The sequence below is a fragment of the Meriones unguiculatus genome, chromosome 20, assembly GCF_030254825.1.
Source record: "Meriones unguiculatus strain TT.TT164.6M chromosome 20, Bangor_MerUng_6.1, whole genome shotgun sequence".
Classification (NCBI taxonomy): domain Eukaryota; kingdom Metazoa; phylum Chordata; class Mammalia; order Rodentia; family Muridae; genus Meriones; species Meriones unguiculatus.
This window is the reverse complement of record NC_083367.1, coordinates 56,540,186-56,793,737: the sequence shown is the minus strand read 5'-3', so window position 1 is coordinate 56,793,737 and position 253,552 is coordinate 56,540,186. Positions and strand designations below refer to the sequence as shown.

At 43.2% G+C, this 253,552-nt stretch overlaps 5 protein-coding genes across 18 annotated transcripts; 2 read left to right on the top strand and 3 right to left on the bottom strand.

Moving 5' to 3' along the window:
* Positions 1 to 87,870: 87,870 nt before the first annotated feature.
* On the bottom strand, positions 87,871 to 175,148 carry Wdr27 (WD repeat domain 27). 6 transcript variants are annotated; one of them, XM_060373305.1, is made up of 27 exons: positions 175,028 to 175,148; positions 166,046 to 166,238; positions 163,974 to 164,115; positions 161,632 to 161,756; positions 159,735 to 159,848; positions 158,213 to 158,264; positions 156,705 to 156,775; positions 155,881 to 156,001; positions 154,555 to 154,672; positions 153,547 to 153,650; positions 152,389 to 152,456; positions 152,054 to 152,175; positions 151,564 to 151,646; positions 148,466 to 148,544; positions 146,781 to 146,858; positions 144,728 to 144,825; positions 142,888 to 142,977; positions 138,354 to 138,475; positions 136,762 to 136,895; positions 133,913 to 134,010; positions 133,131 to 133,252; positions 129,410 to 129,507; positions 128,059 to 128,161; positions 125,748 to 125,846; positions 120,420 to 120,644; positions 92,337 to 92,401; positions 87,871 to 89,626 (listed from the first exon to the last, which is right to left on the bottom strand). In XM_060373305.1, the coding sequence occupies exons 2-26, from the start codon at positions 166,211 to 166,213 to the stop codon at positions 92,351 to 92,353; spliced, it is 2,685 nt and encodes an 894-aa protein (XP_060229288.1). In that variant the 5' UTR covers positions 166,214 to 166,238; positions 175,028 to 175,148; the 3' UTR covers positions 87,871 to 89,626; positions 92,337 to 92,350. The 6 variants fall into 6 exon arrangements, with proteins under 6 accessions (XP_060229288.1, XP_060229292.1, XP_060229290.1 ...); XM_060373309.1 differs by lacking the exon at positions 120,420 to 120,644; XM_060373307.1 differs by lacking the exon at positions 87,871 to 89,626 and having other exon boundaries at positions 90,121 to 92,401; positions 144,728 to 144,822.
* On the top strand, positions 175,082 to 177,911 carry C20H6orf120 (chromosome 20 C6orf120 homolog). The gene is given in 2 exon segments (XM_021653926.2): positions 175,082 to 175,483; positions 175,486 to 177,911. Coding segments are annotated over 2 exon segments (1,059 nt in total). The 3' UTR covers positions 176,143 to 177,911.
* Positions 176,970 to 193,487, bottom strand: Phf10 (PHD finger protein 10). Of its 2 annotated transcripts, none has more exons than XM_021653924.2 (12): positions 193,306 to 193,487; positions 191,543 to 191,649; positions 188,899 to 189,029; positions 188,243 to 188,326; positions 187,207 to 187,340; positions 186,966 to 187,115; positions 186,224 to 186,333; positions 184,739 to 184,892; positions 182,736 to 182,891; positions 178,632 to 178,740; positions 178,173 to 178,361; positions 176,970 to 177,149 (listed from the first exon to the last, which is right to left on the bottom strand). In XM_021653924.2, the coding sequence occupies exons 1-12, from the start codon at positions 193,387 to 193,389 to the stop codon at positions 177,064 to 177,066; spliced, it is 1,494 nt and encodes a 497-aa protein (XP_021509599.1). In that variant the 5' UTR covers positions 193,390 to 193,487; the 3' UTR covers positions 176,970 to 177,063. The 2 variants fall into 2 exon arrangements, with proteins under 2 accessions (XP_021509599.1, XP_021509600.1); XM_021653925.2 differs by having other exon boundaries at positions 188,243 to 188,320; positions 193,306 to 193,474.
* Positions 193,488 to 195,998: 2,511 nt separating this feature from the next.
* Dynlt2 (dynein light chain Tctex-type 2) lies at positions 195,999 to 209,690 on the bottom strand. 3 transcript variants are annotated; one of them, XM_021653929.2, is made up of 4 exons: positions 209,542 to 209,649; positions 201,974 to 202,180; positions 198,822 to 198,980; positions 195,999 to 196,167 (listed from the first exon to the last, which is right to left on the bottom strand). In XM_021653929.2, exons 1-4 carry the CDS (start codon positions 209,641 to 209,643, stop codon positions 196,057 to 196,059), a joined length of 579 nt encoding a protein of 192 aa, XP_021509604.1. In that variant the 5' UTR covers positions 209,644 to 209,649; the 3' UTR covers positions 195,999 to 196,056. The 3 variants fall into 3 exon arrangements, with proteins under 3 accessions (XP_021509604.1, XP_060229653.1, XP_060229654.1); XM_060373670.1 differs by lacking the exon at positions 198,822 to 198,980 and having other exon boundaries at positions 208,685 to 209,690; XM_060373671.1 differs by lacking the exon at positions 198,822 to 198,980.
* Positions 209,691 to 209,712: 22 nt separating this feature from the next.
* Positions 209,713 to 230,216, top strand: Ermard (ER membrane associated RNA degradation). 6 transcript variants are annotated; one of them, XM_060373666.1, is made up of 18 exons: positions 209,713 to 209,830; positions 210,400 to 210,568; positions 211,147 to 211,286; positions 212,445 to 212,546; positions 213,143 to 213,232; positions 214,866 to 214,963; positions 215,546 to 215,682; positions 216,351 to 216,465; positions 217,239 to 217,341; positions 218,044 to 218,073; positions 219,059 to 219,127; positions 219,949 to 220,122; positions 222,843 to 222,926; positions 224,883 to 224,959; positions 225,473 to 225,598; positions 225,876 to 226,094; positions 227,870 to 227,983; positions 230,025 to 230,216. In XM_060373666.1, exons 1-18 carry the CDS (start codon positions 209,825 to 209,827, stop codon positions 230,209 to 230,211), a joined length of 2,040 nt encoding a protein of 679 aa, XP_060229649.1. In that variant the 5' UTR covers positions 209,713 to 209,824; the 3' UTR covers positions 230,212 to 230,216. The 6 variants fall into 6 exon arrangements, with proteins under 6 accessions (XP_060229649.1, XP_021509612.2, XP_021509610.2 ...); XM_021653937.2 differs by lacking the exon at positions 222,843 to 222,926; XM_021653935.2 differs by lacking the exon at positions 225,876 to 226,094.
* Positions 230,217 to 253,552: the final 23,336 nt, after the last annotated feature.

Sequence of the window (253,552 nt, the reverse complement as noted above, 5' to 3'; positions counted from 1 at the left end):
ACTCATGCAGCCCGGGGCCCCAGGGCCAAGACAAACGAGGACGTTATCACCCGCTTCAAACACATCTGCCGGTGTCTCGGGAGGGGGTGGCCACACAATCTCTGCTCAGCGGGGAACTGTCTTTGCTCGCTCCAGAGTACAGTTTGCCCGGGAAGCTGGAAACCAGCTGCCTGGCAGAGCTGAAACATAGTGTGGTGTTTACTAGTGCTTTTGGTTTCCCGAATCCTGCCAGCTGCCGTTCTCTGAGACTCCATAGAAAGAGGAATCCAGGGTGTGCACACCAAGGCTGAGCGCAGGGATACCGTGTCAGCACAGCCAAATTCTGTTGCTGCCACTGCTCATGACGGCTGCGCGCAGTGGCACGGCGCTGTGACATGTCCTCTGCATGAGTCTCAGAGGATGTCCCTGTGCTGGGAAGGTCTGAGGCTGAATCACTGGCTGCGCTGTCCCGAGAGAATGTGCACATGGCACCCGGGGTTTCACAAACAGATTCATGTGACTGACATTTGCACAATGTTTTTGTGATTAGGCAGGAATCTGCACGTGGAGACCAAGCGGAAGGCCCCGGCCAATGGCCTCCAAATCCTACTCACTTGCTGAGTGCATGTGTGCATGTCACCTTGTTGCCAGAGGACCCCTGAGCCACTCGAGAAGGCGGAATTCCAATGGCTATGAAATATCCCAGTCAGCAGAACAGATGCCAGTCTGAGCCCCCACATTAAGCAAGTGTAACCTTTAAGAAAGCATGACCACAAAAGAATTTAGGGTGTTCTTTCCTCTTTGCGTCGTCAGGGTCCGATGAGACCAAGTTTTGCCAAAAGTGATGAACCAAACAACCTCATAAGGACATTTGGGTGCTATGTTCTCACTTCAACTCTGGATTCTTTTGAAACATGCTTGGCTGATTGTATGCCTAGTCAGGACTCTCAAGGAAGACAGAACCAATAAGGTGTGTGGTGTATGTGTCTTTAGGAATGGATTGAGCAAATAAAATTGGGCTGTGTAATTCAAGAGACTGACAGGTAACGAGATCAGATTCTGTAGGCAAGAGAACCAGGAAAGATGAGGGAGTAGCTCCCACCAGAGGCCAGTAGGCTCCAGACCCAGGAAGAGCAGTTCCACTCATAAGTACAAAGGAAGCTGGTATCCCTTTAAAGACATTTCCAAAGCCAAGGGGGCCGCTCAAGCTTTTGTGTTCATTCAGCCACACTGGATGAGGCTCACCACACTAGGGAAAGCCACTGCTCCCTTGTCCACAGAGTCAAGCATTGACTTAGCAGAAGTCACCCACTTAACACACTCACCCACAGTGTTTGACCAAATAGCGGGGCACTCTGTGGCCAGTCAAGCTGACACTAAATAAACCATGACACCGTGTGGGCAAAGATTAAAACCCAGCAGAGGAGGAAGCGTGTGATTACTGTTTTGTGGATGCTCAGTGGACAAAGGTCAGGAAGAGGCCGTAAAAACAGTGCCCACATCTGGGCAGGTCATTCTTCATAATGTCCCTTGAAACCTCCGTGGATGGGAAAGTCAAAGTGAGCCAACGTTAAAGTCCATTTAAATAGAACCCTTTGGGTTAAACCTTTGATTCCAAAAGTGTGATTTATCTTCATGATCATAGTTTTACAAAGTATTCAGTTTAATTCACTAAGAAGATAAGAACAAACACTGCAAGGACAACAGAAAGGCCCATGATTCCCATTAGATTATCTGTCACTGCGTTAGAATCATCTAGAACTCAAGCCTGTAAAGATCTTTCCCTCAACATCTGCTTCAGACCCTCCAGGGGCCACTGCTCTAAAGCTTTGTTACACAGGGACTTTCACCTCTGTCTCCATAACCACAGGACAAGGACATAGCATGGGGTCACTGTGGCTTTTCCACTTCAGTTTCTATGCCCATTTTGAAAGGCACATCGTCACCAATCCAAAAACATAAGCCTAAAGTAAACCTGGAATTTTAGGACCATGCTACCTCTTCTCTGCATTCCCAAGTCAGGCCCTGAGTAATGTGAGCCACAGTCATGGTACAGAGACCAAGACAAGGACAGATGTGTTTAGAAAGGATGCTCCAGGTGTGGGTAGACTCCCTGGTTCCTGTGGCAATGAGAATATGTTCATTGACTGAGTGCTGTAGAGTGTAACAGAGTAAGTCCACACATGAGCCCCACTACCTGGGGCTCCACTATTCATGGCCCATCACCCATGTTCCATTCCGCCTGTGTTCTGCAATTTAGTGACAAATGCAGGATGCCCAGGCTCCATACGGCATTTCCTACAGTTGGCAAAGCAAGACCTAGACAGAGAACCTCAGCTGGAGCATGCACAAAAAGAATTTCGTCTCCTCATGAGTTGGGAGTTTACAGGCACAGAGGACTCCAGAATAAGTAGCTGAAGTCAGAAAAGAAGTAAAAATTTGGAGACTTCTGTAGATGTGAAAGCAAGAAAGTTGGAAGCAGAAGCTATGACTCAGCCTCTCGGTCAAGCAAGACGTATCATGTGCTCAGAGATGGGCAGCGTTTACTCTCTCCTAAGCAGGCTGATGGTGCTATTCCAGGCCTCCAGAGCTTCTTCACAGTGAGTCAATGCTGCATGTGAAATCAGGCAACGGCGCAGGGAATTGGAAGCCGATTCTGAAGTCCTTCCTGTGCCCACCCACACACACCTGCACGGGGCTTGCTGACACCTGAGTGCTTTATCAGGCCTTCCTCACTTCCTCTGTAGCACTGTGATGATAGATAGCCATTCTTTTATCAGGTGTGCCTCTTACATTCACAGGGACACCACCCCACCCCCAAGGCTAGGGCAGAGCCAGCCCTAACTAGGTTCCTCCCAAGAAGCTGGTGGGCCATATGCCCAAGCCTGGAGTCCAAAGCTGGCAAAGAGCTGTCTGGAAGCGACTTTGCTTCTGTTCGTGAGAGCCATTTCACCTCTCAAAGAAGCTGTCTGAGGAACCATCCATTTTCTGTCATAAACAGAAGATACAGAAGGGCCTCCTGCAAATCCAGACAACATTCAAAATCCTCAAGCAGCCAAAAATGTGGTGTATATGAAAGATATAGGAAGGCCAGATTATATGAGGTCACAATGTTTCAGATTCGGGACATCAAGAACAAAGGGCAGCGGAAGCAGCCTAAGAGAGGAGAACTGCTAAGCTGAGTTCCCCTCTTCCCTGTCACAGACCTCAGACGAGTACCCAGCTGAGATAGAGCCTAAGATACTCTGTGTTGAGCCAACATGCATAAGGTCCTGGAGAGGAGAAGGTGAAAATCCACAGGGCAGAGTTGTGAAGAAAAACGCTCACAGAAACATCCTGCCCCAAGTCTTTAGGCCTAGTCCTCTCCAGAGCACCCATGTGGAAACTGGTACTGCAGAGACCCCCAGGGTTGAAGACTTGGAAAACTCTGGCCTCTGTCACTGAATGAATTAGTTCTGAGCTATATTGTGCTCTGCTCGCACTCCATAAGCCTTAAAGAAGACTAGAAAACATTAATAACTATTTTAGTAGTTTTACTGGACCAAAAGCTAGATTAGAAGTCTTATAGGAGTTAAGATACTTGTTATTTCCAGGCATGGTTGTTCACGCCTTTAATCACAGCACGTGGGAGGCAAAGGCAGGCAGATCTCTATAAGTTCGAGACCAGTCTGGTCTAAATAGTGAGTTCCAGGACAGCCAGAGCTGCATAGTGAGACCCTGCCTCAAAAACAAACAAACAAACAAACAAACAAACAAAAGATACTTAGTGTTCTCAAGGTAAACTTACATTGTGAGGGCTCCAGGAGTATAAAGTGATGAAGAAAACAAAAACCCAATGTGGAACTGTACTGGCCCATGGTCACGGAGGAAGGGCCAAGGGAGCTTCTACCCCATATAACTCAAACATGAGGATAGCAGGAGTTGGGTACCTCCCCCTTCCCAACCTGGTACCATAAAGCCAGCTCCCCCAGCACCAACCCTAGTAAGGATTTGTTACCCTGACAGTTATCAGGCTTTTGCCGTTATAAAGTTCCCCCCTCCAGCCCCTGAGTATGCAGATGAGGCATCTACAGACACCCCTGCCCTGGGCAATGGTACATGGCCACACAAGCCTTACTATAGAGACCCTGGCCACTTCCCCAAAGGCATAACTACCCTCCTTTCCGGCCAATAAACTGAACCAGTTCTCCAAAGCAGTTCCCAGGCATGTCATTGTCCTAGCACTAATCGTCAACCAATATCCTGCACTGTGGCTAAGCTTCCCTCCCTTCAGTCTAGCTCAGTGCACAGTGGGCCTGGCTACCCCAAGAGGGAAGTGGACATGGATGACAATCCACAACCTGGAGAACACGTAACACAGTCACGCTGACCCACACCGACGCACACATTAGAACTCTAGAACAAACTTCAAGAGCAAAGACCACCGTAGAGGAAACTGAATGGACTCTTACAGGAACTACCAGTAAGCCAACAGAAATTAAAAAAAAATTTTTTTTTAAGTTCTATAATGTCATCAGAAATGTGAAACCTTTAGAGATAAGTCAGACAAAATACGTGATCACTGAGAGCTGGGCAGTAAACTCTGATCAATTAAATTCTGATTAATTAAAGCAAGGAGGGTGCTGGATGAGCATGAAGGCATTCCTGTGTCAGGATTTAAGTGTGTGACGAGGCGCTGATGTGTTGCTGGCCATCTGAGTTCCAACACTGAACCATTTTTCCACTTTGGACCATGCTAATTGCTAGTGTGACCTAAGAATTCCCTGGCTTCTGCTCCGGCAAAAGGCTCTTCAAACTGTCTGTTCAGACGACACTGCAAACATAAGCCTCACTCGATGGCAGAGGTACATACAGAAATTCTCTCAAAATGAAATACAGTCACTCAGACAGCATACATAGTTTAGGAGTATGGGAATAACTTAAGTTTGTTTAGAATTCAGATAACAAATTTGATTAGAAACATGTGCTCCCTTCTATGACTTCTGAAAAGGACCATCAGTTCATTGTGGTGTGTCTCTGTACTTGGACAATTCTGCTGTGGACACTTAGAGGGGCAAGGATGCCAGCATCCTTCCCAAGGGCAGCTAGCAAACCCATAGGAACAATGTTGATGAAAGATTCAAAGTGGAATTCAATAGCCAGTTCTAGCCAGCCCACTGTAGCTTTTCTTTTCCTAATATTTATTTTCAATCGCCTTTCTCTGCACTTCTAGGTTTTGGCTGGGCCCAGAAGTAAAGAGGCCAAAGTGCTGAGAAGAGGGAAAAGACATGTCTCTTCCTGGCTTCAGTAAAGACCAAAAGGGACAGGTAGTCCCACGCCTTCTTTAGCATAGGGCGAACCACCAAGATCTGTTTCCACAGGTCCCCTCAGTGTGGGGCAATAGTCTACACCAGACCTTAAAATTAAATCCTTTAATTTTAAGGATCTTTTTCCCACGAAGTCCGCTACCACCAGCCATCAAGCACCAGCTTTAATCTTTCACTCTAAGCAAGAAGATTGGGGGCTGGACAACCAGGCCAGAGGCCAACATGAGAAACTCCACCTCTCCAGGCCTCTCAGGGACAGATGAATGAAGAAGCCAGCTTCCAGAAACAACCAAGAGTTCTTGCTCATAAATAGAAGAGAGAACAAGACTGGACAAGGCTTAAACTTTATGACTCTCTTCACTGTTGGATTTTAAGGCGCCATTGGGAATTCCATGAAGAAGTCAAGTGGCTGCACATCTGGAGAGCACAGCGAGGTGTCAAATGAAGCACACTCACACGGAACTGAGGGTGTGAGCGGCTCGGAAATGTCCTCACGGAAAGCACCTGTCCTTATGTGTCTGATAAAAAAGAGTGCTAGAGAACATGTCAATTAAATAGCAGCCACAAGCACCTACTAATAGGAAGAATTGTCAGAGAACTCTAGATGCTCAGCTCCACACCAGCCATGGGCGTGAAATTCATTCACTTGTCTGCTGGTCTCAGTCCCAAAGCCTTGACATACCTCGGAGAGACATGGTTAGAAATTTCCCCAAAGGCAAACTGCCTTTAGAATTTAATCTTGGGAAAGTTACAAGCCAGCCTCACATCACGCCATCCTGTCACCTAAGTACACTAGATGTTGCCTTTTCATCTGTCATCAACTGCCAACATAGTGATACGGAGTTCAGTATTACTTGGGACCCTTGAGAGAGACAGAACCAGGCCTGTGTTTACAACAGTTGATTACTTCCTGTTTGCTGCAGCTGAGACCTACTGACAAAGGCCCACCTAAAATGGAATAGATCCCTTTTCCCCTCATTAAATATTGGGTAGGCCCCTGCTCCAAAGCATCCTCCCCCAAGGCTGCTCTGCTTGGATGGGCCCAGCATGCATAGACTCAACTCTGAAATATGGCTCATGGTCCAGCATGTCTGTAAAAACACTGCCAGGAACCAGCAGGAGGGTGAGTAGAAGCAGAAGACAACCCCCCTCCCATTCTGGAAGTCGAAGCCATGTTTTCACTTATGTCTTGGAGTCACTCTCTTAAGATCACACACGCTTGTGGAAATAGCTGGGAAATGCTGTCCTCACTTTGGCTACTTTTCCGCTGGACACGTTTTCTATGGCCATGTTAAGAAGTTGCCCCAGTCTGAGGTTTTAAACATGCACTCCCTTGTTCTCGTGGTTGTAGAACTCAGTCTGAGATTTCCTTAACAGAGATTGACTGCCCCAGGACAACAGGAAATCATTCCCTCATCATCTGTCCCAGATTCCCAGCTCTGTGGCTCCCACACAGTCTCCTTCTCTGTCCTCTATTCCAGATTATGGTTTTTCTCAGTGGCCAGCATTTTCTCTGGTGCTGCGGAATGCCCTATGGCTCCAGTTTATAACAAGCCACATTACCTTTAGCACCCACATAGATGTGAAGGGTCACCTGTCTGTCTGGAGATCCTGAATCCAGCCACTACTTTGAGCCTCCCTTGTTAAGTAAAGTGACAGGCACAAGATCCAGGAACTAGACACAAGAACTTTGGCCGTTTGGGTGGCTGTGTCCACTAAAGTCACTTGGGGACAGAATTCCTGAAGCTATCAGATCACAGGGGCCATCCTTAGGGAGAGAAAGGAGCAAGGGGTCTCCTCTGAGGATACAAGAGATGTCCCCTGGATACCCAGAGCTTCCTGTGTCCCCAGAAAGCTGTCTTTCACAGTGTGTGTCCGGCTTCCTCTGGGCCCTACCATCTAAGAGGTGAAGGTAAGAGTCTTGGTAGGTAAGAGTCTGACAGAAAATAACCAGTACCTACATTAAGAGCCAGACATGGCAGCACATACGTGTATCCCCAGTGTTTAGGGGTGCAAAGACAAAATGATCCCTGGGGATCCCTGATCAGCTGACCTAGCCAAATCAATGAACTCCAGGCTCAGTGAGAGATGCAGTCTCAAAAACCAAATTGAGAACATTGATTAAGCTCGTATTTAGAGGCTGAAAGTCTATCCAAATTTGACTCCCTCATGGATCTGGCCTTTGAGGAAAACTGATGGCCACAATTACAACAACAGACAGCCAATGAAAACAAAAGCACATGGTGAAAGTGAGAGAGATTAGGGAGACGCTGTTCTTAATCTTTTATTAGCAACCCATTTTCATGGGAATGGACTGGGGTCTGTCCCACAAGCAGTATTACAGGCATAAGGTTATTGTGTAATTTAAATGCTAATTTCTGTGCCCCCCATATCTGGTTGCAATCCTTGTTCTAGGAATCTCCCGTCTTAAGGTAGTGTAAACACTGCTCCCCATTTGTCCTCTAGTATGCCAGGAAAGCAGCTTACAGCCAGTTGCTGAACAGGGGAGAGAATCAGGCTAGACTTCCTGCCAGCCAGGGTAGGAGGAGGAGTTAGAGGAGGAAGTAGGGGATTCAGCCATAGGAGAGGTCCAAGACACTTAAGGAGAAGGAGCCAGAGCAGGAAAACTACAAAGTGCAAGTGTGTGCTGGGAGAAAGCCAAATTAGCTGAGAGGGTTAAGAATACAGTAAGAACTACTGAGTTATTTTGTTGCGAAGTTTATTATTAAACAAATAGAAAAGAGTCTCAATTATCTGTGTGATAGCCGGGTTAAGAGAGAAACTAAGAAACAAGTGCAGTTTTATAAAACAAACAAACAAACAAACAAAAAACTACAATGTGGGGTGCCAATTGTTGATGATCGACAGCTTATATCACCTGGTGGAAAAAAAAAAAAAAAAAACAAAACCCTAAGCCTCAGGGCCACTGGTCATCAACAGAGTCCATTAATTCTTCCTGAGGGCAGCACCCATTGTGCAATCAGCTTCGACGAGGCTCCATCTCTCTAGGGTTCCAGCACCTCTTAACTGCTGTGACACTGTGTTGAAGAACACAATAAATCTCAACACAGAGATGAGTGATAAAGGAGAAGGAGAAAAGAGAGGAGGCAGAGGCAAGAGGGGTTCGGTTGCATGGAGTGTGCTTATAAAACCACGGAGAGAGAGAGGCTGCTGACAGCCGAACAGAGCGTAGCATTGTAGCATTTGCTTCCTGCTGAGTGCCTATGCCGACTGACAGTGTGGCATAGGCACTCAGAGAAGCTGGCTCAGGCAGGCGATGGAGAAGAGGAGGTGCAGCTGCTGAGAACCCATGGATGACAACTGGAATCATTTGAGCTAGCTTCTGAGAGACCATAGCCCAGTCTGGCTTCCAGAACAAGCCCACTCAGCCCTCTGATCCACCAAGAAGTGAGATGGCACAGCCACAAGCTCCTGCTGCCAGGGACCAAGCCACTCTGGCCACCCTGCCCTCACCACCATGACAGACCCTGTCCTCTAAACTGTAAGTCAAACACACCTCTGCTCTCATAGCTGCTCCTGTGGGGAGCAATGACAACTATAACTAATGCCACATACAGGGCCGTACGTACATCGATGCTTGTACGTGTGTGTACACGCATGTGAAGACGCGTTCAGAGATCGGCTCTGGCCAAACCTGTCACCCTGTCAGTTGCTGAGATGCCCTGACGGATGCCTCATAAAGCAACTTAGCTTTCCCCCACCCTCTCAGCTCAGGACACAAGCACAAGAAGGCTGCAAGAGGAGCCATTGTGCCACCGAACAAGGATGGAATGCATCTGTTCTTTTCCTAATCAGCCATAACGGCCGACTCTTCACCCAGAAAGCCCAGGTTATGCACGTACAGCCTCCCCAGCAGCTGCAAGAGACTCTCGAGCCTGTACAGATCCAGTTTTCTGTTTTCCCTCATTTATCTCCTGCCAGTGGACTGGGGTAGGAGAGGCAGAAAAACAGGGCTAATGCAGCACAGTTCACTGAGTAACTTCAAAAGAGAATGTCACCTGCCTGTTTCTAACCGTTAAAGCCGGAAGCTTGGGCATCGGCTTCCCACAGTTCCAAGTATTTCCTCCAGTACCTGCAGCGAAAAACACAAGCCTAACTTAGTGGACACCGGAGTGAGGGGTTCAGATACCTCAAGTGGAACCTTAATGTATCTTAATCTGAGTCTGATACTGTTGGAATCCAAACTTGTCATAAGCAGGTTTAGTCTCCCATAACCAGGGACACCGCATTTAACCAAGAAAGAATTCAAGTTGCCAAAGCCATCCCAGGCTAGCTCGGGGGCTTCAGTGTCCTGATAAAGACCCTCCGTGTCAGGGTCATCCCTTTGAGGAAGCCTGTGGGCTCCTGGCCACAGTTTTACACCACGTGCTGGCTTCTCTTCTCTCCCAGCATGCACTGTGCAGAGCCCTCTCTGTGTCCTCTTCACTTCTGCATAAACTGAGTGGCCCCCATAGCCTCAGCTTTGACTTAGGTGGCCCCAGATTCAAACGCTTGTCACAGTTTTCTATTTCCAATTATACATGAAAGCTCTTCAGACAGATGCTTCCTGGTTCCTCTGATTCATCTCAGACAAAAAAGAAGAAAGATTTTTTTCCCCCCTTATCTTCCCAACCTTCCCTTGGGTTTTGTGGAGTAGGCGATGGTGGTATGAATTTCTTAACTGCACTCCCTAACTCTAAGCAGATGCTCCTCCATCTTGTCTGCTGAGGTCCTTCCGGTCAGCACTCACATGGGAAATTGTGCTCATGGTGGAAGTGCTGCTTGTATGCTCTCTTTGCTGCTGTTGTTTAGCATTTCCTGGTTAAACCTCACAACTGTTTGTTGGTAAACTCACAATCTGAGTGTTGGTATTCAGCATTCACAGAGAAGAAAACCAAAGGCAGTGACTCACCTGCCCGAAGCACAGCAGTAAGAATAAAACGTGTGAGCTGTGCAGTCCACACTGGTGAACCCAAGGCATGGACCAGCCTAAACAAAGCCTAAGGCAGCAAGGTATGAAATCAGCCTGCAGCACAGCTCACATTCACGAAGCAAAAAAGTTCACAGTTCCTATATCCGTGTAAAGGTCAGTGACTCAGAGTGTCAGGTGGTCGCCAGCATGGCAGTGTGAGCCTGGATAGAAGGCAGCTGAGTGAATGACCGCAGGAGACTGAGAAGAGTGAAGTGAAGGCTGCCATGGAGGTAAGCTGCAGGCTGGGAAGACAGAATCCTACCTGCTTCCTCCAACAGGGTTCCTGCCCTGCCCCCATTCACGAACAGACTGGGCAGACAGAAAAGAGCGCACATTCCTCTGTCCACTCAGGATAAACAAACTTTAAACACAGAGCTAAACAAGAAGGAAGAAAAATTTTCCGTACAGCATTGGCTGTTGTCTCTTCTGGGAGAAATGGCCTTCTTCAGTCAAGATTTCTACATTTCTACGTATTGACTTCACAGCTGTTTCTGTTGGGGCTCAAGTTGTGGAGGTCTCAATCCCAGGTGTGGCTCCTTCTGTGTTTAGGTTTTATCTGAGCCTGGTTAACCTGCTTCTGCCTCACTTCATCCCATACCCATCGATTTCAACTGCTTAATACCTACGTCACTGCGAGAGAGGGTTGGGCTGTTAAAGCATGAACTCATGGCCTTATTTTCACACACACACAAAAATCTGCTTCGTTTTTCATAACATTTCACTTCTTCATTTAGAGAGCTGACCTCTGACAAGCCTGAACAAAAATTGCCTGTTCTTGTTGCTTTAGGTCTCATAATTATATCGTGTCGTGAAACACCGTCAGGTGGGAGACGAGCGCCCATTAGCTCATTAACATTCATGCAAACCTCAGAACTGGGTCTTCTCCATGATGAGGGATAGTCACTCTCCATGATGAGGGAGATAGATTTTGGTAGTCTGGGCTTTTCTAGGTTTGGGGTACCTGGCCCCCAGCCATTGCCCAGTGATGTACAACACCAGTGTGGACCGTGAGATCATCAGGGCCCTAGGGACTCTGTGTGAACTCTTACACCATTGTGCAATTGCCTAGGAGATGATGCGCTCCCACTTGGGAAATGGGGTCGGTTCTCCCCACACAAGGTGACTCATCTGGCCTTTCATCTTCTTGACAGCAGCGTTTTGTCTGTAGCTGCCTCAAAATATTCTCTCCATTTCATCATAGCTAATATTTTATAGACTTGTGTTCTTCAACAAATAATTAAAACCACCCATATCCTCTCCGGGTGGGAGCAGCCTGGGAAGGTCATAATAGGATATTTCCGGCCATTACACATGGTTATTGTATACGCTCAAATCTTTTACATTACTCATTTGACATCTGAGTGTGACATTTAAACTATTAAAGGGGGGATTATTACCAAATGATTATGAACAGAAACAATTAGAATGTTTGAAGGAATTGCTCATACAAACATTCTACAAATATAGCCGAATCAGATGGTTCTAATTCATTCTTTTCAGACTAACAACTAGGAATAGGTGGCTAAGGTCAGACTCTTACAACAAAACACACACTCTGGTCCCTTAAATTTTCTAAAGCTTAAACAGTTTTTATTCTCACTGTTCCTAAGATGGAGTTTCCTACACAAAGGATGATTCCCCTAATTTCACACATTTACAAGCATTTCTTCCACACAGATATATTTTATAATGACCAAGAAATATGTATTTGTAAGGCTGGTTCCTCAATAAAAAATAAATGAATGAATAAATAAACTCTACACTCTAGTTGTTTCTGCTCATTTCTTTTGAACTCTCAACATTATTAAAATGTGGTCTCTCTTAAAAGAATAATTGAGCCAGGTGCAGTGGTGCATGCCTGCAATCCCAGCACTCGGGTAGGCAGAAGCTGATGGATCTCTGAGTTCAAGGCCAGCCTGGTCTACAAAGCAAGTCCAAGACAGCCAAAGCTAGATCCCCTGTTTTGAGAAGGAAAAGAAAGAATAACTTGGAGAGCCAAAGGTAGCAATTATCTTTGACATTTTGAATGACACATGTTCAGAAATTCAGTTGTACATTCCACAAACATTTCACCATTCCAAGATCCTTAGGCCTTGTGTTGCCTTCAGATGGCCTCCCTAGTGATTTTTCAGTGTCTCTACGGAACACTTTGTCTTTTCTGGAACTTTATATATACTGAGTTATAGAACACAGATTTTTGTTAGTTTTAATATAAAATATTTTTCATATAGTTGGAAAAATGGCACAGACTTAAAATGTATAATTTGATAAATACTGAACCATCCAACAGGGGAGCCACTTCTAAGATTGTGGGGAAATCTGTCACCTCCCCTCTTAAGTAGCCCTTCTCTTTAGTTCTTGCCATGGATCCTTAGAAAATGGTTCCTCTACTTCCTGTCACTATAGATGAGCTTGTTAGTCTACAATTTTCTATAGATGAAATCATGATTGCATGATACCTTGGTCTGGCTTTGTTCTCGGCATAGAAGGCTTGATTCATCCGTGCTGTGCATGTCCCCTCCCCCCCCCCCCCCCCCCCCGCTGCGAGGCTTCCCATCAGGTGGTGGTTCCATACAGTTTACCTATTCGCCTTTTAATCAAAAGCCAAGTCTTCCTCAGTTCCTGGCGCTCGGTGACCAAGCTTCTGCTAGTGTCCTCTTACGAATCTTTGCCAAGGCACATGCTTGCATCTCTCCTGGGAAGATGCTGGGTAGTGGAAACACCCCGTCATCGGGCGGGCTTGGTTAACTAGCTCAAGAAACGTCCAGGCTGTTTCCAAGCAGCTGTTCATTCCACAGGTCCATTAAGTGTGGGCGAGTGATCTGTTACCACACCTTGTCATCAGCACTCATTGTGGTCATCCTGCAGCACTGTCTCAGGGAGGGTTAATGACAGTCAGTTCCACACCCCTGTCACCTATCAGCCTTGCCTGGCGAAGTGCCTCTTAGATATCTTTCCTTAATTAGGGTGCTTGGTTTTTGCTGTCCAATATTGGATGGGTTCTTTCTATGCAGGTACATGTTCTTGCTCAGATAGGGTATTCAAATAGGTTCTGTCAAAGTACCACTTATCATTTAGAACTTGGAAAACAAGATGCTTTTCACCTAATTAGAAACAAACCTTGTCAATTCTTTCTGAGGATGTGCCATGGCCATGAAGCCTGCTGAGGCAAGAGTCCTGACTGTCACCGGGAGGTAGGCTCTGCAAGCCTCTGGAGCCTTGACCTGGGGGGAAAAGTCCATGATAACTTTGATGAATTGCTGGAAGCTGAGCACCAGACAGCTGAGATGAGACCCCTGGGAAACAGAACTTGGGAGGGATTCACACTACCATGGTTTTACCTCCCAGAATTCAAGCAGCTCCTCACATTAAAAGCCAAGACAGTTTCTGGCAAGCAGGGAAGAAAATTAACTCGATCAAAACACCCAGGGAAATCTCTGCAAGCAGAGGGCTCCTCTCACTGGAGAGGACAGACAGAGCCTATTCCCCATGGGGAGGCAAAGACTTGGGATTAGCCCCTGGGGCCACCATGGCGAGGCACACTTGTGAAGGCCACCGCCCAGAAACCCCCCAAAACTAAGAAAAGCTTCCTTTCCCCCCAGCCACACCTATCCATGGGTCTAACAGGGACCCAGTACAAAAGCAGTTCAGCACACCCTACAGTCCTAAGACCCTCACTCCACCTGGGCAGAGTTTCAGGAAGTCGGACACCAGTTCACGTGATCCTGCCGCGCCTGTGAACTCCAGCCCCTCCAGTTTTAACATCTACTGATGCGACGGCCCACTGAAAAGTTCATGTATCTCTTCCTATTATGAAATCCAGAATAAACAAACTAAAGTTACAACGCACACCATTACCAAGGAGTGCTGTGTACAAGGAAAAGAGACTGCCTTGCCAGACAGCTGCAAGTAAATCTTGGAATCATCAGACGATAATTTAAAAATGATCTTGATTATTAGTGTAAGAACCCTAATAGAAAAGACAGAAAAATCAAGACAAGAAGGATGATGGGGGAAGAGCCAGACACATAAAAAAAAAAAAAAAGCAGAAATGAAAAACATCAAGAGTTCGCCAGCATTCTGGACGTCATGGATAGAAGTTTGATATGAGATTTATGAAAGCAAATGAAATCAAGAACGAACAGAATGCCAAAAGAATTGAGGCCATTTAAAAGGTCTGAGATATGTCTAATTAGGACACTATGAGAAAAAAACTGAAAGAATGGGGCAGAATAAATGTTTGAAGTAAAAATGACCAAGAATTTACCCAAATATAATGACAACAGCAAAGCACACATCAAAGCTAAAAACAAACAAACAAAAAAAAACCAAACAGAAAAGCTCAGAAGAGATCAGGGCAACTTACCTGTGGGAACTAGAACACAGCATTGCCATAGACACCCTGGGAAGCCTTTTACACCAAAAGAGTAGTGTGAAATATTTAACATATTGCAAAATTACACTTTGATATTAAGGGAACTTATATAAATAAAAGCTAAAGGAGTTCATTGCCAACAGACCCGTACAAGAGCTGTGCAGAAGGCCCCACTGGCAAAGGAAAATAATACAAAATCAGGAGCTCTCCAAGGAGAGAACAGTCGAGATAACTGAAGAATGGGAAAAGGAAAGCCTGTACTTTCATATTTTTAATTGATCTAAGAGAATGATTTCTTTACTGAAGTGATCCAAGCCACAGCATGCGGATAAGTGAAATGAGCAGCGGACTCAGGAGGGAGACACTGGAAAGCCTATCTGTAAAGGAAGTGCTTGAGGCTGAATTCCTGATCCCTTACTCAGTGTGTTCACTATCACCCTGTAGAAAATTTTCTGACTTATGTATCTTGATTTCATATCCTGCTACTTGGTTGAACTGTTTATCAGACCTCAGAGTTTTCTGGAGGAGTCTTTGGGGTCTCTTAAGTTTCAGCTTGTATCACCTACAAAGAAGGGGGAATTTCTTTCCTATTTATATCCTCTCTATTTATTTCTTTTCTTTTGTTTGTTTTACTAAGAACTCCATTAGAATAAGAATTGTGAATGGACAAGCTTATTTCATTCCTGATTTAGCAGAAGTTCTTTCATTTTTCCCATTTAGTGTACTGTTGGCTGTCGGTTTGTTAAATACAGCCTCTACTATGCTGAGATGTCTTCAAGTCAGTCATCATGAAACAAGGTTGAATCTGGAATATGTTTTGGAATATGTATGCTTCTCAATACACTATCTGTCTTGGAACATAGTGAAATATATGTATTGTGCTTTCATTGGCTTAGAATGTTCTGCAGATAGCAACAACAGATCAAAATCTGCCCAGTTCCTAATGAGTTTAGTTGGGCTACTTACTGAGTAAGGGATTATTTACAAGAATATTGGTGACTCAAAGACAGGTGTATCACTGGTCCACACAGCATGGGTATGACTCACGAAAGCTGCATTCCTGGAGCTCACTGCCCATTTTGCAGACAGCTTTACTGGAAAATCTCCTCCGCCTTAGCAATTGTTTGTTGTTCATATCACCTTACATGAAGGCCTTTAGACTCACAATTTTCTGAATTTCCAGAGTCTCATAAGCTTTATGAGCTTTCTGAGTATTGTGAGTTCCCTAGTATGTTCCCTAGCAGGCCGAGTCTCATCTAACATGGAAAATTTTGATTTGGAGGAAATAGTTACATAGTCTGTTTGCCTGAACTGTCGTTTTCCATCCCGCCACTTTCTGTTTGTGTATATCTTTGCCTGTGAAGTGTGTTTCTTGAAGTCAACCAACAGTTGAATTTTGTTCTTCAAGAAGCAAGTGTTTGTCTTGTAACTGTACTGTTAAGACCATTTACATTTAGAGTTATTGTTGAGAGGTGGTCAATGCCAGAGAAATTGCTGTTGTTGTTGTTAATTTCCTGGTTGACTCAAGAGCTTTTTATTCTTTTCTTTTGCGTATATATATTAATTCTTTCAATTATGCTTTTTAGTTCATATTATAAAACTTGAGCTATCTGATAAACTTATTCTGATGTACTTATTCTTTTTTAACCTATTATCATTGTAATTCTTTTCTGAACGAAATTTTCAGATTTCTCACCATGAAGGTTTATAAGTACAATTAAACTTGTATATTTATTTTTTCCTGCCACCTAGCTAAACTTGCCTCTAAGTTCCAATGTTTTATTTGATTCTTTATGGATTTCTATTTGTGAGCCATGTCTTCTACATACAATCTGGATAGCTTTTTTTTTTCCTTATCTTATTGCTCTGATTAGAACCTCCATTACAGTGTTGTATAGAATGATTTAGGTGGATAGTCCCTCTAGCCTTAGAGTGCAAACATATAGCATTTTATTGAACACGATGTCTGTGGTAAAGATTTTAAAGAAGGCTTTCTATTAGTTTGAGAAAATTCCTTATATTCCTAGTCTATCAATATTTTAATTATAAAAGGGCATGGGGTTTTATCCAATGCTTTTCCGCATTTGTTACTTTTCTTGGCTCATAGTTTTGGTTTGTCATGTCAGGGATATCTTATGGCAGATATTCCTTGAATGGCATAAATCAGTAAACAGAGGAAAAGACTAAAACCAGAAGTAAACATAACCTCCAAAGCCCTCTGCAGTGGCTTATTTCTCCTAAGCCCCACCTCCTAAACAGTGCCATCAGCTTGTGTTCAAAGACACAGGAGTATGGGGAGACATTTCAGATTCAAGCCACAGCTCCATTTAATCAGATGGCAAGAGGCTGTGAATGTTTTCTGCTGTGTTAAGATGATCTGTTGCAGAAATGACTTGCATGTTAAACTAGCTTTTCAATGAAATAAATTCGACTTAATCCTTTCGCTAGATTAAGTTTTCTAGGGCTTACTTGAGATTTTTTCTGTTTATATTTATATAATTTATCTCTTATAGCTTTCTTTTTGACCTTTATTTGATTTGGCTGTGAGGGTAATATTAGTATCACAGAATACTGTGGGAAAAGTCTTCCTCTTTTATGTTTTGCAGGAGTTTGCAAAGTACAAATAAATTCTCTTTAATCTTTGATATAATTCAGCAATGAGTCAGCATAGGTCTTAGAAAGTCTTTGTGGATAGTTATTACTATTAGTAATGCTGTCACTGATTGAAATAGTAACTATTTGAAATAGTCAGTTGAGAACATTGCAGAAGAGGGGCTGAAGAGAGTGCAAGAGCCAGAGTATCCTGCAGGAGTGTGCTGTGAGATTGTTTCTCCTAGGAATGCCAGAAGCGACACTCATAAAGTCTCACCAACATGACCACCTGAGATAACCAGAACAGCAACAGTAGATGTGCTAACATGACAGGAGAAAGCTCACAAAGACTCAACCCTACATACAGAACTACAGGCAACTAAAACATACTGAGAGAGGGAGAAACAGCCTTCTCCAAAGAAGAGCACATCAAGTGGTTATTCAGTACCAAATGCTCAGCCCTGAAAACATACTTACAAGTAAAAGGTAAGGCTAAAAAGGTTGTGTAAGACCTGGGGTCTCACAGCTCAGGAGTTTAAGATCGCGCCCTTCCCAGAAACTCTCCCAGAACACGACTCGTTGCAAAAGCAAGACGTTTATTAACCATTGTGCAATGGGGTCACCTCTGCCGGTCAGCAAAGAGTGGCACTGGGAAACAAAGGCCTTTAGGTTTTTAAAAGAAAAATTGCGGGAAATTTGAAGTTGCAGTTTTGGCAATTTAAGATTGGATGAGGAAGCTATAAAGTAAGATAATTGGTTAGTCTTAGGTGCTCAAGCTTGGCCAGTCCTGCCAAGTGTGGATGCAGCTGCAATTTAAGGTGGGGGTGGTTAGCTCATCCTTGAAGATTAGGGGCTGCGGACTTTTGGCTGGAGGTCAAAAGCTACTCAGAAGAAGTCTGGGTTCGTTGCTAAGAAACACTGTCTCAAAGACAAGGGTCTGGTCGTTCTTTTTGCTGAGTGAAGGTCATTGCTTGCTTGCTTTTTTTTTTTTCTATCTGTCCTCACAGATAGGGTCACATTTCTCCATTCTCTGGAAAGGTACTAAGAGGCTTTAGCTTAACCTGAACCTAAAACTCAAAACTATAGGCTTTAGAAGACATACAGGTTACAAAGTTAGCCTAACCCTTTCAGTTGTATTTATGTATAAAAATAAATGTTCATGTGTGAACACACACATGAACACACGCACACACACACACACACACACACATGCATGTACATATATGTGTAACAACAATTGATGAAAAATAAGAACATGGATTTGGAAGAGAGCAAGGAGAGGTATGTGGAAGAGTCTGACGGGAGGCAAGGGAAGGGAGAAATTTGTAACTCTATTATAATCTCAAAAAATGAAAGAAATAATTATTTTTTTAAATGTTCATAGATTGGAAGAAACAGCATTATACTTTATATTTTCCATGTGGTTTTCTCTAAGTTCCCAGACCAAAGGCTCATCATGTTTTATTTTATTTAAAACAGTTGTTGATAACTTAGCAAGCTCAATTTTGGAATGCCAATATCAGAAGCACAAATCTCCTTGGGTCTGCATATTTAACATTAGGTTCATAAAAATAACATTTTTAAAGTTGCGTAGTATTGTTATGGATATCCCTTGTCACATCTTGCCTCGAAACAGAATGGAAAATCTGGGCAGAGAGATAAGATTGAAAACCAGGCTTAATTAAAGCTTATCTTTGTGAGTGAGACTCATTTAAACTCTTTCTGACGCTGTTTCCCTATTGTTCAGCTTGTTTGTTCAACACTAACAATACACTTTGAATGATGTCAGAAATGGAAAACAAGACAACCTCACGGTCAAAACGATGGTGAAGAGAAGTTTCTAGCATGCAGTAAGGTATTAGGTAATATCAAGATTTTAGGCATCACTAATTATGGAAAATACTGAGGATGACTTGATCTCCTGATAAGTGGAGACTCATGCATATGGATATATATGATTTACATAGATTATAATACATGCATTATATACATATCATACCTGTGCTGTTTTCTAAATCAATGAATTGTTTCCTATCGTTTTTGAAAACAAATGATTATACTATATTTTCAAAAATCATACCAACAGAAAGGTTATCTTCATAATTAAGAGATGGTTGGCTTCATTTCTTTTTTTTTTCAATATCTAAATACCTAACAATCTAAATACCTTTAAGACCAGAAATATACTGATGCATCAAAGTAGTAAAGAAACATACGTAGCCATCTAAGAAAGGTACACGGGCAGTGTAGCTGTTGGACTTTTAAAGCAAAGAATAGAACATTTTTGCAGTTCAGAGTTGAGGTGGACTGCTGTTGATTCACATAATCTTCCCAATAGTCTATAGCCCACCTTTTGATACTACGAAAGCTAGCTGACAGTGGAGAATCTTCCTGGTCAGAAGCAACTTGATTTCTTCACGTCCTATAGCTGATAAGTGTGATGCTTTTAGCAACGGAATCTCACAGTCTGTCGTGAGCCATCAAATGCCATTACAATAGTTTGGAAGTCTCCAGGGTGCAATGTAAGGACGGTATCCCACAGCTGGCGTTGGCTTCCAGGAGGAGCGTTATCTCTTGTGTAGGTCACCCCAATTAAACTCTTCATATGAATATACGTGAAGCTTATAAAATAATAGGTTTCCAGATGAGAGCTATACCCCCCACTCCTCCTTGGCCCTACTCTCCCATCCCTCTCCCCACTTAAACTTTCTCCCACGTGTTTACATTATAGCCTGTGTATACATTATACTAATACAGTTGGTATTAGTTCAGTTTGCCATTTTAAGTAACCCTTAGAAATGAGGGAAAGATCTCCGTGCGCTGTTGGTAACTCTTGTGCAGGCCTCGTGCAGGGAATCCTACTATATAACACTATTGCCTTTATGTAGATAAAGTATCACTTTTATAAAATTAGGCTTATATAGAATATCAGCACATGTAACTATATAATAAACATGTGTGATTCTGATAAATTAATTTGTTAATTCTACTATGATTATATCTTTTTTTATCTTCTATAAAATTCAAAGAATGACAGTTTTGTTTCCTTCATCTCATTCATATACCTTGCATTTACTTTTCTTGTATTATTGCACTAGCTAGAAAGAAAGAATTGTACAGAGTTTTGACATACAATTTACATACGGTGAAATGTGAAAATCCTAAGCATATGATATCTCACATCAGGCATACATATAACCAATGAAAACCAAGATCTGTAATCTCACGGTCCCAGAAATTCCCTATGGGAAGAAAGATCCAGTCACACTGAAATATTCCAAAAGAGTCATCATTCATATTTACACCACAGCACCTCAGAGCTAAAAGAGGCAGAACTTCATTACGAGGTTGCACTGTCTCCTGACTCTCAGCCTGGCATTCATCAGGCTCAGGAGTTTGTTTCATTAAATCCGTGTTACAGGCTTTCTCAGCCTGCCTACTGACAAATGTTAGTGTTATTCCCTTAAATTTCATTACAAATGAAACTCCGATGAACATTTTTTTTATACTCGTCACCTTGAGGACATACGTTTATTTCTGTCGGGTATATGCATACAGAATTGCTATACTAGGAGAAAACATTTGTTTAACTTCGTAAGAAAATCAGGAACCCCTTTCCACATGATCACACGCATGCATTCACTCTCTTGCTAGAAGTCCCTGATTTCCAACCGCTGCAGGGCTCTATTGTTTTAGCTAGTACAGCGGGTGCTCATTAACACCTGGTTATTATAATTTGCTGTTATCTCACAAGTTCTGTGGCACTTCTTTATCACAGACTTGCATTTGCTTTTATGCCGTATCTGCTGGAGGCATCATTCGTTCAAACAACTGGCTCATCTCAGGGCTAATCTATTTAATTGTCTTTCTCTGTTAAGATTGGCTCGCGTTTCCCTCCTTGCGTGCTTGACAAATGTTGAGTAGTTCATGAATGCTGCTGATGTGTTTTGTATTTTATCTTAGCGGTGTTGCAATCTTCTGGAGACAACACTATCTTTGTATCCGCAGATCAATCTCTTGGTTAGTTAAATTCAGACCTCAAGTGCCTTGTAATCTATTATGAACAACAATTAACTTAGAATTCAGACCCGTGAGTCTTGCCAGGCTCAGATTGGCCTCACTGCACATGCTTGCTGTGAGTCAGTGAGGCGTTGATCATAGGGTTAGCAGGTGCCCTTAACTAGCCCCCTCTTCTGAATTTCCGCCTCGCCTTGTGGATTGCAGCACACCCCATCAGGAAAACGGGAGACTACACAGCTTTTGGAGCAACAGCAGAGGCAATATTTTCTTGCACCATATAGAGTCAAGGTATTTCGACTTTGGAGCACACAGTTCATATTCAGATTTAGAATGGTAGACTACACATTGTGTACAATTTCATCTCAAACCCTTTCAGTTAGAGATGGAGAAACTGATTTCTGATCATTTTATGTTTATATATATATATTTAGCCTACCCGCTAGAGCAGCTCTGTGGCTCCCATAATAGTACCTTGCAGGAACCTAAGAACCATTGGATTTATCTGTAAGTAGTATAAAATGTTTTCCCTAACTATAAACTAATTGTTCAGACAAAATAGCCACATTATGCCTTGAAAATTAACCCCTATGTCCAAATATTTTTTAGAACTCAGAATTTCATTTTTATCGGTGTTTTCTTAATAATGATGATTAAATCAGAAGCCAAATGAGATCCTACATACTGTGGCCGGCTGGAGGATCTATATTTTTTTAAAGGTTTACTTATTTTCTGTGGATGAGTGTTTTCCCTGCATGTAAGTGCACTCTACATAGTCTCGGTGTCTGCAGAAGCCTCCATGGAGGCCAGAGGAGGGTTCTAGATATCCCAGAACTGGAGTTGCATACGCCATGGAGGTGCTGAGAACTGACCTCAGGTCCTCTGCAAGAGTGCCAAGTGCTCGTAACCACTGAGACACCTTTCCAGACTTTTGGCTTGCAGACAGTAAATCACTTGTATTCCTATAGATTGCTCATAAACTTATTTCATCTCTTTTAATTTGTTGACTAAATGTTTTTTTTTTCCATTATAGCATTTTTCACAGTCTGAATTCTTGTGGTTGCATCCTAGTGGTGTCCTTCAACACACCTGAACTGTCCTACACAGACTCATTGAATGCCTCTTCTCCAGCCGGATATACTGATCTGAGTGGTTGTGGGACTTTTATGGGTTGCTGGAGGATAGGACTTGAAGGTGATAGTTATTCTGGTTCTGGATTTGGGGATAAGATTTGAAGGTGATGTCTACTTTAGTCCTGGGCTGAAATCCTCCACGATGTGAATGAGCTGTGCTACAAGCTCCCACCATTGTGGACCAAGACATTTCAACTGCCATTCTTTTACTACCATGATAGATTGCACCCATGGACCATGAGCCAGAGCAAACTGCGTGTCTTTCAATCTGTTCCATTCCGTTAGTTGGTCACGGCGACTTGAAAGTAACAGACTGAAAATTGCTACTAAAAAGTGTCATTGCCATCATCAACTTGATCATGTGGCTCACAGTCCTTTGGACCAGGTTTGCCAGAGGAATATGGAAAGATTTGGAGCTCCAGACTACAAAGAGCCCCCAAACTCTGGAAGCCAGACATGTCCAATGTATGACTCTCTTGCTGTAACCTGAGCTTAATGTGTCAGTCAAATGAGAGTCCAGAATGCAGACAGAAATGCAGGTAGTAAACCCTGTGCTAATGTCATTTCATGACAGGGCATGAGAATTGAGCTAGAGACCATTCTTGTTGCACACTGGCAAAGCTCTGAACTATGTTTCTCCATATTCTTAGAATCTGAGTGATTTTAAATTTAAAAGTAACAGGATATTAACTTGTTGGAGAACATTTCAAGACAATACAATAGTCAGACTGTAGCATGGTTGCTACTGGCTGCTCTGTCAAGTTTAGAGTGAAATATCAAAGCAGAAAGATACAGAAAGTGTGTACACTAGGAGCACAGGGGCATTTGCAGCTATAGACAAAATAATTCCAGACGTGGTAGCTGTAAGTACTAAAGAGGTTGATGTGATCAAAGAAAAGAAACCACACACTTAGCACCAGGGTAATAGGAAAAGTGCCATGGCAAGACCTGCTCATTGGGGTATAAAAGTGAAAACCCATGTGAAAGACTCTCATTTAAAGAGAATCCTTTTTTTTGGGGGGGGGACTGGTCCTGAGCAGGACACCCCCCCCCAGATCAGCCCTATAGACAATCAGAGTCCACTGCATCTGTGGTCCAAAGTGGCCAAGCTACAGATTGAGCAGCAGAATTTGGAGTCTTCCACATGCTGCTGTGTTTTCAAATGTGCCGAATTGGAAAGCTAAGCTCCAGAGAGAATCCAGTGAGGCCAGGTAATGTGTAGCAGGGGAAGATTCTCTTCTGAGAGAGAACTTCTGAGAGAGCTGTGTGTAAAGCTATAAAGATGAAGTCTACACTGCAGTGTAGACTCCCGGGCTCCAGGGACACAGATGTCCACTCAGGAAAGCTTTAGGCACAGAATGGAGCTTGTCCAAGGATAAGCCCGTGTGTGCTGTGATGACAGGGCTGTGGAAATGTGGCTGGCTACATATACAATGCCATCAGGAGGCCACATGGTGCCATCATGAGCCCTAGATGTTGGCTATGGAATTCCAAGATTTTCTGTTTGCTCTGTTGAACATAAGGCTTGTGTTGGTCCAGCAAGTCCTTGCTATTTTTTTATTCTTTTGAGTGGGGATATCCACTGTGCCACCGTGTCACTGTGTCACTGTGTCACTGTGTACTGGAAGGATACAAGTTGCTTTTGTTTATACAGGTGGTCACCCTTAAGAGATTGTCTTGACCTTAGAGCGTTCAGCACTAAAAGGAATGTCTCCATTGAGTCCCTCCTTAGAAGGCTCTGGATGTTTGAACAGTGTTGGGTGTTGTGTTTTTGTTTTGGTCCCAGGTGTGAGATATGGGACTGATTCAGAAAGTCCACAGCAGCAGACTAATTGACTCATGTGGGCTCTGAGAGGGGCTCTTTTGCCAGGTGCAGATAGTTTAAATCTGAGGATTATGGAGAGAAAAATAAATGTCAGAGCTCAGAAAGGAGATTAAAGAAAGAACAAAGCTGCTCCTGCTACCCCCTTCCCGCCCCCCTTCATGTTCCTAGCTGCTATTGTGAAACCAAGACGTTGAAGATCTTCTGAAACGAGGATCAGACTGGCTCCAAGGAACCCGATGACCCTAACCAGCAGAAAGCAGTTAAGAAATAATTATGCCCTCTCTCCCACTAACCCTTTCTATTTCCTACCTAGTGTTGGGGTGTTGGAAGGGATTGAAGTGGAGTAGGGAGAAAGGTTAAAAGAAATGCAAATAAAAGAATTTTTTTAAAGTACATCAATAATTGGGCCTTTTGACATTGGCCTGGGTGTACTTTGCATCACAAGGACAGCTGTCAGCTGATGGCAGCTAGAAACAGGATATGGTTAGAATGTGAACCACTCAGAGGTTCATGTGACCGAACACCTGGTTCTCATTTGGTGATACTATTCTGAGAGGTTTGGGGTCTTTGAGACTATGGCCTCACTAGCAGAAGTGAGTCACAGGGTGTGAGGGAAGCCTTGGCGGGGGACTGATTCTGGTTCCCACTGGGGTTCTCTGTTCTTTGAACCTATAGAAGCCTAGAGTCCCCTGGGAGAAGGGAGCCTCAATTGAAGATCTGCCTTCATTGGATTGACCCATTGGCATATCTTTAATGCTAATTGATATCGGGTGACCCAGATCACCTTGAGCAGTGCCATTACTAGACTGGCTCTCCATAAAGGGCTATATAAAGTAGCTGACCAAGTGAGGGGCAAGCCATCCTTCCTTGACTTTCCTCAAAGATGGGTTGTGACATGGAACAAGACACTCTGCTTCACTTTTAATATAACACTCTCAAACTCTCTAATATAAAATGTGTGTAGTTTTGCTTGCATTTCATTCTATTGTCTTTAATGCAGAAGAGCTGTGAATTGCAGAACCACACCTCACAACATTGTACTGAGCTTGTGTTCCAAAAAGAATGTCCCAAAACAAACAGAAAGAAGTTGATCATTTATTAAACATTTTGATTTATATGTCTGTGTAAATATATGTCATGTGAAAGCCAGAGGCCAGAAGAAAACATTAAATTCCCTGGAGCTGGAGTTAGAGGTAGTTGTGAGCCACCTTCCATGGGTGCTGGGAATTGAACTCCAATCCTGTGCAAGAGCAGGAAGAATTATTAACTACTGAGCCATCTCTCCAGCCCCAAAGCTGGGTTGTAGGTCTTCAATATGCTTTGTGACAACACTTCTGTATTTCTTCTCCTTTATGCCATGGAATGAACTTGTCAGGTAGGGTTGACAAAACTGAGCATCAGAGAAAATGTCCCGAGTCACATGCCTAGTGTACGACAAGCCATGACTTACCATCCCAACACCCAATCCCTTTGCACAGGGCACTGCAGGGCTCCATGCAGCCGAGCTTTAGCGGTGACATCTTATACACTCCTTGGCATCTATACAAGCCCAAGGACAATTCTTCCTGAATTTCGCTTTCCTTTGTGTGGCAATAACTGATCTTCCATTTTCAGTTTCCATCACCGTGTTAAGCAAACACATTCTACTTTGATCTCTTAAAGGAATGACTCATTCCATAGACTTCTGCTCTTCTGTACAGTTTCCAAAAAGATAAAACCAAAGCCTAAACTCAATCCGTTTCCTTTGTGGAAATCATCTAGAGGATGATTTCAAGAGACAGACATGTGTGTGGGAACAACTGACAGGCCCCTCTTCCACAGGCGTCCAAGCTGAAAACAAGCTCGCAGCCTGATTCAAACTCTGAGTGTTTTCAAACTCCCAGCAAAACATTCTGCATGACAGCCTCCTGCTGCAGGGGCTAGACTCAGTCAGAAACAGGCTCCAACAGTTAGTGAATGGAGCCTCATCAAAGAAATCCCACTGAGCGTCCAGTGGAGACGTTCACTGTGGGTTTTGTAAACGCACACATGCTCTACCACACACAAAGAAACATTAAAAGCAGAACTGAAAAAAAGAACGTGTGTGGCTTTCATCCCAGGGAACTGTTGCCTAGTAGCTCCGCAAACCAAATCAACATGACATAGGCTCTCAGCAGCACAACTCATGATACAGCCAACAACGAGTCTGAGAGGTGGGAAACAGTGAGCACCAACTACCTTATAGCCACAGCCTGATCCCTGAGTTAAGTCCAAATCCTTCACAAGGAGCATAAGCTTATTATTGGCCTACGTGTGTGTGTGTGTGTGTGTGTGTGTGTGTGTAGGCGTGCATCCCTATACCATTAACTACTAATGAGTGAAGAAAAGAGTTGTAACGCCCAGGGAAACAGGCATAACAGGATTTCTCTCCCCATGGTCATGTCCCCATGCTAGTATGGCTTTCTTTTTATTCATGCAACATGTTTCCCAGAGGAGAGATTCAATAATAGATGACCATTTAAACTCTAGAATGAAACACACATCAGAACCTACTCCAAGTTGGGTGGTAGCCAAATGGTCATGTCACTAAGCGGTGAATAAGACACATACTCTGCTCTTAAGATGTTCCAAGATTGGTAGAAAAGCAGCATTAGCAATAGGGTCATGGCAGCCACATTACAGAGCACTAAGAGGTTGGGCAAGGGGTATGTTTATCTCGCCCTGAGATCAGAAAACACCCGTGAAGCACTGTGGTCTCTACATTACCTGATCTCTACAGAATGAGAGAAAAAAAAAACAAAAACAAAAACAAAACCCAGCTATATCCATACAGTTGCCTATTTAAAAAAAAAAAAAAAAACAGCTGGGTTATAACTGTTAAAAGAAGAACGACACCAAATAAAAGTTAGGAGTTTATATGAGCGAAGAATGATTCATGATTTGACTCATAATCTCCCTTCAGATTTGTGCTAAAACCAGAAGGAGGCTATGGCCTCTGAGTCCCAGACTTCACAGGCTGAGCGCAAGAGCACAGAGGAAAACAGCCCAATGGCCATCACTGGCAGTTTGCCCTGTACTGCCATGGTCTGCCAAATGGACCTGATTCACTCATTGGCTGAAGCATGACTCATTCAGTTGGGAGATGCCTCTAAGTTGGGTTCACACTTGCCAGTATCAGGGCTCACAGAACCAGTCCGGATGGGGCCTTCTGCTGACCTGTTTTGCCAGTCACCTCTCTCAGTCACCTCTGCCTCTTGACATAGCTTTGGTATAGGAACCACCCAGTCGCCAGCATGGCTGCTTTGCCTCTGTCTCTGAGTGAGACCCACTGGCATATGGGGGCCACCAAGAAAGCCTCGCATTGTTCCCCTCAACTGTCTAGCAGGCTGCTGACAACTGCAAATCTGAATTTTGAGAACCTGGTCAGAATACAGGGAAGTGGAGATTACAGCAGGAACTCAGATGATTCCTTCTAGAGACAGGAGGCTTTGCTGTCATCCAGGCCTCAGGAACCAAATGATAGAAACAAAAGACAATTAGATATCGGTCCCAAGGAGGAAACTGTGGATGTCTCTAGGTACAGAGGACATGACTCAAGGGTCCAAGATGTGAGTACAGAGTCATCTGCCTGGCTACAGCTTGAAGGGCTCTGACTGAGGCACAGCCTGGCTTTGGAAGTTCCTTCAGTGGCTGCAGCCATGATGGAAATAGCATTTTATCTATTTCCCAGAATAATCTCAAATGGGTAGATGGCTTTTTAAATCCAAGGTCCAACGGGATAGTGATGGCTGCCACTCAGCTGTCCAGCTCTAGTCTGCAGGGCCTGAGGGACAGGTCAGTCTACAGAGGCTGACACTGTAGGGAAGCAATGGAACCAGGAAGTGGCGTCCACCAGGCATACTGTAGTTCCTTAAGAGAACATGAAGTTTTCTCCATAACCATCCCTATTTCTACCAAAGATGGTCACAGTAAGACCAATTTATTTTAGGCTCATTAAATACAACTTGGGCAGTTACAGGAGTGCAGAATGGTCTCTGACTTACCACATGGGCTCTGTGTACATCTAGTTGGTTGCAGCTTTCAAAAGGACTCTCCAAGCCACCAAACACTACAAATATAAGATTGTTGACTACTTTGAGGTGTCCTAGGGGCCCTCTGAGATTCCCTATTGTTAGTATCAAGAAAGAGAGGTTGTCAGGAGTTTAAAATACTTTTTAAGTAAGATTACAAGTTACCACAAAGCCACACTTAGTTACCCAAAGTTACAGATAAAAGATCTAAAACCAAATTCAGGAAGATATATAGTTGTAGGAAAACCTGCCAATCTTACGGGAGATACCCATCTTCCTTAGGTGATCAGAGACAAGGGAAAACTGGCTGTTACCACAGGGAATGGATTTGATGTTTAAGCTTCACCCAAAGCCCAGTTGCCCTAACCTGGGGCCAGGTAGAGTTGGTGACTGCATTCCTGGAAAAGTCACCATCAGGCTTGGAGCAGCACACACATAAACACACACAAGAAAATGCACTACACCCATTCATAGGTATGCACACCCATTCACACTCTCACACTTGAATTTTATACACACTTCTTCACATATAATTTTTAGGCACACACACACAGTGCATACACTTCAGAGCCCTGTTGCAGGCCCTGGCCAGCACAAAAGTCCATCCCTGATTACTGATGAAGACAACCAAGGAGGACAAGGCTCTTGCAGCAGGGTGGGGGTCCTCCCTTCTCCCCACAGCTGATGATCTTTGTAGGAAAGCAACAGCTCCCTCACACTGGCCCAGATCAAGATCAATCTCTCTCTTTCTCTCTCTCTCTCTCTCTCTCTCTCTCTCTCTCTCTCTCTCTCTCTCTCTCCCCAGAGCTTGTGCCAGTAGCTACTATCTGTTTGTTTGGGAGGAATTGCTACTTTGGGACAAAACACTTATTTTTATCTCAGTGTTATTTAGCATTTTATCTATTTCCCAGAATAATCTCAAATGGGTAGATGGCTTTTTAAATCCAAGGTCCAACGGGATAGTCCAGACACTAGTTCGCTCTGACTCCCTGAGGGAGTAAAGCCATCTCTCCAGGGCAAGAATCAGCATGATTTCCCATCCCACATGGCAGGCGTCCCTTTCCAGTTTTTGTTTCCAGCAGTAACTCAGGAATGAAGAATTCAAAGTCTTGGTCTAACTGAAATCAAGTCCTTGTGGAAACTGCCAGGTCGGCTGGATTTTTGCTAATGGCCTATTGCAATTTTGGGTGTTTTCCACTGCCTCAGATTACACTTTTTGTGTACCCTTACCAAATTGATATGGACCAGTGGATGCCAAAGTATTTCTGAATCACCCAAGAGAGCTAAAAGAAATACCATGGACGTTTTAGAATAGCATGGGGTTCAAAAAAGAAAGGTGCTCTCAGAAGCAATGGGCCTTGTACCATGTTCTCTGTCAGCAAAACCACTATAAGGCCCGTCAGTGTCCTAAGCTTTCAAGAGCAAGATCTTGTGGGTCTGCTGGTCACTGTCCAGGAGTGAGAGCAGCTGGAGAGAGCCCATAGCCCCAAGACATGACACATGCAGGTCTGTTCCTTCCTGTCCTTAAAGCCCCCATCACCCTGGGTGAACCCTAAAGTCACCCCTCACTTAAATATCCTGTGGCCCAGGATATCTACACACAGGATATCTTTTAGAAGAGTCTAGACCACACCTCCAAGTTCCCTGTCTCCTGTCAGGAAGCCAGGAGGCTGCAGGGTCTCCTGGGTGGGATCATTGTCAGCTGAATATAGAGATGCTGCTAGTCTCTTCCTTAGCTAATCGTTATTAACACCTCATTCCTGACATCCTGGTGATGAACATGGAACACTCCTATTCATCTTCACCCTGGCCATCACTTCCTAAACTGGAAGTTCGAAGTCAGTAAAACACAGGGTCTAGGCCCTAGCAGATACCACGTAGCAGATACCAATACATCTTGGAGTATTCTACACAGTGTAAGGAAGAGGTATTCCTTTATTTTAAAATAAAGGAATAAAACACTTAAAACACTTTAGACTGCTGAGGAAGGATCACTGACCACAAGGACCCCAGGCTGAAATAGTATCTAGCATCCTCTCTGTCTGTGTTAGGACTTAACTTTATCTTTCTCTAAAGAAACCAAGGCATTTCTGAAATTCTCTCAAGGCTACTGGCAAAGCTGCACTGGCCTCTGTGATTGTAGTTAGCTCAGGCTCGCATGGGAGCCAGCCTGGCTGTGAGATGGGCTGGGGACTCAGCTGCATGCCATGCCTCAAACCAGAGAGTGGAAAGATGAAGGATGTAGGACATAGAAAGACTGGCCGATTGTGCTGCCACCAGGAGCCACGTTAGTGTTTGTGGCCTGTGCTGCCACTGAGGGCCATGATGGTGTCCATGGCCGTGTTGATGTCCCTGGTCTGTGTGACACTGGAGTCCATGCTGAAGTCTGCGGTCTGTTCTGACACGGGAGGCCATGTAGTCTTTAGTTCAGCTTCTGCACTTGCATATTACAGAAGGCATTAGACTCCCCCTCCAACCATACACATTAAGGAATAAGCTCTTTCTCACTTGGCCATTTTTATCAGTATGGTGCACTGTGGCACTTGGTTGAAGACATCAGAGAATCCACAATGACAGTGTACCTGCAAGTCTGTCTACACACAGCACAATCCTGGGACATGAAAGTACCTCAGTGTCAGAGGTATTTGTTTCCAGCCTCCTGGAAATAAGGCTAGTAGGGAGCAAAGTGTCAGGCTACAGGAAGCAACTGTGAAGACCAGCATTCCTCACAACAGGGGACACAGTCCCAGAGGCAAGTGTAGGGACCTAAGTGCCTCATACCAAGAAGAGAGCCATCCTATAACCATGGGAAAAGGGAGGCATGGGACCAGCTGATTCTCTAGTCAGTTCCAGATCAGCACTCATGCAAATCAAAAGTTTAAATTTAATATCCACAGCTATAAAATGCAGGGAAGAGAGGAAGAAACAGAGGGAGGGAGAGAGAAAAGAGGGGAGTTCCTTCCAGCAGGTAACCCTAAGACTCTAGTGTGCTACCATAGCTCTATGCCAGAAAGCCATGCCAATAACATTATTATCAACACAGCGATTTGCTTCCCCTTGGACTGTTTTAATAGATGAATATAAAGTTCCACACTGACCTGTGAACCAGGCTCAGGATTCTGGCTGACTAGTCTCTGCAGGAGAGAGCCTCCCTGGGCTTCTCCTCTAGTACTTGCTTTCATTCCCAATTGGCTGCCTGTTTATCCCAGAAAGCCTCTGGGTCTGGCAGCAGATGAGAGCTGTGCATGGGAGTCATGCATGACCCAGTTCTTACTATCTTTTTTAATTGGTCTTGTTTCCGGTAATCCGTTGCTCCCCAGCTTCTCCAGGACTGCAGTCTCCTGTCTTTGAAGAATATTCACTGGTAGGAAATGTGATTTGGACATAGCAGACTGGAAGCAAAGACTGAACACTCCCACATCACTCTAACTGAAACAGTTTATGTTGTCGATTAACACTTCATGATGTTTAATCAGTCTTTTGGCTACTTTAAGGGTTACTCTTTCTACCATCCTTCTCCACCCTTATTCCACCCTTCCAATCCCCCACAGCAGGTAGAAGAGAAAGAAGGCTAAGGAGAAAGGGGGTGCTGATATCATTAGACTATTTTCTGCTGATTAGGAGTTCCTCGGGGCAAGTTTGATCTTCAGTGTCAGGGTACACAGTTTCTTCTTCCCATCTTTTTGTACATGACCACTTGACAAGCTGCAAAAACAGCAACCAGCAAGCAGCAGCCAGGAGCCAGAAGCCAGCAGCCAGGAGCCAGCAGCAGGCAACCACCAACCACTAACCAGCAACCACCACTACCAGCAGCAGCCCCTCTCCAGGCTCTAGCATTTATGTATCATTTTAAGAATCCTCCAAATTCCAAACATCACACACTTGCAGAAACTACCTGCCAACGGCAAAATCACTCCTCTGCTAGAGCATGAGGCAAATCATAGTCAGCGTCTATGGGCAATATAAAGCAGCCCCATATCCCACAACTGGGATTAAAACAAACAAACAAACAAACAATCAAAAAACCATATTCCTATAACATTTGTGTGTTGTTTTTTTAAAAGAAGCCAAAATTCTCACTGCAACGGTGCCATTCACTTGCTCAACCAATCCAGAGGACTTAAGATGGTAGAAACAATGAAACTGCTGTTTAGCAGTCTGAATTTTATAAATATGTTTGTGTGGGAGGGTGTATGTATAGGTGCTGGGGGAATGTAGCACATGTATATGTGCAGGTGAGCATGCACACGTGTGCATACGCAAGTGGAAACCAGAAGTTAATGTCTGGCTCTCCTCAAGATCTACGCCCCTCTCCCCTTAACGTTTTTAGACAAGATCTCTCATTTAGATCTAAAGCTTTCCCATTAGATTTGGCTGGGCTAGCCAGCAAGTTCCAGGGACTTCCTCACTTTCTCTACCTCTCTATTACTGGGATTTAAAGCCACAGGCAGCTTTTTTACATGGGTGCTGGGTATCAAACTCAGGGCATCATGCTTGTTCAGGAAGTGTTTACAGACTGAGCTATCTCCCTGGCCCCTTTTATGAACAGATTTAAACCCTCATCCAATAAAATGAGTTCCGTGATCACTATGTAATCCAGCAGGAATGCTCCCGGTAGGAATAATTCCTTCCAACAGAATTTTTCCTACCACTAAGGCAGTAGCCTTCCAGTAAGGGAAAAGCTCTAACCCAGTAGGAAAACATACAAGCTAGCATTAAAATATATTTATAGACTTGTGTCAGAGGCGTTTGGATAAACTCTGATTGCCAGGCTTCAAATGACCTGCGTAGTAATGGGAAATGTCCTTGTGCCCCATAAAGTACCTCACCAAGTCTGTGCTTGGGGCAAACAGTACCCTGCACATGCCATGTGAGCTATTGTTGGGGAGCGTTTCCAAAAATGTTCTTTTTATCTAGGAAACTAGTTTCTCTGTTTCCCAGTAAATTTAACTACGTATTTATTCCAGAAGAGTATCCAGAAGTCTCATGGGCATCGCATTAGGGTGCAAACAAAGATTGCTTTGCAAGTTAGATTTAGCTAAAGCCCTTCATTTATGAGGTCTTCCTTCCTTCCTTCCTTCCTTCCTTCCTTCCTTCCTTCCTTCCTTCCTTCCTTTCCTCCTTCCTGCCTTCCTTTCTTCCTTCCTTCCTTCCTTCCTTCCTTCCTTCCTTTCCTCCTTCCTGCCTTCCTTCCTTCCTTCCTTCCTTCCTTCCTTCCTTCCTTCCTTTCCTTCTTTTAATTTATTTTTTATTCTCTTTACATCTTTGTTGTAGCTCCATCCCTCCCCCCCTCCCAGTTCTTTCCTTCAGCTTCTCCACTCCCCATTCCCTTTCCCATCCAACCCAGTTCATCAACTTACATTTGGACTGAGAATGTCCTCTTCCCCTGTGGCCTGGCAAGGCAGTCCTGCCAGGGAAAAGTGATTAAAACTGGCAAGTGAGGCTGAGTCCAATGTAGTCCCCACTTCCTTTACTAGAGGACCCACATGAAGCCTAAGCTGTACATTTGCTACATCTTTGTAGGGGGCCTAGGTCCAGTTCCTGCATGGTCCTTGTTTGATGTTTCAAACTCAGCAAGCCTCTCTGGACCCTGATTAGTTGACTCTGTTAGTGTTCTTGTAGAGCTCCTGTCACCTCCAGGTCCTTTCTCTTTCCTCCCACTTTTCCACAAAACACTCTATGCATCAGCCAATGTTTGGCTGTGAGGTAACCCAGACCCAGAAAGACACACGCATGGTATGTGCTCACTTATAAGTGGATTTTAGACACCTAGTACAGGATAAGAATACTACAAGGCACAGACTCAAAGAAGATAAGTAACGAGGATCCGAGGGAGGATGCACGAATCTCACTCAGAAGGGGAGATAGACTAGACAGAGGTAATGGCTGAAGAGAGGGAGCAAGGTAGGAGAGGGGCTCAGAGAGTTAAGAGGGTGGAGGGGTTTCTTTCTTGTGTTCTTGCTTTGTTTTGTTTTTGTTTTTTAATATTTGGCAAAATAAAAAAGCCTCTTAGGTCAACATGGTGACCTGAATTCATCAGATCCTGGAGGGTCCAGATATGGACCAGGAAACCCGATAGTCAGGGACTCCTGCCCTCTTTTTGTCTGGGGTGTACAGAGAGTGTCAGGATCTCGTCTCTCTATAGGTTTATCTTTAAGAGCTGTAACAATCTGCTCATTTGATACAGAACTTCTAGAAAAGGGAGTGGTGAGGAAGAAGGAAGCTAAAGAAGGCAGGCAAGGCAAGACACAAATGGGGGGCTAAGAAAAGTTAGGCTATTCAGAATTTTGACACAGTCTCTAAAATTTTCAGGCCTGGAAACTGTCAACACAAAGCATGTCTTCCACCACAAAAGGAAAAGAGAGAGAGTTTACTCTGGATGAGTGGCCCTTACCCAGGGACACAGACTCAGATTACCCAAATCCACATTCCAACACGGAAACAACTCATGAATGTTTTGTACTAACTGCACAAAGGCATTTGCAAACAACACAGTTTTCAAATATACCCAGTCGGTTCTAGAAACGCAAGGAAATTGCTGCTATAGGTCTCAGATGTTCTTGATGGTCATGTTAGCTTTGGACTTGATGGAAACTAGGGGTCAGTTGGTAGAAGTTAATATATTGCAAAAGTTCTATTTGATAGTCATAAAATTGTTAGAGGGCTAGGCAATGAGTGGGGATTAAGAGAACTGAAAAGAGTTCAAGAGAATTTGACTCTGGATCTCTGGACCTGCAACATTCCAACTCCTCCCAATCAAGTTCTAATCAGTCAGCCTTGTAGAATCTTTGATGTAGGTGTGGCTGCCATGTTCTTGGTGGTGAGGGATATGTCCGTTTATAGTCTCATTTGTGAAGAAGGAAATAATGATCATTTGTCAGGATTACAGTCAGCTCTATCTAGCACAGGACTCACACCTAGCTTTAGGATTTCTGCCCCCAAACCCCATCTATGAGACAGTATCCTGTTGTTTAAATTGAATCAAGGGTAGAACCTATTTCTCCACCAGGCCTGGCACTTTTAAAATAAAAAGTAGCTAACAAATTGACAGAAATTATTTTTAATTAAGCTTGTTTTATCTTTTTCTTTCTTTCTTTCTTTTTTTTTTTTTTGCTTCAAGTCATGAGAATAACTTACTGCTTATAGCAAACCCTTTAGAATTAAAATGATAAAAATCCACTCTAAACTAACTCCAGTGACAAGGACTACTTCTACCACGGAGGCCTGTCCACAAAAACGAGAGCAAATTTAATGAGAGAATCCAAAGGTGTCTGACAGGATTCAGTTCAGACCTGGAACACTGCTATGAGTCGCTCTTCCTCCTCCCAGTCCTCACACAGATGGAGAGCATCCCTGCTTCCTGCTCCTTCCTGTGGGCGGTGAGCAGTGGGGGGAGGGGACAGAAACAAAGACAAATTGCTCTCTGAGTCATCTCCAGTAGCCAGGTCTCCTTCCCCGCCTTCCCAACCCTCACTTCAGAACACCTAGGAGTGCCCTTTCCACCTCCATCTGAGTCCTCAACAAGGACAGCTGTCCAGACCCAGGTCACACCACTGATGGCTGCTTCGGTGATATTCAGGAAAATGAAGCCTTTGCTGGGTGTTTCCTCAATGTCTGAGCTTCCTCACAGCATCTTCCCTAGCTTTTATAGCAACAGTTCTCAACACTGTCACATGGGATCACCCTAGGCCACTGGAAAACAGATATTTACCTTACGATTCATAACAGTAGCAAAATTACAGTCAGGAGGTAGCAATTAAAAGTAATTTTATGGTTGGGGGTCAGCACAGCATGAGGAGCTGGGACAGAAGAGAGCAAGGGTCAGGAAGTTGAGAACCACCAGCTTATAGCAATGTTGATGTTTCCTGGCTCAGACTTTGCAGCTTCTTCCTGTTGCCTGTCCCAAAGCCACCAGCACATCTTCAATATTTTCTACAGTGGTACTGGCTCCAACAGCCAGTTTCCTCTTAATTTCTTTGGACTGCTCTATAAAATTCCATGCATGGAGAGGCCCATTAACAACAAGATGAAGGTGCTAACAGATTCAACCCTTGATGAAGACCTATTTGTCTATGACCTTGTACAATCCAAGAGGTCAGAGGTCCTCAAAGTTCTTCAGCAAGTTCTTCTACAGCAAGAACATGCTCTGCCATGTCCTTCACTGAGGGCCATGTTCTGCAGTAGGCATCTGTCCTATGGAGTGGGTGCCATGCATGGAGTGGGTCACTTGCTCTGTTGAGAGGAGAAAATATCCTGACCAAGGTGGGGGGAGGAAGCTTGTTTTCACATGCCGTTACTTTTTGAGAAGTTCTGCCATGGATGAGAAGGCTCCGGTGAAATAGTGACCCTTTACAGTGTGCCAGGGGCCACTACAGTCTAGCTCAGCGGGTGATATAGAGGGATGGAACTATTTGGCCTGACAGCAAGTGCCTTAATCGCTACTAGCCCCTGTGAAGTGATTGTAGTTCCCTTGTGCTCACCTGTCAAAGGAAGAGACCAGTGTGGGCCCCTTATTTAATAGTTTCCCTCAAGAAATGTAAGTGTCCACTTGAGGCTTGTGGTGTGCGAGTTTCTTCCACCCAGAGAAGCCTCAGTTCGTCTTTACCTGGTCAGCAGCTTCTTGGGGCCCGTCCTGACAGCCACCAGGCATCCACACAGGATGGATGCCCGGTTATCATCCAATTTCCACAGCATCAACACTCAATCATCATCAGCATGCATCCCATCCCTCCTGCTGCAGGGAACTTGATGCTGGCCTTCTGAGTGCTTCTTCAAGGTCAGATACAGAGATTTCAGAGAAGGCAGGTATCAGGCAGCCCCAAAATTGCTACTGTGACTTTTCTGGGTGCATCCCAGATACATGGTTCCAGAGCATGAGGCTGGGGCTTCTCAAGTAACTCAAACCTTCTCCACCATGTTGCAGTCATCAGAAAGCAAAGGACTGGCTAGCTTCCTCCTCCCTGATGCATGTACTCCACAGAAAGCAGGCCTGCGGGTTCCAAAGAGACAGCAGGAGCCATCTGACAGCGGTTGACCTAGCTGGTGCGTGAATCTCTCCTTCGGCAACCCTGCATTTTGTGAGGGTTCACTTTTTTCCATTCGGCTTCTCAGCTAAGGTCTGCTCTCCTTGGAGAGAAATGACTCCATCCTCTGAATATGTGCTTTCTGACCTTTAAAGCAACACAGTGCCACCTGCCCAACCCGACAAGATGGCGCACTTGGTCTCACTGAATAAACGTTATGCTTTACACAGTCTTTCAATGCATAAAAATCTATCCACACATATAAGGGATGGCAGAAATCGCACGAAAGCCAAGTTCTCCTTGGCAGCCTTACAGGCTGAGAACACTCTACGAAAGGCCTGACACAGTACAGCAAGCCAGGCAGGATCAGGGTTTATAGATGATAAAGAAGTAAGTTACGTTTACCAGCGTGTGCCCCCCCACCTCTACAAAGCTGTTAAACATCTCCTTAATGCTGTTAATTAACAGCCACAATTCTGAACTCATGAGCTGAAAGGAAATAATGTAATAAGTTCTACTTGATAAAAAAAAAAAAAAGCTGTAAACATGAGATAAGCGATAGCCCAGGCACACGGCATGAATGTTGCGTGTGTGGTGTTCTGTAAGTGTCCGTAGTCTCTACATATGGATTAAGAATAAAAGAACCATTTCCAGGTTTTTATAAGTAGCGTGACTTATTCTGTGCCTTTTAGTGTGTTTCTCTCTCCTGTTATTTTCAGAAATCTTCTTGGGAAGCCTAGATAAAGTTGTTTAAATATTTGCAGAATCTGATCTTGTAACTGCCAACCTCAGGATGTGTCTATAAAAGCTAAGCAGTATTATGGATGTGGGTTTGGAATGACTTCGAAATCATGACTCACTACAGACACTGAGGCCCCAGAACAACCTTCCTGGCAGAAGATGAAGTACCCCCGGTAGAGGGTGGACCTGCTGAGTGTTTGAGAACATCTGGTCACTTCACTCCTGATGAGTGCAGACTCTGGATAGCATGGACAGTTGGACTTAATGATGAACATCAACGCCCAGGACCAAGACTACAACCAACAACCCCCTAAGATTTTCACATGAGATGCACAATGATGCCTTGTTTCCTAAAGGTCTATGCTAATCCCCTTTGGAAAGTCTTAAAAACACTATCGATCAAGCCAATCCCTGTACATGCATATTCGTAACAGCGTGAAACTCAATTGTCAAAAGGTAGGAAGATACCTAAAGTGTTCATCAACAGTGAGTCAGTGGACAGATTGTGGTATATCATTGCGGTGGGATAGTATTCATCCTGAAAATAAACGAGAACAGGGAATAGGGCTTTGACGAACAAGTGGCTGGACCTTGTGAATTTACGCCAGATGAAGCCAGACATATATTTAAAGCCACATATATTAATATAAGCTAGCTCTTATATTTAAATGAACTGCTGGGAGTAAGACAATCCACGGCAACAGAAGATTGGCAGCTGTGAGGGACTAGGGGGCTGGGAATACTACTTAATTGGGATGATAAACATTGTGGAGTCATCAATGGATAGTGGTGATGGTCCCGCAACCTGTGAATGTCCTAAAAGCCAACAGCTTGCTCGTTAGAACGTTGATTTTTAGATGTGAACAAAGGGAACATGATCCATAGATGATAGGAATGCAAATGTCTAGCCACCATTATAGATACATAAGCCCATATATGGAAGGATGCAGTGGAAGTAAAGGCAAAGTGTCTTGAGGAACAAATACACTCAAAATACATTACATGTGTTCATTAAAACAGCCTTATATAGACCAGTATAATAAAAACCTAACAGTAACAATAATAATACTTAATAAGGCTACTAATTATACGTTATATAGCCTTCATTATAAGCCAATAGCAACAGAAACTAGCGGCCTTGCACTTTAGAAGTCATCTCAGCCACCACGAGACACAGTCTGCTAGATCAAACAGTAAGAGTGTGTGGGTCCCACCTGCAAGCTCCCTCCTCAGGCCGCTCAGGCTTCGCATCCCCGCTGCTGAAGAACAAGACATACAAGGTTTTCCCTGGCTCAGGAAGATGCAGGGAGAGTGGCTTGTACAGCAGCCGTCACTGTCAACCCTGCCCCACAAAGGTAGGACAGGAGAGCAAGAAGCAACCTGCCAGTCAGAGCCAGCAACTGTCTCCAGGGTCAGAACCAGACTCCAGCCCTTTGTCTGTCTCTAGGCCAATACTGTGTTGTGCATAGAAAAGAACATACATACGTAGATAAACATGTAAGGGCACAAATCATGAGTGTACAGATACATAAATGCAGTCATGACATAGCGTGCACTTTATAAGTAAGCCTTTTTTGGTAATGACTACACACAGCGTCAGCCCGTCTCTTGAACGGCAGGGCAGGGAGCCACACTAGCGTGGGCATCTTCTCATGGCTGGGGGCAAGGCACCTAGAGCCGTGAAGGCGGAAAACTAAGCTATCAACAACAGATTTGACTAGGGCCCGATGCACATGCTTTTCCAAATGCATGTCAGCATGGACCGCCCATGCTTAATTCCCTCTCTTTGCATCTGCTTTCTCTCCCATGGAAAGAACAGATATAGCTTCCATTGTCCAGGTTTTCTCTCTCTCTCTCTCTCTCTCTCTCTCTCTCTCTCTCTCACACACACACACACACACACACACACACACACACACACACCTATTTAATGAGACCAAAGCAAAGTATAAATTTTTACAAGCGATACGTAAGGTGTGTGGATGGTAAAGTGGAACCTGTGATACATTGCACCAGATGGAAGCGTGTGACCATAATTTGGAAATGAAACTGGGAAGGATTCTATCCCCCTCCTTCTGCAGCACTGTGAGTGACAGGTGGAGTGCTTGGCGAAGCTAGAGATCTCTGACACAACTCTGGATGCCTCCCACAGCTGCAGGAGCTGCCACAGGCCCTGGACTCCTCCAGAACTGGCCTCAGAGGAGCCCGGAGAAATGAGATAAAAGACGGCTAAAAATAAGCGGAAAGAGTTGTGCTGAGTGTGTCCTAAATAAGGCGCACGTAGACTGAAGAGCCACAGACCAACTCTGTCTCCCTTTACCGAACTCTGCAAATGATGACACTTGAGACCAGGCTATCCAAAAGTGGGTCAGGGTGGGGAGTTCCCACTCTGAGTGGACTGAGCCGACATGCCTCCAGCCCCTGGCTGACCTACTGTCCCTGAAGGGTCTGGTGAATGGAGGCAAGGACAAACACACTGTGAAGACACCAGAGAAGGCTCAGTTGTCCCCACTCGGGGTACAGCACGATCACAAAAACAGCTTCTTTTACGATAGTGAAAAACTGTAAACAAAACTACTGGCTTCAGTCAAGGAATCACAGCAACACGTAATCCCCTGAGAGTGACAGCCAGGATTTTATGACACCAAAACATGTATAGTTTACTCACGCCAAGTTATTTCAGTTCACTGCTGGAGTAACAGAACACTGCCAAATGTTCTCTATACCTTCAAGAGTTTGTTTGTTTGTTTTTTGTTACATAAACTACAATTTAAAAAATCTGTCATGTGCCCCCAGTCTTATTCGAGTATTTCTTCAATTAGAGCACATTCCTGGTTTCAACTAGACACATCTTGTGGAATCACCTCCACTGTTTATTTCAATCTCTTAAATTGGACAGGCCAAGCCCTTGGGTATAATAAGCAGTGGTGTAAACAGAACACCACCAAATGTACAAATACACGGAGAGTCAGGTCCCTTAGGTGGGAAGCTTAGTTCTGGAGTCACCCCCTGGGCTCTAGCCTTTGAACCACCTCCTTCTGCCTGCCACCTACATGAGTGGACCAGCATGTTAAAGGGTCTCAAGATTTCTGCTTTCTTTTTTGGAGACCAACTACCCACATTCTGTTGCTCTCAGACTCTGGTGAGTGAATCAGAGAGAGTACCTGCTGGCTCTTCTGGCTCATGTGGCTTGCCCTCTGCCCCAGAGGCCCTCATGAGAAAGCCATAGGTCCTCACTTGTCTTAGAGCATGTTTGTACAAGGTACAGACAAGAGAGGACAGGATTTATACACCTGAGATTGTAAATTCCTGAGTCTCCCTCTCACTTAAATCTCATCCCAGGACCCAAACCAGAAAGATGTTTCCTTATTAATGTTGGCTTTTTGTTGAGCCTGTGGAACCATAGGAGGATCTAACACCGCCATCTTTTTATGCTTGTCATTTGAAGATGCCTTGGGACTACACACCCCGGCATTACTGCAAGTCAGATGAGATGTGTCAGTCCTGGGCTCATCATCTGGGCTTTCACACAGTTGCAGAGGTCTGGGGGAGCTCAGTAGATCCCCCTACAGGCTCTGAATGGAACATCCCACTTGTCAAGGAAGCCATCCCTCCCGCAGATACAGCTGAGTTGTACAGGGTGTCTAACTTTTCCTCCAGCACATTCCACAGCTCACAGCTAATGTAAACCAGCTCTTTTGAGAGGGAAGTCAGCAGATGGAGACATTCCCCAAAGGCTTGGGCCACTTGAACCTTGTTTCTCTCCCCTCTGCACAATCACTCAGAGCAGGCAGAGCACCAGACAGCAGCCTTAGCATCACAGTTTTGAGCAGACCACCTGGAAGCCAGAGCAGTCTGTAAGCCTCTGGAATGAGAGGAACTAAACCCAACCCTAAGATGGCCACAAGATCCCGTTTCTACCCCAGGTGAACTGTCCCCACACCCCTCCCCTCCTGTCTCTGCCCATCACCTTCACAGCCTCCAGCACCCACCTCCAAGGCAAGTAGCCAATGACCAGGCTGTGGTTGGAGGGCCACACATTCCTCACTTCCACAAACTGTCACCAGAAATGCGTGGGCTTTTTCTGACCAGGTCCCCACCAGCACGATGACAGCGCTCTGACCCGCTCTTCCACAACTCCGGAGTCACCTCAGGTCTCTCGTTGGTGCTCCCTGGCTCCCCAGTCCTCGGCGACAACCATATCCCCATAGCAGCTAAGTCCTCTGTCCTGAAGGCATCAACTCCAGGTCATTTACCTTTCAGGGCATCGATAAGAACTGAAAACCACAAACCCAAAGGACAACGAGACTGGCTCAGTGGAACACACTTCAGTTCTATCTACCTGTCCCGGCACGGTAATGGGCAACTCCCTGCTCTGCAGTGCTGCGTGTTCATACACACTTCTATGAAAACAGATCTGCTGAGGCCTGTGCACGCATGCATGGGGGAAAGGGGAGATGGCCATCTTGGGGCCTACAAAAATAAGGAAGGATAGGATAGTCCTTTCTCTGAAGCAACATTCTACTAATTAAAGGCCTCACTCCAAGGCACTGACGTCGGCAGACAAAGCAGACTGGAAAGGAAGGGCCATGTGTGAGGAGCCAAGGGAAGGAGCCACCAGGGATCTCAAAAGGATATTTAAAATGTTAATATCGATTTTATATGGTTGTTTTAAAGTATTTTAACATACCTCACGGTTGAAATGTGGTTGTTTTTAAAACTAATTTAAAACTAACAATGCTGAACCAATTAACGTAGCTGGGCAACTGAACAAGACCTGCCTCTGCCTAGAATATGGACTGCATTAAAGCATCTGCTTTGTTGAGAGAGGCATGCATTGTGGTATCTTTGGGAGCTTTGGGGGAATTCTTAGGGATGTAACGTGTAACTCGTAACACGCAACTTCACACAGCGAACCCTAAGATCCTAGATGTTCTGAGTTTTCCTGGTGAATATCTCCTGAAATAAGCCCCCTTTCTTGAGACATGAGGACCCAGGCTTGAGGGACATCAGATAGCAGCTCTGATGTTTGGGGCCCTGAGACTTGTGGGTCCTCGCAGGTCTGACGGCGTGACTCAGGAGTGTCATCAAGCAACTGTGAGGAAGACCCGCTGCCAGCTGTGTCTTCACCGGCGAATCTACTATAGAAGAGAACGAAGACGCGAGTCATCCGAGGTGTGTAGCAGAGACCCCCCAAGATTCATCCACGGGCAGTCATTGGCCGAAATGTACGTGGGTGATAACCGCGTGACCCAGTGCCGTTAACTTTGTTGCTCTGGACTTTGTTTCTTCAAGGTCTTCCTGTGTTGTCTTCTGCGTAGCAGGAAAGCATCAGAATGTCTTGAGTACTCAGACCTACGTACATCTTAAGGTGGAAGTGTGGAAGGACTCCAGGCTGCACTGGTGGGGTTCAGCTGGGAGCTGAGTGTCCCCTAGACAGTACAATACTCTTGACCGTAGAGTGGGTGTCATTTGATACCTCTTGTAAGCTGAAAGAGTGCTGCTAACACAACTGGCACACCTTACCTCTCAGCTTCACCCAGCCTGCCTTAAACTCACTCAGAACACCTGTATTTGTCCCCAGGAGATGTCGCCTAATCCACAGTCTATCTTATAGCAACATGCCCAATGCCTCCTCTGGTTTGCTGGAGCCTGGAAGTTGTGAATGTTCTGCAAAGCGGTATGAATGCTGTCATGCCATGGTAAGGATGGAAATCTTAAGCTAAGCAGTTTATAAAGCAGGGCCAGTTTATCTTCTAAGGAGCATGCCGGCTCTGGAGTCCTGAAAGTGCAGCAACTGTAGCTCTCAGAGCAGAGCTGAAGGCAGCTGTGGCATTTAGCATGCCCAGACTCCCCCTGTCCCTACACAGATCTCCTAGCTTTTCTAGGAAGGCCTAATGAGGCAAACTGGGGTACTTTCACTGATGCCTTTCTTCACAAAGACCAGATATCTTTGTCTTAATTATACACCAGGCTACAAGAGATTTCACCAAATCATTGCTCGAGGCTGAGAGCAGGAAACTTTCTCTTCTTAAAAATTTCCATAGCTCCGAGCTGTACTGGAAGAGCCAGGCTGCAGCAGAGCAGAAAGAAGAGAAATGGCCTGGCTGCTCTCCAGACATGTGGGAAAACAGTGGTTATCAAACAGAAGCCATCTTCAACAACGGAAGATGAGTAACACCTGCCAGTAACAGCAGCAGGCGTGAGTCGCCAGTCCTGGCCACGCATACAGCTCAGCTGCCCAAACACGCAACCACACCTCTTTACCAAAGAGACAGCGACAAACACACCTCTACTTCCCAAGAAAATGCTAGCGTCCCAGTTTCTAAAATAACTCTGTGCAGACCTGGACAAAAGTCTTTGTGGCAGAACGCTGGAAAATGTCCTCAGTATTTGCTCACATGCTTAATAAAGGAAAATCCCAGGGCTGCTACTATGTGGCCATGCTAAAGTGTCTGAGGGATGATGGGAGCAGCAGCCACTAACCTGTCTGTGCAAGTCTACAGGGTATAATAAGCAATTCTGGGAAAGGGAGAGAACTTGCCAGGTCCAATGGCATCTGGATACAGGTGGAAGCACATGGCCCCAATAGAACCCAGCAAGTGCCCATTGGCCCCTTACCAGCACTGTGTAGCACTCCCTCGGGCCCAGCTGGGCCAGGAATAGGAGCCCAGTGGACAGGACAAACTGGGCCACATTGTCAAAAAGAGATGTAAAAAAAAAATTGTCACCATGCAACCATACATCACGACCAACAGCTGCCATAAACTCTAGAAAGAAGCACCCAGCACATTCAGGACCATGAACCAGGAGCTCTGGAATTGTGACATTAAGACATGTATGCAAAGCAATAACCGGAGAGTAATGCGTGCATCCACCATCTTTATGTGTGTGAATTGGGGATACAGAAAACAACTCTTTGCAGGTAGAGTGGGGTGTAAGCAGTTCCGAGGATGAGGGCATGCCACAAAGCATGGCAAGAAGAGGAGTAGAGAAGACAGGGTTTGAGGAACTGGCATGTCATTGGGGTCTGTGCCCTGTGAGTGATGAGGAATGAACTGTAACCACAACAGACAAACCTCTGGGAGTTCAGCATAAGAAAGGGTGGGAGCAAGCATGAAGTTTCTCCTCAGACATAACCTCTGGCTACTTGCACTCACCAGTGTAGACCCTGAAGATAGGCACGGAGGTCGGAGGTCGGCAATGATTGCTTACACTTATGACACCAAGCCTCAGAACTGTCACTTTCTCTTTCACGACTTCTTCTCACAAGCCTTCCGAGAAGACACCAAAGTTGGAATCCTCCACCCCAGAGTGAGAAGGACCCCAGGTGGTGCTGAGGGTGAGGAATGAGGATGAGTGGAATGAGGGAGGCTGGCTCTGGTCACTCCTCCAGAGGCTCGTGGCGAGCCTGCTGACTGTGAGCTACCTAGTCCTCAAGGGCCCTGAGGATGCCTCAGGAGGCAGCAGAATAAGGCTTTGTGTCCTGAAGCATCGCCTGTGATCTCTGCTGAGCTCGTTTGGATGTCCAGACTCCACACCTGAGACTTGTAAACAGGCTCTCATAGTGCAGAGCAGTGGTTCTCAGCCTTCCTAACGCTTCGACCCTTTAAGGCAGTTCCTCATGTTGCGGTGACCCCCAACCATTAAATTATTTTCACTGTGAATTCATAACTGAAATTGTGTTACTGTTAAGAATTATAATGTAAGTATCTGTGTTTCTTGATGCTCTTAGGCGACCCCTGTGAAAGGGACATTTGATGCCCCCCAAGGGGTCACAGCCCAGAGTTTGAGAACTGCTGGTATAGAGCATGATCTTTCCGTGCTGCTCCTTAACCTCCCAATTGCCGGGGTGACAAGTGTGGCTACCTCATCTACTAATGTCCGCTTTAAGTAATTACTGGTCAGAGGACAGTTACAGTGATATCAGACCTGACAGTCTTGCCAACAGGAAATGGTATCCTGACTCCAATCCATGGAAAAAAGAAAGCAGCCAAGAGGCAAGTACCTGGAGCCAGAGCCCTGATGCAGGAGCCTTAGGTTAATTGTGCTGGGGTCCCCTAGGTCTGCTCCAGCTCATGAGGTACTGAGGGGGTGGAGTCTCCCACATGTGTCTGTCCCGAAAGCAGCCCCAGGTGCTCACTTGCAGCTTGTTGCAAACATGCAGAATTCCAGGTGCAGCAGCGCGCTCCCGTATCCCTGATGCAGCCCTGGTTTGGGAGAGGTTTGGTTGGCATCCATGAAGGCAGGCAGCCGTGTGTCCTTCCCTCCTTTGCTTGGGTGGTAAGTGTGGGATCCTTCACTTGATAAGTTAGTTCTGAGTTACGTGGAAACTATAGACAGCTTCAGAAAGAAATTACTCTTAAATCTAGAAAAGAGAAACATCTAAATAAAAATTACTGCCATGTTTTCAATTAAAGTCTTAAGAAAGCACGTAATTTAATGAGCTCAGTTTGGTCGTCGCTCATGCTATGAATTTTTGCTTGGTCCTCATTAGCCCTCTACAAAACTGCTAGCTTCTTGTCACCATTCTGAACATTTCAGGAGCTAGCATCCTTCATTTGGGGAGTTTGCAGAGACTCAGCTTGGAAATACAAATGTCAGAAAAACTCCACTGGAATGTTCATACCAAGGGAGGCTGGGGAAGATGCCAAAGGTATAAAGCACTTGATCAAAAAAGGCACGTAGATCATTGAGAAATAACAGTTGTTTATTTAACCAATGATAAAAAATTTTCAAAGCAAAGGATGGATTAAAAAAAACAAAACCTCCCAGCTCTTCAGGGTTCAAATTTTCCAAGTAAGCAAACACATAAATGTGTGTCTGTATCTGAGTGTATCTCTGCATGTGTATCTATGTCATTGTGTGTTTTAAGTGTGTCTGTATGTGTTCATGTCTGTGTGTACATCTGTGTCTGGATTTGCATGCCTGTGTCTACATTGTGTCTGTGTGTGATTCTGTATGTCTATCTCTGTGTGTCAGTCTCTGTATACGCTATATAAGTATATAACAATACATCAGACTTTTTTTTTAAATTCAGCATCATTCAGTTATTCTTTTTATTGTTACAAGCATTTTTTTTAAAGTTTTCTTATTCACTTTACATCCTTGTTGTAGCCCCATTTTGACAAAACACAAAATCTTTGTTTTCTACATGATTGGTCCGAGGTTCTGGCAGGTCCTGTGGGGTAGCCTGAAGAAGCCTGTTAATTTATGATGTGCTTGTTTGTTTGCTTAGGGCTCCTTCTTTACTGTGGTGATGTTCACAGTTACCACATGCTGTGTATAGTTATACAGGCTGTATTTCATGTGACTGACAGCCCAGTGGGCTCATTTGCACCAGCAATATCCCAAACAGGTAACACGCCACACTGTGACCTGTAACGTTCCAATGGCCACATATAAGGTGACAAGATGTGTTTTTGGCTTCACATCATCTTCTGATACTGTCATTCCCACAGGGCCCAGAGCGCTGTATCTCCTTATTGAGGTGGATGGCTTTGCATCGTGATCTCAACTTTCCAACTAGCCATTAATTCTTCTTTCCTTTATAACCTGTGCCTCTGCACAGTTCTAATCCTAATATGGCAACTAGGGCAAAAAAATCACTTTCCATGCAACCCATGTGCAGCCACGGCTGAGGCTGAGGCTGATGAGACCACTGCAAATACAGAGGCACCGTTAGCTAGAAGTCTTTCACAGCTCTACTCTCCCAAGCCCTTTGTTCAGCAATGGGCTGAACCTGGGCATGCTTAGACATTAGCGCAAAGATTTGGACTGAAAATATTGTCATTTTGCCTTGGTTGCTTATATCAGTGTGGTTACTAAAGTACCTTTGTGCCTAAGTGAGTTATCGCTGGACAATCAAGTGAAGATGTGGCCCAGAGATACATATTGTGACCCTTAACTACTCAGCTTGTTTTCTAACCAATTTTGACTGTTAAGCACATTTTGGGTTCCACAAATTTTTACACCACTCCCAGGACCCTGCGCAGGTCCTGAACAGCTCAGCAGGCAGGACACAGGCAACCCATCTCTACCCACTCAGTCATCTTCCTCAGATGCCGTTCCCACCCTGCTGTTTTCAGACCCTTGGTGTGTGACACTGGCTTAGATGCCTTCAGGAAGCATGCTCTTCCACGAGGGCTTTGTTTCTGCCTTGTTCCGTCATATCTTCTCCTTCACTTCTCCGCTCCCCCCTCAGGTGAACCCCACGTGCTGATAAGACCCACGGACACCCCACAGTTGCTCCTAGCCTGCAGCACGCGTCATGTTTCTTAGATTCCATCTTAGTCTCCTCAAAATGCTCCAGGCTTTCTCCCAGGCAGGCCCTTCAGCCTCAAGCTGGGCAGTGAGAGCTTTACACATGTAAAGAAAATATAAAGCTTATATCTACACGTAGATTTATGCACAGCACGGCGATTCCACCCACCCCAGGTTAAATCCCAGATTATAACTGTGGAGTTGACACAGAGTGTCCTAGCTGGCATGACAAACAGGGCCATCACCCTGTATACCACAATTATATGCATACTAACTCTCAATAAAAACAGAAACACCTACAGTAATATTAATCATCAACATTGTGAACATAGAAGACATCTTTAAAATAACTCAATTTTATATTAAATGTCGTCTAATAAACCACAGAAGTATAACATACTTAAGAGACCAATGTGGTAGAATAAAGAAATGTAGTAATTTTGGTTCCTTGGGAGGAAGAATTAAAGAGAAATTTTGGACCCTCCTGTAAGAGACCATAATTACAGCCTTTTAAGTAACAACCCAAAGAGCCAGAGTTTCAACTGTGACACAGAGGGAAAGAATGGGGATATTTTTCTACATTTGCCCTTTAACTAAGAAGCAAAACTTCTCTCTAAGCAGTTGGGGAAATAAGAGACAACCACAAGAAATTACAACCGTGGATCAGCACACGGGATGACAGGCTGCTCTCTGCTGGGAAGCTGCTCAGAGGAGCCCGCTGTTATTAAACATGGATTGCCACAGACATAAACTGCTGGTCATGTGCTGAGAAGGACCCCTTTGCTCCTCCCTGCACTTATCACAGACTGGCCGGGGGTGTGTGAGCTCACCCTGCTGGCAGCTGCTTATTTGCCTTTCCACCGCAGGGCTGTGTCACTCTGCCCATAATGACTTCTCCAGAAATGAAAAGAAGGTTTCGAGTCCACACACACAGTTGTCAAAGGCTTTAATGCCTTTTACCTCTAAATATACCCCTCATTCTTAAGTATGCTGGTTGTGTGATTAAACTGAATTGCCTCTTTAATGACAGTAGGTCCTGTCACAGGCCTGTGGGAGGAGTAGCCATAGGGCCATATGAAAAAATAGAAAAGATCTCTGCAGCGTCAGGCCTCGTGTCTCTGACTAGGAGTAAGCAAACTGTAATGGACTGGACGGTCTTTCTTAAGTGCAGGGTAGCATAAAGGTTTTACTGCGGCATCAGCCACACTCTGGTGCCGCACCTCCTGACTTGAGTGAGGAAGATGAACTGCAGGTCTCTCTCTGTCAGGCTCTGTGGAAAGGAAAGACTGAAAGCAGAATCAAGGTAGGAGGCTGACGCAGCTGAGTGCAGGTTCCCACCACAGTCCCTCCGTGTCTGTCACACACAAAAGCGACCCCTTTAGAGAACAAACAAATGCATTCTACCTGGAGATGCCACAGACTGGAGGGAAGCCTCCCCCTCCTTCACCCTGTCTCCTTATTCAGATTTGCATCTCCTTAGGGGAGAAGCTCTTCAGAGACACTGCACACTATGGTAGCCTTTATGGCAAGAGACTGGGGCTGCTCTCATGGGTCCCAAACAGCTTGGGGAGTTGCCTGGAGTTCGTGGACCTGTGTTCCCCAAATGAGGGGTGCATGTTATAGACTGCCTAACCACCTATGCAAGGCTCCATCTGCCACCTTAAAACCGATTCATGGCTAGAGCATCCACCACCACACCACCCCCAGCAGCAATGGCGTATTTCCATTCTTGAGAGCCAGTTCTCCTCATAACATAGTCACATCACTTCAGAGCTCAGAGCCCAGCCACTTACAAAAGCCAGCCCCCAAATGTCCAAACCCCATTAGTTCCCCGGGAAACAGGCTGACCCACACAAGAGGGAAGCGTGACAGACACTGCGCTGGTCAATTCGCCATGCACCTGCACCCTGCCCTGATCGGCTCACACTCACTTGCACACCACCCAGCAGCTAGGTGGCAGCTCTGCCTCCCTCCCCGGAGCCAGTCCCACAGCTGACCCTAACAGAAAATGGCCCAACAGCCAGCCAGCCTTGTCCTTGTAATGCGTGGCCAGCCCACGAGCATATATGTGCCCGTGTCCAGACCTACACACATCAGACAGTCCCAACCGCTAGTCTCAGCAAACAGCCGGGTGGTCAACAGCCAACAACGGTCATCGTCTAAGACACTGAGGCAGACATCACCAACAAATAATAGATTTTACCTCAAGCAAATAAGAGATTTTCAAATAGCATAGCAGTAATACAACTCAAACAGCTAAAGTAAAAGAACAAATGAAACCTAAAATTTAATAAATCATAAAGAGCTGAGCAGAACTAAATAAAATTGAGGATAATACAAAATAAATCAAAATTTGTTGTATGAAAGCACAAAATCACCAAACCTTTAGCTAAAAAAAGAAAAAAGCAATTACATAAATTTATATACCAAAACAAGACACATTATCATTGATAACAGAGAAATATAGAAGACTACTAAAATTATAGCAAAAAAAATGGCAAATCATAAGACATGAATAGATTCTTGTGCAATTCCAGCCTATGAATTTTGAATCCAAAAGAAATAAAAAGTTTAATGTCAATACTGATCCATGAAATTGACTCAATCTTTTCAATAACTGATGCTGGGGAAACTATGCATATGTAAAAAGATGAATTTAACTCCTTCCTCCCAGATCATGTAAAAATCAACACAAAATGATCATAAAATACAGTGCACACTCTTGAACTGCATCTACTGGAAGAAACCGGAGCCTGAATGGCACACCATTTGGGCAGGCGCTCCTGTGGGTTCCTTCCTCCTTTCTGTCTTCAAGAAGATTGGAAGTAGTGAAACACACTTGCTAAAGGGACCTACACTCAACTCAATAATACGACTGACCATCAGTATCCGTGGCTTGGCCAACCTAAATGGAAAGTATTTTAATCCTGTCTGCAGTCAGCGTATACAGTTTTCCTTTGTCATTCCCCCCTGAATCATCCAATCCAACAACCACTTACACATTGCACCAGGTAGGAGAAACAATCCACAGATTATTTGAATGGCATGGTTCTGTGCAAATACCAAGCTGTTTGCATGAGGCATTGCAGCTTCTTGGTGATTTTGGTAGCCTCAGGCCTAGCACTGTTGGTATGGATATAAAGACTTATGTACTCATCAGTACAGACTCTTAGGAGAAGCCATTGTCCACTTGATAAAGGCTAGACAGGGTCGTTTTCAGAGATTATTATTCCAGACCCCTGGTGTTCATACTGTGTGACCCCACAGGCCTTGTTGACTGGTTCTGTGCATTATTTAGTGTAATAAAGCCACACCTGTGTAGAGAATCTAGGAGCAGAATGTTTTTCCCAGAGCCTGCTCTATGTCTCTCATGGACCTCCACAGATAGCAGGAGGCCAGAGACACAGGCAAGTTCCACTGGGGCCTGCCAACCCTCCCTTCATCCAACTCAGCTAATTTACTAAACTATTTACCTGTGGCTGAATTAGTTGTGGCTCATGTTTGTCTTGAGTCAATTTGTTATTTTTAGGACAGAATTTTTCCTGAGTGGAATGATGGAAGTCTGGAAGGGTTGCTGGCGCGATGGTTTGTTTTCTACTCAAGCTCTTATTAAGAAACATATTGGCCTTAGAATATTAAACTTTGACTGACTTTATTCTTCTGTTGGTTTGGTCCTCTGAGACTGCAACAGTGCAAAGTGTACTTGATTTTTTGGATCCTTCTTCTTGTCATCTCAGACCAACCTCAGAGCATCAGGCCATGGGCTTGGGTCATTTCCACAGTAGAACAAAAGGCTTCCAGGCACATCCCTTTCTGACTCAAAGTCCCATACTATCTCGAACACTGGGACTGTGGCAGTGAGCCTTCTCCAGGCTGAGGACGTCTTTGTTTTTCCAAGTCTGAGCCTCTTTCTTCATTCAGCTGGTTGTCATTAGGCCTCTGCAGTAGCAGAGAGATTAACTAGAGCCAAGTCTTTAAATTCTGACACATATTCAAACAAAATTCAATCTGCCATGTTGAAGATGAGTTGAGAGGGTAAAAGGGGTGACATGGCTCCCCCACGCTCTAGATGGCATGACTTCCATGGTTGGGAGAAAGCTGCAGACCCTTCATAAAAACCCGGTATCAAGAGCTAGTTAGTGTATAGTGATTACCCAATGTGTTAGTATAGTGGTTATCTAATGTATACAAAACCCTGAGTTAAATCCTCAGCAACACATAAATCAGGTGTGGTGGCATATCACTGTGATCTCAGCACTTAGAGGGTAACGGCTTGAGAATCAGAAATTCAAGGTTACCCTCAAGTCCATAGCAAGTTCAAGGCCAATCTGGCTACATGAGAATGTCTCTCCTAAAAAAAAAAAAAATTCATGAAAACCCCCTCCTCAAAGTCAAAGATGGCTCCCAGAGAGAGCTTCAGTGTTGAGTCTAGGTGGTAAAACCAGCCTCAAGACCATGCAGCGCGCTAACTGGTCACTTCATAGCTGAGATACACAGGGCTTCATTCTGCCAGCTGCTATCCTTCCCTATGAAGACTGGAGACGCCCAGAAAATGCCTGGAAGTAATTTTTGGAAACATATCAGACAGCAAAGATTTTTCTGGGGACTGGTCATATCCAGATGACACTTGTCACAACTACAGAACATGGTGTCAGTGCGCTGGACTCATTAGAGCAGTGGTTCTCAACCTGTGGGCCATGACCCCTTTGAGGGCTGACTGACTTTTTCACAGGGTTCACCTAAGACCATTAGAGAACACAGATATTTACATTACGATTCATTTTATTTTGTTTTGTTATTTTATTATTATTTTGAGACAGGATTTCTCTGTGTAGCCTTGGCTATCCTGGACTCGCTTTGGAGACCAGGCTGGCCTGGAACCATGATTCTGACATCCCTCTAACTTCTCTTATATGTTGTTAAAAGGATAAAAGATAGGTACCTAAAGATACCTTTAGGGTGCAATTTTCCCTACACACAATCCTTGCTCTTATTTCTGTGCCCATTGCTCTCCGGATTCTGTCAACCAATTTTTCTGGCAAGGTCACACAGGCTTCACCTCTACAGCCCTTGATCATGGACCACAAGCTGTCTTCAGTCCGAGTTTATAGGAACATTCTTGGTGTATCTTGTGGACATATCCATTCAGGCCTGTCCTGAACTATCCTGAACTGCTGGGTCAGAGAACAGGGCATGCATACACTTAAGGATTGCTAGAGAATGTTCTCGGAATCATAGACTATTTCAAAACCACAGTGACTGGTGAAGGTTCTTCATACTGTGCCCTCAATAGCTGAACTGGAGGCCCCTGTAGCCTAAGGCATGCTTGTGATAGTTCATTCCCAGTGGGTTTATTTGCATGTCTTAGCCACTGAAAGTCTGATCCCTCCCTCAAATTGTTGCTGCTCAGCTTTTACTGTGGCTGACTCTTTCTTTCTCCCTGTCTCTCTCTCTCTCTTCTCCCTCTCTCTCTCTCTCTCTCTCTCTCTCTCTCTCTAGTTGATTTACAGGTTTTATCTGTGTATTGTGGAGGTGAATGAAAACATCTTGCTTTCTTAAGGTTGTCCTCTGAGAAATATACATTCTAAATTTTTCTGAAGTCTCATTTATCTATTTATCACTACTTTGGTTAATTTTTATGCCTTGAAATGTTGTTGGCCCCTAAATGGACAACATTAAGACAAATTTCTAGAACAGAGGTTCTCAACCTGTGGGTCATGACCCTGTTAGGGGTTAAATGACTCTTCCACAGGGGTCACATATCTGATATACTGCATATCAGATATTTACATTATGACTCGTAACATTAGCAAAATACAGTCATGAGGTAGCAACAAAAATAATTTCATGGTTGGGGAGGGGTTACCAAAACACGAAGAACTGTATTAAAGGGTCACAGTTAAGAACCACTCTTCTAGAAAGACATGGTTAAACCCAACCTGACAAAGATGTGAGGAAGAACTAGAAGATACATTTAGTAATGTCTTTTCCGTGGATTTAACACAACCTAAAGTTGGTCTAATAGCCAATCACAAACTAGGTTAAAGGGTGGTGTCTGAGACATCACTGGGAACTTTCTTTGGGTGCAGGGCAAAGGAAAGCAGAGCAGAAGGATCAACTGAAGAGAGAGAAGTCCTCTCTCACATTAAAATGCCTGTAAAAAGGCAAGACAATTCCATGCCAGGACTACCAACCTAAGGGAAGTGATTTATGCAGTCCTCATAAAAATGCTCAATCAAAGGACATGAATTCAAGAGTCTCTTCAGGCTGGCATAAACAATGGTGCCTTGTGCCAAGAGCATAGTCAGGCCAGGCCCAGAACATTCCTGCTGCGAGGAGTAATTGCAGCCTCAGCGTCAGAACTTAGACCAAGCTTTGCCTCTGAACTTTCTTCTTCCTTTCTCTCCAAGTCTCCTAGAACACACTTGACTCTTACTGATTTTTTTTTTTTTTTTTTTTTTTTTTTTTTTGCAAAAGGATTGCTGGTGATGAAAATCTGAACAGACAGTTAATTTTACTGAAAAGACTTTGCTCTAATCACAGCCCAAATTCCAGGACAAACAGAATACTGACAGTTCTCTGTTCAAATCAAATGGTGAATTACCCCAACAGTCAGATACTCCAACATTCAAAAATTTAAAGATAAACATGGGGATGTTTCAGGATCAGCTTTTGGGGGATTAAGAGAGTCCTTAAAGTCAGAACTGCCTTCTTGTTGTTTTAAATGCTTTTCACTAACAGCTTTTATCTATTGTTGCGATGACATTAAAACATCTTGTTAAATAAGGAAAACTTGGCTTATCCATTCTTGGCTGGCTTATCAGTCCCCCGTAGGTTGTTTTCACAGTATGCTGGGATCACAGCCGTGCAAGATGCTCTCCTCATGGCCATGCCATCTCTTCATGACATCACCACATCTGAGGATTAGCATTTTATTCTCATCATATTTTTTTTCTGCCAACTGGACCTGGTTTTGACTCTGGCCCTTCTCTCAGTGTTGCTGGCTCATGTCAAAGCTCTTGTTCCAGCAGTGCTGGCTGTCTGGATGTTGACGATGAGGGGAATGAAAGACATCTGTGGCTGTTTCTATTTGTTTCACCTGTCCCTTGACTGCAACACCCGCTCACTAAGTCTCTTGCCTTATGACGAGGCCGGCGTCTCTCTCTTTCATGGTGTTTCTCTCTCTTGATGTTTATTGAAAATGCCCCCTCACTCTCATGCTTCCACTAAATAATAATGGAAATAAGCTTTCCCGTGGAGCCCAGGTGCTGCAGCTCCCCACTCTGTCACCTTCAGTCACCTTCCTGTTGTCCTCACAGCCCCATCTGCACTTACACCTTGCCCGCTGTCTCCCTCTCACCCGTGATTTCTGCTGCTCACGGCATAACCTCAGTGTCTACGGATAACAGGCTCCAAGCTCCGTCCTCTCAGCTCACATTGGTCTGCTGAAGCCTAGAGCTTCACCTCCTTAACCAGGACCAAGAAGGGCTGAGAACTGACTGACACAGCTCCAGGTCCATCCTGTGTCCAGGGGCTCTAGAGCCTTTGATTCCCCACATGCTCACCATCTGTCAACTGCATGGGAAGTTAAGGGGGAAATGAAAGAGGGAAAAGAAGAGGTGAGGGAGATAAATGGAGGGTGAGAATAAAAAAGGGGAGGAGAAAAAGAATTTAAAGAATTGTCTTGTGTGGTGAGAATAAAAGAGGGGAGGAGGAGAGGAAGAGTTTAAGGAATTGTCTTGTGTGGTCACGGGATTGGCTTTCTGGGGTCTATGGGTCAGGCTGGAGACCCAGGAAAGGGCTGGTGCTGCAGCCTTGGTTGAGTCTTAAGGTTGGAAACTCATCCAGAATTCCTTCTTCCCAGGGGGCTTAGTCTTTTCTCTGAAGGCCTTCGGCTGACTGGATGAACACAACAGGAGAGGATCCTCTATTTTGCTATAAGTTTGCTGGCTTAATGTATCCTGTCATAGAAAAAGTCTATGCCATGTTTGACACAGTGATCATATAGGCACAGAAAACACATTACCTCATTGCCTGAGGCCCTATTGTTCTGTCCAGCATCCTAAATTGAGCTTTCTTTAACTTTTGCCTCTGATTTAGAGAGAGAGAGAAAAAAACAACACCAAATGGACTTGACTATTCCATTGAGCATTTCTGGGTGCTCAGAGTCTTGGGACAGGCTGCATACAGGTGGTAGTTAACAGACTAGACATGCCAAAGTGGCTCCTGGTGCCTGGCTGACCCAGAAGCCAGTCCTTCTGTCCCATGCCCCATGCTGACAGCAGCTTCTCCTGCTAACCGCTGTACAGGGAAAGCCTGAGTATCTCCTCCTGTTGTCTATTCTGGGTCCTACCTCCTCAGAAAGTGCCCACAGTCTAGTGACCGTCCGGGAACCCATCCGGTGCTGTGCTTGTGTGTTTGCTTCTGTCTTCCTTCAGACTCTACAATGTTCTTTCCTTACAATCTTTCTTTCCTGGGCCAAATTCATCGTGGGCCTGAAGCCCACTTGTACTATCCTATTTCCCCCTTCTCCCATCTCAGGGCTCTGACCCACACATGGTTTGCCCCCACCCCAAGCAACCTGATGGCTCTTGCCAATGACAAGCATGACCCATGCATCCAAAAGCAGAGCCCTTAGTAAAAAGGCCTCACACAAGCCACACCCTGCTGCTGGCCTCTCCTGGCTTGGCTAGAACTCTTTCCCTCACCTCTTTCCCTCACCTCTTTCCCCAACATTGCATGACTCAGCTGTTTTTTCTAGACAGCCAAAAGTTTCAAGTTCTTTTCCCAAGGTCTCACTTTTCTTTTGGAGGCCTCAGGATGTTTATGCAGTTTGAGGTGCATCCAGGGGCTTGAACAATTGACCTTTTGAGTTTTGCAGGGCTCCTGTCTATACTGCACACTTATCCACCATCCAGTTGCTGCTGAGAAGAGATGTGTCACACAAATCTCTACTGAGCATCAAAATTATCCTGGTTTTCCTAAATCAAAAGAGGCTTCAGACGAATCACCATCCCATGGAGCTCTGTGACTGTACTATAGGAGAATGGTGACAGCCCAAAACAGCATAGGACTGAACCCCAGGAACAAAACAGTGAGCTTTGACCTTAATATAAGCATGCCAAGGGTGTCCAATGTTAAGGAAAAAGGTGTTACCATATGGCTCAGAGAATAAAAGGAAAATGCAGTAGTCAGGACACATAGAAGGGGCCCCACAGCCTAATGTGGGGTCATCTATGCTCAGTAATAGCCCATGGGCTTTAGTCACTCACACCTCAGGGGCTGGAACTAAATAACTAACTAAGTAACTAACTCTCCCTCCCTCTCTCTCTCACTTGTGAGCGTGTGTGTGTGTGTGTGTGTGTGTGTGTGCATGTATGTGTAAATGTCCCTCCTCTTATCCACCATGCAATGTCAGAACCTTTCAACTGGAAGTGAAACAAGCTTTAGGTCGGGGATGTATTCCATCCATGGCAAGTAGTCCAGAAGTGGGCCAACAGACAAGTTTTAATAATGTTACTTAGGTATGTGAGCATGCCAGTCCTCTGGCTGGTATTTCTGCTCATCACTCCTGTCAAGCAGAACATCACCACTGAAGGTGTATCTGCCATTGTCCTTTGTCTAGAACTCCTGCAGATATGTTCATCTGGAAGCATCCTTTCTGCAGAGAGGAGTTGAAAGAAGTGAAGCCTTAGGACTCCCTGGCCAGGAAAGAGGAAAAGGGTGTCAGTTTTGTTCACCATCAGTGGCTTCGGAGCCCTGGAACCCGCACAAGATGCCTTGGGTGGGTGATAAAGGAAGCACATCTGAATGGTCCACCCAGCCAATTGCCAAATGTCCCTTGAAGCCCTACTGTCCCAAACCAAGGCCTTCCATCCTTGTGTGAGAAACTTCCTCAGACATCGTGGCAGGTCCATGGGCACAAGGCTCCCAGAGATGCCGACTTCATAGTCTCAAGACGGGAACAAGAATCACAAACATTCAAAGTGAGTCCCAAGGGGATGGCACGTGGATGGCCAATGGGTTCTGCAAGCAAAGCCCCCTGCTCAGTAAATATTTTTAAAAATTCTCATTTGATGTTTCACACCTATGATAACTAAATGCATGGATCAGATTTTCCTTAACATTTCCATGCTTTGAAAACCAAGCAGAAAGATGCCTGGAAGTACTATTAAGACTATTTTTTCAGATGGTTTGTATTTAATTATAAAAATTTTCAGAAACCCCCCAAATCCACAAGACCCACCCATCTCAACCAAAGTAATAAAAGCTGCTGGCATACAAACCTAATAGCCTCCGTGTTCCCAAGACTCCACGGATCTGGACTCAAATGTTAGTTTAAACTACAGTTTCACTACTTTCCCTTTTCTCTCAAGTTCCTTTAGCTGTTGATTCTAAAGCTAGTGCCTCTTGTGCCATTTTACAGTTTTAACCCTAACCCAGAACCCTCACTTCCAAACAGAGCATCCCAGTGAGTTTCAGCAGCCAGCACGTGCACTTCAAAAGCCATTTCATTCCAGAAAATAAATTTGCATTTTGAATTCAAGGACCATCAGCATACAGTGAATGAGAGAGATGGCATCTTACTCCATGGTCACCCTTTATGCTTGACTGTGGTGACACTCTTCCACGGAGACTTACCAAGTACGTGCATGGGTCTGTACACGCTAGCGTGCGTGTCTACAGCATCCACACATGGTGTTCTCAGCCGAGGCACTTACGAGGCTCTGCACGTGTGGCACAATCAAGCTGTGCCCACTGGGACCACAGCACCTTTCGTCAAGGGCTTCTGAGTGTTTTCTGAGTAGTTCTTTCCTGTGACTCTTTCTTTCCTCTGGTATACTGTTCTTGGTTCATGAGTGCAGTATCTTCTTATTTCGCCAGGGACACCATTGGTTCTTTTACCATCAGCCTCGGGACTTTCTGTCCTGTTTCCTTCTGTATGGGGTTTTGTTTTCCACTGTAAGTCTTCTCTTGGGTGCTCATTCCACCCCGATTATCTAGCCATAATTAAAACCAAGGTACTCTCACTTACTGGAAGGTGGGGATGAGGCCATTGGTGGGGAGAATGCTGTATGTTTTAAACCCCTCCCTCATAGGCTGGGTTCCTTAATCCCACTGGAAACAGATATCCAGGGCGGGACAAGAGGACCAACATGGGCTACGAATTTTGACAGCTGAAAATTATCTGGACCCAGCAAAGCTGAGATCCCTTCCACCAAACAGGCCCTGCTAAAGAAGGACACTGCATCTGACAGGAATGGAGGACTACCGGGAGGAACCAAACATCCAAGAACGCCTTTTAATAATCATCGTTCCCCAATTCCTTCTGTCTAGCTCGCTAGCCAGTCAGTGGCTGGTGCTGCTGACAGCTCAGGGGTCGTTCGTGAGTGCAGCTCCTGCTGGCCTCCAGTTCTCTCCTGCTGGTTCATCTCACCTGCACCCATCATCCTGGTGGGCCCATGCTGGGAGGCAAAGTGTCTTTGAGTTTGTCACTCCCGTTGAATCCAGGTGTTGCAAGTTTTCTTCCAAGTACAACTTTGCATACAACTCTCAGTACATCTGGAAATGAGTCTGGCACACTAGAGAGATGATTTTCCAACTGCATCCGAACAGAACGTTCTCAAATACCATTCCTTCAGTCATTCATCCTCTGAAGACCAAGCCATGGATCGTTGGGACTGTCCAGTTGTCAGACAAGTTGGGTTTCAATCCCGGAATCTGCTCCTAATTAGTCGTGTAAGTTGGAGATCTGCTGATCCTTGCATAGCCTTGGATCTTCCTGGGATATGCAGACATTAATGTATACAATCTGAATGCCACATGCCTCGCTGACCTCAAAAGCCCGTTTAAAGAGGTAGCAGTCCACTGTTGACAAGGAGGTTCAGAATCTGAAACTCCCACATACGTACGGAAACAAGAGGACCACAATGAGAGTGAAGGGAGCCAGGGCTATTTGCATAGTCTATCTCTCATTCAAAACCAGGGTAATCTGAAGCAAAGAAAGAAATTACTCGATGCTTTTTATTTTTAACTTTTAAGAAAGATAAGGTGAGGTGAGAATCACCCGGACTTCACCCCCAAAATAATGGAGTTTAAGAAGTCTCAGCCACCAATACTGGCACACAATGCCATGAAACCCAGAGCAAACCTCCTCCAGCAACCCTAGCTCTCCCTGGAAGAGCAGAACAAACTGCAGGGCTCTGGAGTTTTCAAACGGGAGCCAAGCCCACCTACAAAATTCATCTATGATTGTCCACTTCTGATTATCTTGGGACATTTTCAGATAGGGCCACTGGCTGTTCCACTGACATTAACACAGCAGAGGTGTGCATTACATTAAGTATAAGAGTTAGTTCCTCCTTGGCGTGCTTCCAGGAAGCATGAAGCGTCTGCCTCTACGGTATCTTCCTGCACTCATGACCAGCCCACACTGACCTGAAGGCTAGCGTGGCTGCATTGTTGTTCTCTGGTCTGTGAAGTGGGCTGCAACTGACACATGACCCCCAAGGCCATCTGTTAGCTGCGAACCTTGGTTCCAGACCCTCAGAGGATTTCTCTGGAAGATGTCCTTTGGCCAGATGTCCATGCCGCTTCTGCTTAGCCTGAGTGTCTCAGTTAGGGTTTCTACTGCTGTGAGGAACACCATAACCAAAACACAAGTTGGGGAGGAAAAGGTTGATTTGGAATATCTCACTGTTCATCATAAAAGGAAGTCAGGACAGGAACTCAAACAGGGCAGGAACCTGGTGGCAGGAGCTGCTTACAGAGGCCACGACAGGGTGCTGCTTACTGGCTTGCTCCCCAGGGCTGCTTTCTTGTAGAACCCAGGACCACCAGCCCAGGGATGGGCACCACCCACAATGAGCTGTCCACCCCATCAATCACTAATTAAGATAACACCTTACAGCAGGACCCCATGGAAGTATTTTCTCAATTGAGGTTCCCTTTTTTTCAGACAACCCTACCTTGTTTCAAGGTGACATAAGACTACCACCACACCTAGTGGGAGGTATGCTAGGCTGAGTTTGTGGGCTTCTCCCCTATGTTACAAGAGACATGAGAGCCAGGAGCCAGCTAGAAGGGGCCATTACACCCAAGGGAGAGGCAACATTGGTAATTGGGAGATTTTGGAATGACTCTACTCTTGCCATTCTTTCCTTATTATTTTTTTTCTTTCTTCCAGGATATCAGATGATAAATAGAAAAACAATTGTCTACAAGTAGTCCTGCATGCAAACTGCCACCCAAAATGCCTAAAGTGGCTGCTTCACAACAGGCTATCTGCTGTTAAAATGTGTTTTCCATTCTTGCTTTATGCTCAGCCTATATTAAGCAATTCCATGTTAAGCTCCAAAGTGAAGGGTGTTGTGTTGGTGGCCAGGAGGCGGCTGAGGCTGGCAAATTGAGCCTCCCAGGGAGAAAAGTTACCCTGTGTAGAAGACGATACAAAGCTGATTGGCTAATTAGGACTTCGAGATTGTAGAAAGTTGGAATGTTAACAGATCCAGAGCCAAACTGTGTTGGGCTATCCTCAGTCTCCTTGAGCTGTTAATTGCCAATGTCTGTGTCTAAAATCTTTTTAATTGCCAGATTAAGCAATATATTAACTTAGCACACCACTAATTTCCACCAACTAACAAGATGCACATGTCATCAGAGAGCATCTGAGGCCTATAGCAGATATTCCCTGCTTCTCCTAGCCTGTCTGCTGCACGTTCACGCCAATGTATTTGAAAAAAAAATGCCCTTAGGCTTTCTTTTATTCTGAGTCCATAAAAGTTCATGCTCTTTGGGTGGATGACACCTAAATGAACATCTGTACAAAGTCCCAATTTATTTCTAATATCAGAGATCAGACCTCTACTCTTGCCTGATGCGTCTAAAACAAAAAGGGGGAACTGTAGAGAGCTGCGGAATGCTATGCCTTAAAGATGGAGCTGGTTTCCGCCTTCCACCTTCCCGATGGTGAGTGCTCTCTGTCACGAACAACTCCACATTTGGCTAAGGCCGAGGATCTGGCTTGCTTCCATGTATGTGGACCTATCTGCATTGCCCCCGTGGCACGCCTGGGTTGGCTACCCAGAGGCTATTTAAGCTGTGGGCTGGCTTTCCCCGGGGTCTTAGGATTGTTCAATGTTCCTGAATAAACTGCATTGAAAAAAAAAAAAAAAAAAAGTTCATGTGATCGCTTCCACGCTGAAACATGGGGCCACCTGAACTCATGTTTCCATTTGACTCAGAATACGCTCTTGTCCTCCTTGCAGTAAGAACTGTGTTCTACAAGGACAGTTCTGTCCTCCACCTGAGCCTCCAGCCTTGCAGCCCAGCATGATAACTATGAATGGATCCCAAACATATGATGAGTATCACTGGCACCTGTGATCCCAAACTGAGCAAAGCAGAATTGGTGGTTTCTTTCCTGTAGGGCAGAGGATCCGGGAGCTTTTACAAAGCCTCTGAAACCAAGATGGGGGCCTGGATAGAGGATTTCAGATCACAGCTGGAGTCCTGAAGCTTACCAGCAGAGTATGGCCAGTACAGGTGTGTGTGTGTGAGAGAGAGAGAGAGACATGGAAGCACAGGACAGGCAGAGAGGAATATGTCAGGTCCCTGTAAGAGTTAACTCAGAAGGAAGGCCTATGATAGAAAAGATCAATTCTTTTGAAATGAGCCATAGCTGTGGGGTGTTCAGAACTCTTAGATGGAATCCAGTCCAGCACAGCTCTCTGTACACTCTGCACGCACTCTGAGCTCTGAAGACTGACCTGGAGCTGTGGTGGATCATCATATACTAGATAGCCACCTCAGGCCACCCTCAAGCTAGGGCATGGAACTGTACCTCTCAGAGATGCTGAGGAACCCAATTTTCCTAGTGGTCATTGTTGTACAGCTTCCTTTTCTGTATTGTTCACAACTGTATCTCCATGTCCCCACTGGCCCACAAATTCCTTGGTAGCAGGACCTAGAAACTTTTATTAGTGCTCGTGTTTCCCTAGGAAGTAGCCTAGTGAGTGGCTGGCTGCAAGTTTGAACTCCTAATTTCTTTCCCATTATGCTTTGCTCAAGTCAGACCCAGCTTCATGTAGTCAGACCAGTGTTCCCTTCTGGAACAATTTATTCTGCTTGATTATAGCATCAAGAAACCAAACAAAAAGGAAATTTAAGGAGCAGTCATTTGGCTGTAGCTGAGGACTCCGGGGAATAAACAGTCCATTCAATAAGTACAGCCTGTGGATGGCTAGCACCCCAGGTTATCCCTCATCTGACGTCGAAGCAGCAATGGGCACTTCATTACCTTCTCCTTACTGTACAATTCAACCTTCCACACCATCGGCGGGTGTGGAGCTGTCACAGGGAACTCAGAGCAGTGTGTCCACACCGTGGGCCACCAGGGGTGCTAATTCTCCAGTCAGATCTTCCACACAAAGTCTTCCACTCTGCTTGCTGTTGCATCTCTGCTGTATTTTCCCCTGTCGCGTCTGGCATCCTGGCAGGCTGGATGCTTGCTCCAGGCTCTGCAGACCCCAGAAGCTTGACATAATTGTATAGTTGCCTTCCTTGATATGCCCTGGGGAGTCAGAGACCACCATGCCACCTAGAAAGACTCAAGCTCCCTCTGTGCTGGGAAGAAATGCATGACACCATGTCCTATGACTCTCCTGAACTTTCCTATTGACACTCTACTTTCCCCCAAGAAATTTTACAAGGCCTTAAGTATATAGGCATATAAAACAGGCATAAAAAAAAACAAATGTCGAGTGGTAATAAATGTGCTTTAAAGCAATTATTTGTATATGTAACTTTGGCATGTATTAAAGACAAAAGCAAATTTGCAAACTAATAAGTTTTGCTTGTTACTTGTACATAAGGAACCAAATCTTGGCTGAATTGTTGATTCCATAAGACACAGGACATCTTCATTTCTCAGAGCTGATCTTTATTCTGATTTTATAATTCTCAGCTGATTTGCATAAATATGTAGTACAACGTGGAAGAAATGAGCTGAGGGCCATTCCAGAAATTGCTGGAAATGTTGTCCTAACCAAAGTTAAAAATTAATTGGATGGTTTCTTCTGAAAACCAAGTCATCAACTCAAACAGTAAATTCCTAAGTTCAACATCCCAACACAACCAAAAATATCTATGGACATGCTGGTTTAATACGTACATGCCGAGAAATGATGATGACAAAACAGTAAAAAGCCCTTGTTTTTCGCAATTAAACCATCGTGTTTCTGTAAGAGCGGTTTATATAGAGGGGGAAACACTGAATTTCATAACACGGAAGTCTCAAAGCTGAGTAGTGTTTGCTGGCATTTTATGAAGCGATGCATTTGCAGAGCGAGGCGTGTGCCGAACCAAGGAAGGCCATGGGATTCAACATAGCCGGTGCTGTCAGAAATCCCTTGAATTTGTGGTATTTAATGTTGAACAGAAACTTCTGAAACACAGTCTCACACCGTCCAACCAAGATCAAAACTTGCATGTCCTTGAAAAGGACCCTGGGTCCAACAGCAGCTGAGCATGGTGAAGAGGGGCTGCCGAGAACAGGGACGTCACACAGCTTCTTTTAGACTAAAACTTTGTGTGTGTGTCTGTGTATGTGTGTACATGTGTGTGCATGTTGGGGGAGTGTGCAGGGGCATGAAGGTGCATATTGGACTTCAGAAGTAGACATCTAGTTGGCCTCTACTGCTCCCACCTTAGTTTTTGTGACAGGCTCTCTCACTGAATGTGAAGCATACCATTTGGCCAAGCTCCCAAGATCTTCCTGTCTCCATCCCTCCCAGTGTTTGGGTTAAAAGCATGCAAGCTCGTGCCGAACATTTTTGAGGGCACCAGTGATTTGAACTCAGTTTCTCTTATTCACAGCAAGTACTCATACTGAGCCCTTCCCCAGGTGCTAGACTATAGATGCTGAGATATAGACGTATAAAAGAATGTGCAAGAGAACGCCGAAAGCAGTCCTGACCACGGGTGAGACACTACCCACAGAATCTGCCTGTCCATAGACCCTGACCACAGAACCATCCCTAGGCCACAGGTGAGACACTTACCACAGAACCAGCCCTTGGCCATAGGTGAGATACTGATACAAGCTCTTTCAAAGCAAAAAAAAAAAAAAAAAAAAAAAAAAGATTTTCTACCCATCAGGTTAGGTTAGGATAACTGACCTTTTATGAAGAGATATTTTTTAATTTAAATTAATCTTTAATAATTGATTGTAAATCAATTTTACAATCCCAATTGTAGCCCCCTCCCTTGTCTCCTCCCAGCCCCACCCTCTCTATCTCTTCCCCCTTACGTCCCTCCCCTAGTCCTCAGAAAGGGGGAGCAGGATGGAGGACTTTTTTTAGTTAAATTAATTTTTTCTTTTTTTGTTATTACAGAAATGTATTCTATGATGAACACAAAAACTAAATACCACTTACTGGGAATTGGGCCAGCATTCATAAGCCACTGTGCAAGGTCTGTAAACTTTATTAAAAATGTATATTATTTCCTGATTAAGCTACAAAAATAATGCGTACAAATAATTTATGAGGGAAAAAAAGAAATTGCCCCAAAACAGTGCAGACAAATACAAAATACTATTACCTTTTTCTTGAATAATTATCAGTGTGAGACATGTGCATATATATGTGAGGCTTCTATTACAAATACAATCACATTTTTATTTATTTTCTTATTTATTACCAAGTTATGCACATTGTATCCCGGCTGGAGGAGACGAGGGAGGGAGGGAGGACAGGACTGGGAGGGGCTGAAGGAGGGGGCTAGCTAAACTAATTTTAACTCACACAAAAGAACATTAAAATGTTAACTGTTTACTAAGTACCGTGTGATGTCTCCATACATGCACACATCATGCGATACTTAAATCGGGTAAAGCGCAGTGTTTTCTCCAACTTTCATCATTTGTTAAGATACAAACATTAAGAATTTTTTTTTCTTGCAGCTTCTTGAAATGAGCACTGTATTCATTTCTTTTCCTATTGTTACAAAATGCCTGACTAAAACCGCTTGAACACGGCAGTGTCTGCTTTGGCTCACAGATCACAGGGATGGCCCCTCTTCTGGCATAGAAGTCATGGCAGCAGGAATTGCAGCCGCTGGCCACCCTGCACCCACTGTCGAGAAACCCAGAGAGATGAAAACTGGTAGCTTGGCTTCTCCTTCTTTTTCAGTCTAGGACACCAATCCATGGAGTGGGGCCATCTGCATTTAGGATGGGTCTTTCCACCCTAAATTAATCCTTTCTACCAAAATTGAACTAGCCTAGCCAAGCCCTCATAGAAATGCCCTAAGCCTTGTTCCTTCAATGCTTCTAGATCCTAGTGACCTGCCATGCAGTAGCACACCAGACTCTCTAGATTCTGTCTGCCATTGACAACAGACCCAACTGGGCACTGTGAGGTCACAGCCTCATACAGCAGGTGGTCAGACACTTCATCCAGCTGCGTGAGGATGATGCTTGGGGGCAGCTCAGAAACAGATCTTGGAAAGAACACACTGGTCGGAGTCTATATGTCAGGGATCTCAGAGGGGTTCAGAGGGGCACCTGGGACCAACCAAGAAGCAAATGCTACTCCTCAGAGTTCATTCAAATACCCAGATGGGAGAAAATGCAAGGCTGTTTCTTGGTATGGAGTTGGTTGGTCATGGCTTTTGTGAGAAGCTCAGCTAGAGTCTTCCATGCCACCTCCCATGGACTCACCCCTGGCTTCTCACTTGGAAGCCCCTGGGTCCAAACTCAGTGTCATTTCTTTTATTCTGAGTCATGGTGCCTGCCCAGGGAGAAGGGAAGATGGCTCTAACCCCACCTCCCAACACCAGGACTGGCAAGTGTCTGTTCTCCTACCAGGCAAGCTTCCTGACTGAGGCCTTAAGCGATACCTGTTCCTGTAGTGGTTGACATAATAAAGTTCTCATAATAATGTTGCCAAAGTCCACATCCCTTTCCCTGTAGTCCACAAAAATGTTTGCCTTAGACTTAAAAAGAGAATTGTTGAAGATGGAATTAAGGGTACTGATCACTTGACTGAGATCGGTTGTTGCCTGGGAAGACCCAGGTGCACGCAGCAGATCACATGATCAAAGCAGAGAGTGCAACAAGGGCCTGGCCACCTTGCTGGCTGTGCAGCTAAAAGCCAGGACCAGCCCTCAGTGCTGGGCTGGCTCTTAGCTTGCAGCCAGCAGGAAGCATCAGTACCTCTTGTTCTATCCCCTCATAGAGAAGAACCTGTGGGCGCCCAACTGACCCTCAAGGAAGGAAGGTGGCAGCATCTCTCAGCCTGAGTTAGTTCTAAAGAACCAGGTCATGGCTCAGGGCATTTAGCACTGATAGGTCAAAGATGCTTATGATTGCATATGAAGCAACTTGTTATAACAGCAGGAACAAACCAAGACAACACTTAGCATCCATTTTCCCTACCTTCTGAAACCTAACGTAGTGGCTGACACTGCACCAATGCTGGGAGGGCAGGCACATTTCAGATATAACTGTTAAGGATTTTCTGGCAAGCTGATGAATACCCAACTCCGTTGGTGGCCTGGTCACCCTTCCAGGTCAACCCCTCTGCTGACCTGGAATCATCCAAATTCTCCAGTCAGTTCCTGTCAATCCCCAAGGGTGTTTCTAGACGTTTCCATTCCTGCATACTCTGTGTGGCTGTTTAACACATCCCTTGACTGAACAGACCCTCATTCTTCTACTTCAGGTTGGTTTCAATGTGAGCTTTATTATTTCCCCAGATCAGTTCCACTCTCAGCTCCTGGGAGCCCATCTGGACCTTTACTTGAAGCATATAAGAAAGCTTGCTGGTTCCTCTGAAGAGCAGGATATCCTGGCAGCATGATGTCATCTTCACCATCAAAAAATCTCTCATTTTATCCACAACAGACCCTTCTCTTTCCTGTTGCCGTTTTTTGTAGGAGCTTTGGAGCATGATCGTGATTAGAGGAGTGCTGTGTAGCATGCTGTTACTAGTACCTGGAAGACTTTCTAGTTTCATGTAAAGGTTCCAGTAATATCCGAGTAAGGACTCCAGTTTCCCAAAAAGTTGTGTCTTTTTAAAATGCTGACTGCCTCAGTTTCCTTATTTCCCCCGAGCCCTCCCATGTTCTCCAGCCACCGATTTGAGTGGCCTTGTACTCGCTTGGTGTCAGTAGTGTCTCCAGATCTCAGGATAACCCTGAACTGGACTCAGGAAGGCCCCTGCCACTCTGATAGGCCAAGATGGTAAATGTTATTTGTTAACACTTCCTCAGACACTGTCAAGGTGACCTCAGGTTATAGTAAACTGTTGTCCTGTGCTTGCTAATGCTGAATACCTTTACCCATGGTGTGGCAACTCTTTCCCATCCCATTTCAGAGTTTTGTTTGAAGTTGTCATTGGAGTTTGCTCTTACCAGAATTTAACTGACTCACACCTGCTTCACAAAGCTGGTCACTGTGTTCTCCCACATTCTTGAGGCTCTAGACATGTGTGAATTTATAACTTTTCTATTTTTAAAAACCATTATAGTCTAGACCCACAAAACCATCTGAGTCTAATGTCATTTTTGTGGGAAGTTTTATTACTACAGTTGTAGTTTTATTGCTTTTTTTTTCTAAGCCCAAGTTTTTCAAGGTATTTTTACTAATAGTCTATGTTAATAACTCATACTTGTCTTGTTTTATAGTTATTTAAAAGAAAAGCAAACTGATGTTTTCCAGTATGTACAAAAACAAAACTTCATACTGATTGTGCTTTTTATTGGTCAACTTGATTGATGGTTTTTACTGGATGTTGGGACTGTGACTGTTCATCCAAAGGGATCCCTTCTATTCGGCATAAGGATACCGACCGTTCCCTAAAACCTTATTGAAGCATCGCTTTGAGACACTCTCATTCAGCAATAGATTGACACTTTGTGTTCTGTGTCAACAGGGTTCATTTGGCCTTTCCAAAAATTTACACCTGAGCATCCTGTCTGGCCCGATGAGGGCAGCTCTATTGTTAGGTTGTTTTTCTGAGAGTCTGGCCATGTTGCTTCTTTAGCTTCAGGATTCACTGTTGCATTGAGAAAAGATAGCCAGATTTTTATAGTTGATCTGTTTTTAATTATGTTGTTTGTTTTCGGTCAAATGTTGAAAATATTTTCCTCTTTTTTTTTTTTTAAAGATAATTTTTGGTAGAATGTATTTCTGTCCAAATATTCTCCTAGTGATTTTATCCTCTCTATCTAGGACCTCAGATTTGCAAGTCTGTGAAAACATACACACCTACACACACACACACACACACACACACACACACACACACACACGGTCATCCTTTGTGGCGCTGTGGGTTTGGCTCAACAGAAACCATCTCACATCTACCCTATCTCACATCTGTCTAACACCTCACTTTGTTGCCCTTCTGATTATAGAGACCCACTTATGTGTGTTCTCCATGTCACCAGCCAGTATGCCCAGTCTGGTACATTTTACAATTCTCACAGTCAGTATCTGTCTTATTTTAATCCTTCGTTTTACTATTTATCTCTGTTTCTCCTTCAGGATGTTTCTTTGTTGATATATCATTTCACACTTAGTAATGTGAAATCATTTCTGGAAATGATTTCCTGAATTTTGGAGAACACCCGTCTTCCTCCTCTACACCTCACATATTTTAGTTGTGAAAGTGTTTTACATTTGAGTTTAAACTTTTTAGACTTTAAACGATACTTCTTTTCCTTTTTGCACATTTGTTTTCTGTTTCTGCCATTTTTTGTTTTGTTAGTTTTGGGTTTTGCTTGTTTGTTTGTTTGAGGTATGGCCCTGTGCATCCCAGGCTGACCTCAAACTTATCGTGTAGCAAGGCTGATCCTTTTGCCTTCTCCTATCTGCTAGAATTATAAGCATGCGTCACCACACCCAGTTTATGGGGTCCTGGGGATCAAACCAGGACATGGTGCATTTTAGGCAAGCAGTAGGCTACATTCTGTCCCTCTTTACACATTTATGAAAACGATAACTTTGATAGAGGTCATGTTGTCACAGCAAGACTGCAGGGCTTTCTCTTAGAAGCACTCTCCTTCTCTACAGTAGTGTGATAGTCATAACCTTCTCTCAACCATAACAGGACAAAAGTGAGGCCCACAATCTGAAGGCTGACTCCACACTCCTTAGAAAATCTTAAAAATGAAAACATAACCCAGGCTGGGGCTAGATATCTCCCAACAACTCACCTTCAAAACTTCATCTCCCAGAATACACTGGCTCATCACTGGCCTTCCTACAATTAATGTCAGCGTATTCCCTAATACCTGTAGTAGTGTATCATTGAGGAAAAGAGGAAAGGTCATCCACCCTTCTGAATTCTCCCTCACTGCAGTTTCAGAGGAACTCAATATGTGCACAGCTATCGACTGTTATGCAATTAGTTAACTTAAACTCAGCTTATAACCAGAAACATTTACTGTCTCGGAAAAATCTATGGCAAAGAAAACATGAGTGTTATCTGCTAGGCGTGTGGCTAGGTTTTTTTTCCCTGAGGATAGCAGGTGAGCTTCATGATTTGGTTGTGTTCTCTTTCGAAGATGGCCCAAAAGGGGCTATACAGTAAGTCCACTAAAATGTCTTTAGACTGAGGGCTTCAGTCCCAACCAGCTACTGCACTAAGGTCTCCAATTCCCTGTGTCTTGTTAGGGTGACAGACTCATTCCTTTGTGAGCTGTTGGAGTGAGGGCTGTCACCACATCTGTGCTGTATGTCTCCTTGGCAGTGCTATTGTGCTCTGAATCTGCAATATCCACCAACAAACTCGTGTTTCGTATTCTTGCCTCAACTGGAAGCACTATTTTTAGAGATTCTAGAAACCTAAGGAGGTGGAATCTAGCTAGCATAATTAATTTACTGGGGGTGGTTTCCTGAGGATAACTAAAAATCCTTGGTTACCTCCTACTGCTATCTGTTTCCTGGCTGCCATGATATGAATGGCTATTTCCACATACTTATGCCGCCATGATGTTACTCTCAAGAACATGGGGCCAAACATGTATGGACTAAACCCTGTGAACTTGTGATCCAAGATAAAGAATTATTCCCTCAACTTTGTCCTGGCAGGTATTATGGTCACAGCAATGCACAAGTAACAAATAGTGCAACAGTGGAGAAACTTCTGTAACTAAACCTATCTGGTACTTATGCCTTTGTACAAGGAGGAGTGTGGAGATATGGACTAGTGAAGTCCTGAAATGTCATAGGGACAGCTTATGTGGGTTCTTTGGGAGCTCAGGAGACCAGGGTGTGGACACAGAGGTGAAAAATAAAGAACTGAGCATACGAAGCTTCAGACAGAAATGAAGATTGTGCTGGGAGCCGTACATGTCACATTCTGGCAAATAACGTGTCTACATTTTACTCAAGAACAAAAAGTTCTGTAAAGCTGAATTCAAAAGTAATGTGCTAGTCAATTTAACACTGGAAATTTCACAACAGTGGTTAGCATTCAGGCTGTGACACAGTTATTACTGGTTCCTTTAAGACAAGTTGACAGTAAGAATCAGGAGCAAAAAGCAGAGCAGCAAAATGTGAAATGTAAATAGTTTGGCCAAAAAGAGGAATCAAAGCACTTTCAAAGTTGTGGACAAAAAGTTGTTAAAATATTAGTGCCATTAAAGAGAAGCCTCACACCCTGAGTTGGATCTACGAGACATGGACATGAAAGGAGAAAAATGACACCTATAAATTGTCCTCTGATCAGCAACTCACACACACACACACACACACACACACACACACCCCAAAATAGAAATGTAATCTTAAAAACATTTAATTTTAAAAAGTGAGAACACTGCACTGGAACAGCAAGAGAAGAACCTTCAGGGCATTTTAGAAATTAGTAAGACTCTGTACATCACAGCCTCCGTTGCGTTAAACTACAAACTCATTCAACAAATGTCCCTTTGAAAAAGAACAACTCCATGATACCATTCTCACACAGGGTTGCTTAAGGAGATAGTCAGCAGGTTCAACACCAAGGTACTAAGAAGCCACCATTGCCGTAAATGAAGACCCAACACTGCTGGGGCTGGCAGAGCTTGGTGTCACCTTCGCAGTGTTCGGTTTAAAGGCATGCAGAATGCAAGAGCTTCAGGGTCATGTAAGCTTCCACCATGCTCTAAAGGGACTCCCGTGACAACAGCTCTGCATAGCAGGTTTGGATTTTCTGCAGGCAGTGCCTGAAAAGGTGTATATGAAGTTGTGTAGGTGAAACTTAAGTTGTAGTGGAGGCCCTTGCATTTTGTAAACACCAGAAACATGGAATATCTTTCAAGGAAAGCTATAGGCACTAAGTGGAGTCATCTCAGAAGACAGACAAGGTAAGATTCACATGGCAATATGACTGCCTAAACATGTTGGAACTCAAACTGGTTCAATACATTCCTGGATAGCAGACATGGAGCTATGGGTTGTACTGTTTGGCCTGTTGGGTATTGGTCTTGACTTCAATTGAATCTTTCCTTGACATCCTTCCATTTTTCCCATTTGGAATGAAAATATTTACTCAGTGACATTTCATGTTTGAGGTATGTAATATCCCTTTTGATTTTTACCAGCACTGACAGCCAGGAGATTGATTGCCTCAATCCTCAGAGAGAACGGGTTTAGACTTGTGGACACTGCCATTATTAGTCTCGAAATCGGGCTAAATGTATTTTGCATTGTGTCCCTCACAGTTTCATGTTTTGAATACTTGATTCCTAGGCACCATTTTGGGATACTCTAGAAACGCTGGGAAGAAATACCTAGCTGGGTAGGTTCTTAGGGATATATTCTCCCTGGCCACTCCCTCTCTGCTTCCTGGTCCACTGTGGCTTGAACTATTATTCTCTGATGTAAGCTCCTGCTTCCATGATGCTCTCAAGTATGTGCGCACAAGTGTGAGACAAAATAAGTAACTCTTTCCTTACATCATGTGTTGGGTATTGGAGTCACTGAAAATCAGAAGTAATTAACATCATGCTCACAACATTGTAATTTGCTTCTGCAACTACAAAAGTCTTGAGAATGAGAGAGCATAGCAAAGAAGACCCAAAGGGGGAATTCCTACTCTCACAGGCTGTGCATGACATCAGACATAGGGAGCTGTGATCTACTGTTGTTGCATTCAGACTCTTGAGAAAGAAACCAGGGCCTTCTGATTAAGGCCAGAGCCTGTCTTTACTTTTCTCAGTCCATTTTCATGACCATTCATATCTACATGTGAAAGCTTTGGTTTATTAGAGTGTCTGTCAGTCTGAATCTCTAACATTGGGAATTCCTCTGACCCCATTTGCATTTGGTGGGGTGGTGCCTGTGGTAGTTTTATTGAAACTTGCTAGATAGATGCTATCTTAGGGGTTTTGCTCTTGAACAAGGCAATTTTTCTGCAGAGTAACTAAAATTGGAATTGAATGCACAAAACTACATGCTAATTCCAGGATGAGCTAAAACTTCTGATGGGTTGACACTCACATGATATGGTGGTGCTGCTACCCACCCACTGACACTATTACCCGTACAGTTAGGCCAACTTGTACACACAGAGCGACGCTGACTTAGTAGTCACACCCACATGTGGCACTGACTGGGATCCTCCATGAGAGGCAGCTTGTACCTTCATATCAATGCTGACGGGTACATAGATAATGATGACTGACACCCAGAAAGCTCACGTAGCCCACTTCGTGGCGCTGACTTGTAGTCACAATAAGATGCTGACTAATACCCACCTAGAGATGCTAACTGTCCTGGTTGGAGTTTTGTGAACTTGACACAAGTTAGGAGTTATCTGTGGAGAGGAAAAGCCCTCCATCCAGATTTCCTCTAGGCAAGAATGTAGGGCATTTTCCTGATTAAGGATTGATGTGGAAGGGTCCAACCCACTATGGGGGTGCCATCCCTAGGAAGCTGGCCCTGGGGTGTATAAGAAAGCAAACTGAACAAATCAGGGCAAGCAAGGCAGTGAACAGTGTTCCTCCATGACCTCTGCTTCACTTCCTGCCTCCAAGATACTCCCTTGAGTATCCCTCAGTAGTGGAGTGCCTGAAAGCTCTAAGAAAAAAATGAACCCTGGCCTCCTTAGACTGCTTTTGTTCATGCTGGTTTATCCCTCTAGAAACCCTCACTAGTTCTGTGACTAACATAATGTTATATGTAAGTTTCCATTCACTTTCCATATAAAATCTTAAATATGGAACAATCCCAAATTTTATGGAGGGCTATTTCATTTTACTATAAGGTCAAATACAGGAACTTATGCCCCTCAAACATTTTGCAAGGTTTAAAATACAAGACAAGTACATTTAAAGTTTTTTATTAGCCAGAATAAAATGCTATTGTTGGTAAGAATGCAAAAAAAAAAATGACAATAGTATTTTACAGAACTGAGTAAACTCCCTGTTTGATTTAGTAATGACTCTAAGTAAGAAGAGCCTTTGCCACAATCTACCAGAGCCAGGCATAGCAGCAAGCATGCTGTGGATGGTTGCGTTGCTGGTCCAGCAATGTAGAAAAAGATCTTGTTGTGGTCCCCATGATATAGAGAATAGGTGGAAGCAGAGAGAAGCTGAAAGGTTTTTTAGAGATGCCCCAGTAAGGAACCTGTGGAGCTCAGATCAAAACCAAGAAATTCCTCAGGAACCTACAGGTCACTATGACATATGTGGCAGGGTCAGGATTGTGACTGGGTCAACAAATCCACAAATATTTGAGCAAACACATGAATCAGATTTTTAAACAAAACTTTACGCAAACTGTGGATCACCTCTTCCCTTCCCAGGATTCTGACCTACATGAATGGATATTTTGTGTTATTTTTCTCATCAACCCAAAACATTCGAGTGCCAGCTTAAGGGGGGGCGGGTAATGGGAAAAGCATAGTCATTACTGTAAATGGGTCTCCGTGAGCAGAGATGGCCTCCTCCATCGTCCTTATACAGTTTCAGGGGCTTTGGCAGGCTGAGAGATGGCCAGGCACTCCTGAGACTGCTGATGTTAGCAGCCAGAGGCCAGAGCCCAGCGCCCGCTGAGTTACTTCTGGAAAAATCGGTCTCTGGATGCATTTTCCATGTGGTGAGCAGAGCTTCTCTGTTCCAGAGGAGAAGCCAGCACTTCTCCCCTAGCGGCCTTAAATATTTTACAAAGTGGAAAATATTTTGCAAACTGCAGAAAATGGAAGACTGTCTTGTGTTTGGGCTGTACATTCATTTTTCCACGTCTGGTAATCTCTTAAGTCCAAGTGGACTAAAAGGGTTTCAGATTTGCAACTGAACCTTGCAAAACTAGAAATATGTATGTGTTAACATCCTAAGTAGGGTCTCTTCATGTTTTTGTAATACTAGCATCTCTTTCTTCACCTGCTGGAAATTACATCCATTTCTTTGCAGTAGAAGACAGCATTTGAGTTAATGTTTATCCCTCCTGAGGAATAGAAAGACCAAAAAGACTCAGGGTGCTAAGACAAGGGGTAGCTGCATTTGGCAGTTCTTGGGTGCAGCCTGAGCACACTCTGAGTACTTGATCACAGCCTACACCAAAACCAAATCAGGCCTCTGAACACTGATGTGTCAATTGTTACCTCAAGTTTAAAAGCATGTTTGAAAAATTCTTAATAAAATGTTGGATTAGATATTCCTAACTAATGACCTATTAAAAAGCTTTAAATTGAAATGAGATTCTCATCATTTACATATTTTCCCAACCACTATAAGTCAGTACTGATACAACTGTCTTTAAAAACTTCATTTTAGCACTTTATATTTTGTTTTCTTTACTTTTCCTTTTAGCTATTAAAAGTATAACTTATTTTCCCAGGAGCTACTCACACACTGGCTGAGCCCATCTGACATGGAAGAACTCAGTGATATATCGAGATGCCGAAAAGAAAGAAGACAGGCTATATTAATTCAGGCTTTGATTTACTTTTATTGTGACTAGTCTACTTTGAGTAGGACACTGATTTTTCAAAAGCTCTGATCTGAGAAATGGTTCTCCACAAGTACTTTGCCAGATGACCATTCGCTGCAGCAGAGCTGGCACATGTAAAGAGGTAGGGAGAGAGTCGCTACAAAATACAGGTCTTCAGGAGACAAGCTTCAGGCTTAGAATTTATTTTCCAAGATGCTTTTGAGCTAGGTTGAATAATGAGTAGCAAAGAACTTAGAAACTTATATTTCCACCCACCCAACCTTATGACATTTTGCATAAGGATTATTTCTCAAAATTCATTCTGGCAAGAGCACTTGTACCTAGTCCATATAACAAGCAGAATTAAAATTATCACCTTTCCATGAGAGGTGGGCAGATAACACTGGGCACAGTGCAGCCCTAAAATTGAGTGCCTTGGCCTGCATTCCCCAACTCAACCCCCATTTCCCACACTTAGTTATTAAGCCATTAGTGTCTTTGGTCTCTGCAAAAAGCTGGGATTCCATTGAAGCTGTTAGGAAGTCCTTGTCATTCCCTTAACAGATGGGAAATGGGACTTCAATAATTTGCTACTGAGTAAGAATTAGAGATTTTTTACATTTTTTAAAATTACTTTACTTTTTAAAGTGAAATGTCTGTATCACATAAAATTCTTAATTATATCCATTTAAAAACACCCATAAGCCTATCATGATGGCTTATGCCTGTAATCCTCGCACAGGGGAGGCTAAGACACAAAGATAACTTCAAACTCAAGGCCATCATAGTCTACAGAGCAGCACTGTGTCTCACTCACTCCTTCCATCTATCCTTCCATCCATCCATCCATCCATCCATCCATCCATCCAGGTCCACTACAAAGAAGAGTTCATGACAAAGAATGTGTGATTGCTATCTAGGGCAGGGATTTTTTTTTTTTTTTCACACGCACAAAGGAAACCCCATGTCCTGTCTCTTTAACAGTAATCCCCTGTAAACCCTAGTCTGAAGACCTCTGTCTCTGTGTCTGCCTCTTGTGGGCATGTCCTATAAATAAAGTGAGGCTATATGTGTCTGTGTGTTTGTTTGTGTGTGTGTGTGTGTGTGTGTGTGTGTGTGTGTGTGTGTTGGTATCTGGCTTCTTTCATAGCCTTGTTGAGGCTTTTCAATGTTGTGGCATTCCTGTTTTTTTTTTTGTTTGTTTGTTTGTTTTTCAATTTTTACTATGCTTAAAATACAAATAAAATATAATCTTTACATGCACAGTTTAGTGATTTTAGCGACATCTGTGTGATGTGCAGCTATTGCCATCGTAGCTCAGGTGCCCTCCCTAGACACACACCTGCTGTTCCTCTTAATTCCTTGTGCCCACCATGCAACCTCTCCTGTGAGAGGAAGCTGCTCTGGCGACCCTGCAGAGGGAAGACTCTCAGCACTAACAAACTTCAGAGGACAGGCTGCAGACATATCAGTGCCCCCTCTGTGATTTATTCATCATTGTGGGTACAGTTTCCTGTGTAGCAACTTTGCCTGAAACTTTAGTTACTGAAAAACTAGTCACAACTTACTGGCTCATCCATGCTGAGCAGAAACACTCAGGTGTGCTTGTTGCTAGCAATGTGCTTGGATGGAGAGAAGAACAAATGGAGAGCAGTTGTCTGTCTGTCAAGGAACTGTGTGCTAAAGGGATGTAATTTCTAGCTCCCTCCTTCCTCCTTCCTCCTTCCTCCTTTCTCCTTCCTCCCTCCTCCCTCCTCCCTCCTCCCTCCTCCCTCCTCCTCCTCCTCCTCCTCCTCCTCCTCCTCCTCCTCCTCCTCCTCCTCCTCCGCAGTATCTATGGTACTGAATGGTACAAAGCCAACTCACTAGTTGCAACAGACTTCCCATCACCCTCTCCAGTTCTGTGTTTTATTGAGGACTTTGGCTTTTGATGATCTGTGATTTTGAATCCCAGCTTATTTAAATGTAATATATTTAAAGGACTAATCGAGGCATATCCCGGTTTGTGAACCACTTTCCTACCATATTCTATTTTTAAAAGAAACGCCTTCCTGGCGAGTATCCTCACCTCAGCAAGTGACTTTTTCTGGCTCTAGTAGGAAAGTCCAGACTACTAGCCACCTTCTACCGCAGCTGCTTTGCTTAGGAATGTGACATAAACAAACCCCAAAGATTTAAGAGCTGATTTGAATGACTGAGGCCAGATTTCGGAGGACTTGGGTGGGACTCAGTGTTCACCAATGGCACGGGAGGAAGGCCAGATCTACATTTAAGTAAATGAAGTCTTCTTGACAGTTATTTTAAAAACTATGTATTAGTTAGAACCCTAGGGTCTATATATGCATTCCCTTATCTTTAAGAGCATAGTATGTCCATATAAAGTAGGTGAGGGTTTTGTTTGTTTGTTCGTTTTGTTTTGTTTTTCCTTCCTTTAGTCTTAACTTACAAATTGTTTCTGGAGAGTAAAGAAAATGTGGGATCTGGAGTCCTGACTTATCCCTTACTACAGGGGGCTTTGAGCTCCTTCTGTCCCAACAGGAAGTACTGGCTAAGCTTCCTTCACTTCAAGAACCACAACCTGGTCTCTGGTTAACACACAGCCCTTTCCCCAGCTCTCACTGAGACTGCCTCCTCCCTACACTCACCAATACCAAGAGGGTATCTCAGAGCTGCATGTGGGAGCTGGGGGAGCAACGGGCCAAGGGAGAATAACCTGTGAAAGAAGCACAGATGTGTCCACTGCTGTGCACAGGCTGGGCCCGGACAAACGGTGGCTAACATGTAGAGCATGGTGAGCAGCGTCTGCAGTGTCTTTGTGACACACTCATTTGAGGAGAGGAAGAACTTTCTTCCTTACCTGTCTACCAGAAGCAGTTATTTCTGGAATCTGTGCCCTTGTGGTTACGGACAAATTCCACCCTTCTCTCACATCTGGCACACACACTTTCACAACAAGTCTGGAGTGAACGTTCCTGTCTGGAACACCCCTTGACCCAGACCTGGTCCTTAATGGAGAAATGCCTAGAAAAGCAACACTTTAAAGTATGCACAGGACTATGAAATATTTACAAACACCACACAAAAGGAATACGTAGAATTAACCAGCCTCATGCCCTTTGAATTTATGATTTCATTTAGTATTTAAATGTCTGGCAGACACATGGACATGTGGAACCCACATTCTTTCAGCCACATGTGCTTTGAGTCACTGGAAAGACACAGGTCCCAAGAATGGTGAGCATGCCAGGGCACCCTGACCTCCATGTTAGCAGTGGCAGTGTGCAGGGTGCAGGTCATGGCTCCCTGACTCTCTATCCTCGATGACAGGGGGAATAGTCTTATTCTTGTGTTGCTGGCCCCCTCCCGCAGCTGGCTGATACTGTTCCCTAGGCTTGGCAAGCTGTGATGGTCATGATATGGCTATCCTACTTCTAACCCAGTGTGGATATGGGAGAGCAGGGCAACACCAGGAATTCTCATAGCCACATATTCTCTTTTCTACGTGACTTCCTAACACAGGCTCACCAAGTTCTTGAGTTTCTTGTCATGTGTGCTCTCATGTATGTGTGTGAGGATGGGCACTGACGGCAGGGTCAGGGGGAGGCAAGGCATCACTGAAGCCAAGCAGGAGGAGGCTGAGCAGAATGGGGACTCCACAGGCTGTGAGAAGGTCTGTGGACTAAATCTGAAACCACCACTCTGTGAGTCTCATTTCTACGCAGCACTGGCCTTCATACTCCGCCCCTTCAGTTGAGAGTTCTCTCTCCAGATTCAGCTGGCTGAGCCTGTGAAGCACCTACGCTTGCTGGTGGTGATCAGAACATAGTCTCCTGACAGCACAGCTGCAGAAGCTCAGAAACAACTGTCACCTACTGGTGGCAATGCAACACTGTCAGAGCAGTGAGAGAAAGCCAAGGGAGCACCCAGGGTTCTCCATGGCGCCCACATACTGAAGCTTTTGTAAATTTGCCTTGGGGTTCTTTTTAAAAAAATTCCAGGCATAACCCCAGTTCTCTCACCTCCCAGAGGGGATGTGAGGTCCCACTGTGTAGGCTGTACATACATGCACACACACACACACACACACACACACACACAGTTAGACACAGAAACATCACTGTCAAGAGTCTGTAGACAGGAAGAGCAGGTGGACCTCTGAGTGCCACTGTGGTTAGAAAAAAATTATTTTGTTGATGCCAACTCTAATAAACTCCCACAGCTTGCAGCCCTAAATCACTAACATATTATTTTACCATCATCTGTAAAACATACAGAACAGCTGGGAAAGTAAACAATTACAAGGCAAGCTTCTTGATATTATACACCAGATTATGATGGATCAAAACACTATTTTGTCATATCCAAGAACTCTTTTTGGACTGGAGCAGGTGCTGCCTGAAGAAGGAATGTCACCTCCTCATACATAAAATGTCCTGTGAACAGTTTCTGAGGGGGAGACCAAATGTCAACTATCAGGAAACAAATGAAACCTCACTTCAAGGGAAATGCTATCGTCAGCCAGGTCTTTACCAGGAGCATGGACATGCCTCAAAAGCAGTGCTTTGTCCTATGCCTATGAGACCATGTTGATCAGAGACACAGACATGTCCAATATCAAGCATGACTGAATATAATGCAGAAAGGCTTGCCATCTGGAAAAAAAAAAGTCCCATCTAAGCTGATAATGTTAAATCCAAGACCCAAAGACAATCTAACAAATCTAACAAACTAACAATCTAACCCCAACACCCAAGCATAAGAAGCCTTGTCTAAGAGATTCAAAACACTGCAGGCTGTTACTATTGCCCTTGACTGTGCCAGGGGTAGAAGATAAGTCTGTACTACTGAAGACAGCATACATTTCAGACAAATGACTAGAAGTCCTTGGTCTAGAACTGATATGAATGCCTCCTCCTTGAGGACTAGCTTCTGTAGTACCAGAAAACACTATGCAAACTTCCAAAGAAGAGAAGCAACTATCAGTCCTACCCAGCTATAATAGTTATGAACCACAACAATGATCATCACGGCACAATAGCCCAAAGACTGCAGTAGTGCCATGCTTACATTGGCAGTAACCAATAAAAGACCCGTTCAACAAGAGAGAAATTATGCCTAATACCAGAAACCTAGCCAACTACTTGGAGCTATTGAATTCATGGATCTTGGAGAATCTATGACTGCAATTTAACTAAACTAGCACAATCCTTCACTATATTCTAAATATTATTCTTCATACCTACAGATAAGTGTAGTCCCCCAGGTAACTTTTCTTAGCAACAAAGACTATATGGATAACCATAACCAATCAAAATGGAGAGTTGTTGAGCCTAGTCTCAACAGATACATCTATAAAACATCTCCCACACCTAAGGCTCAGGGATCATTGCAGAAGGGTGGTGGTGGTGGTGGTGGTGGTGGTGGTGGTGGAAAAACAGTAAGAGACAGAGCATTGGAGAGTTTTCTGTAAGGTTGTATCTCCCAGTAATATCAGAAATACACCTATAAAATCTCACCAACATGGCTGCCTAAACATTAGCTAAACAAAGACAATAATGGCCATGCTAATGTAGACAGATAAAGATTATGAGGCCTCAGTCCTACCCAAAATAACTACAGGAAACTTAAGAAATGCTGAGTGTGGGAGAAACAGTCTCTTCAGGGAAGAGAGCACCAACTGGTTATCCAATACTATATGGTCAGTCCTGAAAACATATATACAAACTTTATACAGACCAAGTAAGTTGTACCTATGTAATTAGGAATGTTTGTTTGTGTGTGTGTGTGTGCTACTAAAACAACAGAAGCATGAATTGTAAGGAAAGGAAGAGTACATGGGAGAGTTTGAAGGGAGGAAAAGGAGTGGGAAAATGATGTAATTGTGTTACAATCTCAAAAAAAAAATTCAAGGTGTTGGAGAGATGATTCAGAGGTTAAAAGTACTGGCTGTTCTTCCAAAGGTCCTGAGTTCAATTCCCAGTAACCACATGGTGGCTCATAACTATCTATAATGAGATCTGGTGCCCTCTTCTGGCATACAGGCAGAACACTGTATAAATAATAAATACATCTTTTTAAAAATGTAAAAATAAAAGAAAAACATTTTAAGTTAAAAATGACTTTTTTTTTTCAAGGTTTTACTCCTGAAACCATGTGAACTAGTCAGTTTCACTGCTCACTTCATCTTAAAATAAAAATCCCTTAGGGCAAGAAAGACGAAGCAATGCATCTCTCATAATTAATATTTTTCTGGCAAAATGCATAGGAGAAGATAAGTGTTGACCTTAGTCCTCCTTTTCTGTGAGCTTCCAGACCACCATCCTCACACAAATAGGAGCCCCCCAGTGTCTCACAGCCCAAACAACGTGCATAGCTGTGACTATGGAAACACGGCTCCCCCATTCTCCTGAGACTCTGAACAGACCAGCACTGCAGTGTGATTGGCGCAGAACTGTCCCCATGCCCTCCAATCCATCCATAGAGTCACACTGAGAAGCCCACACTGCCACTTTTTGTTATAAGAGTAAGGCCATTACTCTGGTGACTGGACCTCCTCTGGCAGGTGGGAACAACACACCCTCCCTCAAGGGCTATCCAACAGTAACCCTCTGGAATAAAAGTGGATTTTGTTGATCTTCCCTACATAGCTGATGCCAGACAACACCCCAGAGCCAGGCTGTGTGCAGCTGTAAGCCAGTGATGAGGACTGACTGCCTGGAGCAGTGGAGCACTGATATGACTCCAGCAAAGATCCGAATGGCAGATTCAGTCGGAGAAATGATAGGCTGACACCATCAAGGGAGGAGCCCAGAGTCAGGGCATTTTGGAACCCCACTGAATACTCATGTTCAAAAGCGTGTTGTAAGTGCATACCACAAAATGCATAGTGGGTTCTTTGGGAGTGCCCATCTTCCTGCCCTGCACTCATAAGGACCATCCTACCCCTCCACCACACACATGCACCCACACGTGCGTGCATACATGCACACACACACACACAAACACTGATTCTGGTGTTCTTCTGCAGAGATGACACAATAGGGCAGATGTGTTCCAGGCTTTCCCTCTTGCATATTACTTGTCATTTTCCAGCTGTATTACACATAAATGCCACATGAATGGGCATCCCTGCTGCAGGGCTATGTCTGCTGCAGGCTGGATAACTACAGTTCGGAGCCTCCTTCCCTACATCCTCTTTTCCTCTTGAGTTTCTCCTTATGCCAGTGAACTTTCCATCCCTTCGACAAAACACCTGGGGAAGGCAACTTAAGAGGAAAGGTTCATCTGGCTCACATTTTCAGAGGTGTCAGTACGTGGACCCTTGGCTCCATTGTTTAAGGGCCTGAGGTAAGGCAGACATTATGGGGGGAAGTGTGTGGTGGAGCACAGATGCTCACCCTCATAATGTCCAGGAAAGAAAGAAGAGACACAGGAGGAGGAGAGGGTGAGGAAAGGGGAGAGGAAGAAAGGGATGGCAGGGGGTCAGGAGAGAGATCATGCCCTAATATCAAACTATCACTTTAACATTCACATCCCTAATGACCTACTTCTTTCCAACACCTCATGAAGCTGGAATTAATCCATTGATGAGGTCAGAGCTCTTCTAAGCCAGTCATTTTCTCAAAGGTCTCACCCCTGAGCAATGCTGCCCTTGAGTGCAAGCCTTCAACCCAAGAACATACGGCAGACACTTAGAATCCAAACCAGAACACCCCTCCCTCCTCCATCCTGTCTTGCTCTGCCAACCTCTTTCCTTCACTCTTGCCATGTCTGCATGTATGATAGCTCTATGTGCCCAATGTTCTCCTCTGTTCCATGTGGTCCTTACGTGTGCCACACTGTTCCTTTGGCCAAGACCATCCTTTTCCTTGTACAGGCTCGATTCTCTGCAGCATGCCAATCAGTGTCTTTCTAACACAGGTGCTCTGATGCCAGCCTCTGTGTCCACTGTCAGCATTGTCTGTAACAGCTCTTGGTGCTCACCATGTGCAATGACCTTTAGGGGCTCATTCAGAAACCAGCTTGCTTAATTCAGGAAGGTGCCTGGATCCCACTTCATACCATATGGCTGTCCTGGAACTCCTCACGTTGGTGTCTGGGGACCTCTTCAGTGACTCTGGTTCAGTGTTGCTCTCTCATGGAACAAGGTATCTTCATTAGAGCCATGCTTAAAGATCCCTTTTAAAGACAGCTGAGGATGGGGCTGGGGTTTGGCCATCTGGAACATCTCTGAGACTAGTCCTCCCTAAGTATCAGCAAGGCACCGCTGCTGCACTGGCCACAGCGATATACATTGCCTCTATCACAGGCCAGCATACAGCTTCATGCAAAAGAGTCTCTCAGCTTAACTGATCATTGTGAGCTGGTGGTATTATTCCTTCCCATGCTATGCATTTTCAGAATATAAGTTATGCCAGCAATGCTTCCTCCTGGTATTTAAGAGTGTAACTGTGCTACTGAGCCTCTGCTCCTCAGCCTTCAGGAGAGCTGGGTGCTCTCCCCCCCATCAAGCAGGTGCACACACTGCATCAGTGTCCACAGCCACTGAATCAGAACATCCTGAAGACATATGCTGGGAGGATAGCTCATTGAGCCTCAGGGATCCACAGCAGAAATGGCCCAGAGGGCAGATAGCCTCGGGGTCTTCTAGCCCGGTAATGCCACCTGTGGGGTTACACATGACTCCGAGGCCCAACTTCATTACCAGTAAGGAATGATAGCGGTGTGGAATGAGTAGAGATTCTCAAATGGTCACACCCAGACAGGTGCATGGCACTATACGCATATACTGCTCATCCACCAACCCTGGCTCCTGCTGGGCTTGCAGCTGCAATGAGTGATGCCCACAACGAAGCAGACATGTTTGTTAAATGTTTAAATGGACAACAGACCTTATAGGCTGCCAGCCTCTGCGTCCACTGGCTGCCTTCTTGCTGCCTCCTCAGCCTCATGCATCAGCTCATGATGAGGTGTGGTGGTCTGAATGAGAATGGCCCCCAGAGGCTCATATATTTAAATGTTCAGTTGCCAGGGAGTGGCCACATTTCAAAAGATTAGAAGGTCAGGAGGTCTGTCCTGGTTGGAGGAGGCGTGTCAGTGGGAGTGAGCATTGAGGGATCCAAAGCTCACACCAGGCCTGGACTCTCTCCCTCTGCTTGCGTATCAGGAAGTAACACACCTTCTGCTCTGGCACCTGCCTGTGTGCCGCCTTGCGGACACCCTGATGCTCATGGACTAAACCTCTGAAACTATAAGCAAGCCCCAGTTAAACACTTTCTTTTATAAGAATTGGCTTAGAGCGGGGCAGTAGTGCACACACCTTCAATCTCAGCACTCAGGAGACAGAGGCAGGTAGATTTCTGTGAGTTCAAGGCCAGCCTGGTCTACAGAGTAAGCTCCAGGGCAGCCAAGGCTACACAGAGAAATTCTGTCTCAAGGCGGAAAAAAAAAAAAAAGTTGGCTTGGTCATGGTGTTTCTTCACAGCAACAGAACAGTGACTAAGACAAATTCCCTTAAGAACACAGCGGTTCTAGCTTCCAGAGCATGTCTCTTTGTGTAAGCGGGAGTGTTGACAAGGGCACTGGTGTTGCAGACTCCTGTATCCCAGACCTCAGAGCACCCAAGCTCTGAACAGCACCCAGGCTGCAGACCCACCCATCTCCAAACAGTACTCCCCCACCCCACCCCCAAGCCTGCTTTGTGTTGTAGTATTGTCTTATTCAAAAGCAAATGCTGACAGAGGCATGCCCACACACCCACCCAGTCTTGTGTGAGGGGAAACTTTACCAAGCTTGCCACAAAAGGGTGTGACCTGGTTGCAGAAGTGAAGGCATGTAGATGACTGCTGTAGATCTATTCCTAAGTCTTCTAACTTGGTTGCTTGCATCTTTCTTGAAGAAGAAAGGTCTCTTCTGGGCTTCAGCCTGTCTCTCCTGCAGAGTCCATCAATGCCTGGGAAGCTTCCCTAGGCCTTCTCTGCTAAGCAGTGATCCTGAACCTGAGGCCTTGGCTGCACTTCTGAAGGGTAATTCTGGTCCAGCACTAGCAACCAGACCATAAGCAAAAGCTTCAGTTTCTCTAACTGTGAAATATGATTAATAATTGCTAAGTTAGGGTTTGGTGAGAACTGAATGGGTAGCAAGCAGACAACAACAGGCTACAAACAGTGCCCACCAAGGCAAGGAAAATATAAATCCTGGATGCTGTTATCACAAAAGGAAAACCAAAAACAAGAGCAGTCATTGCTACGGAATTCTGACAGTGGCCTAGTCTGGACTCCAGGGTAAGACATAATTGTGAAATGTGTGGAGGGGCTATGGGTCAATGGCAGCACCTGCTCACTTCTGGGGGTCCCTGACTGCAGGGTTCAGGCAGCTTCAGCTGCAGGTGGTCCCACAGACTCAGGCAGCTGAGTACCATGGCTAGAGCCTGTGGGTGGAAGCAAGGAAGTGCTCAGTAGGTGGGCAGTAACCCAGCCTCACAGTGAGATGTGATCCTTGGGGAACTGGCTCTGTTAGAAGATGAAATAGATGAGGCTCTGGCCTCTCCCTGTGTATGAAGGGGCACTGTGGGGAACACAGTATGAGCTCCAGCTGGCATACTCCAGCCCAGCAGGGAGCTGGGGACACAGGGAGTCATGACCTTGGGCACCCTTCCCAGGTTCACAGGCTTGTGGGAAGCTGAGAAAATTCTGTCACAAACTGTAAGGGAGCTGCTGGGTACTGTGTAAAAGGCACTTGAATCTGCCTGGACAGACAGTATGGCAATCTTGCAGGAAGGTGTGTGTGTGTGTGTGTGTGTGTGTGTGTGTGTGTGTGTGTGTGTGTGTATTTCATCCTGGGAAGTGGAAGAACATGAGCCACCAAACTACAGAAGGGCCTGCTTGTTCAGGGAGCAGAAAGGAGTATTGTCACTTAAGACCATGGTCAGGGAGTAGAGAGAGCCCTGGGGCTCAGGATTGAGAGCAGAGGGTAGGAAGAATCTTAGGGCTCTGGACCAGGCCTCCTGGGGAGAGTGGTGTTTTTCAGGTGGGTTAGATCAAACTGGTCCCTGTGGTGTGGCACAACCTGAGTGCAGAAGACACTTCTGTGTAGCGTGAGAGAACTGGAACTGTCTATATGTGCAAGGAGGAAGCTTGTTTATATTCCATCATTGTGGAAGAAAATAAACCACTGGGAAGATCTCAAGATGTCAAGGAAGGGTCTTTTTAGGTTTTGAAAAAAGGCTTTAGCCTGTTCCCGCAGACTAAATAATTCAACAGTATGCTTCATACATAATTGGCTGCCAAAATTTCCCAACTCTGGATTTTTAGTGGACCTGCTATTGACCTGCACTGGCTAAGAAGCTGTCTGTGTGAGCCATTACTGCAGACTGCAAAGGAGTTGCTAGATTGTCCTCTGATGGCCTGGTACCCTGTCCTACCATGAAAGAACACTGCAGAAATTATCTCCTTACAAGAGATTGGGTGTGCAGGCCGATAAAGTCAACTTCTTTCTGGTCATGGACACGGACTGTTAACAATTCTGTAATGGTGCAAAAGGATTTTTATTACAATAGAATTTTAAAAAACCCTATTTCAAAACAACAAAGAAACTTCCAGAAGAACTCTCAGACAGTCTTTTACTCCTGTCTTCCTCAGGACTCAGCATAAAGAAAAACAAATAAACTTCTAGAGTTGGAATTTTGCTTAAAACTTACACGTTTGTCATGTTTGAATTGTGTGCAAATTGGTTCTTGTCATAGTTTGCTTCGCTGTTGCTGTGATAAAATACTGACCAAAAGAATGTTGGGGAGGAAAGGGATTATTTGGTTTCTACTTCTTGACACAGTCCATCATTTGGGGAAGTCAGAGGAGGAGCTCAAGCAGAAACAGACTCAGGAGCCATGGAGGAAGTCTGGTAACTGGCTCGCTCCTTAAGGCTTGCTCCGCTTTTTTCCTCAGGAAAGCCATGCCCACATGCCCAGGGGTATAGCACTGGCCAATTATAGGCTGGGCCCTTCCATATAAATCATAAGTCAAGAAGATGACAGTCTGATAGAGGCATCAGGCTAAGGTCCCCTCTTCTCAGATTATGACCAGGTTGGTGTCAAGTTCACAAACACGGTCCTTAAATATATCAGTGAAATATGCTGCTTCTTGCTGGAGTGTGTTCACTGTTCATTCTGCAGGGTTAGAGGTATCCCCTGTCACAGACTGAACACTCTTCAGGAGGTGTCACAAAAGTCCAGCACTGGGATTCTGATGGGCAGCAGGGAAAAAGGGGGTGAGCATGGATTTTCACTTCATTGGTGCAGTGTGCTTGAGGGCATCCCTGGGTGCCTGTTACAAATGGTACCGATGATTTTACTGCAGCCACTGCGAAGTGAGCAGTGTAAGCCTGGGCCAACCCTCACTAGCATTTCAGCCAGACTCAGCTTACAAAGGAGAAGTCAGAACAGCCAGGGTCTGACAGGACTGCCCTAATTAGTCCATGGCAGAGTTTACCTAAGGTAGGTGGGGCGATGGGGCCCTCCTTTAGTGCCTACAGCATGAGAAAGGATCAGGAAAGCTCTAGATCCCTTCCTCCAAACATACGTCTATTTTCTTGTGATTTCACAACCCACACCAAATATCACCACTAGCTTCGGATGGCAGCTGTGAAAACATGGCTGCATATTTCTGGTCAGATTAGTTGACTAGTTTGCCTACAACTTGTATTGTTTCAAAGGCTTCTCCTTGTAAGAGAGTTGGCATCATGGCAGTTGGTGCTTACTGTTTGGTACTGGAAACTGCCAGTTTGTAGAACCATGGATATAAAACACATAGCTTGTACAGACAAGATATTTAGGAAGCAGCTTGTGCACAGTTTATTGTACTCTGAAGTTCACTCATGTCTTCTATAAAAGCCACGTATTTTTATATATCCTCTTTCCAATCATACTTGTTGCCCAACACAAAGGATAATGCATTCAAAGGTTCTGGACACAGTCCAGAGAATTTCTGAGAAAGCTCACATTTGAATTTGTTGAGACAAAAAAAAAAAAAAAGTCTGCAAAAAATAGTGTTTTTCTGTTTGTTTGTTTGTTTGTTTTAAATGCAACCCAGTGAGTGGACATTCAGAAAATGTGGGAACAATGGTTTCTCAGTCACACAGCCTCAGCAGCAAAAGTGTTCAGCCTGGGCTCTAAAAGCCTGACTGTCTTAGTTAAGGTTACTACTGTTTTGATGAAACACCATGACCAAAAGGACTTTGGGGAAGAAAGGATTTATTTTGCTCACAGTTCATCATCAAAAGCAGTGAGGGCAGGAACTCATGCAGGGCAGGAACCTGGAGGCAGGAACTGATGTAGAGGTCATGGCAGGTGCTGCTTATTGGCTTGGTCATCAGGACCACCAGCCCAGAGGTGGTGCCACCTGCAATGGGCTGGGCCCTCCCCCATCAATCACTAATTAAGAAAATGGGGAAGGGAAGAAAGGGAGAGAGAGGAAGGGACCAGGAGGAGAGGATAAAGGGGAAGCTGCAATTAGGATGAAAAGTGAATAACTTAGTCATTAAAAACAATAGAAAGAAGAACTCTCAGACAGTGTTTTACTCCTGTCTTCATCAGGACTCAGCATAATTCTACATGTAAAGGAAAACAAACTTCTAGAGTTGGAATTTTGCTTAAAACTTACACGTTTGTCATGTTTGAATTGTGTGCAAATTGGTTCTTGTCAAAAAAGAAGATGCTTGTCAGGGGTGGTGGTGCACACCTGTGATTCCCAGCACTCAGGGAGGCAGGGGCAAGCAGATCGATGTGAGTTGATGGCCAGCCTGGTCTACAAAGCGAGTCCAGGACAGTCAAGGCTTCCCAGAGTTTCTGCCACAAAAAAAAAAAAAAAAAAGAAAAAGAAAACAAAAACAAACAAGAAACAAAAAACGAAGAAAAAGAAATTTGTAGCAGGCTAGGCATGGTGCTGCATGCAAAAAAAAAAAAAAAAAAAGACACCTGCATTTTGTAGGGGCACTTTCCTAATTGTTTCTTTTTTATTTTTTTTAATTTGATTTAATTTTATTAATTACACTTTATTCACTTTGTATCCCCCCATAAGCCCCTCCCTACTCCTCTCCTTCCTTCTGATCTTAGTCTAACCTAATTGTTTCTTAATAGAAATAAAAGGACGCTTGCTGGGATCTAATGGAAGCTTTTTTTTTTTTTTTTTTTTTTTTTTTTTTTGTGGTTTCCTCCTTTAGGATAACTCTAGCTTGTGTCAAGCTGAAAAAACCTAGCCAGCACACCGACCCTAGTAACCAAAGAGCCAAGTCCTATCTCCCAAGGTTCCAAATCCTCCCAAATAGTGCTTCCACCTGGGGACAAGTATTTAAAACACTATCTTGTCGACACTCAGATTCAAACCATGAGATTACCTCCACGAAACTATACTGGTGTTTAAAGAAAGGAGGCTGAGAAATGGGTGGCACCACCTAACTCAAGGCTGAAATGGTGCTTGAGTGTTTGGGGTAGGCACTAAATCAATACTTTAAATTTGCATCAATACATTTTATTTTCTCTTAACACCGCTCGTGCAGAACTTACACTCATCAGCATCTCTTCTTTTGTACTAATAGAGAAAATAAGAGCAGTGCTCCTTGACACCAGTCTGAAGTGGTGGGCCCTCGGAAAAATCAAGCTCTCACTGGCTAGGGGTGGGCCGAATCTTGGGCACACTAATCTACGAGGGAAGTGGAGTCTCTGTTGCTGCTGTGCTGAAGTCCCTCTTGTAAACATGCCGGAGATAACTTGAGACCTCACACCCTGAGGGACTATGAGCTTCAGCAGCCCCTGAAAAATGCCACCTGCTCATCTGAGAAGGGTTTCTACCAAAAAGAAAAACTTCTGTGTCATATGGAGCTTCCTCAGCCTCTCTGGTGCTCAGAGCACAGAGCATCAAAAAGCCAATGCCACAGCAGTGTCAGGAATAAGGAGGGAAGTTACACACAAGAAACAAACCAAAGCAAGTTGTTTCTGATTAGAATATGGATAAACTATGGTTGGTAATAAAAAGGGAATAAAAATGAAAGAGAAAAGAATAAAAGTTATGAAGACACCATTTTAGGGTCACTTTTTTTTTTTTAAGAACAGTCAAATAAGGCATTTCTGTGGGTCAAAATGTGGTCAGGCAAAAAGCTTAATTTCCAAATAGTTCAGTTTCATCATAATGCTGGGAATGAGCTTCTAGAGGGCCTGTCTCTTGTTGTCTGTGTGCCCTTGCGACCCACAAGTGCCTATACCTGTATGCACACTATCTTTCCTCCTCCAGCCACCTGTCACATGCATCAGAAAATGGCCACAATACGAAGGAAAGGCCAGCTCCTCCCAGAACAGGCTTGGAATGCACTTCACAGTCTTTTTAAACTTAGTGAAAAGAATGAAGCCCACATCTGCAAAGAAAGCCTTTCAAGGGAAAGGGAAAAATGAACCAAAATTGCTTATTCCAGAAGGTCTGGGCCAAATCCCTCTGTGGCCAGGCTTGGGACCACGACTACATTCTTGCTTTGATGTCTTCAAACACATGGATGTGCCAATGTTGAGCAAACCCATGACATATTCCCCAGAATATGAATCATTTTATCTTTCAAATACCAAGAAGGAATCACAAGAACCATCTCATCAGGGACTGAGAAGACTAGACTGAACATGGCTTGTCCGTCTTCTGCCCCTCGGCTGTGCTCATCCTGGAGAGACCAATGTAGGACATCAAGGTGAACAGCATAGGGCCACTGTAGCCTTGGCACCTTGTACCCTCAAGTGTGGCTGCTACTGTGGCAGGAATTAAGCAAAAAGCTACAGAGTAGAGAATAAGATGAGCTACTAGCGTCAGTGCGGCTTTGTGTCCTACTCTTGCTCCTCTCCGTCTCTACCTCCCCTCAAGGTACACTCAGGGAACAGACACTGAGTTCTTCAATAAGACTCCTCATCTTTATTGAAGAATACTCTGCACAAACGGACTACCATCTCCACTATTCCTACGAAGGTTTTCCAAAGAGGAGGGAATCTCAGGTGGGAGTGAGTCCTACAGAATGAGAATCCAGCAAGGGTCTCCTATGAAAACTGCCCCGTCCACCTCAATAGGTATGCCATGAATTCTATCTCTCATTTCTTCTTGTATTCTTACCAGCAGGTCAGCAGTCACTCAGCCACAAACAGCTGAAGTTTCCCATCCAAGGTGGCTGTAGTAAGCTGTAACAAAAAGTACAGCACTATGACTTAACCATTTCGCATGCATTGAGTAACCAATGGGAAAAGTAGCAACACAGTTTCTACATTATTTTTAATGTTTCAAGCCAAAGAGCAAATAAATACACTAAGTTAGTAAAGTCTTCTGCAACAGTGTGGCATGTGGAATAACTCGTTAGTTCATCATATGCTCTACTGATGCTTTATTATCTGAAATGCTTTGACTTTAGGGTAGCCTGGGTGACAAGATCTTATCTCCAAGGAGTGGGGGGTTGGAGATTAAAGGACCAATGGGACATTGTCTAGCAGAGCAACATGTACCTGCAGCAGTCTCAGGACAAGAAAGAAGAGAATCGGAGAGAATATTTAAAGAAATAATGGCAAATGATCACCAAATTGACAAAAGATATGAAAATAAACAACTGTGCTCAACAACCTGCCAAGATGAACTGAAAGAGATCCTCACTCCTCCATAATGTAGTCAATTTCTCAAAAGCCAAAACCAAGTCTGGACCACAGAGACAGCAGAAAAAAGTGGCTCACCTCCCAGAGATAGTCTCAGTGGTTGACAGACTAAAGAGATTGAAAGAAAGGTCTCTGTCAACCAACTTCCCTGTAGGCAGTGAATACACATGAGTCATGATTGAGACCTCACAGGTAAGCAAAGGACAAGGGAGTTCATTACATTGGACACCTCTGCCCTGTAAAAAATGCTGGAGGGAGGCCCACAAACAAAGTGAAAGGACTTTAAACAAGAGCTTAAAGTGACTCGAGGAGAAAGGTCTCAATAAAAAGGAAATAGATGAGTAACTATTAATTTCATTGTACTAAAACTCTGTAACATTTGAGACTATTTTTATTTCATGTGTATGGGTGTTTGCCTGCATGTGTGCCTGTGCAACATTTGTGTGCACTGCCATGGAGGCCAGCAGAGGGCGCTGGATTTCCTGGGACTGCAGATACAGATGGTTTATGTGGGTGCTGGGAAATGAGTCCAGGCCCTCTGAAAGTATAATCATAATTCATAATCACTGAGCCATTTCCCCCAGTTACTATTTTTAAGAAGCAAATACTTTACTAAAATAATTATTAATGTCAAAAATTAATATTGCAACTAAGATTTATGACTACATATTCAAACATAATTTAAGAAGCAAGTGCATTTTAAGGTTATTGTTGGCTTATATTTTCTTGAACACATCACATACATAAGAGTGAAATCTTTAATTTTAATAACTGAAAGAAGGCCAGTGAGACATCTCAGTGTTTAAAGTGTTTTCTGCCCAAGCTTGGCAACTTGAGCTCAACCTCAAGAATTCACATAAAGGTGGAAGGAGAAAACAAGCTGAAAAGGATAAGAGTAAGAGTGATGGAAAAAGCATAGTTTTGTAAGTTATTGAAATTAATCTAGCATAAATAAAATTCAAATGTTTCAACTTTAATAGGTTAAATGTAATCTCTCCATAAGGACAGTATACACAAAATAAAAAGGAAATACTTTGAACCATTTTATTACAAGAATTGATTAAAGACAACGGAAGAGCATAATGTAAGAAAGGAGAGGGGGAATTTAAAAACTATGTGGGTAAGTATATAAATAAGCTCTATATTATTATTATTATTGATAGTAATTATCTTTAATTACTTTAAATACAAGTAGTTTGAACTCAACAAAAAACCAGTAGAGATTGGAAGATGTAACACAACAAATGACCCACCTACATGCTATCTACAAGAAACTCATTTATATACAAAACCACAAATAAATTGAAATGGAAAGAGGATATTCCATGCAAATAAAAAAAACAAAAGTGAGTGGGATGACTCAGAAAAATTATTTTTAAATAAAAAGGTTATATGAAAAAGGATATTGTATATTGATTGACATTTCAATGGCAGAAGACACAAAACAAGCATTCATGTATATTACAGAGACCACCCAAATATATAAAAGAGAAATAGAGAGAAGTAAGAAAAATATTATTGACAATAACAGGGGTTTCTTCTCTCTTCTGTCTTCTCTCATCTCCACTGGGAAAAAAAATGGTAATTATACAAAGGACTTAAGCAATGTAATAATCCAACTAGATCTAGAAAACACAGAAAATGCCAAAAAAGATGATATGAGTTTTTCTAAACTACCCAGGTGTATTTCTAGAATAGACCATTTGTTAAACTGCATTTCAGTATATTGAACAAATCAGATATCATACAAAGAATCCTTTCTGTCTAAATTAAATGATGACAAAATCTAACAACTGTAAAAATTGAATTCTATTCTTTTTTGAGACAGGATCTCAAGTAGTCTCAAACTCACTATGTGGCAGAGGATGACCCTGAACTTCTGATTTTCCTTGCCTCTACGTCCCAACTGTAGGAATTACAAGCATATACAGAGTACTGAGTGATACAGCACTGGGGATGGAACCCAGGGCTCACACATGCTATTCAAGCCCTCGAAGGAAATAATGGATCAAAGGAAAAGCCTTTATGATATGACTAAAGATGAAAACATAACATGAAAAAAAATGAGCAAAGGAGTAGGTTTAGAAAATAGTTATCAATGTTTATATTTAAAAAGATCTTATATCAATAACCCAACTTTACAATCTAAAGAACTAAAAGTAACTCTCTTAGGAACAACAAATCTCATAGCTGTGAGAGGAAAGGAAATAAATAGTAAAAACAAATATAAACAATATGCAAACAAAATGGGAAGTTACTAATTTGTGGAGAGAGGGAACTTTTTTTTCAGTGACATAGCCACTGAAAGTTGATCATGATCCTATAAACAACCCCTTATCCATGATCACATAATAAATTTAGTTAAGTTTGTTGGGTCTCTCTCTCACTCAGACACACACACACACACACACACACACACACACACACACACGCTCACTCTCACTGAGCATTTGAGAGGGCAATGGGAAATGAATATAATCAAAATACCACCTGAGGCACAGCTACCAGAGGTCATCAACAGCTCTTCCCTGAGCTCCAGTCAGACCCAAGTCTCTGCCTGATTCCCTGAGGAGTCCTGCATCAGAAACACCACCATCAAGGACAGCCAGATGGCTAAAAGCCAGTGTAAGAACATAATCCACCAGGGCCCAGCTATCCTTCTACAACAAGCCCTGGTTATCCCAACATAGCTGAAGCACAGAAGATGACCTTAAATCCAACTTTATGAGATTATAGAGGCTTTTAAAGAGGAAATTAATAAACCCCTTAAAGAAATACAGGAAAATACAATCAAACAGATAGAGGCCTTTAAAGTGGAAATAAATAAATACCTTAAATAAACACAGGAAAACACAATTAAACAGGTGATGAAAATGAATAAACAGTTCAAGACCTGAAAATGGAAGTAGACACAATAAGGAAAATACAAATTGAGGAAATCCTGGAGATGGAAAACCTAGGGAAGAGGACAGGAACAACAGATGCAAGCATTACCAATAGAATTGAAGAGATGGAAGACAGAATCTCAGGCACACAAGATACAAAGATAGACATTACCTCAGAGTAAAGGGTTTGAAAAAGGTTTTCCAAGCAAATGTACCCAAGGAGCAATCTGAAGTAGCCATTCTAATATCTAATAAGACTTTCAACCAAAATTAATCAAAAAAGATTGGGAAGGACATTTCATAGTTATCAAAGGAAAAAACTACCAAAATGACATCTCAATTCTGATCATATGCTCCAAATGCAAGGGCACCCACATTTGTTAAAGGAACAATAATAAAGCTTAAGCCACACATTGATCCCTTACAAATCAATAGTGGGAGACCTCAATACCCCACTTTCACAAATAGACAGGTCATCGAGACAGAAACTAGACAGAGAAATAATAAAACTAATCGATGTGATGAATCAAATGAACCTAACAGACATCTACAGAACATTCCATCCAAACACAAAAGAATATACCTTCTTCTTAGCACATCACAGAAGCTTCTCCAAAACTGACCATATACTTGGTCACAAAGCAAGCCTCAACAGAAACAAGAAAACTGAAATAACACCTTGCATTCTATGAGACCACCATGGATTAAAGATGGACTTCAACAACAACAGAAACAACAGAAAGCCTACAAACTCATGGAAACAGAACAACTTCCTACTCAATGACCACTGGGTCAGGGAGAAAATAAAGAAATTAAAGATTTCCTAGAATTCAATGAAAATGAAAGCACAACATACCCAAATCTATGGGACCCAATGAAAGCAGTGCTAAGAGTCCATAGCACTAAGTGTCTTTATAATGAAACTGGGAAGATCCCACGCTAGCAACTTCACAGCTCATCTGAAAGCTCTAAAGGAAAAAGAAGCAAACACGCCCAAGATGGCAAGATATAATCAAACTCAGGGCTGAAATCAATAACTTAGAAACAAAGAGAACAATACAAAAAATCAACAAAACCAAGAGCTGGTTCTTTGAGAAAATCAACAAAATAGCAAGCCCTTAGCCAAACTAACCAAAATGCAGAGATACAGTATCCAAATAAACAAAATCAGAAATAGAAAGGGGGAGATAACAACAAACACTGAGGAAACCCAAAGATCACTTGGTCATATTTCAAAGCTTGCACTCAACAAACTGGAATATCTAAATGAAATGGACAATCTTCTTGATAGGTAATGTCAATACCTAGGACACTTGCCAATGTCAAATCTAGATCAGGTAAACAACCTAAATATACCTATAACCACTAAAGAAATAGAAGCAGTCATTACAGTCTACCAATCAAAGAAAGCCCAGGGCCAGATACTTTCTATGCAGAATTCTACCAAACTTTCAAAGAACTAATACCAATACTCCTCAAACTACTCCACAAAATAGAAACAGAAGGAACATTGTCAAATTAATTCTATGAGGCCACAGTAACCCCAATACCCAAACTACAAAAAGACCCAACAAAGAAAGAATTTCATACCCATTTCCTTTATGAACATTGAGGCAAAAATACTCAATAAAATACTCGCAAACTGAAAACAAGAACACACCAAACACATCATCCACCATGATCAAGTAAAAATCTCACTGGTTCATTAAACTCATTCATTCTGTTTTTGTTTTGTTTTAACATACACACACACACACACACACACACACACACACTGATTTACTTTTTAAAATATGATAAAGATTGCATAGAAATATATACAGTTTACAACATGACATTTTAATATATATACACTGTGAAATAAAACTACTTAACATTAAAAAAAGATAGGGGAAATCAATGAAACCAGAAGTTGATTCTTTGAAAAGATCAAGTCTGGCTAAATGAACTAAGAAAAACAAAGAATATCAAAATTTCTTAATTTGAAACTGGGTGCCATTCTCACTGATACCACAGAAATAAAGCCATTGTAAAAATTACTATGAACAATTTTATACTAACAATTTGAATATCTTACACATAAGCGCATATACAGTTACACAGACATATACATACCACACACACCACAAACACACACCTACATACATAGCACACCACACATATATAGCACACACATATACCACACACAACACACATTGTTACCCCACCCCACACAAATATACAACATACATACACACCACATATACATTTGCATAGCACATACAAATACATACATGCCATACACACACACATATATAACACATAAATATCACACACATTCAAATACACATGCATACCATTCACATACATTCACATACCACATACATATATGTATCACACACACATCACATACATATACATGCCACACAAACACATATACCACATTCACATACCACATATTACACAAACATGAACACACATACGACATGAACATTCACACACCACACACATACTGACCACACACACATTAACACCACATACATACATACATACATACCACATACATACATATATACCATAGACTCATTCACATGGCACACAGACATACCACATAGATATTCACATACCAACCCCCAAACATACTATACACATGTTAAAAAAAAAACCCTGAAGATGCCTGTAGCTAATAAGAATGAATGATGAACAAAACATCTGTCTTTCAATGAATCCTGTGTGGGAGCACACATTTGTAATTCCAACACACTGGAATCTGAGACATGAGGATCACAAGTTGAAGGCCAACATGGAATATATAGTAAAACCATATCTCTAAAACCATCTTTTTTATTAACAAAGAAAATCTAGCCCTGATGATTTCACCAGTGAATTTTTTCCATTTTTTTAGAATTTTTAATTTTTGATGTAATATAATCATATAATTTCCCCCTCTCCCTTATCTCCCTCCAATCTCTCCCACATACACACACTTCCTTGCATTATTTCAAATTCATAACCTCCCTTTTCATTAGTTGTTGGAGAACCAGTCAGCGTGCTCTTCCCCGGGAAAGACTGTTTCTCCCACTCTCTGAATTCCTTAGTGGCCTGTAGCTCTTCGCGCAGGATTGAGTTTCTTGAGCTTTCCCCTGTCCACTGTGGCATGCCTACTGTTCCTGTTATGTTTAAGCTCGTGTTATGCTCATGGTTAAGCAGCCATATTGATGAGATTTCACGGGTGCAACTTCTGACAGTCCTAGCAAACAGTCTCACAGAAAACTCCCAGATCCTCTGGGTCTTAGCAATTGTTTTCAGGTCTTCTGAAATGAGCTCTGAACTTGAGGTATGGGAGTTTTGTAGATCTATCTGTTGGGAGGGGGCTCCACAGCTCTGAGTTTTGATTGGTTGTGGTTTTCTGTAATGGTCTCTGTGCAAACAGAAGTTTCCTTAATGAGGAGTGACTACACATGTCTGTTGGTATTACGGTGAATATTTAGAATATAGTTACGGATCATGGTGTGTGTACACTCTCCTCCAAGATCCATGACTTCACTCCCCCGGTTTGCCTAGGTTTCCAGTACTAGGTACAACTTCTCACCTGATGGGTCTTAAGGCCAGCTGAAGAACTTCCGGTGGCCACCAAGGTATGTGTGCCACTACTATGCCCTTTGGGCCATCTTGTCATACTGATTGTTGTGGTGGTTCATAGGCACCAAAGCCTGGTATAGCTTTTGGATCCTTTGGTTGCTTTCCTCCTTCAAAAGTGTGAATGGCACCTTCTGGTACCATGAAAGGTAGTCCTCAGGGAAGAGGCTTTCAGGTCATTTACAGCGCAGGGCCTCTGTGCTCTGTGTCTGAAGTACATGGTGTCTTTAGCAATAGGGACTTTCCTTGACTTCTGAGAGCAACCAAGGGCAACACTAGTCTATAATATTTTGAGAATCTCTTGGAAAACCCTTACCAAAAACTCAAAAAAGGGCTTCTAATGCCTAAAATTGGGCTGACAGAGCTCTTGTCAATACTCAAAGACCACCTAACAAGAATCAAAATGCATTCTATAAAATTATCAAAGAGCATGCAGAGGAAAGAGAGAGAAAGAAGGGAATCAAAGTAAAAGGAAAGCCATCAGCTCTATTATGTCTGTGGCCTCCTAATTCAAACCTGAGGAAGGTTTGGTGTCCATACCAGGAGCTGATCTGAGTCTGGGAGCCATTTCCTAAACTTCGCTCGCTGCTCATTTAGTGCTAACCATGCTCTGAAAGGTTAGGTTAGTGTTAGGTTAGTCTTCACGGTGACCATGTTGTTGTAAGTATGTTTCTTGGAACTGAAAATTAACAGTAAAGCTATCTTTGTGTCACTGCTCCAGGGGTATCTTGGGCAAACTCCCCCACTTTCTGAATCCCTTGTTTGGCTCAGCTGTGGCTATTGTTCCTTTTCCACAGCACCATTACAGGGTTAGAGGAGAGTATTATTATCCTTTTAAGTGGGAGGTCCTGGTGACATCTGGCTGAAAAGAAATAAAAGAGCCCCAGGACCAAGTCACTAGGGAGCGACACAGACGCGTAGAAACACCAACAGAGAAAATGTATACAAGTCACCACGATTGCCCTTTGCTATGCCTGTTTTTCATTTAGTGGATACGGAATAAAAAAATGGATTAAGGATGCAATTACGAAACCTCCTCCTGGAGGAGAAAGGTTTATCCACAAAAACTACTTCCGGCGGTAGGCACAAGCTCCTGTTCCCAGACCCAAGGCAATCTCACTGTAAGATAGAAAACCTAATAACCAGTGTTTGTCAGTGTTTGATGATCTGCTGGTCAGAAAGACCATATGTTTAGTCACAAAATGCCTCAAGAGGTTTAAACAGACACATACCACACATGGTGGCTTTTCTTTTGCCTAATTTTAGGTCATATTTAATTGTATGAAATGTGTTTCCTTCAAACCCTTTTATACACATATTTAACATATTTAATTATATACACCTCCCTTATTCACTCTTGCATCCTGTTCCTTCTCTTACTGTTTTCCCCCTGAAAGCACCATGAAGCTTCAAAGCAGGCAGCCAACCAACAGTCCTCCCCAGCTATGACCTATGAATCACACTGACAACCAGCACGGTGCATAATGCTAATGGTGCAGTAATTGCACGTTCATCGTGGCAATAACAAACAGCTCTCTAGCTGGACTTAAGACCCACTCAGCTGTGCTACACTTATAAAGTCTCACCAACAAGACTATCCAAATATAAGCTGAAATAAGATGATGCGCATTGTCATTCCAAACTAAATGGAGAAAAGTCCATGAGGCCTCAGCCCTACACAAAGAACTATAGATAACCAAAGAAGACTGGGGATAGAAAAGGTGGTGTTCCCTAGGGAAAACACCCAGTGCCAAATGGCCAGCCCTGAAAACATAAATACAAGTAGCATTACACAGACTAAACAGGTTATATTTAGGAATTGTTGTGTGACAAAAAAAAAAAAGAGAGAGAGAGAGAGATAATTTGATGTACTGCAGAAACTGAGTAAAATACAAACAACATGGTCATCTCAACAGAAAAAAATACATAAAAATTAAATCTTTTCATGATTATAAAAACACCAAATAGACTAGTAATAAGGAGTGCCTCCCTGCACTTTATGGGGCCAGACATGCAAAACTTACAACTGACATCATCCTTAATGACAGGGTCCTGAAAGTGTACACTAAAATCAGGAACACGGCAGAGGCAGCTGCTCCTATAATTGGGGAAGTTAATGAAGAGAAACATTGTTCTTCTGGAGTAGATCTTGAAACTTACTTTTCAGATGATAGACTCATATGCACATAAAGTGAGGACCATCTAAAAACTATCGTACCTAATAAACAAGTCCAGCAGGTGCACAAAGATCAATATACAAAAATTAACTTCATTTCTGCATGATTACACCACTGGTCGTTCTCAAATTCAATTTAAAATATAATTGGTGCAAAATGAGAGCAATAAATGGTATTTGTAACTGAATCTATTTTCTTCGCCTGTGGATGTATCCAAGTGTACACACATTCACACCTGCACATAGGAAGAAATACTGGAGAGCCTCCATGATGGTCACTAGGGAGTGCTCAGTGACTAAGAGCTAGCATGTTTTTCCTTGTTTGCTTGCCCCCTCCCCTCCCTTTCTCTAGTCTCTCTGTCTCTCTCCTCCCTCCTTTCACCCCTCCCTGTATTTGTTTATTGTGATGGAATCAAACCCAGAACCTCTCTGCCACTGAGCTGCAGCCCCCGGTGTTTGAAGTAGGATCTTGCTAACTCAGGCTAGCTTCAACTCCTGCTTCAGCCACTGAGCATTTGGAATTACAGACATGATGACCACACCCGGCTTGTTTACTCTATTTCCCAAAATAATATGCACTATTTCTTTTTTAAAAGTTGAAAAAAAATGAAAAGCGACAAGTTAAAAGATAATGTCTCTGAAGTAAGTTATGAAACAGTGACCCCATTAATATATTTTTGTAATTGCAGCTTACATTTCCATAAATAACTGTATATTATGTGTAATTTCTATTATAGACTGCGTTGCTAAAGCAAAACTGTATCAGTTAAGTCCTTTTCTTTTTTAATTTTTAATTTATTATTTATTATAATTTATTCACTTTGTATCCAAGCTGTGGCCCCCTCCCTCATCTCCTCCCAACCCCACCCACCCTCCCTCTTTTCCCCATATACCCCTCCTTTAGACCACAAATAGGGGAGGACCTCCTACCCTTCTATTTGACCCTAGCCTGTCAGGTCTCATTCAGGACTGACTGCATTGTCTTCTTAACCTGTTCTTGACCACGATTAGCACAGAGATACCCACACTTGTACAAGTCTGTACAGTGAGTGGTTCTCTGTGGGACATTGTTATTATATCTTCTCCCATCAAATTCTGTTGCTCTCTTTAATCTGCTTGTCCTTGAGTAAAACATACTGGTCATTCTTACAATTCACAAACTTCATTAACAAAGTTCAATAATAGAACTAGATGTGTAATTGGAATCCTATGTGCTGAGAAGAACAAAAATGCTGCAACTTACTTGAGATAGTTTTTCAAGATGGGTTTATAAATCACTTACTGAGAAATTGAGCAGAACTAACATTATGGTCCAACGGCCACATTCCTACAGTGTGACCACAGTGTGCTCAGGCCGGAGGCCACAGCTATGAGTGTTTGCAGGCCTGAGAGCTTTGCCAGACCATCAGGGACAAATATCCTTGCCAGCCAGATGTTAGATCAACAACCATTAAACATAATCTGAACCATCTTCCATGGCCAAGGCTCAAGAGCTAGAATCCAAACAGTCGCCCTGCCGCTGAGTGTCCACGTGCTGTGTGAGCCCCTGGAGACCCCTAGAGAAACTCCAGGGCTATGCAGGGGACAGAGCCCAGTGACTGACATCAGAGACTTGCCCAGCTTTCAACCCTCTTTCCCATGTAATTTGCAAAGCTGTTTGCTCAGAAAGAGCCTCTCCAGTGTCCCCTACTGCTCTGCACCTAAACACATCACACAATGTGGATTTACCAAGAACACGCAGGACCTGGGCTGTGCACAATCTGACTCACAGCTTCCTGGATCATTTGTGTTGCACGGTTGGCTCCTCTGTGTGCGAGACTGCTAGAGTTCACTGTTGGTCCAAGAGGATTAGTCTAAGATGGGGGTCAGAGTTCTGGGGACTGCTTTCCCTCCCTCCCCCATCCTTCTCTTTCTCTTTCCCAAGGTATTCCATCTCTCTGCTCTATGCAGCAAATTCAGGAAAATAAATGCTTCTGTCACCAAATTTTCCATGTCAGGAGCATCCTATGATTTAAAAATTACATCTCTGAACAATATTACAGGTTTCTTTAAGGAGCACATGACTGGACTCATCCACTTACGCGCGTGTGCGCACGCACACACACACACACACACACACACACACACACACACACATACACACACACTCCCTTCATTGCTGAGGTCAGCAGTACACACACTGGGTTTTGCTTTTCTGCTATGGTCTAGAGTTGACATGAAATGAGCTGGCAGGAAATCACAACAGGTCCACGTGGCATCAGGGACTGATGAGCACATAACTGACCCTTATGTCCCTCTGTGTGCAGCTGTGTGTCTAGACACAGCATGCATGACCTGTAATGACTGATCTTAATATTGGTATGCAGATACTGGACACTGGATTGCAAACTGTTTTTCTTCCCTAGGAAAATATTTAATACAATTTCTTTAGTCTTAAGAAAATTGAGCCATGCCATCTTTATCTGAAGCTAGAACACGATAAATCAAACGGAAATTATACACCTTTAATTTTAATTAATGTGAGAACCTCTAAATAACTGTTGAAATCATATGAACTTCATTTTTAAATAATTTTAACTCTTGAAAATTTGTCTTTCTGTGGTTTTGTTTTATATAATTATCCGTTATTTGTGAAAGCTTTGCGTGACAGAGAATGAAGATGAAATGTGAGGGGAGAAAAAAACACCAAGAGTGGGTAAAGCGGAACTCCACAGGGACACACACTGACATAGGAAGTGTCGTGCACAGCTTGTCTGTTCCGAGACCACGCGGACACAGCATCACCAGCAACACCATGAGGCCTCACTCGTGAACTCAGCGTTGCACAAGAAGTGTCCTGATGGCTCTAAGTAGACTGAAGGGGCCTGCCCCATGCACAACCCTTTAAAAGGAGCCCTGCTAAGGGGCCAGCCTATCACCACCCCCAACACATGGAGAGTTTACACCATTTGGATCTGTTTGCTCAAGTCTCACAAAACGTGACTGTGCGTTTTTCTCCAACTTGATGCGATACAGGTGTGTTTAGTGAAACCATGGATAAAAGTGTCTCCTTTCATAACTTGTTAGTTGGTGTGAGAATGACAGCCCTTACTCTAATGATGCCAATGGCAGATGGACATACCGCAGGTTTGCAGAAGAAGCTACATAGGAGGGCGGGGTCAGCACTGTGACAGAACCTCCAAGCTGAGGTCTAAGCACAGCACAGCTGGCAAGTTTGAAGGGGACAGGAAAAAACAGAAGTGTATGAAGAAGCTGGTCCAGGCCCACTACACTGTTCTAAGAAGGTGAGCCCTTCAGAGAGGATAGACATGGAAACTGAAGACTCGGGGAGCCAGCACACACATGGGTATCAAAGACTCGGGAAGGCAGCAGAAGCTGGGAGACCACAGCAAGAAGAGGAAAGTCTGGAATGCAGGCACTACAGTCATATGCAGATGACTTAGCATGCAGGACGCGGAGCCACTAACATGATTTTGTGTGACACTAGAAGATGTTGTACATGGTGAGGAAAAGATGGGAAATGAGTCTCCACCCCAGGCCCAGAGTCACTGGGATTGCTGACATTTTCCTGGTATGGGAGTAATAGGTGTGACTGAGCAGGAAGGAGGCAACTGAGTCCATTTCATGAGAGATCAGAAGAAAGACAGTCCTAACCAGAAACTCAGAAGTTTCCTGGGGACTTTAGGAGATCAGTTTATAGCACCCTACTCTATTAGGTCAGAGAGCCCAGATTCAGAAGTCAAAAAGAAGCAAAAGAGCCACATGATTTGCATTCCCTGAAATCTAGGGAAGTTGAGCATTGCTTCTCGGTCATTTGATAGTTCTCTGTTTAGTTCTGTGGCCTGTTTGTTAAAATTGAGTTATTTTGTTTATTGGTGTCTGATTTCTTGAGTTCAGTATATATTTTGGATATTAGCCATTTGTCACATGTAGGATTGGTGAAGATCTCTCCCAGTCTGTAGGCTGTCATTTTGCTCTATTGACAGTGTCCTTTGCCTTATAGAAACTTCAGTTTCAAGAGGTCCTATTTATTAATTGTTGATCTCAGAGCCTAAGCTGCTGTGTTCTGTTCAGAAAGTTGTCTCCTATGCCAAAGAGTTCAAGGCTCTTCCCCACTTTCTCTTCTAATAGATTTAGTGTATCTCATATTATATTGAGATCTTTGATTCACTTGGATTTGAGTTTTGTGAAGGGAGATAAATACGGTTCTGTATTTTTCTACATGTAGGCATACAGTTAGACCAGTACCAGTTGTTGAAGATGCTGTCTTTTTTCGTTTGTATGGTTTTGGCTCCTTTGTCAAAAATCAAGTGACTATAGGTGTGTGGGTTTATTTCTGGGTCTTCAATTTGATTCCATTGATCAATCAGTCAATTTCTATGCCAGAACTTCCTTAGTCATCAGGGAAAAGCAAATCAAAACAACTCTGGGATTCCATCTCATACTACTCAGAATGACTAAGATCAATAACTCAAGTGACAGCACATGCTAATGAGGGTGTGGAGAAAGAGGAACACTCCTCCATTGCTGGTATGAGTGTAAACTTGTACAACCACTTTGGAAATCAATCTGGTGCTTTCTCAGAAAACTACCTCAAGACCCAGCTATACCTCTCCTGGGTATAGATGATCCAAAAGATGCTCCACCATACAAGAACACTTTCCTCAGCTATTTTCATAGCAGCTTTATTCATAATAGCCAAAATCTAGAATCTAAATGTCCCTCAACTGAAGAACAGATAACGTAACTGTGACACATTTACACAATGGAATACTACTCAGCTATTAAAAACAAAGAACTCATGAAATTTTCAAGCAAATGGAAAGAACTAGAAAAGATCATACTGAATGAGGTAACCCAGATACACATGGTATGTACTTACTTCTGAGTGGATTTTAGCCATATAGTACAGGATAAACATACTATGAGGCACAGACCCAAAGAAGATAAGTAACATAGAGGATCCAAGGGAGGATGCATAAATCTCACTCAGAAGGGGAGATAGCTTAGACAGAGGAAATGGCTGAAGAAAGGGGACAAGGTAGGAGAGGGGGCACAGAGAGTTAAGAGGGTGGAGATCAGACCTGAGGAGAGCAAGGGCAGGAGGACAAGAGGCCTGTAGAGAAAAGAGAAACTGAGGGTGGGGACATCTCTATGTCAAGCTGGAGACCTAAGTCAGAGTTGGTGTCTGGGAGGATATAAGGAGGAGTCAAGCAAAGACTCCTAGTAGCAGAGGCCATAGAGACTGAAGAAGACACCCTCTAACTAGACTAAACTCCTGGCAGAGAGAGGGGAACACCAACTTACCCACAAAAACTTTGACCCAAAATTTACCCTGCCTACAAGATGGACAGGGATAAAGGTTGAGCAGCTAGAGCAGAGATTGAGGGAATGACCAACCAATGCCTGGCCCAACCAAAGACCCACCCTATCGGAGAGTGCCAACCCTTGACACTATGAATGATATTCTGTTAATCATGCAGACAGGAACCTGACAAATTTGTCCTCTGAGAGGTGCTCGCCAAAAGCACCTCAAAATAAATTCCAAGACTCACAGCCAAACAAACATTGGGCGATGCGTAGAGAATCTTGTGGAAAGGTAGGAGGAAAGAGAAGAGGACCTGGAGGTGACAGGAGCTCCACAAGAAGACCAATGGAGCCGACTAGCCAGGGCCCAAAAAGGCTGGCTGAAATTGAAGCATCAACCAAGGACCATGAAGGAACTGGACCTAGGTCCCTTACAAAGATCCAGCAGATAGGCAGCTTAGGCTTCACGTGGGTCCTCTAGTATGGGAAGTAAGGACTATATCGGACATGGACTCACTTGCCAGCTTTTTGTTCACTTTCCCCTGGCGGTACTGCTTTGCCAGGCCACAGGGAAGAGGACAAGCTCAGTCCTGATGCAACTTGATGAGCTGGGGTGGATGGGAAAGGAAGCTCCCATTTTCTAAGGAAAAAGGGAGGGGGAGAAGGTAACCTAAGGGAGAGAAAGGGAGGGAGGGAGGGTGGGACTCGGGGGGGGGGAGAAGGGATGGGGCTGCAGCAAGGATGTAAAATGAATTTTTAAAAAATAGTATTTTTTTTCTTTATTAATTACACTTCACTCACTTTGTATCCCTCCCGTGGTTCCCTCCCTCTTCCTGTCCCAATCCCTCCCTTCCTCCACCCTCTGCATGCATGCCCCTCCCCAAGTCCACTGATAGGGGAGGACTTCTTTTCCTTCCTTCTGATCCTAGTCAATTAGGTCTCATCAGGAGTGGCTGCCTTGTCCTCTTCTGTGGCCTGGTAATGCTGCTTCCCCCTCAGGGGGAGGTAATTAAAGAGCAGGCCAATCAGTTCATGTCAGAGACAGTCCCTGTTCCTATCACAATGGAACCCACTTGGATACTGAACTGCCACGGGCTACATCTGTGCAGGGGTCTTAGGTTATCTCCATGCATAGTCCTTGGTTGGAATAGCAGTCTCATTAAAGACCCCTGTGCTCAGATTTTTTGGTTTTGTTGCTCTCCTTATGGAGTTCCTGTCCTCTCCAGATCTTACTGTTTCCCACTTCTTTCCTAAGATACCCTGAACTCTGCCCAAAGGTTGCTCATAAGTCTCAGTATCTACATTGATAGTCTGCAGGGCAGAGCTTTTCAGAGGTCCTCTGTGTCAGGCTCCTGACTTGTCCCCTCTTTTCTCCTTCTTCTGATATCCAGCCTCTTTGACTTTATGGATAGGAATTGAGCATTTTAGCAAGAGTCCTCCCTCTTGATTGGTTTCTTTAGATATACAGATTTTAGTAGGTTTATCCTATATTATATGTCTATATGAGTGAGTATATACCATGTGCATCCCTCTGCTTCTGGGACAGCTCACTCAGGATGATCTTTTCCAGATCCCACCATTTACCTGCAAATTTCATGATTTCCTTGTTTTTTATTGCTGAGTAATATTCCATTGTGTAGATATACCACAATTTGTGCATCCATTTCTCCACTGAGGGGCATCTGGGCTGTTTCCAGCTTCTGGCTATTACAAATAAGGCTGCTACAAACATGGTGGAAGAACTAAAGAAGTTAAACAGCAAAAAATCAAGTAATCCAATTAAAAAATGTACCCCATTTTTTACAGAGCTAAACAGAGAATTCTCTGCAGAGGAATAACGAATGGCAGAGAAACACATAAAGAAATGCTCAACCTCATTAGCCATCAGGGAAATGCAAATCAAAACGAACCTAAGATTTCACCTTACACCCATCAGAATGGCTAAGATCAAAATCTCAAGTGACAACACATGCTGGAGAGGTTGTGGAGAAAGGGGAACCCTCCTCCACTGCTGGTGGGAATGTAAACTTGTACAACCACTCTGGAAAGCAATCTGGCACTTCCTCAAGATCCAGCTATACCACTGCTAGGCATGTAACCAAAAGATTCTCAAGTACACAATAAGGACATTTGCTCAACCATGTTTGTAGCAGCCTTATTTGTAATAGCCAAAAATAGTATTTCTTTGAAAAAAAAAAAAAAAAAAACCAGCTACATGAGATCCTACCACTGACATGGTAGACATGGTATTATAAATTCAGAGTGACCCTGAAGAACGGTACACAGAGCAAAGAGCCTCAAAAGAAACCTCCCAAACTCCTGCAGCACAGCATCTGGAAGACTAGTGTTAGCTAGTCTTCTGTCAATTGAACACACAAACTAGAGTTACATGAAACCTAACTGAGAAAATGCAAGACCCAGCCCAGGGCATTTTCTTAATTAGTGATTAATGTAGAAAAGCCCAGCCGATTGTGGGTAGCTGCATCCCTGGGATGGCGGTCCTGAGTTCTTAAGGCTGAGCAAGTCACAGGAAGCAAGCTAGTAAGCAGCACCCCTCCATGGCTTCTGCAATAGCTCCTGTCTCCAGGTTCCTGTCCTGTTTGAGTTCCTGTCCTGACTTTCTTTGATGGTGATCAGCAATATGGAAGTGTGAGACAAATAAATCCTTTCCTTGGGGCTGGATAGATGGCTCAGTGGTTAAGAGCACTGTCTGCCCCTCCAAAGGACCCAGGTTCAATTCCCAGCACCCACATCCCAGCAGCCACATGGGAGCTCACAACTGTCTGTAAGTAACTCCAGTTCCAAGGGATCTGACACTTTCATACTAATGTACGTAAAATAAAATTAAATAAATTATTAAAAAAAATAAACCCTTTCCTCCCCAACTTGCTTTTTGGCCACGGTGTTTTGTTGCAGCAATAGAAACCCTAGCTGAGACAATGTGCTAAGCCCAAATCATCAAGACAATGGTGACTCCCAAAGCAACCACAAATCTCCTTCTCAAAACCAACAATTTCTCTCTCCTATCTCTCACTCTTTCTCTCTCTCCTATCTCTTGCTCTCTCTCTTGTTCTCACTCTCTCACTCTCTGTGTGTGTATCTGTGTGTGCATGTGTCTATGTGTGTCTTTCTCTGTGTATGTGTTTATGTGTGTCTTTCTGTGTGTGTCTATGTGTGTTTGCGTTTCTGTGTATGTGTCTTTCTGTGTGTGTCTATATGTATTTGTGTTTCTGTGTGTGTATCTGTTTCTTTGTGTGTCTCTGTGTGTGTGTCTCTGTGTGTGTTTATATGTGTGTGTGCCTGTATGTGCATGTTTCTGTGTGTGTGTGTGTGTGTGTGTGTGTGTGTGTGTGTGCGCACGCTACCTAACTGCCCTGATTGCAGACTACAGAACACTGATGACAGGAGGGGAGTAGGGAAGAGTGGACATCCTCATCTTGTTTTCATCTGCCTCTCACTGTCAACTGTGATGTTAGCTGCGGATTTTGCACAGATGACCTTTCATTAGCCGAAGGCCTGTTCTAGTCTGTTGTTGCTGTTGAAGGTATCAGGGGTCAGTTTTAAATTTTATCAAATAACTTCTCTGTGTCTATTGACACAATAATTTTTGGCTGTGTTTGATTGATGTGGTACTTTATATGGATTAATTTTCTCTGTTATATCAACCCTGCATTCCTATGATAAATTATAGTAACACATAACAATAATTGTTTTCATACACTGCTGGATCTGACTTATTATAATTGCTTGAGGGGTTTTGCACCCATAGTCATAAAAGATAGCAGTCTTGGTATTCTGGTCTTTGGGTGTTGTGTGATTTGGGATCACAGTAATCCCAGCCTCACGGAATGACAATATGGTCCTCCTCTGTGGTAGGCTGGGAAGCGTGGGAAGGATCAGTGTCAGTCAGAGAAAATAATCTAGCTAAACTTTCTTGAGAGAAGATTCTAGATTATTAGTTTGATCTTTTTGGGTACTAGAAATCTATTAAAGTTTCTATTTATTCTTGAGTTATTTTAGTGACTTGATTCTTTCTGGAAATGCATCTATTTAAGTAATTTAACTTGCTGTCACATGTAGTACACATGTTTACCTTAATTTCCTCATTTCTTTAAGGATGTTAGTGATGCCCCCTCTTCATTTATTTGTTGATAATTTTAAGCTTTCTCTTTCTTTTTTGTGAATTTCATATATCTTAACATCTGGATATCCAGATATCCAGATGTCAGAGAGGTAAACTATGAATTATTTATATTATAGTGATATATTAGCCTCAACATCTGTTCATCTCTTCTCTGAACTATTCAAAGCATATTTTTTTTAAAATGGCTTACCCAGAAGTAAATAATTATTCACAGGTACAAATGAATAATATTGATTTTTTAAAAAAAGCCGAGCTATGGTTGTTGTGACATGGCAAAAGCAGCACTAGCTCAGGTCTGCAGGGACCTCTGTGGTCTCGGGCCTGAGATGAACAGTCTCCAGGACAATGAAATGATTATGAGCCAAGTGGAAGGTAGTACTATCCATTTTAGGGCTCACCTTCCTTGTCACAGTTTTCTGTGACAAGGTCTATTGCTGCATTTTCTTTGGCCTAACAGTTAAAAAGCTTTCTTAAGTTCAGCAATGGGAGAAAAATAAGCTCAGCTACCATACATTTTCCTCCCCTCTTCTTTTATTATGAATAACAGAAAACCAAAGACAAAATTAAAAAGCAATAAGGAATGTCCAGTAGCTACCTTATCCAAAGAAATGGGGCCACACTGTTGCCCAGATGAACTTAATAGAGTTTAACCCAAATGTAGCTTTAAAGCTTAGTTCAATGACTAGATCATCTGATGTTTGCTGGGTTCCTGACCACCCACACTAGAGAACTGTCCAGCATTCTTTGAGAGGAGCATCCTGCAAAGCCTGGAAGGTTAGGAAAAGCCACAAGGAGGTGAAAAGTAACATTAGAGGGGTCAATGCCAAAGCGCAGATTTATGTGGGTTACAGGTAAACAATGAAAGCAAATACCTGGCATATCATAGTGGGAAATGCCAGTCCTGAGCCCCTGCTCCATCAAGCCCAATAAAGCCCTTCCCACATTCTTTAATTTAGAGGAATTAAGACCAGGAACTACACACATGACTAAGGGATCCCTCTACAGAAGCATGCCCAGAAGCTGTAGTGTCCTTGTTAGATTTCAGCCCTGGAAAATGGTGTTTTCCTTTTTGTGCCAATAAGAAAAAAAGCCTCAAAGAGAATAAAATTGAAAATCTAGGCAACGGTTCACATAAAGAAAAACCTTCTGTGGTTTCTAACTATAAAACATGCCTTGTTGGGCTTCTCTAAAGGGAATGTTCTAGGAATGCAATTGCTGTGTTGTGCTAAGGCCATATCTACCATGCAAACTGTGCAACACCTCCTGCATTTAGCATACCACTTTTCTCAACCATTTAAGTCCCTGTTAGTCCAGATTTCTGCTTTCACTCTAAGGGCTGGAAAGCATTGGTCATCAAATATTTGCAAAAATATATTCCAACTACATCAGTTGTTTTTACGAACCTTGTATCTAACTGATTAATGGGATAAACTAATAATGAAATTAGGCTTGTTATGATACAAACTACTTAGAACATGAACGAGTATGCTAGAAAACATGGACCTCATGACCCTACCATAAATATCAAGCTCATTCACACAAAAAGTATATCCTGAAGTCCTCTTAAGGCAAACAGTAGTCTAAGCTCTATAATTTGGCACTTGGGCCACAAATAGTGGTCTCTTAGTCAAATCAAAGACAGTGATCCCACCAAGGGTCAAGGATGTAGCAATAGAGACCCTTTGTTTCCCTTTATATCACTGAATTAAGCAGTGTGCATGGTTTAGTGACTACGGCAGGTACACGGCAGGTTTAGTGTACATGGCCTTAGATCATGGAAAATCCCCACTGAATCTGTCATATAGCCATACAATTTGCATGATTTCTGTGGACTCATGACTTGTAGATCCATAAACTACAGACTTATTCACCATGCAATCCTGAGCCAGAGACATGATGCCAAACCTATCATACAGACAAGGATTCTATTTGCAGTAAACTATTCGCAGATATTAGGGAGAAAAGGGGAGGAAGAAAAACACAAGAGGGAGAGAGCAGGCAGAGGTGTGCCAAGAAGCCCAGAGTTGGGTAGTGGTGACCTAGAAAAGTTAGAAGACAGAAAGGAACCTGGACTCTGTACTAACTGGAGAATATAAACTGTCCAGTTAAAGTTATTTTAAAATAGGTCCTCGTCTTGTCAGTTCTCAGTATTGCTGAATTATTTATAAACATGATGATATAATCAGAATTTTCTTCAAAATATATAGCATTTATAGGTGTGAGATAAAAGAAGATAAATATAAAACAAGATATGAATTGACACAGTTGAACACAGGTCTCGAAAAGTTTGAGGGGGAGCCACAATATAATGACAAAATAACAAAAATCAGTAAACACTGCTCATTGATAACACTTGATATTAATGGCTCCAATTATCCAATGAAAAGATATAGATTAATAGATTAGATTAGAAAACAAGACCCATCTTTCTGCTTCTTCCAAAGAAACATACATCATCATCAAGAATCAAGATCCCCTCAGGGAAAAGGATAGAAAAAGGTATCAAAGCAAATGAACCCAAGAAGCAAGCTTGTGAAGCTATTTTAATATCTGACAAAATAGGCTTCAAACCAAAACTAACCAGAAGAGATAAAGAAGGGCACTACATACTCATCGAAGAAAAAAATCCACCAAGAGGATATTGCAATTAATATGTATGCACAAGCATAGGGATACCCATGTTCAAAAAAAATAAACACTATTCCAATAAAATCACACAACGACTCTCACACAATGATTTGTGGATGTCTCCAATACCCTACTTTCGCTAATGGACGGATCATGCAGACAAAAACTAAACAGAGAAATGCTCGAGTTACATGATGCAGCAAATCAAATGGACCTACAGTTGAGCTCTGAACACTTCACCCAAACACAAAAGCATGTTCCAAGCAGCTCAGTCAGTGGCGTGAAGGCTCTCGTCAGGCAACAGCTCCATTTCTCCTATGTTCTGTGAGACGTTAGGTGCTGTCATCAGTAATAGGACTTGCCATCATTTTGGGGAGAGCAACCAATGGCCTGGAACATTTGGGGGTTTCCATGGGTCCCCACTGGCTATTGGCTCAACTAGATGTAATCCTTACACTGGAGGTTTCACTGGGTCACAAAAGACATCTATTTGGGGCATACTGTCTTCCATTATTTGGTGACTCCATTTAGAGTTCTTTCATAATGTATAAAACTTAGGAAGCTCAATGGGTTGTGCATATTTGTAAAAAAAAAAATCTCACTACCTTATATTAAAATGTCAAAATACCACAGTTAGTTATATCAACAAGAAAAAATATGCTATCAATTGGTGCAGAAAGAGTATTTAGCAAAAGCAAGGAGTGATTGTGATGAACAGTTTCAGCAATTTCAGAAGAATAAACAGTTCCTTCGACTTTAGAAAAAGCCTCAACAAAACATCCACAAACAGTATCATGCTGGATGGTGCAACTTCTAGTGACAGACAAATCTAAGAAATATACTGATTAGAAAGGAAAGATTCCACCCCTACATGTACCTAATTATACAGGAATTCCTCCAAGAAGTCTCAAGGAAGTAAGGCAAGAAGAAAAAGGCTGAATAGAGCTAGTAAATAAATCATCAAAGTCTGAAGACATATAGCATCCCAGAAGACTCAGTCTTGTTTCTGTGTACTAGCAGTAACTCTGCAGAGAGCGACTCTGTGATCACTCCTGAGAAAATGACAGACTGCTGCAGATGGCTCATCTGGCAGCTATCCCCGTTTCTTTTGGTATTCTTCCTGAATTCTCGGAAACTAGGGAGACAGATCGCTGAGGAAAGGACTGAAGGATCTAACCTTCAGACCAGTGGTTCTCAACCGTCCTAATGCTGTGACCCTTTAACATGGTTCTCTCACGTTGTGGTGACCCCCAACCACAAAATTATCTTGTTGCTACTTCGTAATGGTAATTTTGCTACTTAGACGAATCATAATGTAAATATCTAATATGCAGGATCTCTGTTATGTGATATCCAAAGGGGTCACGACCCACAGATTGAGAGCTGCTGATCTAGACTCACCTAAATGAGAGTTTCACAACAAGCAGAGGAACTAGGGCATATATCCCTGCATTCAGACCCTGGACCTTATCATGAAGGTTCCATACCACAAGCAAAGCTTACCATGTATCCAATAGGAATCTAAAACAAAAGAAAACTCTGTTAAAGATCTCTACCTCTCTTGCCACATGTCTAATAAAAGCTGCAATGCTCTAGATTTAACAGGCAAAATATGTGCTTTGCTAAACAAGCTCCTGGACCTCCTGATGTTATAAGTGGAATAACTGGTTCCCTTAAAGCGAACTCCTTGCAGGCTGAAACTGAAAGCAGCCAGGTTCTAGGATACTAGCACTGATGCAAGCCTTAGTCTACAGTGGGCGCGTCAGGCACTGCATGGGTTTGCATCTGAATTCTGGTCAGATCCTAAGCTATGGCAGTGCACAGAGACCATGTTTTCTTTGGGATGAAGGTCTGGATGGAAGTTATTCCCAATAACATGCTGGGTACAATGCCAAGGTAACCATCTCAGAAGGAACTCCTCAAGGTACCTGGCAAATAACACACACACACAAGCACACACACACACACAAACACACAGAGTCCTAGTATGTGATGCATGCCTGGAGGTGTTGGCTAGATGGCAAGCTTAGGGACCTATGAGCTGCTGACACATTTAGTTCTAAGAACAGAAGACATAAAACCCTTTTCTGTACTGCACATACTTTTCCTGAGGTTGAAGAGACAGCCCTCACTGAAGGTGTGTGGAGCACACACTATCCTCTACATACTCACTTCCTGCATATTTCCAGGATCCTACTCCAAGTGAATAAAATTAAATATGAATTAGGAAATAAAAGCTAAATTATCAAAAAGAAAAAGAAAGATAATGGTGGTTGCTCTAAAGTTCAAAAGCACCACTGTTTACATTCAAGGCAACAAAAATGCCTACATGGTGCTTTCTAAAGACAACTTTACATAGGAAGAAATCAACACATCACTTCCTTCCAGGCACTGTAAAAACAGCAGCTGAGGGGCTGGCTCCATGCGGTCTGTCCCCAGCCTGTTTTTTTCACTAATATTATCTCCACAGAGCTGCTGCTGGCCAAGATCCCTGGAAACCAAGTGCCAGAGTCCCCCCATCTACACAGACTCTGTTCCAAGACCTCTAGGGGCTGCCTAAAGCCACAGATAGCACAAAGACCTATAATTTGGTGCATTTTCCATCTTAACTAAGCATTTGGCCACAAATTCTGCTCTCTGAGGTACAAAAACAAAACCAGTACAAATTTCTTTTTCCTTCTTCACAGTCTGATGGATAGACAATCTGTTCTTATATAAATCTTAGCAATGTCAGCATACACTTTGCCTTTTGTCTCCTTAAGTCAAGAATTTACACTCTTTCAAAAGAATTTCTTCTTGCTGGCGTAGACTTTAGGCCACTGTGAAGTCAAACAAGGGTCACTTGAAAACAAGCATGGTGGAACCCCCACGTAGCTGACAAACTATATAGCTTAAGCATCCAGTGAGTGGGTAGTGAACAGGGCAAGGGTTCACCAGATGTCCTGGGTAAAACAGAGTAAGACAGTCAGTACAGAATACTCAGAATGACAAAGAATGTTCAACCTATACATTATTTCTTCCTGAACATTTTTATCTAATATTTTTGGATCATCAATGGGGTAAGTGAAGCTAAGGATAACAAAGCTATAGGTATCTGGTAACTACTGTGTTCATTTTGTGATAATTAACTGATCCAAACGGGATAACACATGAGCGACATAGCAGGGAATATGTACAAGGCGCACCTACATATTACAGCACATGAAAGCATGCCTACTGGCTTGCTCGGCTGAAAACGTTTCTGAAGCCTGCATATGCCACAGGGTGAAGCACCCACATCCCTAGACACAGCAGGGGAACCAGTGTCGAGCTGGAAATTACCTACAAAAAGGGATGTCTTCGTCATCCAACGAATCAAAACAAAGCCAAAGTTTTGGTATTTGTTTCTTGGGTAATGAACTATCTTGCACTCCCCTCTCTGAGTATGTGAGGAAAAGATGCAGACTTGAAAAAGAAAAAACAATAGATGGTGAACATGCAGGCGTGAGGACTTGCCGGGAAAGGCAGACGATGGGGGGGGGGGGGCTTGGCTCGCACTACGCGTGTCCCAACACTTGCAGCAGCGGAGCTCTTCATGACAAGGGAGAGTGGATGAGAAGCAGAACAATGGTGAGATGAGTGGAGGTGTCTGAGCACTGAGGGAGAAAGAGTGACATGATGATAACACAGAACAGGAGTGCTAAAAGGCCAAGAAGGCCTCTGAGAGAAAGAGACGATGCAAACAGTGTCGCTACTATACAAACCCAGAGTCTGGGACAGAAGAAACACACCTGGAGTCCACAGGCAGGTGTTCCAGTGACCTCCAGTGACTCTTACCTTTTCTTTAGCTATGCAATTCCCCCATATGATGCTCTGTCATTAACCTCAGAGGGATACTTTCCAATGATTTTATTTCTAGTATGTACCAAGAGAACAAAAACCTTCTCTAGTTTCCTAGTAAAGCAGATCCCACTACTAAACATCTTTTGGGAGGGACTTTATGTTATGTTTCTTAGTCCCTGAGTTCAAACACAACCTATAAAAACAAGAGAGACCTATTTTGAACTTGAGGTCTTTTCTGCTCCCTCCCCTGCCCTAATGGTTTCCTCGGAGCACAGTTTAGGCCTAGACACCTGACCTGCTGCATGGAACTCTTGATGCTCTGACTGTGAGGATCCATGTTATCTGTACTAACAATCTGGAAAATGTGCCTCAGCTTACATCTCAAGTCAGAAGCTCTGCTTCCCTTCTTACTAGGGCAAACCTCTAAATTTTAGCAATACTTGTATTGGGAACAATAGGAGCATTTTCTAAAACCAGAGAAGAAAAGGTTTTCAACCAGGTTAGTAGCTTTCTGAACAGAGAGACATATCTCTGTGGAAATGTACCTGAGACTTATGTAAGCTTCTGGAACCCTGAAGCTCTGATTCCATAAGTAAGAATGTGGAAATTCTACTCTGTCCTAATAAGCAGCTGGACAGACTCAAACCTGGTGTCTCTTCCCTCTCCGTGAGAGAAGACGTGAGACAAAGCACTGACTCCAGCTGGAGGAAGGAATGCAAATGCAGGAAACCCTGCTGCCCAGACAGAGTGACTAGAGCCCTGTAGGGACACCCGCACTGCCCCTTCAAGGCCCAGCATGGACATGTCACAGGTTCAAACCTCCAGGGGACAAGCCCCACAGTTCTGTGAGATTTACCTCCACTTCCATGGTAACCACTGGAAAGGAAAAGTTCTCATGCTTCAGGCAGGGGTAAAAATGATCTGTTCTTAAAACACTGAAGGGTGGCCAGGTGTGGTAGCACACATCTTTAATCCCAGCACTCCAGAGGCAGAGACAAGGAATTCTCTGTGAGTCCCAGGCAAGCCTGGTCTATGAAGTGAGTCCAGGACAGTCAGGGCTCTATTACACAGAGAAACCCTGCCTCAAAACAAACAAAAAACCAACCAAACAAACAAACAAACCCACTGAAGAGCGTTTTCCACAGCAGGCCTGTTGCAAGGGAGCTAGCCTGCCACAACCCCACCTTCTGTATTAGAGCTTAAGTGATCAGGAAAGGAAAACTGCAACCCCAGCCTGTCTCATCTAGATGTAGGTGATGAGAGATACTGCAAAGCTGAGCCCAGAGCCTAGGCTCATAAGACGAAAACTGGATCACAGGAACAAGGGGGGAGAGGGGGCTCAGTGCACCACAAGAGGACTTTCATTCTGGTTCCTTCAACTTAAACATTACTTATGTAAATTTTAACAAAAACAAAATTACAACATATACAAAAATTCAAAAATATTTTTTAACAAATTTAGCAACACCAAAAGCATATTCCACATGGCAGGAGTACTGGAATTAAAATAAATAAATTTTAATAAAAACTAAATTAACATGCTAGGAGCCCCAGTGAGTAAGACAGGCAGCATACAAGAAGAGATGTGCAGTTAAAGCAGGGCTATAAAATCAAGGAATAACCAGAAATAAATGCTGGAAATAAAAACATTTAGAACAGAAGATCCAATAAATGTAGGGAAACATAAGCTCTGTGAATCTAAATATGTTGTAGGAACACGTAGAATAAAGAGAGAAGGAAATAGAGGGTGTGTTTCGAGTAGAGGGACTGAGAATTTCCCTAAAGCATGTCAGAAAGCTCAGAGAACTCATGCAGGATAAACACCAACAAAACTGCAGCTAGGAACAGCACTTAGTAAATGAAGAAAAGTCAAAAAAAAAAAAAAGAAAGAAAGAAAGAAAGAAAAGTTCTCCCTGCTCCCCCCCCCACAAAAAAAAAAAAACAGAAAGAAAATGTATATCACCTACAAAGGAAATAACATAAAAATTAGAGTCAATTCTCAGAAAGTGGATAAGCAAGGAGACAGTGAAGTGAAACATTTCAGGTATTAAAGGGGGGCAGGTACCTCATTCAGTACCTTGTAAAATTCTCTAAGAAAAAGTAAAACATTCTCAGATGAAAAACAGAAGGAGTTTGCTTCCAGCAAACCTTTCTCTCTAAAGTCCTTTTCTTTTAGCAAAAAGAAAATGGTTTGGAAATTCAAATCCAAGTAAAGATGAGCATCAGAGAGAGACACTGGAGACAAAAATAAAAGCTCCAATCATTGACTGAGCTAACCTCTCTCCCTGGCAAAAACAAGCAAGCAAACAAACAAAAACCAGCTTTATTGAAAATAAGAGCAACAATACATTTGAATATATCTAAATAAACATGTCAGTGAAATGACTGAAAATATAATGGATGGAGGAAGGATGAGGATTTGCTACTATGTACACACAGTGTCCATAAGTTAGTTTACTATTATGTAAAATTAGTCACAAATGTCTGTTAGTTATAACTGTATAATGCAAACTTTAGGATAAGCATCAAAAGGCCAAAAGGAGTGAAGACTTAAAAATTAAAAGTTAAAGCTGATATGCTAAGAAAGGAGAGAAAATGGAATCATGTTCAATTAAAGCTACAAAAGGCAGAAAGAGAAAAAAAAAAAACAAAACTTGGAACAAATAACAAGTCACAAATAAAACTAAATGTATACTGCCTATAAGAATCCACACTTAAAATATGTACACATACGCGTGAAAAGTAAATGGACTGTAAAATATATGTGAAGCTAGCACTAACAGAGCCCAGGACCAGCTCTATGCCTTTCAGACTTAACAAATTTCAAAGCAAGGGACATTATTAGAGATTTAAAAAAAGACAGTTCATCGGTTTTCTAAGAACAAATAATAGCTTTAACTGTGTGTGCCTCACAAAGCCTCAAACTACACGAGACAGAAAAAATGAGAAAACCACAGAGAAAAAAAGATAAGTTACCATTATAGCTGGGCCCTTCAACATGACACTACCAGAAATGGGCACATCCAGCAGGCAGAGCATCAGTAAGGACTTGGCTGAACTAATAATGCCATTAATCAACGAGATAGAGTTGACATTTATAGGCGGCCTCATGTAACCACAGGATGACACACATTGTTCTCTAGCTTGCACGGAACACTGACCAAGAAAGACAATATTCAGAGCTATAAAACATTCTTCAACCTGTTTAGAAGAAGAAAAATATACAATGGTTACTCATATACCACAATGAAATTAAACTAAAAATCAATAACAAACATAATACACTTACAATAACAATAACAAATACAATACACTCCACAGAAAAAACTACTAAGAAAATTTAAAATATCTTGAACTACATGAAAATTAAAATGCTACTTATTAAAAGTTATACAATGCCATGCAAACAATGCACAGAGGGAAATTAATAGTAGTGAATGCAAATATTATAAAATAACAAAGACCTAAAGTCCTGAAAAGTGAGATAAAATTAAATCCAGTGTGAGTGAGTAGACAAGAAGACAGAAATCAACAAATTCAAAGGCATAAGCTCAATGAAGAAAAACAGTGAAACTAATTTGAAGCGCTGAGTAAAATTGAGAAGCTATTAACTAAGATAAGAAAAATATACATAAAAGAGATTACAATTAATATAAGATATTAAGAGGTGGCATCACCACAGATCCTGTGAATATTATGAGAATAATGAAAGAATACTACAATCAACTCTGTGATCAATACTCAGGGTCACAGAGAAAGAAGCAGGAAATGTAACTAGGCTTATATCTCTTTTTAAAAATTGAATCTGTAATTAATAATATAAAACATAAAGCACCAAGGTTCATATAGATGCTAGAAAGTTCTAGTAAACATCCAAGAAAGAACTTATATTAATTCTTTACGATTTATTTGCTGGACTAGCAACATAGAAAATGCTTCATCCTATGAGGTTAGTATTCAAAGCCAAAGGCCATCATAAACAGAGATGTCACAAAGAAAGAGAATACAGAGCAATATCTGTCATGAACATGGATATAAAAGTCCTCAGCAAACACTAGTAAGTCCAATATAACATTGTACAAAAGCATAATATGTTATGACCAAGTAGGGTTCTTTGTAGCTATGCAATGCTAGTTCAACATTTGAAAACCAATGCAATCCATCATGTCAATGAACACACACACACACACACACAAATAGGTTGTATGATCTCATCAATGACTGAAACAACAATCATTTGACAAAATCCAATACCAACTCAATAAAACAAAACAAACAAACAAACAAAAAACAACTCAGAAAACAGGAATAAAAGGAAACTTCTTGGTAAATATAATAGACACCAGAAGCAGTTGAAGAGAGGGAACAGGCCAGGAGCCTACCACAGATGTCCTCTGAAAGACTCCACCCAGCAGGAGATCAAAGCAGATGCTGAGACTCACAATCAAACTTTGGGCAGAATGCAGGGAATCTTATGGAAGAGCTGGGGAGATAGAAGAACCCAGAGGAGCTCCACAAGGAGATCAAAAAAGCCAACAAATCTAGGCCCAGGGAGTTCTTCAGAGACTTATGCAGCAACCAAGGACCATGCATAGAGAAGACCTAGACACCCTGCTCAGGTGTCGCCAATAGGCAGCTCAGGGGAGCAGTGGCTGTCTCTGACATGTCTCTGTTGCCAGCTCTTTGATCACGTCCCCCTGGTGGGGCAGCCTTGCCAGGCCATAGAGGAAGAGATGAGACTTCTGATAAGACTTGATGAGACTTGATAGGCTAGGGTCATATGGTAAGGGAAGAGGGCTTCCCCACTTCCTGTGGACTAGGCTACAGGGATAGGGAAGAAGAAGGAGGGAGAGTGAGACTGGGAGGAGACAAGGGACGGGCCTACAGTCAGGATATAAAGTGAATAAATTATAAAAAATTAATTTATATTAAATATAAAATAAAAGAAAAACAGATATAACTTGTGATCTTCCAACTGGCCACTTAGAGCTTGTTATTTACATACTGAAATATTTCGTCTCAAAAATAAATAGGGAACTAGTGAAAAAAAATTTAAGGAACCTTCTTTAACTTCATAACAGCATCTACAAAAAACTTACACTCAACTTGGGACCCTTCCCATCAAGATCAGGAGAAAGCAAGGTTATCCTTTCAGGCAGAAGCCAGTAAAGCTTAAAGGAGTACACAGACAGCCCTGCTAATATTCCTGCTCAGACCTAGTGAGTCTCAGATTTAAGAACCAGCAGAGCCTCACCCAGAAACCTGACCCATGATAGAGGGATAACAGAGGTGGATGTTAGGTGTCACAAGCAATTAGGTTTCTACAACATCATTATGTAGGAAGACATACCAATACACTTGATTATTATATCACAGATGAAAATATGAGTTAGAAATCTGAATTTTCTGGAAGAAAATCAGAGATGATCTTTGCAGCCTTTGGACCAGCAAAGACTTCTTAAACAATCTGTAGAAAATACTAGCCATTAATGTAAAAGTTGATTTTCCTAAAAATTAAAAACTCTGTTTACTAAATACCATTATAATCTAAACATGCAAGCCACAGACTGATGAAAACATTGCAATACATATAAATGTGTGTGTGTGTATATATATATATATAAAATATATTATATATACGTATGTATACATATAACATATGATCAGAACATAAAAGACATTTTCAAAGTTCTACAATTCTATAATAAAAATTAAAAATCAATCTATGAATATATAAAAAATAAGTATTCAGTATCACTGTGAAATAAGTGCAAATTAAAAACAACCCTATGGCTAAAGTTTAAAAGACTAACAAAATTAAATACAGCCAAGAGTATGGAGGTTGAAACCTCACCAGTACCAATGGGTAACAAGTTATATGGCCATTTTGTTCAAGCTGACTGCACTATACCCTGAGGCTGAACAAGCATGCACACTCAGGAAGACACACATCCACACAAATGGTGACACAGAAGGCTCACAGTGAGTTTCTATGGGATCCCCAAGAATGGAAAACAGATGCTAAATAACCTTAAGAATATTGAATAAATCATGTCACCATATCTCCCACATAATCTGGAATTTGTAGGGTCAAACATAAATGTAAAGCCTGCATATCATGAAAGCTGGGTGATGGTTGGTTCTCATGGAAGCTGTGGTGGTACCAAGGTCGCTCTCCTGTGGCTCTCTAGTTGCAGAGCTGAGGAGCTTAGTCAATCAGATGCAGATGCAGTGTTGACAGGTGCCCAGCCCATGTGTATCACTTATCAGAGAAGTTCTTCTTGCAAACAATGGTCATGAACAGAGACCCTCAACTGGACAATGTGAAGAAAGTGAAAGAATTTGGAACACTCAAACCTAAATGGGACCTATGCCGAGAGACAGAAAGGTTGTAAGAGGCAGAGGAGGTGAATGACTCCAAGGAAATAACATCTTTCAGACACAACAGAGCTGACACACATACACACTCACAAAGATGGTAACAGTATAAACAAGGCCCTTGCAGTTTCTTGCTAACCAAAGTCCCAGCATGGAGTAGCAGTGGGCACAAACTCTCACCCCTAACCAAGAAGCTATTTGCAATTGATTTTTGCAATTGATACTTGCTGGAGAAAGAAAAACCTGTTCTCCCAGTTGAGTGGCAGTGGGCATTATCAACCACACTTTAGGGCAGGCTTAGGAGTAGTTGGCCATACAAAACAAACTCCATGGTGTGTGTGTGTGTTTGTGTGTGTGTGTGTGTGTGTGTGTGTTTTGTTTTCAATAATTTTTTAAAGTTTTGTTTGTTTTGATTTTAGAGGCTTTTTTTCCTTAGAGAGAGAATGTACATAACATTGGGAGGGTGTGCAGGTAGAGAGGAGCTGGAAAGAGATGGCAGAGGAGAAAGAAAATGATCAAAATACAGTATATGACAAAAGCCAATACAAAGGGCAGATCACCCCAACACTAACAAAAACATGCATGACTGCCTTAGTATGTATGCATATCATGGCTAAAAAGCACATGCTTCATAATAACAAAGCCTCAACTCATTAAGAGGACACAGCAACTCTAAATCAAATAGAGTGGTGTAGCTTGAAACACAAGAAATAATAGAATCATAGGAAACAGGAAAAAGAGGGACATTTATGAGCATATCAGAAAGTGACAAATGCTCAAGTGAATATGACAGCAAAAGAAAAGGAGGTGGCTAACCTATACCCCCATGCTAGACCATAAAATCAGTCAGGGCCTGGGAAGAAACTGGGTGTGACTGGGCAGCAGCGCCAGTATCTTAGTGCTGCAGACCTCTGGCATCCACAGGGAAAGCTTTACTGACTTACATCATTAGACAGGACATGTAGAGACAACATCTAAAGACAACAATGTGTCAGACACTGCAGCATGCCCTGGATCACAGAAATACCATGTCAGCCACAAGCAAGGATTAACAAAATGCTGTTATGCAGGGCAGGCCGAAGCACAAAATCACATAGCGACGTGATTCTTTCTCTGAATCAAAGCTTTGGTCATAAGGAGACAAGATGAAACTGAAGTTCCCAAATCCTCAAATTTAGCAGAACTGAATACCTTTAGGTCTTCTGCATGTTTCAGAACATTCATTTGTCTACACAGCTGGTTTGCAACTCTGATTTCCTCGTGGCTTCTTCTCGTTAAGACAGTGTCTTTACGTTCTACAGTACTCCCCCTGAGTGGAACTTCTTTTCAAACTCGCCTCCTGCTTGCATTCTGAGTGTGTCTACAGCGTTTACATTTGGATTACACGGAACCTTGTCTGTGAGCACATGCAGCATTCTATACTGCAACTCCATGCTGAATTACAAATACTTCAATTAAAAAATTCTAGATTTCTCTCTCTCTCAGTAAATTTGCTACTTAGTTTCCTTTGTTGGTACTCAAAACTATCATGTAATATTGTGCGTGCTCTCTCTCTCTCTCTTTCTCTCTCTCTCTCTCTCTCTCTCTCTCTCTTTCTCTCGACAGGTTCTCATACTGCCCAGGCTGGCCCTGAGCCAGCTATATAGCTCAGTATGACCCTCCTGCAGCAGTGTCTGGAGTGCTGGGATTGCAGGTACTGTGCCGAGCTGCACGAACTCTTAAATACCTTAAGACTTCCAGATAAACTCTGATCATCTTTAAATCATGCTATATAAGACGGTATGAATTGGAGAGGCCCCCATCACACTGGAGACTGTGAACTGGAGAGAGCTTGATCACACTAGGAGGCAGTGTGAACTGAGAGGCCCTGATCACACTGGGAGATGGTGTAAACTGGAAAGGCCCCGATCACACAGGAGACTGTACCTGAGGAGCTGCTGGGTTGAAGGCCACTTCAGCAATTGTATCTGTGTGTCCTGCAAGGCGGTACAGAAAGCTGCTCGAACCCATTTCATACACGTAAGCCTAGGAGGCAAGACAAATGGATGTTCTAGGCTGACAGAGTTGGTGACCAGCTCTAAACCATGGCTCAAGTATGGTCTATGGCTGACCCAGAACACAGTGACAGATAATGAGCCTTACATGGTGCCAACCAAGTCAAGGACTGATTTTCAAAGTACCTCTCGCCCCTAAATGCAGGCATACTTTCTATTTCCTGTCATAGCCCCTCCCATCTCACCTCTACATGCACACATACTCTGCCTCCTGTCATGGCCCTGTGACTCCTTCTGAACAGTGTGAATGAATATTCATATTGGATGACTGACACTTGAGGAAGGTGCTCAGTCTTTGCATGTCATCCTTACTTTAAAGTTCCATGATAAAGGAGGAGATGCCACATTGTCCTTCCCATGAGCCTGAGAGAACTGGGTACATTCAATGTAGAACATGAGTTATTTGTGGTTTTCTGTCATTGACTCTGAAGTGTCTCTACCAGAATCAGCTGCACTTACCATGTGTGTCAGTGACTCCTCTGTTGATGTCATAAAATACCACGACAAAAAGTGACTTATGGGAAAAAAGTTCTCAACCTTCCTAATACTGCGACCGTTTAATACAGTTCCTCCTGTTGTGGAACCCCCCAACTATAAATTTATTTTGTTGCTACTTCATAACTGTGATGTTGCTGTTATGAACTGTGACATAAATATCCAAATAAGCAGGATATCTGTTAAGTGATCCCCAAAGGAGGAGCGACCCACAGATTGCGGATAGTGCTGTAAATGCTATCACTGGAAAAGTGGAGGAATGCCCATCACTTTCATTCCAATTTGACAAAGGGGTAACCAAAGCACTGAATCTCTGCCTTTCATTGGTGGTAGGACAGTATGATACTTAAATGCCAAACATCCATTTTTGTAAAAAAAAAAAAAAAAAAATTTAAAAAAAGCCAAAGCAGTGTGATGTAAAACTCCACATACAAAGCCAACTAGTGAACTCCTCAGAACACATTCTCTTAGCTTATGTTGCCTGGATGCAAAGTGTCGGTTACAAAGAGCTTGTAAGAAGTGATGGCAGACAAGAATGGCAGTGTGGTCAACGATGTATCAGCCTTCCGACCTTCCTAGTAAACCTTTCAATTGTTTTTGAAAATAGTTTGGCAGTATTCCGGAGAAACAAATGAAAAATGAATAAAGTTCCAATGAAGAAAGGGCCATATAACTGAAAGTCTTTTCTTTTCTAGGCGATTCTTTTTTTTCCTATGCTTTTGGTGACCACTGGTCTTAATCTGCATCTCCTTGACAAGGAATCAGCTAATCATGCATGCATTTTGCTGTCTTGACGCCCTGCTTGTTGACAGTGGTCTTCTCCCAGGGAAGCCTGAGCTCATTTTGGAAATGGTGTTGAGGGCTGGGGTGTAACAAGGAGTGCTGGAGACCTTCACTATCCCCCACCTGCACCACAGAAGCATCCCGCAGGTCACAGCCAGACTTTTGTTTGGGTACCACCATATTTTTTTACCTCAAGTAACTCTCAATATAGTGGGGTTTTTTTTTTTTGTTGTTTTTGTTTTTTATGAGGACACTTTATAGGAGAGAACCACTCAACCCGACAAGTGCCGTCTCAGAGGACAGAGCAATTAGAGGTGCAAGGGGAGAAGGAGGAAGGGGCAGCACAGTCTGCAGCCAAGGAGCACCAAGACCTCACGAGGGAGCCGGCCTCTTCTGTGGACTTAGCCTCCAGCCATGTGGCAATGTGTGACACAGCCCTGGCACAGTATAAGATCTCTGTGTTCCAAGCCTGCAGGAGATGCAGCTCTGGCAAGGAGCAAATGGTCGTGAGGAAGGGGAGCAACTGCCCTGGGAGAAACACGCAGTTCTCTAAGCAACCCACTATGGATACGGGACACTGTTACACATGAGCTGCACGGTATGGACTAACGCCATCACATTGTCATACCACACCACACATTACAGTCGTCTGTGGAGTAGGTACCCAGCGTCTCTGATAACTAATAAAGGAAGAAATGAATGATGAATGACAAGTGTGTATTTGGTTCAATAAAAAGGAGCCTTTCATGGCCACAGCTTGTTAGTAGGGAATTCTAATGCTGGGTAATTCTCTTAAAATACTATCAGGCTTGAAATAGATCTTTATCCCAGGACTTAATGGTGCTGAAGGTCTATTTGATAACGCTGCCTAGAAATCCTACGTTGGAGCAAGCGCACATACATACATGTCTGTCCTCTGCACCACAAGCCATGAGCCTTCCACAAGGGCTGAAAGCAACTCCACAAGGATAACAGCGGTTTGGATGCCCTTCAAAGCGGCGCACACACCTGGGAGGGAATAAAGAAACATCTGAGCAGAAAATGGTTGCTACAGCTTAAAACAAATGAGAAGATATCAACACGTTTTCCTTTATAAAATGAACCAGCTAATAGCCACAAGAAAAAAAAAAAAAACTTGGTATCTCTGATGTTGAGAATCAAACCCATGGCTTTTTCATATGCTAGGAAAACACTCCACCACTGAACTACATCCTTGAAAAAAACTTCAAATTGAAGACTATTAAATGGTAAATAAGAATACCTTTAAAACAATCATAAATCCTCAAAAATCATAAATCCTCAAAAATCATAAATCCTCAAAGATGACAAATAAGAGCAAGTGAACCTTCATATATGGGAAATATTAAATAAGCATTTCTATAGATTATTATAAGTTTTCAAACAAATCTTCTAAAATCATAAATTATGTAAAGAAACAACTCACAGCTTTTGGGAAGGTGCAGAATTCTAGTAAGAGGACTGAGTTTTACAACCACTTATCCAGTGCTCTATAAAACTTCCTCAGGGAAAAAAGTTAATGAATTTATGCACTTTTCTTAAGGGTGAACCTCCAACCCCTTTTAGGAGTAGCCAGGGTCTTCCTTAGAAAGGCATCAAAAAGCATAGCCAATACCTAGTGGGTACCACGGAGCATGTCAAGGCCAAGGTATCACATACGCCATATAATCGAGGTAGGGTGGGACTTTTATATTTCTACTACTGACCAAGAAAAAAGCAAGCACGCTGCTAGTTGTTTTCTTGTGAATATCTGTGTACTATGAACATACGTTAACATCTGTCAGTTGTATTGCACTACCTATGCAATGTATAGTGATGACTTGTAATGTAACTTTCAGAAGATAAAGGTTAAGCTTCAATAGAAATTTCCTCAGGAGAGGGAGATCAAGCAGCCAAGGTGAAGTACCGTCAGTGCAAGTGGAGCTGCGAGAGCCCAGGGCTGGTGTTCGGTGCGAGCACGACAGTGTGTCTCGGATGGCTGCACCTATAGTGGACCTGCCGCTTCTCACATCTCTGACTCTCAGAAGCCATGTGTGATTGGCCCTCAGAGAACAGCCTGGCACTCATGGTTCCATCATCCCAAGGTCACCGCACTGATTCTGTGAATAAGCCGGTCTTCTCCAGAGCCTACCTACACTATCCACAGCTTTGTATCATTTGTAAGGAGGACTAGGTCACATTCCCAGCTCAGCTCCAACTTCCCTCAGGCAGCAGCACTGTGATGGAGGATGGCCTTACCTCAGGGTCCTCAAGTCCCACAGTCGGACCCCATCACCAACAGCTGTGGTCAGGAAAAGATTGTATGCTAGGGACTGCTGGGTGGTAAAGGATGATCCCTGTCGTCAGATGGGAAAAACGAAAAATCAAGATGAGCTGTTAAAAAACATTTCACTTGTTTAATTTGGGAGGGGGCCTGCCCTGCGGTGCATGTGGAGACAGACCTCTGACAACTTGCAGTTGGTGTTCTCTTTCCATCATGTGGGGTCTTGGGATCAGACTCACGTCATCCTCAGGCTTCACCTCAAATGCCTTTACCTGCTTAGCCATCTTACGGACCCCAAGAAAAACTTGTAAAGACTAATAATACCTAACAATACTGGAATCTAAAGCCTGAAGGCAACATAACCTTTCTTAAGTGGATAGCTTTGGAATAGGACTCTAAACCTCCATGCAGCCATGAACAGCAGAGCAACCCATGTAGGTAAGTGAGTACACGTGCCACAGGCCTCCCAAGACTATGGCCTGGTGATGCTGAATCACCTCAGCCTATGTAAGTGTGCTCTGTGACTAATGATGTCATTCTTAGAACATAACCCCAGGCTCAACACTATCTAGTAGGGTAACTAACCAAGTACACTAACCTTAATTATTAATGTGTGATTTCTCCACACTCAAGCCACTGAGAGCCACAGAAATAGAAAACATCAACAGAGAAAAAAAGACTAAGATGTTTACACACAAGCATTGTTTTTTTCAGTATTGATCATAATCTTTATTCAATAAATGATCTGGACTGCAATGCTCTCCTTAGTGAGCACTGAGAGTTATTTGCCAGTTAACATGCTAAGATACACTGAAAGAGAGCCTTGGTCATGGAATGTATGGCTCTGTACCTCTGAACCCCACATGTCATATCTGTGATCCCCAGAAGAAGAATAGCTGTGTAAAACAACTGAATACCATCAGAGAAACCATTAAGCTCAAAACATTCCCTAAGCATGCTATAATTCATAAGACTTCCATTCTCTTGCTATATCAGGATTACCTGAAATATTATAACAGACTCAATGTAAGATGGAAGTTACTCTTCATTTTCAAACAGGAAATAAAGACTTGCATTAAGTCAGTGATAAGAAGCTGTACTCTAAGGATTAATTGTGCCAGACAGAATTCCACACACTTCTTTAGCTATTCATCCTTTTAGCAAACAACTACTCAGCCCCCATTTATAGTCAAGAAATCTGACACATAGTGGTCTATTCCCTGCCTCATATCTGTGAAGCTCACTTTAGGTCAACCTACAGTTATCTGACAGCAAGCCCACAACTGAAGGATTGCCCAGAACAGACTGTCTGTGCCATGCCCTGACTGTTAATTGGTACAGGACAGCCCAGCTTGCTCTAGACAGTACCACTCACTGGGCATGTTGTCCTGGCATAAACATAAGACTCCTTAGCATCCATCAAGAATTACTCCATCAAAGCTCCTACTGACTTTCCTGGCTAAGTGACTGAGTTCCCTGGCCAAGGGTTAAGGCTGTGTGTAATAAACAGGCCTGCCTTCAGGTTCACACATGAATTCCTGCCCTGAGGTCTCTCAACAAATAAATATTTTCTTCCCCTAAGTTGCTATTGCCAGTATTTTATCCATAGGAACATTAAAGAAACAGAACACTTAAGGATTTTTTAATAAAGAAGAAATATCTGATGTGATTTTAAAGATATCAATAAACCTTAAGACAATATTTTCAATCTAAAAATTGAGATAGTACATAGAAATTGAAAAGTTGGCCATCAACTGGGTTCAAGGCATTCTTGTAAATACAGAGCAATGGATTAGACCCTGCCCGTCCAGCTTAACAGCTGGAGGACATTCTCAGAACACTCAAGAGAGGCCTCACTGGCACTTACTGGAGCGCCACTTTGGGTCCTAAGCTTCACAAAGTGAGAAGTGACCTACTTTATATTTACTGGAATGTGATATTTGGGTCAAGTATACCCTAGATGCTTCCGTGCTTGGCCTTGAAGGACAGCACAAGCCACAACACCCACGTGGCTGTGGTGAGTCTCACTCCTCTGACATGTTCTCTATCCATGCACAAAAATATAAGAGGCATCTTCAGAAAACAAGCCACTAAGCATGGGCGAGCCTCTGTGATCTCATACTCTTTCCTCACATTCCATCCCATAGCCATCAGATGTTTGTTTTGGGGAAGTTAAGCCAGTTGTTTCCCCATTTAAAAAAAGGACTGCTTTTCCTAACACATCTATGAGCATACCACAGTGGCTCTCAAAGAACTGACAGCCCACAAAACCACATGGGCAAGTACTTGAGCACACTGCAGTCACTGCACAGAGACCATGCAATTGCACTTCATGCCTCAGGCAGACACTCTCAATGGGAAGATTCCTAAGAGAAAGAAATGCCTCAAGCCATAACCTTGGTGGCTTTCAGGTTTGCCCTGTGAAATGGGGCAGAATCACCAGACCTCCTCAGAAACACTTTGACACTGATGTCAACACATGTTATTTTAGAGAACCTGCTGCTGTCCCGGTGTGCTTAAGAAAGAACGTCATCTTCAGGCTTTCTCTACTCTCTGATGACACACTGAATGGAGAGTACACTGCCTGCCTGGGCCAGCACTGGATCTGCCTGTAGAGCAGCAGTAGGTTTCCCTAACACTGGTCCCCCACCCACAGCCTGCTGTCCCTACCTTAGCCCTGTCACAAGAACCATGGTGGAACCGTAAACAGGAGGCACAAGCACCAGACTGAGCATGGCTTGGGGGACTTGAGGAAGGGCCTACTCAGCTCCTGCTGGACCCTCTTAGCTGGTAGGAGGCAGGCTTGGGGGGTGGGGGTAAAAAGGGTAGGCCTGTGGGTGGTGCCACATTGGGCAGGTGGTCCTGAGTTGTATAAGACCGCTGAGCGAGAGGAAGCAAACCAGTAAGCAGCTCTCCTCCATGGCATATGCATCAGTTTCTGCCACTGGGATCCTGTCTTGAGTACCTGCCCTGGCTTTCCTCCATGATGGGACTATAAACTACAAGCTGAAATAAACCTTTTATCTCCAAGTTGCTTTTGGCTCAGGTATTTTACAAAAGCAGTAGAAACCTAACTAAGAGAGGACTTAGCCCATTTACTGTCAACCCCAGACTTCAATGTAGAGGAGAACATCTTTAAAGACCACAGCATATCAAAGAGGACAACTGTGTCCGCCAGCTCGGGGAGAAGCTGTGACTCAGGGACTGCCATTCATTCCCACCAGTGCATGTGCGACTGGAGCTAGCCCGGCTGTAGTGAGGATGTGTCACAGACAGTCACGTGGATCCACAATTAATCAAGACAAAGAACAAATGGTCAAAGCCAATGTTATTAAGACATCTGCAGCGGCTGAAGGTAAGGCCCATGCACTGCCCTTTAGAGAACCCAAGCTTGGTTCCAATCACCCACACAGAATAACCAAGCTCCTTTAACTCTAGATCCAGGAAAATTCAATGCCTTTGGCCTCCAAGGACACTAGCGTCTGTACACAGATACAGACAGACATAATTTTAAGATACTAAAAAAAACTAAGTCTTTGAGAGATCTATAGCCACAGACAAACCTTTAGCATTGTTGGATGATCGGAAAAAGCTAATATTGGGTGTGGTAGGACTTACAAAGTTGCATCATAATACATTTATAATTGTTCAACACTTTAAGGGAAGAGTTTTTAATCATATTATCTGCAAGCTCACTTTATTTTGACAAATCTGGTGGACGGGCCGTGAATGGACTTCAGCTATCACTGCAGCGCTGCAGCCGGCATTCAGGTCAAAAACTTCCACAGTCCGGTCCCGGCCAGCTGTGAGGATGATGTCTGCAGCAAGTCAGTCAAGGGAGCGTCTCAGCAGCCTCACCTGTGAGCACACCATTCTACCCACTTTATTCAAAAAAACAAAACAAAAATAAAAGGAACCCCATAAGACTCAGGAGTGGATAATTCTAAAGTTCCAAAGGAAATAGGTCCCAGCTGGGCAGCAGAAGAGGCAGCAGGTTCACAGTGAGCAGGAGAGCACGGGGTACAAGGGGTAGCAGAGACACCGCCAGCGAATGGAATCACAGTGTGAGCCAAAGATGAGTGCCCCGCTGCATGAGGCGGACACAGCCTCTTGTGGAGCCAGCATCATGCTCTGTCAAACGGCAACTGCTATGAGTTTTGCCAGTCCAGTGCAAGTGTGACAGTGTGCTGAGAAAATGCACTAACTGACTATGCATCATCAGTAAATACAGATGAGTCCAGTGAACTCGTCCTGCTATGTCATAGCCCAGACTGTTCTTCCTCGGAGGGACTTCTTGCTATTAAGACAAGATTACTCCACCTACAATTACTCCGAAAGAGCTCATGTTCCACAGCAGAACTATTCATTCTGACCTTTATGCCCAGCAGAATGCCTGGGGCTTCTCAGATGCCCAGAAGGGCTCTTCTAGAGAGCAATGGTCAGTGCAGTGCACGTCAACGGGCTCGGAGGAAGGATACGGGAATAAAAGTCGTTCACTGCTGACAGGCTGCTCACGTCCGCACCACCGGTCAATGCGAGCCTGAAAATAGGCTTATACCTGCTTTTTGGTTTATACCTAGAAGAAAGGGGTGAGGAGATGACCAATGTTTTTTCTTCTGACTACAACTAAACATTCTACATTTATAATCATAAAAATGAGAATAAAGGCTTTGTATTGTTCAATCATGTTATAATACTAAGGGAATGACTGACAGGCCACCTTAATCTTCCTTTGGGAAATTAATTTAATTTTCTATCAGAAATTCTAGGGTTGTTTTTTTCTTAGGAATGTCTTCTGAAAACAACAGTATATTCTATATAACTATAAAATAACTCATTCCTATGAGATAGCAAGTTCGTCCTTTAATTCTAAAATAACTATATATTCCCTCATAGGCATTCAGCCAGTTATATAGTGTTGATATCTAATCCTACAGATTGTCCTTATTATTTCAGAGCACTGGGCATTACTTTAGTGGACGTGTAAATCTTAATCACAGACATAATCCCTAAGGGAAAGTAATGGGTTGGCTAGCCCCGGAAGGAGTCTCAGCCCAGCTGGAGCACAGCTCGGAGAGGAAAAGGCAGAAACAATGTCAGAATAGGCAGGCTGGTGGAAGAGAAAAGCCAGGCCCGGGGCAAAAGTTGGACTGCCCAGGATGAGGACAGGTGTGTTCTCAGCAGGTGGTAGCGTTGCTGCCTGGAAGAGCACTGTATCTGAGGCTGTGGAACTCTGAATGGGTCTCAGAGCAACAGAATCTAGACACGGGCCCCAGACCTGAAGAGATGTGAGAGAAGAAGCCAAGAGAGAAAGGAACAGAGTGCACTCGAGTCTCAAGGGAATCTTGAGAAAGGGAATCTTGAGAATAAATGTTCAAAGACAGGATGGTAGTCACACAGGTGGCCCTGAGGAACTGCTTGAAGCAGTGGTTTTCAACCTTCCTAATGCTGTGACCTTTTAATACAGTTCCTCATGTTGTGGTGACCCCAGCCATAAGATTATTTTTGTTGCTACTCATAACTGTAATTTTGCTACTGTGATGAATCATGAAGTAAATGTTTTGGAGATAGAGGTTTGCCAAAGGGGTCACAACCCAGAGGTTGAAAATTGCTGGCTTAGAACTACACAGAAGGATGGCTGAGAGAGAAGTCATTTTATCTAGAAAATGTGTTAAAACTAGAAAACAAAAGAATGAGGGAAGACTTTCCAGAAAGCTAGGTAGGCAGAGGTGTAGAGAAGAAAAAAGAACCTGACAGAAGACCAAGCAGGTGACCCAGCATAAGCACAGTCATCATCCTCGATCATCCTCCACAAGTACAAACATGGCTTGTAGAAACTCTGTCCCCTACTTTTCATTGCCACCAACTAATCTGTAGAATTATTTATTATAAGTCTATGTCTACCCTAAACCTAGGTAAACACCTACCCTCACCTAGGTAAACACTGGTGAGGGGAAAAAAGTCAATTCAGACCATGAGTAAAATTCTGGCTAGACTAGAGCCTACAGAGGTAATCACAGAAAAAAATAAGCACTGGTGACTTCAAAGATGTGTTGCACAGAGCAGCTCACCAATGACTGGAAGTCCTTGTTGGGACCCTCTTCACCTATATTAACATCTGAGGTTCCTGACAGGAGCTGCCAATCGCAGCAGCTAGTGCTTTCTGTTTGGGGATGGGATGGGTTGGAGTGAATGGGATGAGGAAGGTTGGGAGGGAGGGAGAAAGGGAGATTAGTGAGACAGGGTTGGGTTGGGATGAGATGGGCAGGATGGAATGGGAAGGATAGAATAGGATAAAGTGGGATATGGTGGGTGGGATGGGTAGACTGATGGTGAGTGGGGTGAAAGAAGTAGGTTGGGTTAGGCTCCACACTGGACCCGGACAATGCAAAATGGTTCTCACATTGCAAGTCTGGCCCACCAGATGAGTTCAAGGTATACAGCAGGCAATTAGTAGGTCCTCACTTTAACTTGGGTCATTTCACCCTACTATGATGAGATGATGTGTCTTGTCTACAATGACTAACAGGGTAAGCAAAAGTACAGTTGCTGACATGCAAGAAATTTGATGAAATCCAACATGCAGATGTAAATCACTCACCAAGATGCATTTTTTTACCTATGCTTTTAACAACTTTCTGTTGATAACAAAAGTAAAATATGTTTTATTGTGTAAGGTGGTAAATACAGAAGGAAAACAAAACACAATTACTTAAGTAAACATTATGATGCATATTCTGCCAGACATTTTAATATACAACCTTATTTTAAGTACCAAAAACATCTCATTTTTATTATAGTCTTCTAAGTAACATATCAATGTTTACATTGAATTACAGAATGTGAATACCGCTGTTTAACTATCCAAAATTAAATTTCTCAGTGTTTCTACATTATAACAGCTACTTAACATGTACCTATTATTCATCTTTCCATTTGTCCATGACTATTTCCTTAAGATAATTAAAGAAGAGAGGAATACAGAGGCAAAGGCAGACATGCTCTCAGAACTCTTCTTGCAAGACTACACTAACTACTGCTTGTGGAGTGGCAAAATGGTGGGCTAAGGGCGAAATAAATGAACAAGACGGTAAGAGCAAAGAGAGATGAGTTTTAAATCTCAAGAGAGAGAGAGCGGAGAAAAGGAAAAAAAATGTATGCCAAGGCCAGGAAACTGAAAAGCTAACAACTAATACTACCTGTTTCCAAACTTTTTTTTTTTTAAGTTAAGATTTTAAAGCTCATGTCTCTAGAAATGAAGTGAGAAATGAGGTTGGCTCTTTGGGGTAGGAGCAATAAAGGCTAGAAGATGGGGGAGGCCACCTACCTTCGTATGTCATCCCTGCAGAGGTCAATGTGGTACTTTAGTAGACAAAATTCAGGGCCCGAAGACAACAGTATGAAAGAATCCAGGTAGTAGAACTGTGCAGCTGTTACTGGCTTAGGCAAAGACTCTGGAGCCTGTGAAGCAGAGCAGCTGTGAGAATTCCTCAGCACCTAGCACAGTCTCTCCCCAGCACCCCCTCACATGCTGTCCTCATCTTGACCATATGTCTTGTCACAGCCAACTTGCCATGCTGATTTTGCTTACTAGCCATTGTCAAAGCTTATTTGAAAAAAATATTAAAAATTTGGTGGTAAGGGAATTTTGAGACAGGATCTTACTACATGCTGGCCTCAAAATCACTCTGAGACTCATACTCCCTCGGCCTCCATAAGCAGGAGTTACAGTCTTGTGCTACACAGTTCAGAAAATTGGAAAATGGGGGTAAATGAAACACTGCCTATCAAGGATATCAGTAGTGTTGAAGTTGAGAACACGATTTGAAACACAATTCCAAGAAGCAGTGCTCTAAGGGAGAGTACAGAGATCTCAGGACCCTATGATAATTACCAGTGTTTTAAAGAGCCTTTTCTTTAATTTTAAAGGAAGAGCAACTTTGTGTCTCACGACAATCTGGCCCAGCCAGAGACCCTACAGAGAGCCTGCTGCAGGGCATTCTTTCCTCAGGTCTGCTGAGAACCTCGGATGGGTACTGACCCTGCGAGCCCATCTGTTCTTGCCCTTACCAGAGGTATGACCCGTGAGAGGACATCTGCCTGTGGCAGTTGGCAATGCTCTCTATGCCTAGCCAATCACCCAGCATCACAGCTTAGTGTCCAGAGCCTGTAGTTTGTGGGCCAGAAGACCAACTGAGCATGTGCAGCTCACCAGCGAGAGCATTGTCACTAGCCCAGGAAAAGGCCAAACTTCAAAGTACAATTTCTATTGCTTTCATAAGCTGTTATGTTTAAATATTAAAAGTCAAAATATCCAGACTCAGTCTGTCTTTGGCTCTTCTGAAAGGCTCACCACTTCTGGGTTATGTTCACAGTTCATCAGGTCATAATTCATGAGGAGAAGCAGGGTCTCTTAGCATCCTCTCTTCTTTCCACCTAATAGTAAGATTTGTGTACTCTGTCTGCCTCTCCTTTCTCATTCTCTTTCCAAATAACCTTACATACATTCATTTAAGCCAGTCATTGCGCTCCTTCACACAACAGCCTCTTTGCCATTATTACTACCTCTATGATATAATGTGAACTAGCATGTAAAGTTATCCATGTTTTATCAAGGGTATTTTTCTCATTTTCATACCATAACAAATATAAATACATCTTGAATGTATTTGTCAATGTATATATCACACACCAAGAATGTGTTAACATGTGTTACATATGCATGCATTTCATGTGTGCATGAATGTATGAAACTGTCCCACCATCATGTTTCCACTGTAGTGAAACAGCTCCTCATTGTATCTATTGCTGGTTTCCCCTAAAGAGAGGCAAATAGCTGTGACTGCCCACAGCTCAGGATCACTAAGCAGTTTGTCTGACTGCTAACCACTGTGATATGTGTGCTCATGTACACATTACCAAAAGCAGCACGAGTTCTGTCCTGTGAGCTGACCACACCCTCAGGGTCTGGTCTCGGCCTGTAGACAGCAGCCACCTCATGTCATGGCTCCAGCAGACAGTGTTCACAGCTCCATCATGACCTATTCAGGAAAAATGGAGAACCAAGGAGAATGTCTGCCTGCACCAGAACAGACCAGGGAGTAAGGAAGGCTGTTTCTTGCTGTGGAGCTAAAAGAGCAGGCCCAGTGTCAAATAGCCCTACAGGAAAGGCCTTTCTAAAATCTCACCTTTCTTAAAGATAAAGTTCTGATTTCATGTGCCCAGGCTGGGGGAAGTTCTAATACAACAGCGTAAGAAGTGGTGCTCTAGCAGCAAGTGCAGAGAGCTAGACCCTGTGGTAGTCTGTGCTATTTAAACGAGCCTTTTCTTTTAGAGGAAGAAAATAGAAGAATTCACTGAGGAAGCTTGGACGTTCTCTCCTGGTTTGCTCTGGCCAATGGCTGCTCTGGATGCTGGCCTATACAGGTGCCAGCACACCTCTGAGCAACATCTGCTGGGGAACCCATGGGCAGATGGGACAGTGCTTACCCAATCTTTCAGCTATGCAGTCCCTACCCTTCAATCTCTTTCTTATAAGAGATTGTCTCCTAACCCCATCTTTGCCCTTATAGTCTCTACAAAGCAAACCTGAAATCACAGCTATCTGAGTCTCTGAGAGACACAAGAGCCTGAGGGTTCATAGAAGCAGAGACTTGGAGGCGGCATCATGAGCTTCCCTGGGAGAAGCAGTAGACACAGGCAGACGAGGAAGCTGGAGGCTGCACAGTGTCACACATGCACAGGACATCAGTGACCTCGGCGTGCTGAACCATCGCATTTCATCCACCCCAGGGTGCTGTGTGGTGAAAACTGCCAAGCAAGGAACCACAACTTCGACAGGAATCTAGCTAACAGGATCCTCCCACCCTGCCTGGTCACAGTGGGGGATCTGCACACTGCAACTGGAAGGGCAGTCAGTGAATCAGTACCGGCAGAGCCACCGAAACAGAAATGGAAAGCCAGGAAAGTTGTAAGCAGGAGGCTGCTCTGAAACAGGACCTCAAAACAGAGCCAAAGTTACAAAGCAGAAAAATTATGTCAAATGGCTTTGCTGCCCTCTTGTGTAGACTTCTGGTATTTTTCACAAAAGTGCAAAGATCCCTTTTGTAAAAATGGCCAACTGTTGGGCAGAGCGCATGGAATCTTATGAAAGAAGTGGGAAATAGTAAGATCTAGAGAGGACAGTAACTCCACAAGGAGAGCAACAGAACCAAAAAATTTGAACACAGGGGTCTTTCCAGTGACTCATACTCCAACCAAGTACCATGCATAGAGATAACCTAGAACCCCTGCACAGATGTAGCCCTTGGCAGGTCAGTGTACAAGTTGGTTCCATAGTATTAGGAAGAGGAACTGCCTCTGACATAATCTGATTGGCATGCTCTTTGATCACCTCCCCCTGAGGGGGGAGCAGCCTTACCAGGCCACAGAAGATGATAATGTAGCCACTTCTGATGAGATTTGATAGACTAAGATCAGAAGGAAGGAGAGGGGGACCTCCCCTATCAGTGGACTTGGGGAGGGGCAAGCGTGAAGAAGGGGGAGGGAAGGTGAGATTAGGAGGGGAGGGGGAGGGGTTTATGGGGCGATACAAGTGAATAAAGTGTAACTAATAAAAGTTTAAAAAAATGCCCAAAGAACATTTATTCATTGCTTATGTGAATGCAAGGTGGGGCACTATGAAAATCTGCATGGAAGTTGCTCAAAAAGCTGAAAACAACTGTAACACATAACCTAGCTATAGCATTCTATACCCAAAGGACTCTATACCCTACTACAGATACACTTACTCATTCGTGCTCACTACTGCTCTATTCATAATAGCAAAAAAAAAAAAAAAGGAAACAGCCTCGGTGTCTACAATCTGATCTATGTATAATGAAAATGTAGTATGTTTATGAATATTATGCATATTCATCTCTTAAGAAAAACAAAATTATGGAATACAAAGGTAAATGGAAAGGAATGGAAACAAACATCCAGATCCAGAAAAACAAATGTTCCATGTTTTCTCTAATTTTTGAATGTTATCTTTGACCTTTCATATATGTGTGTTTCATCTGGAATTCCTATGGAAGTCGAAAATTAATAAGGGGCCACAGGTGGTGCTTTCAATGGAGCAAAGACAGAATGGAATCACATAAAAAAGTAAAAGGAAGTAATCAAAAGGGGAAGGGAGGGGGCCTGGGAAAGCAGATTAGATAATAGATTATGAGGGATAACCAACACTAAAGACCTTTGAGAAAAGCACATGGAAGCCAACAGCTGGGAAAGCTTCTTGAAAAATATACATACACATACAGAAGGGTTTAAACGGGGCTACTCTGTAATAATGTGACAAACTCCTACTAGATACCATACACTAACAAATCAAAAGCCCAGTGTCCAGAATGGTTACCACTTTTGAAGTTGTTGGCCACTGGGGTCCCACAGATCCCCCACACACACACACATTACAGGCCATTTGTGTTGCCCAGTTTTATCACACCCTTCCCAAGGGAGGGGAGTCATTTCATTAGAAGAAGGAACAGAAAGGCTGTAAGGGCCAAAGATTGCAGAAGATTGCAAGGATACAGTGTTTTCCAGCTAGAGCAGGGCAGTTGCCATATTAACTCACAGCAGTTCTGACAGCATGAAGAAGATCTGCGCAAGCCCAAACCAGACAAAATCCCATTTTGGAGAGGAGAGGTAGGCATGACACGCTACTGGCAACTGACAGATGCTGGGAGAGGGAGAGTCAGTTTTCCTTAAGGATCTGGCCCTAATGGGTCAAGCAAAACCATACAAAAGTATGTCAAAGCTAGACTTATAGAAGTTTATGGACAACACAAATTGGAATTGATGGGTTAAAAAAAACCAACAACACAGAGTTGGGTGGTTAGGGAAGGGGTAGATCTGTGAAGAGTTGGAAGAGGGGGGTGAATATGATCAAATACATTTTACAAAATTCTTAAAGGACTAATTAAAATCAAACAAACAACAAAGTCTCAAGCACTCCCCAGGCCTGAGAACAATCAAAAGCAATGGGGAAAGGATGCTGTGACTGTGCTGCAGAGAGCACAGTGGTACTGTCACTGAGTACAAACCACACCTGACAGACACAGGGCCCAAAATCAGCTCTGGCTCACATGTGCCTGGAGGAGGGCACCTGTGAGCACTCTTACCTGACAACACACATGCTTAATAGCTGTCCTACACAATCCTACCTCCTGACCTCTGAAGCACCTCTTTTATCAGCTGTGGAATAACACCCTCACAAGCCTCAGATACCAAACAAGGATGCTTAGATCCATGTCTCTCCCTAACCACAGGTGCAGGCACTGCATGGGATCACACAAAGGAGCAGCAGGTGGGGCAATTCTTCCAGAGCGCAGGTTTCCCACTGATGAAGCCCTCAGTGCTGGAATGCTGTCCTCATCCTCCATCGTCACTAGCCACAGCATCAGCTGTCTACCTAGACTGCACCCACTTGATCTGAAAGCCAGCATAAGCAATGGACAGGGCAGGGTCATATAGAGATGCTCTACAGAAAGAGCCCCAGCCTGGTTCTTCAACACATCACCGAAGGTTGGGCACTGGCATTCCCACTCCTACTCCTGGGACAAGACCAGCATGGATAACTAGAGACCTACGAAGAGCATTCCCTTCTCTTTCAAGCCACCCTGAATACTGAAGGACCCTGATGCAGACTAGACAGCTGAAGATAAGCCAGGGGCCCAATATACACGGGCCATGAGCATCTCTGATTGTAGGCAGGCACTTACCTGCTCCTGACCCCATCAACTTCCTAGTACTTTAGCTCACACCCAGGTCTGTGCCTCTATCAAGACACAACTCAAGAGTGCCCACTGCTACCCAAGTGATTATATAAGGCAGATGAACTTAAGACAAAGACAAATTGTTTTTGTGTATATTTGTATTCAGTAAAAATACCTAGCAAGATAAGTTTCTAAATAAGCAGCTCCAGGATCCTAATGAAGAGCTTAAAATTCCTGACTGTAAAGCTAGGGGAAATTATATATCAGTTAGGAAGTTAGCACACTGAGAACCTAACATGGCTACTCTCATTTTTAAAAGCTATTGCCCTGCTTAATGTATTAAAACATCCATCACAGACTCTACTACATTTCAAAGTACACGTCAATAAGACTTTCTATTAACTTAAACATATTTCACCCCTGTAGGAATGGATGTCTTTCACTTGCCCAAAACTGTTTGAATGCTTTGGCTTTTGTCCATGAAAGCCCTGGCAATAGCTGGCTGCTTTGTCTTACTGAGCATGTGCACTGGGCAGGTCACAGGCTCTGCCTGACCTGTTCCAGAAGCCCGAGCCCGCCACTGAGCCTGTGTAAAGGAAACTGGCTTCATCTGCTGCTGACAAGCACAGCCCACAAGATTCACAACACCCCCCCCACACACACACACACTTCCCATCCCTCAAGATTAAGGATACCTGAAAAGGCAGCAGGTATTCCAGAAAGGCTGGCATTGAAGACCAGGGACAGATGGTTAGCTAAGCCACAAGCCAGCCGCTGTCCATCCCCTGTTTAAAAAAAAAAAATAAACAGTTCTGTACAATTGTAACATGGGAATCCCACAGATCAACTGACAAAGTGGAGACCGACCATTCAGATAAATAGTCATTTTCTCGGGCAGTGAAGAGTCTGAAACAACACCGGGCAAGGCTCACTGGCCTTTCACATGCCACCTTCCCCAGGGAAGTGTCAGACCCTGAACCAATACCTCACCAGGACCCTCACACTACCCTCTCCAAATCTCACAGAGTAGCTGAAACTGGAATGTTCCAGCCTTCTGTTCACAGAAGAAAAACAAAAGGGACTAAGCTCAGCCCCAGGCTGCAGGGCTTCTGTCAGTAAAAGCACTTTCACAGTGGTCAAAGACGGGGATCTTCACCAAATGTGCAACTTCATAGAAGCAAATACAGAAAATGTCAAAAGACACCCACTGACAGCACTGCACATTAGATTCTTCAAAAGGCATTTGTGTATAACTACCTGAAAATTAAAATTCATTAAGATAGAGTGATACATTGTAACTTTTAGATGACCCACCAAAAACACTTAAGAAGGAAAGGGCAGTCTGGTGATCTGAAACTGCCTGCACAAAGCCACGGGTACCCACAAGCAGCCACTCCACTCCCTTCAGACACTACCAAGAAAAATGTGAGAGACCACAGAAGAGCTCTGGGAAGGAAGGTACATTTGAGAACACGGCAGCACCTGGGGGGGAAGGGGGGCAAGAGCTGCTCTTCCCTATGAGACATGGTCCTCCTGAGGAAGGGACACAGTTCCCGGGCCGGTGCCAAGCCCACCTTGGGATGCCCCTGTGCTCACATCTCTAGCATCTGTCCAAGGAAAGCCATCTTTCCAGGCTCCTGCATGAAGGGAGAAAAGTATGTCTGTGCCACCCTTCCTGTGCTGCGGGGCTGGGGTGTCCTGTGATGGCCTCAGCAAGTACAACTGCAGCTGCACATCACTCCAGACCCACCCCATACTATGGAGCACCAGGACCAACATGGTAACTTATTTTGTTATCCACTTGACTACATCTGGAATCAACCAAAACCCAAGTAGCTGGGCACACCTCTGGGGTTTTCTGGATTGGATCATGTGAGGGAGAAAGACCCACCCTAAATCTAGGTCACACCTGTTGGCAACCCACATAAAAGGACATGAAAGAAGGAAGCATTTGCTTTTTGCATACTAGTCCCTCACTGGAAAGGTCATCTATCCCGCTGCTGAGGCTTTCCTGGTATTACTACCCACTTCTTTGGAATTTCAACACAACTGAGTAGATCAGCTGAGAACAACACCGGGCAAGGCTCACTGGCCTTTCACATGCCACCTTCCCCAGGGAAGTGTCAGACCCTGAACCAATACCTCACCAGGACCCTCACACTACCCTCCCCAAATCTCACAGAGTAGCTGAAACTGGAATGTTCCAGCCTTCTGTTCACAGAAGAAAAACAAAAGGGACTAAGCTCAGCCCCAGGCTGCAGGGCTTCTGTCAGTAAAAGCACTTTCACAGTGGTCAAAGACGGGGATCTTCACCAAATCCAGCTTTATAGCCTGAACAACTACTGGATTCTTGGCCTTTCAGTCAGGAGATAAGACATTGATGGACTAGCTGGATTAGTCTGTAAGCCACTCAGATATTTCCATTCTGTCAGTTCTGTTCCTCTCGATAATCCTGACTAATACAGCCAAGATTCATACCTGGAGAGTGGACAGAATCCAGCTGCAGGTAAGACAAAGTGACTCCAGCAACTTTACCTGAGAACTGCAGACAGCTCACAGCCACAGGCTCCTGGGCCACAGCAACTTGCCTGATGAGATTTCTGGGTAGGAAACTCTCCAAAGGGTACTCCCTACTTTAAGGAAAGTGATGGTAAAAGCCAAGAAATAATTTCAAGAGAGATTAGAAATAAACCAAAATTTAAGTATATTTCCCTCTACTTAGATACACCATTTTATATGGTTAAAACTGAAAAATCTACGAAAACTCTTATATCACAATCATGGATAACTCTTTAAAACAAATCTGTATCCTATATTGTCAAAGACAGGTATCTTTCTAGGTTTGTGTGTAGGATAAGCATGTGCAGGTACACATGTGTGGGGCAAGTACACGTGTGCATTTACAAGGAGGCCAGAAGTCACCCGCAGGCGTCATTCTTCAGTGAATCCTCCTGTTTCCTTCCCTCAATATCACGCTTATAGGCATACATGCAAGCTTTTATGTGGGTGTTAAGGATTCTAATTCAGGCCCTCTTATTTGCACAACAAGCACTCTTAGGCACTAAGCCAACTTCCAAGCCCGTTTCATAGACTATGGGTTGGTATTATAAAACTAGTTACAGGTACTCTTCAACTTACAGTAGAGTCATGGCTAGATGATGTTAAACCATCATAAGCTGAAAATACCTTAAGTTAAAAATGCACTTTGCACACCTAACTAGAGATCAACAGGACTCAATTTAACCTTCTATGAACCTGCCCAGACACTCCCATAAGCCCACTGCAGGCACAAAGACCTAATACAAAGCCTGTTCATAACAAGCAGTGACACTCTGGAAAGCTGGCATCATCTTTCACCAACAACAGCACTCAGGAGAGAGGATCCTGACTGTCACCCAGGCAGCCCAGTGGAGCTGGCCCTAGTGGCAGGAGTGTGGGCGTGACTTCGGGAAAGCCGACCCCGCAACTAGTGTGCCGATGGGTGGCACGGTCACAGAGGTGATCCCCCACCCCAACCCCTGTCACCTCTGGCAGTCACCAGCTGCAGGACTCAGGCGAGCAGGCCCTGTACCCCACCTGGGCAGCACAGTAAAGCTGGCCCTGGTTGAGGGGGTGTAGGTGAGCCAGCCCCAAGGACAGAGCAAGGGAGAGCCATGTTGAGGGATAGTTTGTGTACTGTGTATTCAGATGCTCATATATGTGGACACTCAAATGCACTCACACACACGTGCACTTAAAAGGAAATCTAGACTTAAAGTAAATACATTCTGCCATTTGTAGCAAACTGAGTGATAACCAATGAATATTAAGCAAAATATGCCAGATGCAGAACCTCAAATACTATATGTTCTTTCTCATGTACAAGTCTGAAAAAAAAAATAGAAAATGTTGACCTGGATTAGAATAGTGATGACTCTAGAGATGATATAGTGAGAGCAGTAGATAAAAGCAGGTCAGTTTCATCAGGGATCGCTGTGTATATGTGTTAAACCACCACATTAAGCCCCTGTAATAGGTCCAACTGACAAAAGTCAATCACAAACACTCAATGTTCCAGTAAACATTTCTGTAAAAATAGTCAGTGGGTGTGGGGTACATAAAAATGAGTGTTAAGTGAGGAAGCCCATAATCTCTCTTTTCATTATATATCTTAAGTTCAGCCTGAGACAAGCTCAAGGCCCAGACTCTCTTTGCACAGACATTCAGGCTATGTTTGCAGCATGTCTGGGTCAATAAACCAGCAATGGCCACCAGAAGCAGCATCAACTCTGTGGCTGCCTGCTCTGCCGTCACTGTGACCTGAAATGCTTCTCAGAGGTGGGCAGCTCTCAGACACAGTATTTTCCTACAATTGCATTTTAGCAAAAATTCACTATTTCAAAACTAACTACCTAATAAAAAGGCAGACTGTCCAAAATTTTTCTAAAACAAGACAACCATCTATGATTTAAAGGATGCATGTCAATGACATATTTGTATTAATATTTATGTGTCTATAGTCTTATATCTGTTTAAAAATTATGAAAGCACTTTAAGAGTACTTCTAAGTCACTTCAGTTTTACCTAATACATGCACTCAATTACTTACCATTTGTAATTGTTCTTGCATTTTGAAGATCTTTTACTATTATGCTTGATGTTAGTCTTTGGAGAAAACATAGTTCCACTGGAAGGAAAACACATATACACATATGTATTTATCACTCTCAACAATTAGAATTCTAAATTTCTTAATACATTTACATTTTATAAGGAAAATTGAACATATACAAACTTATATAATTTTTTCAGCTGGAGAGCAAGAACAGTCACTCACCCTGACTCACATGTGTCACAGTGCTACACACCTCCTCCTTGGTGACCCTATCTAATGCTTCTCAACTAAGAGTCCCAGGGCAGCATCGGGACTACCACCATCCGGTGTGGATCCTCAGAACCCACACCCGACCTCACAGATGAAAATGCTGCGTTGTTTTTCTAAGGCATGAATTCGCAATCCATCCATCAACCATCATCCACTCAGGAAGTGTCTTCTCTGGCCGCATTATCATCTGTGAAGTTCATGCTCAAAACTGTACTATGCAATCAAATTTAAAATCAACATACAAAAATTTCCTGTTGTTTTCAGTAGATTTAAGGTTTTGTATTGACTGTGGTCATAGCTATCCTGGAGTTTATGTGACCAGTAGGCCACTGCTGGGACACATGTGTGGCTTCATCTTTCTATCTATTCATCTTTCTTTCCATCTAGTGCTCTCTCTCCCCATCTACCCATCTCTCTACCTATCCATCCCTCCTTTTATCCACCTGCCATCTGCTCCTGATTGTCTTGAGGATTTGAGAAGCCAAGTGCTGCCCCTGTGCACAGAACAGACAAGAAGTGAAACAGCATCCATACTCATTGCCACTGGGGAAAGACAAAGAGCGAGGTAGGTAAGGATGGTAGAGCTACAGTTGCACACAGGATGGCCTAGGTCAGAGGCCCAGAAAAAAAAAAAAAAGGCCTGCACAGGGTCTCAAAGCTGAGGATAGAGTGGGTGGGTAAGAGGAAAGGTTAGGTAAGAACATCAAATGGGAGAAAACATACATGCCACCAAAACCCTGCCACATGCTCTAAGTGAAGGGAGCCAGTGGGTAGCTGGGACTCCGCAGTTAAAGGATGGCGTGACTCACTATACAGAAAAATAGATTTGCCTTTGAAGGACCTGAGGCTCTTGAAGACTTTGAGGCAGTTTCTTCTATACCATGATGCTTTGTGCTTCATGGTCTATAGCTAGCCTCATCATCAGACTTGCTACTTCAGATCTTAAATGTCCTTAGTTTTAACACCCTGACACACACACACACACACAGAGAGAGAGAGAGAGAGAGAGAGAGAGAGAGAGAGAGAGAGAGAAATTTGAGAGTGAATAGGCTCAAAAAAATGTAAGGTGTTTAGTCAGGCCTTAGTGGGCTACATCCAAATGATGTAATACCTTTCTCCAGACCTCACAGATGAAAATGCCACCATATTCTCACTCACCACACCCAACCTTACGATTTGACACAAACACAAGGAGCTGAGAGAGGTCAGCAGCCAGCAGGTATTTAACAAGTAGCAGCTGTATAGCTGCTACCCTTATGGTGACTGTGGCATTCTGAGGTCTAGCCTACGTTACAATAGGTCCCTGACCACCCCAAGACACATTAGTATCCACATTAAACCCCATCCCAGTAGTATGCTTGCAGGTCTATTCTGACACTGACACAAGAGACATGATGGCTGGTACTTACTGTGGTGCTGATGTATAGCCAGATGACCTAATTTTAGTATGGAAAACCAGGGGCCGGTCCTCCATGACACTCTTCACGGCTGTACATGAAGTAAAAGAAGCAGCATGTGTTTAAGATTATAATTTCACTGTCCCAGAAAAACAGTCTCCCAAAACATTCAAAACAAAATGACCTTCTGGCCCATGAAGTAAAGAGGCTCCACACAGAAGTTAAGCCAAAAATTCATCAAGGAAATTAAAGGTATAGAAAATAATACAAACTATACTAAGCCATACTGTGGTGTAACACCATGTATTTCTTTTCTTTCTCACTCTCTCTATTTTTGTTGTTGTTTTGGTTGTTTGTGGCTTGCTTCTTTCTTTCTTTCTTTCTTTCTTTCTTTTGGTGGGGAGGTGGGGGACAGGTTTTCTCTGCATAACAGTCCCATCTGTTCTGGAACTCACTGTATACACCAGGCTGGCTTTGAACTCACAGAGGTCCAACTGTCTCTGCCTCCTCAGTGTTGGAAGTAAAGGCCTGTGGCATCATGCCTGGATAATAGCATGTGATACAAATGCATTTGGACTACAGTCTAGTACAGGGTCCTGTTGGAAGAACTCAGGAATGGACCACAGCACAAAGACTCAACCTGACAGGAATTCCACTGGGGCAGGAGAGAGAGCAGGGAGATAAACAAAAAGAGCCATGGTGCAAACAGGGGCAGGCCACCTGCCCCACAGAGCAAATTCAAGGGTTTTATGACTTTCTATACCTCAGAATTGGGGCTCTGGATGATTGGGGCCCTAAAAACACAAAGGAGGTTCAGTGCCTCATCTAAGCCAGGCTAGAGAACTGAAGGAGGCCAATCCAGTAGCTAGAGGTAAAAGGCAAGAATACATGTAGATGAGGTGTGTGTATACAGAATGCATCAGTGAAACTGACTGGGGCCTTCATCTTCTTAAGTCATTCAAGAGATTTTACAAGACCGAGTTTATACTGGTCATTGAAGGGAAAACAAGGAAGCATAAATCATCAATGATGCCTACATAATATAAATAACTGGGATATAGTGAATTCTGCCATCTTAACATGGAAGTTAACTTTAAAATATATAGTGGAAAAATCAATATGAGGACTATTTGCCTATAAAAGGAACTTTTATTCTCTGTTTCAATTGCTCTCTCAGAGGTTTATTGCCTCCATCTGCTAATCTAGGCCTGGTCCTGGAGTCTTCTAGCCTCTGAACAATCTAACCTAGGCCTAGAATGTTTTCAGCCTCTGAGAATTACTGCTTAATAAGCTCACCCTTTCTTGTTCTGAGCTCTGGGATGGCTGGTTCAATTCAGCTCTTCTGGCTCAAATTCCACTCCCAGCTAACATATTCAATCTCACTTTTCTCTCAGCCTCTGAATTCCTCTGCTTGGTCTCAAACTAACTCTGACAATCTGCTCAGATCTCCTGGCTCCTTCTCATTTTCTGTCTTATTCAGTCTTTACCTGAGTTTGCTTGTTTTCTTTCTCTCTCTCTCTCTTAACTAGGGGTTGCATCAAAATTGATAAAGATCTGATCCAAATGAAAGGCACAACTCAAGGAACAGATGCAGAAAAACAGCAATGCAGATGACACAGAAAGCAGATCCTCCTGCATGGAGACAGCTTAACAAATTGAAGAGGGACAGATAGTTCATCAGACTAGCAGACTGGAAAACCTTGACGCTGAAATGGACTGTTGTTGATGATCAGGACTGCATCTATGGAGGATCATCGCATCAATGGCTGAGTGGATCTCCATAAGGCCATTTGGACTGTTAAGTTTGTGTGATTTATGATTTGCTTTTATTGTAAATGTTAAACTGTATGCAATTTTTAGCTTAAACAGAAAGGAAGAAGTTGTAGAGAAATTTTAACTTGGAATATGGCTGCTCTGGCAAAAAAAAAAAAAAAAAAAAAAAAAATCACATCCAAAGACCTTCTAGGTCTGTGTAATCGGCTGGAATACAAACACATCTTTAATTCAGGATACAGAGGCAAGCAGATCTGAGTTCAAGGCCTGCCTGCTATAGAACAAGTATTATGTAAAGAAAAGCTTAAGTCCAGGCTTGGTGGTACATACCTTTATCTCAAACAATGAAGGTAAAGTTAGTTTGTAGAAGGAAGCACCCATGTTTGAGTGATATCTAATTAAGTGGCAGAAACAGTGACGAATCAGAGAAAGACTTGACAGAATAGGATATGCCCAACTCTGGAAAGAAAAGAGAGGAAAGGAAAGTTTCTTAAGGGGTAACATAGAGAGAGGAGGCAGTTTTACCAGAACAGTAATAAAGAGACGAGTTGTAGAGAAAAAACTCACATGAAGACTGAATGAGCCAGAGATTGAGGAGGAGCCAGGAGATTAGAGTTAGTCTGAGGCAAAGCAGAGCAATTTGGGAAAGAGAAGCCAGAATGAATAAGTCAGCTGGGAGAGGAGTTTGAGCCAGAACAGCTGAGCTCAGCCAGCTTTGAGCTCAGAAAGAACTAGAAAGGGTGAGCTTATTCAGCAGTAAGTCTCAGAGGCTGAAAACATTCTAGGCCTAGATTAGATTGTATGGAGGCTAGAAGCTTCCAGGACTGGGCCTAGGTTAGACAGAGGCCAAAAGAAAGCCTCTGAGACAACAATGGAAACAGGCAAATAAAGGTTCTTTTTACAATTTACAACAAACCATTCAGAACCTATTTTTAGATCATCAAAAATAATTTAAAACAGACTGGCTAATACAAGAAATCACTTCTAGTTGTGACAGACTGTTATTGTGGCTAGATATTAAGAAACATACACCGAAACGTGCATGATGTGGCACCATTCTGTGCGAACATTCAGGGCCCACCACAGGAACCACTGCAAGTCCCCAGGAAATCACAGCAGCACTGAGACATGCCTTGAGCTCCTGTGAATTATGCCTCACTCAGGTGGATAAGAGTGGAGCATACTCCCCACCAGAGACGACGTGCAATAAACCTGAGGGGCAGCGGCAGCGGCAGGTTTCTCTTTTGGCACATGGGAATTCACAAAGTGATTCAGCCATGCTGACTGTGAGGGGAGCTGGCTCCCTCGGCATGTGTTTCAGAATGTGTTATACTAACCATGCCGTTTGGTATTAGCAGGCTTAGAATTTTTTTTCTTAATTATTCCAAAATACAGTGGAGAAGTTGGTAGGACATGGCCGCTAAAATAAAAATAAGCACATGGTGAGAGAAAACAATGACATTATAGAACTGTTCCAATGAAACACATTTTTTAAGGACATTGTAAAATTAACTCACGTAAGTATACATGTACAATATTTGGAAATTAAAATACCAAGGTTGTTATCTTCATGAGAAAAATATTGACACACTATTATGAAAGTGCTATTTTATAATTTATATTCTACTTTGAAATAAACTAGTATTAATAAACTATGAACCATTTAGGTTTGAGTAAAATAAAATCATAGCATAAAAAATAGTTCATTTAGCATTAGTATGGTTGAAAGTTTCCAATTTTTACCTTTATTTCTTTATATGAAAAAGGCCTAAAATGCTGCTACATGGTAAGCACTCACGTGCAATGCAATATGCAAAAAGACTGTACCTTGCCAGCACCTGAAGCGTCCTTCCTGTACCAGGGTACTGCTGAGAGCTCAGCAGAGCAGCCAGGTTGATTTCCAACACGGCAATCTTGTTCCCAAACATAGATGAAAGTATGCAAAATGCCTAAGAGACACTTAAAAGATTAGCCGCATGCCTGGACCAGAGCCTTGTACATGTAGCCCATCTCTCCAGTCATGAACATAGCTTTAACAGTCGGATCGGCTTCACGTGAACAACAAGCCATAATCTCACATACAAAATATCACCAAGATTGTTATTAGAATGTTATTACAACGAAGAGGTACACATTCGAGCACAAACGAATGCAGCACTCACCTTGGGGCTGATGGCCTCCCTCATCACTGCACAGGACCCAGCAATGTGGACACTCAGGCTCTGAAATTCTTAATTGTTGAAGATAAATATTTGAAAGTTTGATAAATGGAAATAAGTAGTCGGCTCATTTGTTCAGCCTGAGTCATTTGTTCGGTACTAATTGTGCTATTAGAACCCACAGTTGGGGATACATAGTCAGCTTGTGAGGAATCTAGCCATGGGCCAGAACACAAGCATGCAGGGGGAGAAAGGCTGTGAATGCTGGCAGGGACTGCAGCCAGAATCCACAGCTGAGAGGAAGCATGGTTGACAGTGACAAAGAACCTCTGGGACAAGCAGCAAAGACAGGCCAGGGGAAGGAGACTTTTGTGCTGAAACGTATATTTACCCTGCTGAGGTCTGGAGAAGCCGGAAACGGCAGAATAATGATGTTTTCAGAGCACCTGACAAGAACACAGTGTTACAGAGAACAGCACTGTGGGAAAGGATCAAGCAGGGTTCCCACTCACCATGAACAGTAGGCAAGCCTCAGAATCTACAGAGAGGGTGAAAACTTCACACTTAGGAGAACTCCCTGTCTTCCACACAGAAAGAACAGAACCAAGACACACAAGAGCATGGGGCTTCTGGGCAGGAGGGAGAGACTAAGAACACAGTGCTGGGGCGGGGAACTCCCTGTAGGTTGTCTAGACCCATGCCAAGCGTTTAGAGAGAACTGCCATCAGCACTGACAGAAACGTGTCAGGTCTCTCATAGGCCTGTGAGAGCCTATGCCTACATGCTGATCCATGTGTCTACATGCCTGACACGTATGGGGAAAGGACAGCCTCACAGGAGCCCCACAAAGATGGAAGGAGGGTGTCACAGGATCCTGATACACAAGGACAGCGGGAGCCTCACAGGACCCTGAGAGATATTCTTGAGAGATGGAGGTGTTGAATGTCCTTGAAGAGCAGAACTAAGGCTGCGTCCTTCACATCCCATAGCACAGGGGTCACTGATGGTCTGAGCAGGTGCCATGCGTGGTTACTGATAAACTTATCCTCAAATTTAATTGCCAGGCTTTCTACCCCAACCGTTTACTCCCATCCAGCTTTTTAAGAAAACCACCAAGTTAGAAGAGACAAATATAAAACATCATTGAATTCATGATCTCACCCTTGAAATGTAAAGTGGCCTCCAGTTCAAAGCTTGCCAAGTTTAGTATGAATAAAGCTGTTGAGCTTCCAATCCACAGGCATTTGGTATAGTCAGAAGAAAAACTAATCTTAAAAAGAAAGAAACAGAAAAACAAATATTCTTCAAGTTAGCTCCCAGCATCTCCCCAGCATTCCCGCTCCTCCATACAGTGAGGAAAGACACACTCTTGTGTGAATAAGCCAGAAGCTGTCTCCACTGGCACTTCAGCTAGTCACCTCTTCTCCCTTGGTTTAATTCTAGAACCGGGTGCTGAGTTTCAAGTTAGCCACTCCTATCTATTGGAAACAATTATCACCAATGGTTGTAGCATGGCCACTGCTCAATTCTGACCTATGTGGTTTGTACTTTCTTCTGAGTTCACAAAAGCAGTTGGTGCTAAGTCATTCAGAAGCCGACCAGATCATGGGAAGATCTGGGCATGTGCTCAGATCAATGTCACCATGATCCCTATGTCTGAAGGTGCTGCCAGTCACTTTATGAAAATAAAGGTAAGCTCAGAGAGGAGCTACCTTGTCCACATGGCAGAGCTCATCAGAAAGCAAACATGAGTCTATTTCTCCTAATAAGCCTCATTCCAGCTAGGTTTGCACTACGCAGTCCTCTCTCAGCTGCACTGTCCGTCCCCTGACTTTATGGGATTGATTTTAACAGCAGAGAAAAGAGTGAGTTAAGACTGTCATGTCACAATCCAAGAAAAAGTCCTAATACAGAGGTTCCATCTGCCCATATTTGGTTAGAAAAGTTATCTAATTCCTTTTGCTAACAAGGCTTGAATAAAACTGACAAAATTTACTAAATCTAAGACTTAAAATATTCATTTTAAGGAATACTTACAACAGTAAATAATAATAAGACAGATACAAAACTAGGCATTTACTTCAACCATTCATAAAACTGACTTTAATGCTCACTTGAGACAGTTAGAAGGCTTTCTGCCTATGGCTTTGGCCCTGTCATCATACGTACACTCCACACGGGGAACCTGGCAGGCAGAGATCACAGTGTGCCAGGCTCAGGACAGGGAATGTTGCTTCAGCTTCTCCGCTCTTATCTTCCTCATGTCCGGAGTGGTAGTGACTGTCTTCTAGGGAACAGAGTTATTGATTACCTAAGAAACAATGTTGCTCAGCAATCAACTAATAAAAAAGAACAGGAGCTTGAGAGATGGCTCAGTGGTTAAGAGCACAGGCTGCTCTTCCAGAGGTCCTGAGTTCAATTCTCAGCAACTACATGGTGGCTCACAACCATCTGTAATGACGTCTGACTCCCTCTTCTGATATACTGAAGATAGATACATATACATAAAAATAAATAAAAATATTTCAAAAAAAGCAAATGCAGGATGTCTCAGAAATACATGTTGATAACATGAATCATAAATAAAAAACGTTGGACTTTGAAGACTAAAAAAAATAAGGCTGAAAATCAAAACTGCCCCTAGATTGAGTCTTTATGGGATACAGAATGCAAATGGGGAGAGAGACTGTCAATGCAAAGAGGTTAGTGTTACCACTCCTAAAATGGACCTAAGATGCAGGAAAAAAATGAGTGACTATAAAAGAAATAACTGAAATCATGGCTTAATACATTTGAGGAAAAAGAGATATACTGGTAAGGACAGTAATTTCTGACCTATTTTTAAAAAACCATTTAAAGCCACACAAAAAACAAACTAAAGAAAGAATGAATATCCATAAGATGAACCATTTAGGGCAGGAAAGTAACATCTGGCCTCACTGAGTGAGGGCCAGATCCCCAGTGAGTACAGATCCTTCAGTGACCTGCAGCAGGTGAGTGAGATGTGGAGGAGGCTTATATGGACAAGTGGGAGCAATTGTGGACAGCAGAGCTGTTGAGGAGCTGAGGGGAGTAGCTAAGGATGCTGTGATGTGCAGGGTGTGGGTTTGTGAGAAAGGAGCAGGAGTCAAGGCAGGATCTGAGACCTGACGGGGAGATGGGTCAGCATTTGAAACTAAAACAGAGGCAACACCCTGAGGGACAAGGGACCAGTTTGCTCAGACGCACCACTCCTAATGGCTGTGGGGCCTGCTCTTCTCCTGCATTCATGACAACCCAGGGGTCTTTGTGCTCCCATTCTCATAGTCTCTGTCTGTGAGCCAGCCTCCAGCCCGGGCCACAGAACCTCAGTGATGTCAGAGGTCAGGACCCTCACCCTTTCCCAAAAAAATGAAACTTCCCTTGAATTCTTTCCCACTCTGACAACAGAGATCCTGGTGTGTGCCCTTGAGTCTTGTGTCCATGCAGGAGACCTATAGGGCACAAGAAGCACACCTGGCAGGCTGCACTGCCCAGCTGTCATTCTTCTGGTGAAGAAAGTCTCATTTTTCTTCCTTAGGTTTACATGTGCCACACAGTGGTAGTGATACGTCTCCATCAAACTGAAGATCCACAGCTACAAAAGCAAAATATGTCAATACAAGTCTCTTTCAAGAAGTAATAGTTACTATAAAAGCCAAAGGAGAGTGAGCAGGGCAGATAACAGCCTCAGATATGCTCTTGGGCTCTCTCAGACACTTGGACTGTCCTGAATGTTGCATTTAGTCCCTCCTTGAAAGCTGCACAGCTTCCAAGTAGGTGGTTATGGGGAAGTTTGTCCAGAACCTTAGGTCAGACACAGCTGTGATTAACTGTCATACAGAGCCACCTATGGGGTCCCAAGGTCACTGTTGCCTATACAGCACATGCCACAGCCTTTGAGCTGCGAGCACTTCTACCATGCTCCTGAGCCCTGGCACACACAATAATGGCAGTTGAATTTATGAAAAAGAAAATAAACTATCATAACTTCCCAAAGTATATCTTCATCATATTTATATCAGCAGCACCTTTGTAATATAAACCTAAAGTGTTTACATTTTTAAAAAATTGAAATAAATGTCATGTTTTAAAATCATACAAAGAGGATGCTAATGGCTGAGCAAGTAATTCTAACTTTTGCTACATTCGAATACTGCACAGCATTTTTAAACATGCAGATCAAGGTCCCCTTTGCTGATGAAAGGCCCTCAAGCCCCACCACTGAGATGCACGGTGGGACAAAGCCTGGCACACTGCAGGTGACAACATGAAACAGACACCTCGCACAGGGCTCTCACCTGACCATCAGCACTGCCAGTGACCAGCTGTCGGTTTTCTTCATTGATAAGCAAGTTCAGGAGAGGGTAAGCTGTGGAGGGAACATAGGACATCAGGATGGAAGGAGCTTCTTCTACTCCACTTAGCACTATTCTGATCTTCATACCAGGAGGCAAATTTACAAGTAAATTTGGAAACATTTATGAGCAAGAGAAAGAAAAAAAGGAATGTTGTCCCAAATCAGAAGAATGGTAGCTATGAGTTGTACAGCTTCTGGTGGATCCTGGTGAGTTCCATCCCATAGGCCCACCCTAAGCAGATCCAGAGCAACTGTCAACAGCCTAGAGGAAGAGAGCACAGTTCAGCTAGCTCTTCTAACCAGGCAGAGCAGTTCCTGTAGGCTAACAACAATGAAATGATGAGCTTAGTAATAAAAAGAGCAGTTAAGTGGCTATCTTAACTTTAAATAAAAAGAACTCTCCAAAATTTAATTTTATTTAAACTGTAGCCTGAAACAATCAAGAATTTGGAAGAAATTAGATAAACAGAGGCTGGGAAGCACTGTATGCCCTAACTAAGCTGTAAATGGCATCATGCTGAGTCCACAGCAGTCTACAATTTTGTTCTCCAATCAAAATTCTTCCATAAGATTGTCTTCAGAAAATCGAACGAACTTCTAGAAAAAATGTGCCCAAGCTTGGTCACAACTCCAGGCTGTCAGAATACAATAGTCTGCATGTGGGTAACTGACCTCAAAATGTTTCCTCTTAGAAAAACACAACAGTAACTCCAGCAGGACACCAAGGCATCTGTGTTTTCCCTAAGTTACATTTTTTTTATGCCACTTACAAGAAGCCTCTCAGAGGAAAGTAAAGAGCAGCTAGCATTGGTCTTCCTGCTCTCCCAGAACACTGGTGGATGTATATGGAACATGGGAGGGACTCCAGAAGCATGACATGCAGGAAAGAAACACAGTACCCCAGGTGAAATGTTCCCCAGAAGTCACACACAACACCCCCAGGCTCCAGGACTGCCAGGCCATAGAAATTGGTCACACATCTCAATAATCAGGTATCGGTTCCATTTCCCACCAAAGACTGACAAAATCAACAATTATCCTAGAATTCATAAGGTGACAAATGCTTCCAGCCTAATCAATGGATCTTATGCTGCCCAGTCCCCCACTCACTGGTGAAGAAGGTGTCCCTCCAAACTTTACCAGCTCTGGGCCCCTCTCCAGGGTGGAAGAGGGCACTCTCCTGTGTTGGGCACTTTATGTGAGAGCCAACCTACTCTACATACTTACCTGAAACACCAGCTCAGAAACCAAACTGAAATTCACCCACTCAGTAGACAGAAGAAAATCAATTCTGTCTGGTTCATTATACACACATTTCTGAATGGCTCCTCACAGATGATACTGCTGATTCTAACTACTGTTTGTTACACCTCTGTCTCTGGGTAACAGCCACACCAGGAGAGTTTGCACAGCCTACTCAGCTGGAATGTAAAACAATCTTTGATTTACCTGTTAAGATGGATGAGCTGTATATCAAGGATCCCTCACAATAGTCCCAGACCTTTAAATGAAAGACATTTCTTTAAGAGACATAAAATGTTGCTATTATTGCTAAGCCATGAACTAAAATTTTAAGCAATAAAAGTTAATCTATATAAATAACAATGAAAAGCTGAGTGTGGTGGCACACACCTGTAATCCTAGCACTCAGGAGGCAGAGGCAGGCGGATCTCTGTGAGTTCTGAGTTCCAGGCCAGCCTGGTCTAGGAAACAAGTCTAGACAGCCAAGGCTACACAGAGAAAGCCTGTCTTAGAAAATCAAAGAAAAAAGAAAAGATTTAAAATTTGCATACTGAATCACTACTCTATTAAAACCCAAGAATTAAGAATAATGATGAAAACATCCTGATTCTTACAAAGGATGGATTTAGGAGGATTGCAGACACACCTGAGAGAGAAAGCAATTCCTGGGTATACAATTAATACTCCAATGAGCAGCTTAGTGAAGAAGTGCCTGCATGTCCCTGGGTGTGTGCCCCAAACATAGATGGTGTTCACCCACAGAATAGCATTCCAACCATGACAGTCACATTTATTTGATGTATCCACCATCCTTTCTATGGTAGACACAGCTTCAAGGACAATTCAAAATGTCAACTCTCTTCATTCTCATGACTACCAGTGATACAAGAGGCCTGCTGTCAATTTGAAATGTAAGACAATTGAAGAGCAACATTGCTTATCCAAGTAGAACAACTTGAATTTCTGCTCCAACAGCTGCTGACTCAGAGAGGAAGTCCAGACCCACCCAGTGTCATCAAATATTTCAAAATGACCATAGACTGTATTCTCACAACTTCTGTGGTTTAATACACAGTTGTGAGTTTCAGCTTTTCCTTCAGGACAATGATAAATGTCCAAGGTTTGCTAGTAAAATCGTAGCAACACTAGCTAACTTGGGGCTGCTCAGAAGTGAACCTGCATTTTGCTCTGTCCTCTCACTGTGGTCACTAGGTCCTCAGCCACGGGTCATGAGGAAACATTGCAGATACACGTTGCTCCCTCTCGATTTAGATTTTTAAAAAGTCCTCACAGTTGTTCAATGCTGGAGACTCAAAAAATGCAAAAAGGAGTATCCAGTCCCAATAAAACATCAAAACTCCACTTCTCTATAGGTGAGGAAAATAGCCTCCTCAGGTACATCCTTTAAACCGTATTTATATTTATTTTATGTGTACGAGTGCTTTTCTTGCATGCATAAATGTATACCATAGATGTGCAGTGACCATGGAGGCCAGAATAGGGCATTGGATCTCCTGGAACTAGAATTCCACAGAGTTTTGAACAACTGTATGGGTTCTGTGACCAGAATCCTGGTGCTCTGCAGGAACACTGGTGCTCTTAACCACTGGGCCATCTTCTTTCCAGTTTTGTCATGTTTTATTACAAGAAAAACCCGTGAGGCAGTAGCAATCAAACAGCAGCAGCAATTTCCACAACATCCCTAACATCCCAAGCCATTGCTGCCCACCTTAAAGCTTCTGTCTTCAGATACAGAGATGAGGGTGTGTGCTTGCCAGGGACAGAACTCCACTGCTGTCACTGAGCCTTGATGGCCCTGCAGCTCCACCAGCACAGACTGCTTCTAGGATTTGAGAAAAAGCAAAAAAACAAAAAAACGTTATTCATAGAATTTTCTAGAATGACCAACATCAAGAAATCATAGTCCACCATAAAAAAGCAAGCTTGTTGAAATAAATCCTACAAGGCTGGGCAAAGGGCGTAGTGGGTAAAGGCCCTTGCCACCAAGCCTGAAGACAGAAAGTTCAGACCCTGGAACTTACTAGGGGAAGGAGAGAACCAACTCCAGAGTTGTCCTCTGACCTCCACACATGTGCTGTGGCACGCGTGCTCACATGCATGTGCACACAAACACACACACACCACAGAATGTTTTTAATTTAAAGAATAAATTCTATTTTACACATTGTTACTTCGAAATTTGAACCTGCCCTACCTATATCAACTTAAAAGCTAAAAATCTGATGCGCAAGCTCTGACAGAAGTACATCGTCTGTAAGTAAAAGTTAAGAACCAGCCACATCTGATCTGATACAAAACAGGAAGCTGACATCTTCTAGATTTCCTGTCATCTGTGGCTCTCTCTTAACAAGACACTCAACAGCCCGTACAGCTCAGGGTGACGGTAAGATGCTCAGCCTTTTACTATCTATTGTTCCTTTATGTCTGTGTCTTTCAGCTGTTTTTCTGTCATTGTATGCCTCTTATCAGTCTTCCCTCTACCACATACGTCTGTCTCTGCCTGCCTGTCTTTCTCTTTCCTCTACCACTATCTGAATGTACTTATCCTATCCTCTACCTCCCTTTGAAGCTATTCTCTAGCAAAGAGTAACTAAAACATAACAAGACAGCATGGCAACAGCACTATTTGAAAGGATTAGAAGGTGTGGCCTCATTGTAGGAAGTGTGTCACTGGGAATGAATGAATGGGCTTTAAGGTTTCAAAAGCCAATCCACACCAAGAGTCTTTCCGTCTCTGTCTGAGGACCAGGATGTAGGCCCCAGCTACTGCTCTAGCACCTTGTGTGCCTCCATGTTCCCTGCCATAATGATAATGAACTAAGCTCTGAAACTGTAAGAGCAAGTTTGCAACCAAATGCTTTCTTATATCGGAGTCGCCTTGGTCACGGTGTCCCTTTATAGCAATAGAACAGTGACTAAGACATGCTGTATCCCCAAATGTTTCACATATCCTAGGGCCTAGGATAACCACCTGATGATTCTTGGCTAACATCTTTCCTTACCTAAAAGTTTTAAAGTAGATAGCAAAGAAAGCCATAGAAGGCAAAGTACTTCATTACCTGTACTGACCTGGAAAATGAGAAACACAGCTATTCCAGGCATTGGACACTCTCCCATGAAGCGGGGAAGCGGAGGCTCCTCCCTCTCTCCAGAGAGATTTATAACCCCCAGCACTGCCTTACCACAGCTCAAGCACCAGTGCCCAACAAACGTTGGTTTGGAAGTCCCCAACCTAGGAGACATTTACTTTTGTCTAAACTGCAGCGAGAAGCAAGAGAAAGATCTGAGCCACAGTGGAAAAGGGATGTTTGACACACAGGCAGCTGAAGCACTGTGTTATGAAGATTCTTTGGGCACTCCTAACACAGGACCCTGCTCAAGAAAGAACTATTTCGGCAAATGTGTCTGCTGAAAGTTAGCCCTGACACATTCGTGCAAACAGCATTTCCGGCGGGTTATCAATTATAAGATTAAGATGTTTTTCTTGGTTTCCCTACTACATCTTTACAAAATACACTGAATAAAACTGCCATTTTAAAAGGGAAGCCCACCTGAAATACACCCCCAAATGTACGCTCAGTACCTCCACAGTGTGTCATTCTTACCTCTACATCCAGCACAGAGATTTTATTTCCAACACACACTGCAACAGCACGATCATCCAGACTAAATCTCAAACACAACACTTTTTGTAGAAGGGATCCCAGAATAGTCCCTCGAGGAGTCAGTCCTAGAGAAAATTTCAGATATTAGCGTCAGAAGAATGTGTCCTGTGCAGTTCTCTGCTCTAGAGGTACAGGCAGAGGAACAATGATCTGGTATATGATAACGGAACACGGTCTTTTTCCTGAGGCCTCTCAGTACAGGACCAAGGTCATAAGGAAACTAGTCTCCAGGGGGCCATGAGTACCCAGAATTGCTGCACAGAGCAAGCTTGTCACCCAGCACTTCTGTGTCCATTACCATCCCTGCTCTGGCAGTGACACACGCTGACCAGTGTGGGGAGCAGGAGACAGTGTGCCACAACCCTGGCCTCTGAAGCTCTTACCACAAAGACAACATTTCCATACAGCCTGCGGGTACCTGGGCAACGATGCAAAACTTGCAGAGAAGATTCAAGTGCAGCCACACTAGCCAGGCCAGAATTGTAAGAGAAGATAATCTGGTACCTGCCATCTTCCCTGAGCCTTGGAAGCCACTGTTATACAGCACAGATATGTCACCGTCAACCAAAAGACCCTGTGTGGTGGCTAATCTTAGTCTTCACTTGACTACATCTGTAATCAACTAAAACCCAAGCAGCTCGGCACATTTGTAAAAGATTTTCTTGACTGGAGCTTGTGTCTTAAGTACTTATAGATATGAGAGAGATACCCAAGGTGAGTCCGAGTTTAAAGATAAAATAAATGGAACTCATTCATGGATTGGAAATAGAGTGAGCTGATGGTCTAACCCGAGCAACTGAAAGATTGGGCCCTGAGAGCCCAGACAGAAAGACAGCAAGAGGAGGATCTGTGTGGCAGGAGTGGCGGTGGTCTACAATGGTCTTAGACATGACAAGGAATTTCCAGCAGTAAGTATCTGAAGACTAAATTAGGAGAAGGTCCACACAGAAAGAAAGGCATGAGCCATCTGCACACAAATGGTTGAGTAAAATCACAATTCAAGCAGCAGACCTAAAAATGGTATGAACAGAGCTACCCACAATGCACCAGAAACCAAATACAATTAGGCTCCAAATCCTGCATGATACAAGAGAGCTACACTGAGAGCTTATAGCTTTCAGGAGGTACTCTCCCTTCAGACCCATAATGCAAGCTATCCTCACCCACAGGAGCTTCAGAATACTAGATTAGACATGGGAACAATTTATAAGGGTGCCATGTCAGATGCCAAAGTGAACACTGATGCTATTTCAGAACCAGACCACCCATGTGAGGAACCGAAAACAATGTTAACCATGAACATGGAAAAACCTCAGAGAACACTCTACAATACAGACAGCTGTGGCTCCAAGGCCTCAGGAGTACAGTTGCTCTAAAACCATCTACTTACAGCCACAAGAGTAGAACTCCTTCCAACACAGAGAACCATCTACCTACAGCCTCAGGAATGCAGCTCCTTCCAACAGAGAGGACCTAGATCCTTCACCACTATGTTTGCAGCATGAAACACAAAAAGCCCCTAGGATACCTATGCATGAGGTAAGGTACTCCATTCAGACTGTCCACAGATCCTCAGAGGTCTGCAATATGAATATTTAAAATAAGAAATACAGAATAAAGCCAGCAAGCCTCTGTATCAGCATATCACACAGCAGAGATCAGTGGAGCTAATGACAAGGTCCAACTAGACACCTGCAGCACTGAAGGGACTTAAAAGGTCCAACTCCTTGCTACAAACTATAGATGAGTCACTCCCTACATGGTACTAGGATTAAACCCATGATCTCCTCCTTGGTAGGTGTCTTAATTACGGTTTCTACTGCTGTGATAAAATGTGATGGCCAGAAGCAACTTAGGAGGAAAGGCTTATTTCAGCTTATAGCTTGTCGTTCACCATCCAGGGAAGTCGGGACAATAATTCAAAATAGGAACTAATGCTGAATCCATGAATGGACACTGCTTACTGATTTGCTTCTTGTGGCTTGATCAGTTTGCTTGCTTATATACTTCAGAACCACCTGTTCAAGAAGGAGCCATCACTGTGGGCTGGGCCCTTCTCGACCAATCATCCGTCAAGAAAATGTCCTGTTTGTTTGTCTAGAAGCCAAGATTATGGAGGCTTTTCCTCACCTGAGGCTCTCTCAGTTGACCTTGCCTGTGTGAAGATGAAAGTTATTACAGCAGGCAAGCCCTCTACCTACCACTAAATCTACCACAGACGCCTCCTCAGCACCTCTTCATTCAAAACACGAAGGCTGTTAAATTGGCTTATGTCTGCTTACCTTCTAGTGTCTTTTCTCTGCATTCAACCACATTCCACAGTATAATATAATCCTGTGATGCAGAGCAGAGTTGAAGTGGATCTGCTTGATTTCCAAAAACCACAGCAGTAATCAACTGATGGTGTCCTTGTAGGATGAGAAGCTTGAAAAACAAATAAGTTACTTATAACATCAAAAAGTATACAGAAAAACAATATAATTTCAAGCCTAAGCTTTTCAAATGTATTTATTACATGTTGACTTTTAATTAATTCATTAAAATTCCTGAATGCACTGTTGACCTTCATATCAACATGAAAAATACAGATAATCTAACAGAAAAAAAAAATCAAGAGAGTCCAGCAAACAAAAGGGGTGGTCCTTAAACACATACACCTGCAAAGTGAATATCTAAGTGGCCAATCAGCGTGCAGTAAGTTCATGTCAGAGATAGAACTTAGGGAACCCACTTGGACACTGAGCTGCCATAGGCTACATCTGTGCAGGGGTTCTAGGGTATCTCCATGCATGGTCCTTGGTTGGAGTATCAGTCTCAGAAAAGACACTTTGCCCAGATTTTTTAGTTCTGTTGCTCTCCTTGTGGAGCTTCTGTCCCCTGCAGGTCTTTCTATCTCCCCCTTCTTTCATAAGACTCCCTGCATCTTCCCAAAGTTTTGTTATGAGTCTCAGCATCTGCTTTGATACCCTGCTGGGTAGAGACTCTTGGAGGCCCCCTGTGGTAGGCTCCTGACCTGTTCTCTGTTTTCTCCCTCTTCCTATGTCCATCCCATTTGCCTTTATGAATGAGGATTAAGATCTTAACCAGGGTCTCCCTTCTTGCTTAACTTCTTCAGGTGTACAGATTTTAGTATGTTTATCCTATATTATATGTCTAATATCCGCTTATAAGTGAGTATATACCATATGTGTCATTCACTCAAGAATGTAAACTTGTACAACCACTTTGGAAATCATTCTGGCGCTTTCTCAGAAAATTGGGAGTAGTGATACCTCAAGATCCAGCTATACCACTCGTAGACATATATCCAAACTATGCTCAAGTATACAACAAGGACATTTGCTCAACCATGTTTGTAGCAGCTCTATTCGTGATAGCCAAAATCTGGAAACAACCTAGATGTCCCTCAATGGAGGAATGGATACAGAATTTGTGGTATATTTACACAATGGAATACTACCCAGCAATTAAAAAATCCTGGTAAGGCTGCACCCCTCTCAGGGAAAGGTGATCAAAGAGCAGGCCACTAAGTTCATTTCAAAGACAGTCCCTATTCCCATTCCTAGGGACATCATAAATATGAAAGTGTGCAACAGGAGACTGCTACACTCTCCAGCGATAGTCTGAAAGGACCCAGTGCAGAGAAGGTGTGGTCAGCCACAGCTCCGACCTTCACAGAGCTTGGCACAGCCACTTAAGACTCTCCTGGATATTATCTACTAAGTATGTGCTTCTCCTGTAACTCAGCCTTTTCCATATGGGTGCACCAGAAAATAGCAAATGAACAAACCAACAAATGAAGCCACTTTCCAGCAACAGCACAATGCTGTGAATAAAATACTGTGAAGCAACGAAAAGGATGCAGCACAGGACTCTCCTAAATACATGTGAACGAAAGAAGCTGCTGCAGAAGAACGCACAACCTGAAATTCCACTCACACAAAGTTTAAACAGGAGGTAAATGTGCCTCTGTCCAGAGGTCAAAATGGCATTGCGTTTAACGAAGACAGGGGGCCTGACCATAGTTTCCCAGGTGTACACTCTTGCATGGGACACTTAACATCTTATTCTTCATTGCAAAGTAAGAAAGCTCAAACTCAAATATAAATGAGTAAGATGGGCCTTTTTCTTGTTCATACTCTTATAAAGACTTTTAAAGAAAGTTAATTACAGACCATCTGCATTTTAAAAATAACAACTTAACATAATGGTTTTTCTTGTCAACATCGTTCTGCCATAGCTCATAGTTGTCTCCATGAAAGCCAATGTTTCCAGAACATGGGAGAAACAAATGGGCAGGGCAAGGTCTCTGCGACCCTAGACCTAACAAGAGCATGCTTGGTTTGTGACCTGCCTGGTGAGAAGGGCTCCACACACAGAGACGGTTCCCATCTAAAGGAAAAGCACAGTGCTGTGCGCTGCAGGCAAGTGGAGCGTGAGCTGCAGACTTCTGAGACTCAACCAGGTATCTCTCCACAACTATATCACTTGTGTGGCCATCTCTGGAGGTGTTGGAGGGCATCTCTGGAAGTGTTTCCGTTATCAGCCTGAAAATACAAAGCATGAGCAAGATGAGGGAGGCACAGCATGTGATTCACGTGAAAGTCTAGTTGACTCATCACTATTAGCATGCACACACATATAATACGTAACCACTCACCACCACCCCCCAAAAGGAAAAGGTACCAGGGAAAAACAATGTCCTCTACTTCTCTCCCTGACCCCCACTTCACAGGCCCTCCTCCATCTTCTGGGCCGACTGTGAAGGTGAACAGCCCCCTCCTAGTGACCTGGCCTGAAGAAGGACCCCTGCATAAGTAGAGTTGGTAACAAACTGCAATAGAAACCAGGAACCCCTGGAGCAGCATTCAAGTGTCCCTATGGCTCTGGATGTATTCAACCTCTGTGATGGAAGTAAAGTTACCATGGATTACGTAATCAGCGAGTCACGGCTAAGTCTCACCAAGCATAAATTGACAAACATGTTTTGATATTTTATTTACTTTATTAAATAGTTTAGTGAACATGACCACCGTAGACCTGTGTGGCAGGAGGCTAGAGGAATCCTTGATGCCATTCACCCCCACATCCCACTGTGGGCACAGACGTACTTAAAGGCACAGCCAACAGATTTTTAGTCATGCGGTTTCTGGTGCTCATCATGCCTATACCTTCCTACAAACAGCTGATCATGCCCCAGTCCATCCTTTAAAATTTTATTATCAGAAGGAAAAACACAAACCTCATTACTGAAAACTAAAAACAGTGGGATTTAAAGAAAATACAAAATAAAGGATCTGCTTAAAACTGGGCCCTAGATGCTCTATCAAGTGTGCTGAGTGAGTAGCCATGCTTGATGAAAGCGTGTGCCCTGTTCCTTCAGTGTCCGTTACAGATGAGCATAATTTATAGAAATGGCTGCCGCTGTTGGTCTTGTGGACTGTCAAACTACCTTCTAAGTCCTTGTCCATGTTCAGGAGCTAGTACTGCTCTCAGCTCTGCTCACAGAAGCTTCCTTCTGCGGGCTACAGCAGTAACTGTAGAGACTAAAAATAAGTGACTATTGACCAGCCATAAATGGGGAATCTATATTACTCCCTCCGTGGCTCAGGAAAATTCACTGAAGAGGAGGAAAGATGGTAAGAGATAGAGAAAGGAGTAGAAAGTGGTGGAACACAATCTTCTGGCCAGGACATGGCCAGTGCCCTCTTGAATCCACAGCATCTGTGATTACCTACATAAAACCGATCCTGTCAATATTCTTTCATGGGGGGAACATGAGGGGGTGGGGTCATGAGTTCCCACCTCTCCCTCAGGATTTATCAGTAGTTAATGGTTGCTGGGGGGAAAAGAGACATTTTCTTCAGTGGCTATATCACTGGTAATAAATAGTCCTTCAATCACACTCCTACAAACACTCATTGGGTCACAAAAAAAAAAAAAGAAACAAATAATATGAAAAATGGTAGTATTAACTGAGAAAAGGAATGGGATTACTCAGGGTGGGGAGGTGAATATGATCAAAACATATATGCATGTGTGAAAATGTCATAATAAAAGTCATCACTATGTCTGGTTAATACATGCAAATGAAAACATTTTTAAAATGGGAGAGAGCTGAGCATCAGTCACCTGTCAGCTTCCTGACCATCAATGCAATCTGACCAGCTACCTCACATTTCTGCCAGGCCCAGAATTCCATTTTCATACCACACATGTTCAACCATCTCCTCCTCCCTTGATGCCTCTTCTCCCATCCCCATGGCCCAACTCTAGTTTTCACATCTCTATAGCCTTCAAAGTTAAACAAATCTAAGAAACCAAAACCATAATCCGTATCAGAAGACACGCAATGTTTGACCTTCTGGGCCTGGGTTGTCCTAATGTGTTTTCCAGTTCCATTACTCTGTAAAATTCATTATTTTATTTTTCTTTACAATTGAATAATCTATTTTGCATACATGATTTTTATCCATTCATTGGTTAAGGGACATCTAGGCTGATTTCATTTACTACCTATTATGACTATAACAGCAATGAACATAGATGTTCCAGTATCTCTGCAGTAGGATATAAATCCAGATAGATAGATAGTTAGATACATACATTACATACATACATACAAAGAAACTGCCAGACTGATTTCCATAGCAGTTGCACAAATTTGCACTTCCACCAACCTGGATTAAGCATTCCCAATTTCCACATCCACACCAGCATTGTTGTCATGTGTATTCTTGATAAAGGCCACTGTGACTGGGGTGAGGTGGCATCTTAAAACAGTTTTAATCTGTACTTCCTAGGTAGCTAAGAACACCAACACTTTATTAGACATGTATAAACAAGTGAAGTTCTTTTGTGAACTGTGCACCTCCATGGCCCATTTTTAATGGGGTAGTTTTCTTGTTTAGTTCTTTGTACATTCCACATAATAATCCTGTCAAACATAAGGCTTGCATGGGTGAAAATCTTCCCTATGCCCTTATATGACATTAATGCTGAACTAGTAGTTTCAGAGTTTCAAAGAGCTCAGTTGTACAGCTCAAACTACCGCTGGTCTACTGAAGAACAAATGCCTATCAAAATGCAACACAAGAGCAGCACAGGCCATACCTGACACATGCAGGCAGCCAACGCGGGACAGGCTTGACAATGGCAGACACGTGTGCATAGCCGTGAGGGGCCTGCATGGCCACCATGCACCAGGGGCCCTGAACTGGCCCTCACCTTCAGGACACCTGCATCTTTCCTACTGCTCAAACGTTGGAAGAATCCTTCTGTTGCTTTGTGAACTAACAGTGTGATATAAACCAGAACATAAATTCTCCTATTTCCCCACACCCCAGCCACCGTGGCTTGGAAGGTTCTTTCTAGCTGGTGCTTTTGTTTCTTGGTTTGGTGCTAGAGTCTTCCATGCGCAGAATCTTGCTTGAAAAGGACAACACTTGTCTGACTGAAGGGGTGTAGATCAGTACCACTGAGGGCAGAAATCTGTAAGGCCTCACTAGCTATGGAAACAGGTATTTTGCTGACAGACATGGATAGACATCAAAAGTAGTAGAAGACAAGGAACAGGACAGGAGCCTTCCACAGAGGACCTCTGAAAGACTCTACCCATCAGGAGATACTGAGATACACAGCCAAACATTGGGCAGAGTGCCAGAATCCTTATTGAAGAAGAGGGAGATAGAAAGCCTGGAGGGAACTGGAACTTCACAAGGAGAACAACAGAGCCAAAATACCTGGGCCCAATGGGACCTGCAGAGACAGTTACTCCAACTAAGGACCATGCATGGAGAGGACTGAGACCCCCTGGGGGTGGGTGCAGCCTTGCCAGGCCACAGAGGAAGATGATTCAGCCAGCCTTGATGAGACCTGATAAGCTAGGGTCAGAGAGAAGGGGAGGAGGTCCTCCCCTATCAGGGAACTAGGGAAGGGGCATAGGGGGAGAAGAGAGAGGGTGGTTGAGACTGAGAGGAGACGAGGAAGGAGGCTGCAGTAGGGATACAAAGTGAATAAATTGTAATAAATAAACATATAAATTTAATTTAAAAAAAAAGAAAGATGGATCCGCAGATCCTAAACTATGGATTTTAAGAGCAAGCAAACTCTTGGGGCTTTATCTCAGCAACAGTATGGGGTGATTCTGTGGCTCTGGTAGAGGCAGCTCCTGGCATGTCCAAGCTTAGAACCATAGCAGGTGAGATGGCAACGAAGCCCTGCCGCACTGATGGGCCTTGTTCTCCAGTGGGTGCTAGGGGCTAGTGGAGGCAAACATGTCCCCTAGCTTGGTCTGAGCAACTAGAGCTACTCTTTCTGAGACATAACAGTTTGGAGTATCATAAATTAACTTGTAAATGTGGTGTTAGATGCAAAGCTTCCATTGTGACATTCTCTAGACTCTGAATCCAACTTTCTTGTTATTGCATGGGAAGACACAGGACCCACTTTCCTATATCATATTGTGTAAATTTGGAGGGTAGCAATTGGAGCATCTCATGTTACCATTCAGGAACTAACAGAATGGATTAGTCTAAATACACTGAAGTATGAAAGAAGACATGACAGTAACACTCACCAAGATACCACATCTCAGGAGCAACAAAGACAAGCCTCCGAGGAAGACATTAAGTGTAGGCAACCCTATAGTAAGAGATCGAACAGATATGCACACATATCTTTCTGTACAGATGCTCATACTCAACCACACTTAAGCACATACCCAATACACACAAAATTTGATGCAAATAGGACCAATGGTGAAGGAATATAGTGACAACTCAAGGACACTGTATTAGTGAGGATCTCTAGTGCAACAGAACTGAGAGGATAAATCTATGTAAAAAGAAAACTTATTTAAGTACTTACAGGCTGTAGCCTAGTTAATCCAACAATGGTTGCCTGCCAATGCAAAGTCCAAAATCCAGTACTGTTCAGTCAATGAGGTTGGGATGCCTCAGATGGTCTTCAGTATATGCTGGAATCCCGAAGCAACAGACACTTATGCCCGTGAAGGAATGAAGTTGCTAGCCAGAGAGGACAAGCAGGAGAAGAGCAAAGAACTTCCTTCTCCCGCATCCTTAATATAGGCTGCCAGCAGGTGTGGCCCAGATTATGTGTGGGTCTTCCCACGTCACATGATTAAGAAAAATCCCTCACAGGTGTGTCCAGCCACTTGGGGTTTAGTAAAGTCGAGATGTGGTCAAGCTGACAACCAAGAATAAATGTCACAGACACACCACCACATCTTTTTTTAGTATAGTATTTTTAATTTATTCCTTGAGAATTCCAGACACTTAAACACCATATTTGGATCATATCCATTCCTGTCTCCCCTCCTCCAACTCCTTTTGGACTCTGCCACAAACAAATCCCTTTCCATCTTCCTGTCCTCCTCTCTTTCGTCCTTTGAAATAACCCACAGGGTCAGTTAGTGCAGCCAGTGTGTGCACAGGTTGGGGCTATTCAGCAGGGCATGCACAACCTACCAGTGGCCATACCCCAGAGAAAAAGGACTCTCTACTCTCTCTCCCCGAGAAGCCATCAGTGACCAAGATTTCTTCAAGTAGAGGTGAGGTCTCATTTTGACTGGCTTGGTCTTACAGAAGTCTTGTACTGTCACAAATCTTAAAAGTAAAAACAGAAAGCAAACAAAACAGCTCAGCATCTGACGTGACTGGAACTGTTTCCAAACAGGAGTGAGTGTGAGCATGCCTTCATACGCTGAGGTGTTTATGAGAGCTGAAGCAGTGCACTCACAAAGGCTCTTGGTGGCAAACAGTCACAGGAGGCTGCCTTGAACATCAAGGGAAGGAGAGTCTGACTGAAGACACATGCCATCTTCATGAGAAGCACTGAGCCTAAGGTCCAGGCCATGGGCCCAGCCTGGGACAACCCACATTGCTGTAGCAGCCTCCCCTGGCTGCCAATACTTGACATTCTCAGCTGCAGCAACTGCCTGTCCGACAGCAGCAATGTGCAACAGTCAGAGGTGTGGGGGTATCTGGAAAACTGACACACACAAACACACACTTGCAGTTCGAGCCCTGGATTAGCTGATACCCGGTCCTCCCTTAAATTAGAGCCCAGATAACCCCGTAAAACTGATGGTCATCACAAAACTATTTTTATCTGTGAATACATTTGTTTTTCTAATCAATACCCTGCCAGTCACCCATTAGTTTTTCACCCAGTACTTTCAGCTTTCTCCCTGGCTCTCTAGAAATCAGGGGCAGCTGTGAGACAAGGTCTAGCAAGTGCACCTCCAAACAATTACCCCAGTGGTGCACAGGCTTGAGCTATGATGACATCCTCTTTTCTCCCTAATGGATGAAGAAAGTGGAGTACCCAGAACAGGCACCTTCCTCATCAGGAGGGCAACATGGCCTGTCTGTTGTGTGCAAACACTTTGCTGTGTTTGTGTTAAGCTACTGACATTGTGAGATTACTTTCCCACAGCTTCCAATGCTAACATAACCAGGCACCTTGAAAGGATTTTCAGTGACACTGTGGGACACTGCTCAATGACCTGACCAAAAGCACAAGCCAGGACTTTCTAATAATAGCCTGAAAGTCTGACCACACATGTACTGACCATAGGGCCCTACAGGAAATGGTCATAAAGAGGGTTGGCAGCCTACACATAAACTTGGTGAGGCAATATGAGATCAAATACAAGCAGAAAGAGTGCAGAAGCATGGAAGCTCCCAGGCTAGGCTCGAGCCCCTCAACGTGCCCAAATCAGGCACAAAGTGTAGTCAAAACTTGGCCTTTTAGCCAAAAGCAATTCAAGGATGGTTGCCTTTAGTTCGTGTAACTTTAGAGCATGAATTACCAGAAGAGCAACTATATAAAAAGAAAACAGACTTAACGAGAAAACCAGGAAGGATAATGGTAGAGGTGGCTGCACCTGGAACAAAGGGGAATCACACTGGCCAAAGCCTACTGTTTACCAGAGAGCCATGAGGCCAAAACAAACAAACAAACAAAAAACATAAAAGCATCACAGAGTGCATGGGTGCAGTTCCCCTAAGGGATGGGCCATGCACTCTAGGAGGGCACAGCCTTAGTACCCATATCTGATGTGACCAAAGTAGAACAATAACAAACAAACAAACAAACAAAAAAACAGAGCACCATGCAACCAGAGAAGCACCAACTCCAACCAGCAGACCCTTATAACTGCTGTGAGCAGCAGACCACACTCAGCCACTGTACCCTAGCAGGGAGTCAACAGTGCATCTTCTTAGCTCATAGGTCTCTGGAACCCAGAAGCCTCACTCAGGACCCATAAACAGAACTGTGTGAGGAGGGTAGATATGCCCCACCATGCTAGGTTCCTTGACCAAACAAGACCCTCTGAGAAAGTATGACTGTTTCCCAAGCGGGATCTACAAAGAAACAGATGTTTACCACTGGCAGGGAGACTACTTATTTTTCACCACCAAACCACTGCTCTGTCTTTCTAGACCAGTGGTTCTCAGCTTGTGGGTCACGACACCTTCACAGGGGTTGCCTAAGACTATTGGAAAACACAGATATTCACATTACCATTTGTAACAGCAAAATTACAATTATGAAGTAGCAACAAAATAACTCTGGTTTAGGGGTCTGCACAACATGATGAACAGCGTTAACTGGTGCATCATTAGGAAGGTTGAGAACTTAGCTTTTAGACACAAAGCCATCAATCATTACTCGGTTCCCCAGTAGTCATGTACAACCACATGGCTGTGTTCTAGCCAGGGAAACAGGGAGAAGCATGTGGGCATGAGTAACATATTTCACTTTATAAGCCTGGTCCTTTATAAGCCTACATAACTCTCCAACAGTTCTTAAATGGAAAGCCTAGTGTGTATGTGGGGGAAGGGGGACATAAAAGGTGGCTGTACAGGATGGAAGGGGTATGGTGGCCTGCAAGCTGACCGAGAAGAGGATCTAACTGCCAACAGCCACACAAGGTCCTATGCAGACAAAAGGGACTGTTACTATAGCAGGTGTTTGAGATAGCACTGAACCCATCGTGAACTAACTTTTAAGTGACAAAACTATGCACAGAATTAAACATTTAATTGTGAAGGTACCACACCAATAATGTTGTCTTCCATCCCAAGCCATTGTCCTATTGTGCTTCCTCAGCAATAAAATGGAATAGCACATCCCAGAGACATGCTACACACATGAGCATCAGACAAGTAAAAATAAGAAAGACTAAGTTTATTTTTCTAGTGAGATTACAGTATATGTGAAACCAAGGGAGCAATTCAAGAAATACCATGATGAGTGAATGATAAAGACACTATGGTTCTAAAGCTAAGTCAGAAAAAAAAAAAAGCAGCCATCTCAGATATACTAAAAAATGTACATTATACAGAAAAAATACATATGATTATTCTGTTATCCAAAAAGCATCATTGTTTAAAATATAGGTGTATTCTTAAGGGGGGAAAAAAGTTTCCTTCTGATTATAAAATATTAAAAATGTTTCTCAGCTACACATGTAGAATCATGTTACCTGATTCTTGAATTTGGAAAAAAATATTAGGCAAATCAATAACTGATGGGCTCCCACAGAAAATGGAAGCATCACAAAATGCCTTTGAATCTTTACTTAGAGCAAAAGATAAAGTTCTTCACATTAACTTGGAAAGTTCTCCAATTCAGATACTCTAAAGACCTAGATACCGAGGCTAACACTAACAAATAGCTATAGATACCACAGGTACCAGAATGCAGCAAAATATTAAATGTGCCAAAAGATCCTATCTTTATCCTTAGACGTTGTCTTTGGTTGGCTGGTTTGGTTTGGTTTTTTGAGACAAGGTTTGTCTGTGTAGCCCTGGCTCCTGGACTCACTTTGTGCGCGATGGAAAAGGGGAGCAATTGTTTCTGACACTCTGTTAAGTCTGTGGTGTGTTATAGAAACTGGAATGGACTTGGAGGGGGGAAATCACTTGTTAATAGTTCTCATGCTAAAATTTAAATTTTCCTTCTGTCGTGGTTTAAGACAAATCCAAAAGTATCCCTCCCGATGCTGTCTGCACTCAGGAGCACGGGCTGCGGGGTGAGGGGACAAGGGCTCAGGAGGGCCGCTCTTGGCCGTGCAGACCCGCCCACAGCTCGGCGAGAGCACAGCCGCAGCTGACGCGCACCCTCGCCCCAAGGCGCGGTCCTGTCTGCAAGAAGGTTGGGAGGCACCATCAGGGGCCGCACCACTCGCACGCGCCGCTCGAGCCTACGTCTAGAGCTTCCCGGCCACCTCCGCACGGGAGCTTGTCGCCAGACGTCGCCCCGGACACCGGCGCTAACGCGAAGTCGCAATCCCAGACGCCCTCACCTGCAGTCCAGCCCGACTTCTCCGGAACTCGCCTCTGACGCCTGCCGCGTCACTATGGTTACGGGGAAGCCGACCCTTAATGCCGCGCTTCTTTACACTCGCGAGAGCCGGGCGTTGCTTCACTTCCGGCTGTATAGACCTGAGTCGTTTCCCGAAAGCCCTTGCTTCCGGAGTACCACACTTCCGGGCCCGGGTTCTCTTCCGCCTGCTGGGGTGAGTTCCAGGTTGAGCCCGGATGCTGCGGGTGCTGCGTGGTCTGCGGGGCGTGGCGGTGAGTCCGGGGTCGGCGACCTAGCTGTTCTTCAGACACCTACGCCCCTAGGGGCCTGCGCTGCCGCCCGCCTCACCGCTTCTCTTTCCACCCGCCTCCTCGGTTCCTTTCCGCTGTCCTCTGCTCTTCACCCCATCTCTCGCTCCCCTGCCCCACCGTCGGTTCCTGGGACCCAGGTGCACGCCTCTCTTGGCCTGCGTGGACGAGCACCTCCGGTCGAGCCTGTCACCCGTGCCTTCTCAGCACACCGACTGCAGATGAAGGAGTACCCGAGTTGAGAGTCCCAGCGATGGCTGCTCCCTGGAGGTGCGCCTTGTTGATGATCCTGGCGTCCCAGGTGGTGGCCCTGGTAAAATGCTTGGAAGAGGACGACGTCCCGGAGGAGTGGCTCCTTCTGCACGTGGTCCAGGGCCAAATAGGAGCCGGGAATTACAGCTACTTGCGGTTAAACCACGAGGGCAAAATCATTCTCAGGATGCAGAGCCTGAGAGGGGATGCGGACCTGTACGTGTCCGACAGTACCCCGCACCCAAGCTTCGACGAGTACGAGCTACAGTCAGTCACTTGCGGCCAGGACGTGGTCTTTATACCGGCGCACTTCCAGCGCCCGGTCGGGATAGGAATTTATGGACACCCGTCTCACCATGAGAGTGACTTTGAGATGAGAGTATATTATGACAGAACTGTGGATCAGTACCCATTTGGAGAGGCTGCCTATGCCGCTGACCCAACAGAAGCAAGTCAGAACCAAGCTTATGCTCCAGAGGAGACAGCCCAAGAGGAGTCAGTCCTCTGGACGATATTGATTAGCATTTTGAAATTGGTGCTTGAAATTCTCTTCTGATCCTTTGAACTTGTGCTGCAGCACAAACCCTTATCTGCACAGAGCGATTACAGTTTGCTGTGAACCTTGCTACTTGACCTGGTGGAATTCTGGTTACTTTTTTCTAGACTAGGATGGAAAAATAAAGCCATAGTTTTGTTACCTCAGTTTACTCCCCAAGCAGGAAAAGCAGCAAGCACAGTATTTTAGAGATTAAAGTTCCTATAAAAAGGGAGTCTGCTCAAGAAAGTGTTTAAATACATTTTTCGTTAGGTGAGCAAAAAGATCGCAGTAACAGACTGTATAAAACAGATTAAACTTGAGTGCTGGTGCAGATGAAGTTAAAAGGCTGATGAATAGAATTTATTCTATAGACATTCTAAATGAAGTATAGCACTTAGAGTTTTAAAGAGGTACTAAAGCCAGGTCAGAAATGCAATGACAGCTTCACTCTTCCCAGAGCCTCTGCACAGTAGGAATATGGTACCTGAAACCTAAGCAAGCTTTCCTGACAGGCAAGTATTTACAAACTATTGATGTGCTGTTGACGAGATCTTAGGCCATTTGCTCTTTCCTCTGCTTGTGCTGATTGGAGCTCTCTGGTTATCTGGTAACTGTGGTACTACCTAAGCAGGTCAGGACAGAGTCATAACAAATGGTAACTAACTTTTCAGATTCAAGAAGAAATATTTCAAATTAAGTTGCTACCTCTTTCTGCTAATCTGTGGGAAAAGGTGACACTAAGAAATTAAAATCTGGGGAAATGAGCCATTTCTCTGTGACTTTCTTTCAAGGGTGGGAGTTGGTAATAATGAAATAAATCAACTTGAAGATGTTTAAGGTCATAGTTAATTTCAAAAAAGTTCTTTATTGGCATAAAAAGGAAAGTATTGTAAATAAATTGGCACCAAATATCCCAAACATGAGGGTCAAAAAACTATTTTATCCCTCTTTGCTGTTTTTCCCCCTTCTGCCCACTTTCCTGGGTGTTGGGGGAGCTCGCTGACAACAGTCACAAATCCAGCGACCTAGGAGAAAAATTGTTAGTTAATATGGAGTGGAATTTTAATTTTATAGGATTGAGCACAAACCATCTAAACTCACTCCTGAGCTATCTGTAGTGATAACTCCTGGGGGGATTTTTCAGTGGGGAGGGAGTACTGACTTCCTTAAGCCAAGGAAGATAATATAAACAACCCTTAATCGTGTAACCCAATGCAGTGTGAACTATTGCATGGTGTAAAGAGTAAAGTGTGGACTATTGCATGGCCAAGATAAGGAAAGGCACTGTAACAATCATTTGTACCTTTAAAAAAATTACCATTATCCTTCTTAAAATTAAAATACCATCATGTTTTTAAAACCTCAACAACACAGTTCCTAATGTAGAACTTTTTAATGAATCTGGCTTTTTATGGCCTTTTTCTCCACTATTCTAACAGCACCCTCTCTGTGGCACTTTAAAAACCTATACCACATACTTGATATGAATTACTACAGAACCTTAAGTGCTGTATTCAAGTTGCTTACTTTTAAAGGATTTCCATGAAATGTAAGTTTTATAGAGTACTATACAGTGTTAACTATGCAACTAAGTTCTTAAAATTGCACAATTACCTGTATAATGTTTTAATAGAATTGCTGTGATTTACTATTTGATTCTGTGTCCATTCTAAAATTATCTGGAATTGTCATGCTGCCTCACTTTATAGAAAGATGTCTTAGCATATATAAAGACAGCAGTCACTTTGTTAATAGATAACCTTTAGAAATAAAAGCATCCAAACAGACTGGTGCTGTTACTGTAGTAATTTTCCTAGAAAAACACCAGCTCATTCTGCATCTCAAATTGAACTTCCAAAATCTAACCTAGGCATCCTGCCATCTCATTTGTTCTTTGGTTCCAAAAATGAAAATCAAGTAGCTGTGACACAGACAGTAACAGCTTGGTCATAATTGGAACATGTTTATGGCATTTATGCAGCCTTAAAAAATGCTGGGAGATCTTCATCACACAAGAGAATGTGTTTTGTTTTGTTTTTCATCTTTACCTGATGGAATAGCACCAAGGCCCACACAAAAAGTATGATAACCTCTGTCACACACATCACAGAACATCATTTCTTCTTCATGGTGGGGCTGTCCACATATAATGCATGTCTTACATTCCATACATTGCCATGGGTAGGTCTTAATCATAGAAACAAGCTCCATGGTCATATCCAAGCAAGAAGGGTGGCCTAAATCAAAACCAACATGAATAGCATTTCACAATAGAACTTTTAACTTACGGCATACACAATATTAGTTCCCAAGAATGGCTGTCATGCTTAATATTACCATTGAAACATCAAAACACAATGTAGAGGCTACATGGGCTTTATGTATGTCTAACAAGTCATATCCATTTGTGGATTATTTGATGGACACCTAGCTGACAACTATAAGCCCTAACTTTTGAGGCAACACACAGGGTAAGGTTAAAATCTTAAGGAGACATCTCTACTTACCACTGTTATCACACTGGGAGCAGTGTATAAGAGATTCAGCCTTTCCTTTCTTGTTGGACTCCTTACCCTTCAGACAAATTCCACATAGAGCATTTGGAATGACCTTTGGCTGGAAGGGTAGAAGAGGGCTATAAATTCATGCCAGAAGTACTCACTATGGGTTCAAAATGGGATTCTGTTATTACCTTATCTTTACTTTTGGTAATCTGCTAATGAGAACCTTTTTGTCAAACATAACTGGATATCAGATGGATCAGAACATAAAACCCCCTCTATGATGAAAGCCTAGACTACACTCCATAAAAACATAACCTTGTGTTGCCTAAGTTCATCACTCTGTGCTCCCTACACACAGCACTTTCCATATAAAGACCAAAAACGAAAAATGAAATAGGATGTCAAATGCCACTAATAATCGGGAAAGAAAATCCAAGTATGAAATGACCATACATAAAAGCTAAAGCTAAGTTTTAAACAACATACATATTCACTTTATTTTAAAACTGGTATTTTCCCAGAGATATAAAGCTGAACCTATAAAATAAAATTTAAAAAAAAACCAAACCCACTATTTTAACATTTTAATTGAAAGATGTCCCATTCATACAGTCATGCATAAATATCTGTAGAAATCTGAGTTGTATGCATATTCTTGTTTCCTGTCTAAACATTAAGAGAACTATGGCAAAGGAGAGAAGTATTCACTGTGACATGTAAAACATAAAAACTTTTGGACAATAAAAAATTGTAATCAAGTATGAAATATACAAAGTATATTTTGAGTATCATCCTTCAGATTAAAAACACACAGTATTAGGGCTTTAAACATGGAATAAGACAGAGTATAAAGGGTTTCCTACACCTGAAATAAAATAAAAGGGCAGGAAAGGGATATCTAAGCATCATAATCTTGACCCTCAAACAGTGCTCAGTTGTACTATAGGGTATGCATGAAGAAATGGTTAAAAAAAAAAAAAGGGTTGGAGGACAAAGATGATTTACAGAGTAATAGTCTAACACAGTCAAATGCATTGTGTCTCTTTTCTAAATTATTTCACCACTGAGAGATCTAAACTCACTTTAAATATCTCAATGCCACTTTTATACCTTGTCAGACCTAAATAATTGGTTTTTAATTTTTTAAAATATTTTCTTTGCAAAAGATGACAGAGGCATTCAAAAACAATTTTTGGCTTATTTATTTTTTTAAAAAGTCAACCTTATACATAAATATGATAAAAAAAACAACTAAACAATCACAAATGTCTCTACAAAATAATAAATATCATGGAGTTAAACAAGCATATTAAAATGTCCCATTGACTACTCTCCATCTCCTCTCTGTACTTTATACCCTGCTCCCCCAGAACATGACAGCAGTTTGTTATTCTGCTATCCTGCTGAACCTAAGCACATGCTTTCACTGTGTCCTGGACATCAGTAAAAAATAACTAGTAAGTTCACTTCTAAGATTGAATCTTAACTGCCATAATATGCAGCAGAACTTTCAAAAACCTGTACTAAAGGTAAAAGATAAACTTAGATAATACTTAAGAGTTTAAGTTAGATACTAGCATAGTAAGTATTCTAATATCTTTTACTAAAGTCAGGAAATAAACCACACAATACTAAATTTTGAAAAGAGAATTCCTCATAGGAGACTCTTTACAAAGCAACTCAAGGAGTAAAAGACAAATCTAATTCACATTCTAGAGCAATTCAAGTTCTACAATCACTAAAATACACATAATGCCTACAGTAAAAGGAGACACTAAGAATCTTCAGGGTTTACCTTTAAAATTACACATAATGTTCTGATAAACCACTTAAAATTTTTTCTTACCCAATAATCTTCATCTTGAAAAGAAAAATTTGAGGAAAGACAAAGAGAATGAGAGAGGGGAAGAAAGAAAGGTGATAGATGGGGGAGACACAGCAGTGGAAGAGGGAGAGAGAGACAGCACTGTGGAGTCTTCTGCATGGCTGCTGCAGTTCAACACACAGAAGCATTGTTCCTGTACATAAAGACTCACCAGGCTACAGAGCCTCATCCAGACCCTCACAGACAAACCAAAGACCAGCACTGAAGGAGGGAGATATGCAGAAGTCCCTGGAAGACCATGGAGAAGGCCCCATGCTTCACGGGGACCCTCTGATCTCCTTCCCACACTGCAGCAGCCTTTTAGTTTTCTTCAGACAACAGCCCTTAACATCTTAAATAAAAGGCTCACATATACTTCTCTTGTTGAAAAAATAGCAAAATAAGTTGAAACTTTCATAGTAACACTAACACAGAATAGATTTTAATTATATATGTGTAGGCCTGAAGCCTAACAATTACATTTTAATTTCAGGTTAATATAACCTAAACAATACCGTCCTACAAGTTAAGGGCAAGTACTAGTCCATCTTACTAAATTACATACATTATCATGTTTAACTCCCATATTTTAAAGTGTGTGTGTGTGTGTGTGTGTGTGTCTGAATGTCAGCTTGAAGTACCCTTATATTTAGGCACATCTTGGCTCATTAATACTTTCTCTAGGTTAACTTTCAATAATCATGCTCACAATATATATCTATATATTGGCTGAACCCATTTTTGAAATACCTGAAACATTTTTAGTAACTAAAAACATTACTAAAAATGTTTACAGATTATAAAATGTTTATTTTGCATGAGGCTCCCTTGAGTACTATGAACTAAGATTAATCTATATGATTTACTCACTAGATCGGTGATAATATGGATTGTTCTTCATTTCTAGCCTGTATATTCTCTATTATAATGAACGATGAAACAGGTTCTCCCTGTTTAAGTGTCCTCAGCCCTGGACAGCTGCCGCCACACTGGCCCCTCTAAGACAGTGACACATACTGGCTCCTGCAAGCTGTTTCTAAAATGTAATCTTTGGAATTTGTTTGGTTTCAATTATTAAGCAGTAACTGAAATAATCTTTAGTTTACAAAGCATAGATAAGCTATACATGTAAAAAAACAAAAATACCCAAGTACAAAATCCCACAGAAGCAGCCCACTGACTCTGTCCTTGGAAGGATTCCTTGCTGAGTAAGCCTTCAATCTGCTTGGCCGTGCCACAAAAGCATGTTCCAAATGGTTCATACATGGGCCCTGTCAGAAAGTGTCTTAAGTGAGACTGAAAGACAATGACTCACAGCTCACTTCTGCTTGTTTTCTGTGCTTACATGCCATTGTTCCGATGCTAACACACAGGTGTTTAACAACTCAACCTCGCGAGACTCTTGCAGCCTTCCTTTAGCACACCTCCATAGAGAAACCGGCTCCATACTCTAACCCAGCCAAGACCAGGAGAACTATATGCTGTAACATTACCATCCATGTCACAAAGCTGAACACGAAGTCCACTCCTTCTGTGATACCCTTACATCCCTTCGCACCACAACAGCTACTCTCCCCTCATCTAACCTTCTGGAGGGGAGAGGCATACAGAAAACAAATATTAAAAATAATAAACAGAGTTTCTGATAATCTATGACCTTACTCTTCGAATAATCAGATCCACAAACTAAGTTTTAGTCCTTGTCACAGAATGGTACACCAGCTATCTGCCAAATATTACAAAAAGCCATGATGCAAGTAATAGCTTTTACTATTTTTCGATCCCAAACATGGCAGAATTTGGCAATAGGATCCAACAATCCTTAGAACAAGCCCAGATATTCTCAGTGAAAGGCACTACAAAAATACCACCTCATGTGGTTGTAAGTCCATTCCTACTTCACAGCTCACCAAGTTTAGCTTTACCAACTGTTCAGATATTCAAAATGCTAGACAATTATGCCCTGTACTTAAAAAAAAGAAAAAAAATCAAGTTCTGCCTTGAAACAATGTTTTAAAAACTATTTTTCTGGTTATTAATTAAAAGGGAATGAACACCCATAAATTGTTATATACAGGAAATAGAAGCTATACCATGACCAAAAGTAATAAGAAAGCCACCAGAGGAAGAAAGCAGTGGACAGGTGCACAGCACAGGGACAGAGTGAGCACAGCAGCTCAGCTCCTCAGGCTCAGAGTTAACGGTCTCAGGGAGAGGCTGAGTCAGGGGCTTTTCTCTTCTACCTTGTACCCAGGAACTGATTTGGACAGTACAGAACGTTTGGAGCCGTCTTTTCTTGGAGTGGCCACTTTGTCTTTTGATTTCTGTCTTCCCTGGAAGGTGTCCTCCTGGCTGTCAGGGGGGCTGTCTCCTTCAGACACATTGCCTGAGGAGCTGTCCTGTAGCAAAGAAGTAAAAACAAAGGTTCCTTGGAATTAGGACCAAGTTGTGTCTCAGTTGTTTAAATGACAGAAAACATTTTTTTTAAAGTTTTAGCCAATGAAAAATATAAAGATGATTCTAAGAAAGGTATTTCTAATAGAGTAAAAAAAAGCCATGTTAAAAGTTATTTACCCTTCTAATTTCTGTTAGCAAGTTCCTAGTCAACTATGTTTTCTGATGTAACTGAGCAGAAAAATGGAATTAACAACTCAACTATTATATTATACAGCTTCAATATTTTTCATGCCATAGGGATACAGAGTTTTCTATTTTAAAAAATACTTATTTTTTCCTCTGACTAGAAGTCATTATGAAAGTCCTTCAAATATATAACCATGTTCAAAACTGTAAAAAACGCAATGTCATAACCCTAACTGCCTACAACAGTATGAAACATTTTATTTGTTCAAGAGACAAGATCTCAGTATCTAACCATTTAATTCATTTTATAATTTAAAGCTTTGTAACAACTTTATAGTCACATAAATTATGAAAACTGAATGAAAAAAAAATAAGCTATCCCTAACCACCTGCAATGGTATTCTGGTTTCTCAGTATGTTTGTACTCTGCAAAGGCCCAGACTCTCTCAGACATCCCCCATATCCTGAAAATGTGGTTTCATTCTGTCAGCATAATTCAAAAACTTGGATTATACTGCATGTGTGTGCACACTGTGATACATCAGTGAACACATTATCTCTATGCATACACAATCACACACACACTTAATGCACATGCATCACACAGCATATGTGCACAAATGTGCTTTGTCATCTTGGTAAAGTACTATATACATTTCCTCATGTTATTTGAACTACATTTCTTTTGTGTTAATGTATCACCACTGTGGATAAAGTTTTATTTCTAAATCTACAACACTACAATCAACATGTTTTTCTTTATTTAAATTTTGCTAACATCTGATTAAGTGCTTAGAATTAATTCTGTTAGCAAATTTGCCAGGTCAAAATCTGTGAAAAAATTCTGGGTATGTTGTCAAAATGGTTTCCTCAAATTTACATTAATTTTTATTCTGCAGAACTGTCTGATAAAGTTGCATTCACCATTACTAACTTCCATAGCTCCTTTCTGCTGACTGACAGGAGGCATCACTGCAGTAGGGCATGGATAGAACCTTGTTTCATGTAACATGTAAGATTGTTATGTTACAAGTTGTAGATAAGGAAATACAATGCCACTCAGTGATTGCAGGTATTTGGGTTTGCTACAATGTAAGGTATAAGATGGATGTAGCTTAATGTATATTTTTGAAGAAAGTCACAACCTTAAGTCACCTTAAGAGATACTTTATTCCCCCAAGGACAGACATCCTGCTTTTTTAGCAGTTAAATTTTTTGTATGAAAAAAGGCACCCAGAAAAACTAAATATAGTACAACACATTATTAAGCTAACACTTTCCTACAGAAGCCTCAGGTTACGTAAAAGGAGCACAAAGTAACTTGCTGCCCAAGCACAAATCACATTTCTCTGTGGCACAGATCGGTTTATTTTGTTCAGTATTTTAATCTGCATAAAGAGCAAGTTGGGTAAAAGAGTATTAATGTTCAATACAATTGCCTCTCTTGCTCAAAATAGAAGATTTTAAATATAAAACTTGCCCCCCAAAAAAGCAATACTCAACCCGTTTATATTAACACAATAAATATTCTTGGTGAATTTTTTCTATAAATATATGCGACAGTCCTGTTCAAAGAGTATGATAATAGAGTTCAATTGAACATTCCAGGAAAGCAATCAGCAAATAAGCAAAGGACGTTTCCTGTTAAGGTACGCAGTCCTACCGAAGTGCCTTTATTTTTTCGCTTCTCATCCCCTCGGCCATCTTCACCATCATCTGAATCACCATCACTGTCCAGTGCTGGGAGCTCTGGGTCCAGGGGCGGCTCATACAGGGCTGTGTTCAATGGCAAGTACCGCAGCTCATCTGGTGAGTACCTAAGGTCAGAAAGGTTGTTTTCATTCTTCCTTGAATATTAAAAATGGAAAAACTGTGAAATTTGCCTTAAGCTTCCCACGCACATGTACTTCACAAAAACTGGGTAGGGAGAATTTCATTTTGGTCATCAGGTGGAGATAAGTAATAAATTTTTACCAATCTGAACATATTTTCCTACCAGCTGACCATGCAGACTGCATTTGATCCTATCTAAACATAATGTCTGTTTTTCCCTTTACTATCAAACCAAGAGAAAGATAATAATGTGTCAGCAGACAGGAGGGAGACGTAAGCAGCCCCGAACAGCACATGAACATTGGGCCCAGGGCCCCTCATGCGCATGTCAGTCCCACACCCAAGTTGTGGCAACTTCTACATCACATACATACACTCATAAAATCGGCTCAGCGGAGAGTAAACCTCAGGAAACTAACAGACGACTAAGCGGTATCATCAAGTGCGTGGAATATAATAATTAGGATCAAAATTAGGGATGTTTTTAGTAGCAGTTACTTTGTGTGAAGCATGTTTTGCAACACTGAAGTCTCTCCTAGTTCAGGCTGCACACAGTCCTCCTGGTCTCAAGAGGCTATTGTTCAAGACCTACCTCACTAAAACACCACATCAGAAACACGGGTTGGCAGAACACCACCAAACTTTTAGTAATTTCCAGATTTAAAACATTTTAAAAAGTTAAAAATTTGCACAATTTAAATTAGACTATCAAACAGAAAGTACACTTCCATGCTCTGGGGTAAATCATGTCTTCTGAACAATACCTATTCTGAGAACAGGTTTGCAGAATGAAGCCTGCTACTGGAAGAAAAGCTGAGATTTTTGAAACAAAAGGAACCCATTAGTCCTGGCTTAAAAGGCCTTTGGTTATACTTAAGATGGAAAAAGGAAGTAAATACACTCATGGCGGGGGGGGGGCATGCCTGCCCTGCATTTACTCTGCTCCTCTTTCTCCCTCATCTCTTGCCAACAAGTCACACCCTCCACTCTGCACTGCACGTGGTGAGCCCCGCATAAATGAAGCCTCTGGCGAGGGAGTTGAAGCTGAACCAACCTGAGATGCTGATTTCAAAAAAGCTTCCCAGTAATGCAAACTACTGGGCCATGTGCCGTCCTGTAAGCACCAACGAGCCACCCAGACAGAGGCATTGGTACTCCACACTCCACCAGGCCTTCAAATTCTGACAGAACGGTGTCCTTTATATAGAACCCAACAGGAAATATGTAGACACAAGCCTGCACATCTCTTGGTGTCACTGGTAAACACAAACTTTTAGGAGGCTCTGAAAGGAATGATAACTAAAATACCAAATACCTCTTATAGTACTCCTGGAACTGTCCGGGGATGAGAGCCACTGGGTAGGAACTGACCTTGGTTCTCTCTGTTGGCAACACTTTGTACTTTCCTTGAGGCACTTGGATAACCTGTGTTAAGATCAAGAGACGTGAAAACTGATTCCAATCTGGGAAGCAAGGCTTCAAGAAAAGAATTCCCATGTATAAACTACATCTGTGTCCCTGCCCTGTAAGAAAGCTAGCAATCTAAATGACGGCCGCAATAACCTGAGGGGCAGTTGGTGCTTTCCAACTGCACGCTTAAGTTTTGTGCCTGTTATAACCATGCACCGACCCTGAGGAAAGGCAGCATAAAGTCTCTGGCACACCACAGCCTCTCTGTAGCTCACCTGCTCCTTCTATGAAATGTAGGGGACACTTGTCTAAGCTCACAAGGCTTCCCCAAGCCCAAAGAGACAAGCATAGTATGCTACTCTCACACCACTCTTGGGACATGGGAATTATGATACACAGCTACTATTAGTCTCACTCAGTAAACTCTCAACCACAAAGCAAAGAGGTTTCAGAAAGAAGGAAAGGAATGAGCGTGGGAGGGCAGGCAAATGGCATTATCCAATACAGCATTAAAAATGGTATCCTATTTCTGTAAGAACACACAGCACAATAATAATAACAACAAAAATAATAATAATAATGGACTGGTAGCGATTCTGTAATAACAACAAAGAAGACCCAGATACTGCTGAACTAAGTCACCCTACATGTGTCTGTAAGTCAAAATACGCTCTTCTCTCTTCCATGCGTTCCCGGTTTAAATTGCTATTGAATTCGGCGGCTTTCTTGGCAGCTTTCTTAATGTACTCAGGAACTTTGCTGGCTTCAACTTTCTGAGTATTCTGTTGTTGCATTTGCTGAAAGAAAAAATAATACAGTTAGAAATCATCATTTTATAAAAAGTTTCCCCAACTCCCATGACAGACATAATCACTTCAAATCACTTACAGAGTATTCCTTATAGTGATCTGTAATTCTCTGACGTTCCTTTTCTTGTAGAATAACAGAATATTCAGCGTGTTTAGCTGGATATTCTTTTATCATTAAATCAATCACTTCATCACTGCGCAATGCTGTTAAACCTATTTCAGATGCCCCCAAAAGTAAGTAAAGAAAATATCTTAAGACCAAGTAAACACAGTTGCTTTTTCAAAACTAGTTTTTCTTTCAAACAATTCTACTAACAAAACAAAACAAAACAAAAGCAACTCATATAATAAAGCAACATTAATACATTTAAAAATATTAAAAGTTACTTACTCTTCCTAATAAAGTCAAGCAATCAAAACTGAAGGTTATTGTTTTAAAAAAATCAATTATTCAACCAAATGTGTGTCTTTTCCATTTTATGTAAATTGTAAGAATACTTAGAAATATTTGTGAATGTTATATACTAGCCATTAATAATTAATACAGGATATATAAAAGTTATTTCCCAATACATATTTCTTAGTCTCTAAATCTATATATCAGAAATATTATCAATTCACATCTCAAAACATTCACCCATCTACACATGCTGTGTAACTTTCACAATTTCACTATCAGATTTTCCTACGGCTGTGATGGATTTACACTGGAAAGTACCTGTTGACATTAACACACTCACTAAAGATATATTATGAATGAAGTATATGCTATAAGGAACTAAAAATTTGACAGTATTTGCCCTTTAAAAGATAAGAATCTATAGGTTCAATCCCCAGCACTACACAGAGATAAAGATCTACACTTAGGTACAAATTCCACACCCAAATGCAAATTTGACAACTCTGTTAAACTTATACTTAGAAAATTATATGGTATTATAAAAAATTTTATTCATGTCCTTTACTTTTTAACAATACTTAAAAATGAAGTAAACAATGTATCGTTTAAATAATTTGTTGATTTTGTAAACTGTCTTAGGAAGTGTGGTATTTATCCATTTTCCATATGTCACCTACAAATGTACAGCTCTAAAGACACTCCAGGCGCTGATTACCTAGTGTGCACTGCGTTTCTGTGATGACGTTTAGTTCTCTCAGGTACAGTTTCTCCTTGTGAGATAAATCTCGTCTCTCTAAATCTCCAAAAGCAGAATAAAAGGACTTTTAACAACTGAAACTATACATTTAAAAACTTTTAAAAAACTTTAAAAAAAAAAACTATTTTAAACACATCTCTTATTGCACATTATAAGTATTATTGAGGTAGCTACTCAAAAAGTCTTATGAGTTCGAGAAGTAAACATTGGAAAACTAAAAACTACATTAGGGCAGTTAATCACGAATGGCTTTGTACAATTCATACATGGCTTAGAAGCTAACTCTATCCCTGAGGTTATGGAGCAACAGTTAAAATTAAAAAACATTGGCTATAAAGTGATTTTTTTTTTCCCAAAATTAACCTTAAATAGTTAGGCATGGTGGTATACGCCTATAATCTCAGGACTTATTCTGCCCTTAGATAACCTGGCAACATAAAAACATGCTAACTGCAGAGTAGGATACTGAATGATAATAGTAAATTAAATTCAGCAAAGCTACTTGCTTTGTAAATATATAAAACAGAAATCATTCATAACCAAGCCTTGGAGTAAACACCCTGTCTTTGTTAGAAGTCAGATGTCATCTATTATACACACTGAGCCTTAAGTACCTGGATATTTCCGCTTGAAGGAGGTCACACCCAGATATTCACTGACTTGTTCCTGAAGCATATAGTATTCTCCTGTTTCATCAGGTGGCCATTTGTATTCTATTAAGTTTTCTGCTGGGTAGTAACTAAAGCTAAGACATAAACACACATTATGCCTTATTTGTGAATTTATTAAATTTTAATCATATTTATATTTCAACTTATTTTCAAAACAATTTTAAGAATTGAGATTCTTTTTTAGTACTGCTATGATTTTCAAGAAAATTACAAAATGGATAGAATAATGATACAAAATTTCACATAAAAAATTCATTAAAAGTAGCAATTCCTATACATGCAGAGAATCTAAGATTGGAAAGATGGCTCGGTGGCTGGAGCGCTTGCAGCTCTCGCAGAGGATGCGCACTCAGGTCCCAGCACCACAGCAGGCAGCTCACAACCACATGTCCAGATCTACCTGATCTTCTGGCCTCTGCAAGTACCCACAGCCACCTGTACACACACATCAAGACAGACGAGTAAAATTTTAAAACCCAGCCAGGTATATATGTAATTCCAGCACTCGGGGAGACAAACACAGGCAGATCTCTGTGAGTCTGAGAGCAGCCTGCTCTACAAAACGAGTCTAGGATAGCCAAGGCTACAGATCCTGCCTAAATAAATAAATAAGCAAGCAAGCAAGCAAATGCCCAAAACTAACCAGACCAAAGCACGGTAGTAACAACTCTTAACATATTTTTGATTTAATATTCACTATAACTACTTCAGATACAACTTACACAACTTCTGATCCTTATCTATTGCTCGGTAAGTCCCAAACAACCGAAAAAGCACATTTCCAAGGACCTCTTTCTCTGTGAACTGGACAATAGGCTATATTATTCTCTACAAACCCAGAAGCAAAAGAACAGACCGATTTTGGAAGTTCTGGTGTACTGCATTCAACTGCAATCCTGAATAGCAAAGGGTACAATGAATGTGTCAATCTAGACCATCTAACTTCTAAATTAGAGGCAGGAGTGTGCCAGTGTTTTAGTGCATGTGTTCATTTAAAAAATAACTCATGAAAAAAAATAAAGAAATAAAAAATAACTCATGAAATATCACTCTCAAACCTATTGCTAGAAAACAACATAAGCACGCAAAGCTCCAGAAAGGAACCTTCCTCCTGTCATATCACATGTAAAAAGTAGCTCAGAATGGGTCAAAATCCTAAATATCGAAAGTGTCTAGAAAACCTGAGTTAGCAAGAGATTATTAGACATTAACACCAAAAACCAAAGTTACAAAATAGACAGCATCAGAATTTCAAAAACAAAAACAAAAACAAAGGTGACACTATCAACCATAGGGGAAAAAGGGCCAGAAAGTGCTAGAAAATATTTACAAACCACATATCTGATAAAGGAATTAATATGCAGAATACATAAAGAAGTCCCATAACTCATCAGCAAAAAATAAAAATAAAAAAGAAATGAACAGCTGGGCATAATGCTGCAAGCCTTTAATCCCAGCACTCTTGAGTTTGCACCAGCCTCATCTACATAGTGAATTCCAGAACCACCAGAGCAACATAGTAAGACTGTCTAGGAAAAAAAAAAAGGCAAAAACAAAGGCAGGGGGTTGGGGGGCTGGGGAGAAGACAAAGAAGTAAACAGGTATTTCTCCAAAAATAAAAATCAAATAGTCAAAAATAAGTGATTAGCCATGGTATTGAAATCAAAATCACAGTAGGAATGACTTTATCTTTCAGTATTGCTATCAAAAAAAAAAAAAAAAGCAACAACAATAATAATGTTGCAAGGTTATAAGGGAATTAGAAGTCTTGTGTATTGTTGGTGGGACTACAAAATGGTACAACTGCTATGGAAAATGTATGGAAGGTCCTCAAAAAGCTAAATATAGAATTAGTATATGATAGAACTTTCTGCTTCTAGTTATATACCAAGGTATTAAAACAGGGGTTCTAAATGCCTATGTTCACTTTAACATTAATTACCCCAGCCTATAGCTGAATAAACAAAATGTAGCCACACATACAATGGAATATTGTTTAGACTTAAGGAAATTCTGACATGAACTCCAACACAGATGAACCATGAAGCCAGATCCCACAGGCAAGTACTATATGGTTCACACTAGGGGCAGGAAGTAGACCTGCGGTAGCTGGCAGCTAGAGGCGGGAGGAACAGGAGGTGCCACAGGTCCATGCAGCTGGAGTTAGTAAAGTTTTGGAAAGGAATGACACGACAGCTGCACAATATTGTGAATGCAATTAATACCACTGAACTAGACACTGAGAAACTCTTACAATGGTGACTTTTAGGTACCTATTTTACCATAATTTTTTAGAAGTTCTCAGAAGCAAGACCCACTTTGGTGTTATATTATATAATGTGACTTTTTTTCTGTGGAGGCCAGAGTGGGACGTCAGATTCTGTGGCGCTTACAGGAGATTTGTGAGATGTGGGTGTTGGGAACCAAACTCCAGTCCTGTGAAAGAGCAGCAAGCACTTTTAACTTCTGAGACATCTCTACAGCCCCAAAATTTTGATAACTGTTTCTGCTGCCTGGGATGCACAGGGGAACAAGAAGAGGCGAAACAGTCTACAAAAGTTACTGGTAAACCTTAAAGTAGCAGTACCTAAGATCTTGACTTGAAGTCTCACAACTTCTTGAGCTGTCTCCTGAGCCCATTCGCCTCCTTTTAGATGGATGGGTTCCATCGTTTGAGTTATCTTCATTATCATCCTGTATATTTAAACGATTAAAACATAATAATACAGAACAAAAGAATGAATTTAAAAACAAAGAATGATTATGTATCTTTCCAGTCTAAGTATTAACAAGAAAAAGTATATTTCTAACTAGTGTCCTTAGAAAACTTAATTACCTAGAAAAATTAAGAGGACAAAGACTTTGTTATAAGTGAAACAAAGCTACAAACTGACCTCCAATCCAAACGAAATAAAAATTTCAACTACAATTTATAAAATGTACTCTACTTTCACTTTCTTACTAGGGTGAGTTGAAATGTCTTCTGCTTTGAATAGCCACACCACTCTAAAATTAAAGCAAGCCTTCCTATTTAAGCTGGGAAATAAATATTAGCAAATCTTACAGCACCCTTCCACTTACAACTGGCCCATAGGAGTGCATTCTAATTAGGTACTTCGGAGATAGAGAAAGATTGAACACTGGCTACCAAAGTATAACTACATTATTTTTCTCCACTGCAGAAAGTGATAAGCTCATCAGAGATATATCAGCCATTCCATTAAGGAAATGAGCAATCAAATGTTTTAAAAACAATTTATTTACATATTCCCAAGGCCTAAGTCATATTTCTTAATCAAGACAATGTGGCTCCTAACATTACTACTCTTACTATATATTAACATAATAAAGAGGCAGCACAGGTCAGCATGCCAGTGCTTGGCTGCCTGGAGTCTTACTGGGCACTGCCCTCCACCAGCTGTGTGGTAATGCTGCAAGCTTCTCCTTGTCTGGAAACCTAGGTGCTGAGACACGGATTAAGTGAAGTAACGCACGGAGAGCATTAAGAGCAAGGGCTAGCGCATAACTGTCTGACAGATAATAAAGTCATGATTAGTTGTAAGTTTGTACTTTTCATTATGTCTCTAGCACCTAAGAATTTACTAAAATTCTTTTACGAATAGAAAAACACAGAAATCATTCTTTCAGTCATCAAAAATGAAGTCGACAGAAAGCCTTAACAACACTTTTAAGACTAACGATCAAGTGGAAGTTGTATTTATATCCCATACTTCACACAGTTCATTTTAAGCACTGAAGTGTCGATTTTATTAATTTGTGGACGTTTAGCAATGTTTGTACGGCAACACTTTCTTTTAGTTAAAAAAAACAGTAAGAACAAACAAAAACGGAAGTCGATACTAAGTTTTCAAGCTCAAAAAGGTAGACTCCGGAGGTCTACATTCCAGTGACAGGCCCGGTCCTCAGGCCGACCCGAGCAGGCACCTTCGGGCACCGCGCGCCCTTCGAGACCCAGGCAGGGCCACTGGGTCCGCAAACACGCAGCGGGAGGCCCCCGGGCAGGGACGGCACGTGGCCGGGACACCTCGGCCGGCCAGGTTTGTGGGTTTGAACCTGCGTCCCGCCCGGCGTCTTCGCGACCCAGACCCCTAAAGGCCGCAACTTTTCCGACTTTCCCAGGCTGAGGGCGAGTCGCCCAGGCGACCCGCCTGAGCCGCTCTTCGGCTTCCCCGTCCCCGCGGTTCCCGGACAAGTTCCCACGCCGCCGCGCAGGTCGCCCCGAGGGCTGTGCCCACCGTCGGCCGCACTTGTTGCTCGCGACCGGCCGCCCCGTCCCCCGCCCGCGCACGGCCCGGCCCGCGGCAGCCGTTGGGAGCCCGGTCAGCTCACCTTCGGGGACTGCGCTCCGGGTGAGGCCGGGTCGCTGTCGCACCGCCGCGGGGACAGCGCCGCCCCGGGCCCGGACGCGGCCATCAGCCCCAGCGCCCCGCGCCGCCGCCGCCGCCGCCGCCGTCGCTTGGTCCCGGCCGCCGCCGCCGCCGCCGCAGCCGCCGCCGCCGTCGCGCGGGCCGCCCGGCGCCCCGGCCCCGCCCCCTCCGCCCGCCCGCCCGGGGGCCGGCCCCTGCCGCCGCGCGCCCCGCGGCCCGCCAGCGCCACCGCCATGGCCGCCAGCGCGCCGCCGGCCGGGACCCGCGCGCCGCCCGCGTCAGCCGGCCGCGGCTGCGCTGCTCCGCTGGCCTGGGCCGGGGCCCGCCGCCTCGCCGCCTCCCCCCGGCGCGCCGCGCCCGGCCCGAGCTCCGCTGGCCCGCCGACGCCCCGGCCCCGGCCCCGGCCCCGCCCGGGTTCCCGGCCGCCTGGCGAGCTCGCCGCCGCCCCTTCCTTGCGCCCCCAGCCCGGCCCTCCGCGTCAGCCGCGGCTCCGCGCCGCCCCGCCCCGCCGCGGTCCCGCCCCCTCCCCTCCTCCGCCGCGCGTCAGCCGGGGGTCCCCGGTCGGCCGCACACTCCTCTTCCCCACCTGGGTCCCCAGCTCCTCCCCTCAAAGAGGGGTCCCCACCACGTGGCGTCCTTCCGGTCGCCAGCCCTCCCCTCTTCCCGGGGTCCCCAAGCCCAAGGTGCCTTCCCCTTCCTCACCTAGGTTCCAAGCTCCTCCCCTTAGCCGGGGGTCCCCTTAACCGCTGGGCCCTTCCCTTCTTCACCAGGGTCTGCGCTCCCGCCTGCAAACGAAGGACGACTCTCGCCAGTCACCTCATCTCTCCTCAGCCCTGAGGGCCTACCTCCCCAGGAGGCCCGCCTCCTCTCCCTTTGAGGTTTCCCCCTCTCCTCCTCAGCCTGGGACCCTCTCTCCTGTAGTGCCCTTTCCCCGCCTCTAGCCCACCCCTCCCTCTTCACTCCCCGGGGTCCCCAAGGCACCCTTGGCTCCTTTGTTCTATATCTGCCTCTTCTGGGACTTTGGGATGGTGGCCCTGATGGCCACGGGAAAGTCAGAACTGCTCTCCAGCTGAGCGAGACCCAGTCAAGGAGAGCATGAAGGTCCCCAAGACCATACGATGAGTCTGAAGAGCCCACAATCACCTGCAGGACAGGGATTGGGAAGGCCTTGAAACGGGAGCCAGGATGTTTGGAGAGGATTTATATTGATAGTAGTTCTTAGACTCCGCCATTTCAAAGTCCGGACCCCAGCCTTTGAAAGGTGCATCCGGAGAACAACAGGTCCAATGGACAAAAGTGGGGCCAGAGAGGCACCCCCTGCGTCCCCATCCCCTCCACTCCCCACAACTTCAAGAATGTACAGGACCAGAGCAGGAATGGTGGTGGTGATTTAGTAGAAGTCTCTTGGATCTTAGTATTCGAGTTCCCTTTTCAGCACCAGAGTGATTCAAGCATGCAAGAGTTTGAAAGACCATATAGCTAGCTCTCCGTAAGGCTGAAGTGCAGGGAGTGCCATACAGCAGGATGTCTGTATGCAGCTTCAAGCTAACGCAATACACAAAGAATTAAATTTAAGGGCAGCTTAGGTGGGAGAGAACCCACTTGCAACTAAAAAAAGAGGGGGAAAAAATCCCACAAGATTTTAATGTTATAACACTTGAATTTAAGAGACAAGGTCAAATACAGGTAGTTGTCACCTGGAAATTGTGTCTATTTCTTTTCCGGTTGTGATAAGGAAAGAGGGTTTCTTTGGCTTGGCTCAAGGGCGCAGAACCAGTAGTCACCTCACACCCAATCAGGTTAGAGAGTGATGACAAAGGCACTCAGCTCACTTTTCCCTTCCTGTGTGGTCCAGTATCCTCTCCCAGACAACGGTGCTACCCACAGTGACCCTGTTCCCACCTCAGTCTAATCAAGCTGTTCCACAGCATGTTTACCAACTAAACCTAGACAATCCCTCACAGGTGTTCTAGACGATTCTAGATTCTCAAGTACTGAGATTAAGTACCACATGTTTCAAGATAACGATTTTGAAAACAGGAAATATGTTCAGGTTCATCCTTTATTCTCATTTGGCTTGAGAACAGGGCAAATAAAAAGGGAGGGGTTAAAGACAAAGGAGACACTGACATAATGTCATGGAAAAGACAAGGATTTAGAGTTCAGACTTCAGTTTAAACCCCAGCTTTGGAGAATGAGGACTTTAGATAAGAAGACACTAACTTTAAGCTTAGGGATTCAAAAGAACAAATACAAAATATTAAAACACCATCTAAAGTGCATCTGCTCTTATACTTTTTCCAAAATGTAACTTGCATCTACATTTTTTGAGACTTCAGCTTAATTTCCTACAGCAAGTCCTAATTTTATTTTCTGAGACAAACTCTCAGACTTAGCTGTTCCAGTACTCTGTAGAACAGGCTGCCTCAGAACTCAGTATGTAGAGCAGGCTGGAGTGGAAAGCACAGAAATTCACCCCTGGCTATCCTAATTTTCTTAAACCTAAAAAGAATGAGTATCCCTCAATATTGGAATCTGTAAGAATTCATACCTACCTTTTCTACTACTTTGAGAAAACATACTGTTATTAATATAACTGGTTTTTTTTTTTTTTTTTGCTTGTTTGTTGTTAAGATAACACATGAGGCTCACAAATCTGTTTATGTCATTTATTTTGAAGGGGGGGTGTATGTGAAACTGTTTTTGTCCTGAGCTATTCACAATAGAGAGCAAATACCAAAACCAATGCCACGTAAGACTCTGTTTCATGTTTAGCTTCTACCCAGCTGTCCCATGCCACATCCCAGATCCATCTGCTGGCAATCTGTGAGAGAAAATTTAAAAGACTCAGATGGAATGTGTTAAATAACTTTTAAATTACAATAGTTTGGTCTTTCAAATAGTATGTCAGTGTCTCAGAAAGTTGTGTTTAAGAAATAATTTGTTAGACTAAGTGGGATAACTTAAGTGATAATATACCTCTCAAAGCCCTGGGATCTATCCTAGCACTACAAGAAAAGTTAAGAGGGTGGAGAGATGGCTCATCAATTAACAGCATGTATTGTGTTTCCAGAAGACACAGTTCACAGCACCCACATCATATGGCTTACAACTACCTGTCACCTCTGGCCAACTCAGGTACCTGAACTCATGCACACAACTCTCCCACACTTAAAAACACACACACAAACATGATAAAAAGAATATTTTTTAAAAGATCTGTCCAATTTTCACTTTTATGAAATGACTCAGGAGTGATACTGCTCAGCTGCCTTCTTTACTGGAGGCTGGTAGTTGCCTTATGGTGAGTCCCAGGCAGGATGAGGCCTAGTAGCTCTGCCTATAGAACCAGACCATGGTAAGGAATCCTTCTTGCCACATTTAAAAACCTCTAGCCAAAAGCCATGTTAGGGTCTTGTCTGGCAGCAGTGGTGCTGACTATGCAAAGGCCATGACTTCTTTGTGATGCCTGCAATGACAAGCTGTACTATTTGTGATGGATCCAAAATGGCCAGAGATTCCTTGTAGGTCCTCCTGGAAGAATACTGCCGCACCCCTCAAAAGAAGTGCTCTTCTGACTTGCACTGAGTAACAGAATGTGACATTGTACAGTTTATGCAAAGCATAAGAGGTCTTGTAGTTTCTGGCCTCACTTTTGTGGAATGCTGTGCTGATATTCCTATATGGGGAAGATTGGTACACAGAAGGAGGATGGTAGGGAAACCCAGTACCCATATGGAGCCAGCATTGCTGTCAGGCAAGGGCGAGGTCATCTGGGATCTTTAGGTACAGCTGAGCCACCAGTAGTTATAGCACATAAGACTTAGAGTACACAGCTGGTTACAGGCCGAGCAGCCTCACAGAATGGTGACAGAGAAGTATTTTTATTTTATATGCATTGGTGTTTTTGCCTGCGTTTGAGTCTGTGGGTGTCAGATCTTGGAGTTATAGACAGTTGTGAGCTGCCATGTGGGTGCTGAGAATTGAACCCAGCTCTTCTGGAAGAGCAGTCAGTGCTCTAAGCCACTGAGCCATCTCTCCAGCCCCTTAGATGTTGTTTAAGATCCTAACCAGATAATTTGGTGTTGAGTCACACTGCCAGTGTGACACATGTCTGTTCCCCATCTGCTCATCCTTGCTGTTATGTCTCTGCTGAAACATTCCCTCTGACGCGGCACAGCTGGTTTCTTTCACCTGCAATCAGCCTCCCCTTGTCTACAAAGTCCCAACAGCTGCTCTGGGACATCACCCCTACCCAATTTTTTTCTATAGAGAACTTAGTGATAGCAAATAGGAGAGACACATTAGAACATTGTTATATTCTGTATTATAAAGCCACATTTTGCTCCATACTGTAAAAAGAAATCTATGCTTATTAGGTTTCAAATGTATATATACACTGTTGGCTTATTGTCGGGTAACTAGTCTCCAACCCAGCTTAGAAGCCCTCACAGGTATGCAAGGTTAATACCAGAGACATTGTCATTACAAGTGTCAGAAATGTGGCTTGAGGAAAGACTGAATTCTGGAGTGCCTTTGCCCCTGCCCTTTTCCATATGTAATCTGATGTCTGAGATGGAAGGTGGCCCTTAGGTGTCCTCTCTGAATAAAGTACAACTTAAAGATTCAATTCCAGTCTCTTCTTGTTGTCCTTTGTAGCAGCAGGCATCATGAACCCTGCTAGTCAGTCATAGTGCAACACTTGAAGGAGCTGCTTAACAGCTTGCTTAGCACCCAGAACCACCATTCCAGGGCTGGCCCCATCCACAATGCTGGAGTCTCCCACATCAGTCACTAAGAAAATGCCCTACAGGATTGCCTATAGTCCAAACTTATGGGGGCAGTTTTCCAACTGATGTTCCTTCCTCTCAGATGACTACAGCTTTTGTCAAGTTGACATAAAACTAGCCAGCACAATTGACCCTTGTCTACTTGACACATAAACAGATTATTGTTGAGCCATAACCTTTCCTTTCTCGTTCATCTCTTAAAAATCATACATTAATACCAACATCACAATTCTTCATTACCTAGCATGCCGAGATAAAATGTACTGGGTAATTAATTAATATTTATTTATTATTTATTATTTTGATGTTTTTGAGACAGTCTCACTATATAGCTCTGGAAATCGCTATGTGGAGAAAGATGGCCTTGAACTCACAGAGATCCACCTGCCTCGACTTCCCAACTGCTGGGAATAAAGGTATGTGCCACTACACAGGGCTTACTGATTAACTTAAATGATATTTAAAATTTCAAAATTAGTATGACCAAGTACAGGCTACATAATCTAGTAAATTATTAAAAATTGTATTCCTAGGCCATTACTTTTCAAATAATTTGCAATGAAAAAAAAAACAACAAATTTTTAGCAAAATGATCTTTGCATTCAAGAGGCCCTTCAGAATCTCTAAGTCCCTGGGGACACCTGAAAGCTCAAGGGAACAGATGTTATGTCGTCATCAGGGCACTTACATTTATTGCTTGACCCGTCTTTTGAATAAATAATACTTTTATAATGAATTTATAACGATGGAACCCAAATTCTTTGACTGCTGACAATACTCGATCTGCCAATTCAAGTGACAAATGAGAGAAGGCTTTATCATCATATTTGACATCTTTAAGACTTTCCTTTAAAAAAAATTAAGAAAAATGTTTCAATTTTCAAACTAAATGTTTTTTGTAAGTAGAAAGCATGTATCTAAATAATACACAACTGTTTTAAAAATATACATTTTCCTGAAACTATCATACATTTACACTTATCAATTTATTTTCAATAACAATTTTGGAAAAATTGTTTTCAAAATTATGTTCAACTATCAAAAGCCACATTTGGTAGCACATGCCTTTTATTCCAGAACACAAGAAGCAAATGGCTCCCTGTAGTTCTAGGCAAGCCTGGCCTATACTTGAGTTCTGGGCCAACCAAAGCCAAAATATTTGAGACCCAGTTTCAGAAAAGCTTGGTTCAATTGCCCTTCATTATCAACACTTGAGCCATAAGCGTCTGCTGTTGAGGCTACCCTGTCAACCTGCTGTAAAGAACCCAGTTTCCGTTTCTCACTAGAGACACAAGAGAATTTCAAAACGTTTCTGGAAATTCACAGTAAAAGAAGGAAACCTTTTGTGTTTATGTCTATGCTAAAATCTGTGTTGAGTTTCCCAAATGTCTGTTACATCTGGGCCCAGAACTGGCTTTATGTCGCCATTATCTTCTCTGGGCCCTTGAATCAAAGCTTACTTCTCTCTCTCTTACTCCTCATGACAACAATGACTCATCATATTTACTAACACACTAACACATCTGAGAGAGACATGGCTCACAGACCATGAAGCAGAAGCCTTTCTTTTTTTATTTTTATTTTTTATTTATTCAGAAGCCTTTCTTAAAAAAATAAAAATCAGATTCACTTAAATGTATGAATGTTTCACTTGCATATGTCTGTGCAACACGTGTGCCTAGTACCAGTGGAGGCCAGGAGAGGGCGTTGGATCTCCCAGAACTGGTTGTAAATGGTTGAGCCACCATGTGGGTCCTTGGAAAAGCAGGCAGTGTTTTCTACTGCTGAGCCATCTCTTCATCCCAGGAGCTTTTCTTACATTATGTAGGCAAAGCTAGGCCGATGAAGGAGCTGGCCGCTAACAAAGCCTTTGATTAACTGGCTTTCTGGAGTGCATCCAGGACCATAGACTGAGTTCCGGTGCTAACAAGTAAACTCCTATCAGTCAGTCTCATGGGCATGTAAAAGCAAGCAAATGTCCTCCCTCCATCCTCCTGCTCCCTGTTGGTTCTACCCCTTTCTTCTCTTCTCCTTCCCAACTTCTCCTATTGGCTCCCTGATAGGTTCCTTCCAAGTATGTAGCTGGTTTAAGGCCTGTATTTGGTCTTGGGTCTATCTTTCCCAATATTCAATATCATCTGCTTTCTTCTGAATCTAATAGAATTCACAGTCAATCTTCTCTAAGAGTAAGCCCAGCCCATTGCTTATCTGTCTAGGAGTCTCTCCAACTCCATATACTAACTGTAACTTTGCCCTTAGGACCCTGGGGTGGCTTCTGTAAGTGAGGCTCATCCCCAGGACATCTATTCAATTTTGTTTAATTTCTTCATATGACAGGGTCAAGTGAGAGACCAAAAGTATACACTCTTAGATCACACATACTATTAGTGTTGATCAAAACTTCTCCCCAAACTGGAAGCTATAATATTTTTGTCAAATATCAATTATTTTGAAATAATAAAAGGAGGAGAGATGGAAGGTGGTAGAGAATACGCCACCTTAAAATATGCTGTTTTCTCATATTATGACCCAAAAACACTTGAAAAAATTGTGGGTGCAGTAGCCTGGCCTTCCTTATGCTTCCTGAAAGCAGGAGATAGAACTGGAGTTCCTCTCCAGTAGGAATGGAAGGGAAGGCAGAGTACAGCACTTCTTCGAGGCCTTGCTTCCCTAGGCACCTTTCTAGGACTGCCTGCCATGGCTGAGACACCTTCCTTCAGACCTTCAGACTTCCTAACGTGTGCCCCAACTAGTACACGGGAGCTCGACTCTGCCTCTCGCTTTTGTTTTTCTTCCTAAGTCTTCCACGTATAGGTAGAGGTTACTAAAGTGTGTTTTTCTTCCTAAGTCTTCCATGTATAGGTAGAGGTTACTAAAGTGTGTTTTTCTCCAGATTTGGCTTATACCAGTTTATGTTATAGGCGAAGTGGAAACCTAAAAGGAGATAGAACTCCTTTTACATCTGAGGTGCTGAAGCTGCTGGAAGTCAAATGCTGACCTCAGCACACACACGCAAGCTGAGCTCCTGCTCATACAGGTTGAGAATGGTACCCATCAGTTGATCAGTGGGGTGTGAGTGCAAGTGAGTGCAAGTGACATTTCGCATGTCACACACCAGGTTCTCCAAACCCATCCTGAGCCAGCTATAAAGGTTTGAGTAGCTGCACTAGGTAGCTACTAAAGCTGGCAGCATATCCACACTGATTCCTTGACCTGTGGAGTAGGTATTTTTATTGAAGAAAACCCGTAATGGAAGCATTTAGAATTGCCTCTACCTTATTCAACAATAGTGTAATCCCTATGAAGGGATTCTACAAATCACTGCCACTGTGAGTATTACCACAGCTTCCTTCAATGCATCTATTTTGTCTGTTCAGAGGAGACAGATATAGATAAAGAACTTAAGCTTAGCCAGGCAGCACCTACAGCTGCAGTTGCTGTACAGGAAATGGTTTCATTACACAACATTTTTTGGTATCACCTATGAAGTTACTGACCTGAAAAAACAATGCCTTTTTCTCCATACCTATCCATAAAACCAGTTTGCTTTCAACCAGCAAAGCCAGCAATGCACCCATATCAGAATTTAGCTTACAGAGAACTTGGTTGTTTTCCTTTTAGATTCAGACTGAGTTCAACAAACACTCAGAATTTAGCCTCTATATTTTCACAGGCAGTCCCTATAGTGAACACACACACACAAACACACACACACACACATATTCTCTCTCTCTCTCTCTCTCTCTCTCTTTCTCAATAGATATGATCACATGGCTTATTTTGGCCTAGGACGGTCTCACACCGGCTAGACAAGTGTTTATACATCTGGTCCCTGATTACCTTTAATATCTGCTGGATTTTAGTTTCTACTGAATGTGCTTGGAATTTCTTCAATGGCTCCATTCTATATGAATTAGCAAACTTTAATTTTGCCAGGGCACTCTTCCATTCTTTGCCTATATCAGCGATCGAGTCATCAAATGGAGGTTCCACATACTGAACATCATGAAAAGATTCTCTCAGTCTTTCTTTTAAGATCTGCGCATACTGAAAGAGGAAGGAGAAAGATTATATTTCAGATTTAAGAGTCAGCATTAGTGGAGGTAGAGCTAACAAACCTGAAATCTTTCGGGCAGACTTCTTTGCAGTCACTAATTCTTACACTATTAGCTGCCAACTTGGTGAAAGAGGAAGGAGTCTATGCTTTATGTTACCAAGTGTAATAGTTTCTATTGTCAAGTTGAGACTAAATGACGAACTGAGAGACAGGCTTGCTTCTGGAGGATTGATTACCTTGATTTAGGCAGCTAAAATGAGAAGAACTACCTGCTTCGGGGGTACCATTTCCTAGAAGGAGACAGTGAGTCGGGCTAAATAATTAACCCCTGCTCTCTGCCTCTTGCAGGTGGGTTCAAGCCATCAGACATCTCAGACTCCTGTTGCAGGAATTCTCTATCTTGCTGGACTGGAACCTGGGACCATGAGCCTAAAACAAACTTTCTCTATTGAGTTACTTTTGTAATGGTATTTTATCACAGCAACAGGAAAAGTAACTCAGATATACACTATACAAATTTGTGTGCATATATTTAGAATACCCACAAAATGTCCAAAAGGACCAGAAACAAAAGTAGACTCCAGAGAGTGGCTGAGGGATAAAGACAAAACAACTTTTTATGCTTCCTTCCTACCTGTAATTATGAAAATAATATCCATAAACCTGTTTTACATTTTGTTATCATTATATTTGTGTTATACATTTTAAATCTTGAAACAATAAAAAGCATATGTATTTGTGCATGTATATATATATATATATATATATATATATATATATATATCTCATACATATCTATCAGTCCATTTTTGGCATGTAATATATCAGTCTATGATTTTTTAACTTGATTATTTTTATTTTACATGATGCTTTCTTCTGAAGTATCCAAAATAATTATTTAGAGCCCTACAGGTGTGCCCAACCTGTGCCTGACTGGTGGGCTGCAAGCACCCCAGGCTATGAATATAACTCAGCACACTCTAAGTAACAATATGTAGCAGTTTCAAAAAGTTGGACACCACTACAGTAGTCCCAGTGTTAATATTCCAGTTTCTTATTTAAAGTGGCAAGCTTCATTTTCATAATAACCAGGCATCTCTTTTCCACGCCTAATTGCTTGGCTAAAACTTCCAGTTTCCTGTTGATTAGAAGTGGTGAACAGGGCTGGAGAGATGGCTCAGTGGTTAAGAGCACTGTCTGCTTTTCCAAAGGATCCGAGTTAAACTCCGAGCAACCACAGGACAGCTCACAACTGTCTGTAACTCCAGTTCCAGGTGGTCTGACACCCTCACACCAATGCACATAAAAGAAAAGAAGTTTTTAAAAAAGAAGTGGTGAATAGAGATGTTTGCCCTAGTCCTTACAGGATAAATTTTATTTATTATTGATTAAATATTATTTATTAGAGGCCAAATTCTATCACTAAATATTATGCTAGTTATTGGCCTTTAGTATGCAGCTTTTTAAATGTTATGACAATATCTTTATTGTTTGTTCAGTATAAAGGATAAATTTTAACAAAAATGAGTTTTCTTAATAAATTGATATAACTTACTGCTTCATTTTATGTACTGTACTACATTGGGAGACTTTTATAATGACCTATCTTTGCATTCTGGGAAACTTAGACATAGTGTATATATATTTTTTGATACAAGGTTTCTCTGTGTAGCCTTGGCTGTCCTGGACTCACTTTGTAGCCCAGACTAGCCTTGAACTCACAGCAATCTGCCTGCCTCTCTGAGTACTGAGATTAAAGGCATGCATCACCATGCTCAGCAGGTATGTAATTTTTAGAATTGAATACTGCATGCTAATTTTTAATAGGGTGTTTAGTTTTTTTAATCAGTATTCATAAGGACAATTAAGGGGTTTTTGGGTGTATTTATTTGCCAGCAGTTTGTGGTGTATGCTATGGAATTCATGTGGAAAAGTAATTAAGGCATACATATACATGTAGAAATTTGTGTGTGTATTCATGTGTGTATGTATTTGTGTGTTATTCTAACTGCCTAGCAGTTCACTGAGGTGTTTAGACTTGGGATTTAGTTAATTTCAGAGCACATTTTTAAAGTTTTTATAATAAAATTAAAAACTTAAAAAATTCCAGGGCTGAAGATCAAACCTCAGGCCTCACACATAGTAGTCAGATGCTCTACAAGAACCAGATCCAGCATTCTTCATTTTTCTCACAGACTTATTACTGAAACTTTCCACGATAATGGTAGATTAGTGTATTTCTCCTTTAAACCTATGCATTTTCCTCCCGTGTTTCGATGCTGTATCGCTACTTGCATTTTTTGCAAGAATTAATGTTTCCCAGGCAACTGGCCCCAATGTTATTATGCAATGGCCCACTTCATTGCTGATTGCTTGCTTTAATTTTTGCTTTGTCTGAAGTCTATAGCTACTCCCAATTCATATTAGTGTATCTTTCTCCACCCATTTCCTTTTATGTATATTTTAAGTGACCTTAATGTAAACATAGTTCATTCTCATTTTAATCCACTCTGACAACTGTTTATAAATTGCTTTACTTACGCCCCATTCAAAATGATTGTTAGTACAACTGACTACTGTCTATCATATTTGCTACTCTATTTGATGCCCTTGTTCTGTTTTCTTGCCTTTGATGCTTTTCTGTTGTGTTTTAAACTAAGCATTGAACATTATTCCTCTTCTCTAACTGCTTAGCATGTTACTTACTCTTTCTTCACCTCCTCTACTTTCTCTCTTAATCTTACTATTTGGAAATATGCATTTGCAGCTAATCCAAACCCACTTTCGGCTAACACTAATAGTATGGATGAAAATAATGCAAATTCTCCCCTCCCATGCTCTGTTACACTGCCATTCATCTCACCAAGTGTACATTAATATATACACATTTAACATGTATTTGTATGCAAACATTTTATATGTGTGCGTATATATATATGTATATATATATACATACATACATATATTTCCTGTTATTTTTAACAAACCATTATCTGTTAAAGCAGTGTTTCTCAACCTTCCTACTGCTTCAACTCTTTAATACAGTTTTTCATGTTGTGGTGACCCCAACCATAAAATTATTTTGTTGTTACTTCGTTAACCATAATTTTGCTGTTACGAATGGTAATGTAAATATGATATGCAGAACATCTGATATGCAACCCCTGCAGGAGTCATGACACACAAGTTGACAACAGCTGTTAGAGTGGATAGAAGAACATAAAGGTTTTTTAATTAACCTTTAGTCTTTCTTTGATGCTCTTTTATGTAGATTCAAATTTCTGTCGTTAACAATTTTTTGTTAACAATTTTTGTAAGATAATTTATTGGAGATAAATTTCTTTCACTATTGTCTAAAACCATCATTTTTTTCCCTCTTGAGAGTAGTTTTGCAGGGTATAAAATCCTAGGTTGTCCCTTTTCTTTGAATACTTTCGCTTCATTTGTATTATTTCTGAGAATATGAATAGTTTTCTCTTGTAGGTAGCATTTTCGTCTTTTGGCTTCCTTTTGGACTTTCTTCATCTTCAATTTCTGTAGTTTGAGAATATGTGCCTACATATAGATTTTGTTTTGGCATGTTTTTCTGACCTTCCTGAGACTGTAGGCATGGCCTATGATATTATTTTAATTCATTTGTCTTATATTCCACTCTGAGATTTCCATTATAAATAATTTACAACTTCTATAACTGCCTGAAAAATTTCAAACATTCTCTTCTTTTTCAGCCTGTGTTCTTTTATCATTTGTTTTAGACATTTCTACTGATGCTTTTATTCCTGTAGTGTGTGGGTCTAATGCTGCTCTCTTTTGGGATATTTACCATTCAGTATGCCTTATCATTTTTTTTTTCTTGGTAGTCAGACTGAATTCAGAGTCAGAACTTCTGTAAAAGGCCAGTCATGTGGTTGTAATGCAGGGAAAAAGAACGGAGTCCAAATCCTGTGGATGGGTCTTATGTCTTTACAGAGCCTGGGCCTCTGAGCTGTGAATTTCACAAATGTCTCTCAAGTATTCTGACCACCCCTCTGCCACCTTCTCTTTTCCTTAAGAACAGAAAATCTGGAAAGGGCTGGAGTTGATTCCCTTTCAATAAGTCACCTACATTTTGCAAATCTCAATAGGTTAGGCGTAGTTTAGTAATTTCTCAAGAGGGCATATTTTGTGAAGAACATAAATACATGCACATTTACACAAACACACACACACACATTACTACCATCTCTTGCTAAAAGCAAAACTGCTCAATAACTAAGCCTCTCTGGAATTTTACATTTATATATGTGTGTGCATATTTATGAATTATACACATACACCACATAAACACACACACAAGGAGGGGTGAATTTAGTAACTCGTCAGCTACAATTCACATTTTCAGAACCTAATCACTAAGAGTTTGAGCTTTGGTATGTTAAGTCTCTGTACCAACTGTCACAAACTTTTATGGTAGCAATCTGTCCAAGAATCAGTTTTCTAAGACCTGACTTTTGGTTTGCCATTTTTTACTTGTTATTTAAGATGTAGGGACTTCAACTTCTTTACATCAAGAGCTTGGAATTCTGTTTTTGAAATATATTTTAGCTGAATGTGGTATTCTAGGTCTAGCTTTATTTTAGCTGTGTGAGATATTCTAGATATAGTGTGCATTTATTTTACTTGGATATAGTATTCTAGATCTAGCTTTCTTTCAGTAAAGATGATGCTTCAGTGTTTCCTGATACAGACTGTTTCTGAGAAGCCTGCTATTTTCTTTTTCCCATTTAGTTTCCTTAAAAATGTTCGTATCACTGGTTTCAAGTAGGCCTCGTCAAGATTCCTTGTTTCTTATGCCTGGAATTCCCTGCTATTCTTTGGTTTAAAGGTTTAGTTTTCATATCTGTGACTTTTCATCTATTATTTAGAACAGTATTTGTTACCCTTCCATTTTTTCTTCAGGGATTCAAATAACAAGATTAAGGTACTTCACTGACATAGAATACAGAGAACTTTCCCCTCATGCCTCTAAGTTTACTAGTCTTTCTGTGATGTTGAATCTCTTAATTCCATTCACTGTACATTATCTGACACTGCTTTTATTTATGGAAGGATAATTCAACCTCTCTCTTAAGAAGTGACTTCTCTTGCACTTCAATATACTCAAGGGATACAACTAACTACTGTGTTTTCAAGATTGCATGATTCTTCTGGGAATAGGTCATGTGGAGCCTCAAATTAACCCTTGGTGAACCAACTACTTTAAAAATTGCACTTCTGGTATTTCTTCAGTTATAATACCGGACACATGATTTATTATACACTTATTAAAATTATTTTATTCTTTCAGTTGATATGAGACCCTTGTAATTTAAAATAACATCAAATTTGTTATCAAAGCAAGCTGCTGATAGGCACATGGAGCCTATTTACAAACTTAGAATAAACTGAGATTAGTTATATCATTTTTCCAATGAGATACTCAATTATTGAACAAAAATACTATTTGCTTATGTTTATGGTTTTCAAATGCTTGAGTGAGATTGATAAATCTCTAATTGCTAACTTTTTAGTAATCTTTTTAAGATTTTGTAACCTCTGGTTACAATGACCTAACTCCTACTAAGCAAAAATGTAACTGATTGGAAAGATGGAGTAATTCACAGACAGAAGAAAAAGCTACATAACTAGACTGACAAAGACACATGAAGTGAAGGACTCTCCAGTTTGCATCTGCCATTATCTTAACCCTCTTTTTTTAAGTTCAGTAAATTAATCTTATTTGGTCTCATCCTCGTACAAAGTTTAAGTAGATACCTAAACCACTAAAATCCTACCCAGTCAGAAATGAGATGCCACTAGAAAAAAGATACGGACACGGAGCTTGGCAGTTAAGAGCACTTCCTGCTCTTGCAGAAGACCCTGTGGCTCCCGGCAACCACATGGTGGCTCCCAACTAAAGCAGTCACTCTCCTCACATGATGTCTATACATTCACCCAGGCACACTCACATATACATAAAACAAAAATAACTTTTTATAAATGGACACAGGACAGTTCAAATACAGTACTGCTCACATTGATTCAAGTGTGTCCTGAGTTTTTCAAATTCTCAAAAACACAGAAACCACTGAACACTTGAACGATGAAAATAACATTCAGTGTTAGGGTTAGCAAACATGAAGGGTTTCTGCTTTAATTTTTAAATTACTGACTTATTCAAAGTTTTTGCCTTCAGAAGACTAAGATTTTAAGAACACTAAATATGTTTCAAATAAGACGACTTAGCCCATGCACCCTTGCTTCTAGGTTTTACTAAAAATGTATCTTCATGTTCAATCTGGGCTCGCTTAACTTTCAAAATAGGCAGTAGACTCACAGAAGCCACTCTTGTCTGTCTCAAAGTATAGAAACCTTCATTGACCGTTGGTAACCCAAGCTTTAATATAGTGCAATGTTTGGGAAATAGGCATAGCTCATCGTTCTGGGTTTTTCCTAGGTGTTTAAACGGTGCATACCTGTTTTTTTTCCTGTTTGTTCTTTTTTCTGTAAAACACTGTCACTAAAGAGACATTAAAACCTGAAATGTCATCACTGCAGGTGATCCTGAAGTAATTCAGTTTCCAAAAATTTGTGCCTTCTTCTGTTGTATCTAGCTTCCTTCTACCAATCATTCATGAGCCGTATGAAGTGGTATGGAAAGAAGCCACCAGGTGTTCTAGGTTCTAAGCTCAGCATTAGTAGTTTTGCATCCTTGAGCAAACTGTTTTCCCTTATTGCCTCAAAAGACGATGGGGTCCTGATTACATTAATGGTTTCCAAAGGACAACCATATAGATATGCCAGTGTTCTACTGAAATGATGATTTTTCCCATTGATATCAGAGAAATAACTAGAATATTTTCAATTTTTCCTTATTCTTAAAACAACAGAATATTCTTTAAAAGCCCTTCATTGATCTTTGCGTGTCAGCTTTTTCCATGTATACATGTGGGTGTGTACATTAATGTCCATCTATATGGTATAAACTCACTTGGGGTTGGTAAACTTTGTGTATACTAAAATTGCTTTTATAGGGCGTAATACAACCGTTCAAATTATATTTTGCACAACTCTGGACGTTTGCAACTCTGAAAACTCTGTAAAAACTTTCTAGTAGTTAACGTACAGCTCCTCGGATTTCACAACGAAAAATCCTGAGCCTTCAACATCTAAACGACGTTGTTCCGCCTAAACTCCGTTCCCCCGGGGTTAAAAACAAAAACAAAAGCGGGAGGAAGGGGCAGCCGGCTTTCCGGGGCTCCCGGCACTGACAGCTAACAGAGCCTTGGTAAGGGGAGGGCAAGCTGCCTCAGGCCTCCCGGTCTCCACTCACTGACTCCTTCTCGAACATGCTAAGCCTCCTATCCCTCTTAGCCGGGGACTGATGCGGCGCTGCGCTGGAGGTGGTCTTCGGCTGTCGGCCCCGTCGCTCCATCCTGACCCGTTCTCCCTAGCGGGGCCTACCAGCGCCGCCCAGCCGCCCGGTCGCCCAACGCCTCCGCTGCAGAGCCACAGCGAGCTCCGCTCTCGCGCACGCGAGGCTCGCAGGCGCGACCCGGAAACGGGAAGCGACGCGCGTGAGTCATCAGCGAGCGCCGCGGTTCGCGCCGGAAAAGATGGAGGTAGGGCAGGCGCCGCCTGCGGAGCGTGGCGGGAACGCGCCGCGGCAGGCCCGCAGAGATGTTGTCAGGCGCCAGCGTGCGTGGACTTAGAGGCCACAGTCAAATTACGGAACACTGTTTGAGGGGGGAGGGTGGGAGTTGTAGAAACCGAAAGGGGTTAAGTCACCTCAGGGCGGGAATCCATCATTCCACACCTACTTAGTGCTTACGGGCTGGAAGTTGTGTTTCGTACCAAAGTCAGTGATGCTCGATTTTCTGTTCTCACGCTTCCTGTAAAGCATCACTGTTTATTATAACTGCGGTATAATAAAGGCGTGACAAAAGGAATGATGCATCGTTCAGTAAACCCACCGAGCCTCTGGACTCCAGTGTCAGCAAGTGTGATCAATGAGACGATTCAAGTTTTGCAACATGAACATTAAGACAGACACTGAGATATCCTTAGTGTCTAAGCATGTTTTACACATAGAGCTCTTATGTTATCCGGTTGCCATACCTTCCTAGTTCAGTCTGTTCTTAAGATTCGTTTTCTTTTGACTTGGATGTAACCTTTATGTTTTATATTTCAGATTTTAACAGGGGATCCCATTACCACATGCCTTTCTCCTTTGGTGCATGACATGATTTGTAACGTTGGGTTTGAACTCAGAGAAATTTGTGATATCAATAGCATTGTAACTCAAAATGGTGAAGTATGCTGGAAAGCAATTACGGACTGTGTGAGCTATGCAGAGTCAGGTTTGTAGTCTCTTTGTACATAAAACAAGCTTAAGTTAGTACTGTTACGTTGAAAATGTGTTGGCCTGCAAAACCCTCCTTGATTCTTTCTCTTGAAGGGTTTTATAAAGCAGTCATAACTCAGGAGAAAAAGATCAGTTGGAGAAATATCCAAAAGTCAAGAGATGCTTAGTTAAGAAAACTGTAGAGTAGGAGGGCCAGGAGGCAGGTTGGGTCTGTGAGATACTAGATTGGATTCCAGGGTGTGTGTATATGGCATGGATAAAGGACAAGACAGAATGGGGTCGTGCCTCTCATGGTACTCAGGACAGCACCTAACTGACAATATGAGTTATTTCTGGAATTCCGAGTTTTTGTACTTGATTACAAGTAACTAAAACTACAGCTACACATTCCCTACCAGCAGTAAAAACTTTTTACAATTCATTTCTACTGAGCTGCAAAGACACTCTATCATGTGTCTATTTATAAACTGCTTGGTTTTTGTGAACATTTCATAAAGCTTTTCTTTGATTTCGATGTTTTTCATCCTGTGATACAGAACTATGGAGCTAAAACGAACTTTCTCCTCCTATAAGGGCAGAGCCTGGACTACAGAACTAGTGTGCAGCAGTTGGGTCCTGTGTGTGAGGCTATCCATCTACATATCTTATCTCTGACCAGGGTACAGTTTGAAATTCAGTATTCATCATGGTTCCAGTGGACAACTAATCTGGAGGTTTGACATTTACATATCTTTAAAGATGAAAGACTTTGCAAATTGGTAATCTTCATTTCTTGCCAAGTTAAGGGTATCTTTTCCATCTTTAGCCTACTGTCTTGAACAAGAAGGTTCATACATGTAGTTAGTATAACAAAAGTTATGTTTTATTGTGCTGAGGGTCATCACAAAGGTTCACACTCTAATTCCCATCTTCCCAAGGTTGTTCACCCGTGCCACATATCTTAGCTAAAGGTCAGGTCTAGTCTATAACAGAAGTCTCTGATCTGAGAATCTGCCTCCTTGGGGAGACTGTGCAGCCGCAGGTCAGATCAAGGTGGTGTCTACATGTGCAGAGCAGAGCATTGCTTTTGCTCTCTGATTATGTACCATCTAGTGGGTATCATAGGGCTTTAGGACTGTGTCTGGCTATCTTGAGAGAGTGAGGTCACCAAGTTCTGGTTATCAGGTACCTTGGGTATAGTGTGTACCCTGACCAAGCTAGTTATATATGTCTAAAAGGCATGTAATAGGCTTATTACACCTTTCAACTTTGAGAAGGTCCTGGGGATTGCAAGAGAGGTCTAAGTAGTTTATTTATGAAGACCAGTTTTAACAACTTTTGGGCTCAAGTAGGCATTAGAAGATGCAGTCCATTTTGCCTTAATAGGATGGACTTCCCAGGGAGATGACAAGGCTAGGGAATCAGAGAGTAAGTTTCCTACCAGTGACTTGAAAAGGAGATAGTAATATGGATCCTAGTGCGAATCTTGAATGGTTTGCCTTTTTCTTTTTTTTTCCTTTTCCTAATTTGACATAGTAAAGGGCTATAATAAAATGATACCTGTAACTTGTCTGATTACTAAGACAGAGTCTGGTGAGGTGAGCTGCCTCATAGAAGAGCTAAACTAAATCATTATGGGAAGTAAGTAGGTCAAAATATTTGGTTTCAGTTCATGCCAAATTTGTGCTTTGAACAAGCATTTTAAAAACCCCTTAAGTATTAAATAATTTACTTTTTTATAGTATTTCAGTAGAAACTATGTTTTTTATCAACAATTTGAATGTAGTAGAAATTTTAAGAGGCTTGAAATCAATAATAGGAATTCAGTAAAAATTATTGTTGTTCTGAGAAATGTTTTCATTGAGCTCAAATGTGTATCTTTCTCTAAATAGTTGTTTCTTGAAATATTTGATGCCTTGGAAAGCTTGCAGTCTGCTGCCATCTCCCTCAGTGTGATGAAACTGGCTTCCTGTCTGGAACGAGCCTTAGGCGATGTGAGTGTGAGAATCTTCATTGTTCGCTAGATTACCTGGATTAACACAAAAACTTCAGATTTCTTGGTTTTTATTATTGTTTTCCTGTACAACACAATGATTCTCTTTTTCCATGATTAAAAATCCTAGTACCTTTGAGCTGAGAGGTGGCTCAGTACAGAAAAGTACTTGCCACATAAACATCAGTACCTGAATTTAGATTATAGCGCCCGTGTTTAAAAAATGAAAAGTTATGTATGGTTGCTTCTGCACCTCCTGCAACACCACACTGGGGCTGGGGGGATGGGACAGGAGCATTACTGGGACTTTCTGACCTCCATTCTAGCTCCAGTTTCAGTAAAAGACCCTACCTCAGGGAAATAAGGTGAAGAGTGATAGAACAAGACAATGTTCTCCTCTCGCCTTTAAGTATGTGCAGCCATTACACACAAGCACACACACGCATCCTCACACACGCAAACACACATATATACAGAAAAGGAAATCTGTGTCTAAGCACTTTTCTTTGTTCATTTGTACAATGCTTTGTATGTTATCTGCTTAAAAAGTATTACTGCCTCATCATAGTTATTATATGATTCCTATTGGAATTTTAGGTATTTTTACTGATTGGGAGAGAGTGCCCCTTTCTTCTAAGAGATCTTATTGCATCTGCAGAACTTGCACAAGTCTTTGGGCATGCTGTGGTAAGTGTGCAAATAATACATAAAGCATAGAGTGCTGGTATAAGCTGTACTTTTGATCTTCCAAAACTGTAGTACTCTTGGAAAACATTAACTGTTTCACTAACTTAAGTGTATTCTCTCTTCCTTCCGGAATTGTCACTCTTCCACATATTCCCAAATTTGATGGTGATAGCATAAACACATAGGTCCAGCCAGAGAGACAGATAGAAGCATATCACTTTGTTCAGTTAAGTATTCTTAATGATATTACTAAGTCGCTATAGAATACATTCAACACTTTGCAATGGTAGAATTACATTGTTGTCCTGCTTCTTTAACAGATAGGAATTTATTTTATTTATTTATTTTTGCAGTCATTCAGAGTTACAGTAGCAAAAAAAAAAAAATAGAATTTGGTAAGAAATTATAGACGCCTTTAGATCACAATTCTAGAGGAACTAGAGACTTCAAACTAAAGAGTGACAGCTTTAAAGGGTAGGCAGCTCAGTGAGGCATAATACCAGGACAGCCATCCTAGCTGGACCAGAAGTCATCAAATTCACATTTAGGGCTCAGAAACCATCTTCAGTGAACCTCTCACTGCCTACTTCCTTGCCAGCTTGAAAATGACTTTCTGGTGGAGAGCCTAGGATAAGGCTGGAGTGTGGCCTCTTGTTGTTATACTGAGTCATTAAACACATGCTGTTTCTGCCTGCCTGCCATCAGCTATTTTCCTCCAAATGGCCTCTTTTAGCCTCTAGATTATTTTTTTCTTAGCCATTGACAGATGATATTTGGTATATAAAATGGGAGAGGGAAACAGAGACTTCAGAGGTTGCTTCAGAGATAGGGCTGTTGAACACAGATGTTGGGTTAAACCCCTCTGAGCTTCCCACCTGCTGTTTATGCTTGAGAGGCTCAGCAAGCACCTCTCTGCCTTGCTCTGCAACAGCCCAACATAAACCAAGACTGCTTTCATTTCTTTTCTGAGGGCTGACTGGTCCCCACTCTCTCTCATGAGTCTGTCCAGGGAGGGGGAAGCGCTGGAGCTGGATACCACCTAGCTGTGGCTGCTGTTCCCAGCCAAGCTGCCTGATGTGGCATTTGTATCTCATTTTGTTGTGTCCAGATCCTGGGCACCTCTGATGGATAGCTGTTAAAGCTGTGCATTCTGAGTGCATAGCTCCCAGCCCTAGGACTGCCTTGGTGTTCCTAGTCTCTGAAACCCTGGCTTCATCTTCTTCACTTGTGTTACTTTTATAGGCACAGTGGGAAATAATAGTGCCTTCCTCAGAGATGGTTCTAGGGATAAAGGAATGGATGAATCATTCAAAACTGTGTCTAGCATGTGTTAAATATTCAGTAAATGTTGGTTTGGGGCCAGTGAAATGGCTTACTGAGGAAAGGTGCCTGCTACCAAGGCTGATGACTATAATTCAGACCCTAACACCCACATGGTGGAAGCAATGAATCAACTCTCTCAGGTTGTCCTCTGACATCTGCTATTGGCACACTAAATAAAAATGTAATAAAATTTTAATGTTTTATTATTGTTACTACTTATACAATGCTTGGTTCTAATGGAAAAAACAAACATTTTAGGATTGAATTGATTTACTCCACAATTTAGTAATCTACTCTCTTAATGGATTAGATGGACGTACTGAAAGTCTTCATGGGATCTCCCCAAGGACTCAACCTGAGAAATGTCTTGTGGCATGGCTTTGCTTCCCCTCAAGACATCCCTCCAAAGTAAGTTCCTGTTTAAGTAACTTTCCTCCTTAATCTGCTTAAGAATTTGTTGTATCTTGTACTTCACATGAAAAAGAATTATGAGAGAAAGATGAGAGAATTTGAGACATGGGTGGTCACATTGCACATCAACATCAGAGAAACTAGTATAGTATGGTGATGGTATGTATTTCAATGCCGTGTACCCCAAAAGCCTGGACAGGTAGAAAGCCCAGGTGTTTTGATATAACAATGGACTCCCTAGTTATTGCACAGCTTTATTCCATCTATGGAAAGTTCTGAAATTTGGTGGTTTCTTTAACGATTTTTTTTTATTTCTTATTATCTTCTTTTTTTAACATTTTATTCATGCACACATATGCCACAGCATTTGTGTGGAAGTCAAAGGACAGTTGTGTTCTCTGTCTCCAAATGCAGACCTAGGGATTGAACTCAGGCCATTCAGTTTGACTGCATGTGTCTTTACCTACTGATCCATCTGAGCCCTCCTCCTTGTATAGTTTTAACACTTTCTGTAAGCAAAGTTCTTTCTGTGTATGGCTGCTTTCATTTTTCCATAAGTTCTCTGGTCTTCTTCCTTAGATACTGTTCAGCCATGTTGTTGTTGACAGCAGGACTGGGTCAGTTACTGAAGAGTTACCTTCATCAAGCAAACGTCACACTGGCACATCGGCCTTTTGTGGCTCTCACAAACTTGGAGGATGTGACTGTTTTTCCTGGCAAGTTCTGTGTTTCACACTATCCCCTTACTATGTCTTCGTTGAACAGATTTTAGTAGCATCTGACTCGAATGCTTGCTGAAGTACTTACTTACGATTGCCAATATGGCTTTGTGAGTTATTGGAAGGACCTTTTAAATTTCACTCTTTCCCACTGCTCTGGAGTCACTGGGGACCCTGAGAGTCAGAGCTAGAGAAGGTCTCTTCCTCATTTGAGCTGTCATTCAGAACACCTTGGGGCCATTCATGGTGTTTGCTTTTCTCTCACCTCACCTTGTCTGCTTCTGTGCTTGTGGCTATTATATCAGCCTTGCCAACAGTAGAAAGGGTTGCCTATGTCTTCTGAGCATACTTGTTACTCCTCTTGGTCAGTGTACTCAACTAGGGTACCCTGAGCCCTACTCTCATTTGCTGCACAGGTTCCTGAAGAGATTCAGTTGCCCATTTATCCCTTGGCAAGCTTCCACTGTATTCCACTGTACAGTGGAATGAAGCCATTCCACTGTAGCTAGAGTCTAAGTGCTTTTCCTATTTAGTGCTGTTCTGCTCCAGGTTACAGTTCATCTGTCTCAGGGTGTTGGCTCATTGGCACATATGTCCACATGTGTTCCTGACTTCTTTTGGTTGGCTGCTGTGGTTGAGTTATAAAGATACTTGCTCTTTTACAGGTGTTACTTCTGAGGTGCTCTCAGCATTAGAGACAGTGATGATGAAATCCACCTTTTTATTAAAAATCATGTTACCATATTGGGAAATGGCAGTGACCAAATTCAAACTGCACAGGTAACAAGGGTGGCATGGAACTTTTGGTGCTTAGATGCCAGGCCTGCTCGATGCCCTTCAACATCTGAAGGTTGTTTACTGTCCTGGCAAGCGAGTAGAAACTGACTTAGAGTGGGCTGAGAGCAGCGTCTTCCTTTCATGATGTAGACAAGCTGTGGCTGCTTCAAGTGTTCTGTGTCATCTTCTTCGTGCAGTTGATAGAACTTTTTGTTTTTTAGAATAAACTTCTTAGTATTTCCTGAGTTCTTACTATAAGTAAAACATTGAACCTAGCATTGTAGAACCATGAAAAAAAAAAAATACAGGAAAACCTGGCTATGATATTCCCTCAAAGAAAAACCCTGTGTGAAAGCCAGGCACAGCATGTGTCCAGACAGGTAGAGATTGGAAAACCTATGAGCTGGTCATTATTTATCCTCAGGCAAACTCATTCCTGGGTTCACTTTTTATGTGAACTGGTCCTCTGCAGCTTTGCTGTTCTGGCTGGCCTTAGAAGTAAAATGTGACATATATGGTTCTTTGATAACATTTTGTTCAACTGAAACTACTACATATGTTTCACCAAGCATGAAAACACATACACATACACACACACACACACACACACACACACACACAAATGTTTTAAAGTCAATAGTCCAATTAGAATTGGATTCTATTATGTTGTTTCTCATGTTAGCAGGTTGTATATTTTTGCTCTCAATGCCACAGTAGTTTTGTCAAGTCTGGGGTGCAGTTATTGCAACACCTCCTGGTGTCCTTGGGTCCCATAGGTTTGCCGACTGCTCCATGTTGTTGCTGTCACAGCTAGAAGCTGGGCTCAGGAGAGTTTTTGCTGCAGTTAACAAATGTCCGGATAGATTGCTCACGGCTGAGGTACGTGTATTTCTGTTACTGTGGCTATGTCCACTATATTGACAATTTTCTGTGGCTATTTAAAGGCTTTAACAGGGCTGGAAAGATGACTCGGTGGTTAAGAACACTTGCTGTTCTTCCAGAGAACCCATGTTTTATTCCCAACACCCACATGTAGCTCACAACTATCTGTAACTCCAGTTTCAGGAGACTGGGGCATGTGGTCCACATATATGCATGCATGTACAACATACGCACATTTAAAAAATAAAATAAACTGGGTGTGGGATTGCATGCCTGCAATCCCAGCACTCAGGGAGGCAGAGGCAGGTGGATCTCTGTGAGTTCAAGGCTAGCCTGATCTACAAAGCAAGTCCTGGATAGCCAAGGCTACACGGAAAAACGCTGTCTCAAAAAATGACAAACCAAAACAAAACAAAAAAAAAGGTTTTAAGGGCTGGAGATGTAGCTAACTGGCTTCCCATCCCGCATTTAGTCTTCTACAACACACACATACACGCTCACACATACCATATTTTATTTGTTGTTAAAGCACATATTTATTTTAACTGTGATTATGTAAGACAAATCTTTTTCCAAATTTAAACATCATGATGACATGAAAGTCATAGCACCTTTGGAGGGCCAGAATTGTTTTTTGACTTTGAATGATATTACTGTTTTGTTTTAATTCTTCTTTTTTATCTTTTTTCTTTTCTTCAGTCAACAATTCTATACACCACATTTGATGAAGTAAGTAGTCAAACTTGCAAAAAATCTTAAAAACCATCATCATCTTTGTTTTTTTTTTTTAAGATGTATTTATTATTTATACAGCATTCCGCCCGCCACCAGAAGAGGGCACCAGATCTCACTATAGATGCCTATGAGCCACCATGTGCTGGCTGGGAATTAAACTCAGGACCTTTGGAAGAACAGCCAGTGTTCTTAACCTCTGAGCCATCATCTCTCCAGCCCCGTTATCTTCTTTTAAGATACAAATTAAAACACAATGACTAGGGCTGGAGAGGTAGCTCAGAAGTTAGGGCACTTGCTGCTCTTGCAGAGAACCTGGTTTGGTTGTAAGCACCCATGTGGGGGCTCACAACGATGCGTAGGCATGCACATGGTGCACTACGAACATGCAGGCAAAAATACTCATGCACACAGAATAAGTAAATTGAAAATAATACCACTAATAAAACCCACCAAGGTTAAGTATAAATAGCATGCTTACAGGAACATGTTGATAGTAAAAGGCAAGAAGAAGCTTATACGAGATTTCAGTAGACCTCTGAGGCTGTGCTTTAGGTAACTGAACGCTTTCTTGGCATTCATGAAGCCTTAGGTTTAGTCTGCAGCACTGAATATATATACCCAGCAAGATGGCACATATCTAGTCCTAACACTTGTGATAAAGAGGCTGGATTTGAGGCCAGCCTATAATACATGAAACTCTGTTTTAAATAAATAAATATAAATAAAGCTTTCAGGTTAATTTTGAAGCCCAATATTATTAATCTTATCCTTGTAGTTGTACAAAACACAAAGTTGGGAAATGCAAACACCATTGGTTATAACCACTGTTGAAACAACTATTTTTAATCAGTAACAACTTTAAAAATACAAATATTCTAATTGTATATATACAGATCAGTGTCTGTGTATGTGTAGGTACATGACTCTGTAGTATCTGTGTGTGTATCAGCTTACTGATTAATTATTTTTGGTGTTTTAGATACTAGCAAAATACTTGAATGATGGCAGCATCAACCAGCTTCCTCATTTCCTTGGAGAGCCTACCATGGTAAAGTATTCTGTGTCTCCAGTCTCATGTCATTCTGCTTAGGAACATGCTAGCATCTAAAGTAGAGTAAACATTATTTGTGATGTGCTCAGGAGCTGACCTGCTTCTGGGCTGTCAACTTGTCCTGTCACAGACACCATCAGGAATGACATTGGGCATTGTGCTTTGCATATTCTGGTTACTACCATGCCTTTCAAATGCCTGGTGACTTGGCTGCCCTCTTTCTAACACTTTTTACTTATTGTTTCTCTGTATTTTTACTAAAGAAAGAACTATATATTTGTAAATAGCAACAGTCAGATGTCTCTAAGATTAAGTGTTTGATGAAACAGAATTAATGTTTTGACCAGTTTTTCAATAAGAAAACTACAGTGACTTCTCTAGACTAGTAGGCACCATTAGAGGAGAGAGCAGCTATCTTTGTTGGCTTAAGGTGCAGGAGTTGTCCATGGTGAATGCAGGGGAAGGGATAGGCCAAGGGACACCTGCTTGATTATACTCATTCAAGCAGGAGCAGTGATTTATGTTTCTTTAGGCAAATTTGTTTCCCTTCCATGTAGGAAGGTAAGAATAACAAAGACAGGAGTGACTTAGCAGGACCTCCTTCAAGCCTCAATGGTTGGTGCTCAGCCCCCACAGGCAGGCTGTACACAGCATGGGCTCCTCACTACAGTTCCAGCTGCAGGACAGACTGAATGCCCTCTTTGAAACTCCATTTCCCATCAGCCTGTAAACAAGCCAAGAGCTGCCTGGAAACCCTGCCTTTTGCTCTTCCCTCTGCCTGCAACACTAACAGAACACATCTCTGTCAATTCTGAAAGGAATTCTTGTGGGATTTCCTGAACTATCAAGAGGGTCCTCGTATCCGAGATCGATTAAGCCATGGGGAAATCAACTTATGTGAATTTCCAGAAGAAGCAGCAAGCCAGCTACTTACATTCTCCCTGGTGCTTTTGCTCAGATTCACTGAGGAAGACACACTGTCAGAGCTGAAGGTACTACAGAGGGAGGAAGGTGGCTAGCAGCTACCACCAGCAGTGAAAGAATATGTCTTAGTTCTCAAATGTGATTACCTATTTATCATCTTTCATTTTAATTTGAGTTACAGTACTATATCAGAATAACTGTAAATTAACAATATACATGTATGCATTCTCTCAAAATCAGTGTTGTGAATCTGAAATAATTTGTCTTCTAAATGCATATTGGCCTTTGTTCTTTATAGCAGTGTTGTTGTCAAAAACCAAAGAACATGTTATAAAACATGATTAGCTAAATGTAGGAAACTCACAGAAAGGTCTTTTAAATTGATGAAACAGGATACTTGCACTTCTGAAACAAATGATTATATTATTTTAAAATAAATAATTTCAGTTATAATATTGTAGGTGGTACTTCTGTTTTCAGATTATATACATGACAGTTATTTTTTAAACGATTTAAAAGTCCAAGCAAAACTGAAAAATTATTATAGGATGTAAAGGCCATCAGGAATCCCCTTTTCCAGAAATGAAAGCTCCTAACAGTTGGATGACCTTGCTTCTTTCCATGGGTATCCGCAGATGGGCTCATAGGGAGAAATGCTTTGTCTTCTAAGCACTATTTTTCATTTCACATATTTTGGGATCTTTGATGTGGCTGCTCTTTTTGTTCGTTGTTGGTCATTCCCTTGCACCAGCAGTCCATCATTTATTGAAGTGGTCTCCACTGATTATGTGCTGTACCTTTGACTGATGAGACGCTGTGATTGCAATGGTAAACCGAAGGGCTGTGTTCATCTGGGTACCAGAGTTAGTAAGTCTGCAAAGGTAAAGCCCTGTAGCTAATATAGCAGTAAGGACAGTGTTTGTTTTTCCCACTGGTGGCTGTCATTCCTTTGTCATCTTGCCCACATGTGTGCATTAGCCTTGCTGTTGCTTTCAGTGACGTACCACCTGTTATTTGTCTTTAATTCTGGATTCTTTTTTCCTTTGGCTTCTGCCTTTGTTGTCATTCTTGAAAGATTCTTTGCATTCCAAAAATTATAAACATATCTATAATTTTCTTAGTGTTTTTTATCTTTTGCTTCAAGTAGAATTTAGTCCCTCTTGGAAGTGAGGTAGAGAACCCACCTTTATGTGTTTTCTTTTTGAAATTGCTAGCAGTTTGTCTAAATGCCATGTGAAGAATTGACTAATTCAGTGTGCACCAGGCTCCAGCCCTGGACTGTCCAACTAGAAACTCTGTTCTCTGCTGACTCTTCAGTTTAGAGCTTTCTGGATATTAAAGACAACTCCCATTCCTATCTCTTCAGAAATGTCTTGTCTGTTCTCACCATTTATATTCTATGTTAGCTATTTCATTAAAGTAAACCCAGGCCCAGAAAACAAACTGAAAAATAATAGCCTAGTACAAGCATACAGGGAAACTGACATCTTTTACTATATTGAACACTACTAGAAGCTGAGGATATATCTCAGTTGGTAGAGTATTTACCTAGCACGCATGAATACCTGGGTTTGATCTCCAGCACTGCATGCACCAGGTATTGTGGCACATACCTGTAACCCCAGTCCTCACTAAGAAGGTAAAGACAGAAATAATCTGGAGGTCATCCTCAGCCACATAGAGTTGGAGACTAGCTTGAGATATATAAGACCCTGTCTCACAGAGAAAAGAAGTTATCAATAGCAAGTGTGACCTGACTTCAGGACTATGGTGAATGTAAGTAGCACGTCCCCAAAGTGGCTTCCGAGGCTCACAGCCTCCCTTCCTGTTTTCACATTCTATACTCAGTTTTCTATCTTAAAACATGCCTTGGACCTGTTACTCAGTATTATTCCATTACTTGGCCAAATCAACATCACTTGCTGGAGAGACACCTGCTCTGTCAGCCCTCCTTCTTCCCTTTCCTCAACATAGAAGCCAGATCCATGTCAACCATTATGTCCCTCTCTGCAGAGGCCACCTGTGACTTCATCTTAGAGCAGAAGTGGGTACTCCCTCCTGGTGCCTATCCCAGCACTCAGCCCCAGACTGCGTACACAGCAGCCACAAGGATGCTGCCCACAACATAGCTGTGACTCAGCCCCCCCCCCCCCCCGTTGTCAGTGAATGAGGGGTTGGCACATGTCCCCAGCACTTTGATCTGTTGTTATTTCAGCCATTTGCTCCGGGCCATTGAGAATGTGGCAGTTTCTGCTTCTGACTTGTGCCAGCCTTTGGCTCCCTGAGTTTTCAATTTTGTAGTTTCCAGTGGTTGACTTGGGCTTTTCAGTTACACGTTTATAGCAGTGACACATTTCCATCAGTTATATATTTATATCAGTTAGACTATACTTTAATATGTTATCTTTGCTTCTTTAATATTTCTGTGTCTAGCAATTAACTGTTTATGGTCATGTAATTCTCTTCGAAGTATTAATTTTCAATCTTCAAAAGTCTTCCATTCATTTTGGGATCTTTTCCTCCTTGTATATTTGTAGTTTTGCAATAGACAGGGTACATGCGATCTTTCTAAATTACGGTGGTTAGTCAGCTCCATTTTATCAGTTTGTTGGTTATGCTTGACTACCTGGTCCATCCTACTTTAATGAAGAGCTTTGCCATGCTATAGATGAATAGGGTTATTTTGAGGAAGATAGTGGCAGGTTAAGACTCTAAATGACATGATTCAGAAGAAGACACAGAGTCCAACGTGGACCCATAATGACTGACATCAGTGTTTCTAATCCAGGAGGAAGCAGCAATACAGTTGCGGGTTAGTCTTGCAGAAGGCTACACGTCCCGCTGCCACCCAGCCTTCCAGCTTCAAAAGCAGGTATGCCACATGCAGGGTGTTTGGGAGAGGGGACACAAGTGACACTGCTCTGCCTTCAGAAGCATTGGAAGGGTCCTAAGCCTTTGTCCTTTTATATTTCTTGACCAGATAGCCACTTGCTGCATGGCCTTGGTCAAGTGGCTGTCTTTTGAGCTTGCAGGTCAGGTTCTAGTCTTAGGGTGAAAGGTGTTTTTAGTCTTAGGGATGACAGGTGGAGGATCTAGCAGGGAGCCTAGCTGGCTGCTGTTACTGGTTACTGCCCAGGGAGAGAGGCAAGTTTTATCAAGTGAGGAATGTCATTTTTTTCTTCTACCATATAAGTTTTTGTCAACTTATAATTTGTAAACAAACATTCCACCATGTAGTTCCAATTTGAGGATTATCTCAAATGATTTATGCTTTTTTTTTTTTTAAGATTTTATGTATGTACCTGAGTGCAAGTGTCCTTTGAGGCTAGAGGAGGCTTCTAATCTCCTAGAGCTAGAGTTAGAGGCAGTTGTGACCCACACAACAGGTTCTGGGAATTGAACTCAGGTCCGCTGCAAGAGTAGTACATGATGTTAACCACTGTGCCATCTCCCCAGCCTCAAACATTTTATTCTACATATTGAGGGAGTCAGGATAAGAACAATCCCCATGAATGTCACACTCAAGATAGCTCTTGCATGGACATTGGCAAGCAAGCACATCATCACCGGGCTGCTATAAATTGGTATATACAAGAAGGGAAAGGTCCAAAGCAGCCATGCTGGAGAGCAAGACTTGACCAGTGCTGTCTTGTGACAAATGCATCCATTATGAGGCTTTTCCTGAGGAAAGATGAACAAGCATCTGTTCTTCCCAGATAGACACTGACAACAGATCAAAGAAACCATCCACCTGAGTCTGTCTTACTAAACCAGGGCTTTCAGGAGTGCAGAATCCTAGATGCCTCAGGCAGCTGCATCTGGTGTTGCCAACCCAGCATTTCTATGACTCACAAAGGCTGCACTCAGAGCTTCCTCATATACAGCTTGCGCTCAGCTGAGCCAAGAGTGTCCCAGCTATTGTCTTCTGCTTTTATAATCTTGTCAGTTCTGTGAGCTTCCCGAATCTTAAGAAGCTCTGTCCAGGAGGGATGCTTCAGCTAGGAGGAAATAACTAAAGCAGTATGGATAAGAAGAGCACGTCAGCAAATCAGCCTCCATCCTGTGACCAGTGGATTTTGGTTTGGGGGAGGAGCTTACATGTTGTCCCTCATGAGTCTGCTTTCCAAGACAGAATTACAAAGGTAAAGGTATCAGAACTTATCTACAGGAAACAGTGTTTTAAAGAGACAGGAGGGAAGGTTTTGGAAGGAAGGGAAGCTTCTGGTTGGTGGACTGCCATGTGACCTGATTGCAGAGACCTTTGCTGTCCTCTGCTGTGGATCCAAGTGGCCCCCTGGCTATTGTGCACCCTCGTCTGTTATCCATCTACTACTTGGCAACAGTCCTGTGTCCTGTGCTTTATAAGGTCATTGCTCTGTTATTGCTGCCACAGAAGATTGCTCACGTTCAGTGATGTCTACACAGCTGCCACTTCATTTGCTCATTTTAACGTGGGTCAAAACCTGCTGAAGGATTTGTCGAGTGGCTTCATGTGGGTGCTGACAGGTTGTTGGCAGTGTTGACATGCCTCTCCTCATCTGTGCTGTGTGCTCTCACAGAACAGTTGCCAAAGCTAGTCACAGTGCAGAAGAAAGGAAGTCAGCTACCTCTCAATTGAGGGTGTCATATTGGTGAGCATGTTCATGATCACCCCAACAGTAAGGACAGTGAACAGTCAACTGAACATGTGAAATACTTGAGCTCACCAAGTGGAGACTGTAACAGTTTTATAAATATTTTCTAGAAAGTGATTAAGTATCTGTAACAGTTGAAAACATTTTTCCTAGGATACTGTAAGACGTTAGAGCAGTCAACTATTCCCTCTCAGGTGCTGAGCTGTGAAAAAAGCCTCAGGATGTGGCCTGTTCTGTCTTTGCCAGAAGAGCCTTTTCAGGAAGCAGACAGGTGTGTATCATTTGGACTAGAGTATATGGCACCTGAATTGTTGAATGTGTTACTGGGGTCATGTGTACCGTGGCTGGCAGTTATAGTTAAACCAAGAGCGCTCCTCTTCTTTCTGTTAGAAGGTGTTTGGAAAGGGAATTGCTGTGCCCAGTTTGTTGCCAGTTGAACACAGCCTGGAAGATAAGGCACCCTTCAACAAGGGCTCGGAAGACATGAAGAAGATCTGGACTCAAGAAGAAGAGGAATAGGGATACAGATTTGGGGAATGTAGAATAAAGCAGACACATTTGCAGTAGGACTGCTCTGGGGCAAGCATAGATCACCTTCCGTTTGCATCTTCCTAGCTTTCGACTTATTATCTGTTTTATCCTGCCATAGTACCTACTTTAATTTATGTTAAGGAAACTAAATTTTAGATCAAGTTTACTGTGTGTTAAACATCATTTTGTATTAGCAATAATGTGGGAGTTTTAATTATTGGAATATACCTTTAAAATATTGTGTGTTTTTTAGATTGGAGGGTAATTCTGAAGCATGTGCCTGCAAGTCTTTAATTAGCAAGATTTTGAATGAGCTTTGCAACCACATGCCTGGGAGTGCCTGCACTTTAAATGACTTGGATGGTCTTTCCCAAGAGAAGTGAGTACTCAAGAAACATAGCTCAGTAATTTATGATAACAGGTTTAATGTTTCCACCCTAAATTTTAGCAGCTGGTATTTTGCCCCAAAAGGGGTTTTTAGGTCAGGTTAGATGATTTCTGTGCAAGAACCACATGTCCAGTGAAGTTACACATGTGTTCTCTGTTCACTGCAATTGCATTTGTCGCAGCAGACTCCAAAACAATGCAGATTCAGAAAAGCTAGCAGTGGCATTCTCTGGTGCTGTGTCCTCTGATTGCTGTGCTGTCACTTGCAGGTGGCCCCAGCTGCTCAGTGAACTCTGTAGCACACGCATTCGTACCTTGTTCTGCCCCAGAGTCGTTCTAGAGGTTCTGGTTGTGCTTCGAGGCATCAGCTCCCAATGCCAGCGTGCATCCGACCAGGTCACTGCCTCTTTGCAGCTGAGACACAGGCAGTGGGTGGAGCGTAGGCTGCGCTCAAGGCAGCGGCAGAACTATCTGCGCATGCTCAGCAGGTAGGCTGCTCCTCTCCTGAGCACTGCTGTTACCCAGGCTTGGGTGGGTGCCGATCCTCCCAGAGAACAGTTAAGTGTATACTGTTTTCTAGAACTTTCAAATTTGGCCTGTAGGAGTGGATCCCACCACCCAAAATGACAGTCTGGCTTTAATCCCTGGAGCATGTTCATTTGCATTTGCCAGCACTATGCTTCTTCACAGTTCTGTAATCATTGGGTGAAGTGCATGGAGTCTTATGGAAGAGTGGAGAGAAGGACAGGAGCTCCACAAGAAGACCAACAGAGCCAACTAACCAGGGCCCAAGGGATCCTATGGAGACTGAAGCACCAGTCAAGGACCATGCATGGATTAGACCTAGGCCCCCAACACTGATGTAGCTGATGGGCAGTTCAGCCCTCATATGGGTTCCATTGTAAGGGGAATGGGGGCCGACTCTGACATGGACCTTGTTGCCTGCTTTTCAATCACTTTCTCCTGGCAGGGCCACCTTGCCAGGCCACGGGGGAAGAGGATGTGTTCAGTCCTGATGCAGCTTGATATGCTGGGTTTGGGGGGTGGCTCCCCTTGCGAGGAGGAGGGGATTGGGGAATAGGGAAAACGGGGAGGGAGGGTGGGATCCGGAGGAAAGGAGGGAAGGGCCTTCGGCCAGGATGTAAAATGAATAAATTAAAGCTAAAAGAAAGCAATAGCTGTGGGACACATTTCTAGAACTTTGAGTTGAATGGCCTGGTGTTCCGTAGTCCTGTCAGAGCATGCGCATGTTGGCCGCCTTCCAGAAGTTTCTCAGTGAGCACGCTTGTAGTCTATACAGGGTGCCGTTCCGTCACATCCCTCCTAAAATGGAGCCAAGCTATTTATTTGTTTGTGTATGTATTTATTTATGTGATGTTCTGTCTGCGTGTACACCTGTACATCAGAAGAGGGCATCAGATCTTATAGATGGTTGTGAGCCACCATGTGGTTGCTGGGAATTGTAATCCAGGACCTCTGGAAGATCAGCCAGTGCTTGTAACCTCTGAGCCATCTCTCCAGCCCTGGAGCAAAGTATTTTAAAGCATCTTTGCTAGTCTCGTGGGAATAATAAGGTTAAACTTCAGTTGGAATTTCTTGGAATGTGGCAGAGTTAAGCACACTTTCTCCTCTTGTGAAAGTCCTTTACTGGGCAATCCGTAAGAAGCTGGTGGTGGGCTTCAAGCACCGGACCTCACAGCTGGCTCTCAGCTGACCTGGTGGACGGTATTGGAGGCACATGGGATGAGCCAGCCTGAAAGCAGTTGCTGCTGCCAGGGAGTAGAAGCATTCTGACCTGAACATGAAGGACCAGAAGGGGCTGGGCTGCATACCCCTATAGGCTTGCGAGGTAGGGATTGGGGCAGGCAGGACCAGGGCAGGCAGGCAAAGATAAAAGACTGGAAAACTATCTTTCTAGATATTTGGGAAAAAGATGTTGGCAAAACAAACTTCATGGTTTTTGTTTTGTTTTGGGCTTTTTTCCCTTTTGTCTTTCTGGTTTTTTTTTATTTTCATTTTTTGTGGTTTGTGTGTGTGTGTTTATGTATGTGTGTGTGTACTAAAGAAAGAGAAGAAGAGCAAGCACATTTACAAACATAAATTTGGTTGTGTAGGGAGAATTTGGAGCAATTGGAAAAGGGAAAAAGCTTGATCCAAATATATTATATGAATTTTAAAAAATAAAATAGGTGAAGTGTTGTTTTTCCTCATGAAAATAGAAGAAACTTTGTCAAAATCTTGACCTGCTTTCATCCTTTTTCAGTGTTGGCCTTTTGTCCCCTGTGATCTTCCTGATTTTGTTGCTCCTTGCACTGGAGTTGATCAGTGTTCACACTGTTCATAGTAAGAGTACCCAGGAACGCCAGCAGTATCTGAGGTAAGGCGCCTGCTCAGAAGAAAGGGCACAGTGCTCAGGTGATTTAAGAAATTGTGATGCTGTCTTCATCTCCCACAGGATCTCCTTGATCCTTAGCTAGTCTTCTTTGTATAATTGGATACTAAGTTTGTGGACATTTGAAACTACTTTCTTATAGGCACATTTCACAAAATTGAACCTAATTTACTTGTGAATCCTCTCAACTTGCCAGGCTACAGTTTGGTGTCCATATGCAAGCTGAGTTAAGACTGGGGATGGTCTTATAGGAGGGTCCTAAAGTCAGGGCCATGAGGCATATCCTACCATATCCAAATGACTCACAGACAGTCACATTAGTTGTATATAATTAATAGTTTTAAACTTAGGAATTCAACTTTCCAGTCGCATCCAGACCTAGGGAATTTGAAAGTAGGATAAACTTTTATGTACCCCACCCCACATGAAGCAATTCCAGTGCTCACAAAGCCCCTTGGACAGGGCTATACAAGTAGTGTGTTGTGGTCAGTTGGCTGTAGCTGCTGTGGTGTAGCCTCCATCCATGCCCACAAGTTTTTCATATCTTAGCTAACTTTATTAAGTACTTGGCAGAGGGTAGGAGTCCTTGCGTATTGTAGCATCTTATGGATTGCAGCAGGGTGTGTGGTGTATGTGTGTGTATGCAGTGTGTGTGTGTGTGTGTGAGGGGTGTTTGTGTGTGTGTGTCTGTGTGCATGTGTTTCTGTGTATTTTAGATAAGGTCGCCCTGACTGGCCTTGAACTTACTGTGTAGACCAGGCTGGCCTTAAATTCACAGAGGTCAGCCTGCCTCTGCTCTCTGAGTGCTGATATGAAACACATGTACCAACCACAATTTCTAGCTTTTTAAATACTTTTTAAGAGAATTTTAAAATTACTCTAGGGGAGGGAGGCTGTGAGGTGTGGAGCTGTGAAAGTTAGAGGACAACTCTGTGCCGTCCAGTCTCTCCTTCCAGCTTCACGTGAGTTCCAGGGATTGAGCGCAGGTAACCAGGTGAGTGCTGTACCTGCTGAACCATCTCACCTGCCTTGTACTGGTTAGCTGTAGTTGTCAGCTTGACTGGAGTCTCAAGTTTCAGTTTTCTAGAGGAGTTTTCTAGATCAGGTTGGCCTGTGGACATGTCTGTAGAAACTGTCTTGACCGTTGACTAATGTAGGAGGCCCAACCCATGTGGGTAGCACCATTCCCTGGCTTTGATCCTGGGCTGTGTAAGGGGAGAGAGAGGGCGAGCTGAGGACATAGCTAGCAGGCAGCGTGCATGCATTTGTTTCTCTCTGCTATTGACTTTGGATGTTGTATGGCAGGCGAGCTATCTCAGTCTCCTGCCACTGACTTCCCTGAAGTGATGGGCTGGAACCTGGAACTCTATGCCAAATAAGCCCCTTCTTTCCCCTAAGTTGCTTTCTGTTGGGTAATTTTATCACAGCAACAGAAATAAAACTAGGACACAGATGGTTGAATAGGGCTGAGGCGGATGTGTGCAAGGCTGTTGGCGACATTGGGGTACCAGTGGGGCTTGCTCTTTAGCTTCTCTGTACTCTGTGGCCACATGCTAGCAGCACACTGCCTGTGTCCCTGAGGAATAAAACTGCCCCTGAGGATAGTCATACCCTAGACAGAGGCATGGCAGCAAAAGAGAAGAAAGCCAAGTGATGCAGCATCAGTACTCAGAGGGCTTGTGGACAGGACCTTCTCTCAGTGTGGGTTATCGTCTGTCAGTCTACATGGCCCTGGAGTCTGAAATTATGTTCTGTCACCTAGAATCATCTTGTCAAGATCTGAGAGTATGAAAATAATCTTGAGTCTTAGAAAACTCATCCCAGTATTGACAGCATTGGCTTCAGCAGTTTTGTCTTTTCTATAACAGTTTCTCTTATTTTCATTTTGTACACATTTCTTCCTAAATCTACACCCAATTGAGCAATTTTTAGGAATATTCCAAGATGCGACTAGATATGTAACACTGCTGCATTCTATAATAGAACAGACAAAAAAACCTAACATTCCTTACTGTCTTTTTAACAGGTTCTTAAAATTGATCCTCCAGTACACTGAGAACCTAATCGTCTATACCAGCCAAGAGAAGAACAAATGGAATGAAACCATCAATCTTACACATGCAGTTCTGTTGAGAATTTGGACTTTCAGTGAGAGGAAACAAATGTTAATGCATTTAGCCAAAAAATCCACAAATAAAGTTGGCGAAAGTTGACAAAACATGAGTCAGGCTACTTTTGGTTGCGACACTTACCGAGCTGTAGAGGAGACCTGGGGTGCTTTGTGGCAGCTGCACACTCTGTCTGTCCCTTTGAATTTTACTGCCCCCCCCCCCCACTACACACACAAAGTCATACATGCCTTTCCTCAGCCTGTCACTCGAAGGGTACGTCTGCCTTTTTGTGTTTTCACTTACTGCACTGCAGCAAGAGGCACCTGGTGTCTGTCGTTCTATTACTGTGGTGTGGAAGTTGATCACCTTTCCAAAAGGGCAAGGTCGGAAGTCTTTACTGTGTGGTGTCTCTGCCTTTTGAAATTAGCTAACCCTCTCCAAACCTCAGCAAAAACTACCAGTTCTTGCCTCTGAACCTGCTTTGTTAAGTAAATGATGTTTTTGTTTGTTTTTTTGTTTGTTTGTTTGTTTGTTTGTTTTACATGAGCTCCATGTTTCTTTTCATTTTCCAAAAGAAAGAGAACACTTAGCTGTGGTGATCCATGCCTGTAATTCCAGCACCTGGGAGTCAGAGACAGAAGGATCACATGATTGTGACCAGTCTGGTCTATGTAATGAGACACACACACACACCCTTAAAAAACAAGGTAAAATAAAAGTGTGTGTGTGTTTCCACATAAGAGAAAAGGCTTTTGCATCTGGTACATATAAGAAACATGTATCATGGTGGTTCATGAGTAAGGCCAGGTGATAGAAGTTTAGAGACTTGATTTTCTTACGTGTTATTAGAAAAGGAAGCAATTGGGTGATACATGTACAAATTCAAGTGTGAACAACTGTTGGTTGAAGGTGCTGCCTATCCGGTCCAGTGGCTGTTGCCATGTGTACCTGCAAACAAAGCCCTCCAGTGCATTTAGGGCTGCTCAGGGCTGACCAGCTCTATGAAGGAAATCACAAACAGAAGACAGGAGAAGCATGTACCGAAGTTCTAAATGATAATTATGGAAAAAAAAAAATGAGTGTTTTCCAGCATGTAATCCTGGGCACTGCCTCTCCTATGACTTGTACCAGGATGAGCCTGTCTGTGTGGACACCACTCTGAACCCTTGCTCCAGCTTGGCCAGCAGCTAGAAGCGACTGGAAGAGATGAGCTGTAAGTTCTAGGTTGGGGTTCTGAGAGCAGAGAGAAGCAGAGCTGTGGTCCTGCTGTGGAGACTGGTGGGGAATATCAAGGAGACATCCCACAATGGTGTGCTGCATCAAGAGCAGACTCTTCCCTGTCTATGACCTAGTTAGATCCTGTGTCAGGTGACACCTCAACTCCTCCTGTGAGTAGATTTCTGCCAGTGTCCTTTAGAAGACACCAGTCATTTCAAGAGCCGCCCTAGAAATGGAAACAGAAGCACAAAGGTCAGCCAGAAGAGGGGTTGGCAGCGTAGACCCCATGCTGGAGAAGTGGGTGTGGCCAGGTGAAGATACTGGCTCCGTGTTTTACCTGGCTGGTGGGCAAGCTCGTTAACCCCTGGCAGCTCGTCTTCAACTGTGCAGTGTTGGTGCTGATGTTGCCGTTGCACACTTCATTTGACTGACAGGAGGGAAGGAGAAGCAATGCTTCAGGGGCTCTGCTCTGACCCTGCAATATCAGGACATAGGAGCTTCTGTTGTTCCTCGAGGGCGATGATGGGAAATCACTTGGGTTCTCTCTGTCATTAGGCTGTGCACGTGTGATGTGTGTGCGTCTTCACAGTCGGAGCCTGGCGTTCCGTCTGTTCACAGCCTTACATAAATGAACTGGTGAGAAAACGGCCTCAAGTCCTCACCGGAAGTCCCAGCTGAGAGTAACTTTTGGTTCTGCAGGATGTGTACTTTACCTGTGGAAAAGTACTTTATGGGTACTTTTTCTTAACCCTCCTGGGCCAAAGGTTTGCATCCCAACAGGATCATCAGTGGAAGTGTGCAGTCTGGGATGCTGGTGAAGCCTCTTTCTAGCTTTACTTCCTGAGGGATCTAAGGAAGAGCCCATCTTAAGGAGAAGCACCCTTGACGTACAGTAATGCTGGATTCCATTGTAGAACTTCCTAGGTCCTTCTCCTGACTCCGGTTTCTCTAGTCAGACACAGGGTGGCAGTCTTCATTAAGTAATCCGGCAGCTGTGTGGAAAGGCGTCTTCTGTGAACTCTTGTGACTCCAGGAAAATGAATTCTTTCCTTTTCATCTGGCCACAGAAAGGTAGATCTGAGGTGAGGGATGTGACCACCTGCCCCTGGCCTCAGGGACTGTATAGCACTGCGTTCACCTGAAGGCTCAGCCCCCCATTCGTTTAATTCTGTATTGATGAAAGATAGGAACAATCGCAGTCTAAAACCTTTTCCATCTCCATGAGGGAAAATTGGAGCTGTATTGTGTGAATTAATCCCTTGGGGAAGACATCAGCCGAGGCCAGTGGTGGTGACAGGGGAATGAGGGAGGTTCCAAGGTCACCATTAAGCAACCACCAATCACCATCCTGCTGATGGGGGAGGGGAACCCTTTGTCTAAGGGAACAGGATTGAGCTTTGCAGGGAAGGAGGGGGTCGCAGACTTGCAGTGGAAGCTGGTTTCTAACCACTCACCCTCCCCACCTGCAGTCTGGACTCACACCTTGACACCACAGCCTGCCAACACTGCTGCCGAAGCACGGGCCCTGCTTGGGATTGGCTTTTGGGGCTGACAAAGAAAATTCTTTACACTGGGTAAAAGGGAGTGTCTGTGGTTTGGTTTATAGTCCTACTAAGTAATTTTAATGAAATTAAATCACTGTGCTACCTCCAAAGTCTGGGCTTTACAGGGCCTGGAACCAGTTCTGTGGGCTGTGTTGTCTGGATTGTAGAATGTCCTTGTGAATTAACTGGAACTGTTTAAGATAAGTCCTTAATTGGACTTATAAGCCCCTGGATAGATACAGGAAGCCCCCTTAACACATCAGTTAATTAATTGAAAATGAAATATGCTGAATTCAAAAAAGCCAGCCATAATGCTAAGTCATGCACTGTCGGTTAAAGTTTATGGAGCCCATAAGCATAGACTTGCCGTTATAAATATTAAATACCACCTTTACAGAAAGCTTACGTATTTTCAAAGCCCTTTGCAATCCTTAATTACTCAGGACTTTGTTATTAAGTCCATTTAAGAAGATGGAAACTTAGCTCAGAAACCCTGGAACTTATGGCCCTGTGAAGGAGCCACGGGGAAAGCTAGTATCTTCAACTGGCAGGCCTTGTCTTTGTGGAAATCTGCCGGGCCCTGCAGCGTTCCCTCTCCCCTCCTCTGACAGTTCTTTCAAATCCCAGAAATGAAATTTATAATCTCAAATATCTCAAAATATAATCTCAAAACCTTCCCAGCAGTTTGGCGGGGAGGCAGAATCGGCCCATCTCCTAGAAGCAGAATTCAGGGTCAGCAAGAAAGCGGTGCAGTCCACAGGCTGAGAATGCAGGGCGGCCGTGCTAACGCCAGTCCTTAGCTGTGGTTTCCAGGAAACCCCAGTCAGAGCAGAGGGCTGGGCCTGCAGGTGCTGTAGGGACAGTGGACACAGAAACCTCCATTCTCTCTGTTTCAGCCTAAATTAACAAGCCTATAAAAGTAGCCGAGGACCTTGCCCATGTCTCCGCACTGTAAAGTTCTCATAGTTCTGGGCCGTAACTGAATTTATTAGAGATAAGCCTCTTCCACAAGCTGCTGCCTCTCACTTCCAACCTGAGACACTGTTTTCATGGTCCCATGCTAACCCACTCTCAGGAGCCTCTGTGAGTTGCCAGTCTTCCTGGGATCAGAATCCTGACTGGGCAGTCTACACCTTTGGCTGGTGTTTTTTTGTTTGTCTCCTGTGTTCCCTGTAAATGGTAGAGAAGCTAATGCTGATTTTTTTTTTTTTCCCTTAGTTGTGCCCATCCTATCCACTTCCAGGATGAGGTTTGGAGCTAAGTTAATGGCTGAGGGGCCCAGGGGATCAATAAAAACACTGCTTTGTGTTTCTATATAGATCTTCAGCTGCTGTGAGCTGTGTGAGTCAGTGGTTGGAACAGGAGGCGTGAAGCCACACCTTAGGGGTCCTCCATGAGGTGTGATACTCACAGGCTGACAAATGGTGGGGATATTGCTTCCCTTAAGTGTTGGTCATGTCCAGATGGTGCTAAGTATCCGGTGCGACTCGCATCCCTCCAACCAGCAATTCTGCACCCCTTTTAAGGCCTGTGCCTGAGGCCCACCCCCCCACCACCCCCCCTCACTCACCCCACCCCACCCCACCTGGGCCTGAGCCTCCCAGTGCTTTCCAAGTGAAATAGTTCTAAGACTCGGGACCTGGAATTTCAAGACCATTCAGGAATCAGTTCTTTTCATGTCTGTGACATTCTGTGCGTCACTCCAGAACAGCCAGTCCACCCAAGTCCTGTGCCATCACACCCAACTTTATGATTTTTATTTTATTTTATTATTTTATATTATTTTATTATTTTATTTTATTTTGCAAAGGACCCCAGGTATGAAACAGCAGCCAGGAAGAACAATGTTCATGGCTACCCACAGGCACAGGCGCGGGGCTGTCCTCCCATGCCAGAACTGTGCACACCAGACTTGCTGAGTCTGCAACTACTGCGTCTGTGCTTTTATCTCTGCCTCCACTACTTCCGCTCCTCCGTTCTGGAACACACAGGATAATATGCTCCGGTCCCTTAAGGATGTAGAGGAAGGAACCGTTTCCATATCCATTTGACTCACGTTACCACAGTCAGCTGCTGGCTGAGCAAACTGACCTCAGATGAGTCACAGTTTAGCTCACACAAGGTCACAGTTCACCAAAGTCTGCAAGTTCAGTTGAGAGGTTGATGTCGGTGCTCAAGATGGCAGCGGAAGCAGGATGGGGTCGATGCTTCATCCCAGAAACTCCCAAGCAGGGATTTTAACTCTATTCAGGAGACCACTGTGAGACTATGACACCCAGCAGGGATGGGTAGCCACGGGGCAAGGCAAGAGATGGTAGGGATAAGGCAAGGGTGAACAGGGTACAGGAGCCAATAAATGGGGCCCTGGAAGGCCGCTAGCTTCCGGAGCCAGGGTACATCCAGCCCAAAAAGGAAGATGAAATCCAGCCCCAGAGTGAAACTGTAAGATAATCAGCTGCAAGTCAGAGGGGCCACAGGAGGGCCACAGGTAGCAGCACTGTCACTGTGACTGGGGCGACAGGTGAGCAGGGTTACCTGTGAGTCACCACAGTGCTCTACTCATATTACCCCACCCCCTGCATGCCTCCGACCCAGACATGTTATCTGTAAAAGTGAAGGACAGAGCAACAGGTGAGGGTATCAGGCTGTGGTCAACATAAGGACCTGGGTCACCTCAAGGGGCATTATTATATCACCAGGTCAGCACAGAAACCCCATCCTCCATCAGGCATTATTGCAAGTTTTCATAATCCACAGGGTTTGATTCGTCAGCATTCATCTTTTCCCGTCTGGTTCCTGGCTGGTTCCAGGAAAGCTCTGGGCAGATTGCAAATGTCTCGGTTGAAACAGCTCTTCCAGGGGGAGGATGCAACAGAGACTGACAGCGGGGATAAGATATCTGCTTTGCCATCCTGCAGAGAGCAGCAGAGGCAGATTCCACCTGCCCTGACTAGGCTTGCTTCCAGAGCAAGCAAGCTGATCTCAGCCACAGTATTTCCACATGTCCGACACCCTGCAAACCGTGGAATGACGCCTGGGTGTGCTAAGCAGGCAGCATCTGGAAGTGCCTGACTTCCTGGTGTTCTGAGGAGGGTTGGTAAGAAAGCCAGTGAGGAGGCGCTGCAGGAAGTGGCCATAGTCAGGGATCCTAGCAATTGCTTAGGAAGTGGCTTTCATCATCACGAGTTGCAAGGTGGAGACAGTAAAGGAGGAAATGGAAAGCCATTTAGTGGGGGGAAAATCACTCCACAGCATCTGAAGTTCACTCCTGCAAATGCTAAATAAAATTGAGGTTATTGTTCACAGCACCAAAATGAATGGTCTGCGAAGTCAAAGGGAGGTGAGTGTGTCTGTCTGGAAAATGTTTGTTATTTAAGGCTGAAAGTTTCACAGAAAGTGTTCAAAGTTTAAAAAAAAAAATAATTGTACACTCCAAAATTCGAACTCTAAGTCTACATTGTTGAATGCGGTGTAATTCACATGAATCAGAAACCAAAAACACCAGAACATGTAAGTTACAGCTTCTTTCCATTCATAACTTCCACAGCCCTCTAGGTAAGAAATTATTTCTTATAGATTTCTGGGACTTTATGTAATAAGGATGTGAATTAGGATTGCTTTTCCAGTGAACACATGACGGATTATTTACGCTCACACACATCCTCTCTAAGTCTTATGCAAATGGTAACCCACTATACAAACGATAGCACGTCACAATGCTACGATGAACAATGTGTATTGGAGAGTCTCCCATACAGAGAGAATCTCCATATTTTTTGAAGGGTTGCGTAAAATTTGGGAGTTTTGTTTTCGTTTCCACATTGAGCCTCATGATGTAGCTCTGGCTAATCTGGAACTCTCTGTAGCCCGGGCTGGTTTGAACTCACAGAGCTCCATCTGCCTCTGTCTTGGTTGACGGAAGCGGCATAGAACTTTAACATTACTCAGTGAAAATATACACATGAATGGACGCCAAGTTATTTCATATTTTTTGTCACAATAAACCAATCATGTCGTGAGGTGCCAGCCTTTATGGTCATTTCCTAGAGGTGATAAATCTGTCAGAAGATGCATATGCTATCCATACAGATTACAAAATTACCATCCCAGTGTCTGAAATTAATCTATCCCTAGCTTTAGTTACTGAGTATTATAATATAAAGATGCTTTGCAAGCCCGTCAACCTCAAAGGTTTTCCTATTATTAATGTTGCATAGCATCTATTTTTCTTTTCATCGGAAGGTCTCCCAAGGCTTTCAGCCATTTGCCTATTGAGTCCTCAATATTCTTTCTTACTGGCTTCTAGGATCTTTTTATATATTAAAGGTATAGGTTGTAATAAGAGATTATTATTTTTCTAGTGCCTGTTTTGATATCTTAATGTGCTCATGGTTGATTTTCATAACTAAGTCAATATTTTGTGTAATTGAAATTAAATACTCTTTTTTTAATGCTTGGATTTTCAATTTTAATTAGAAATTCTTCCTTTAGCTCTGAAGTTTTAAAGAAAAATTCCCATGATCATTTCTATTGCTGTTTTTTTTTTGTTTTAATGTTTCAATATTTCATACATTTAGATTTCTTTTGAAACACATTGTAGGGTGATAGATATGGCTACAGAACTTTTCCTCTCCCGAGCTGATCACAGCCTTCCTTTCTCAGCTTCCTGCATATACACTGGCATATACTGCTGACCCTAGTCTGAAAGTTTGTCTTGCTTATTTTTATGAACAGCTGCATAGTTGCCCAATTCCGTTTACTACATAGTAATTTCTTCAACAATAATTTGCGGTGTAACTTAATTTCCCACATCTTTTGGTGTTCATTTACAATTTCATGCGATTTTTTTCCTTACTTTTTGTTTTATTTTATGTAAAACAAAACTTACTTTTATCTAATACAACAAAGTTTCCATTGTTAAACCATTACTACTTAAGAGTTGACAGGGCTTCAGCCTCGCTTCTCTGGGCTCTTTGTTTCAGGATCTTTCTTTCTTTCTTTCTTTCTTTCTTTCTTTCTTTCTTTCTTTGAACCAGTTTCCTAGCAGTCAAAGCATATGTAAAAATATAAAGATCATAAGAACCCTCAAGTCACTTTTTTTCAGGTACATTAATCTATAAAACATGCCATGAGATGGGCATTTTACAGAAAACAATCCACTTGTCTAAAGAAGTTGTTTTTCTTATGCTGACTTAAATGCTCATCTATGAAATTTTTAGGGTGTTTGGACACAGATCTTAGGGTGTTTGAATACAGATCTTCACTGTCTTATTATTCTTATTACTAGAAACATCTTTATGGCTGACTGTATCAGGATGTTTTTACATCTTCAAAGTTGTTGTTTTCTATATGTTCATTTTATACTCTGCTTTGTCAATTAATTGATTTTCTAGTTTGTAGGCTTGATTTTGTTTTTTTAGGGGGTAGGGTAGGGCTGAGAACTGTAACTGCTACCATATGAATCCTATTTATTAATCCTATTTTTAATGCTGAATTTCATTGCTTTTTAAGATTCTGTGAGTCTAATACTAATTTTTATTTTTGGACCTGTTAAAAGATAGAATTACCTATAGCCAGCTTTTGAAATCCATTTTTAAAGTTCTTGAATTTGATTTTGACATCTTCATCTACTCTCATTACTATGCATCATTCAAAACCCAATAAGAATGTATTATTTTCTAAAGCATCTGGAGCTCTGTTGAGTTCATCCTATTTCTTTTGACAAAATATTAAGCAGAAGAAAACTTATAGTATGATTGTGCCATGATTGCATAGCTTGCATTCTTCCCTGAATTTGAGAAGAGAATAAATGCTTCCTTCAAGGATGAGAGTTAATTTGCATAATGCTCATGTTCAGTTCGTTTTGAGCACAACAGGCAAGTATGGGCCAGGGAGCTGAGAGCAGTAAATAACTGATAGATATGCGGATCAGATAAACATTGTTGGAGCATTTAAATTAATGAAATACACATTTTCTGAAACCTTTCTTAAATCACAACTGGGAAATGCACAGGAGGTCTGATGCACAGATAGGCTTCTGTGAGGCAGACCCCTGATGCTGGTTTCCATGGAAACCGTAGAGCTCAGGAGAAATGGGCCAAGGTGATGCCACCATAAGTCATTCCGATCCTGACACAGCACTGTAGCGTGTCCTCTGTTCATTTGCCTCTGTGAAATCACATTGCGATTTGTGTATTGAACAAGGCTCCTATCGCTGAAAGGGATCATCTAGATTTTCACCATGTATTTGTCTCCTGGAGAGTAGCAGAGCAGAGAAGATCAGCCATTATATTGCCTAACATGACCTGCAATATCTGGTTTACGATGCTTCTGTGTTTCTACTGTGTCACAAACGTGCCTTTCAAGAGTCCAGAGACACAAGTGTCTGGCTGAGTTATCTGTTTCCCCAGCACTAAGTGAATCTCCCAGAAGGCTGGGGAAGGAAAGGCTGTCAAGCTGAAGATCATCGAATTGATGGCACTCTGCTGTTCTGAATCAGCCTCCACGAAACAAGGAAATAGGGACTGTTCCCCCCGCCCCCCCCCATGTTTCCAGCAGTTGGGGGCAGAGTGTCATCAGCAGCCTTGCTGTCAGACTTCCGGGTGGAAGAGTGATTTTGTTGGTACCAGTGCATGACTTTGTAAAGCTTCAACACTCTCACCTTTTAAAAACCACCACTAGTGCTCCAGATTCCATAGCCTAGCAACACTGGAACCGGGCTCCCCAGCCAGCCATCTGTGGCTTCCCTGTTTGTAATTCTGTGCACATCCACCGCTCATTATCATTGTTTGGTTTCCCTGAAGGCGGTCCCATCTACCTGCATAAAGGCGATCATCAGAAAGAGCAGAAGAAATAGAGGACCAGGTATAGGCCTCCGTGGGCAGGGCAACACATGGTCAAAGCCCAGGGTGAACCATTCCTGGTGGAAGGCAGCTGAGGAAGTGGAGCACAGCAGATGAGAAGAATAGCTCTCTACCGAGCTGCACACTTTTAGTTTCAGCACTTGGGAAGCAGGCAGATGACTGAGTCTGAAGCTATCCGGATCTGCATAGTGAGTTGGGGGCTGGCCGGGTTCATAGTAAGACATTGTCTCAAAAAAAAAAAAAAAAAGATAATTAAAAAAATAGCTTAATAAATAAATGTTTCCAGAGAGGATCACCTGGTCATACTAGTGGTGAACACACGGTCTTCCCTGCCTTCCTATACCAACTGTGTGAAGCTTGGCTATAGGGAGCAGTGCGAAACGTGCTTTTCTGAGCCACACAGCACTTACACGCATGCACACACCCATGCATCAGGAATCCTTCGGAATACTAGACACCCCATGGAGAAGCCTAATTCCATGTCAGGGGTGAGTAACGCATCCTGTCCTCTGTGAGGGTGATTTCTGGTGTCCTTTATTCTTTTGTGGGCACTGAGAAGCACTGGGTAAGCAGAACACTTCATTCAGCAATCCAGAGCACCCTGCTACCCTTTGCAGTCTGGTGAGGCGATTCCCACTACGATGCAGAAGTCCTGTTCAAAATTTCAGGTGCTTTCACCGAGATTCTTCAAGGCAATCCACAGTAGCTCACACGCACACTGGACCAGGCTCCAGCATCTCAAATGCTGTCCCAGCAGAAAGGAGCTTTGGTTTGGGCTGAGACGGTAAAGATCATGGTTTCTATTAATTGTCCCCAGGAAACAGGGCACTCCTCTTAGTCATGCTTGCCACTCACTCTGACAAAAGCCAATATGAGGTGGTAACACTTTTATATGAAAGAAAGGAGGTTGGAAACGTTTGTGGCAAATTGAAATAATTTCCTTGGTAGATATGTGCCATGATGGTTAATGTTAATATTGATGGGGTCTAGAACCACTTAGGAGAAAAACATCTGGCACATCTGGGCACATCTGTCAAGGAGTTTCTGGATTGGGTTGAGATTGGAAGACCCACCGTAAATATGGACGGCATCCTTTCAGGGGCTGTCCCTCCCTAACAGAATGAAAACGAGAAAGCCAGCTGAGCCTCAGCATTCACCCCTCTCTATCCTGACTGGAGATCAAACGTGACCAGCCGTCTCGTGCTCCTGCCACCATGCTGGCCAGTGCTCTCAGACTGTGAGTCCCCACAAGCCCCCACTTCCTTAAGTTGCTTCTGTCAGGTATTCTGTCAAAGTGATGAGAAAAGTAACCAAATGGCATGCCCACAAATACGACCGCGGTGGCACGGCCAGACCTGACCTGAAGTCCCTGTGAATCTAGAGGAAAAACTCTCTCCAGGTCCTACAGGCACGCCACCCACCCCTTAAAGTCCCTCTCAAGAAATGGAAACAGACTTCCAAATCTGAGAACTGGAGACCTGTGCCTGCAATGGCCCCCCTCCCCACACCGCCCTGATCTTTAGTGGAATGTTTAAACAAGCACTGATAACACGCTCCCCAACAGCCCAAATAAAGTTTTACAAGGAGAACAGGTGGGCATGTTTGTAAGATCAACTTGCCCTAAAGCAGCTTTCAGACAAGCATCTCAACCTTGCCACTTGGTTAATGTTTCTCCCTGCCCGTCTACCTGCTCCACACCACCCCACCCCACCCCACCCCGCCGTGTGCAAGGCTGCCTGCTTGGCTTTTCACCTGCCGTCTGCAAGAGTGGCCTCAGTCATTACACACCATTAATTTGTACTTGAATCCTACATCCCCTCCCCCTCCCCCCACCAACCTGTCCTGCAGCTATGGTCTGCGGATACCTGTGTTTCCATGATGTCTGAGGTCTGCAGGGGTGCACCCCATCAGGGATGTATCTCCTGCCTGATGACTGCTCAGGGCACAGACACAGCCAATGAACATCTTGGTGCTTCTCACATCATTTTACATGTCTTCATCTTCTTTCTGTGACTTGGCTAAGAATTGGTCCCCAGAGTGTTCCACCAACAGATAAGATGTAGCTCTGGGGTGTTTTGTAGATGCCTTGGGGTTGGGAAGTGGCTTTTCTTGTTGTTCATCCTATGAGTTCCCCAGCTCTTTGTCCCTACCCCAGGGAAAGGAGCCAAAGGCAAGCCTTGAAGGCTGGAGGTCAGGGTGCTTTTCTCCCATAGCAACATGAAAGATGGTGTGCATTCACAACAGACAGACAAATGAATAGGAGGCATCGCTCAGCTTGCTCTTTGTGGCAGTCACCAGAGGGGCAGAGCCGAGGATGCCGGCTATAATAGTTGTTATCCTGGACAAGATCGTGTTCTTTGCTCAGTATATTGTGTTCATACTAAGTGCTCCTGTTGGCCTTGGAAGGCTTCTCTGGGCTCCCCCTGAACCATCACTATATACACACACAAGTCTGTCTGGGTTGTGGACTGCAGGCTGGCCACTGATGCACTTGCTTTGCTTTTCACTGCCTGACTTCCAAACAGATTTTCTCAAAGCTTGGGTGGAGCTCCCACAGCCACTAGAACCCGTGAACCTGTCCTTGAAATTAGACCCCAGCAACTCAGTTTCTTCCCGTCTAGCCTCTGAGCTGGCTGCTCAGCCAGATGGAAGATCATCACTCCATCTGACCCAGACCATCAACTCTATACTTGTGACAATAGGCTCAGTGGTCCCCGAGAAACCTGTGTGGCTGCAGGGGACCCAGGATGGACTTTTGTGGTTGGGCTTGCTGTTGGCAAAACTCCAGTCCAAGGCGACTTCTAATGTACTGCAGATCTGGACCTTGCCACATTCCTGAGAGCCCAGAGGTACCTCCTGGGGTGGGATGAGCACTCCCTAGGGCTTGCTTCCTTCTGGTGGCTGCCCTTATCCCTGTTACTACACCTGCAGCATTGCCCTGCCTCACTGCCTCATCCCAAGCCGCTTAAAACATCTGACCATTGTGCTGCCTGCTCCCAGTCCTTTCCTGTGTGAGGTGGTTTACTCACTCCTTCTAGACATTCCTCGGTGAGGTTAGAGGACCCTGCCTCCCCTTGGGGGCTACCCAAAAAGCGCTTGCCCCACTGGTCACCTGGCAGTAGCTCCTTCCCTTTAAGGGGCTTATCCTGAGATCTGTTGTTCTCTCCATGGAGCTAGTGTGCAGGTCAGGGCAAGGAACGAGCCAGGTCACATGTGCCAAAGAGGTTACGGGCACTGCCAGCTTCCCATGCAGCCTTGCAGCAGATGTTTCTGCTGCGGAGCCATTTCCTCACTTTAATAAAATTGTCCACGATTTGGTGTTATCACAAGGGAGGAGAAAGTTCTTCTCCTGCCGGCACTGCAGCCTCTGTATCTCTGCCCAAGGGCAGGTTTAGCCAACAGCCAGATAATAAGGGAGTTTAGGGCTGGGAGCCTGTGGGCTCTGCTCCATCTGCCATCAGGCCGCAGCTAGAGGCTGTGCCAACAGGTGGGCGTGTCTGGTTCTAGGAAACAAGTTAGCGGAGGCTGCCTAGGGTTACAGTTGTAATCTGCTTGAGGGCCTGCCATCCTCGCTGGTAGGCCATCTGGCTGGTGTGTGTCTGTGGTGGGTAGCCAGTCACCTCTACTGTATGTTGTTGATTTTATTGTAGAAGGGAGCCAGCGGTGTCTCAGGTCCTTCCATCTGTTAGATGGATCACAATGTGAACCTTTGAGGTCTATCTGACCTCAGAGCCTTGGCACCTTCCTAATCGGAGCCAGAGTCCTGCTGTTCCCACTAATGAGGGTTATGACCTGGGCAACCACAGCATGCCTCTCTAATGCTAAGAAGTTCCTGGCTGCAATACGAATGCTGGGGTCCAATGACTTCCACAGGTCGCTTCTAAGAGGATCCAGATTCCTACTTGGAGCAACTTAATGTGGCATTAGGAGAATGGTGGAGTAGCCTTGGAGTCCCTTCCTGAGTCTGACACAGAAGGCTTCAGAGAGCTCTGGTTCTGGTGCACGCCCACCTCAAATTCTGGGCGTCCAGATTTCTCATGCTGCCTTGGTGTTAGACAAATGGCTCTGAGTGCCAGTTCTGCAACCCCAAAAGCCAGGGCCCAATGGAAGGCAGCATTCAAAGCCCATATGGACCTGGCTTCAAGTTCTTGACAATGGGTAGACATAGTCTCACAGAGAGCTGTGGGGTGTCGGGGAAAGGGCTCTAGCAGGAGAGCACTAGATAGTGTATGAGTCTGAGGTGTGCAGGTCATAGCAAAGTTAAGAATGCTTCAGGATCAATAACTGTGTTGATGGAAGCAAACATGAATTAAAATATAGACTATTTAAAATTTAAGCCCCATTTGTTTTTACTAATGGGAAAAGGTTTAAAATTAATCTGTATTATTTCAAAACTTGTTTAACACAATCTAATTCAGTGAAATGATTGCAGAATGGTTTTGATGTCCAGATTAAGTATTTTTGTTGCTATTGTTTTAGAAAAATAGCAACAAAAGAGTCTATGTGGTTAATGTCTCTAAGCCAGACACTGCAAGATTCCAGGAGTGGATACATATTTAAGAAAATTTAGGGTTTTTTCCCCCATTTAGAACTGATAAAAGTAGGGGGCATAAAACAAAGATCCCTGAGCACTTGTTTGGCCGCGATTGCTTTGGCCAATGAGCATCTCAGATGTAGTTGGAGTCCTGTTCCCAACTATATCTCAGATACAGTTGGGATATCTGAATGGCCTGTTCTGAATATGTCCTATACGGACAGGTAAGCCCTTAAAAACGTCAATATGTACACAAACACACCTGTCTTTTTCTACAAAGAAGATTTAGTATTTCATGCCCTTGCTTACTCTTAAGACTGTAAAGTTGAAGTGAGAAATGTTGGGAAAGAATCAGAAATGTAAGGCCCAGGCAATTGACAAAAAAATCTACTCTGCTCTGCAGAGCCCCTGGGCTTGATGGCCAAGAACTATTCTGGAAATCACTCCTGGATTTAATTGGTTGGTGTGTGTTCTAAGGTGCTTCCTCTTCGTCTCCAGGTGGCAACCACACCTTCCTTGCCTGATGATCTGCTATGGGTTGTCTTTTGGTTTGGAGTAATTATTACTTTCGATGACTCCTGACAAAGATGACCTGGTTTTTTCTTTGTGCTCTGTGCTTTGCTGTCGTCTCCGTTTTACTTTTTAGCAGCACACTCCTCCCTCCACCATCCCCATCACTATCAGAATTTTGAAGTGTGCAAGTCAGGTTCTCGGTTTTTCTGCTCTCTCCCGTCCCCTCTGCTTCTCCCTCCACCACGAGATATCGCGCATGCTCATATGAAAACACGTCAGATATATTAGTTAACTAACATTTTGTTAAAATGAATTTCCCTGTTTTCTTTTACTTTTCGTTATGGCTTTTTAGACCTCACCCGAGTAGAACTGGGCTTACGGTGTCTTAAGAAAACACGCATGGATATGAAGCCAAGTGGAGCTCGGAGCTACCTCGGCCCTGTTGTACGGAAGGCAGGCAAGGAAGGAGATATCCCTGGCCTACTTGCCTCAGAATGATGCCACCTGCAGGAACCTAGAGACCACTGGGAGAGTGTTAAAGTTTGCCATAGAACACACTGAAAACAGTTAAACCCTTGAAGCATTTGCTCTGACTTCTCGGTAACTTCTGTTTAGATCAGTGGGTCTCAATCTGTGGGTCTCGACCCCTTTGCAGGTTGTAGATCAGATATCCCACATATCAGAAATGTACGATTCATAATAGTAGCAAAATTATAGTTATGAAGTAGCAATGAGGTAGTTTTACGGTTGAGGTCGCCATACCATGAGAAACTGTATTAAAGGGTTGTGTTATTCAGAAGGTTGAGAACCACTGGTTTGGGGCAACTTGTGTGAATTCTGCAGATAATTCAACTCTCCATATTGGTCATTTCCACCAGACAGGAGTCTTAGTTTCCAGGGGCAGTGTGTGCAGTCCAGGAGGGCCTCAGGAACTTGAGGTCCTCGGGTAGCATTTCCTGGGGGTGGGGGGAGAATTAATCCCAGGCCGAGTCCACTTATGACTTACACACACCTCATAGTTAAAAGAGCCACATTCTAAAGGGGCTGCTGGAACCTTTGCCCCCTGGAAACAAAAGCAGGAGATTAGCTCTGTGTTATCAATCAGTGTTGTCAGGATGGAATAAAAAGGCTAACTTTAAAGGCTTCACCTGTTGAAGCATTAGTTAGAGCTTCCACTGGAATCAAAGGTCACCCCTGCTCGAGTTTTTGTGTCTTGAGTCCTCAAATGGGCACACTGAATTACCTTTAAAAGTAGCCTCAAAGCACCGGAGATGAAGCATGGATTAGCGTCTTAATCTTAATAGCACGAGGCCTGTAGTTAGGGCTGGGGAATCACTGGCGTAGGTAGCATTGTCTGGGACTTGTCCCTGGCATGTGGTGCTATTAGAGATGGGCGGGGCACGGGGGTGGGCTTTGTGCCCCAGAGCCTTTGACAGGCTTTAGGGGTGTTCGCACAAAGCTCTGCCAGCTGAGTTGGTGTCCACCCTAGGACAATGGGATTTGTCAGGAGCCAAATGAATGAAATCCTGGGCTCAGGCAGGGAAGGGTGGACACCCTGGCTGTAGTGTTTATGTGGAAAACAATGGCAGCTGGGTATAGGCCTAGGCCTGAGAAGGCTGGACATGGAAATGCTCCCTGAAATCTCTTTCCCTTCAAAGTCAGAACCACCCAAGAGCGACTGAAGCTGACTGGGAATTGCCTTCTCTGATTGCTTTCCCTACCCTGTGGCAAGAACAGATTCTGCCTGCGTGTATAAAACAGCCATCTCAGACACAAGCGGCTTCGAGGCCCCAGCAAAGCATGAACATGGTGGTGGTTTTTCACAGTGTCAGAATTTATTGCGTAACAATACATTCACAAGCTGGGTTGGTTTCATTGGCTATGTTACTGGAATTGTTAGGGTCAGTTGATGCCATCTTTTGCAAATATTACAGTCAATATTACAGTCAATATTAGCTTTTCACTGTGGATTGAAGACCTATTCCTCTCCAGGAACCTTTCAGTTCTTCAATGCCAGATGGGAGGCATCGGGCCTTGATGAGTGAGCAGAGATCAGACTTTCAGCCTCTTCTTTTTTGGAGCAGCCCTTGCTCGACTACTCAGATTGTATTGTGAAAGGCAATCTGCTAAGTGCCTTTTAAATATATATCCATTCTATGAATTCTGTTCCCCTAGAGAACACTAACACAGGAGAGGAATTTCTCTCCTTAGAATACCTTTGTTCCTGCCGGATTGGTTACAGCTGAAATTTGTCAAGTAGTCCTGATTCCTTGGTAGTTGAGCCAAGCACAGGTTCTTTCATCCTGGTCTTAACTATTAACTTTCAGGCCGTTTGTTGTTATATACCAAACAGTAGCTATGTATCTGTGTATCTGTGGCTTACAGAGGGGATACAAAAGGGCCAGAGAGGCTACACAAGAGTTCAGGAGGTTAAAGGGGACTCTTTTGGAGGGGCGGCAGAAGACTGACACAGGGATGCACTGCCTTCGCTGGTGGCTGGGTTGCTCGTGTGAGCCTCCACAGTTAGTTAAGATGCTAAAGTGAGCTGCAGGACTGTGGAAGCTGTAGAGGTGAGTGCACGACCAGGTTCTCACAAACCACTGGGTGGGTTGGTGATGGCAGAATGAGCAGGCCATGTCGCCAGGGGGAGCCAGGCCTTGCGGAAGTTCCTGGGACGTTCAGGGATTTTCTCTCTATGCTCCACGCTAGTAATCAAGTGCCAGGTTGGCGGGGGTGCCACCATTGCAGTGTTAGCCACTCTCCTCTTCACGGGGCCCAGGTGAGGTGTTACACCCTTCCTCAGTTTGTGCGTTCAATAAGTCTTTGGGCCTGGTTTTCCTGACAGGATTTTCTTATGTACTCATATGGCCTCAACCTACTTTGATAAATGCATAACCTGGCACCTTTTTTTACTTTCAGGAATAAGTTATTCATTGCTCTCTGCCTTGTGGGAGGTGCAGGACAGATGCCATTGCTCACGTGTCCACCAAGATGCAGAATCACCCCGCACTTAAAATACAGTCATTCAGGGCAAGGCCCAGTCTGAAAAACTCGGTTTTATACAACACAGAATAACATAGAGCATTGTGTGGTCTAGACACTGCTGATGCCTTCACTGCCCCTCAATATTAAGGTGACAGGAGACAAGTCTCCCTGCTGGGACCCTCTTCTCTCCAGGGCCTGTCCTCACACTGGCTGTGAAGACAGATGCAGTTGCTCTTCAGGAATGTGCCTTGCATGGTGGTCACGACAGGCATTTCCGTCCCTGGATCACTGGTCTGGAAGACACTACACAGTGGCTGTGTCACTGCAATGCCCTGGGTGAAAACAGTCCAGTGGTGACAAAGAAATGGTAAAGAGCTGTCCAGAGGTTCACCTGTGGATAGCCGCGTCAATTGTCTGTCTTCCCAGGGCTGTCTCTTCTGGCTGTAAAAGAGGCCTCGGACATCCTTCTCATTCTTCATCAACCTCACTCCCATGATCTCCAAATGCACTTATATTTCAGACAGTTCTGATGTCTTGGGGGTATGCTACTAGGCCCCCTTTACTTCCTTCCTTCTCAGCCTCAGCCCTCCTCAGCCCACAGCCACACAAGCTCTCCCTGCTTTGGAGCCTGCACCTCACAGATGCACCCTTGATTCCTGCTCCCCTCTTTCCCCTTCTCACTCTGACAGGACACTGGATCATCCTGGGACCCTGTGTGCTTCCACTAGTGTCTCTACATTCCTGGAAATTTGCCTCAGAATCTTTCTCCACGGTCCCTGGGTACGGCTCTCCCAGTCCTCTTCCTTCTCTGATGGGTTTTTCTCTTTTTGGCCTCATGACAGCTAGTGAATGGTGAATTTCTGAAACTGATTTTATGTGGACATTGTTGGCCCACTAATGATCTTGATTAGCATGGGAGGAGGAAGAGGTGTACCTGGCTAGCATTTGTCTCATTTTCTATGCCTCATCATTTAAGCCTCAGATGCTAATCCTGGCAGAGATCTGCAGCCCTGACTTTCCCAAGCGCTTTCACTGATAGGCCCCGCCTTTCATCCCTGGCTTCCTTCCCTACTTCAACCAAGTCCCCTGGTAACTATGAGCAATAGAGAAAGGAAGGATGTGAGAAGGAAGGGGCTGGCTTGGCTGAGCTAGTCTGGCTCCCCGAGAACTCGCCAGAATGTTTGCTCCTAACTTTTTGGCAAGCCTCCATTTTCATCTCATAGCTGTGCAGGGAACACACTCCCTGCCGCCTGCCAGAATTACCTCCAGCGTGGTGGGAGCTGGTGGCGACTGAGCAGGCTGCAACATGGCCACAGCTGTAAGTGGTAGATAAGAGCTGTAATTGCTACCAGAAGAGAGAGAGAGAGAGAGAGAGAGAGAGAGAGAGAGAGTCCATTAGTATGAGGTAGGGTTCCTCTACTGTTCACAGTGGCTCCCCACTGTGTACAGCAAAGATAACCATGTGTGGCCAAAATCCACTTGTCTTTCTTTGTTGCTTTTCACCTGAGCTAACACTAGCAGGCTGGAGGGTCAGGGCTGGACTTGGCAGTCCTTCCTCTGAGGATCCCTGCTCCCTGGCTGTGCAGGTGAGGCAGCAGGGTGTACTCTGCCAGCTTAGGGAAGCCAAGTTCTGAATGAACGCTCGTAGCACAAAACCCACCTGGAAGTACAAGTTGAGGTGCTCCTGCTGGGAGAAGGTATGGGGCCTCTAGGTCTGTGGGTCCATCCAAGGAACTTCTAATGACCTCACTGCACTGACCCGAACTGAATCCTGTTGGTTCCATCTTGCAAACAGGGCAACAGACTTTCAGACCTGAGCTGAGAAGAAAAGAAACATTGGGAAAAGGACTTTTGGGTTGTGGCTGGTGTTGCTAGAAAGGTGCTGTGGGGGGACAGAATTATGACCTCCTGAAGTTAGAGCCAGGTGGCTCTGTTGGCTAAAGCCAGCCACCTTGTGTCTTTACTGTGGTGCCTACTGGGCTGACATGTCTCAGAGATGAACGCAGTATCAGCAGGGATGAAGCACACTTTGTCACCCCGAAAGCACCCTGAAGACATGCTCCCTAGGAAGAGATGGAGAGGCTGGTGTGGTGTGTTAGCTCTTGCCTCCCTGATCTGATCTGAGGATAAACAGGCATTCATCTTGAGTAGGCAGCCCGTAGGCTTTTGTGTAGTGCCCCAGACAGGTATAGGATGCTAAGAGTATACACCTAGGCTGTTCCCTATTCTAAAGTCAAGAGTTTTAGTTTCTTCTTGGGACAGAACACCAGGTGGTAGTATGGAGGGCACAGTGAAGGGTTGCTTCCCTAAGGTCTCACTTTCTTTATTCTGCTTTCCCCACTCAGTGGCTTTTCTCAGTTTGGCTGAATCACACTGTTTTCTCTTTGCCTCTCCTGAGCTGTCTCAAGCCTCACACAGTTCTTAAAAGACTCCAGAGACAAAAGTAAGGTCAGGGTTAGGGCTTGCTGAAGGTAGAGATTGGAGTTCATGGGTCTTAGCTGTTGAGACAGTGGATGAATGGCCATCCTGAGTCACCAGCTGGCCCTGCAGGGTTTTACAGGGCTCAGGGATCTGACTCCAGTCTTGGCTCAGAGGGAAGGATGCCCCAAGTCTAGGGACCACACACCATTCCTGTCTCATCCACCACAGAAGCCTTCCTGAGCCCTCATGCTTGGCTTGTGTTTAGCCATTGTGCTGTGGATGTGAAGAGATACCATGACCAAGGCAACCATTACAAAAAAAGGCATTTAACTGGGCCCTTGCTCATGGTTTCAGAGGTTTAGTTCATTATCATCATGACAAAGAGCACATCAGCATGTAGGCGGGCATTGGAGCCATAGCTGAGAGCTATATCCTGATCTGCAGGATGAGAGAGAGAGAGAAGAGAGCCTGGGGTTGGTATGGGCTTTTGAAACCTCAAAGTCCACCCATAGTGACACACTTCCTCCAACCATTCCATACCTCATCATTCTTCTAATCCTTTCAAATAGTGCTGCTCTCCTGTGATTGAGTATCGAAATAGATGAGCCTATGGGGGATATTCTTATTCAAGGCACCACAGCTAGCATGGTCTGGGTTCCCCCTTCACTGATGTCTTTCCCAGCAACCACGGTGCCCATGAACACTTCTTTGGATGCTGTAGCCCTTAGGAAGGAGTCCTGCAGAGGCTTTCTCGCAGTATATTCACATCCCACACAAGCTGAGGCCATGTTTCAGATGCCAGGAAGAGAAGTGAAAAGCAGGGACCCACGGGGGCTGGAAACAGATCTTAGCATGGAATCTAACGAGTTGTTTTTTTTTTTAAACACTGTGTGTGTGTGTGTGTGTGTGTGTGTGTGTGTGTGTGTGTGTGTGTGTTGGGGGTGGGGGAGCAGAATATGCCTGTAAACCAGTGGGCCTCATTGGCCACAGCTTGCAACTCTCATCTACCCTTCACTCATCCCTACTCTCACCCTCACTATATGTCAGAATCAAGCTGAATCTGAGGACCAGACACAACGGCTCTGGTTTTGGGTTGCTCCAGGAATTCTTGGTGGATAATCCTGAGGAATAAGGAGTTCCCAAAGTAGGAGGAGACAGAGACAGTAGCTGGACAGGCATGGCACAGGAAAGCCAAGGAAAAGCATCGATGGAAGATTTGATCTGCAACTGTATGCATGTGGTTTGTTTGTTTGTTTGTTTGTTTGTTTTGGCAGTGCTCAGTGTTGACTCAGAGCTTACATGCAGAGCCACACCCAACCTCTTTATATCTGAAAGGCCTGTTGCATCTGAAGGTGGTGATGGCACAGATGAGGAGGCTAGGCAGGACAGAAGTGACCATGACTGTGAGGATGTAATTTAGGATTAAAGATGTTAGATCAGAGGTAGAAGTTAAGGCGAAGGCAAAGAAAAACAAACAAACAAACAAAACAAACAAACAGTCAAGGGTGACTCTATGGTTTGGCCTGGAAAACTGTGCAGACACTCAAGCTCTCTATAAGCAAAATAAAGGACATGTGGCTACTCTCACCACAGTGTCCAGTCACACCCAAGTGGATACAGAAGCAGGGATGCAGAGAGACCCCATGGCTGGGCAGTCTATGGGCCTCACTCGTGGGCAGCACCTTTTCATGGAGCTGGACAGTCTCCTAGGATGACAGGTCAGGAAGCAAATGCTGTCTGGCGTGGGCAACTTCCCAGGGAAGAAAGCCCTGCCAACCCTGACTCCTGACTAGACAGGAGGAAAGTTCCAGGAGCCTAGCCCATTAACTAGACTCTCAACTCTTAACTAGGCTCTTTCCCATATCCATTTTATATATATTCATCCTTCCTTCCTTCCTCTTCCTCTCTGCAACAAGATAAACAAACTTTAAGCTGCATTGCAGTGGGGTTGGCATTCACTTGAAGTTGTGCAGCAGGCTTGGAATTCCCTGGAGTTCTGCAGTAGGGTAGGGGTTCCGGGAGGGGTAGAGACTGGGTGAGCACACTGGCAGCAAGAGTATCTTATCCGATAGCAAGGAACTCAAAATGCACATAGTCTCAGATTAAGAGAAGCAAAGGCAACTTGTCTCCAATAGATTTGTGGTTTACAAAGTATCAGGGAAATTCTTCAGGTAGGACTGAATGAAAAGCAAAAGAAATGCTGGTATTATGGCAAATAAAAGAGGCTGCTTTCTTTTAATTTCTTAAAAATATGCAGGATGAATGAGAACGAAGTTTGTGACATTCTGTCTGTTACAGAACGTGAAGTGTGTTGGGGGGGTGCACAAAGGGTCCCAGTGAGGTAAGAAAATCATCAGGATTCACCACCAGGAGCACAAAGCCATAAAGACGCGTTTGGTAAATTGCACTCTGCCAAAACTGAAATCCACAGACAAGATCTGCGTCCAGAAGGAAGCCACCTGGATGTCCTGGGCCATGTATACAAGTCCTTAGATATTTCATGAATTGGACTAGGGGCACATTTATTAAGAAAGAGGAAGCCCTTGGGAGAATGGAATTGGGTTAATGAGTCAACAGGCTTCAGTCACAGGGTGATATTGGTGGGTTTCAGCCCCCACTCTCCTGCTGTTTAGGGCACTCAGGAGATAGAGGAGCTTGTATCCCCGGAAGCTGGAAACAAAAGCAAAAGTCCTGATTCTTCCCATGGCCATGTTGACACCTGAACTGTCAATAGGTCAACAGGTCGATAGAACAGAGACCTTCCTGGACTTTGAGGCTGCAGGGCAGGGAAAGTGCCAGTTGCTAGGACAGGTGTCATAGCGGAGCGCCTTCTATTTGCGTTGCCGACGCTGACTCACAACCTCTTTGTGACTCACTGTGTCAAGGTTCAAGGGCCCGAACGTCTGTCCTCATCACTCCCTGGCAGGCACCACCATGACAACCTTGCATGTCTGGGCCCCACATCTGGGTGAGGCCCAGGGGTTTTCCAGTCTTGTGCCTCTCAGGGAACAGAAAGCCGTGACCTGGGCAGGTTTTGTCTTATGCCCTAATTAGAAAGCCAGCCTTCTTCTGGCCAGGTCATCTTTGTGAGGTTGTTCTGACTCTCATCAGCTCATTTTCCCAGCCCTGGTTGTTGAGCACAGCGGGGGAGAGAGAATTATACTCCAGGCAGGTCTGGCAGGGCAGTTCTTCTTCCGTCTGTGTCCTTCAGTCCCCTGCACTACAGCTGCAGCCTTGTCACACTGTGAGATGTGGGGTGGGGCCAGAAACAAACACTGGCAGATGGTGACACTTGGTCTCAGCTCTGATGATCTGCAAGAACCTCCTGTTGGAAGCACCAATTACCACCCCATCCCCTCAGGGAA

Excerpts from the sequence above, each read along its gene's own strand:
- Wdr27 (XM_060373305.1), bottom strand. The coding sequence starts at position 166,213 with ATGCCCTCCAACACCTCCAGAGATGGCCACACAAGTGATATAGTTGTG. Across the intron at positions 154,673-155,880 it reads TGGGCAGTGCAGCCTGCCAG|AAGACAGTCACTACCACTCC; the intron begins GTGTGCTTCTTG and ends TCTGTTCCCTAG. Across the intron at positions 153,651-154,554 it reads CCAGGTTCCCCGTGTGGAGT|TTTTTCTTCTGACTATACCA; the intron begins GTACGTATGATG and ends TTTTAAGATTAG.
- Phf10 (XM_021653924.2), bottom strand. The coding sequence starts at position 193,389 with ATGGCCGCGTCCGGGCCCGGGGCGGCGCTGTCCCCGCGGCGGTGCGAC. Across the intron at positions 187,116-187,206 it reads ATCACTATAAGGAATACTCT|CAAATGCAACAACAGAATAC; the intron begins GTAAGTGATTTG and ends TTTTTCTTTCAG. Across the intron at positions 178,741-182,735 it reads AATCAGTTCCTGGGTACAAG|CCAAAGGTCATTCCAAATGC; the intron begins GTAGAAGAGAAA and ends CTACCCTTCCAG.
- Dynlt2 (XM_021653929.2), bottom strand. The coding sequence starts at position 209,643 with ATGGAGCGACGGGGCCGACAGCCGAAGACCACCTCCAGCGCAGCGCCG. Across the intron at positions 202,181-209,541 it reads GCATGTTCGAGAAGGAGTCA|TATGCGCAGATCTTAAAAGA; the intron begins GTGAGTGGAGAC and ends TTCCTCTTTCAG. Across the intron at positions 196,168-198,821 it reads AGACGGGTCAAGCAATAAAT|ATTGCCAGCAGATGGATCTG; the intron begins GTAAGTGCCCTG and ends TTTCTCTCACAG.
- Ermard (XM_060373666.1), top strand. Across the intron at positions 213,233-214,865 it reads AAGTCTTTGGGCATGCTGTG|ATGGACGTACTGAAAGTCTT; the intron begins GTAAGTGTGCAA and ends TTAATGGATTAG. Across the intron at positions 218,074-219,058 it reads TATACACCACATTTGATGAA|ATACTAGCAAAATACTTGAA; the intron begins GTAAGTAGTCAA and ends TTGGTGTTTTAG.